The sequence below is a fragment of the Phocoena sinus genome, chromosome 1 (genome assembly GCF_008692025.1).
Source record: "Phocoena sinus isolate mPhoSin1 chromosome 1, mPhoSin1.pri, whole genome shotgun sequence".
NCBI classification, from domain to species: domain Eukaryota; kingdom Metazoa; phylum Chordata; class Mammalia; order Artiodactyla; family Phocoenidae; genus Phocoena; species Phocoena sinus.
Window position 1 is genome coordinate 142,571,340 of NC_045763.1, and position 264,809 is coordinate 142,836,148.

The following is a 264,809-nucleotide window of genomic DNA, read 5'->3' on the forward strand; positions in this document are numbered from 1 at the left end:
ACGGAGTTCGGGGCGGGCCTGCGGCGGCAGAGGGCGGCGTGACGTTGCACCAGCGTGAGGCTCGCTGTGCGTTCTCCCGGGGAAGTTGTCCCTGGATCCCAGGACTCTGGCAGTGGCGGGCTGCACAGGCTCCCCGGAAGGGGGTTGTGGATAGTGACCTGTGCTCGCACACAGGCTTCTTGGTGGCGGCGGCAGCGGCCTTAGCCTCTCCCGCCCGTCTCTGGGGTCCGCGCTTTTAGCCGCGGCTCGCGCCCGTCTCTGGAGCTCCTTTAAGCAGCGCTCGACCCTCCCCTCGCGCACCAGGAAACAAAGAGGTAAGAAAAAGTCTCTTGCCTCTTCGTTAGGTCCAGACTTTACCCCGGACTCCCCCCCGGCTAGCCGTAGTGCACTAACCCCCTGCAGGCTGTGTTCACTCCGCCGACCCCAGTCCTCTCCCGGCCTCCGACCGAAGGCCGAGCGTCAGCTCCCAGCCCCCGCCCGCCCCGGCGGGTGAGGAGACAAGCCTCTCGGGCTGGTGAGTGCCGGTCGGCACCGATCCTCTGTGCGGGAATCTCACCGCTTTGCCCTCCGCACCCCTGTTGCTGTGCTCTCCTCCGCAGCCCCGAAGCTTTTCCCCTCGGCCACCCGCAGTCTCTGCCTGCGAAGGGGCTTCCTAGTGTGTGGAAAGCCTTCCTCCTTCACAGCTCCCTCCCACTGGTGCAGGTCCCGTCCCTATCCTTTTGTCTCTGTTGTTTCTTTTTTCTTTTGCCCTACCCAGGTACGTGGGGGGTTTCTTGCCTTTTGGGAGGTCTGAGGTCTTCTGCCAGCGTTCAGTAGGTGTTCTGTAGGAGCTGTTCTCCGTGTAGATGTATTTCTGGTGTATCTGTGGGGAGGAAGGTGACCTCCGCGTCTTACTCTTCCGCCCGGATTTTCTTCATATACTTTAACTGAAGCAATATTACAATAGACTATAGAGACAATATGAAAATCTAGATATCCTCTCTTCAGCCAGACATTAAAGAAATTTGCAAAAATGTCCAATAATGCCACTCTTCCCATTAAATTATTTTTGGTTGAAGAATGTTGTTTTTCATTAAAATATATACTTGTGTTGACATAATGAACCTATTATTATTTTAAAATGAATATGTAGGTAATTGTTTTAAACATTTCTGTTTACATGGCAAATGCAGTAGATATCAGTAGCTATAAGCCATGTAATCAAAAACTTTCTTGGGTCCTCAATAATTTTGAAGAGCATACAGGGATCCTGAGACCACCAAGGTTAAGAATCACTGGTGTCTATTGTGTGGCTTCTTCACACCATATTATCTCTTCAGGCTAGGATTCTAGAAGATAGGATGAGAACTAAAATTGTCTGCATACAATGAACGGGAATAGGGCAAAAAAATAATTGTCGTCAGACACGATTCTAGAAATTGCTTGCTTTGAAATAAGGAGAAAGGGACAATTTGTTGTGATTAAAGGTATATACTGATTAATGAATAAAATGTTTTGGGGAGGATATTTATGGTTTCGTTTCAACTGGAAAGTTGTCAAGCTACTGTTTACTGTTTCTGTAAATATGAGGGTAGTTATAATCTTAAAAAGTGCCCAATGGTGATATTCAGTTTCTTTCTTTCTTTCTTTCTTTCTTTTTTGGCTGCGCCAAAGGGCATGCAGGATCTTAACCCCGACCAGGGATTGAACCTGTGTCCCCTGCAGTGGAAGCTCAGAGTCCTAACCACTGGACTGCCAGGGAATTCCCCCAGTGGTGATATTCTTATCTTTTAACATGGAGAGATATGGATCTTCATAAGTAAAAATTTATTTTTTAAATGTGTTTGAGACCATGTCCATTACCTCTGGCTTCATAATGGTAATTTCTTAGATTTCCCCCATACTCTACAAACCAGAGTAACTTCACTATGGTCTTTCTTTGTTCTGATCAGTGCCTTTACCCAGGCTTGAAATCTCGTGCAGTCTTTGACTCTTTTTTTCTACTTTATTTCTAATCAGCTGCCAAATTGTATTGTCACTTCTTTCTAAAGTTGCTTCACATTTGTTCCTTTCTTCTCTATCCCCAGTGCCCTCCCCTAGTTGGGTGGTCATCACCCAATGCCTGGATTTCTATAGCTGCTTCCTAGCTGATCACTCTGCTTCTGGGTACATTAAAAATCTAAAACAGTGATTTGATCTTTCCAGTTCTGAGCATAAAAGCTTCTGGAGGCTCGCCATTTCCCATAAAATAAAGTTCCTCAGCCCAACATGCAGGGATATTGAACACAATTATTTGTCCCCAGACTATATGTTCAAAACATCTTTCTTGACAGCTCATCATGAGTCCTTTACTTCAGGTAAGGAAGCTTTCCTACCATCCTGCATAAGATATGCCTATTATTGAAACTAGAACTTTACATGTGTTACCCTGGACATAGAAATGTCCTCTTCCTCTTCTAGTTACAGGTTCCATGCTCACTCCTTATCCAAAGTTCAAGTCCCAACTCTTTTTTGAAATACTCTTCCCTTTCTAATAGCATTTATAAACAAAAATATCAGTAAATAAATGATTAGAGTGCCTCAGTGCTATGAAATATGGGTAATATGGGTGACCTGAGGCAGAGAATACTGTATATATATTTTTTAATTGTTGAAAGATAGTATGATAAGCAATAGGATTTGGAGTTAGAAGACCAATTTCAAACCCCAGTTTTGGGTAAGGGAATTTTGACATGTCATATTAGCTTTATGTATTTGGGGTCCTCATACGTAAAATGGGCATGTAAATATCATCCATCTTATGGGATCATTGTAGGATCGAATAAGAGAATGTTCCTTAAAAATGGTAAAGCTCCATAAGAATGTTATTGTTATGCTATTATTATTGTCATTGTTATTATTGTTTTTGTTTCATGCATGTATGTATTTTTATACCCCCAATTAGATTGTAAGCTTTTGGAAGGGAAGTGTTGAGTCATTCTTTACTTCGGAATTCCCCCTTGGTTACTAGTATGTAATAAAGATTAGAATAAGGCTTGTTGAATGTACAAATAAATTTTTACCAACAAGAGAATTAAGAGGGCTGTGGTAATCCACAAATACATTTTTGTTTTGTTAAGAGAAAAAATACAGGTTGGGAGGCTAGCAATGTGAAGATTACACTGCTTTCATTGAGGGATTGTCTCACAGTGATGAAAATAGTCTTACTACTGAAATCTTATGAGCCACAAGAATTTTAAAAAGATTCCAAGATAAATAATTTATAGCTTCTCAAGGGAGAATGAGGTCAAAATTCTACAGGGAAAGAATGAACCAAAAAAGAGGAGACTTGAGTATGAATCAACATGAAAAGTAAAACTATAATACAATATAAGTTTAGCTAAATTCTGGGACAGTAGCTTACCTCTTACATAAAATAATGTAAAGAGATTATATATAGTTAAACTCTTAATATTCAATCAACTGAATGATTGGCAGCTTATATGAAGGACTATGGCACTATATGGAAACCAGTGTTAGGTGAATACATTTTCAGTGCTTTCAGAATTATAAGAAATGCTCTTAAATTTCTAATAACAAAATACTGTCTTTAGTTACCATATACTATAACTAAAATTAAATTCTGATCCAATGAGAATGTTCAAGGTTAAGAATAGGCTGGTAAGAAAAGGAATATAGCACCATAAATGTGTATGTATGTGGGAAGAGAGAAATAGAGAAAATGAACCTCATAAATAGAGGGATCAAATGAGTATGACGAAACCAGAGGAGGCACCCAAGAGGTTAATGTCCTGCCTGTCCCTGTTTCACTGCCTTCCTCCAACCTTTATAGTTGGACCTGCTATGGGCATTGCTCAGCTCTGCTTCAGACTCTGGAACCAAATCAAGTAAGACATCATAAGCCCTAAGTTAATAGTTTGTTGGCTCAGCCTCAAGTAAAAGACGTTACTAATCTCTCTCTGACTTTGAGCCTTACCTAGTTCTCATCTTCTGCCTGTTACTATGATTGAAGTGAGTCCCTCCTTTGTTTCCTCTGTAACTATGCCCTGGCTGATTTGGGGTCCTGTGCAGTAACATGTTACTTTTTACCACTTCTCTTTGTCACAAACATACCACTGATTCTTCTAAGTCTGGGGGACTTTTTGCCTTCTACACAATATAGGAAAATAAATTGCAAAGCTATAAACAAGATATGCTGAAAAAGCACCTAAAATATAAATTTTATTTTCTTCCCATTGAGGAAAGAATGGACTTTCTGTAATAACAAGTAGAAAAAAGTTCAGAAGAATGGTGAACTCTTGATATTTTGCTGCTGAAGCATGGGACCCACAAGCACATTTATATAGAACTGACCCACTGAGCAAGCACAGTCCAACTCTGACAATTCTATGAAAGCCAAAGCAGTTGAACCAGTACTTCAGGGTCACAATCTAGGCTGTTGTTGAAGTGAAAGTTCTAAGCTGTGCTCCACAAGAACCTTTGGAAATATGATTGTTTTGGTCTTCAGTGAAGTTTTCCTGAACACCTACTATATGCCAAGCTATGTGCTAGCTATTAGGACTTCATAGATGAATGGGACTGGGTTTCTGTCCTCAGGGAGCTCACTGTCCTGGTGGGTAAGGAGAAGAGAAAGAGTTGTGGTGATACATTAAAAAAATGATTGAAAGACTATACTTTCAAGGATCATTTCTATGTTCATTATTGGAGAATTTTCTCTTTGGTGGGAATGTAAATTGATACAGCCACTATGGAGAACAGTATGGAGGTTCCGTAAGAAACTAAAAATAGACTCAGCAATCCCACTACTGGGCATATACCCTGAGAAGACCGTAATTCAAAAAGAGTCATGTACCAAAATGTTCATTGCAGCTCTATTTTCAATAGCCAGGACATGGAAGGAACCCAAGTGTCCATCTACAGATGAATGGATAAAGAAGATGTGGCACATATATACAATGGAATATTACTCAGCCATAAAAAGAAACGAAATTGAGTTATTTGTAGTGAGGTGGATGGACATAGAGTCTGTCATACAGAGTGAAGTAAGTCAGAAACAGAAAAATAAATACCGTATGCTAGTACATATATATGGAATCTAAAAGAAAAAATGGTTATGAAGAACCTAGGGGCAGGACAGGAATAAAAACACAGACATAGAGAATAGACTTAAGGACACGGGGAAGGGGAAGGGTAAGCTGGGACGAAGTGAGAGAGTGGCATGAACTTATATATACTACCAAATGTAAAATAGATAGCTAGTGAGAAGCACCCACATAGCATAGGGAGATCAACTTGGTGCTTTGTGACCACCTAGAGGGGTGGGATAGGGAGGGTGGGAGGGAGACACAAGAGGGAGGAGATATGGGGATATATGTATATGTATAACTGATTCACTTTGTTATAAAGCAGAAACTAACACACCATTGTAAAGCAATTATACTCCAATAATGATGTTAAAAAAAAAAAGATTGCATGAAGAGATTTGGGACTTCATGGTATTTGGCCACTCTGAATAGTCAGAACAACAAACAAAATTGTATAATATCAGTAATAATTGGGATCCTATTTCATTTGAAAGTCTACTTTTTGTCTCCTAAGGAGAAATCGTAAAACTGTGATGGAAATGAATGTAAGGATTGAAAAAAAAGAGAGATAATAATAATTAGTATCAAACTCTTGCAGTGTAGCAAAGGAAAAATAAATGCATATGGTTAGAGATAAAAAAATTAAAATCAGTACTAAAAATAACAATATGGTACAGCTTGAAAAAACTAATAAAGGACATGATTACAGGGTACTCTCATTTGAATGATTAGAAAAGACTTTGAGAGTAGTTTCTAACCAGAACCTGAAGGTGATGATGAAAATAAATTCTTATCCTATAGCTAAATCTAGGTAAGGACAAACATCAGTAAATTTGGTTGAAGGATGACAATTAAATGTTGTTGGCTAAAGCAGAGGGGTCAAACTGATGATTAATACAATATTAGTTGAGGTTTGGTATGGGGAAGATAATGGATGACTTTCAACTTTAGGCTCATGTGGATCTAGGGACTTGTGTGGCAAGCAGTGGAGCAGATCATAAAAGTTTAGAACTAGGACCATATAACCCAACAATCCCACTACTGGGCATATACCCAGAGAAAGCCATAATTCAAAAAGACACGTGCACCCCAGTGTTCACTGCAGCACTATGTACAATAGCGAGGTCATGGAAGCAACCTAAATGCCCATCGAAAGATGAATGGATAAAGATGTGGTACATATATAAATGGAATATTACTCAGCCATAAAAAGGAATGAAACTGGGTTATTTGTAGAGATGTGGATGGACCTAGAGACTGTCATACAGAGTGAAGTAAGTCTGAAAGAGATAAACAAATATCGTTTATTAGCGCATATATGTGAAATCTAGAAAAATGGTACAGGTGAATTGGTTGGCAAGGCAGAAATAGAGACACAGATGTAGAGAACAAAGGTATGGACACCAAGGGGGGAAAGTGGCAGGGTGGTGGTGGTGGTAGGATGAATTGGGAGATTGGGATTGACATATATACACTAATATGTATAAAATAGATAACTAATAAGAACCTGTTGTATAAAAAAAATTAAATAAAAAAAAAAGATACAGTCTCTTTATTGGAACAACCAAACACATGCCTTGATATTTGTGGTACATTTATTTATCCGGCACATGCTTTTTCCTCTAGGCAAATAAGCAGAGAATATGCTAGAAACAAACAAACAAAAAAAGAGTTTAATACTAGGAGTCAGCTGAAAGCAGAGGAATCTGTTGTCTGTGAGAGTCAGGGGAGCAAGTGTTTATGGTCTGCTGACAGAGTAGAGATATTCATTCATTCGTTCATTCATTCACTCATTCCTTAATCTAGTGTTTATTGGTCATTTGCTATGTTCCAAGAAATGGTCTAAGCACCATGGATGCAATAGGGAGTAAAACAGACATGACCTCAAACCTCATGGAACTTACATCCTAGTGGAAAGAGTCAGAAACAGATAACAAACCATAAGAAAAAATACCAGATAACAACTGCATTGCCGAAATTACACTGAATAATATGGAAGAGAGACTGAGTTGTTTTCTCAAATCTGGGGGTGGGGAAGGGAGGTGAGTAGGAGAGGGCCCTTTGAAGACATGACAGTTAAACAAAGACCTGATGTCAAGAAGGAGCCACGCACATACACAGAGGGATGTGTGGCTGGGATATGCACAGTCTGGTGGAACAATTCCCAGCGGACGGACTAATTCCAACACCCCGGGAGGCCAATGTGGTCAAGAAGGAGTAGGAAAGAAACAAATGGAAGGATCTCAGGAACTTAAACCACAATTCTGAAGTATATAGAAGCAGAGAACTAGGTCAGAGAGAATGTGTCCAGAGCTGGGTGTGGGCGAAGGTGTGGGATTCAGTCACTGATAAACTGGGCAAAGTTAGAATTCAGTACAGTTTGTTGTAAGTAAGGAACCAGAAGTTAACTTGGATCTGAGGCAGTGTTTTCTGGTGGAGGTATTTATAATAATAATAACCACAGTTATAGTGATCTACCCGTATACCTCTGACAGCCTTTTGTTCTCTCTTTGCCTTTATAGCTTTAACTCATTTTTGCCTATTGGTTGAAATCACGCATCCCATCCTCTTGACCCAACTCCCAAATTTTGGTCAACTTTAGGATTCCTTCCTCAGGGTTCCACTAGTACACAGCGCATTATTATTCCCACATAGTCACATTGCTTTATGTTTATATTTTTATATTTTGCTACTATGTGAGGTTTTTTCAGGGTGAGGGATTACTTCTTTTTCTTTATATTCCAAGTAACTGACATAAGCTCTGGTACAAAGAAGTGCTCAATATATAATTTTGGTTGAATAAATGAACGAAAAAATGAGTAGATGATGGCTTACTTAAATCCTTTGTGAAATTAGGCAGGGCAAATGTATAAAATAATAGTAGTTAAATGAGTGAGTATGTTTAATACATGCCAGGTGCTATACTTGCATTATGTCTGTAAATTCTCATAGCAAGTCATTGTGGTGGAGAGTGAAATCATCTACCTTTCAGAGATGAATAAACTGGAGCTCAGAATCAATAACGGGCAACAGCAAGGTTATACCCCTGGTGATGGGCAAGGCTGGGAAACGATGCTGGATTCTTTCCACCACTGTGCTTATCTTATCCAGTTAGCCCAAGATCACAGCACAGAGCGTGTTAAAATCACAGATCTGTGCAAGAAGGAAAGTTTTCTACGCAGGAGCAAACAGTAACTGATTGCTATGAATGTTTTTGATTTACTAGGCAGTGGAGAACTATTTGAGATTTTGAATGATACTATAAATGCAATATGCTATGATGGAAGTGATCTTTGAGATAAATATTTTCAACTGCTCTGGCTACTTTGTACAGGCTGAATTACAGAGAGACCAGTTGGTGTTTATCACAGTTCTTCCAGATGGGGAATTATGGAGAATTAGTATTGTAACCCTAGAACTAGAAAAGAAAAAATAATAGTATAAGAGATACTGAGCAGGGAAAAAAAATGAAAGAACTTAAAATCTCATTAAATGTGGGATAACAAGGAGAGAGTTAATTCAAATGTAACTCTAGGATTAAGAGCACTGGGGAATTTGGGATATCATCTAATTAGAGGAATGTGCTAAATGCTGCTTAAAATTTATTACAGTTTTTAGATATCCTAATGGTCCATGTAAAAATCATGGAATGGATGATTGCATAAGTCATGTCTCAGTTCCTCATCTTTAAACTGGTAAGAATTTTCCTAGGTGATTTCTAGGGTCATTGTCCTCTCTGAATTTGTAAGTTTCTTGTGAATTGAAGCAGTTTCCTTCTTTTACATGCACCTCCATTTCCTTCCCTCTTCTTATTTCAAAATAATGGCCCTGAAAGTGATCATTATCTGGCTGAACAAATATGTTTAAAAACAAGTATATAATCAGAACTCTTTCCCAGGTTTTATACACATAAAGTGCTTTTTTTAAAGTTTGCAAGGCCTGAAAATGTTTGTGGCTGCTTCTTTTTTTTTTTTTGAGGTAGTTCACATTTTATTTTTTATTTTATTTTACTTTTTAACATCTTTATTGCAGTATAATTGCTTTACAATGTTATGTTAGTTTCTGCTGTATAACAAAGTGAATCAGCTAGATGTATACATATATCCCCATATCCCCTCCCTCTTGCGTCTCCCTCCCACCCTCCCTATCCCACACCTCTAGGTGGAACTAAAGCACCGAGCTGATCTCCCCATGCAATGTAGCTGCTCCCCACTAGCTATCTATTTTACATTTGGCCCTGTATATATGTCAATGCTACTCTCTCACATTGTCCCAGCTTACCCTTCCCCCTGCCCGTGTCCTCAAGTCCATTCTCTATGTCTGCATCTTTTTTTTTTTTTTTTTGCGGTACACAGGCCTCTCACCGCTGTGGCTTCGCCCGTTGCGGAGCACAGGCTCCGGACGCGCAGGCTCAGCGGCCATGGCTCACGGGCCCAGCCACTCCGCGGCATGTGGGATCTTCCTGTACCGGGGCACGAACCCGTGTCCCCTGCATCGGCAGGCGGACTCTCAACCACTGTGCCACCAGGGAAGCCCTCTATGTCTGCATCTTTATTCCTGTCCTGCACCTAAGTTCATCAGAACCATTTTTTTTTTAGATTCCATATATATGTGTTAGCATACGGTGTTTGTTTTTCTCTTTCTGACTTACATCACTCTGTATGACAGATTCTAGCTCCATCCACCTAACTACAAATAACTCAATATTATTTCTTTTTATGGCTGAGTAATATTCCATTGCATATATGTGCCACATCTTCTTTATCCATTCATCTGTTGATGGACACTTACGTTGCTTGCATGTACTGGCTACTGTAAATAGTGCTGCAATGAACATTGTGGTACATGACTCTTTTTGAATTATGGTTTTCTCTGGGTATATGCCCAGTAGTGGTATTGCTATGTCATATGATAATTCTATTGTTAGATTTCTAAGGATCCTTCATACTGTTCTCCATAGCAGCTGTACCAATTTACATTCCCACCAACAGTGCAAGAGGGTTCCCTTTTCTCCACACCCTCTCCAGCAGAGAGGGTGTTTGCAGATTTTTGATGATGGCCATTCTGACTGGTATGAGGTGATACCTCATTGTAGTTTTGATTTGCATTTCTCTAATGATTAGTGATGTTGAGCATCCTTTCATGTGCCTCTTGGCCATCTATATATCTTCTTTGGAGAAATGTCTATTTAGATTTTCTGCCCATTTTCGGATTGGATTGTTTGCTTTTTTGATATTGAGTTGCATGAGCTGCTTGTAAATTTTGGAGATTAATCCTTTGTCAGTTGCTTCGTTTGCAAATATTTTCTCCTATTCTGAGGGTTGTCTTATTGTCTTGTTTATGGTTTCCTTTGCTGTGCAAAAGCTTTCAAGTTTCATTAGGTCCCATTTGTTTATTTTTGTTTTTATTTCCATTTCTCTAGGAGGTGGGTCAAAAAGGATCTTGCCGCGATTTATGTCAAAGAGTGTTCTTCCTATGTTTTCCTCTAAGAGGTTTTTTTTTTTAACGTTTATTTATTTATTATTTCTTTATTTAATTTAGTTTTTGGTTGCATTGGGTCTTAGTTGTAGCACACGGGATCTTCATTGTGGTGTGCGGGCTTCTCTCTAGTTGTGGTGTGCAGATTTTCTCTTCTCTAGTTGTGGCGTGCAGGCTCCAGGGAGTGTGGACTCTGTAGTTGTGGCATGGGTTCCAGAGCACGTGGGCTCTGTAGTTTGTGGCTCGTGGACTCTAGTTGAGGTGGGCAAGCTCAGTAGTTGTGGCATGCTGACTTAGTTGCCCCACGGCATGTGGGATTTTAGTTCCCCAACCAGGGATCAAACCCCTGTCCCCTGCATAGTAAGGCGGATTCTTTACCACTGGACCACTAGGGAAGTCCCTCCTCTAAGAGTTTTATAGTGTCTGGCCATACATTTAGGTCTTTAATCCATTTTGAGTTTATTTTTGTGTATGGTGTTAGGGAGTGTTCTAATTTCATTCTTTTACATGTAGCTGTCCAGTTTTCCCAGCACCACTTATTGAAGAGGCTGTCTTTTCTCCACTGTATATTCTTGCCTCCTTTATCAAAGATAAGGTGACCATATGTGCGTGGGTTTATCTCTGGGCTTTCTGTCCTGTTCCATTGATTAATATTTCTGTTTTTGTGCCAGTACTGTAGCTTTGGAGCCTGATTTCTCCAGCTCCGTTTTTCTTTCTCAAGATTGCTTTGGCTATTTGGGGTCTTTTGTGTTCCCATACAAATTGCGAAATTTTTGTTCTAGTTCTGTGAAAAATGCCATTGGTAGTTGGATAGGGATTCCACTGAATCTGTAGATTGCTTTGTGTAGTACAGTCATTTTCACAATGTTAATTCTTCCAATCCAAGAACGTGATATATGTCTCCATCTATTTGTATCATCTTTAATTTCTTTCATCAGTGTCTTATAGTTTTCTGCATACAGGTCTTTTGTCTCTTTAGGTAGGTTTATTCCTAGGGTTTTATTCTTTTGGTTGCAATGGTAAGTGGGAGTGTTTCCTTAATTTCTCTTTCAGATTTTTCATCATTAGTGTCTAGGAATGCAAGAGATTTCTGTGCATTAATTTTGTGTCTTGCTTCTTTACCAAATTCATTGATTAGCTCTAGTAGTTTTCTGGTCGCATCTTTAGGATTATCTATGTATAGTATCATGTCATCTGCAAACAGTGACAGCTTTACTTCTTTTCTGATTTGGATTCCTTCTATTTCTTTTTCTTCTCTGATTGCTGTGACTAGAACTTCCAAAAGTATATTGAAAAATAGTGGTGAGAGTGGGCATCCTTGTCTTGTTCCTGATTTTAGAGGAAATGGTTTCAGTTTTTCACCATTGAGGACGATGTTGGTTATGGGTTTGTCATATATGGCCTTAATTACATTGAGGTAAGTTCCCTCTATGTCTACTTTCTGGAGAGTTTTTTTTATCATACACGGGTGTTGAATTTTGTCAAAAGGTTTTTCTGCACTTATTGAGAGTATCATATAGTTTTTCTCCTTCAGTTTGTTAATATGGTGTATCACATTGATTCGTTTGTGTATATTGAAGAAACTTTCATTCCTGGGATAAACCCTACTTGATCATGGTGTATGATCCTTTTAATGTGCTGTTCGATTCTGTTTGCTAGTATTTTGTTGAGGATTTTTGCATCTATGTTCATTAGTGATATTGGTCTGTAGTTTTCTTTTTTTGTGACATTTTTTCCTGGTTTTGGTATCAGGGTGATGGTGGCCTCGTAGAATGAGTTTGGGAGAGTTCCTCCCTCGGCTGTATTTTAGAAGAGTTTGAGAAGGATAGGTGTTAGCTCCTCTCTAAATGTTTGATAGAATTCACCTGTGTAGCCATCTGGTCCTGGACTTTTGTTTGTTGGAAGATTATAAATCACAGTTTCAATTTCAGTGCTTGTGTTTGGTCTGTTTTTATTTTCTGTTTCTTCCTTGTTCAGTCTCAGAAGGTGTGGTTTTCTAGGAATTTGTTCATTTCTTGCAGGTTGTCCATTTTACTGGCATATAGTTGCTGGTGGTAATCTCTCATGATTCTTTGTATTTCTGTAGTGTCAGTTGTTACTTCTCCTTTTTCATTTCTAATTCTGTTGATTTGAGTCTTCTCTCTTTTTTTATTGACGAGTCTAGCTAATGGTTTATCAATTTTGTTTATCTTCTCAATGAACCAGCTTTGCATTTTATTGATCTTTGCTGTTGTTTCCTTCATTTTTTTTTCATTTATTTCTGATCTGATCTTTATGATTTCTTTCCTTCTGCTAACTTTGGGGTTTTTTGGTTCTTCTTTCTCTAATTGCTTTAGGTGCAAGGTTAGGTTGTTTATTCGAGATGTTTCCTGTTTCTTAAGGTAGGATTGTATGGCTATAAACTTCCCTCTTAGAACTGCTTTTGCTGCATCCCATAGGTTTTGGGTGGTCGTGTCTGTGTTATCATTTGTTTCTAGGTATTTTTCATTTCCTCTTTGATTTTTTCAGTGATCACTTCATTATTAAGTAGTGTATTGTTTAGCCTCCATGTGTTTGTATTTTTTACAGATCTTTTCCTGTAATTGCTATCTAATCTCATAGCGTTGTGGTCGGAAAAGATACTTATACAATTTCAATTTTCTTAAATTTACCAAGGCTTGACCTGTGACCCTAGATATGATCTATCCTGGAGAATGTTCCATGAGCAATTGAGAAAAATGTGTATTCTGTTGTTTTTGGATGGAATGTCCTATAAATATCAATTAAGTCCATCTTGTTTAATGTATCATTTAAAGCTTGTGTTTCCTTATTTATTTTCATTTTGGATGATCTGTCCATTGGTGAAGGTGGGGTGTCAAAGTCCCCTACTATGAAGGTGTTACTGTCGATTTCCTGTTTTATGACTGTTAGTATTTGCCTTATGTATTGAGGTGCTCCTATGTTAGGTGCATAAATATTTACAATTGTTATATCTTCTTCTTGGATCGATCCCTTGATCATTATGTAGTGTCCTTCTTTGTCTCTTATAATAGTCTTTATTTTAAAGCCTATTTTGTCTGATATGAGAATTGCTACTCCAGCTTTCTTTTGGTTTCCATTTGCATGAAATATCTTTTTCCATCCCCTTACTTTCAGTCTGTATGTGTCTCTAGGTCTGAAGTGGGTCTCTTGTAGACAGCAAATATATGGGTCTTGTTTTTGTATCCATTCAGCCAATCTGTGTCTTTTGGCAGAAGCATTTAGTCCATTTACATTTAAGGTAATTATCGATATGTATGTTCCTGTTCCCATTTTCTTAATTGTTTTGAGTTCGTTATTGTAGGTCTTTTCCTTCTCTTGTGTTTCTTGCCTAGAGAAGTTCCTTTAGCATTTGCTTTAAGGCTGCTTTGGTGGTGCTGAACTCTCTCAGCTTTTGCTTGTCTGTAAAGGTTTTTATTTCTCCATCAACTCTGAATGAGATCCTTGCTGGGTAGAGTAATCTTGGTTGCAGGTTTTTCTCCTTCATCACTTTAAATATGTCCTGCCAGTCCCTTCTGGCTTGCAGAGTTTCTGCTGAAAGATCAGCTGTTAACCTTATGGGGATTCCCTTGTGTGTTATTTGTTGTTTTTCCCTTGCTGCTTTTAATATGTTTTCTTTGTATTTAATTTTTGACAGTTTGATTAATATGTGTCTTGGCATATTTCTCTTTGGTTTTATCCTGTATGGGACTCTCTGTGCTTCCTGGACTTGATTAACTATTTCCTTTCCCATATTAGGGAAGTTTTCAACTATAATCTCTTCAAATATTTTCTCAGTCCCTTTCTTTTTCTCTTATTCTTCTGGGACTCCTATAATTTGAATGTTGGTGCATTTAATGTTGTCCCTCAGGTCTCTGAGACTGTCCTCAATTGTTTTCATTCTTTTTTCTTTATTCTGCTCTGCTGTACTTATTTCCACTATTTTATCTTCCAGGTCACTTTATCCATTCTTCTGTCTCAGTTATTCTTCTATTGATTCCTTCTAGAGAATTTTAAATTTTATTTATTGTGTTGTTCATCATTGTTTGTTTGCTCTTTGTTTCTTTTAGGTCCTGGTTAAATGTTTCTTGTATTTTCTCCTTTCTATTTCCAAGAGTTTGGATCATCTTTACTGTCATTACTCTGAATTCTTTTTCAGGTAGACTGCCTATTTCCTCTTCATTTCTTTGGTCTGATGGGTTTTTACTTTGCTCCTTCATCTGCTGTATATTTCCCTGTCTTCTCATTTTGTTTAACTTACTGTGTTTGGGGTCTCCTTTTTGCAGGCTGCAGGCTCGTAGTTCCCGTTGGTTTTGGTGTCTGCCCTCAGTGAGTAAGGTTGGTTCAGTGGGTTGTGTAGGCTTTCTGGTGGGTGGAACTGGTGCCTGTGTTCTGGTGGGTGGGGCTGGATCTTGTCTTTCTGGTAAGCAGGGCTGCATTGGGTGGTGTGTTTTGGGGTGTCTGTGAACTTAGGATGAATTTAGGTAGCCTCTCTGTTAATGGGTGGTGGTGTGTTCTTGTCTTACTAGTTGTTTGGCATGGGGTGTCCAGCACTGGAGCTTGCTGGCCATTGGGTGGAGCTGGGTATTAGCATTGAGACGGAGTTCACTGGGAGAGCTCTTGCCAATTGATATTACATGGGTCTCTGGTGGTCCAATGTCCTGAACTTGACTCTCCCACCTCGGAGGCTCAGGCTTAACACCAGGCAGAGCACCAAGACCCTGTCAGCCACATGGCCAAGTATGTGGGGAGTTTCTTGCCTTTTTGGCAGTCTGAGGCCTTCTGCCAGTGTTCAATAGGTGTTCTGTAGGAGTTGTTCCACATGTAACTGTATTTTTGATGTATTTGTGGGGAGGAAGGTGATCTCCACGTCTTACTCCTCCACTATCTTGTAGGCCCCCCATGACTGCTTCTTGTCTTTGGTAAGCATTGCTTCACAAAACCACCTGTTTTTCTTTCTTTTTTAAATTTAAATGAAGTTTACATTTTTTTATTTTAAATTTTTAAATTTAAACGAAAATTTAACCCAGAGTTATGAGGCTGTTTTCTATTATGGTTTCCTCCACTGTAATCATTTGATAAACTCTTCTTCTGTTTACCGTACTTTCATTAATTTCACAGCAGACACCCTCAGAAATGGCCAAGGAACTCTACTGTCATCAATCATCCAGTTGAGGTATGTTGCAGAGTGTTAAAATTTCATTCTAGAACCTTAATATGAGAAACAGAAGCATACTAGTTTGTGTTAATTATGGTCCTGAATTCATTGAGCCTTATCTTAAAAAAAATTCAACCAGAATTTGGGGAGCATAATTCAGAATTTGGTAACACAAAGAAGAAATATTATAGGAAAACATGTTATTATCATATATAAAATGCAGAGCAGTGGAATCTTGGAAATTAAGATACTGATTTATCACACTGTTTCTTGAATTAATTAAGATCAGTTATCGAAACTAATAGAATAAAAAATAACAAGACAAAAGAGCTTAGACAGCTAAGCAGAGGGAATTCATTCATTTCAAAAGATCTATTGCATACTAGTTATTAACTTACGCGGCATCATGTTTTACATAGTTTATACAGCAGAACACAAAATAGACAGTCCTTGCCCTCCCCAGGAGTGTAGTCTAGAGCATGAAACTATAGGAAATGTAGGCACTGCATAAATGACTTGAAGTGTTAAGATGGAGAATCGCAGGGGAAATAAAAGGAAAAGGAGAGAAGCCTGGTTTGTTTGGGCAGAGAAAGGTGGGTGTTGGCCTGGTAAAATCTTTTTGGAAAAAGGAATCTTTAAATTGAAAATTGAAGTTAAGTAGATGTCAGCAAGGCAGAGATGTTGAGAAAGAAATGTGATTTGTGTGAAGGTAATTAGACAGTCAAGAGTATGAGATATTCTTGGAATTGAAAAAAGTCCAGTTAGCTCTGGAGAAAAGAGAAACAGATGATACTTCTTGAGTCAAGGTGTTCTGAGACCATGTCAAAGAGAATGGGTAGCATTCCAAAAGAAGTGGGGAGACATTGAAGGGAATTGACAAAAGATTTGTGTACTGCAGTGATCATGATCATGTTAGCTGCTATTAGAGAAAGCTTTGGAGGGGAAACGAGTGAAAGTTGGGAACATATATGTGTATATCTATATGTGCCTCTCAGACAATATGTCTACCAAGCAATAAGGTAGATTGTATTAACTGAAGAAAGAGCAAGAGGAAGTTTGGGATTATGATTTATCACATTTATGCTGCCTGGTGAAGTCTTCCTTCTTGATGACAACACTTGTTAAGAGATTGCAAACATTTGTACTGCTGGAAGTGTTCCCTAGCCTTTCTGGATAGGGTTCAAAATTATGGTTCCCAGACCTTTGGATATCAGGGATCAAAAATTACTTCCCTCTCCCCCCCACAAAAAAACAAAACAAAACAATAACCCAAATAAAAATTTGAATTGCCATTCTAACACCAAACTTTAAAGAATACAATCTCACAAGAAATGGTAAGCCTTCTCATTCCTCTGAAAGGATGGTTAATAACATTTTTGTGCATAAGATTTTCCTCATTTTTCTAGTTCTATAGTTCACAAAGCTATAACATTTTGTCTTGTTCAGAGTAGCCCAAAGACTGAATTTTGTAAACCTCAGCTCCACCTACCACAGAGACAGGATAAAAACCAGTATTGCCCTTACCTGTGAATCAAACATACCCAAAGTCACTTAAGAGTTTGAAAAATGCCTTAATTCCCCACCTGTGTCTTTTAGGATAGACTAGAAGGGGCTTAACCTCTCTTACCGAGAAAGTGGCAGAGTTGCTTATTCATTGGAGGAGAGCAGAGGTTTCTCAGAGTTTTCCTTTGTTTAATAACTACTAGATTTGTAAATATACCCCTGGAAGACACAACACAATTCTGATGAGTCATCGTGCTTTCATATAAGGGTGCTGAAAAGTAACCTCAGAATAGGAACAGAAACTTAAAACCTCTTATTTTAAGACTTCCCTGACTTGTGTTATTTTTCTAAGGAACATACACATACAATAAAATAGCTGCATATATATTAATATATATTGAAAATATTTAGAAATTAAAGATCCAGTGAGTGAGCATCTCTGAAAATGTTTGTTTCATAGACACTGTATTTTTGCTTTCACTTTATTCTTAATTAAAGTAGTTCATCTGGTGGAAGAAAACTTTGGGAACAGGAAAATGTAATTTTTGTCTCTATATAAAGCAGGCTTAAGAAGGTCTGAGAGTTTAGTCTTAACCTGGAGAGGAATGACACTAGCATACTTCCCACTAGCACATCAAGAGGAGTATTTCCAGAAACTTGAACTTCTTGCTTCCTTCATCATTCCTTAGATATTTTAGAGCAGAATAAATGCTATTATTACTAGGTAAAATCCTGCCTATGTACAACGTGATGTTTGTCAAACTTGTTTTAAGTTACATATATTAAAAAAAAAACAACAATAAAAATGCCATGGGTTTCGAAATCAGGAAGACTTGAGTCTGGATCTCTGCTCTAACACTTAATAACCTACCTTGGGCAATTTAGTGAACGTGTGCCTTAGTTTCTCTATATGAGAATATTATTCATTATTAATTAATGTGGATAGTACCCTGTTATAGTGCAGTTGAAAGTGAATGAAACAGCATCGGTATGTTTTCTGGACCCTCAATAAATGAGTACTATTCTCTTCTCATGTTCATTCTTCTGGTTCTAGTATCCAACCCTCCCTTTCCACCTAGATCCCTTTGGATGTACTGGATGTTGGATATCCATCTGCCTGATCTAGAGTGTTCTCCACAGGGAAACATACAAATGTTAACTTTCCCATTGCTTCTCAGATCAAAGTTTGACTCTTCGATTAATTGTGGATTTGAACTGAGTTTTAGTTACAAAAATGTTTAACAAAATTTTGTTTATAATAGTGGAAAATGTTGGAAATAGCGTAATATCTTAAAATAAGTTATCCTTTAATAAATTCTAGTGTACTCATATATTGTAATATTACACAACAATTAAAAATATCTTATTGGCATGGAAAAATATTTCCAACATGCTATGGATAGGGAAAAATAGAAATAAAGCAATGTATACAGTGTAATGATATGAAAAATCATATGTACATGCATAGAATAAAAAACCAGAATGATATACAACAAATGTTAACAATTGTTATCTCTGGATGGTGGGATGTGCGATTTTTTCTTCTCTTTCTTCTAAATAACTAGGCCAGTGGCTATGACTTCTATAAGACAGGATGTAAGAAATGTGACATTTATTTTCCTAGTCAAAGTTAAACTGCTTCTAGTCCCTATCTGGCTAGGACATTTAATTTCAAGCATTATTATTATTATTTTTTTTTGCGGTACGCGGGCCTCTCACTGTTGCGGCCTCTCCCGCTGTGGAGCACAGGCTCCGGACGCGCAGGCTCAGTGGCCATGGCTCACGGGCCCAGCCGAGCGGCATGTGGGATCCTCCCAGACCGGGGCGTGAACCCGTGTCCCCTGCATCGGCAAGCGGACTCTCAACCACTGCACCACCAGGGAAGCCCACAAGCATTATTGAAACTTCTTTCCTCTTAAAATTATCCAAGTTTGTGCAAGTGTCCTGTGGATCTTGTAAAGTTCCAATCATTTAAATAGAATCTTCACGTTTTGTTTTATTGCCATTACCCATGATAAGCCCATGCCCAAACCACATCATGCCTTTAAATCTAGGGAATTTTCTCTTTCCTCTGGGCCCAGCTTGAGTCCTACAAACTCCTGCAGATATAGTCCAATGTTACCTTAGGCACTGTGCATTTTGTGATCCCAAATCTTTTCATTCCTCCTCAAATTGTTCTTCTTATTTTCACATGGCAAAATTGTTTCCCACTATGAATAAACTGGCTTTCTTATTCAGGTATTAATTCATGATGTAAGTGGAAATTGGAAGATGAAATCTAAATATACACTATTAAATGCATACTTATTATGTATCACTATGTATATACTACTATGTAATAATATGTATTATTATTGTATAAGGTACTAGAATCCTTAATTTTAAGTGGAGTCTCTGAACCATCAATCTTATACAAATTATCTTCTACCATGTGGCCAGGTAGCCATTCCCCAGAGGTCTTGCTACCTGCTCTTGATCTGAGGGATTGGGTTACCAGCACTCTGTAAATAAACAAATCATCTGGATCCTTTCTACCTTGTCTTCACATTTGCTCCCTTTCATAATTCCCTATAAGAACTTGCACTTTGCAAACATATTGGGAAAAAACATGGAGGGAAGTGGGGAGTACAGGGGAGTAATCTTCTCCATGCTTTATAGTGGCTGCTTTAGTGGTTGTACTTCTTAAAAGATTATTTGTTAAGGGAACACAATATCATGATTTGGAGTAGAGAAGAAAAACTACCCACAGCCCTGAGAACTAAACACAAAAGGATGGCACATGCATTTTCAAAATGTTCAACAGTGACATTTTTACCTTTCTAATACGAATTTTTAAAAAAAAAAAAACAGCTATCAGGGACCAAAACAAAACGTGTGTTTATAAAAACTCAAAACTTTCCCAATTCTTATTTACTTGGGAGCTTTTTCTTTGACTTCTAAGGCTCAATTAATCTGTAAATAGGCAATGGGAAAGAGCTATAGAAGGAGATATGTAATTTGAGGTCAAAGGTTTGGTTTAAACTTTGATGTTCACTTTTGGGTAAATCACCTACTCTGCAAGGCTGGGGCAATGCTACCAGGATGCCCAGTTAATCCCAGAGGTTACATGCAACTCCTTCGGATGACTCTAGTACACTGGAAAGAGTTTCTTCTCTAAGGAATCATGTCTGCCTCCCCGAGGACTTAAAAGCAGAGGACACATTTTATAATCCCAAATCTCCTTCCCCAAATTGTTTTTCACAACTTTCACTTGGCAAAACTGATCCCAGCTAAGAATAAACTGACTGACTTGTTCAGACATAACTATATGAGGTAAGCAGCAATTTGAAGATTAAATCTTGAACCTTAATAAAACATTAAATACATACCATGTATAAGACATTGTCTCTAACTCTAGATTGAGTCTCTGAATCATCAGTCTGTTACAGATTATCTTCTCATACCATGTGGTTTGGTTTACTCCTGGAGTTGAGTTTTGTCAAATTGTCTCAACCTTCCAAATCATCTTTCTCATCTTGATAAGTCTCCTCCCCTACAGGGAGTTCACCATTCCTTCTTGACACAGTAATCACTCAGGTTTTCCCCCTCCTCACATTACTGTCTCCATTCTTCAGTCTATGCTGCTGTGTTACTAAATACCAGGTTAATAATGTCATTCCCTTGCTAAGAGCCAAGAAACCAACACCCATCTCTGACAATTAACTACCATATTCAAAACAGAATAGTGCAACTAACCACTACCATCTTTGATAGCTGGGAACTTTCTTTCTTTCTGTCTTTTTTTTTAAATTTGCCATTACATTTATTTATTCTCTTTTTGTAAAATTTTATTTTTTTAATTGAAGTGTAGTTGATTTATAATGTTGTGTTGGTTTCTTCTTTTTTTTAAATTTTTGGCTGCATTGGGTCTTCATTGCTGCGTGCGGGCTTTCTCTAGTTGAGGTGAGTGGGGGCTACTCTTCATTGCGGTGCACAGGCTGTTCACTGCAGTGGCTTCTCTTGTTGCAGAGCATGGGCTCTAGGCGTGTGGGCTTCTATAGTTGTGGCATGTGGGCTCAGTAGTTGTGGCTTGCGGGCTGTAGAGCACAGGCTCAGTAGTTGTGGCGCACAGGCTTAGTTGTTCCGCAGCATGTGAGGTCTTCCTGGACCAGGGCTTGAACCCATGTCCCCTGCATTGGCAGGCAGATTCTTAACCACTGCACCACCAGGGAAGTCCTGTTGTATTAGTTTCAAGTGTACAGCAAAGTGATTCAATTATATATATACACACACACACGCACACACACACACACACACACTCACACACACAGGACCTACCTATACAGTAGGTCCTTGTTGGTTACCTATTTTATATATAGTAGTGTGTATGTGTTGATTCCAAACTCCTAAATTATCCCCCTCCCCCTTTCCCCTTTGGTGATAGCTGGGAAGTTTGTTTTTCATCACAGGAAAATGTCTAAATTCCTCCATCTGTTTTTGAAGAATTTTAAAAATCTGACCTCCAGTGTACATTTCTGAACTGCTCTCCCCACAAACTCTTCTCCTTTTAGAACTGCCTTTGCACTTCCTCCCAACCATTAATTCCTGCCTTTGCTACTTAAATTGCTCACAGCTACCCATCAAAATCCAATCCTAGTTTCATGGCCCAGTTTTGATTTCAGATTTTAGTACTTCGTTGTCTCTTCCTCACTCTAGCACTTCCTGTTCAAGACACTTGTAATGGCTTTTAGTCATATATGTCTTTCATGTTTCATGTGTCAATATGGGTTTCTGTGCTTGTACTTGCTGGTTCTTCTGTCTGAACATTCCTCCCACACTGTTTCATGGCTGGTTGGCTTAGTCTCATCTTTCAATCAAAATGTATCCTCAGAGTGGTCTTTCCTGGACTTTTTTTTTTTAAGTCATTATCTTGTTCATCTTGTTCCTTGACTCCCCTGTGCACTAGGATGTGAGCTACATGAAATACAGACCTTGCCTATCGATTGCTCTCTCTCTCCAGTGCCTAACCGTATGCTAGGCACAGGATAAATAGGCAAGACGTCTGGGGAATGGCTATATGGAGTGCTTGGTAAAGTTGGGTTATGTCTTTAGAAGTTCTCAGGACCAATCTTGGCATGGAAGCAGCGTAAAAGCTTCTTACTTTCAAGAGAGGAAGTGACTTGGCCAGTGGGCCTATCAGTAGTAACATGTGCTTACTGAGTTTAATTTTTGCCTCCCCAAGCGTATCACAGAATTTGTAAAGGATCTCCTAGCACAGACATTTAAAAATCATTGTGAATGAGTGATCAGATGAATGAATCATATTTATTGGGTGAATGGATGCTGTTTACTAAACACATATTAACTTCAAAGAGGATGCTGTGTAAAGATTGGTGGAACATTTCAAAATAATGACCATATGTAACTTAAGCCATGCATTTATTACAATTAGCAGAATGGCTGTTAAGGGAAATAGAAATATCTAGAAAGCCAAATGAAAGGGAGATTGTTTTTCTAGAACTATGATTTATAGCAAAATAATCATACCTTCTTCTTTCTCCCTATTTTAGTGATAAATCAAAATATTATCTGATATTGCAGTGCTTTCTTTAAATGTAGCAAGTTATAAGCAGTAATGGATTTACAACTGTTTAGGATATTAGTCTAATATTTTATTTTTATTTCAGTTCTTGGACCACTGCTATTTTCAGGAAAGTAAAAATACCTCAGTAGTGTATTAATTAGGAAATATTTACATTTGTTGAGTCAACAATGTTTTCTTTAATAGTCCTATCTGTAGAAAACAGTTGGATCATTTTGCTAATTGGAATGAATTAGATTAGCAGAAATTTTTATTTTTTATAGCAGCTTTTGGATTTTTGTTGTGGTTATAAATTATCAAATTTTACTCTATCCTAAAAAATAAATTTGGGATGAACTGAGATTTAAGGCTAGATTATAAATGTAATGAAATTAAATTTTGTTATGTGACTATTCTTGTTATTTGGGTGAAGATTAAGAGTTGTCTTTATTGTGTTTCCAATCAGAGAAAACTTTTATATATATATGGATTTTATATATATATATATAGAATGAAGGAAAACAGATTTTTCCAAAGAGAACATGTTGGTCTTGACAATGTATTTGAAAAATCAAATAGCAAAAGTGCTTTTGAGATACTTACTCACTGGTTTTATAAACATAAGTACAGGAATGCTGTTATCTTCATCCTCTAATGGAATCCCTTTACTGACATCATCGGAGCTCAGTTAGTTGAGGAACTCTGGACATTTGCTTAGCAGTAATTCTTCCTAATCAGGATTGCCTTCAAAGCAAAAGACATGTGCTCAACCTCTCACATGGTTTCCAGTACATTTAAATTCCAAGAGTACAGGAATTTTAAAAACCCTGTAAAGTGTCTGCAAGGCAGTGTCTGAGCTGTGTGATTGGGCTCGTGCCCATTCTGACAGAACTGGTGACATTAGACATGCGCTTGCTTTACCAAAATTAGAGGGATCTTGGAGAGCAGAAAACAGCTTGTACCTTATTTTTTTTTGGAAAATAATTACATTTATTATAGTCCCCAAAGTCAAGGGTCTTATTTTTTTAATAGATCTTTAGTGAAGTATAAATGCTTCACAATAGTGCACTAGCCTCTGTTGCACAGCAAAGTGAATCAGCCACATACATCCTCATAGCCCCTCCCTCTTGAGCCTCCCTCCCACCCTCCCTATCCCACCCCTCTAGGTCATCACAAAGCACCGAACTGATCTCCCTGTGCTATGCGGCTGCTTCCCACTAGCTAACTATACATTATTTCCACAAGTAGGTAAGATGAATTAGGACAACTTGGTTTTGTCAGAAGTTCCTTAACATGATGTATCTGTAGTCAAATTTTGTACTGTGTATTAAGTCATGTTAATCACTGACAATATGACTCCATTTGTATAATATAAATTTGTAAGTCAGGGATTTGGTTGATTTGGGATAGGCTGAAAAGGTGGTCAAACAAAACAAAATTATACACTGAAAAAATTGTCGGACAGACTTGGATTGAAATCCTGGCTTCACTACTGATTTTATGTGCTTAGGATTCTATATAAAGACAGTAATGCATAATTTCATGAATATAGTGGTTAATGATACTGCAAATGTAGTGATAATACAAAGTATGTGGTCCAATATAGGCTCTATATAAGGAGCAACAATGATATTACTATTGCTTTATTTGGTATAGTCCTCTTAATATATTTTTAAAAAAACACGGAGGAGGAGAAAGTTTAATAAAGTAGTAATAATCTGCCTAACATGTTCAATTAAAAGAAGAATAATTAACACGGGGTGGGGAAGAGGAGGGTGGGACAAACTGGGAGATTAAGATGGACATATATACACTACTACACGCAAAATAGCTAGCTAGTGGGAACAAGCTATAAAGCACAGGAAGGGCTTTCCTGGTGGCACAGTGGTTGAGAATCCACCTGCCAATGCAGGGACAAGGGTTCGAGCCCTGGCCTGGGAAGATCCTACATGTCACGGAGCAACTAAGCCCGTGAGCCACAACTACTGAGCCTGAGCTCTAGAGCTCGCGTGCCACAACTACTGAAGCCCGTACACCTAGAGCCCGTGCTCCGCAACAAGAGAAGCCACCTCAATGGGAAGCCCCTGCACCACATCGAAGAGTAACCCATGCTCTCTGCAACTAGAGAAAGCTTGTGTGCAGCAACGAAGACCCAACGCAGCCAAAAATAAATAAGTAAATAAATAAATAAATTTATATAAAAGAAAGAAAAGCACAGGAAGCTCAGCTTGGTGCTCTGTGATGACCTAGATGGGTGGGATGGGGGTGGGTGGGAGGGAAGTCCAAGAGGGAGGGATTATAGGTATACACATAGCTGATTCACTGCATTATACAGCAGAAACTAACACAACATTGTAAAGCAATTATACTCCAAATAAATAAATTATGTTTTAAAAAATGAACTATTAAAAAAAGAATAATTAAGAGAAAATTATTGCTTCCATTTTTCAGGTCAAAATTATTGATGCAAACATATGGTATAGTAAATGTACATTGAAGGTACAGATGATGAGTCCCAGTAGATATTTAGCTATTAAAATAGAGTTCTTATTGTTCATAAATATACTATCTCTAGATCTGTGCTTTCAACACAACTAAGTTTTATTTATTTAAAAATTTTTAAATTTTATTTATTTGGTTGTGCCATGCAGCTTGTGGGATCTCAGTTCCCTGACCTGGGATTGAACCCTGGTCATATCAGTGAAAGCCCAGATTCCTAACCGCTAGGCCACCAGGGAACTCCCATGACATCTAAGTTTTAAATTAATTGTAAATATATTTTAATTAGGATCCATTTCATCCTTATCTCTTATTAGCTTCATATTTACAGGAATTGTATTAGTGTCTGTCGGGGCATAAAAAAATAAACTTCCTCTTCTTTAGTACGGATGGAAATGGCAGTAGGGTGGCAGTAGGGTGCTATTTGGGTGTCAGGTTTAAGACATCTTTGAACCTAATATCATGGATAACAAATTCAACAAACATCCTTTGAACTCCTAATATGTTATGGACTTTGTGTGCCAAGAGGGTTTACTAAAATTAAGAAGGCTTGTTTCCTACTATCATGTAGCATAAAATATTTTTCCTTTAATAAGTGTTCTTACTGAAACTGAAAGATTAATTATGCTGGAAAGGGGAGTGGGTAGAGAAATTTTCCAGACAAGGTATAATTGAGCTAACCCTTGCAGAGTAAGTAGGGTTATTTTAGTAGAATTTAAGGGAAAGGTGTGCAAGGAGATTAGTCTCTGTGGTAGTCTGAATGAAAGATGAGAGTTAATTAGCTGGATGACAAAAAATTCACAGGTGAGAATTACTTTCATTTTCTTTGATTGGGGCATCTTACTAACTTGATTTTGTTAATACATAAAGAGAGGAATGACTCATATTAATTGTATTCATAGATAAATAGTAAGAATATCAGTTTATTGTTTTACCTTCACTATAGTTGCATTATGAACTAGAACATGCAAGTGTAGCAGTGGAAAAGAGGGACATATTATTATAAGTAAATTGGTTAATTGGTGACCATTGAGAACCTTCCCTGTTTCTATCTGCAATCTGGATTAGATTTCCCCGTTCAGCATACCATGCTGGCTAATAATTTTCGTTGGATGTATGGATTTAACTACCAAACGGTATCTCATTCCTCAAGTCCAAGTAAGTTTATGGGAGACAAATCACTTTCATATGGTTAGAATACAGGATAGGTGAAGTGGAAGCAGTGAAAAAGACAATAGAAAGCAATTGCATATAGAGGAAGAAAAATCAATCATGAAAACTTCAGGTTTTTCTTTTCTGCTTTTCAAGCCATGGGTTTTGACAAGTAGGTGCTTTCTGGTAGTTAATTTGGCCAGTTTTTAGGCCATTCCTTTTGCTTAATTATCCAGTGCTTAAATTAGCTTAATATCCTCAGTCTATATTTTTGAAAATATTGATAATTAATGGTAAAGGGTCTGAAACTTATTGACTAGCAATAATGCACAAGGTGGGATTGGACTCAAAGAGGCTGCTACATACTCAGTTTCAGATGAGTCCTACCTGTATTCCTTCTCCTAACAGATCTTCTTGATGGTTAGGCCTGGAAAAGAAGGGTCCGACCAATTCATCCCACAGACTGAGGCAGGCTATGAAAGCAGGGGCTTTCTTACCTAAGGTGGAGATTCTTGAACTCATAGGCTAATGTTGGAAATATTTTTGGAGGAACTAGGACAAAGTAAGGATAGTCAATCTGAATAGGTATCATTCATCTAGAGGTCTATGTAAACAATGAGATCATAGGTAGGGAGCCAAACTGAACGGAATGTGGGCAATGGGAGGTGGTCCGGATATCCGTTCCAGAGAGGGAGAGACATACCTGCAGTAGATTTTATTCACTATAAGGATGAAGATGTCAGCCCAATTTAGTAAGGCTGAAAAGAGGCAAATATCTCCCCATATGTTTTAACCCTAGCCATAACATACCCTGAAATTCTCTTTGAAAGTATTTAATCAAAATTTTTCTTATCTTTAACAGATTACACACTATTGGATATCCCCTCCAAATACTGAGTTACAACTTTTTATTATCAACCTGACCCGAGCACTGTGAAGCTGCTTTTCAAAGGAGTCTTTCTTCACCAGGGTCTTAGGATGAATGTGCCCTGCAAAACATATTCTTTCTTTACCTGGGGAAAAAGGTAAAAAAAAATAGTAGTGTGCTCTCTGTTCCTCTACTTAGCACACTTAACCTTACAGAAATTTAGGATCTTCTTTGGAAAGAAAACAATCTTGGCTTCCTGAGACACCACAGGCCTTTTTTTAGGAAGGTGAGACTAATAGTATAACAGGTTGAATTTATAGGAGAAAATCAAGACAAAAAGGAGTTGAATTCTGAGCTACAGAAAGCAGATAATCCAGAAGATTTAATGATGGGGTCTGCAGAAATTATATTCTTTGAAAATGTTACAAGAGAGATAGGAGAGTGTGCTCAATGTTAGATTAAAGACAAAATCGGAAGATCCTGTGTTTGAAAAACAAGATACACTAAATGAATGTGTCAGTCTTTAAAGACACTAATTTTTTGTTTTGTTTTAAAATTTTATTTTATTGCGGTAAGAACAATTAACATGAAATCAACCCCCTTCAATTTTTAAGTGTACCCCACATTATGGTTGACTATAGATATAATGTGGTACAGCAGATCTCTCCAACTTCCTTATCTTGCTTAACTGAAACTTTATGCTCACTGATTTGTAACTCCCCATGACCCCCTCCCCTCAGCCCTTGGTAACCACCACATTTTTAATTTTTTATCTTCAAATATATTTAGTTGCTCAGAGTTTGACATTCAGAAAAAGCTAAATGTAATGACTAATTATTATGGTGTTCATATTAGCTACAGATTAATACTAAAAAGTTAGAATTAAAGTCACTTATTCTTTTTTTTATAAATGAAATTGATTTTAGTAATATAAGTTTTTTTGGCCGTGACATGTAGTATCTTAGTTCACCAGCCAGGGTTTGAACCCATGCCCCCTGCAGTGGAAGTTGGAAGTGCACAGTCTTAACGACTGGACCACCAGGGAAGACCCAGGTCATTTATTCTAACGTTGCAAAAAAAACCAAAAAAAAAAAAAAAACCCTCAAGTTTCTGTTATAATTCATAGCGAATTGCATGATAACATCTCATGGATGATTGGTAAAGAATAAAAAGAAAGAAGTCATCTTGTAAAGACAGTAACTGATTCTTGCAGAATTTGGATAAATTTAAACAATATACCTTCTTTGTTACAGTGTTATCAGGTATTTGAATTTACTTTGCATATTTCTAGTTTAACCTGATTTGATTTTTCCCCCTAAATCTCAACATATGTATTACATTCTCCAGTATGCCTTGGGTTATCCATATTTTCAATGGAGTTCTTAACTTGTTTGGAAAAAAAGGAGGAAGCAGTAACTACTTAAGGACAAGAAGTACTTTCAGACACATGCATACATAGACTCCATGTAATTTAGGACTGTTTAACTTACATATTATTTAAGCATGTTTTCTGACTTCAAACTCCTAGTTCTGATAAGTAAACATTTACATTTAAGACATTAGCTGCTCTGAGAACAACGCTTTTCCTCCCTTCCTCCTTAATTCCACCTTAACACATCTGCAAAGACGAAAGGAAACCAGCTCACATTTTAGCCCCTCCTACCAAGGATAAGACTTGAACTTCTCTGTGGTCCCGGGCTGAGAAAGGATCCTGACAGAAAGCTAGAGGTGTAAAGGAGCCTGAGGAATCTCATTGTAAGTCTGGGAACTGTAAGCAATATATTTACTCTTCCCTCGCTTGCTCCACTTCTCTCTCCCGCCCTCCCTAGCTTTTAGTTTGTATCTTGCTTGGAAGGAAGAAAGGACGAAGGGAAGCCTAGGATTCACCGCTGTGAAAAGTCTGCATGTCCTCTGAGTTTTGAAATGAGATACAGATCAGGGACCTTAATTTCCTTCTAACAAATGCCAGTTTGCTTTCCGGGGTCTAAATGCACTGTGGAATCCGACGATAAGGATTTCCTTCCTGTACAGCGCCGAAAGAAAGCGAACGTTCAGAAAGGCAGTAAGGTGGCTCTACTTAGCGCTCCACGTGATGCCACCCGGTGGTTGCCTATTCCCATTATTGAGCAGCCTGCTCTTTGACAGCCCTAAGGATCTTTAGCGAAGAAATTTATCAACTAATTTAAGGTTTAATTAAAAAACAGTCATTTCGGTTACTTACGCAAAGCATTCCTGGGTATTTAATGTGTGGCAGTGTTAATGCGAAAAAACAAACAACATTGAAAAATTAATTGTATATTGACTGGTATTCTGATTCGTCCTTCTAAGTTATTTGACATGCCAGGAGAACAGAGCTCGAAACAAGATATCGGAAAAGATTTGCTTAAATAAGAAAGCTAAGTTTTGAGAGTGAATACTATTTTAGTAATTTTGTATTGGAAGCATTTGTAAAAAAAAAAAGGCATTTGGCTTTGAAATAATAGTGGTTTAATGGTTTAACTTATTTAAGTTTCCTATAACTTGTACTCATTTTAATCTTAAAATTAGTCATTTTTACCTCAAAACTAGGACAAGAAATGCTCTTTATGTTGGTTGGTGATGTAGGTAAGCACTTATTCATCTAAGGCAGATGGAGAATACTAGAGGCGGACCATTTGGATGGATGTCAATTCTAAGTTATGATATTTGCATATATGACCCTTTGGGTTCAAGGAGAATTTCTGTTTTGTTTTGTGTCTGTTTGCTGCATAAATTTGGAATTGTAGCCTAAGAGATGTTTGTAGAGAATAGTAGTGAAAGAAACCTTGTTAAGAGTTTTAAAATTATGTTCCAGAGATCTCTAGACCTTGCCAGTCAAGTTTGATATTGGGATTAAACAACAGGTATTTGTTTCTTTCAGTGAGCAGAGGAAGAGTTAAATTTTAAGTTAAGCAATAACTGTGAAATGCATAGAGAAGCGTTTAATCTGCATTTGTTCAAAGCAGCTTTACAAACTTCCTGTAGGGGAAGCACATTTTATGGGACAAGAAACTAAGAAACCTATTTAGTAATTTTCCTTGTCCCAATTAAACATAAATGAAAAATATCTCAAAAGTGACTTGCAATGTTAAAATCCTTTTTTTTTTTTTTTACATTTTACGTTTATCAGTTTCTTGCTAATAGTACCTGATAAAGGTCATCCCACAGAGATACTTTGGCCTGTGTTTTCAACCCATCAGTATCATTCCTAGTGTCTCTGCTTAGAAAGCAAAGTCATAAAATGAAATCATTTGCATTAAAAAAAGATATGTTCCAGGAATGAAAAAGAGGAAGAGAGAATTAGCTGTGTTTCCTTTTCCTCTCTTACGCCTTTTTATTTACCATCAGTTGTTTTCTTCCTCTTACTTGCAGATTTTATAGCATTAGTTATTCTCAGCTTCTTCTTTTTAGTTTGTTTTATCACAGACCCTTTTACAAATCTTATGAAAGCTGTAGACTCCTTCCTAGAATAATGACACTTTTGCTCTCAAACATGCACAAATGTTGAAACCCCTTTAGGAATTTCACAAATCCCCCCAAACGATTCATGTCGTGTGAAAACATAGTATTTCTTAGAATTTCGGAGCTTTCTGGCGATTTCAGATAATTAGCAAATTGTTTTACTTATGAGTAAAGAACTGCCTCACAGTGAATATTGCACTTATTCAGTTAGTGTTCTGGAACTCTAAGTAATTGGTGTAATGGAAAAACTACTGCCTGGAAACCAAATGACCTAGATTCTAGACTCCACCCTGATAGTAATTAGCTGTACAATATTAAGCTTGCCATTTTTCTGTGACATCTGATATTTTTTATTGCTGAATGCAATAAGTAAAACATAATAGGGAAGTAAGATACAAGTTATTTTTTATTGGATTGTGGGATGTCTATATTTGCTGCTTTTGTTCCAAAATTCCTAATGATATTTCCCAGCATAATTATGTTTTATAACATTCCTGTTTATTACAAAGATAATTCATGCTTACTGTTTAAATCCTGTTACATATAGAAATTGCAAAGAAGAAAAGGAAAATTGAACATATAGTCCCCACAAGGGGTAACTACTTTAAAAGAAAAAAATTATTTATTTATTTGGTTGTGCTGGGTCTTTGTTGTGGCAGGCGGGCTCCTCAGTTGCAGCTCGTGGGCTCCTTAGTTAGGGCAGGTGGGCTCCTTAGTTGTGGCACATGGGCTCCTTAGTTGAGGCAGGCGGGCTCCTTAGTTGTGACATGCGAACTCTTAGTTGCAAGGGGTAACTACTTTTAAAATTTTATTCATTCAATCAAAATATTTATTGGGTAACTAGCATGCATAAGCACAGAGACAAGGAATTCATATATATACATCTATTTATGCTTCTAGACATTTTTCTACACATACACTCACATGTAGATTTTACAGAGTTGTGATCACACTTGTTAAAAGATAAACTGAGGCATATTAAAACTTTTGAGTTCATTTGGCAAAAATTGATTAGCCTGGGGCAGTGCCCAACCAGAAGTGGTCAGGAGCACTTCACTGACATGATATATGGGAGAGAATTTTATAGAGAAAAAGCAGAAGCAAAGTAAGGAATTTATGGATTGGCTACAGCTTAAAGCTTAGTTGGCTGTTTATGAATGACTGTCCTTACGTTTCAATTTTGTACCTTCAAGGCATTTACCGGCTTAGATTTTGGTTTGCTGATGTAGGCTGCAGTGGCATTAGAGTCACCTTAGTCTAATGGCCTCCTTGTTTAATTAATTTAGCACACTGCTGATGCTGTTTCATAACATGCTTCCACTCAATCATGAAATTTTCTCTTAAAACGTATTTTTATATTCATGTGTTATTTTATATTCATTCATATCTTAAATATTACTAAGTCCCTACTATGTGTCAGCCACTATGCAAGTGATGGCAATCTAGCCATGAGCAAGAGAGTATGGTTCTAAGATGTAATTTTTAGTTTATGGAAATGTTGTATTGGCTGATTATAAGTTGCTGGATATTTAGGTGGATTAAAGTTTTCCACTATTATAAATAGTGTTTCATTTAGGACCTCAATATAAATGTTTGTATACATCTTTGTTTATTTCCTTTGGATAGATTCTTAAAATGCATTTTTCAAGTTCTAACAAAAGTTCCACTAATTACAGGTTATGAGATCATAAGCCAAATGCTTTATCAAAATTTTCTTTTCTCAGCTGTAAAAGAATAGTAATAATAATAATTGAGTATTTGGAGGATTTAAAAAGCATTTAGCAAAATATTGTAGAGTACTAGTTATTATTTTTGCCATTTTGCTCTTGAGAAGGATTGGATCCATTTATCAGTAGTATAAGAGAGTAGAATTTCCCTAAGCCAACATTGTGTTATCACTCAAACAGAACAAACAACAACAAATCCAAAAACTGAGACAATTGTTATGTGAAAATGGTATCTTGTTTAAATTTGCATTTTTTTTCAGGAATAAGGTTGAACAATTTTCATGGTGGACACTTGTATGCCTATGTTTACGAATTGCATCTTTCAATGTGATTTTTAAATCTTTTTTCAGTTTTAATTTCTAATATGGTAAATATCAATGGATATAACTCACATAATCAAAGGCTCTTTGGGGTCCTCAATAATTTTGAAGAGTGTTAGGGGCCTTAACATGAAAGGCTAAATTTTGAAATGGAAATAGAAATTCTGTAAACATTGCTTTTTTCAAGTTTAGAGGATTGTTCTTGTTTCCTGATACCTTTTCTTTAACAATGGGTGAGATGCATAGAAAAATGAAAGCAAGTCATTTTTATTCTCACTGTCTGTCATCTTCTACAAAATTCAGGGGACTTGAAGAGGTTTCCGAGAAGAGGGCCAAAACCCTTGTAGAATCTCGCACAGCTTTAGGAACATCCAGACTTGCTTAATGCAAGAAGATGGAGCTAGAGATAGGTCTAAAGGTTACAGGATGATTCTTTCGAAAGGTTTTGTAAGAAAGATGGTGTCCATGTTTGTCAAGAACCAACTTAGAGAAAATGAATATAAGCTTTAGGCCATTCATCTTGTACTCCTTGGCGACTAGGGCAGTGACAGTTGGGAGAACCAAAAGGTTGGTTCAGGGGTTCTTTCCAAAGAAGACATTAAATAGAGCAGATATTGTTCCTGCCTTTTTTTTGGGGGGGTGGGTACGTGGGCCTCTCACTGTTGTGGCCCCTCCCGTTGCGGAGCACAGGCTCCGGACATGCAGGCTCAGCGGCCATGGCTCACGGGCCCAGCTGCTCCGCGGCGTGTGGGATCTTCCCGGACTGGGGCACGAACCCGTATCCCCTGTATCGGCAGGCGGACTCTCAACCACTGCGCCACCAGGGAAGCCCTGTTCCTGCTTTTTGATACCACTATTTGCGTGAGCAAAAGAGATGTGCCCAAATTTTGCTACTCTTGCCATTCTGTGATTCTCAGTTTTTTGGATTCTCTTTGATTCTTAGTCTACCCTCAGAACAATTCTTTGAAAATACAGTTTATCTCTCCTCTATACAAATATAAAATAAGCTTAAATATTGATAATTCAGTGCTCGCCATAAGCGGATTTATGAAGCTGTACAACCAGTCTGATCACTTATTGAATGAATTCAAATAGCTTTAGAGAAACTCAGCAATCACCTATAAGTGATCCCGGTCAGAGTTTAGTAACCACTGAGTCAAAGATGGAGGGCTGAGAGACCAAGTTGCACTCATTTTCCTTCCATTCCCTTCTTAGGGGGAAGGGAATGCACTTGTAAATCAGCTGCTCCCTTTTCCTTAATCTTCCTCTTCATTTGCTTGACTTCTGGAGTCTATAGGGAAATTTAGGTATTTTAGGTAACAGTGTGTTTTGAATTAGAAAACAAATATCCAGGGCTTCCCTGGTGGCGCAGTGGTTGAGAGTCCGCCTGCCGATGCAGGGGACACGGATTCATGCCCCGGTCTGGGAAGATCCCACATGCCGCGGAGCGGCGGGCCTGTCAGCATGTCTGGAGCCTGTGCTCCGCAACGGGAGAGGCCACAACAGTGAGAGGCCCGCGTACAGAAAAAAAAAAAAAAAAAAAGAAAAGAAAACAAAAATCCATAATATGTGTAATTTCAGTATTCCATAGTATGAAGAATTCATGTATTTATAACAGTTTAGTTTTTCATTTTATTATTTAATTTACAATCTGTTTTCTGATTACCTAGTTTGAAAAAAAATCAGAGGGACAATAATACCTTTCGTTTGCATAGCATTTTGTGGTTTATAAAGAGATTGCTCAAGAACTTTATTCCCACAATAACCATGTAAGTTAGCAGAGCAGATATTCACATTTTGCAGATGTGAAAAGAGAAGTGTTGGAAAGTTAAATAGCTTATTTAATATCTGAGTCATGATTTCCATTTTGATGCATTTTGTATACTTCAATTAACTAATTGATTAGTTTATATTTCCAGTTTTGATGCGTGTTATTTAAGACTGTCAACCTCCCCCTATTTGTTAACATCAGAAAAATTATACGGGAAGAACCATAAAATACACATCCTCATGCACGTTTCCATATTAACTCAATTGTTCTGTTCTTATAACTGGATTACTGATTGGCATAATAGAAGAAGTTGCACAAATTTAAGAATGATTGAAGAAGTAGCATATGATTTAGAATTTCTCATTTTGTAACTATTCAGCATTTTATAAAGATATATGCCATGTTAACACAATAAAGTATATGAAGTTTAATCCAAAAATACAAAAGAGATATATTATGAGTTGTATAAGAAACACTAATTCTACCAACGGTTTTACTTTCATTTGGTAATAGAGCATTTTTTTAGAATATTCTGAGTATAACCTACAGAGCCTATGGTTCTTTTTGGCTCTTATTAATCCTGGTGGTTGGCATAAAGCATTTGTATCAAAATGGTTACTCTGACCTTGGATTTATCATTTGTAGAAAAAAATCATTATTATTTTACCTTTCCTAACAACCCAGTAGCTTATGGTATACCAGGTATTCCTTTTCAGGAGTAAAAATCAACTTTAGTTATAACGTTGCCTTATTGTACATATGTATAACTTCATAACAAATAATACATAGTAGGTCATGTTTGACTGCTAGATGCAGCTGCACCACTAGAAACGTTAGGTCAGCAAATGGCTTCTGAATTTCAAAGTCAGTAAATTGACACACTTCCTATTTGCCTCATACTTGTACATCCACAGCTTTAATAAGATAAGCAAGTTGGGCGCAGTACCTCGGCAATAAACTGGGATGTTAGACTCCGTGTGTATTCTTGTGGGATTCCTGGATCTGTAATTGTAGAAGAGACAGTGTCTGCCTGGGTTAGTCTAGGGGCAGGAAAATGGTGTCTTTAAGTTTTCTTCAGGCTTTCTCTTATTTATTTATTTATTTTATGGCCGTGCTGCACGGCATGCAGGATCTTAATTCCCTAACCAGGGATCGAACCAGTGTCCCCTGCAGTGGAAGTGCGGAGTCTTAACCACTGGACCGCCAGGGAAGTCCCCAGGCTTTCATTTTTTATTACTTGAAACAAAAGGGTAATCTGTTTTGTGGACTGTTTACATGTAGTTGATGCAATATTATGAAAGTAGTAAGAAAAGTAATTTAGAGCAATTAAGTAAGAATTTATAGAAAAGTACTCTGGGGAAAAGTATCTAAAGATGTATACGGTTATGAGGATATGCTGTGTAGATTCCAGCATCTATAATTAAGATATCTTAATATCCATCAGTCCCTTGTTATATCTACCACAAAGCTCAAACAGGTATCAACTTCCTTTCCATTTAACTGTCATGAAGAAGAGGCAGATGAGTTTAAAACTGGTTGAGGTCATGAACTCAGATCTCAAAGAGGTAACAGTAGGGCATTTCTGTAGGTCATGGAATAGTCTTCAAAATCACTACTTTCAGTGTACAATGGGAATTCATGTTCAAATATAACTTCAAAGTATCATTATATCATTGATTAGTAGAAGATGCTATTAACATATTTTAGGAAGATTTCTCACAGCAAATTTAAATTCTAATTTAAAGAGATTTCTTAGTTAATTAAAAATTTAGTTGCAAAATATTAAGATGGTTGCTTCTAATCTGCTGCTTGGTACTTATTTTTTGAGGTAGTGACAATCCGGGATTTATATTTAAAATATATAAAAGTCCACAATGTTTATATGAGATTTTTTTTTCTTATCCTTATCACTGACAATCCCTCTGTTAATGAAAAGCAATAAAAGCATCAGTTTTGTGAAACTCATAAAGTGTTTGCAGAAAATTTTACTATCTGCTTAAATTATGTGTTAAGTTGACAAGTTGGCTTGGTTGATTAATACCTTATGAGCTATTGTCACAATGAAAAGAACATTCTTGTATGAATTACAATTTTCTGTGAAGAAAAGAATTCCTAGATACTATTTCATGAATATATGTAGCATGCCTAGGAAAAGAGTAGGAAAAATGTACCTTTTTAAATACTTAGAAAAAGAAGAGGTATTAGAAGCAATTTAGATAGTCTGTACTCTCTTTTTCACTTAAGAATTTTACCTGTTGGATCAAGAAAAAAAAAAGGCAGATGCTAATATAATCCAGGAATTTTTGATCACTGGGCTATGTGCATTTATTCCTTCACCAGTTCAGTATGTTTTAATTAATACTAACTACATGCTAGGCACTGTCCTACATTTAGGGCATACATGGATGAATAAAGAGTTAATTCCCTCTTGGAGGAGAGAGTTGATAATTAAGCAAATAATAAACAAATAATAAAAGAAGCAAATGGACTTTAATAGTACAGGCTAACCTGGGGAGGTGAAGGATGGAAAGGTTTCCCTGCGAGGTAAAATTTAAGCCGAGATGTGAGGGATGAGAAGCCAGGTGTGAGAGGTGCCTAGAGTGAGGGTAGTGTGGCTCAGATGGGGGGCTCCAGGCAGAGAACAGCATTTGTAAATGAGCCTGCAAAGGAACAACCAAGATATCAGATGGAAAACCAGTAGTTAGGATGATGTCATGGGAACAAAGGAGGGAAAGTGCTTCCAGAGAAACAGAGGATAGGAAAGTGATGACCATATTTGAAAACTTGGAGGTCATTAGTGGTCTTTTTTTTTTTAAAAATATTTATTTATTTGGCTGCGCCAGGTCTTAGTTGCAACATGCGGGATCTAGTTCCCTGACCAGGGATCGAACCTGGGCCCCCTGCATTGGGAGCACGGAGTCTTAACCACTGGACCACCAGGGAAGTCCCTCATTAGTGGTCTTGATAAGAGCAGTTCCAGTGGAGTGGTGGGGACTCAGTGAGATGGCAGAAGGGATAGGAGTGGAGGACTCTGAGGACATGGATAGGTACAGTGGGAACAAATGGCCCTTTAGAGAAATTTGTCAGTGAAACCCAGCATAAAAATGGAGACATGGAGGGAAAAGGAATATGGAGTTATGGGAGACTGTAACAAAGCTAGCCAATCAGATTTTCCAGTAGAAGGTAAAGGTTGATGATTCAGAAAAGAAAGGCATGGCCATCAGAGGGAAGTACTTGAAGAAGATAGAGGGATTTTGCGTCTAGAGAGCCATGTGTGGGGCTAGGTCCGCAACACAAGGAGGAGCTCTGCCTCCTTCGTGAGAGGGAGAAAGAGAACCCAAGTGCCTGGGCAGAGGAGTTTGCAGATTTACTGGTGGGAAAATGGGAACTTCCTCCTGGTGCCTTCTGTTTCCTCAGTGAAGGGAGATGAGGTCACAGCCAATAGTGAGGGTGAGGTGAGGCGAGAGACTTGCGGGGGAGAGGAAAGTCTTTCTAGCCTGGGACTTCAAGGGCGCCAGAAAAACTTAGAAAGGCGTTGTGTAGTGGTGAGAGCCTCTTTGAGTTCTGAGAATGTAAACATAAGATTAAAACCCAGTCTGCCAGGTTAGGTCGTTTTTCTCCAGCTATGTTTAAATGCTAGGAGCAAACCCAGAGAAGCCAGAATGGTTGAGTTTTCTTAGAGTGGGTTTTTTTTTTTTTTTTTTTGAGTGTGAGTTTCTAAAGAAAGAAAATCTGGAAATCCTTAAAATGAACAACCAATACACTAAGCAAACAAAACAAAACGCCTAAAACAAAAATGCATAGAAATTCATGAATTTGTAGAATACAGATCTTTTTACCTAGGGTAATTATTAACTAGTAAGGAACAGTCACAAATTGGCTTGATTTCCAACATTTAGTCGGCAGGGATTCAGTCTTTGTTCCTTTCAAACTCTTCGTTTCCTTGCCTAGCCAACTGCTAGGCCCAGTTCTACACTTCAGCGAATCTCAATGCCTTTACCTGTTCTAGGAGCCATCACGCTAGGCTCCGTTTCCTTCTTAGTTGCTAGAATTGTTTTCAGTTCTGAATGTTTAACCGTGGCCTTGCCTGCCTTTCTTGGATATCTAGCTAAGTTCCTGTGTAGAGTTTATATCTTACCCCTCAACTTTGCCTACCTTACTCCTGCACTAAGGCCACCTTGGTGCTCCCTGAAAGACAGTGCTTTGTAGACTTGGAACCATTACAACTCTGCAGTGTAAAGAGGGCTGAGACATTCAGTAGTAATAATCAACCATCGAAAAAGAGAGTCTTTCTTTTACAGCTCTGTTAGCAGGATGTTCTTTCTTCAACCTGACAAAAATCCTTCATTTTGCAACTAAAAGTCATTTCCTTCTTTTTTTTTTTCAATCTTTAGAGTTTTAGAGAACAGCTGGTTATCATAATCACCATAATCAAACTGATATTTTTTTTAAGAACTAAAACAATTTCATTGAAACACTGACTCTCGTATTTCCTTGAAGTTTAGAAAAATCTTGTTTCAATAAATTTTTAATGCATTAGCCGTTTCTCATAAATCCTTCTCTTGAAGTGCTTTAGTTTTACACTGTTGATGGCCAGGTGCTTCCATGAATGGAAGCAGTGAGTCTGTGTGGGTCAGGCTGAGCAGGGAGGTGGGGAGGACAGATGCACTTGAGTTTGCTTCTGGCTCAGATGTTTCCCAGATGCACTGCTTGGCACTCAGGAGATGCCTCTTTGTCCTCCTTCCCTCCCTACCTCAATAAGACATGTCTATCATGTGTTGGAAAGTCATCCTACACTTTATTCCTGGTTCTGCCCATATTTCCTTAGGCTGTGGTATAGATATAGTTATGGAACTTCTTCCTGTCCAAAATGAAGGGGAGAGTGTAACATTGCTTTTGTTAATTTCATATTTTTACAAAACCCATTGAGGCATTATATCTCATCAGCAGAAGCTCAACTGAAACATTCTTACAGATTTTATTAATATCCTTGGCACCGTTCTCCATTGCTGATCAAAGGTTGAGGAAATGTATATTTCACAATTTGGAGCAAATGAGTATTTCTAGTTCATTTCAACCTGTGTTTATTATATGTAACACCTAAATATTCAGGTTGGGCTTACATGTTTATTATGGTGCTAGCAGAGTACAAAAATAACAGTTTTCTATTGCTTTACCCTTTATAGTGCTGAAAGTTCTTCTGTCTTAAAAAATTTTACATTGAACTTTAGACTTGCATAGATGTACTCCACAGAAGTAGAGAGAGAAAACCCTTCAATGCGTACATTGAGACCATTTAAGAGGTCTACTACACTGCATAGATTCCATGTATTTCAATATAATTGGTTTCCTTTGTAATCCAGAGTTTTTATTTTAAGAACTTCATAGTGTCATACTATATCATGGGGTCTGTAGGCTTCACCAGACTGCCAAAGGGATTCAAGGCATAAAACATATTAAGAACTCCTGAGAATTTCCCCTCAAATGCATACTTTCTATGTACAGAGTTCTTAATCCTGCAAAAGATTGAATTGCCTGTTTATTTCAAAAGTGAATTGCCATTCACAGTGTCTAGAAGCACGTTTCTAAAACTTCTTACAACCTGAAAAAAGAATGATGAACTTGAATTCCTATTGTACGTTACACAATCCAGGACTTGTAGAATGCTCGTGTCATGGTTAGTGGTTTAACTTCCCAGTAACCCACGAGATGGGAGGGTGTACAGTGCCTCTGATCTTCCACAACTCCTGCTATTTTTTTCTGTCATCTTTTTCCACTTCAAGATCATAGTCAACATCCATATTTTAGTTACAAGATCAACCTCATGGGCTGCTTGAAATAGTTACCATGTTAGTTGAGAAGTAAAACAACTTCAAAATGTTATAACTCATCCAGTAATAAACTGTCTCTCATGAAACATTTAAGCCAGCATGACGGTTTTCCTGGGGGTTTTCCCTGGACTATTTTCTTTAGAAAAAGATACGGCTTTCCCTGCTGTGGCAATCTTGGGTACGTCATAAAAAGAGGCAGCAATTAAGGAGGGAGTGGAACCCTCAACAAAACACAAATACTCCCTAGGGGAGCATATTTGCAAACCCTCTGGTCTGGAGAGAGAAAGTTGTAGAAGTAAATGCACTTTTCAAAGCCCATTCCTTTTCCCGGCATTTTGTGCCACATTGCTAGGTATATTTCAAAAGTGTTAACACTGATACCTCTCCATTATCAGTTTCTTTTAAGTAGAAGGTAAAACATTTTCCATTTTCTGAAAATGAGCATAGTAAACACTTGTCAATGTGGTATTATTCCTTAGTGGTCTGTGTGGGAAGAGGAATTTTTAAAAACAATCCATGTTGCATTTGTAAGTCAACATCTTATAACTATGATTCACATCTAGAAAAATCTAAAAGATGAAAATGACTCCTTTTAAGCTTTATTTGACCAATCACAGAGAGAAATTCAGTTGTTCATTTCCTTCAGGTTCATATCTTGAGCCTACTTCACACCACCAGGCAATAACTTGGCCATTTAAAATATTGGTCAAACTACATTGTATACAAATGCTCTTTTAATTTTGGCTAAATTCCCTTTTTAGCCTGAGTATGCTTGGTTGGGGATGGCGGTGGGGAGAGGAGAGGGTGTAAAGAAAGGGCATCTGGTTGAGAGTGGCGAGACGAGTTCAGCTGTTTCCCTAACTGGGTGAATTCTCTAGGTTTGTTTATATCTTTAGACCTCAGCTTACAAATTTGCACAAGGTCTGTCTAGGTGGTGATTATGACTGTTTCTTCCAATTCCAAAATTTTCTGACCTTAAAATACAGCCAGAGTGGCTGCTTGTTTTTGGCCACTGAAGAGGTGAAACAATGGAAAATAACAGCAAACTGGAAGGTCAGAGAAAGAAAACCAGAAAACTGGCTCTGGAGTGAGGAGACATTCTTGCTTCATCTGTAATGCAGCGTGTGAAAATGGGCCAGCCGGTTTGCTGGCCCTTAAAATAGGTTTATCTGGATTTGTACTTCCCAATTGTGAAGTGGTAAAATAAATAACATTATGCATTGTGTTTCATTTATGTACTCTGTGTGTGTGTGTGTGTGTGTGTGTGTGTGTGTGTGTGTGTGTTTGTGTGCACTTTTAAAATAACCAGATGAGGATGAGGGAGGCTGGTCCATCTAAATAGTGCTGTGCTCTCTCTTCTTTATCTCCTCACAATCCTAGTTGAGGTGCTTGTATGATATCTGGACTCCTCTGGCTGGTTGCCCCTCCCTCCTCAAATGCCACCTTTCTCCATTAACAACTGTATGCATCTTTGTTTAACTGTTATATTTATATTATTGAACTGTGTTATAGACTGAATTGTGCCCCTCCCCATTCACATATTAAAGTCCGAACCCCCCAGTCCCTGAGAATGTGACTGTATTTGGAGATCAGGCCTTTAAAGAGGTGATTGAGTTAAAATGAGGCTCTTAGGATGGGCCCTCATCCAGTTGACTGGTGTGGTTATAACAAGAGGAAATTTGGACACCCTAAGAGACACTAGGGGAGCATGGGTACAGAGGAAAGACCATGTGAGGATTCAGGGAGAAGATAGCCTCTTCAAGCCAAGAAGAAAGGCCTCAGAAGAAACCAAACGTGCTGGACACTTTGATCTTAGCCTTCTGGCCTCTAGAACTGTCAGAAAATGTTTCTGTTGTTTAAGCCATGTAGGTTGTGGTGTTTAATTATAGTAGCCCTGGCAAACTAATACAAAGTGTCACTTCCACCCTGTCCCCTCTCTCTTCCTGTCCTTTAGAGGCTTTTGTAGAATGGCAGAATGATGTAGAAAGAAAATCTAGTATGAGTCAGAGGGTCAGGATTCTAGGGCCAACTCAACGTTTGTCACCCAGGGGAACGTTGCTTAGTCTTTCTGGGAGACAATATTCCTTGTAAAGTGTGAGTAAGGGGGACCATCTGCCTCAGTTTGAGTTCTCAGTGATTTTTAGACAAATCACTCATGCTTTATCTCTAAAATAGCAATAATAATCCCTCTCTTATTACGAAGACAAAACAAGACGGCGTATATAAATCACTTAGCGCAATAACACTGGCATCTGGGAAATGCATAATGTGAACTTTTGAAATTAAGCATTCAGATTAGTAGTTGCTGAGATATCTTCCAGCTTGTCATTCCAGGTTCTATAATTACGCTCTACTTCCCCTTGATTATTTCTCAACCCAAAACCTCATCTGTGGTCTAATCAGCTTTCCCCAGTAATCCATATACATTCCAAGTTTGTTGATTCATCCTTTAGTAAATGGTAATTGGGTGATCACTTGGGGCCCAACAAGAATACAGGGAGAAGGAGACAGAACTTCCGTCTTGTTGTTCACAGCTAGAGGAGACATACCCTCTAAATAATGGTGATAGAGTACATAACACTGCGGTAGGAGATATCAAGGAGAAATATAAGGGCCCTAACCATGTAGATAAAGAGATGGTTTACTTCAGAGAGTGAGTTTATACAGAATCCTGAAGGACAGGAAGAGACTATCCTGCACAGAAGGTGTGTGGGGGAGGGAGTTCCCTGGTGGTCCAGTGGTTAGGACTCTGCGCTTTCACTGCCAAGATCTGGGTTCGATTCCTGGTCCAGGAACTAAAATCCCACAGGTCGCACGCAGCGCGGCCAAAAAAAAAAGGTATGTGGGAGAGAGGTAAGGAGGGTTTTGGGTGGCTGGGTGGCACCGGTGAGAGCCTGAGATGCGATGGGGCATCTCCACTGTGGCTGCAGCTTGCTGCTCATGGCCTTTTCCTAGAGCGCATGTTTCTACCTCCATTTCTAGACATCTAGGCCCTTTTGTGGTTTCAAATATCAGCTCAGGTATTTGCCTTTTCTAGCAAGCCTTGTTTATTTTAAACCAGTTGAATCTTTCTCTGCTCTGAAACTCCAGTAGATATTCCATATATATTTGTCAGGTTAAATAATGAACTTTCAATAATACAAATTTGAGAGATGAAGAAGCAGTGTCAGTGACCTAGGAATAAAAGCAGAGTAGAAAAATTCAATTCAAAAGGAATAGTGTGGATGGCCATCAGTGAGGGACCAGGCGTCTCACTGTGGGACCTGAGAGTCATGTACCATACTCTTGGGTTCCTGGCTTGAGAAATAGACCCAGTTCATTAATCTGTTCCTTTATATCTGGTGGCATGCTTGTCTATTTCCTTGGGAACAGGGCAGTTCTCTTAACAGGTTTTCTGTATTAAACTTAGGGTACAGCCTGAGAGACAGTTCTAATATAAAGCAGCTCATGTACTTAATTCTTATTGTTTCTTCATTCCTCTGTGCCTGTGGATGATAACAGACTCTTTGCTTAGCCTAGGTTTAAGAATTTAAAACTTTATTAATGCCCTAGTAACTTTAGTAATGCCTTGGTATATATGAATGATGATGATGGAAACAATAATGCACTTCATGCCTTCACGCTTTTAGAACATTCTTCTATATCCAGAATAATGGAGAAAGCTTTGAATTTTGAAGCAGATAAATCAGAGCCATATATATATAATTTAATGGATCAGAAACAGCAGGACTTTTTAATCTCTATTAAAACTCATTGTTGAATATGATAAAGTACACAGTCTTTATAAAATGTGCTCAACAAATTTACCTACTTGAATTTCTTAGAAATCTCCATAGAACCAAATAAGTCTCAGGAATTTGGGGGAAAGCATCAGTTTCCTAAAAAACAATAACAAATGATAATTTTGTATATTTATGGCCCACTAGGTACTATGCTTAATAATTGACATAGTTTTTCTCATTTCATCCTCTCACTGCCTCTGTGAGGTGTGGGGACCATTTCCCCTATTTTATAGGTAAAGAAACAATCGTAATTGTTTTGGGGCTCCATGAACTGCGCCCAGATAAGACAGCAAACTTAACTGGTCAATGTTGTTTGTGTTCTGATGCTCCATCCATTATCTGTTTCCCATCTCTCTCCCTCTCTTCAGGCCTTCCTATTCCCTAAGACACAACAATATTGAAATTAGGCCAATTAATAACCCTACAGTGGTCTTTAAATGTTCAGGTGAAAGGAAAAGCCATGTGTCTCTCATTTTAAATCAAAAACTGGAAATAAGTTTAAACTTAGTGAGGAAGGCATGTTGAAAGTTGAGATCAGTCAAAAGCTAGGCCTCTTGTACCAAACAGTTAGCTAAGTTGTAAATGGCAAAGGAAAAGTTCTTGAGGAAATTAAAATGCTACTCTAGTGAACACATGAATGATAAGAAAGTGAAACAGCCTTATTGCTGATATGGAGAAAGTTTTAGTGGAATGGATAGAAGATCCAACCAGCCACATTTCCTTCAGCCAAACCCTAATCCTGAGCAAGGCTCTAACTCTCTTCAAGTCTATGAAGACTGAGAGAAGTAAGAAAGTTGCAGAAGAAAAGTCTGAGTCTAGCAGACGTTGTTTCATGAGGTTTCAGGAAAGAAGCCATCTCTAAAACGTCAAAGTGCAAGGTGAAGCAGCAAATGCTGATGTAGAAGCTGCAGCAGGTTATCTAGCTGAGATCATTAATGAAGGTGGCTACACCAAACAACTGATTTTCAATGGAGGTGAAACAACATTAAAATGGAGGAAGATGCTATCTAGGATTTTCATAGCTAGGGAGGAGAAGTCAATGCCTGGCTTCAAAGTTTCAAAGGATAGGCTGATTTTATTGTTAGGGGCTAATGCATCTGGTGACTTTAAGTTGAAGCCAGTGCTCACTTACCATTCTGAAAATCTCAGGGCCGTTAAGAATTATGCTGAATCTACTCTGCCTGTACTCTATAAATGGAAACACAAAGCCTGTGTGACAGCATATCTGTTTAGAACATGATTTACTGAATATTTTAAGCCTATTGTTGAGACCTACTTCTCAAAAAAAGGATGCCTTTCAAAATATTACTACTTCTCACTGACAATGCACGTGGTCACCCAAGAGCTCTGACAGAGATGTGCAATGAAATTAATGTTGTTTTTATGCCTGTTGACACAACATCAATTCATTTGACTTTCAAGTCTTATTCTTTAAGAAGTATACATTTTTGTAAGGCTATAGCTGCCATAGATAGTGATTCCTCTGATTGATCTGGGCAAAGGCAATGGAAAACTTTCTGGAAAGGATTCACCATTCTAGATTCCATGAAGAACATTTGTGATTCATGGGAAGAGGTCACAATATCAACATTAAAGGAAGTTTATAAGAAGTTGATTCTAACCTTCATGGATGACTTTTAGGAGTTCAAGATTTCAATGGAGGAAGTAACTGCAGATGTGTTGGAAATAACAGGAGAACTAGAATTAGAAGTGGAGCCTGAAGATGTGACTGAATTTCGGCAATCTCATGATAAAACTTGCAAGGATGAGGAGTTGCTTCTTATGGATGAGCAAAGAAAGTGGTTTCTTGAGATTGAATCTACTCCTGGTGAAGATGCTGTGAAGATTGTTGAAATGACAGTAAAAAGTTTAAAACATTACATAAACTTAGTTGATAAAGCAGTAGCAGGGTTTGAGAGGATTGACTCAAATTTCGTTTTGTTTTAATATTTAATTTTTTGGAGGGGGCTGTGTCGGGTCTTAGTTGTGGCACGCAGGCTCAGTAGTTGCAGCATGCAGGCTCTGTAGTTGTGGTGCATGGGCTTTCTAGTTGTGGCCTGCGTGCTTAGTAGTTGCAGTGCATGGGCTTGGTGGCCCCACGGCATGTGGGATCTTAGTTCCCCAACCAGGGATCGAACCCATGTCCCCTGCACTGGAAGGCTGATTCTTAACCACTGGACCACCAGGGAGGTCCCTTGACTCCAATTTTGAAAGAAGTTATACTGTGGGTAAAATGTTCTCAAACAGCATTGCATGCCACAGAGAAATTCTTCTTGTAAAGAAGAGTCAATTGATGCAGTAAACTTCATCGTTGTCTCATTTTAAGAAATTGCTACACACACAAAAAAGAAATTGCCATAGTCACCCCAACCTTCAGAAACCACCATCCAGCAGCCATCAACATCGAGGCCAGACCCTCCACCAGCAAAAGATTATTATTCGCTAAAGGCTGAGATGATGGTTAGCCATAAAGTATTTTAAATTAAGGTTTGTACATTGTTCTTTTGGATACAATGCTACTGCACACTCAGTAGACTACATTACAATGTAAACATAACTTTTTTTTTTTTTTTTTTTTGCGGTACGCGGGCCTCTCACTGTTGTGGCCTCTCCCGTTGCGGAGCACAGGCTCCGGACGCGCAGGCTCAGCAGCCATGGCTCACGGGCCCAGCCGCCCCACGGCATGCGGGATCCTCCCGGACCGGGGCACGAACCCGTGTCCCCTGCATTGGCAGGCGGACTCTCAACCACTGCGCCACCAGGGAAGCCCTAAACATAACTTTTAAATGCACTGGAAAACCAAAAAATTTTTGCGACTTGGTTTATTGAGATATTTGCTTTGTTGTGGTGGTCTGGAACCAAACCTGCAATATCTCTGTGGTATACTTGTGATAACCTCTTATTTTCCCGTTGTCCTGTAACTCTAGGCAGGGAAAGAGAATGACAAAACACTCTAGTCTGTGTTTTTTTTTTTGTCTTTTTGGTTTTTTTTTCACCTTTCCCAGAGAAGTCCATCTTGCCCTGATAACGTGACTAACAGGGTTTTGGACAGACCACACAATATGAAGCATTCACTGAAAGTCAACAGTTGCATTGCACAGGCAAGTGTGTGTTGAAAAGTGTATCTGCATTTCCCTTTCATTAGTGTTCTGGAAGTTTCTAATTACAGGGCAGCCAAGGAAAAAAAAAGAAATTATGAGCTTCATATCTCTTGCTTCAGACTTAAAAGACTGTATACTCACAAAGACTGTTATTCAGCTTAGTTATAAAAAACAAAAAAACCCAAAACTGCTGTTTTATGAGTATTCATTCATGATATCATTCATGATACATCATTCATGATAGTGGTTATGCAAATTAGTTGCAATAATGTTTCCAGGCTAAGCTAGTTGTTTGGGGGAAGATATTTTCCTGGTATTTAATGTGGCTAGGTGGACAGAAATGCCTTAATTTCACAGAACCTAAAATACCTACTGTTACTATTAACAGTTTAGGGGGAAAAAGGATGAATGGGTGCCTATTTGTAACTGGGACTGAAAATGTCATCACTGTCTGGCAATAATGACCAATGATTTTATTCTGAAGAAAGTGAACCTTACCCAATAATTTTCCCATATGACTCCTTTGTTACTTCTTTTGAACATAACTTTGGAATGAAAATTGTTCATATAAATTACATCTATCCTTGTGTATTGGACTTTTAAACTAATTTTTTATTTTGAAATAATTTAAGGTAAGGAATTGCAAAAATATGGAACTTCCCTGGCGGTCCAGTGGTTAAGACTTTGCCTTCCAATGTGGGGGGTGTGGGTTTGACCTCTGGTCAGTGAGCTGAGATCCCACATGCCTCACAGCCAAAAAACCAAAACACAAAACAGAAGCAATATTGTAAGAAATTTAATAAAGACTTTAAAAAAATGGTCCACATCAAAGAAAAATTGCAAAAAAACTTCCATATATTCTTTACCCAGATTTCCCAAATATAATATCTTGAATGGCCATAGTTCATTATCAAAACCAGGAAACTGACATTGGTAGAATGATATTAACTAAACTATAAACCTTATTTGGATTTTATTAGTCTTTTGTATGTATTAGATTTTATCGAGCCTGACAACCTCTGCCTTTTGATTGGAGGGTAAAATTCATTCACATTTAATATTATAGTTATCTGCAGTGGTTATGTCCCAAGACTCTTGGTGGATGCCTGAAATCTCAGATATGCTGTATCCTACATATATTATGTTTTTTCTTATTCATACCTATGATAAAGTTTAATTTATAAATTAGGCACAGTAAGAGTTTACCAACAATAATTAATAATAAAATAGAACAATTATAGCAATATATGTAATGAGAGTTATATGAATTTGGTCTCTCTCAAAGTATTTTATGGTACAAATTTAATACCTTTTCCACCTTAGCTAAGCACCTATCTGCACTGTAGCAGTAACGTTTGCAGTTTGAGGTGTGACAGCAAAACTAGCACGGATTTCTTTTTTCTTCTTCAGTTTCACAGATAAAAGATTCCTTCTTACTGTAGATCCTAGCACCCTCAGCATACAATTTTTTTTCTTTCCTTAAGTTGAGAACATTCACCTTTTCATTTATAGGAAGCACTTTACAGTTTCTCTTTGGCATATCCGAATTGCCAGCATCACTACTCTTGTGCTTTGGGACCATTATTAAGTGAAATAAGGGTTACTTGAATTCAAACACTGAGATACTGCAACAGTCAGTTTTATAACCAGGATGGCTACTAAGTGGCTAATGGGTAGAATACTTTGGACAAAGGGATGATTCATGTTTCGGGTGGGATGGAGCAGGATATTATGAGATTTCATCATGTTACTCAGAACAGTGCAAAATTTTAAACTTATGAATTGTTTATTTCTGGAATTTTCCACTTAATATTTTTGGACTTCAGTTGACCACAGGTAACTGAAACTTTGGAAAGGGAAACAGCAGATAAGAAGGGACTACTATATTATAGTTATGATTGGATTTCCCTCTGCCATTTTGCTTTCTGTTTTCTATATGTCTCATTGCTTTTTTTGCTCCTCTGTTCCTTGTGTTAAGTTGGTATCTTCTAGCAGACCATTTTAGTTCCTTTGTTGATGTTTTAACTATATTTTTGAGTGATTTTCCTAGTGGTTACTCTAGGAATTATTTCTAGGTGCACCTTAATTTATTACAATCTACTTTATGCAAATAATAACTTAATTCCAGTAAAATATAGAAACTCTGCTCTAACATAGTTCCAATCCCTCCCCACTCCTTTGTGCTATTATTATCATATATATTAATTCTATATATGTTGTAAACCCAACAATACAGTATTGTAATTTATTGCTTTACATATTCCATTTCTTTTAAAGAAGATTAAGAAGAAAAGAGAAAAATTGTATTTATAAAATATTTTATATTGATGTATTTATTTACAATTTCTTTCTTCCTATGGATTCAATTACCATCTTGTGTTCTTTCCTTACTCTGTTATAGCCCCAATTTCTTCCCCCTTTTGTACTATTATTTTCATATATATTACATCTTTAAGTCCAACAACACAATTTTATTATTATTTTATGTAATTGACTTCTAAATCAGTTAAGAGAAGAGAAAAAATATATGTATTTATACCATCATTTAAAATTTTCTATATACTTACCTTTATCAGTGCTCTCTATTTCTTTGTGTGGATTTGAGTTACTATCTGGTGTCACTTCCTTTCAACCTGAATGTTTTCCACTATTTCTTGTAATGCATATCTCCTAGCAAAAAATATTATCTCAGTCTGTATTGATGTAGGAATGTCTTTTTTTTTTCTTCTTTTCTTGAAGGATAATTTTATTGGATATAGTATCCTTGGTTGACAGTTTTATTCTTTCAGCACTTTGAATATGTCATCCAATTGCCTTCAAGCTCCATTGATGAGAAGTCATCTATTAATCTTATTTTGGTTACCTTGTACATGATGAACCTTTTTGCTTCTGTAACTTCCAAGATTTTATTTTTGTCTTGGATTCTCAACAGATAGAACTCAACAGATAGAATATGTCTAGGTTTGGATCTCTTTGTATTTTTCCCACTTGGAACTGGTTGAGCTTTTCAACATGTTTTTAATCAAATTTGGGAAATTTTCAGCCATTATTTCTTCAAATATTTCTTCTTTCCTTTTTTTCTCTCCCCTCTGAGATTCCACTTGCATATACATTAGTGTAGTTGATGTTGTCCCCAGTCTTTGAGGCTGTGTTCATTTTTCTTCATTATTTTAATTTTATTTTTCTGTTCTTCAGATTGAATAATCTCTATTGAGGCACCTTTCAATTCACTGATTCTTCTACAAGCTCACATCTGTTTATCCTCTCTAATAAATTTTTCAGTTATTTTTAAAATTAATTAATTATTATTATTATTTTTTGGCTGTGTTGGGTCTTTGTTGCTGCGTGTGAGCTTTCTCTAGTTGAGGCCAGCGGGGGCTACTCTTCATTGCGGTGTGTGAGCTTCTCATTGCAGTGGCTTCTCTTGTTGCAGAGCACGGGCTCTAGGCGCATGGGCTTCAGTAGTTGTAGTACACGGGCTCAGTAGTTGTGTCTCGTGGGCTTTAGAGCACAGGCTCAGTAGTTGTGGTGTATGGACTTAGTTGCTCCGTGGCATTTGGGATCTTCCCCACCCAAGGCTCAAACCTGTGTCTCCTGCATTGGCAGGCAGATTCTTAACCACTGTGCTACCAGGGAAGTCCTCAGTTATGTTTTAACTCCAGATTTTCCATTTGGCTATTTTTCTAATGTCTGTATTTCTTTATTGCTATTTTCTATTTGATATGTTATTGCAACATACTTTCCTTTAATTCATGCTTTCCTTTAGTTCTGTGAACGTATAACAGACGCTGTGAAATATTTCTTAAGTTCATAATCTGGGGTCCTTCAGAGATAGTTATTATTGACTGCTTTTTTTCCTGTGTGTGGCTCATGAGGTCACAATTTCCTGTTTTTGTTTTTAGTGGTTGTTGTTGCTGAAAACTGGATATTTTAGATTATATATTATAGCAACTCATGGATTCTGATCCTTTCTCTGGGAAGGTTACTGTTGCTGTTTATTTGTTTGTTTTAGTGACTTTCCTCTGCTTGCTCTATGGAGTCTTCCCCTACAATGTTCAGACTCTGTATCAGCTCAGTTATTTTCCATTCTTGTTTTTATTTTTAAGCTTAGTAAGGTAGGAAAAGAGATATCCCTGAATAGATTTAAAGAACAAAAGGATGTTGCTCTAGGATAAAGTGCCATGAGCAATGTTTTTAAATATCTATTTGCCTTGTAGTTTCTAACCTAATAGACCTGGGCAGTTAGCTGTTGTACACATGCTTCCCACTTTTGGCTTTAATATATAGAGAGCCTCTATCCAGGTCTTGATGCAGGATATGGTAGTGACAGTAGTAGTGGTGAATAGTTGGGTGGTAAACACAGGGGTTATGAATGGAGTTGCTAGAAATGAGAAGAGGAAATAAAGTTGCTGACACCAAACTTTGGGCGCCAGTAACAAACTTCCTCTAAACATTTTGAGTACTAGTCTTACACCTTCTGGAATTTCACTTATTCTGCTTTTTTTTTTTTTTTAAATTGGAGAGTGATATTTAACATCCTTTGACGTTAAGGATAGTTAGGAGTGAAAAAGAGAGACATCAGAAGAGAGTGTCAGTGCTAGTCTGTGAATTTCCTTCGTACGTAAACCTGACATAATGTAATATCCATCCATCCATCCACCCATCTATCCAACAAATATTTATCCTGAACCTACTATATTTTTAGGCATAGCGCTAGGCAGTAGGGATGGATAACTCTTTGAACAAGATAAATGTGGTCACCAAATTTATGCATCTTTAATTCTCTCAGGAAAGGCAGACATTGTATAAGTGGAATGAAAGGCTTGAAAGAGAAGTACAAGGTATAAATGGAACCAGTAACAGGCAGACCAAACATATTCTGAAGGTCATGGAAGGCTTCTCTGTCAAGGTGACATTTAAGCTGTGTCCTGGAGAGTGGGTGAGCTATATCTAGCGAACAGTTGCCTACAAGGCTCTACATGATCTGTCCATGACTATTATTTCCAAACTCATCATAAGCCATTTTCACTCTTGCTCACCATTCACCAGCCACTTGTCTTCTCTCAGTTCCTCAAATTTCCCGCTTGGAACACTATATTCTAAATTCATTGCGCCTCACCTTCTATAGTTAGCTCCTTTCCAGAGATCAGGTCTCAGGTTATTCTCTAGTTCCACTTTTTGCTTGTTTCCATTCTCTAGTTCCACTTTTTGCTTGTTTCCATCATTTTGTACAGCACTGTTTCTAATTGTTTAATATTTCATTTAGCTGCTTTCAAGTTAAACTGGTACTTCAGAATGAGCAAACATTTCTTTTAAAACATCAGCATTAAAATTGAAATTTAACATGAATATGTTTTTAAAATTCTTAACAAATACCTAAAGTGAAAAATGTTCCTTTTTTATTGTGAATTTGTGTAATACTGAGCCAGTTAAGAAAACAAACAGCGGCATGTGGTTTTTTAATTATAAATAGTACAAAAACAATTTTAATTTTCTGTAATTTCAATATATTTCTCATGAAATACTTGGCAAATGCAAAAAAAAAAAATCCTGGAGTTTCCCAATAATTACTCACAGAATAAATTTGAACAAGAAATATGGAAATTAAGAAGTACTATCAGAATGTTTATCCTTTCCTAAATTATGTGAGTATACCCATGCATATAAACAATTAAGGAGCTCAGTCTAACTGGTCCCCTTGGATAGAGTTTTACTTCCTAAGGTTCACACCCATTATCATCTAAATCTTGGGAATACATCCAAGAGAAGGCTTAACGATAAGGATTGTTTATTTTGTAGGTTTTAAAGAAGCTAGAGTGCCAGAGAAGACTTTTGAAGTGTGAAGAGATTTCCTGTAATTGAAATCAACATGTCATTTATAGATCCTTATCAGCACATTATAGTAAGTCATTTACTGTTTATATATTCTTCTGGGAGGGGGCAGACATACTTTTGTGCATGAGTATTGCTGATGTGGCTAGTAAAGTATAAAACTATGAAAAACCTTGGACTTTTTATGAAAATCATATGAACTTAGTGTGTTTCAAATAAGGTAGAATCTGTAATAAAAGTAACTCATCTCCTCTTTTTATCACTGTAAGTTTACAGAAAAGAGGGACTTGGAGGGAAAAAATACCAAAATATATGTAACAGTATTGAACATTCATGGAACAGTAAAAAGTGTAGTTTTCACTCAGCAATTATCAGCCTGCACACTTCACATGAATTGACAGAGAGAAGATAAAATAATTATTGAGTTAAGGGCTATATTTTGGTGTGCATTTTCAGAGTAATTAATTTTGTAAACTCTCCCATAGTTAGATGTATTTAAGTGAACTCTTCTATAGGTGGACAATTTTTAATAAAAAGTTGAATAATTCAAATTTTGGTATGTAATTTTCCAAACTCCGTTGGAAGTGTACACTCTTTCTTCTGATCAAAAAAGCAGAGGAGAAAAATTTCTTTGCTGAATTTAACACTTGAGATCCAGTTAGATTTATATGGACTAGAAATAGTTTTTATGGATGTTAAGGAATAATACAAAGCCTTATTTTTATTCAGAATGAAACACTCTTCTCTTACCCTACAGCCCTTTCGAGCTGCCATCCTCTTTCTTTCCCTGCTTGGATAGCAAGGATTAATGTACTATAACTTTTTGTAGTTCTTTCTTCCATTCACAGCTTGAATCATTGAAAACTGGACTCAGGTTTTCCACTTTATGGAAAGGTCTCATCAAGGGCCTCTTTGGTGCTGAATCAAATGGATTCTTCAGGTCCCCTCCCCCGTCCCCATCTCTGTTGGTCATTCTCCTCTTCTTAAAACTCCTTAAAAGTTTTTTTTTTTTTTGCAAGCTTCTCTTAATGTTTGACTCCTTTTTTAAACTGAGGCATAGCATATATAAAGTGCATAAATTTTAATTGTTCAGCTTGATGGATTTTTACATGAAACCATCATACAGATAAAAATACACATTATAAGTACCCTAGAAGAGTTATTCATGTCCCTTCCAGTCAATAAACTCCACAAAACTAACCAATATTTGTCTTCTATTACCAAAGATCAGGTTTCCTGTTCTTGACCCTCATGTAGATGCCTGCATTCAACATTTTGTCTGCGAGATTCATTCATGTTATTGTGAGTAGCAGAATTCCACACTTCTACATTGCCTTGTAGTATCTCATTATCTGATACAGTATACCACAAACTATTTATCTAGTCTACTGATAACCCTCATGTCCTCACCGAATGGCAATGGTACCTTTGCTAAATATCAGGCAATCATATATGTGTGGCTTGGTTTCTTTTCTTTTCTATTGGTCTATTAGTCTTTGTTTGCCCCAGTACCAATCTATCTTAATGTCTATAGCTTTGAAATGTGTCTTTATATATGGTAGTGTGAATCCTCCAACTTTTTCTTCTTCAAGATTGTCTTGGCTTTTCTTAGGCCTCTGCACTTCCATACAGGTTTTGAAATCAATTTGTCAATATACACACACACACACATACACACACACACACACAAATGCTGGGATTTTTATTAATACTGAAATTATTCTGTAGATGGATTAGGGGAGAGATGACATGATAGTAATATTGAATCTTCCAATCTATTTACAATCATGAAACTAATGTTAAACTAATGTTTCACTAGAAATTAAAAAGCTAATGTATTTACATGGAAATACAAGTGTTTTTTATAGATCCAGTGAACTTACAGAATTTCTTTATTAATTCTAATAGTTTGAAGTTTTTTTAGATTTTCAACTTACACATTCCTGTTATCAGTGAATAATTCCAGTTTTCCTTCCACCGTTATGGTGTTCTGTAGATGAATTTTAACATTGAGGGTAGGTGCAGATTAGTTTTTTCTTACCCTACCACCTCAAGAGAGATGGATAATTTCTATAACTCAGAGAATTCAATCAAAGTGTTCATTCTTAAACCTTAACATGAAATCTGGCACTTGAAACTGAGAAGGAAGATAAGATTAAGGTGTATAGCCCTGAGCTTGAGATAAAGACCGATAATAATTCTAAATCTTAACATTTATACTTTCAATTCAGTTTATCTCCAAATCTATTTTAATATTTTTTTCTGAGCACTTATCACCATTTATTGAATGCCCATTATGTACTACTCCCTGTCAGTAGGCACTGGGAAATCAAAATAATCCTTGAACTGAGCTTATGTCTAGCAGAAAAATAATTTATAATAACTTTAAGGGCTCTGATAGGAACAATGAAGATTACTCTGGGAATATACAACATGAATAACTAATAACAGGAATCCTTCTGGAATTCCTAAAGGAAGTGACATGGAAGCACAGACCTGAAGGTATAGTAGAAGTTAGGTGAAGGGAGAGAAAATGACTTTTCTGGATTGGGAAAAGCATATGTGAAGTAGTCTGGAGGTGAGAAAGTACATGTTGTAAGGAAATGAAAGAATTTCGTTATGGCTGGAGCATAACACATTTCAAAGAAATTATTATTTCAAATGACCTTCACTTTTCTGTCTAATATGACCAGGCCTTATTACTAACTGCTATGCAGGCCTCACATGTCTCATGTCAGATGGCCGTATTAACAGGCCATTTAGTTCCTTTTTTTAACACGGCAGAGCATGTTTAAAACCAAATTGCATCTGGATGTTTTAAGACTCATTTCTGTCACCTTTTCTTGCAAGTTTGGTTAACTATAGACAAATATTTAGGCCATAATAATTACCTATGTGGCATCTTAATATGATGAAGCATGCTAAAACCACATATCTGTAACACATTTTTCTTGACCTTCTCCAGCATCAGAATTGAACAATCATTTAGCGTTCCGGTGTATAGCCCTTTTCAATGAGAGGGTCCTAAGAGCTTTATACTTTCATTCATGCTTGTTTTTGCTGTGTGTGTGTGAAAAAAAAAAACTGTGCATGTGTGTGTGTAAATTTTTCTAGTGACAAAATTTCCTGCCCTAGTTACCACAGAAGGATACTTTTCAAAATATATAACTGAGAATACTTTTATTACAAGGGAAAGATGGGGAAAACTAAGCCAACTTACTAGTAATGAAGGGTGCCAGACAGGTCGACACAGTTTTGGCTGCCTCAAGGCGGTGAAGATTGGACTCACCCTCACCACACCTGTAATGCAGAGACATGTTGGAGAATCATGTGGGCTGATGCAGCAAGTTCTCTTGTTTCCAATGGTGCCAGCTTTTAAGAATGTAGGAGAAAATGGAGTAATATATATAGGGCACAATGCAGTTCCCATATGTCTAGAGTTGTTCTGAGGTACTTTCCATCCTGAAGGGTATTTGTGTATTTGTGTCTTCAGAATCTACTGAAGTTCTTTTGGACCAGGAAGATATCAATCTTGCAAAGATAGATCAAATATAAAATACTTATAAAAATTTCCATCTTTTTACTCTGAAAAGATGAGTCACTTCCCTGGAGTGAAAAAAAATCTAGAGCTCTTCCCACCACCAATTAGCAATGGAGGGCCACTGTCCCGCATCCACGGAAAACTGAGTTCTTGTCCACACTGAGGTCAACCACCTGGGTATGTGAGCATGACTGCCTGCTAAAATACAGGGATATTTGAAAAAGGTCATTGTAGGATGACTGGAAATGTTACCAAAAAAGTAGGAAGCTATTATTCTAGATTATTATGGTCACAGGGTGGGGGAGAAAAACACTGGTGTAGGTAATCAAAGAACTAGTGTTTTAGTGGTAGTTCCAGACTTTAGTTACGTGCTCTTGAGCACTTAAACTGACTTTTAGCTGCTTCATATGAAGTATGAGTAGTACCTGCTGTGTCTGTTCCACGGGGCTTTTATAAATAATAAATCATTGTGTACACAAGCATTTTTTTTTACATCTTTATTGGAGTATAATTGCTTTACAATGGTGTGTTAGTTTCTGCTTTATAACAAAGTGAATCAGTTATACATATACATATGTTCCCATGTCTCTTCCCTCTTGCATCTCCCTCCCTCCCACCTTCCCTATCCCACCTCTCCAGGCGGTCACAAAGCACCGAGCTGATCTCCCTGTGCTATGCGGCTGCTTCCCACTAGCTATCTACCTTACGTTTGGTAGTGTATATATGTCCATGCCACTCTCTCACTCTGTCACAGCTTACCCCTCCCGCTCCCCATATCCTCAAGTCCATTCTCTAGTAGGTCTGTATCTTTATTCCTCTCTTACCCCCAGGTTCTTCATGACATTTTTTTTCTTAAATTCCATATATATGTGTTAGCATATGGTATTTGTCTCTCTCTTGCTGACTTACTTCACTCTGTATGATAGACTCTAGGTCCATCCACCTCATTACAAATAGCTCAATTTCATTTCTTTGTATGGCTGAGTAATATTCCATTGTATATATGTGCTACATCTTCTTTATCCATTCATCCGATGATGGACACTAAGGTTGTTTCCAACTCCTGGCTATTGTAAATAGAGCTGCAATGAACATTTTGGTACATGACTCTTTTTGAATTATGGTTATCTCAGGGTATATGCCCAGTAGTGGGATTGCTGGGTCATATGATAGTTTTATTTGTAGTTTTTTTAAGGAACCTCCATACTGTTCTCCATAGTGGCTGTACCAGTTCACATTCCCACCAGCAGTGCAAGAGTGTTCCCTTTTCTCCACACCCTCTCCAGCATTATTGTTTCTAGATCTTTTGATCATGGCCATTCTGACTGGTGTGAGATGATATCTCATTGTAGTTTTGATTTGCATTTCTCTAATGATTAATGATGTTGAGCATTCTTTCATGTGTTTGTTGGCAGTCTGTATATCTTCTTTGGAGAAATGTCTATTTAGATCTTCTGCCCATTTTTGAATTGGGTTGTTTGTTTTTCTGTTATTGAGCTGCATGAGCTGCTTATAAATTTTGGAGATTAATCCTTTGTCACTTGCTTCATTTGCAATTATTTTCTTCCATTCTGAGGGTTGTCTTTTCGTCTTGTTTATGGTTTCCTTTGCTGTGCAAAAGCTTTTAAGTTTCATTAGGTCCCATTTGTTTATTTTTGCTTTTATTTCCATTTCTCTAGGAAGTGGGTCAAAAAGGATCTTGCTGTGATTTATGTCATAGAGTCTTCTGCCTATGTTTTCCTCTAAGAGTTTGATAGTTTCTGGCCTTACATTTAGGTCTTTAATCCATTTTTAGTTTATTTTTGTGTATGGTGTTAGGGAGTGATCTAATCTCATGCTTTTACATGTACCTGTCCAGTTTTCCCAGCACCACTTATTGAAGAGGCTGTCCTTTCTCCACTGTACATTCCTGCCTCCTTTATCAAAGATAAGGTGACTATATGTGTGTGGGTTTATCTCTGGGCTTTCTGTCCTGTTCCATTGATCTATCTTTCTGTTTTTGTGCCAGTAGCATACTGTCTTGATGACTGTAGCTTTGTAGTATAGTCTGAAGTCAGGGAGCCTGATACCTCCAGCTCTGTTTTTCGTTCTCAAGATTGCTTTGGCTATTCGGGGTCTTTTGTGTTTCTATACAAATAGTGAAATTTTTTGTTCTAGTTCTGTGAAAAATGCCATTGGTAGTTTGATAGGGATTGCATTGAATCTGTAGATTGCTTTGGGTAGTAGAGTCATTTTCACAATGTTGATTCTTCCAATCCAAGAACATGGTATATCTCTCCATCTATTTGTATCATCTTCAATTTCTTTCATCAGTGTCTTATAATTTTCTGCATACAGGTCTTTTGTCTCCTTAGGTAGGTTTATTCCTAGATATTTTATTCTTTTTTTTGCAGTGGTAAATGCGAGTGTTTTCTTGATTTCACTTTCATATTTTTCATCATTAGTGTATAGGAATGCCAGACGTTTCTGTGCATTAATTTTGTATCCTGCTACTTTACCAATTTCATAGTTTTCTGGTAGCATCTTTAGGATTCTCTAGGTATAGTATCATGTCATCTGCAAACAGTGACAGCTTTACTTCTTCTTTTTCAATTTGGATTCCTTTTATTTCCTTTTCTTCTCTGATTGCTGTGGCTAAAACTTCCAAAGCTATGTTGAATAAGAGTGGTGAGAGTGGGCAACCTTGTCTTGTTCCTGATCTTAGTGGAAATGCTTTCAGTTTTTCATCATTGAGGATGATGTTGGCTGTGTGTTTGTCATATATGGCCTTTATTATGTTGAGGAAAGTTCCCTCTATGTCTACTTTCTGCAGGGTTTTTATCATAAATGGGTGTTGAATTTTGTTGAAAGCTTTCTCTGCATCTATTGAGATGATCATATGGTTTTTCTCCTTCAGTTTGTTAATACAGTGTATCACGTTGATTGATTTGCATATATTGAAGAATCCTTGCATTCCTGGAATAAACCGCTCTTGATCATGGGGTATGATCCTTCTAATGTGCTGTTGGATTCTGTTTGCTAGTATTTTGTTGAGGATTTTTGCATCTATGTTCATCCGTGATATTGGCCTGTAGTTTTCTTTCTTTGTGACATCCTTGGCTGGTTTTGGTATCAAGGTGATGGTGGCCTCATAGAGTGAGTTTGGGAGTGTTCCTCCCTCTCCTATATTTTGGAAGAGTTTGAGAAGGATAGGTGTTAGCTCTTCTCTAAATGTTTGATAGAATTCGCCTGTGAAGCCATCTGGTCCTGGGCTTTTGTTTGTTGGAAGATTTTTAATCACAGTTTCAATTTCAGTGCTTGTGATTGGTCTGTTCATATTTTCTATTTCTTCCTGATTCAGTCTTGGCAGGTTGTGCATTTCTAAGAATTTGTCCATTTCTTCCAGGTTTTCCATTTTATTGGAATAGAGTTGCTTGTAGTAATCTCTCATGACCTTTTGTATTTCTGCAGTGTCAGTTGTTACTTCTCCTTTTTCATTTCTAATTCTTTTGATTTGAGTCTTCTCCTTTTTTTTCTTGATGAGTCTGGCTAATGGTTTATCAATTTTGTTTATCTTCTCAAAGTACCAGCTTTTAGGTTTATTGATCTTTGCTATCGTTTCCTTCATTTCTTTTTCATTTATTTCTGATCTGATTTTTATGATTTCTTTCCTTCTGCTAACTTTGAGGTTGTTTTGTTCTTCTTTCTCTAATTGCTTTAGGTGCAAGGTTAGGTTGTTTATTCGAGATGTTTCCTGTTTCTTAAGGTAGGATTGTATTGCTGTAAACTTCCCTCTTAGAACTGCTTTTGCTGCATCCCATAGGTTTTGGGTGGTCGTGTCTGTGTTATCATTTGTTTCTAGGTATTTTTCATTTCCTCTTTGATTTTTTCAGTGATCATTTCGTTATTAAGTAGTGTATTGTTTAGCCTCCACGTGTTTGTATTTTTTACAGATCTTTTCCTGTAATTGCTATCTAATCTCATAGCGTTGTGGTCGGAAAAGATACTTATACAATTTCAATTTTCTTAAATTTACCAAGGCTTGACCTGTGACCCTAGATATGATCTATCCTGGAGAATGTTCCATGAGCAATTGAGAAAAATGTGTATTCTGTTGTTTTTGGATGGAATGTCCTATAAATATCAATTAAGTCCATCTTGTTTAATGTATCATTTAAAGCTTGTGTTTCCTTATTTATTTTCATTTTGGATGATCTGTCCATTGGTGAAGGTGGGGTGTCAAAGTCCCCTACTATGAATGTGTTACTGTCGATTACCTGTTTTATGGCTGTTAGTATTTGCCTTATGTATTGAGGTGCTCCTATGTTAGGTGCATAAATATTTACAATTGTTATATCTTCTTCTTGGATCGATCCCTTGATCATTATGTAGTGTCCTTCTTTGTCTCTTATAATAGTCTTTATTTTAAAGCCTATTTTGTCTGATATGAGAATTGCTACTCCAGCTTTCTTTTGGTTTCCATTTGCATGAAATATCTTTTTCCATCCCCTTACTTTCAGTCTGTATGTGTCTCTAGGTCTGAAGTAGGCCTCTTGTAGACAGCAAATATATGGGTCTTGTTTTTGTATCCATTCAGCCAATCTGTGTCTTTTGGCGGAAGCATTTAGTCCATTTACACTTAAGGTAATTATCAATATGTATGTTCCTGTTCCCATTTTCTTAATTGTTTTGAATTCGTTATTGTAGGTCTTTTCCTTCTCTTGTGTTTCTTGCCTAGAGAAGTTCCTTTAGCATTTGTTTTAAGGCTGGTTTGGTGGTGCTGAACTCTCTCAGCTTTTGCTTGTCTGTAAAGGTTTTAATTTCTCCATCAACTCTGAATGAGATCCTTGCTGGGTAGAGTAATCTTGGTTGCAGGTTTTTCTCCTTCATCACTTTAAATATGTCCTGCCAGTCCCTTCTGGCTTGCAGGATTTCTGCTGAAAGATCATCGGTTAACCTTATGGGGATTCCCTTGTGTGTTATTTGTTGTTTTTCCCTTGCTGCTTTTAATATGTTTTCTTTGTATTTAATTTTTGACAGTTTGATTAATATGTGTCTTGGCATATTTCTCTTTGGATTTATCCTGTATGGGACTCTCTGCGCTTCCTGGACTTGGTTAACTATTTCCTTTCCCATATTAGGGAAGTTTTCAACTATAATCTCTTCAAATATTTTCTCAGTCCCTTTCTTTTTCTCTTCTTCTTCTGGAACCCCTATAATTCGAATGTTGGTGCGTTTCATGCCTGGGCCTGTCCTCAGTTCTTTTCATTCTGTTTTCTTTATTCTGCTCTGCAGTAGTTATTTCCACTATTTTATCTTCCAGGTCACTTATCCGTTCTTCTGCCTCAGTTATTCTGCTGTTGATCCCATCTAGAGTATTTTTAATTTCATTTATTGTGTTGTTCATCATTGCTTGTTTCATCTTTAGTTCTTTTAGGTCCTTGTTAAATGTTTCTTGCATTTTGTCTATTCTATTTCCAAGAGTTTGGATCATCTTTACGATTATTATTCTGAATTCTTTTTCAGGTAGACTGCCTATTTCCTCCTCATTTGTTTGGTCTGGTTGGTTTTTATCTTGCTCCTTCATTTGCTGTGTGTCTTTCTGTCTTCTCATTTTGCTTATCTTACTGTGTTTGGGGTCTCATTTTTGCAGGCTGCAGGTTCGTAGTTCCTGTTTTTTTTGGTGTCTGTCCCCAGTGGCTAAGGTTGGTTCAGTGGGTTGTGTAGGCTTCCTAGTGGAGGGGACTAGTGCCTCTGTTCTGGTGGATGAGGCTGCATCTTGTCTTTCTGGTGGGCAGGTCCACATCTGGTGTTGTGTTTTGGGGTGTCTGTGGACTTATTATGATTTTAGGCAGCCTCTCTGATAATGGGTGGGGTTGTGTTCCTGTCTTGCTAGTTGTTTGGCATAGGATGTCCAGCACTGTAGCTTGTTGGTCATTGAGTAAAGCTGGGTGCTGGTGTTGAGATCTCTGGGAGATTTTTACCATTTGATATTATGTGGAGCTGGGAGGTCTCTTGTGGACCAGTGTCCTGAAGTTGGCTCTCTCACTTCAGAGGCACAGCACTGACTCCTGGCTGCAGCACCAAGAGCCTTTCATCCACACGGCTCAGAATAAAATGGAGAAAAAGTAGAAAGAAAGAATTAGTAGAAGTAGAAAGAAAGAAAGGAGGGAAGGAGGGAGGAAGAAAGGAAGGAGGGAAGGAAGGAAAGAAAGAAGATAAAGTAAAATAAAATGAAGCTATTAAAATAAATAATTATTAAGAAAAAAAAATTCAAAAAAAAAATGGTCGGACAGAACCCTAGGACAAATGGTGGAAGCAAAGCTATACCGACAAAATCTCATACAGAAGCATACACATACACACTCACAAAAAGAGGAAAAGGGGAAAAAATCATAAATCTTGCTCTCAAAGTCCACCTCCTCAATTCGGGATGATTCATTATGTATTCATGTATTCCACAGATGCAGTACATCAAGTTGATTGTGGAGCTTTAATCCGCTGCTTCTGAGGCTGCTGGGAGAGATTTCCCTTTATCTTCTTTGTTCTCACAGCCCCCAGGGGCTCAGCTTTGGACTCGGACCTGCCTCTGTGTGTAGGTCGCAGGAGGGCATCTGTTTTTCGCTCAGACAGGACGGGGTTAAAGGAGCCGCTGATTCGGGAGCTCTGGCTCACTCAGTCCGGGGGTGGGAGGGGCACGGAGTGCGGGGCGGGCCTGCGGCAGCAGAGGCCAGCGTGACGTTGCACCAGCTTGAGGCGTGCTGTGCGTTCTCCCGGGGAAGTTGTCCCTGGATCCTGGGACCCTGGCAGTGGCGGGCTGCACAGGCTCCCCGGAAGGGGGTTGCGGATAGTGACCTGTGCTCGCACACAGGCCTCTTGGTGTTGGCAGCAACAGCCTTAGCGTCTTATGCCCATCTGTGGGGTTCGCGCTTTTAGCCGAGGCTCGCGCCCGTCTCTGGAGCTCCATTAAGCAGCGCTTGACCCTCCCCTCACGCACCAGGAAACAAAGAAGTAAGAAAAAGTCTCTTGCCTCTTCAGCAGGTCCAGACTTTATCCCGGACTCCCTCACGGCTAGCCGTGGTGCACTAATCCCCTGCAGGCTGTGTTCACGCTGCCAACCCCGGTCTTCTCCCTGCTCTCCGAATGAAGCCCGAGCCTTAGCTCCCAGCCCCCGCCCGCCCCTGCGGGTGAGCAGACAAGCCTCTTGGGCTGGTGAGTGCCCGTCGGCACCGATCCTCTGTGTGTGAATCTACCCGCTTTGCCCTCTGCACCCCTGTTGCTGCGCTCTCCTCCATGGCCTCGAAGCTTCCCCCCTCCGCCACCCGCAGTCTCCGCCCGTGAAGGGGCTTCCTAGTGTGTGGAAACCTTTCCTCCTTCACAGCTCCCTCCCACTGGTGCAGGTCCAGTCCCTATTCTTTTGTCTCTGTTGTTTCCTTTTTTTTTTGCCCTACCCAGGTACGTGGGGAGTTTCTTGCCTTTTGGGAGGTCTGAGGTCTTCTGCCAGCTTTCAGTAGGTGTTCTCTACGAGTTGTTCCACGTGTAGATGTATTTCTGGTGTGTCTCCAAGCATTCTTTAGAATCTTAATAAGGTAGGGTATTTCTAGGGGGCATCAGAATGTGAGATAGTGCTGCTGGGAAATCAGAAATATAAAGGTGACAAAACTATTACAAGATCACAGCACTGTGCACAAAGGAATAATGAGTTTTATGGCAAATAGCATTTTTTTAACATCTTTATGGACTATAATTGCTTTACAATGGTGTGTTAGTTTCTGCTTTATAAAAAAGTGAATCAGTTATACATATACATATGATCCCATATCTCTTCCCTTTTGCGCCTCCCTCCCTCCCACCCTCCCTATCCCAGCCCTCTAGGTGGTCACAAAGCACTGAGCTGATCTCCCTGTGCTATGCGGCTGCTTCCCACTGGCTATCTATTTTACATTTGGTAGTGTATATATGTCCATGCCACTCTCTCACTTTGTCCCAGCTTACCCATCTCCCTTCCCATATCCTCAAGTCCATTCTCTAGTAGGTCTGTGTCTTTATTCCCGTCTTACCCCTAGGTTCTTCATGACCTTTTTATTTTCTTAGATTCCATATATATGTGTTAGCATACGGTATTTGTTTTTCTCTTTCTGACTTACTTCACTTTGTATGACAGACTCTAGGTCCATCCACCTCACTACAAATAACTCAGTTTCGTTCCTCTTTATGGCTGAGTAATATTCCATTGTATATATGTGCCACATCTTCTTTATCCGTTCATCTGTTGATGGACACTTAGGTTGCTTCCATCTCCTGGCTATTGTAAATAGAGCTGCAATGAACAGCAAATAGCATATTTTTTGTGAGCACTATCAAATTGTAGATAAGTGAGGAAGAGGGCAGTTAGGAATAAGCTTCTAGCCTTTTCCCGATACCAGCCATTCCCTGCCACAAGCCTCTAACCTGAGGCAGGAGTACACACATTTAAAGTAAGGTCCATATTTTTGCTTCTTCACCACAGAGCACAGATTAGAAATCCTTAGAAGGTCACCAGGTTTACTTCTCAGTTCTTGAATTTTGATTTGGTTCTTTTTAAAAACTTCTGAGCCATTTTTTATTCCTTGGCTATTTGGGGTCTTTTGTGTTTCCATACAAATTGTGAAATATTTTGTTCAAGTTCTGTGAAAAATTCCTGTGGTAGTTTGATAGGGATTGCATTGATTCTGTAGATTGCTTTGGGTAGTACAGTCATTTTCACAATGTCAGTTCTTCCAATCCAAGAACATGGTATACCTCTCCGTCTGTTTGTATCATCTTTAATTTCTTTCATCAGTGTCTTATAGTTTTCTGCATACAGGTCTTTTGTCTCTTTAGATTGGTTTATTCCTAGGTAGTTTATTCTTTGTTGCAATGGTAAATGGGAGTGTTCCCTTAATTTGTCTTTCAGATTTTTCATGATTAGTGTCATTAGTGTCTAGGAATGCAAGAGATTTCTGTGCATTAATTTTGTGTCCTGCTACTTTACCAAATTCATTGATTACCTCTAGTAGTTTTCTGGTAGCATCTTTATGATTCTCTGTATATAGTGTCATGTCATCTGCAAACAGTGACAGCATTATTTTGTCTTTTCTGATTTGGATTCCTTTTATATTTTTCTCTTCTCTGATTGCTGTGGCTAAAAATTCCAAAAGTATGTTAAACAATAGTGGTGAGATTGGACAACTTTGGTTTGTTCCTCATCTTAGAGGAAATGATTTCAGTTTTTCACCATTGAGAATGACGTTGGCTGTGGTTTTGTCATATATGGCCTTTATTATGTTGAGGTAAGTTCCCTCGATGTCTACTTTCTAGAGAGTTTTTGTCATAAATGCGTGTTGAATTCTGTCGAAAGCTTTTTCTGCATCTACTGAGATGATCATATGGTTTTTCTCCTTCAATTTGTTAATATGGTTTATCACATTGATTGATTTGTGTATATTAAAGAATCCTTGCATTCCTGGGATAAACCCCACTTGGTCATGGTATATTATCCTTTTAACGTGCTGTTGGATTCTGTTTGCTAGTATTTTGTTGAGGATTTTAGCATCTATGTTCATCAGTGATATTGGCCTGTATTTTTCTTTCTTTGTGACATCTTTGTCTGGTTTTGGTGTCAGGGTGACGGTGGCCTAGTAGAATGAGTTTGGGAGTGTTCCTCCCTCTCCTATATTTTGGAAGAGTTTGAGAATGATAGGTGTTAGCTATTCTCTAAATGTTTGATAAAATTTGCCTCTGGAGCCATCTGGTCCTGGGCTTTTGTTTGTTGGAAGATTTTTAATCACAGTTTCAATTTCAGTGCTTGTGATTGGTCTGTTTATATTTTCCATTTCCTCCTGGTCCAGTCTCAGAAGGTTGTGCATTTCTAAGAATTTGTCCATTTCTTCCAGCTTGTCCATTTTATTGGCATAGAGTTGCTTGTAGTAATCCCTCATGATCTTTTGTATTTCTGCAGTGTCAGTTGTTACTTCTCCTTTTTCATTTCTAATTCTTTTGATTTGAGTCTTCTTCCTTTTTTTCTTGATGAGTCTGGCTAATGGTTTATCAATTTTGTTTATCTTGTCAAAGAACTAGCTTTTAGTTTTATTGATCTTTGCTCTCATTTCCTTCCTTTCTTTTTCATTTATTTCTGATCTGATCTTTAAGATTTCTTTCCTTCTGCTAACCTTGGGTTTTTTTTGTTCTTCTTTCTGTAATTGTTTTAGGTGTAAGGTTGTTTATTTGAGATGTTTCGTGTTTCTTAAGGTAGGATTGTATTGCTATAAACTTCCCTCTTAGAACTGCTTTTGCTGCATCCCATAGGTTTCGGGTCGTTGTGTTTTCATTGTCATTTGTTTCTAGGTATTTTTTATTTCCTCTTTGATTTCTTCAGTGATTTCTTGGTTATTTAGTAGTGTATTGTTTAGCCTCCATGTGTTTGTATTTTTTCCAGATTATTTCCTGTAATTGATATGTAGCCTCATAGTGTTGTGATCGGAAAAGATACTTGATACAATTTCAACTTTCTTAAATTTACCAAGGCTTGATTTGTGACCCAAGATATGATCTATCCTGGAGAATGTTCCATGAGCACTTGAGAAAAATGTGTATTCTGTTGTTTTTGGATGGAATGTCCTATAAATATCAATTAAATTCATCTTGTTTAATGTTATCATTTAAAGCTTGTGTTTCCGTATTTATTTTCATTTTGGATAATCTGTACATTGGTGAAAGTGGGGTGTTAAAATCCCCTACTATGATTGTGTTACTGTAGATTTCCCCTTTTGTGGCTGTTAGCATTTGCCTTATGTATTGAGGTGCTCCTATGTTGGGTGCATAAATATTTACAATTGTTATATCTTCTTCTTGGTTTGATTCCTTGATCATTATGTAGTGTCCTTCTTTGTCTCTTATAATAGTCTTTATTTTAAAGCCTATTTTGTCTGATATGAGAATTGCTACTCCAGCTTTCTTTTAATTTCCATTTGCATGAAATATCTTTTTCCATCCCATCACTTTCAGTCTGTATGTTTCCCAAGGTCTGAAGTGGGTCTCTTGTAGACAGCATATATATGGGTCTTGTTTTTGTATACATTCAGCCAGTCTATGTCTTTGGGTTGGAGCATGTAATCGATTTACATTTATGGTTATTATCGATATGTATGTTCCTATTACCATTTTCTTAATTGTTTTGCATTTTTTATTGTAGGTCTTTTCCTTCTCTTGTGTTTCCTGCCTAGAGAAATTCCTTTAGCATTTGTTTTAAAGCTGGTTTGGTGGTGCTGAATTCTCTTAGCTTTTGCTTGTTTGTAAATGTTTTAATTTCTCTGTCGAATCTGAAGGAGATCCTTGCTGGGTAGAGTAATCTTGGTTGTAGGTTTTTCCCTTTCATCATTTTAAATATATTGTGCCACTCACTTCTGGCTTGCAGAGTTTCTGCTGAAAGATCAGCAGTTAACCTTTGGGGATTCCCTTGTATGTATTTTGTTGTTTTTCTTGCTTTTAATATTTTTTCTTTGTACTTAATTTTTGATAGTTTGATTAATATGTGTCTTGGCATGTTTCACCTTGGATTTATCCTGCATGGGAATCTCTGTGTTTCCTGTACTCGATTGACTATTTCCTTTACCATATTAGGGAAGTTTTCAACTCTGATATCTTCAAATATTTTCTCAGTCCCTTTCTTCTTCTCTTATTCTTCTGGGACCCGTATAATTCCAATGTTGTGCATTTAATGTTGTTCCTCAGGTCTCTGCGATTGTCCTCAATTCTTTTCATTCTTTTTTCTTTATTCTGCTCTGCCATAGTTATTTCCACTATTTTATCTTCCAGGTCCCTTATCCGTTCTTCTGCCTCAGTTATTTTGCTATTGATTCCTTCTAGAGAATTTTAAATTTCATTTATTTTGTTGTTCATCATTGTTTGTTTGCTCTTTAGCTCTTCTAGGTCCTTTTTGTACATTACTTGTGCTTTCTCCATTCTATTTCCAAGATTTTGGATCATCTTTACTATCATTACTCTGAATCCTTTTTCAGGTTGACTGCCTATTTCCTCTTCATTTGTCTGGTCTGATGGGTTTTTACCTTGCTCCTTCATCTGCTGTGTGTTTCTCTGTCTTCTCATTTTGCTTAACTTACTGTTTTTAGGGTCTCATTTTCACAGGCTGCAGGTTCATAGTTCTCAAGTTTTTGGTGTCTGCCCTCAGTGACTAAGGTTGGTTCAGTGGGTTGTGTAGGCATCTTGGTGGGGGGGATTGGTGCCTGTGGTCTGGTGGGTGAGGCTGGATCTTGTCTTTCTGGTAGCAGGACCCCATCCGGTGGTGTGTTTTGTGGTGTCTGTGAGCTTATTATGATTTTAGCAGCCTCTCTTCTAATGGGTGGGGTTGTGTTCCTGTCTTGCTAGTTGTTTGGCTTAGGGTGTCCAGCACTGTAGCTTGCTGGTCATTGAGTGGAGCTGTGTCTTAGCATTGAAATGGAGATCTCTGGGAGAGCTTTTGTCATTTGATATTACATGGAGCCAGGTGGTTTCTGGTGGTCCAATGTCCTTAACTCAGCTCTCCCACCTCAGAGGCACAGGCCTCTAACCCAGCTGGAACTCCAATACCCTGTCAGCCACACGGCTCAGAAGAAAAGGGAAAAAGAAAGAAAGAATAAAATAAAATAAATTTATTAAAATAAAAGAATTATTAAAAAGTAGAAAAATTAAAAGGTAATAAATAAGAAAAGAAAAAAATAAATAAAAATGGACAGACAGAACCGTAGGACAAATGGTAAAAGCAAAGCTATACAGAGAAAATCACAGAAAGAAGCATACACATACACACTCACAGAAAGAGAAAAAGGAAAAAAATATCTATATCTGTATCTATATATATAAAAAGGAAGAGAGCAACCAAATTAATAACCAAATATACCAATGATAATAAACTCTAAATACTCAACTAAGATAAACATAAAACCAGGAACAAATTAGATGCAGAAAGCAAACCTCAAGTCTACAGTTGCTCCCAAAGTCTACTGCCTCACATTTGGGATGATTCATTGTGTATTCAGGTATTCCAGTGATACAGGTATATCAAGTTGATTGTGAAGATTTAATCCACTGCTCCGGAGGCTACTGGGAGGAATTTCCCTTTCTCTTCTTTGTACAGCTCCTTGGCCTCAGCTTTGGATTTGGCCCCACCTCTGCATATAGGTCGCCGGAGGGCATCTGTTTTTCACTCAGAGAGGACGGGGATAAAGGAGAAGCTGATTCAGGGGTTCTGGCTTACTCATGCCAGGGGGAAGGAGCGGTACAGAATGTGGGGTGAGCCTGCAGTGGCAGAGGCCAACATGACGTTGCAACTGCCTGATGTGTGCCATGTGTTCTTCTGGGGAAGTGGTCGCTGGATCACGGTACCCTGGCAGTGGTGGGCTGCACAGGCTTCTGGGAGGGGAGGTGTGGATAGTGACCTGTGCTTGTACACAAGCTTCTTGGTGGCTGTAGCAGCAGCCTTAGCATTTCATGCCTGTCTCTCGTGTCCACACTGATAGCCGCAGCTCACACCCATCTCTGGAGCTTGTTTAGGCAGTGCTCTGATTCCCCTCTCCTTGCGCACCCCGAAACAATGGTCTCTTGCCTTTTAGGCAATTCCAGACTTTTTCCCAGACTCCCTCCCTGCTAGCTGTCGCACACTAGCCCCGTTCAGGCTGTGTTCATGCAGCCAACCCCAGTCCTCTCCCTGGGATCTGACCTCCGAAGCCCGAGCCTCAGCTCCCAGCCCCCGCGCGCCCCAGTGGGTGAGCAGACAAGCCTCTCGGGCTGGTGAGTGCTGGTCAGCACAGATCCTCTGTGCGGGAATGTCTCCACTTTGCCCTGTGCACCCCTATTGCTGCGCTGTCCTCCATGGCTCTGAAGCTTCCCCCGCCACCCCCCATCTCCACTAGTGAAGGGACTTCCTAGTATGTGGAAACTTTTCCTCCTTCACAGCTTCCTCCCACTGGTGCAGGTCCCATCTCTATTCTTTTGTCTCTGTTTTTTCTTTTTTCTTTTGCCCTACCCAGGTATGTGGGGAGTTTCTTTCCTTTTGGGAAGTCTGAGGTCTTCTGCCCGTGTTCAGTAGGTGTTCTGTAGGAGTTGTTCCACATGTAGATGTATTTCTGATGTATTTGTGGGGAGGAAGGTGATCTCCACATCTTACTCTTCCACCATCTTGAAGGTCCCCTCTAGAGAGACTTTAGATCAACTACAGATATAATGCACTAGATTGTAAATATCTGTACAACTTTAATAAATGGAAATAGCCTTTTTTGCTATTAGGTATTGATGTTGATATAATTATTCTCTATAAGTAAAGGAATATAGAAAGAGTAAAGACATTGGGGACAGGAAGACTGGATTCTAATTCAGTTTTAACTTTTACTGTCTTTGAGATACTGGGAAATTACTTAACCTCTCACTTTACTCATCTATAAGTACATATAATAACATCTATTTTATAGGGTGGTTGTGAAAATTTGCATCTATTAGAATGTGTAACAGATGGTTCATACTCACTTTACTCATCTATAAGTACATATAATAACATCTATTTTATAGGGTGGTTGTGAAAATTTGCATCTATTAGAATGTGTAACAGATGGTTCATACTCAATGAATCCTTCTAATAAAAATTTCATCTTTCTGTACCTGTTATTAATAAACATTTGACGTATGAATACATTTGTAACAGTTTCAAAAAATGTTAAATAATAGATGAGAATTGCTAATCATTTTTATCCTGCAAGGGAGTTTTTTGGCATTTGAAAACCCATGTGGTATTAAATTTCTAGGATATGGAAAAATAGCATAGATGATTTGGGGAGTATGTACTATTATATATGATAATTATTGAAAAGTTCTCTTTAGTGGGGAAAGCTAATCCCTAAATTGGATTTTCAAGAACATTTGCTTCTTCTCTTTCAGGCTCAGATATTATTTGTCTCTCTCTCTCTTTTTTTTTTTTTTTAATGTGGATGTCTAGTTTTTCCAGCACCATTTGATGAAAAGGCTATCTTTTTTCCATTGTATTGCCTTAGCTCCTTTGTAAAAGATCAGTTGACTATATGTGTGTTGGTCTATTTTGGGGCTCTCTATTCTGTTCCATTGATCTATTTGTTTATTCTTTCATCAATGCCATACTGTTTTGATTACTGTAGCATTATAGTAAGTCTCGATGTCAGGTAGCATCAGTCCTACAAGTGTATTCTTCTCCTTCAACATTATGTTGGTTATTCTGGAGTCTTTTGTCTTTCCATATAAACTTTAGAATCAGTTTGTTGATATCCACAAAATAACTTGCCAAGATTTTGATTGGGATGGCCTTGAATCTATAGATCAATTTGGAGAGAACTGATATCTTGACAATATTCAGTCTTCTATCCATGAACATGGAATATTTCTCTTTTTATTTAGCTCTTGATTGCTTTCTTTCATCAGAGTTTTGTAGTTTTCCTTATATAGGCCTTGTACATTTTTTTTAGATTTATACCTAAGTTTTTCTTTTTTTGTGTGTGTGGGCGATGCTAATGTAAATGGTATTGTGTTTTAATTTCAAATTCCACCTGTTCATTGTTGGTATATAGGAAAAAGATTGAATTTTGCATATTAAACTTATAACCTACAACCTTCCTATAATCACTTCTAATTTCAGGAGTTTTAAAAATCAGTTCACTTGGATTTTCTACATAGTCAATCATGTCATCCATGAAAAGAGACAGTTTTATTTCTTCCTTCACTATCCATACATCTTATATTTCCCTTTCTTATCTTATTGCATTAGCTAGGATATCCAGTACAATGTTGAAAGAAGTGGTAAGAGGGGGCATCCTTGTCTTGATCTTTTCAGGAAAACTTCTAGTTTCACACCATTAGCTATGATATTGGCTGTAGGATTTTTATAGGTGTTCTTTATCCAGTTGAAAAAGTTTCCATCTATTTTTAGGTTGCTGAGAGTTTTCATCATGAATAGGTATTGAATTTTGTCAAATACTTTTTTATGTCTATTGATATGATCATGTGATTTTTCTTCTTTAGACTGTTAATGTGATGGATTACAATAATTACTTTTCAAATGCTGAACCAGTCTTCCATACCTGGGATAAATCCCATGTGGTTGTGGTTACAATTCCTTTTATACATTTTTGGGTTTTATTCGCTAATAGTTTGTTGAGAATTTTTATATCTTTCTTTATGAGAGATACTGGTCTGAAGTTTTCTTTTCTTGCAGTGCCTCTGTATGGTTTTGTTATCAGGATAAACCTGGCCTCATAGAATGAGTTAGGAACTATTCTCTCTACTTCTATCTTCTGGAAGAGATTGGAGAACATTGGTATAATTTCTTCCTTAAGTGTTTGGTAGAATTTACCAGTGAATCCATCTGGGCCTGGTGTTTTCTGTTTTGAAAAGTTAAATTTTGACTCAATTTCTTTATAAACATAGGCCTATTAAGATTGTCTATTTCTACTTGTGTGAATTTTGGCAGATTTTGTCTTTCAAGGAATTGGTCCATTTCATCTAGGTTTTGAAATTGTGGGCTTAGAATTGTTCGTAGTGTTCCTTTATTATTCTTTTAATGTCCGTATGATCTGTAATGAACTTCCTTCATTCAATTATGATATTTATAATTTGTGTTCTCTCTGTTTTTTCTTATTTAGCCTTGCTAAAGACTTATCAATTTTATTGATCTTTTCAAATTTTGATTTCATTGATTTTCTCTATTGATTTTCCATTTTTAATTTTATTCACTCCTCCAGTTCTTACAATTTTTCTTCTGCTTACTTGGGATTTAATTTGCCCTTCTTTTTCTAGTTTCCTGAAGTAGACACTTAGATGATTGATTTTAGATCTTTCATATATATGTATGTATATATGTATATACACACACACACACACACACACACACACACACACACACACACACATATATGTTTCAGTGCTGTAAATTTCCCTCTAAGCACTACTTTCACTGCATCCCGCTAAACTTTGATAAGTTGTCGTTGCATTTTCATTTAGTTCCAAATATTTAAAAATTTCTCTTGAGACTTCTTGTTTGACATTTATGTTATTTAGTAGTTGTTTAATCTCCAAGTACTTTGTGATTTTTTTTAGCTATTATTCTGTTACTGATTTTTAGTTTAATTCCATTGTGAGAGTAGACATTGAAGTTTTGTTCCATGTTAGCTTAAGAATAATATGTATTCTGCTGCTGTTGGATGAAGTAGTCTATAAGCGTTAATTATATCTAGTTGACTGATGGTGCTGTTGAGTTCAACTCTGTCCTTACTGATTTTCTGCCTACTGCATCTGTTCATTTCTGATGGAGGGGTGTTGAAGTTTCTAATTATGATAGTGGATTCTCTCTCTTTTTTTATTTGGCCACAGCATGGCATGCAGGATCTTAGTTCCCCGGCCAGGAATGAACCTGTACCCCCTTCAGTGGAAGCATGGAGTTCTAATCACTGGACCGCCAGGGAATTCTCTGGATTCTCTCTCTCTTTCTCTGTTTTTTTTTTTTTGGTGGGAGGACTGCATGTGATTTTTGGTTGTAGTATAAGGCAAAATGCCTTTTTTTAAGCACTCATTTTTTTTTATGATTGATAATTTCATGTATGTAGAATAAAACTTTGGCAATTCAGAGCCCTTCTGAATATAGAAGGCATTTCTCTTCGACTTGAATAAAAATTACCTTGAAAGATTTTATATGCTTCTCTGCCTTTTTAAACATGACTTCACCTCTTCTTGATGCTGTGTTATAAATCTGGACATAAATTACTCTGTTGATAGAGTGATATCTTCAGAAACTGTTGAATGCTGTATAACTTTTGCTCCTATATCCCACTATTGCTGGTCCTTATGAGTCCACTTTTATAATTTTTTTCTGCCTCCTCACTTTTAGACTCACTTCTCAGTATTGTCAGTATCTTAGCTTCTTTTTAATTAGTTACGGACTTTTTTTTTTTTTTTTTTTTTGCGGTACGCGGGCCTCTCACTGTTGTGGCCTCTCCCGTTGCGGAGCACAGGCTCTGGACGTGCAGGCTCAGCGGCCATGGCTCACGGGCCCAGCCGCTCCGCGGCATGTGGGATCTTCCCGGACTGGGGCATAAACCCGTGTCCCCTGCATCGGCAGGCGGACTCTCAACCACTGCGCCACCAGGGAAGCCCAGTTATGGACGTTTTAACAAGTTAAGCAAGTCTATTAAAATTATGAAAGGTAGGAGTAACTTATAAATGTAGGCCTCTCCTAAGATTAAACAAAAATGCTTGAGCTTTAGATAAAGATTTTGTAATCTTCAGTTGCTCAGAGAACTTTGTGAGTTTCTGCTTTCCCATTCTGTTTTGGTGAGTAGAATCATTTGAGAACTAATATCCAGTTACGTGAAGTGTTTAATAAAGTCTTCTACCTGTTAATACTTATTATGTGCATGCAAGCTATTAGGCTAATAGAAACTTTTAACATTGTCACATATGGTTTTAACAAATAAATTAAAATTAATATAAGTAGCTTGCTGGTTATTGCTTTGGATCCAAAGGATTTTGAAAACTGCTCTGGAAATGTTATACCAAAAAATGACTTTCATTGAACAGTAACAATAAAAACAAACACATTTAGATAATGCAAACATCTTGCTCTGACTTCACCTTTCTAAGGCAGGTCTTGCTTATCACCTAGTACAAAGCCTGATTGTGCACCTAGAAAGCCTGCAGTCCTGATTTACATTTTTCCCAAGGGCTTGGTAAACCCTGTAAAGTAGGGACTGCAAAGAAGTCCTAACAGTCAAGCTGCAGTGACATTTTAAAGCATGATATAAACTTCTCAATCATTCTGTGCCAGAGAGAGGAAAGGCTCAAAAAAGGAAAAGCCTCATGGTCAAAGAATGTTTCTGGTATGCGTGTTACTTCCTTTCAACTGGAATATTTTCAATTAGTCTCAAGGAAACAATGAAAACAATTTACCTGGATCCTGTATTACAGGCTTATTTTAAATTCATTATGAATTTTTTTTTCCAGGTGGAGCATCATTATTCCCACAAGTTCACAGTAGTGGTGTTACGTGCCACAAAAGTAACAAAGGGGGCCTTCGGTGACATGCGTAAGTGCTCTTATTTGCTTTTCTGTTGAAAATACGTAATTATGATTCACTCTTCAGTTGCCTGAGTTCCTTGACAAACCTGGGGCTGTCCCCTTTTCAGATGTGATCATCTTTGTCTACATCTTTGAATGATAACATTTTGAATGGTTCTCTGATGCTCTTTTATCTGTCAGAATAATGTTCTACCTTGACTTTACATTAATTGGGGGTACTTGGGATCAGATAAAATGACTGTCCTAGGACAGAGTTTTGGATTTCAAAGACATTTCCATTCTATTTTGGAAAGATGGCTGAGTCAAGACTTTAAACTAGCTGCCTCTGTGTTTTTTTTTTTTTTGCATTACGCGGGCCTCTCACTGTTGTGGCCTCTCCCGTTGCGGAGCACAGGCTCCGGACGTGCAGGCTCAGCGGCCATGGCTCACGGGCCCAGCCGCTCCACGACATGTGGGATCTTCCCAGACCGGGGCACGAACCCGTGTCCCCTGCATCGGCAGGCGGACTCTCAACCACTGCGCCACCAGGGAAGCCCTGTGCCTTTGGATTTTTAAAAAATGCAGTTTAATTCTTATGGCTTTAAGTGTGTTCATTATGTGTGCAAATAGCTATAGAAACTGGTGTGGGACAGCTTGAAATGATATGAACCAAAGCCTGAGGATAATGTTGAATTAATTTGGTGGCAGTATCCTTCTACGTTTTAAAATGCAGTTTTCCTGGTTAACCTTACCATGCAAATGACTAGGGGTCGTGGAGCTGGGAATACAAAGAAGGATGGATAAGTATTGTGATAACGCATTGGGTAAAGTTGTAGATTATTGCTAAAATATGGGAATGGCCATTTACCCCTCAGAACGGGTTTGGGGGAAAGAATGGAGATTGCAGTTTACCAGTCTGGGGAACAGGGAAGTCCTTCTGGCTGAAATGGCATTTACACTGGTTCTTGAAGGAAGAAAATCTTAGTGCTGAGAGCAGGGAGAATCCCAGGCAGAGAAAACAGCATGTTCAAAGGCCAGCGAAGGGCAGATTGCTTGTGAGGTCCCAAACTGTTAGAGACACACAGCAAAGGTGAAGGAGGACAGGCACTCATACAACAAGACTGAGATTTTATTAGAAATGCAGTGGGAAGAATTTGATGGCATTTGAGTCACAAGTCACAGGATTGGCTCTTTATTTTAAAAAATATTTGTTCTGGCCATAGTATGTTAAATATATTGGAGGTGACTATAGAGTATGCTTTTTATATTTAAGAATAGGAGGGAAAGCAGAAACTAACACACCATTGTAAAGCAATTATACTCCAATAAAGATGTTAAAAAAAAAAAGAATAGGAGGGACTTGAGCTTGTTGAAATTGCAATGAAAATGGGCCAATAGAGAGAGGTTAAATATTAAGGAATGAAGAATTTGGGCTCTGGGCTCAAGCCTCAGTGAATGAAGGGTGTCCAGGAAGTCGGTAAAAGTTGGAAGGAGGGGGCCGGGAGGTGGAATCTAATGGCAAGAGTTTTTGATGAGCGGTGCTTCTCAGGAGAGGTGACGGGAGCAAGGACAATTTCTTCACATCTAGTCTGGACCAGGGGTTTCTTTTCTAAATTTTATCTCATACATCAATCTACCCCATTTAATCACTCCTTTGCCAAAGCTTTTCGTAAGTTATTCTTTTGCTTTTTATAATTCTTTGCATTTTCATCAATTAAACGAGAGTTCGCTGGAAGAAAGGCTCCTGTGAAGAGAAGCCAGGGACTTCCCTGGTGGCACAGTGGTTAAGAATCTGCCTGCCAATGCAGGGAACACGGGTTCAAGCCCTGGTCTGGGAAGATCCCATATGCCGCGGAGCAACTAAGCCCGTGCACCCCAACTACTGAGCCTGCGCTCTAGAGCCTGTGAGCCACAACTACTGAGACCATGTGCCACAATTCAGGGAATTCCTGAAAGCTTCCTTTTTAAAGTGAAGGACGCTTGGAAGGAATAGCCACTGGAGATTAATCACTGTTGGAGAAAGGATAGTGTTGTGACATTCTGTTAACATTTCTATTCAGCATTTGTAATTTGATTTTATTTTTCTTGAATTAAATTTTTTTGGGGGGGAAGGAGATCATTGCCAACCCTTGATATCACCTTAATGAGTTTACAGGAAATCAGGAGGAGATAAAAAGAACAAAAGAGAGTCTTAGAGAAATAAATTCAATGATAAGGTTGGTAAGAAAAAGCAGAGGGACAATATACAGTGCCAAATGATTTTATTTTTGAGAAGTTGTAGGCAATTATAGTGAGAAAAGGCATGGGTGTTAGCTGTCACTTTTCTAAGAGGAGTTTTGATGATATTACTTGGTGAGCTTGATCTATACAGATTACCAAGTAAGCAGAATTTGGGATGTTTGTATACAGAAGTTCTTTAAAGATAGACAAGGATAGAACGGTAAACAATGTCCTAAGATCTGAAAAGGATGAAAGGATGAAAATTACCCTCTCTTCTGTTGTTGATAGTGTCTACATTTATTTAAAAAGGCAAATTTCCATAAAGTTTTGCATATTGGTAAAGAATGACAGATTACTATTTGGTTTTTCAGCTTTACCTGTGTATGTAGGGGCTTTCTCAAGGGTGCCACATGAATCAAATAGTTGACACCTATATCTGCTTTACTTTTGAAAAAAATTGTTTGGCTACCCTGCGCAGCTTGTGGGATCTTAGTTCCCTGACCGGGAATCGAACCTACACCCCCTGCAGTGGAAGCCTGGCGTCTTAACCACTGGACCGCCAGCGAAGTCCTATATCTGCTTTTTTAAAAAATATAATACCAAGATTATTTTATTTTTATTATTCATCCTATTCTAACTAGCTTATTTTAGAAATACCATACTGCATTGCTAGAATATCATAATACAGTCAGCAGCACCCCATAAACTATCTTTAGAGGAGTCAGAGCTGACATTTGAATCATAACATCTCACTCATTTCCTTGTTTTCACCTCAGAGCACTGGGCAAGCCAAGAACAAGATAGCCCCTTCCCAGACATCCTTGCTAATCTCAGTTTGTTCAAATGTATCATGTACATTTGTTCCCATTGCCCTGGTGCCAGCCCTTCCCTGTATTCTTATGCTCACATCATATGAAGAGGTAGTTTGAAGTTCAGATTTGCATCTGACTCACCATAGTCTTATTTTAAAAAGAAGTAGTTTGCATATACCCATATGAATATAGTGTACTCTTTTCCTCATGTACATAAATATACTCTTCCTCTCATATACATAGATATATCCTAAATATTTTAATATGGTTTAATGCTCCCTCAACTTACTAATCTGTCATTTTATTTAGGACATTTCCAAGAACCCAGGCAGGGTAACTCTACATACCCTGCTTTTCCTTACTCTAGTATTGTGGATACTATTTCCCTCTCCCCTGCAAAGAGCTTTGGTTGAGTTGTGTACTATAAGTGTGTTGACTGCAAGAAGTTTGGATAAATGCTTATTGTTACTGAGAACCTGGCTGTTCTAGTATCCTTTTCTGAATCAAACATTTCCCTGACGTCAGTTGTGACTGAACATGAATTTTGATTTACTAAACAAAGGAAGTTTAAATTGTCATCTTTCACATATTGTCAAAGAATGTAAGTACAAAAACAGGGTGATTCAAACAGAATGGAAGACTTTTAAAATATTCTAGACCACCTGACTTCTGGTGGGGATTCAGGAAGAACCTTGGGTTTGTACCCCCTCGTGGTCTTGAGGAAGGAAGAAACACACTGTGGCTTCACTCCTACCTTCAGGGGTGATGTGGAGTCGAGGATGAATCAGCATCAGTACTGATGCGGGACTTGTGATCTGGGGGATGCACGTGGACCATGTGGAGCATCTGTAAGATTGTTCAAACTAAACATGAAAGTTCGTTTACAAAATTTTTTTTTTACTACCTATTTTTACTATCGATTTTTACTACCTATTCATATATAAACCAGGCATCAGATACTAATTATTTGCAAGTGTTTGATTCTTTTTGAATCATTCTGTGTTCTTTTTTATGTCTTTCAGTCCTATGGAGTAATTACTGTAAGAGTTCACACATCACTGTGTAGTGAAACGAATATTCTCCACATTACTCAGGTCCATGAAATCTCACCTATATGATTTTTCTAAATCGCATTAATTTTTCTAAATTGCATTAATCGCACCTATTCACTAGAATAGGTGGGAGAGTGTAGGTGATCTCCCCCTCCCCAGGGTCCTACAGGTATTCTAGGCACTTAGAGTTGCCTGTAAATTAGGAGTGGGTCCTGCCATAAGCCTTGGTGGCTGCTATCATTGGCATCCAACCTTTGGCTAAATGTTGTTTGCATGGATCCTGGCTTTCCACTTTTGGCAAGCACTGGGACAGCTCTCAGAGTAGTCTTCCCAGTGATCACATGCCACGCCAGAGAGACTCTACCCCTGAGCTCAAGGCTACGGTGCTTAGAGTCCAGACTCCATGACCATCCTGTAGTCATCACGCCACCCACAGTGCACCAGAAGCATGACTTTCCAACACTTGTAGAAACTTAAGAAAACCCAAACACATTTGAGTTTTAAGAAAGTAGCCCTGTTACCTCCAGTCTTGTCTCTCCAAAGCAGCAGTCTCAAATCCCCTCACTTCGAGACCATCCAGAGGATTAAGCCTCTTCAAAGGACATGACTCTCAACACAAAGTGTTAATAATTCCCTGGGAAAGGAAGTTAGAATTCATCCTTCCTATTTGCACATGTTTGGGCAAGAGGCATAGTGTTGTGTCTGTATGTAGAGAAACATCATCTATGTAATCTGAGAATCTTTGTTAGCAGCAAGGGCAATGTAGAAATTACTATGAAAATACATTAGCCTCTCCTGTAGCCATTCCTGAATTCCACGGTCATCAGAATCTCCAGGGAGGAGGCAGAATATATTTATGAAAGAACGTGGTCTTCAGAGGCAAAGCACTACTCACTGGTCTTGTGTCTTCAGGCAAGTTTCCTCTCTGTCTTCTTTTTCTCATCTTAGAGACATTGAGAGAATCCAATGAGTTGACATATGTGAAGCATTACATGCCTCATGCATAGTAATTGCTCAATGAATATTATCTGTTATTGTTAACATGATTTCAGATATCAACATAAGAAAACATTTATTTCTTAAATATAATCTTTGTATGAGCCAAAGTATTTTCTATTTGGGTAGTTTGTGCACTTGAGATTATTTTCAGATTTTCACCTTGGAAACAAGAAATTTCCATTCTGAATTTCTGTGTTGAGCAGATTATTGGATCCTTCATTTTTTCAGCTCGAGAGAAACAGTAGAATGGTACTTCCACTGTCTTTTTGATAGTCTTGGGCACAATTCACTCCTTTGCTCCCCTGACAGCTATCCAGACCTCTGCTTAACACCTCTCTCATGTGGGACTTCCCTGGTGGTCCAGTAGTTAGGGATCCACACTTCCACTGCAGGGTGTTGGGGACCCAGGTTCCATCCCTGGCCTGGGAACTAAGATTCCTCAAGCCATACGGTGCAGCCAAAAAAACAACCAAACAAACAAAAAAAGCAAAACAAAAAATGCCCCATGAAACACTTGTCACATGTACTTTGGGGCCTATTTCTTCTTCACTTTTTAGAGAATAAGTGCTTAGTCTTGAGCCTGGTATAGTAGGAGAATCTCAGAGAATTTTGGATGAATGAATAAAATACATAAATATGTGTAACTATACCTTTCTTCTAGGATATTGCTTCCTGTTTTGCGTCAATGAAGAGAGAATTAAAAAAATAATTTTATACTCCATTTTTGTAGATTATAAATACCGCTCTGATTTCTGTCCATAAGCTATCTAGAATTTTCATGGGTTTCAAGTTTTATAACATCTTGGATTAATTTATAACATAATTAATCTTTTCTTGGATTAATTATGGAGTTGCAAATATTCTTTTTTATAAAGGATCCTGCTGCTCTCATCTTTTCTGAATCAAACATTTCCCTGACGTCAGTTGTGACTGAACATGAATTTTGGTTTGCTAAATATTTTTGTAATGTTTTTGAGTATCCACCCACGATTCTAAAAAATCTGAAATAACTTCCCAGGGGGCTTTTTATGGAAAATAATTTCAAGATGAGTAAAGTATTCCAGAATGCATGCCTCTCTCTTATCTCTTGTCTTGTATTTTCTATATGGTAGGGAAATAGAATGTGTTAGGAAGGCACTCCTCTTCCTCACTCATTTAGAATGTCATGCAGTTTATTAAGCTGTCAAATGGTTTTGTGAGTACGGTTAGTCTTTTTTCCTTTCTATTTAAATTTCAGTAGATTTGTTTGTTTGTTTACATGTATGTATTTGTGTGTTTTAGGTCTGATAAATGTAGTGAATGATACTATTTTATGATATTTTGTTAACATCAATTGATCTTTGTGTGAATTTTCACCACATTTATTCAATAAGATAAATGGAGCTATATTCCAGTGGTATATTTGGCAGTAATGCAGGTTCCTGTCAAAGTGAAGAGTACGTTACCAGTACTAATAGGGACACAATCCACATATTCTCTTTTTATTTTTTCAAGACCTATTAGTGATGGATCCTACTCATTTAGTCTGCCAGGGAATTGGCTCATTTAGTTCTTTATCGCATATATCTTACACTTGAGCTTCTTCATCTTAAAATAGTTTTTATATTTCTCATATATATGCTTTAACATGTTAATGGTCTACAGTTTCTTTAGTTTTCTAAAATTAAAGGAAACAAACTTAATATAAAAAACTTTTTTAAAGCTGAGTGATATGCCACCTTCTCACCATGTGTTAAGTAAACGCTCTTTGCCAGAAATCATATACCACGTCTATATTGAACAGGTGCAATTAATACCTAATGGAATTAAATTTAAAAACAGGTTAAATGTTTCTTAAATTTCCAAAGAAAAGTATGCTATTAAAGTTTTTATTTCAAAGAGAAAAACTCTCCTGGTCTAAAATTTATGGGAAAACTCTCATCATGTATGTTATTTTAGTATATTTTAATATTTTAACTGTTTTCTTAAAAATAAAATTATATGACATAGAGATTGAAATGACTAAACTTAGCTGAGGTATAGCCTGAGGGGTCCTGTAAATTTTACTGATTCTTTGGAAGCACTTTTCCATTCTTACTCCTCATTTGATGTATCAGTATGTTTTTTATAAAATATTTTAGATAAAATCCTAGACAAAATTATTTTGTTTATGTACAAGGGTAATCTAAGCCTCCAGATGCAAAATGAAATAACGGTTTTGAAATTTTAACTTTGAAAAAGACATGTTAAAGAAATAAAACCCAGTGCTTATCCCAGCAAGGCTCCATTATTCTTTTTTTTTTTTTTTTTTTTTGCGGTACATGGGCCTCTCACTGTTGTGGCCTCTCCCGTTGCGGAGCATAGGCTCCGGACGCGCAGGCTCAGCGGCCATGGCTCACGGGCCCAGCTGCTCTTAGGCATGTGGGATCTTCCCGGACCATAGCACGAACCCGTGTCCCCTGCATCGGCAGGCAGACTCTCAACCACTGCGCTACCAGGGAAGCCCCAAGGCTCCATTATTAATGTCGTCAATAAATGCTGAGCATCTGCTATGTACTTGGTATTCAGTGTCTTGAAGAAGTACAAAAGAAAAAAAAAATGAATGCAATACTTACGCTTGATAACTTTACTGAGTGCCTGTTTCATACCAGCAAGGAAGTATGGCTTAATGGTTAGGACAACGACTCTGGACCGGCTTACTTGGATTCACATCTCCCTTCTCCTTTATTAACCGTGTGAATTTGGGCAAGTTATTTAGCTTTCCTAGGTCTCAATTTCCTCAACATTAAATGTAGGGTAATAATTATACCTTCCTCCTAGATTTTTTTAAATTGAAGGATAGTTGATTTACAATATTGTGTCAGTTTCAGATGTACAGCAAACTGATTAAGTTATACATACATTTATATGTTTTTTTCAGATTCTTTTCCCTTATAGGTTATTATAAAATATTGTGTATAGTTCCCTGTGCTATACAGTAGGACCTTGTTGGTTATCTATTTTATATACAGTAGCATGTACATGTTAATCCCAAACTCCTAATTTATCCCTCCTCCCTCATAATTTTTAATGAGGACTAAATTAGATTATGAAGTGCTTAGAAAAGTACTTGATGCATAATGTACACAGTGTGTTTGTTAAATGAACAAAAATGCTAAGCAGAGGTCTTAGGACTTATATTTCATTTACTCATTTCAGTCACACTACGAGATACATGATTTTTTTTTTTTTTCGGTACGCGGGCCTCTCACTGTTGTGGCCTCTCCCGTTGCGGAGCACAGGCTCCGGACGCGCAGGCTCAGTGGCCATGGCTCATGGGCCCAGCCGCTCCACGGCATGTGGGATTTTCCCGGACCGGGGCACGAACCTGTGACTCCTGCATCGGCAGGCGGACTCTCAAACACTGTGCCACCAGGGAAGCCCAAGATATGTGATCTTTTAATTTTAATTTTACCAGTGTAGGGATTTGTTTAAAGACATTAAATAAATAGTCCAAAATCACACAGCTCTTCTGTTTTGGGGCTAGAACTCAAGCCTGTCTCACTCCAGTGTCTACTCGTGCAGCAGCTTTGCCTTTGAGCTACTTATGGTCTAGCTAGGAACATGATATGGGTGTAAATAACTATTTGGAGAGTCAATCCAAGAGAGTATATACTCAGTAATTGTGTGTTTATATTATACAGTATTACTAATTTTGAAAAGTGTTGACATTAAGCTTCTGAGAAGACTTTATAGCTTGAATAGAGACTGAGATGGGTTTTATAACTTAAGTAGAGTACTAATGTATGGAATGGATGTGGGACATTTCAATTTGGAAAAAAAAATAATATTTTAAAAATAGGATTGATACAACACTTCTAATTACATTATTTAGGGAATTTGGCTAATTTTTAATGGTTTGCCTTAGGAATAAATGGCAGGTAGCAGGGATAATGCAGTGTTTCTAAACTGGGAATCAGTTTTGTTCCCAGGCACATTGGGCAATATCTGGAGACATTTTTACTTTTATATTTTATTTATTTTTATTTTTTGGCCACACTGCAAGATATGTGGGATCTTAGTTCCCAGACCAGGGATGGAACCTGAGCCTCCTACATTGGAAGCATGGAGTCTTAACCAATGGACTGCCAGGGAAGTCCCTGGAGACATTTTTAGTTGTCACAGTTGGGGGATCCTACTGGCATTTAGTGGGTAGAGGTCACAGACAGTACCCCAGAGCAAAGGATTATCTAGCCCCAAATGTCAATAATGTCAAGGTTAAGAACTCCTGTTTTAATGAAAAAGGATTATTCTTACATAGAGTGGAATCCAAATATATAGCTAAAATTAATAATATAAATAAGTTAATATGTTTTATAATACTACAAAGAACTTCTGGAGAATTACTCTCTCTCAAACCTAAAGGGATTCCAAGAAACATCCCTAGGTTATAAATCTTTAAACCATTCCAAGCAGAAATACTAATAACAGAAGTATTTTTGTTTCCTTCCAAAAAGGTATCATAGAGATTTAAGTAAAAGGGCAATGCAGGCAACAACAAAATTTTCTGTTCTGTTTTAGATCTGCATTTAACTTTCTTTGGGTCATTTTCCTTGTGTCTTTCTCTGTTCTCTCATGAATATCAGCATTCTTTATAATAAGTCACTTTTACTGTATGCTGGGTGGTAGCCCGCTTCATTACTATAGTAAGTCAATTGTTAGTACAAAATGTACCAAGTCGATTGTGAGTAGATGCTATAGACTTTCTTCCTGGCATCCATTTGGCTGATGGTACATTCTGATAGCTTCATGTTCATTTACAAAAGGAAACATGTGACACTGAGAAAATACCATGCTAGGTCAGAGGCTGTGAGCAAAAGGAAAATGAAAAATAGTAGGCGTTCAAACCGGAGACTCAGCCTGATAAAGGGATCCCAAAACAGTGTTAACAGAACGGCTTCGTACTTTCAAATGAGGAAAAGGCATTCTATGATTGAGTTCCCAGACAATGCTGCCTTGGTATAAGGGTTTTGCACTTCTCTCTCCAGTATATAGAGAATTACGGCCAAAGTTCTGTTTTACTAAACCACACTGAATTTTTCACTAACGTTTCCAGCTTCTGCATTTCCAGCAATTCGCAGGGACTGCCCTTCAGCACCTATAGCCATAACAATTCCAATTTTGAGCCCATTCTGGAGGGAGCAGGGGCTGCTACTCATAAATAAGTCCTTTGGCACTTTACCCTATTCCTTAGAGTTATTAGGAAGGCACACTGGGATTTGAAGATCTGTTTGTTTGTTCATTTATTTACTTTCACATTTAGTACTTGGACATAAAGGTTAAATACAAATGCACTTGGAAAAACATAACCGATATTGATCTATTAAATGATTGGCATTGATATTTGTATATTAAAATACAAATAAATGGGGTGGGACAAAGCACTAGGAAGGTTGAGACATACTAACAAAGAGTAAAAAGAAGTTAGGGGAGATTGTTGTGCCTATAATAAAGGTCACCTCTTCTACAGTATTGCTCAGGGCTAGTCCATCACCCATTACTTCAATAATATTTATTATGTCCCTATAATGTTTCAGACTTTGTGCTAGACTCTTGGATCCAATAGTAATTTGGAAGGATGTGGTTTCTGCTATCATGAAGTTTACAGTTTAATAGAGGCAAAAATAGGTAAGAGTTGTTAGTGTTGGTATATTTGAAAGAACAAGGAATTTGGCTTCAGAAAGACGAGGTTAAACTCCTGTTTCTAAATGACCTTTTGCTCAGCTTACTAAATGCCTCAAGGGAGTCTCAATTCCCTTACCTACGAGTTGAGAATAATAATACCTAAATCAGCAAGTTGAAGTGGAATTATTTTTATGCAGATTTACATAGATGAGGCTACTAGGAGACATGATTGGCAGTGGCCAATTTAACCCGATAGAAAAATAGAACAACTAGTTGACTTATGAACTAGATAAGGGAAGCATAGAGAGAACATCTCATTCCACCCATCCTTTAAGTGTACAGTCTTTGGACCCTTATCTTGGATAGTCTTAGGACAAGGACAACAACTTGAATAACATTTAGTTATGAATTACTAGTGTTTAGTTATCAGCTAAAACGTCAAATGAAAACATAATGATACACATAAGTAAAAGAGAAGCAATGTTCTCTTGGACAGAACAGATACTTCTGCCACCAGTATGACTGTGTGGAATGTTTGAAATGTGTGGATTTCAGAGGTGCTCCGTGGCCTGAATGTTGACTTGCGAGAACGATGTTCCAGTGCCTGGTGGAGGAGGGTCACTGACTGGAAGGAAACCCAGGGTCCGGTGGGTGAGGGGGACTTGTAGGCCTTTTATCACAGAGATTAGGCCTGCCTTTGTAGGCAGCAAGAGTCAAAAGTGTTTCACAAAGACGACTATAGCAGCATTATGTAGAGTGGCTTGCATATGGGAGAATAAGCAACTACGAAATTATGTGAATAGTCCAGTTGAACTGGGTAAGTGATATTTTGAGAGGAATTGAGGGGCCAGCGTGTTAGAGGTGAAATAGGTAAAAGCTAGAGACAGATAGGATACAGGAACTATGAGGAAAAAAGAATGACTCTCATGTTTCTGGCTCAGGCAGCAAGAAATATGGTACCATGAAATAAATAAGAAAGTCAGGAAAAAGAACATGTTTTTATTTTAGTTTTTTTGGTTTTGTTTTGCTTTGTTTTTCTTTTCTCTTGCATTTAGGGAAAAATTCAAAATGGATTACTTAGCAGTAGATTATATGTGGACATGTAATCAAGAATCTTATATTTGTCATGTTTGTACCGCTACCTCCTTGAAGCCTTGAAGAAATGAAGGAATGCATGATGGCTACCATTTAAACCTGAATATGATCAGCTTTAAAGGATCCGAGAATAATTATACTATAGGATTGATGTGTGCCATGTGACTTGAAGGGTGCACATCGAATATTCTTAAGACTATATAGGACTTCCCTGGTGGGCCAGTAGTTAGGACTCTGTGCTTCCACTGCAGGGGACACGGGTTTGATACCTGGTCAGGGAACTAAGATCCCACATGCTGCGTGGCGTGGCCAAAAAAAAAAAAAGACCATATAAATAACTGTGATAATTCCTTTTCAAATTGGTTTTGACTACATGAGCACTAAATTTTTTAAAGTGTTCATTTCCTTCTGAAACATTCTAGTGGAGATTTGTAACAGCTATGAAGAGAAAGTCTACAATTTAGTCGCAAGTTTGGGGGGAAAAATTAAGATACAATGAGGAAACATTCAGAGAGGTAGTTAAGGAATCAGAAAAAAAAAAATGATACCCTGGGCACAAAAGAAGGAGATAATTGTGCAAAGGGCATTGCATATATGCCAAATCTGATGAAAATTGAGAAAAAGCTCATTGAATTTTATATTGAAGTTATGATAGGGGCATGGTGATGGCCAGGAGCTGGTGAGGGGAGGGGGTAGATATAGGGAGATGTCCATCAAAAGGTACACACTTCCAGTTATAAGAAGAGTAAGTTCTGGGGATGTTATGTACAGCATGGTGACTATAGTTAATAATACTGTATTATATTCCTGAAATTGCTAAGAGAGTAGGTCTTTTCTCTTTTTTTGGCTGCATTGGGTCATCGTTGCTGTGCACGGGCCTTCTCCAGCTTCGGCGAGCAGGGGCCACTCCTCGTCGTGGTGCTTGGGCTTCTCATTGCGGTGGCCTCTCTTTGTTGTGGAGCACGGTCTCTAGGCTCCTGGGCTTCAGTAATTGTGGCACTCAGGCTCAGTAGTTGTGGCTCGTGGGCTCTAGAGCACAGGCTCAGCAGTTGTGGTGCATAGGCCCAGTTGCTCCGCTGCATGTGAGATCTTCCCAGACCAGGGCTCAAACTCATGACCCCTGCATTGGCAGGTGGACTCTTAACCACTGCACCACCAGGGAAGTCCCAAGAGAATAGGTCTTAAATGTTCTCACCGCAAAAAAGAAACGGCAATTATGTGAGGTGATGGAGGTGTTAACTAACTCTACTGTGGTAATCATTTGGCAGTAGGTAAGTGTATCAAATCATCATGTTGTATGCCTCACACTTACACAATGTGATATGTCAGTTACATCTCAATAAAGCTACCAAAAAAAGTTACAGTAGAGAGAATAGACTGATTATGGTAACAGAATAAGGCAGAGCATAGTAGGTTAGGAATTTATAAGTGATGGGATTTAGAAGCAGTAAATATAAACTGTATTTATTTTTCCAAAAGCTTTAATGGAGGAGAGGAAAGATCTTGAGGAATTGGCAGAATTAATTAAAGTTGTATTTATTTTTTAGGATGATCAGTGTTTGTTTATATTTATTGGTTGAGAGGAAGTAGCCAGGCCCAAGCAAATATTTACAGATTAAATTTGGGGTTGGGGATAAATAAATGAGAAATCTCTGAGAGGAGGTGGAATAGTTTGAAATTGAGAGAAGAGTGTATGGAAACTTCTTCTTCTAAGACATCAGAAAAAAACTTAAGTATGAATAAATACAATTTTCAATTATAAATATATTTTTTAAATTGTGAGGTATAGGGAAGAGAAACTGGAAGAGAACATTTAATCCTCTCCTTTTGTTTTCCTAGTGAAGTGTGAACCTGAATTGTTTTCTTAGATGAGGCATAGTGAGTAGTGACTTGAGAAAAGCAGTAAAAGTTTGAACAGCCATGTGGAGTATGGAAATAAAAAAGAATAGGGATTAGTATATGTTTGGTCAAGTTAGCAGTTGGACTGTTATTGGTCATTGGACTATGCTGAAGTAACTAATAGCGGAGCACTCTTTTCTCCTAAGGTCAATTTAGAAAACACAGATTAAATTAAGTTTTAAAAATGTCTGAAGGATTGAAAATCTGCTGAGTCAACTGGGATTTGAGGGACCAGGATCTCAGAGAGGAGAGAAGTCATTGAAGTAGGCCCAGTATTCTGCAAGCCACTTTCCTCTCAATCCACTGTGAAATCTAGGTGGATTTGGGGGTGATGGGGATGCGAGACATGGCCAAGCAGTGAAGAGTCAGGGAATCTACTAGAGCTTTGGCAATCTCAAAGGACTTGGGGACATAAAAACTGGATTTCAAGAGCCAAGTCAGTTAGAATTTGAGGGACAAGAACCCTGAGAGAAGGGAAGCCTAGAGAAGCTTGCAAGTCAGTGCCTTCACCATGTGCAGGAGACAAATTCGTAACCTGTGCAGGGCAACAGACTAAGAAGCAAACGTAAAATACGAGAAAAGCAAAGAAGAGTTATTGGCAGTCTCACAGTGCTAAGAGGGGAAAAAATTGCGTATCAGAACTGCCAAATAAAAGAGGCCTAGAAAACACCCCAGGCTCTCAGTTGAAAAGCTTTGGGTGGGAGTGAATAAGAAGTAGACTAAATTTTACAAAGATTTAAGTCAATTCAATTTTTGATTAAACTGAGTAGATCCATCCCATTCACACTGCCTGCCAGAGAATAAGATGGGTCCTCTGAGGAGGTAGGTCTAGCTCTGGAACAATTTTTCATGAAAAGTTCTGGCATTCAGTCAAGAATTGCCAGGCAGACCCAAAAAGTAAGATCAAGAAAAATAAATAGATTCCCCAAGTATTGGATATGGACTTTAAAATAACTAAGATTAATATGTTCAAGAAAATAGATGGCAAGGTGGAGAATTTTACCAGGGAACCAGTTATACAGAAAAGAAGCAAATGGAAAATTTGGAATTAAAAACACAATAAGTGAAAATTGAAACTCAGTAGATGGGTTTGCCATAGTTTGGAGACAGTTGAAGAGAGGGAATTGGTAAACTAAATAGGTCAGTAGAAAGTATCCAGGCTCACATACAGAGAACAAAAAATGAAATAAAATATAGAATTAAAGCATTAGGAATATCTGGGCAAATTTTAAATAAAACACTGGGGAAGAGAAGGAGATTGGGGCAGAAGTAATATTTGAAGAGATAACGGCTGAGAATTTTCTGTAACTGATAAAAATGCTGTGTTATTAACTTAAGGATAAATACAAAAAATACTAATATTGTGCATATTGCAGTAAAACTGCTGAAAACTAAAGACAAAGAAAAAAAGTCCTAAAAGCATCCAGAGGAAAAACAATATATTCAACAAAGCAAAAGACTGAAAGTAAATTCCTCACCAGAACAGATAGAAGCCATAAGATAACAGAATGACATTTTTGAAGTGCTGAAATAAAATAACTGTCAAAATTATTCTGAAGAAGTTGAAAAAAGTTAGAGGACTTATATACCTGATGTCAAGATTTATTATAAAACTCTGATAATTAAGACAGTGTGGAATTGGTGCAAGCTTAAATGAATATACCAGAAAGTCTGGAAGTCCAGAAACAGATGTATATGACTACTTGATTAACAAAATGTTTATATTGTAGTATTCGGGTTAAAGACAGCATTTCCAATAAATGACGCCGAGTTTACTGGTTATATATATATATATATATAAGTACATATATATATGTACTTATATAAAGAATCTTCACACCTATCTCACACTTTACACAGAAATTGATTCTAATTGCATTTTAGATATAAAGGTAAACAGTAAAGCAAAGGAGATTTTTTGAAGTCAGTGCAGACAATTTTATGACATCGGAATAGCTAAAGTTTTCTTAAACAAAAGGAAAAAAAGCATGAATCATAAGGAAACAGGTGGATACACTGGACTATATTAAAATTAGGCATTTCTTTTTATCAAAAATATCATTAAAGTGGTGAAAAGATAAACCTCAGATTGGGAAAATATATTTGTAATATATGTGTCTGTCAAAGGACTCATATCCAGAATATGTAACGCACTCTATAAATCAATTAAAAAACAGGCAATCTAACAGAAAAAAAAAATGGACAAAAGACTTGAGTATGCCTTTCACTGAAGAGACTATCCAATAAAAACACATAAAGAAATATACAACCTCATACAGTCATCCAAGATGTGTGAATTAAATCCATACTGAGATACTGTTACATATTCACCAGATGTTTAAATTACAAAACTGACTATTAAACGTTAAGAATGATTGCTGCCATGTAAATATTAACATCAGGGTGTACAATAGCATAATAATTCCATGTCCAAGTAATTCCATTCTTAGGAATTTCACAACAGAAACATAAAAATGTGTGCAACAAATGCCATGTACAAGAATGTTCATAGCAGCACCATTAGTAATAGCCCAAACTAGAAACAATCCATATGTCCACTAAAATGGATAAATGTTTTATGGAATGCTCATACAGTGAAACAGTTTACATTAATAATTAATGAATGTGTTATTCTGCACATGCCAACATGGATGAATCTTACAAACTAAATGGTGAGCAGAATAAGCCAGACCCAGGAGTATATACGATTCTTGGTTCTATTTATATAAAGATAAAAAACAGGTAAAAATATTATTTGGTGGTAGAAGGTAGGGTAGTGGTCACCCTTCTGGAGGGAGGTGAGGAAGGCCTCTGGAGTGCTGGCAATGTTCTATATCTTGATCTGGGTGGTGGTATCCTGGGTGAGTTCATTTTATGAAAATTCAACAAACTGTATGGTTACAATCATCTGAGTTTTCTGCATGTATCTTATCCTTCAATAAAAACGTTACATTAAGGAAAGAACTAAACTGTTATTGAAATTCATACGTTTATAGTGAGGCTAACCATCACTTTCCTAGGGTTTATACCAGCAGCTCTGCTGGCATAGGGCAGGGATAGTGAAGAAGTTGGCAATCATAAAACACTTAAGTTTTTCAGTCTTTATGTTTAAAAGCTTTAAGTTCACCGTGTAATTATCATTATCACTAAATGATAAACATTTAAAGGAGTGATCACATTGGAAAATAGTATTCAGAGGCATTCTTTCAACAAATTATTTAATTTTTGGTCTTACTATGGCATTCTTACTTTGGTGATAATGAAGCAGAACACTTGAATATCAGTCCATCACCTTAAATAGATTGCTAACTCACGCACCCACACATACTTTATTCTTGGATTTGTTTTCATGTGGTCACTTGAAAATGTATTTAATGGCTTAAGAGAAACAGACGTGAATTACTGGATTGTGCTTAATATAGTCCATGGGCAGAATATCCACGACGAAGTCTGTTGACTTCTCAATGCCGAAACGTTTCTACTTTTCTGTGGGTGTTATTATACCATTGTTCTGTATTTGATTGTCATAATATACTTTAAATCCCGTTTTTCAAACTTGTGTGCATAAATATCGTTCTGGTCAAGTTGTTAAAAATGCAGATTTCCAAGCCCTTGCAGAAGACTGAAAATGCAAGGTGTCTACATTTTTAACACTCCAGATGATACTGTGAAGATACTCTAGTGGACTGTGCTTTGGAAAACACTGCTTTATGCTCACCATCAGTGGACCATAGCTATTCAGAATAGGATATTTTGACTGTGGATTTGGGAGGACTTTTCCTTTGGGTTTTCTTTTTGCTGTATATCACATGAATTGTAACAGGTTATGGGTCATCTTTATTTGAAGCAAAGGGTTTAAGTTGATACTGAGCAAAATGGATATGAGAAAGCAAATGGAGCATATTTAAAATCGAACTTGGAGTTTAGAAGCTGCCACCAGCTCCTGTGATGAATCATATAATATATTACTCAGACAAAGCCAAAATGACAGATGGACCTGTTATGACTTTAGGCGGGCACTCCTTCAACTACTGAAATTTATAAGGAGTTTTATAACCCGGGAACTCTGAAGCTATTTGTGGTGCCTGTAGTTTCATGTCTACACGCATCAGCTCTGTATCCCACACCCCCAACATTTTTGTTAGTCAAGATTTAGATAAAAGGATAAGATGTAAGTCTTTACCCACACATTATATCTTTACCTTACCACCTGTTTTCGCTGGACCTAATCAAGGTGAAGCTGAATCAGTGACTCAACACCCAGTTACCCTATAGGCATTAATTCCCAAAGGCCTGAAATAAGTACAAAGGCGAGAAAAAAAAAATTCTTTTCCTGTGTTTGACTTTTTTTTTTTTCCCTCAATGCATTTCTAGGAACTTCTCTAAAGCATCGGGCTAAGTTTTGCTGTCAAAATGGACTGCTTCCCCCTTTCAAAGGTTCCACGCGCTACCATGCCAATGAAGATTATAGATTATGTTTAAAAAAAAACTGAGCAGAGATATGTGATTATCTTAATCCAATTTTAAAATAGCTTCTTAAAACTTCTTTTCATCCTGTGGTGTCTACCACTGCTACAGCTGTTTCTTAACTTACAAAGATTAGCAATGACGCAGATTGCAGTATCACAGTTTACAGCTGTCAGTGGTTTTCCACTGTTCAGCACCCTTTGGTGTCTCATTAATGAAGCAAGAGGAGAAACTAGAAAAACCACCAGTCTTGAGAAAAATTTTAGAGTATTGACTTTTTTTTTAAAGTAAAAATAAGAATCTAAAATGACAGCTTTGAACTGGATTCCAATTTTTAAAAGAAGTCTGTTGTTGTTTTGACATATAAACATAGGGTTGGCATCTTGCTGTATGGTAATTTCTTTATTATTTTGTCAGTTAGAATTTGGAAAAGCATATGACCCACCGAGAGTCCAAAATGGCTGAGAAGATGGTAATATCGCTGGTTGACTTATACCACTTCAATTTGCTGCATCCTGTCCCTATCTGGTTCCTCCCAAGGAACTTTACTTTCTACTTTCTCTTTCTTGTTTGACCCAAGAAAACCTGTCCTTCCTCGTGTTCAAAGATTCAAATGACGATTAAGCCTCAAAAGGCCATTTCTCCACCTACGACTTGACTTTATGTGTGTGTAATAACCTGGGTGACTGAGTTATTAGTCATTGGTGGAGTGTATCTGCTTGTCTTCCATTTACTCTTGCCTCTAAAATTAGGCTATTAGCATTTGACTCACTTCCATATTTCAAATCTGCACTTTTGTGTTTGGCTCCCTATCCAAGCCAAGCCAAACTGCTTTTTTTTTTTCTTTTTTTGACACAATTAAAAAAGGCTATGTATTCATAAACTTGCAGCAAGTGAACCTATTTGCTGTGTTTTGGCAAGACTTCCAAGGTGTTAGAAGAGCGAGTGTAAGTGCTATAGATTAAAAAGAGGAATTCCTGAGAAAATCAGTGATCTGCAAGCGTTCTATTAAGGTGAGATTTTTGGAAATGATCTTTGGTCTTTAGATACATTTGGTAGTCTTTGGATGCAAAGGTATAAACAAGCAAGTTAGAATATTTCAATAGAGGAAGGATTGTTCTGAGTTAGAGGCAAGGGCTTTTTGTGGTGGGCCATTTTTTGGAACAAGTAGGAGTCCATGGGATGCTTTTTTGTGCAAACTGTCATAATGGTCCTTAAAGGGGTGGTTCCCAGGGCAGGCAGTTCCTCAGAACAAATATAATTCCAGCTTCCACACTCACCAGCTGTGTGATCCAAGTCACGTAACAGATGTGCTGGCCAAACTGCTTCTTGATGGGCAGTTCCTGGCATAGTAGGCATCCAAATATTTGTTGAATGAATGAATGATGTCTACCATCTGCATGTTTCTCCTTCCTGGCACACTTTTTGTTTTCTAGATTAGCTTTTGCTTGATTTGTGTTTTCTGATATTTGGGGGAAAACATATAAAAGAGCATTAATCCCATAAGAAAGAACCAGCCTTATGAGATAAGGAAGGGCTACATTTTTATTTTTCTACATTTAATGTGAAGTGCCATTGAATATTCTCTTTAAAAGCACATATCTACCTCCATTCAAAAAAGGAAAAATATTTTTCTTTATAGTCTTCTACTACCTGATATTCTAAACATGTAGTTATATTTGTGGTTTGCAACCCTGAGTACTGGAGATGTGGCAGAAACATGGTTAAGGAAAAGGAACAGTCATCTCTTGGTTGAGGAGTGAGTTGAGTCCCCTTGTAGCATGTCCTTCTCTTCTTTGGCCCATTTCCTCTTGCCATCCTTCCTGCCAAGTTTTTTGTTTTCTAATTTGTCTTCCATGGTCCCATTGAGAGAGAAAAGCATTGAGTTAGAAATTGCTATATGTAAATGTATCAAACCAACACATTGTATAGCTTACACTTACACAATGTTATATATCAATTATATCTCAATATGAAGAAATAAATAAATGAAATGGGAATAACTAGCTATTTCCTCCTAAAATAAAATATCAAAAGTGTGAACAGAACATGACCTACATCAGATCAACTAGAATAATTGTTGAAAAATGCAGATCCCTAGTCCCATTACAGATCTCCTGATTATGGGTCTTATGGGATGTGGGTCAAGGGTCTGTATTTTTAATCAGAACCCTAGGCATTTATCTTTTTTCTTCTCTTTTCTTCTCTTTCCTTTTCTGTTCTTTTCTTTTCTTTCTTTCCCCCTTCCTTCCTTCCTTGCTTCCTTGCTTGCTTCCTTCCTTCCTTTCTTTCTTGTAGGTTTATTTAGAGAGATACACATTCCATAGACATAATGAGGTCTGTCTCAAAAGGTGAGAAGGGCCTTGGGGGAGAAAACACACTTCACAGACAGGGTGTGGGCCATCTCAGAAGGCGAGAGGCCCTGAAATGTGTGGTGGTTAATTTTCCCTAGGCATTTACCTTGCACTCTCACTTTTGAGACTCCCCTGCCCTTGACCAATGATGCATAAGCTGCAAGTGGAAAAATTAACTAAAAGACAATCCCAAATGCTAATACCTCATTTGTAGATTTTCCCACTTAACAATAAAAAAGCCCACTTAAAAAATCTGATGACCACATAGAAGAGCTGTGAGGGACATTGATTACATTATTTGACCATAACTACTGTGAAAGGACAAAGTATATTTTTTAAATTATTTTTTTAAAAACTATTCTTTGAAAGACAATCATTTAAGAACTATTATTTTTGCTTTTCCTTTGTTTTCAATTTTTGTATCTTTTTTTTATGAACCTCTGCACCTCTCTCTCTTTCCATCCTTACCCCTTCCCTCCTCTTTTCTTCCTGCTTATCGCCCTTCCTCTTCTTCTCCAAAGCTCTTTTCCACCTCCTCTTTCCATAACAAGCCATACCTATGATCACATCTTTAGCACTTAGGAGCATGATGTCATTGAGAGGATGATTGTTGCAGTCCCATCTTGCTCTGATACTTACTAGCTGTGTGATATTGGACAGATTGCTTAACATCTCTCAGTTCTTGTTGCCTCAACACTAAAAATACTTATAGTGCTCTTGTGAGATTAGAATGAGACTCATGTATGTGAAGTGCTCAACAGAGATCCTATCAGGCATCACTTGATGGTTGGTTTTTGTGGTTATGAGTTGTAATGGCCACATGGGAAAGGATGAGTTAAAGAGAAAAGTCGAGTCCTTAAGTGAGGAGACCTTAAATATTGTGATAGTTGTTAGGTTCTGAAGACATAAAGATGAATAAGACTTGGTTTCTAACCTCAGGTTGTTGACAGTCTTGTAGGAAAAGATAGATAGATGTGTAGTTTCCTTTATAAAATATAGTATGTGCAATGCTGTCAGATGAAGGATTCAAAGGAGCCATTAAAAGGGAGTGAAGCAAGTCAGAAAGAGAAAAACAAATACTGTATGCTAAAGTGCATATATGGAATCTAAAAAAAAAAAAAGATACTGATGAACCTAGTTGCAGGGCAGGAATAAAGAGTAGACATAGAGAATGGACTCGATGACATGGGGTGGGAGGGCGAAGCTGGGGCGAAGTGAGAGTAGCATTGACATATATACACTACTGAATGTAAAATAGTTGGCTGGTGGGAAGCAGCAGCATAGCACAGGGAGATCGGCTCGGTGCTTTGCGATGACCTAGAGGGGTGGGATAGGGAGGATGGGAGGGAGGCTCAAGAGGGAGGGGATATCGGGACATGTGTATGCATGTGGCTGATTCGCTTTGTGGTGCAACAGAAACTAACATGGTATTGTGAAGAAATTATACTCTAATAAAGATCTATTAACAAAAAAAGGGGGAGTAATCAATATTTCCACATTCAGGGTCAGTTGCCTTGTTGTTAAGTATATGTATAGTGGGAGGAAATTTAAATAGTTCCATTATTTGCAGTTGTTCCTTTCTATTTAAAATGGCACCCAGACAGTATGGTACTGGCACAAAAACAGAAAGATAGATCAACGGAACAGGAGAAAGCCCAGAGATAAACCCACACACATATGGTCACCTTATCTTTGATAAAGGAGGCAAGAATATACAGTGGAGAAAAGACAGCCTCTTCAATAAGTGGTGCCGGGAAAACTGGACAGGTACATGTAAAAGTATGAAATTAGAACACTCCCTAACACCATACACAAAAATAAACTCAAAATGGATTAAAGACCTAAATGTAAGGCCAGACACTATCAAACTCTTAGAGGAAAACATAGGCAGAACACACTATGACATAAATCACAGCAAGATCCTTTTTGACCCACTTCCTAGAGAAATGGAAATAAAAACAAAAATAAACAAATGGGATCTAATGAAACTTCAAAGCTTTTGCACAGCAAAGGAAACCATAAACAAGACCAAAAGACAACCCTCAGATTGGGAGAAAATATTTGCAAATGAAGCAACTGACAAAGGATTAATCTCCAAAATTTATAAGCAGCTTATGCAGCTCAATATCATAAAAACAAACAACTCAATCCAAAAATGGGCAGAAGACCTAAATAGACATTTCTCCAAAGAAGACATACAGACTGCCAACAAACACATGAAAGAATGCTCAACATCATTAATCATTAGAGAAATGCAAATCAAAACTACAATGAGATATCATCTCACACTGGTCAGAATGGCCATAATCAAAAAATCTAGAGACAATAAATGCTGGAGAGGGTGTGGAGAAAAGGGAACACTCTTGCACTGTTGGTGGGAATGTAAACTGATACAGCCACTATGGAGAACAGTATGCAGGTTCCTGAAAAAACTAAAAATAGAACTAACATACGACCCTGCAATCCCACTGCTGGGCATATACACTAAGGAAACCATAATTCAAAAAGAGTCATGTACCAAAATGTTCATTGCAGCTCTATTTACAATAGCCAGGACATGGAAGCAACCTAAGTGTCCATCGACAGATGAATGGATAAAGAAGATGTGGCACATATATACAATGGAATATTACTCAGCCATAAAAAGAAATGAAATTGAGTTATTTGTAGTGAGGTGGATGGACCTAGAGTCTGTCATACAGAGTGAAGTAAGTCAGAAAGAGAAAAACAAATACTGTATGCTAACAGATATATATGGAATCTAAGAAAAAAAAAAAGGGTCATGAAGAACCTAGGAGTAAGACGGGAATAAAGACACAGACCTACTAGAGAATGGACTTGAGGATATGGGGAGGGAGAAGGGTAAGCTGGGACAAAGTGAGAGAGTGGCATGGACATATATACACTACCAAACGTAAAATAGATAGGTAGTGGGAAGCAGCCGCATAGCATAGGGAGATCAGCTCGGTGCTTTGTGACCACCTAGAGGGGTGGGATAGAGAGGGTGGGAGGGAGGGAGACGTAAGAGGGAAGAGATATGGGAACATATGTATATGTATAACTGATTCACTTTGTTATAAAGCAGAAACTAACACACCATTTTAAAGCAATTATACTCCAATAAAGATGTTTAAAATAAATAAATAAATAATAAATAAAGTGGCACCCATATCATGCCCTCAGGGGGTCTTTATGTGTAACAGAAAAAGCTGTCACTTCCTTGAGATGCCCACTTCGATCTTACTGAATACCACCATAATAAATAGAGAAGTATATTTTGACTACTAATGTAAATGCCTCCCTTTAGAGTTCTTCAGTGCACAACCTGTACAACCATATAAGGCAGCCTGATAACTACAAGCAATACTTATGCCACACCAACTTTCATTATTTTGTTTGGCAAATAACATAGTAGGTTAATTTTTTTTCTAATATAAACAATCATGATGATCCTGAACTCATGATCTTGTTGCCATCGTAGTCCTGGGGTGAAGGTTACGCTGTGGTTAGCTGAGTGAGATTGTTATCATTGTCTAGCAGTTGGACTAAGTTGTTGATTGCAGTGACCGTGCCCTCTAGGTGGACAGAGGAATTTTGAATAAAGTACTAAATAAATGATTCCCTCTCACAGGACTGTTGGGAAGTGCAGGGACATAATATGTAAACAGTATATAACCTATGACGTTCTTCTATTATATATCATTTTGTCTCAGACATTTTGAATATGTTATTGCAGATTCACTGAAAATAATCTGATAACACATATTAATAAAAACAAATTAGGAATTAATCACATTTTTGCCCCCTTCTCATTTGTGTTTACTGTCTATAGTTGACACTCCAGACCCGTATGTGGAACTTTTCATCTCCTCAACCCCTGACAGCAGGAAGAGAACAAAACACTTCAATAATGACATAAACCCTGTGTGGAATGAGACCTTTGAATTTATTTTGGATCCTAATCAGGACAATGTTTTGGAGGTAAGTGAGTCATTTGGGGACAGTGAGATGGCCATCACCACGTTGAGGTTGATGCTTGAGTTTGTCCCCTCACTGCCTTCATTCTTCTCAGTTTGCTGTAGTTGGAGTCCAGCTGTGCGGTATATGGTAGATGAGCTTCTAGCTACTGCACATCAAGCTATGTGAGTGTCCAGTGGGAAATACAGGAGTTAGGTGGGGCTGGGAAGAATCAGTTATCCTCCTCATGTGCTTTGGAGAAAATATTCGCTCTGTTAGAAAAAGGAGGATCCAAGTACAATAGAATAAAAATATTGTCAATTGATTAGGACTTTAAAATAAATTAACTTTATTAGCTTAAAGTTCAAATAATTAGCTTTAAAACAAGTTCACATAGATCTTTTCCAAAATAGTTGCATAGATTTTCTACATTAATTTCTTTCTCATATTCCAAAAATAGCATTTCCCCAGAGAGGGGATAAAGTTTCATTTTTCAAAGTGTGATAATATCAATCAGGAAAGTGAAAAATTAATTATTATGTTAGAAGCAAATGTGGCATTCAGAAACAAAAGACAAAGTATTGTTACCAGTTGAATATTGAGGATTTCAAATGACTGTTAAATATCACTTGAGAATTTTCATTTTTTAAGTGTGATGGAGATTATAGATATAATTTCCAAAGATTCCAGAAAAATTTGATACCTCTGCTCTACCTTTTACTCTCTATAGATCACGTTGATGGATGCCAATTACGTCATGGATGAAACACTCGGGACAGCAATATTTCCCATATCTTCTATGAAAGTGGGAGAGAAGAAAGAGGTTCCTTTTATTTTCAACCAAGTAAGCAGCACAACGAATTATTTTTCAACCATATGTCAGATAAAATCTACTTAACCTGGAAAGTTGGAGTTTAATGTTTGGAAATCCTTCCTTCACTTCCTTCCTAGTCTTCCTTCCTTCCTTCCTTCCTTCCTTCCTTCCTTCCTTCCTTCCTTCCTCCCTCCCTCCCTCCCTCCCTCCCCCTTCCCTCCCTCCCTCCCTCCCTTCCCTTCCTTCCCTTCCTTCCCTTCCTTCCCTTCCTTCCTTTCCTTCCTTCCTTTCCTTCCTTCCTTTCCTTCCTTCCTTTCTTCCTTTCTTCCTTTCTTTCTTTCTTTCTTTCTTTCTTTCTTTCTTTCTTAAGTTTGCTGCATTTCTGAAATTTCAATAATTTATTTAAGATTAATAAAACCCTAGAGAAATTATTTATACAGAGCAAACATTGGATTCTGAATTTTACAGGAAACTAGTGTAGTAGTTTATAGCGAGAAATGTAAGCAACTGGTAGACCAGGATTCAGAAAGCTGGTTAGTGTATTAATTTCTTCTTTTGGGGAACAGCTTGGTGTTTTTGTTCCTTGGGATGATTTTCAAATCTCTCCCCTCACCCACATCTCCTTATCCCTTAACTCCTACCTCCTTTCCTAACTGTTAGCATCCCATATGACCTCTTCCTGAACCCCCATGATAATTACGTGTTGTTCATTGGGACCAAATCATTTAAACTGTTCAAACTCAAATCCTGGTCAGGAAACTGGAATACTGGTTATCAATGCCTAATTACAGACCTAATACATAGTTTATATTTATTCCATGAGTATATACCTATTTAGAAACTGACTTAAGCCCAAAGGACCCTGACCAGTTCATGTAATCAGAGTGACCCAGTTGCCTTGAGGACACTCCAGTCACATACTCCCTGCTGATACCTTTAGCTGCTCCAGGAAGCATGTCTTCTATATGTTTTCTACCCAGTGCTAAGAGATACACTGCCCACATTTCTGTTTACCTCTTTTAAAGTTATTTCATTCATTCTTCTTTCAAACGTTTATTGGAGTCTACCAACCATTGTGTTGTGTTCAAGGCACATAAAGAAGAATATGGTACAGGAAGCTCTTCCCTCAATTATCTTCATCTGGGGTGGATGAGAGGTAGGGATTGGAAAAGGAAATGAATGAAGGGAGATCCATTTGATGAAAAGAAACCACTACACAGTAAGATAAGTATCAATGAGGTGTGTTCAGAGTGCAGGGGGAAGACAGAATAAAGAAAGATTATGTTGTGAGAGGAGGCCAGAGATGGCTCCATATCAGTAGATGATTTTGAGCAGGTCGAACAGTGAACATAATGGTTAATACCTTGTCATTTGAAGCCAGGTTATTTGGTGTTTAAATCCCAGCTCTGTTTCTTACCATTTGTTTCATCCTGGGGAAATCACTTAGTTCCTCTGAATTTCAATTTGCTCATCTGTAAAGTGGAGATTATATCTCATAGGAGAATCATTATGATTACATGAGTTAGTTATATTTATATATAATATATCCATATAATTATATATTATAATGTATATTACATTTAAATACATTTAGATCTAATTATTTAATTATGATTTATATAATTTTATATAAACTATGATTATATATTACTTTGTTTATTAAGTATATAACATTACATATAAAATATATAAGAATAATTGATTCTAGTAATACATATAATACTCACATAGATGTATCTGTACATACATATAATGCTTATTGCCTGGTACATATTAAGCAGTATATAAATGTTTGTGAAGAATAGAATTTCAGTAGGCAGAGAAGCAGTTATGAGCGTTCTAGTTTCTAGTAGAAACTGCAAAGGCATGGAATTTTGAAAGCATAAAACAAGCTGGGGCATGACAAGTTACATGGCTTGGCAAGTATGTGTTGGTGAGCAGTGGGATAGAGAGTTAGAAGTGGCTAAATGTTATAACATCCGCAGACCTTACCTATGGCATGTTGCTAGGATTGGTTCTCAATAAACCCTTGTTGAGGGCTTCATAAGCACAATTGGCCTTTCTGAAATATAATGTTTTTTTCTGCCCTTCAGTCTATGACAAAAAGACTGATTTTAAGAGAAGATACTGTAGGAAAACATGCATTTCCTCTCCTCCTGTCATTTCCTATGCTTAGGTGTGTAACCCTGGGGCTCTAAAAAAGACTTTCTACATTCCTGAATTTAAAGTAGCTTACATATTTTCCTTAGTGTGCTTGAGAAAACAGTTGGCCAACAGCTTTCTTTCATTACACTGTTTTCAAGAGTCCTTTGTAGTTTTCGTCTGAATGACAATTCTTTGAGTTGGTGACCTGTGATGGTAGTGGGAGAAAAGTAAATGCATAATGGCTGGTTGGGGAGAACCCCCATTTGTCCCCCAGACCATGTGGCGTGTCCTAAGCAAGCCATCCAGCCCCTCCTCATCCCTGAATCCCCGTCTTTCAGAGGAGGACTTTTGTCTACAGTGTTCACGGAGGTTATAAGAGAAAACAAGTTGCGAGGGAATCATGTGGGAGAGGAGATTTATAAACAGTTCTTGGAGATGGTTAAGGCAATCTGATATAATAAAAAGACCACTTGAGTTTGGCAAAGGAAGAACTTATGCTTCAAGCCAAGACATTATTAGCAAAAACTCCTTCAAAATTTTGTCATCCAAAAGTTCATACTGAGTCAACATAGAGGGATTTCTGTGGCCAGGAGCCAGCTGGAGAAAGAACAGGAGCCTCCAAGTGGAGATTGCCTGATTCCCAGGGTCCTGCTCTACCCACTCAGGGTAGAAACTGGGAACCGGGAGACCTGGGCTCTCATTTTGTCTGTTACTAACCTCCCTCTAGAGTGTTTGAGTTGTCATTCTTTCTCTCTGAGTCTTATTTGCTTCATCTCTAAAATGAAGGTTTCCATTAACTTTTTGGGGGGAGGTGTACCGGGAGGCATGCGGAATCTTAGATCCCAGACCAGGGATGGAACCCGTGCTTCCTGCAGTGGAAGCACACAGTCTTAACCACTGGACCACTAGGGTAGTCCCTCCATTAACTTATTTCTAAATACTTTTTAATTTATAAAATTCTGTGATCTAGAAAGAATATCTTATTTTTCACTTGACTATTTTTACCCAGAAGTTTTCAATGCTTCCCATTTTACAGATATGGAAAAACATGATAATGTATTAAAAAATCTATATTATGCAGTTTTATAGTACTGACCTATCCATAGATTATTTTTTAATATGAGAATTTGAGCCTTTATTGTGTACCTAAAACGTCAATTAATATTAAGAAAGCTATTAAAAGTTTCATTTTCAAGAAACTAATAGTCTGTTTGGAAAGGAGTAGGCATTCACGTATAAGCTGATGAGTAATATAATAAGCAGTCTCATGAGGCATCTATCTATTCATTGATTTACTTACTTAGGAGTTATTTATTAAACACTGAGTGTGTTCCAGGCAATATTCTAGGTGATGGGCAAACAGCAGAGGACATGGTGGATGATGGTTCCCAGGGAGCTTGCATGCTGATGGGGAAAGTAAATAGGCAACAGGAAGCAAAAGGATAATCAACACAATATCGGCTAGTGATAAATACTATGAAAAAAATAAAATAGAGGGATGTGATAGAGAACAGTTGGTGGGCAAGTGAGTTTATATAGTCAAAAAAGGCCTTTCTAAGGTATTATATTTTGCTTCAAATTTTATTATCAAAATTTTCAAGCATATACAAAGTTGAAATATTTCTACATTGGATACCCATATAACTGCTACCTAGATTCTACAATTAACATTTTATTCTACTTGCTTTTCACATATCTTTCTATCTGTCCGTCCATCAAACCATTTTGATACATTATTTATTTATTTGTTTGTTTGTTTGTCTTTGTGGCCGTGCCATTTGGTTTGTGGGATCTTAGTGCCCCAACCAGGGATGGAACCCGGGCCCTCTGCAGTGAAACTGTGGAGTCCTAACCACTGGACCGCCAGGGAATTCCCCATCTTGATACATTGAAACACAAACTGCAGACAATAGTATGCTTCATCCCTAAAGACTTCAGCATATCATCAACTAGAGTTCATTATTTACAAATTTATAATTGTAAGTGCTAAATAAATTGTGTAGACAATGTATACAATGAGAGTTATAAGAAGGAATTATTCATCCATTCATTCATTTCACAAATAACTATTGAGCACTTACTGTGTGTCAGACAGTCTTTAGGCACTACCTGTTCAGAAATAAGTAAAACAAACAGGAATCCCTACCCTCCTGGAACTTACATTCTACTTAGTAAGATAAATAAGATGCCTGTGTTGGATAGTGATAGAGATAAGTGCTAAATAAACCAAGGAAGGAGGAGAGGAGAGTATGCATATGTGTGTGAAGAGGGTTGCAAATGCAGTTCCAAAACTGTGGCTGAGAAAAGCATCTCTGATGATACCTGAGGGGAGAAGCCACTCTGAGTAGGAAGGTCCTGAAGCAGAAGTTTGCCTGGCTTGTTGAGTAACAGCAAGGAGGAGAGCATGGCTGGAACACAGAGAGTAGTAGGGAGAGTAGGAAGAGATGAGGGTGGGGCATGGGGTTACTGTGGACCATTGTGGGTTACAGTGGTTATCAATGGCATGGGCTTGTTCCTAAAGGAAGGATGTGGTTGGATCACTAAAGGGGTGGAAGGCCATTCTGGTGGAGAGAACAGCCTGAGGCCTTGCTCACAGTTCTGGGACTAGAAAAGACAAGCATGCTCAGGAAATGGTGTCTAGACAAGTGCCAGGGGACCAGAGCATTTGTACGTGAAGGAAGAACAGGTACATGGGGATCAAACTTTAGCAGAGCCCAAATTCAGGAAGCTGGCTTTAGATATTATCTTATTGACAGCAGTGAGTCATGGAAGATTTCTGACCAAGTAATGGGGAATTTAGAGCAAACAGCATTTGGCTTTTTCCTCAGAAGTATTACTAAACCAAAAGTTGGTAGGTAAAGATAAAGAATGTTTGATATTAAAAATAAGAAGGCTGACGCAGCTTTAGCAGACTACCTCTGTTGAAAGTGGGAGGTATGAGGAATACGGGGTGACTTGAACAAAGTGTAGCATTAGCTTTAATGCGTCAGTAAGAGTGGAATGGAATGATTGCTTAGTGGCAGTGAGGATCGACTAAAGTTGGAAAGCAGGAATTTTTTCAGCTTTTCCGGAGACTATGATTTATCATTCAACTCAATTTCAGAATGCTCTCTCTCCCTTTTTTAAATTTTTATTTATTTTTTTAAGGAGAAAGCCAATTTGGGTCCACAGTTTTGTTTCCCAGCTAACATTTATAAAATCCAAGTTAGGTTGTGCTTGTTGGAATCATAAGTTTAGAGAGTGTCAGAGTTGTCATTTGAGAGAAACTGGTGGGACGTGCAGCTTTTGACCCCAGGCTCCGAGTCAGACAGCCACCGTCTGGTTGGAATCATGATTCGGCTACTTATTCACTGTGTGATGTCAGACAAGTTATTTTTTTTCTCTTCACCTTGCATGCCCCTTTGTGAAACAGAGCTGTATATATATCATACCTACCTCTAAAGGTTGTGGTTATGGTTAAATGTGTTAATACATGGAGAGTTTTAGAACAGTGCCTGGCCCAGTAAACAGTAAATAAATATTAGATATTCTCATTTAATTATACTGGCCAGATTGAACTATTTGTCAAGTGCTTCATGAAACTGACTTAACTGACTACTACACTTACTTATTTGTTTGAACTTACTGATTGAAATGAACTTATTTATATACGGGTAGAGCCTATAAATTTAGTAATCATTGTTTCAACACAGTTCAAAATCAAGAATGCTCTAGTCACCCATTACTGAATATATTAAGTGTGGCTTTGGGTTGCAATATCCCATTTTAAAGCAGAAAGAGTTTCTTCCAAATTTAGTGTGTTTTGTGTAAACAAAGTAGCCCACTTCAAGAAAATCGTGAACATGCTAAGATTTGGAAGTAAGACAGGGAAAAATTACACTTCTTTATTCTCTAGATGAATCTTTATCTTGGCCAATATTCTGAGGAAGGTAGCCTCTGATTTTCCACTGTGTCGTGTTTTAAGTTGACATATTTATTTAGAAGTTAGTGTTATTGTTTAAAAACAGCCATGTCTCACTGTTTCTGTGGTATCTAATTTTGGCTGAATGCTTTCTTTGATTTTTGCTCATTCCTGATTGCAACTTGAAAATGAATGAAAGAGTTCTATAGAAGAGATAGTGACAAAACTTTTAAAAAATGGGAGTTTTGATGGCGAGTCAGTATCAGGATGATTTCATTGGAAAACCATGTATTGATGTGTGAAGACAAAGACAACAATTTAGCAAAGTGAATGAGACCAAGCAGACTTTGGAGGGAAAACAAGAGAAATATATAATTTTGTGAGAAATTTGGGAGATCTTTGGCTAAGATGTGAATGCCATTACATTGATGCAGGGCAGAGGTCAGACGAAGGTCAAATAATTCCTGGCTTTATGAGAGAATGCATTTTTATTTTGGAACACTATCAATGGAAACTTAAGTGAGTCTGTTTTCATACTTCTACAGTTTATAACTTTTAAATTACAGGGCATTTTAGAGTGCTCTTGTATCCTTGGGGTCCTCTTCTGGACCTAAGCTCCATCAGGGACTAGAACACTTTCAGCCTATTTACTGTTGTTACCCAGCCTGACACACATCAGACACTTCCTTTTTTTTTTTTTTGCGGTACGCGGGCCCCTCCCCGCTGTGGCCTCTCCCGTTGTGGAGCACAGGCTCTGGACGCACAGGCTCAGCGGCCATGACTCACGGGCCCAGCCGCTCCGTCGCATGTGGGAACTTCCCGGACCGGGGCATGAACCCGTGCCCCTGCATCGGCAGGCGGACTCCCAACCACTGCGCCACCAGGGAAGCCCAGACACTCTCATTTCTGAATGCATTTATGGGAAATATAGAAAATCTGGGAAGTGCTCAGACGGGCATAATGAAAGTAAATGAAGTTTAAAAAACAGAAAAACAAGAATGTGAGAGATTTCCATTTGGAGAAAAAAAGATAGTGTTTTGGCTTGTTACTAGTGCTCTAGGAAATCTGGTTTATTGTATGATAGCTGATGATTACACAGCTCTTTCTGAATTTCCAGTGTCCATATAAAGAAAAGGGACCTTAAATTAAGAGCAAAGAGATTGTTGTCTAATAAAAGGAAGAAAGCTCTGTGTGATAGAGTGAAACATGGCTACAGGGAAAATAGTGTGCTTTTTAATCTTTCAAATCTTTTAAGACTGTCTGGGTTATCTGGGGAGACACAATTATCCTGAATTCTTGGGTGATGGATTATATGATTCCTGGTAATAAATGCTAAATTAATTAAGAAATTAGATATATTAACTAGACTTACTGTGGTGATCATTTTGCATTATACACAAATATTGAATCATTATGTTACATACCTGAAACTAATATGTTATATGGCAATTATATCTCAGTCAAAAAAATGTTAGTTTTTGGTGTTATCAAAAAGTCACATGTGTTTAAAAAGATGATTTTAGCAGTGTATCATTCAATTTTAAACATGCAAAATTTATTTACATGTGACCTTGTTTGTATTGGTGGGATTGTAACTTCTACTCTGCACTTGAATTGCCTATTTGTTAGATCCACATATGATTACTTCTTCATAGGATGAAGTTACAGTTTATGGAAACATGATTTTTTGCAAAAGTTGCCCTTTTTTTGGATATAATTTTATTTGCTATCTTGCATAGGTCAGGTAAATACAGGCAAAGCAAAAAATATTATGTAATTCTCTTGAAAGATATAAATGATTATTGAATCAACATGGCAATAAGTTGCTCTTTGTTTCTACCAAGGGGGGAAAAAAAGTGAATTGGGGCTTCCCTGGTGGCGCAGTGGTTGAGAGTCCGCCTGCTGATGCAGGGGACACGGGTTCGTGCCCCGGTCCAGGAAGATCCCACATGCCATGGAGCGGCTGGGCCCGTGAGCCATGGCCGCTGGGCCTGCGCGTCCGGAGCCTGTGCTCTGCAACGGGAGAGGCCACAACAGTGAGAGGCCCACGTACCGCAAAAAAAAAAAAAAAAAGAGTAAATTGACTCAGGAGGGATCAGAATTCAAAATAAAGTTTTATTGAAAGTGAAGTTTGTAAATACTGGAGTATTTTAGTAAGAGAAGGCATGGCATATTTGATGAGCTCTTTACTAATAGGATAGATTTTCAAGTTAAAAATTATTTGACTGTGTACATCTTTTGGAGATAATTTTAACACTTAAACACTTTATTTATTCATTTATTTATTTTGTGGTGCGCGGGCCTCTCACTGTTGTGGCCTCTCCCGTTGCGGAGCACAGGCTCCGGACGCACAGGCTCAGCGGCCATGGCTCACGGGCCCAGCCGCTCCGCGGCATAGTGGGATCTTCCTGGACCGGGGCACGAACCCCTGTCCCCTGCATCGGCAGGCGGACTCTCAACCACTGCGCCACCAGGGGAGCCCGGAAATAATAATTTTAAATGACTTCCTTAATGCCAGGCACTATGCTTGTTGCATTAGCTTTATTATTTCAAAATGACCCTGGGAAGTTTGCAAGAGAATTCGTGGGTTAGATACTTTTAAAATTATTTTTAAGTCTGAAATGGCTTTTTTAAAAATAGTTTCTCTCCTATAGTTCCCCTCCCTTGCCCCAACTGAACATCTCCCATTGTAAGCGTCTAAAATTGCTTTCCACTGTGGAATTCAAAAAAGAGATTGTTGTTTCCCCCCAAGAACATACAATGAGTACAGCCTGCTTCTCACATTAATAATTCCTAGAAGAGGTGGAGCTCTCTTCATTGTCCTTGTTCCTGGCTAAGTATTATGGGGTGGGGAAGACCCAGGGAAATTTGGTCGCCTTTCCTTCTAATTGCCTTGATAATGCAAGCCACCTGGAAGAGTGCTTCATGGAGTGTGTGGGAAGGAGTTTACAATAATTGTTTAATGCCTCACAGGAAGCACATATTTTTGTGGCACTTTTATCTGAATGACATGTTCCAGGTGAAAGACGCAGAGAGATTGTGAATGTCCGTCTTCATAGCATGTCTGAACATAGTGCATCAAGAGGGAAAATTTTAAATTTCCTCCAGGTTGTGAGTGGTCCACTTGGGCACCACATGGAAGTAAGGATTAGAATCCATGTGACAAGAAACATGGCAGCACCTTCTGTAACACTCCGAATGGTGGAAAAATCCTGTGTTTTGTCTTCTCTCATCCTGCTTTCATTTAAAGAGTCTTAGCAGTCTGTCTAGGATCATGGATGTCTCAGCCAAGAAATGTTGCAGATGGACGTAGAAGGGATATTCTTATGGAGAAGACAAATATGAACATAAACATAGCACAGCTGATTTTCCTTTTGTTAAATTGTTGGGACAAGTAGTCATTAGATATATTCAGGCATCAGATTTTTTTCTTTTCTTTTTTTTGGCTGTGCTGCACAGCTTGTGGGATTTTAGTTCCCCGACCAGGGATTGAACCCATACCCTCAGAAGGGAAAGCACAGAGTCCTAACCACTGGATTGCCAGGGAATTCCGAGGCATCAAATATTTTAAAATGTAAAATGTTTAGGGATCTGCCAGTTGAGAAGCCAGCTTTTTCCCAAACATTTTCTGTCATGAGATGGCACATGGGAATAGGAAGCCCATTCCAGCTTTGAATCTTCCCATTTGTTAGACTGGAAACTAAATATTGAGCTCAAGCTCAGCTCAAACTTCATATTGAGCTGTATTCTTGTTCTTTTAATTTCCATTCTTCCTTGGTGCTTTTGCCCTTTACAGATAAAAACCGTAAATCTAGTCTCATTTTAATAGCAGCTTTCATGTATTTCTTTAAAACAAGCAGACTGTGTTTTACCCATGTCTCATTTTTCTAACTAAATATCTGAAGAAGTGACCCCATTCAATATTAAATGTTTTCCAAGCCCACTTTGGGAAAGACTCCATTTGAAAGTGGAAATGGGGATGTGCTAGGATGTGGTCTGAGCAGTGCTTTCATTGATAGAATGCACAGCAATTACATTAATTGTTTAGAACCCAATTGTCTTTTTGACTTAAAACTGAACTACAGTTCATCGGGGCATGTATAATTCCATTTGTACTAGGATTCTTGATTATTTTATTGACTTCAAAGTAATATTTCTATTCATAGAATTCCACACGTAGGAACTGCTGTCTGGGTGGGACCAGCCCATGATTTTATTGCTAGTAGCAATGAAAATTTTTTTTAATTTAATTTAATTTTTTATACAGCAGGTTCTTATTTGTTATCTATTTTATACACATCAGTGTATACATGTCAATTCCAACCTCCCAATTCATCCCATCACGAACCCCCACACTTGCCTTCCCCCCTTGGTGTCCATATGTTTCTTCTCTACATCTGTGTCTCTATTTCTGCCTTGCAAACAGTTTCATCTGCACCATTTTTCTGGATTCCACATATATGTGTTAATATATGATACTTGTTTTTCTTTTTCTGACTTCACTCTGTATGACAAGTCCAACCACATCTCTACAAATGACCCAATTTCATTCCTTTTTATGGCTGAGTAATATTCCATTGTATATAAGTACCACATCTTCTTTATCCATTTGTCTGTCAATGGGCATTTAAGTTGCTTCCATGACCTGGCTATTGTAAATAGTGCTGCAATGAACATTGCATTGTATGGGGTGCATGTATCTTTTTGAATTATGGTTTTCTCTGGGTATATGCCCAGTAGTGGGATTGTTGTGTCATATGATAATTATATTTTTAGTTTTTCAAGGAACCTCCATACCATTCTCCATATGCCTGTATCAACTTACATTCCCACCAAACAGTGCAAGAGGGTTCCCTTTTTCCACACCCTCTCCAGCATTTGCTGTTTGTAGATTTTTTGATGATGCCCATTCTAACCAGTGTGAGGTGATACCTCATTGTAGTTTTGATTTGCATTTCTCTAATAATTAGTGATGTTGAGCAGCTTTTCATGTGCCTCTTGGACATCTGTATGTCTTGTTTGGAGAAGTGTCCATTTAGGTCTTCTGCCCATTTTTTCATTGGGTTGTTTGTTTTTTTTTAATATTGAGCTCCATGAGCTGTTTATATATTTTGGAGATTAATCCTTCATCCATTGATTAATTTGCAAATATTTTTTCCCAGTCTGAGGGCTGTCTTTTCATCTTGTTTATGGTTTCCTTTGCTGTGCAAAAACTTTCATTAGGTCCCGTATGCTTATTTTTGTTTTTATTTCCATTACTCCAGGAGGTGGGTCACGAAAGATGTTGCTGTGATGTATGTCAGAGTGTTCTTCCTATGTTTTCCTCTTAAGAGTTTTATAGTGTCTGGTCTTACATTTAGGTCTTTAATCCATTTTGAGTTTATTTTTGTGTAAGGTGTTACGGAGTGTTCTAATTTCATTCTTTCATGTGTAGCTGCCCAGTTTTCCCAGCACCACTTATTGAAGAGACTGTCTTTTCTCCATTGTATATCCTTGCCTCCTTTGTCATAGATTAGTTGACCTGGGTGCATGTGTTTATCTCTGGGCTTTCTATCCTGTTCCATTGATCTATATTACTGTTTCTGTGCCAGTACCATATTGTCTTGATTACTGTAGCTTTGTAGTATAGTCTGAAGTCAGGGAGCCTGATTCCTCCAGCTACGTTTTTTTCCCCTCAAGACTGCTTTGGCTATTCGGGGTCTTTTGTGTCTCCATACAAATTTTAAGATTTTTTGTTCTAGTTCTGTAAAAAATGTCACTGGTAATTTGATAGGCATTGCATTGAATCGGTTGATTGCTTTGGGTAGTATAGTCATTTTCACAATATTGATTCTTTCAATCCAAGAACATGGTATAGCTCTCCATCTGTTTGTGTCATCTATGATTTCTTTCATCAGTGTCTTAGTTTTCCGAGTACAGATCTTTTACCTCCTTAGGTAGGTTTATTTCTAGATATTTTATTCATTTTGTTGCAATGGTAAATGGGAGTGTTTCCTTAATTTCTCTTTCTGATCTTTCATTGTTAGTGTATAGGAATGCAGGAGATTTCTGTGCATTAATTTTGTATCCTGCAACTCTATCAAATTCATTGATAAGCTCTAGTAGTTTTCTGGTGGCATCTTTAGGATTCTCTATGTATAGTATCATATCATCTGTAAACAGTGACAGTTTTACTTCTACTTTTCCAATTTGTATTCCTTTTATTACTTTTTCTTCTCTGATTACTGTAGCTAGGACTTCCAAAACTATGTTGAATAATGGTGATGAGTGTCAACATCCTTGTCTCATTCCTGATCTTATAGGAAATGCATTCTGTTTTTCACCATTGAAAAGGATGTTTGCTGTGGGTTTGTCATATATGGCCTTTATTCTGTTGAGGTAGGTTCCCTCTGTGCCCACTTTCAGGAGAATTTTTATCATAAATGGGTGTTGAATTTTGTCAAAAGCTTTTTCTGCATCTACTGAGATGATCATATGGTTTTTATTCTTCAGTATATTAATATGGTGTATCACATTGATTAATTTGTATATATTGAAGAATCCTTGCATCCCTGGGATAAATCCCACTTGATCATGGTGTATGATCCTTTAAATGTGTTGTTGGAATCTGTTTGCTAGTATTTTGTTGAGGAGTTTTGCATCTATATTCATCAGTGATATTGGTCTGTAATTATCTTTCTTTGTAGTATCTTTGTCTGGCTTTGGTATCAGGGTGATGGTGACCTTGTAGAATGAGTTTAGGAGTGTTCTTTCCTCTGCAATTTTTTGGAAGAGCTTGAGAAGGATGGGTGTTAGCTATTCTCTAAATGTTTGATAGAATTCCCCTGTGAAGCCATCTGGTCCAGGGCTTTTGTTTGTTGGAAGATTTTTAATCCCAGTTTCAATTTCATTACTTTTGATTGGTCTGTTCATATTTTCTATTTCTCCTGGTTCAGTCTTAGGAGGTTATACCTTTCAAAGAATTTGTCCGTTTCTTCCAGGTTGTCCAATTTATTGGCATAGAGTCACTTGTAGTAGTCTCCTAGGATGCTTTGTATTTCTGTGGTGTCCATTGTAACTTCTACTTTTTCCTTTCTAATTTTATTGATTTGAGTCCTCTCCCTCTTTTTCTTGATGAATCTGGCTAAAGGTTTATCAATTTTGTTTATCTCTTCAAAGAAACACCTTTTAGTTTTATTGATCTACTGTTTTCTCTGTTTCTATTTCATTTATTTCTGGTCTGATATTTATGATTTCTTTCCTTCTACAAACTTTGGGTTTTGTTTGTTCTTCTTTGTCTAGTTCCTTAAGGTGTAAGGTTAGATTGTTTATTTGTGATTTTTCTTGTTTCTTGAGGTAGGATTGTGTTGCTATAAACTTCCCTCTTAGAACTGCTTTTGCTGCATCCCATAGGTTTTGGATTGTCATGTTTTCATTGTCATTTGTCTCTAGGTATGTTTTGACTTCCTCTTTGATTTCTTCAGTCATCTATTGGTTGTTTAGTAACATATTGTTTAGCCTCCATGTGTTTGTGCTTTTTACGTTTTTTTCAATGTAATTGATTTCTAATTTCATAGTGTTGTGGTCAGAGGAGATGCTTGATTTGATTTCAGTTTTCTTAAATTTACCACAGGTTGATTTGTGACCCAAGATGTGATCTATCCTGGAGAATGTTCCGTGTGCCCTTGAGACGAAACTGTAATCTGTAGTTTTCAGATGGAATGTCCTATAAATATCAGTTAAATGTATCTGGTCTATTGTGTCATTTAAAGCTTGTGTTTCCTTATTAATTTTCTGTCGGGTGATCTGTGCATTGGTGTAAGTGAGTTGTTAAAGTCCCCCACTATTATTATGTTACTGTCTGTTTCGTCTTTTAGAGCTGTTAGCATTTGCCTTATGTATTGAGGCACTCTTATGTTGGGTGCATATATATTTATAATTGTTATATCTTCTTCTTGGATTGATCCCTTGGTCATTACGTAGTGTCCTTCCTTGTCTCTTGTAACATTCTTTACTTTAAGGTCTATTTTATCTGATATGAGTATTGCTACTAGAGCTTTCTTTTGATTTCCAATTGCATGGAATATCTTTTTCCATCCCTTCACTTTCAGTCTGTATGTGTCCCTAGGTCTGAAGTGGGTCTCTTGCAGACAGCATATACATGGATCTTGTTTTTGTATCCATTCAGCAAGCCTGTGTCTTTTAGTTGGAGCATTTAATCCATTCATATTTAAGGTGATTATTGATATGTATGTTCCTATTACCATTTTCTTAATTGTTTTGGGTTTGTTTTTGTAGGTCCCCTTCTTTTGTGTTTCCCACTTAGAGAAGTTCCTTTAGCATTTGTTGTAGAGCTGGTTTGGTGGTGCTGAATTCTCTTAGCTTTTACTTGTCTGTAAAGCTTTTGATTTCTCTGTCAAGTCTGACTGAGATCCTTGCTGGGTAGAGTAATCTTGGTTTAGGTTCTTCCCTTTCATCACTTTAAATATATCATGCCACTCCCTTCTGGCTTGTAGAGTTTCTGCTGAGGAATCAGCTGTTAACCTTATGGGAGTTCCCTTGTATGTTATTTGTCATTTTCCCCTTGTTGCTTTTAATAATTTTTCTTTGTTTTTAATTCTTGTCAATGTGATTACTATGTGTCTCGGCCTGTTTCTGCTTGGGTTTATCCTGCCTGGGACTCTCTGTGCTTCCTGGACTTGGGTGGCTATTTCCTTTCCCATGTTAGGGAAGTTTTCGACTATAAAATCTTCAAATATTTTCCCAGGCCGTTTTTCTCTCTCTTCTTCTCTGGGACCCCTATAATGTGAATGTTGGTGCGTTTAATGTTGTCCCAGATGTCTCTTAGTCTGTCTTCATTTCTTTTCATTCTTTTTTCTTTATCTGTTCCATGGCAGTGATTTCCACCATTCTATCTTCCTGGTCAGCTATCCATTCTTCTGCCTCAGTTATTCTACTATTGATTCCATCTAGTGTATTTTTCATTTCAGTTGTATTGTTCATCTCTGTTTGTTTCTTCTTTAATTCTTCTAAGTGTTTTTTCTTTAATCCTAGGTCTTTATTAAACATTTCTTGTATTTTCTCAGTCTTTGCCTCCATTCTTTTTCTGAGGTCTTGGATCATCTTCACTATCATTATTCTGAATTATTTTTCTGGAAGGTTGCCTAGCTCCACTTCATTTAGTTGTTTTTCTGGGGTTGTGTCTTGTTCTTTCATCTGGTATATAGTCCTCTACCTTTTCATTTTGTCTATCTTTCTGTGAATGTGGTTTTTGTTCCACAGGCTGTAGTAATGTAGTTCTTCTTTCTTCTGTCTGCTCTCTGGAGGATGAGACTATCTAAGACGCTTGTGCAAACTTCCTGATGGGAGGGACTGGTGGTGGGTAGAGCTGGGTGTTGCTCTGGTGGGCAGAGCTCAGTAAAACTTCAATCTGCTTTTCTGCTGATGCATGGAGTGAGTTCCCTCTCTGTTTGTTGTTTGGTCTGAGGCAACTCAGTTCTGGAGGCTATAGGCTCTTTGCTGGGGCAAATGTCGGACTCCAGGAGGGCTCATGCCAAGGAGTACTTCCCAGAACTTCTGCTGCCAGTGTCCGTGCCTCCACAGTGAGCCAGAGACACCCCCCACCTCTGCAGGAGACCCTCCAACACTAGTAGGTAGCTCTGGTTCAGTCTCCTATGGAGTTACTGCTCCTTCCCCCTGGCTCCTGATGCACACAGTACTTTGTGTTTGCCCTCCAAGAGTGGAGTCTCTGTTTCCCCCAGTCCTGTAGACATCCTGCAATCAAATCCAACGAGCCCTCAAAGTCTGATTCTCTGGGAATTCCTCCTCCTGTTGCCAGACCCCCAGGTTGGGAAGCCTGATGTGGGGCTCAGACCCTTTACTCCAGTGGGTGGACTTCTGTGGTATAAGTGTTCTCCAGTTTGTGAGTCACCCACCCAGTGGTTATGGGATTTGATTTTATTGTGATTGCACCCCTCTTACCGTCTCATTGTGGCTTCTCCATTGTCTTTGGATGTGGGGTATCTTTTTTGTTGAGTTCCAATGTCTTCCTTTCAGTGATTGTTAAGCAGTTAGTTGGGATTCTGGTGCTCTTGCAAGAGGGAGTGAGCACACGTCCTTCTACTCCGCCATCTTGAACCAATCTCCCAATGAGATATTTCTTGACAGGAAAAGATGCCTGATGTGCTCCCGCTCCACACACACATGCACAATAATTCAATGGATACTTATTGATTGTATGTTGTATGCCAAATACTGTGCAATGAACATGTAATAGAGACCTATTTAAGACAGAACTTACGATTTAGTGGGAAAGGCAAAATTTTGGACAGATAATTTCCATACCTTTTTCTTACTACTAAAATTCAGTACTGAGCATTATCCATGAACTTATTTTAACATTTTGGAAAGCTCCTTCTAGTTTATTTCTTTCCATCCCCTGAAACCAAAAAAGAAAAAGCCAATAATCTATAGCATTTTATGTTGGCTCAAAAAATATCCTCTTCCCATTTTAAGAGGCATATCCTAGTTCTGTTCTATTTGAAGGTATTCAACAGGTTCATTCTAGCTATATTCTTATGGTAACTGATGTAATAAAAATAATAGCACCATCTTACACTTGTGCAGGAAACTTCGAAACATTTTCTTATTTGGTTCTCTCAACAATCTAAAGTTACATTATTCATAACTAATGGCAGGGATAGTATTGAGAAGTCCTTTCTATACTACAGATTTATAGCCTCTGGAAAGACATCTTTTAATACCCCTTTTCTCTGTGGATATTAGTAATTCCTTTTTTTATTAAACCCAAATTGGCCCACTGACAGGATGGATTCCTCCCATAAGTTTGGTTGGTTCATATAGTGTTGAAAAAATAAAAACCTGAGCCCCACATCCCATTTGTAGATGTTTCTTAAGCTGACCACAGTTTGTTGGCCCCTGGGTCCTGCTGTCCACCTTGGATAGGCATTCTGTCTTCAGTTTACTATAGCCTGCACTTGTCACAAATGCACAAGTGTTAATTTTCACCCAGGTTTTCTTTAACTTTGGCCTCTGATTCTGAGGCCCAGACAGCCCCAGAATAATGATACACATCTTCATATTTTTAGATCTCAGGAAGTTTTTACGATATTTGAGTAATGGTTTTGGTATACACTGCTTCTTTTTAATGAAGAAGGAAAACAACCATGCCAAGACAATTCTTATGGTTGTTAAAATGATGTATAGCAGGGTCCCCAAGCCATGGGCCGTGGACCAGTACCAGTCTGTGGCCTGTTAGGAACAAGGCCGCACAGCAGGAGGCGAGCTGCAGGCGAGTGAGCAAAGCTTCATCTGTATTTACAGCTGCTCCCCATCGCTCGCATTACTGCCTGAGCTCCGTCTCCTGTCAGCATTATGGTGAGTTGTGTAATTATTTCATTATATATGACAATGTAATAATAATGGAAATAAAATGCACAGTAAATGTAATGCGCTTGAATCATACCAAAACCATCCCCCCTGCCAATCTGTGGAAAAATTGTCTTCCACAAAACCGGTCCCTGGTGCCAAAAACGTTGGGGACCGCTGACTTATAGGATTTCTCTGGCAGTCCAGCGGTTAAGACTCTGTGCTTCCACTGCAGGGGGAACAGGTTCAATCCCTGGTTGGGAAATTAAGATCCCACATGCCGCGTGGCACAAATGATGTAGAAAGTAGGCTTATCTCATGAAAAATAGCAAAAATTTATTTATTGAGATACACCTATAATTTAGGGTCTTCATGGAGCTATGTTACTTTTATTTTTAGTATATTTTTAGGTTGAAAATAATCTGTCGCTCAAAAATTATTTTGACTTTGTTTGCGTTATATATAATACACTTCCATTTTATGACCCTAATCTGACTAATATATCTATCCTAGGTCACTGAAATGATTCTGGAAATGTCTCTTGAAGTTTGGTAAGTCCATTTATTTCGTTGGCTGGATCCACTGACTGATTTTAATTGTTAAAGAGTACACTTTTAATATATGAAATAACTCTGACACCTTTGAGTATCAAAAATGCATTAAATGTACTTTGGGTTTTTTTAGCTCTCTCCTAATAACTACAGTATTAAAAAGAAAAAACTAATATTCTTTGCTTAGTTTTCCAGTAGTTTGGTAGTTAAATCATAAATGTCAGAAGAAGAGCCTTTAGAAGGGGCTCTTCCTCAAGTTAAGTATATATTCCCATAGAAATAAATATAGCTATTGAAGCCTATTTTCATTGCTGATTCAGATAGGTATTAAAAAATATGACAGTGAACATACACAGGAAACTATACAAGGAAAAACTGAAAATTGAGACTTTGTTCATAATGATCATCAGGAAAACAAATGGTTAAGTCCCATGATGTGTGTTGCTCTTTCAAAGTGGTCTCCAAAGATGAATGTTGAAAATTCATTTATTTATTTTCATATGGTGAGTCTTAGGGGAGTCAGGCCTGCCTTGAGAATTAGCTCATCTCTGACCTCATGCTGAGGTTGATAGATCCCACCTGTCTCAACCTCTCTGCATCTCTTTGAACTTTCCTGTTGAAGTGGGTTTTACCAGAGTTACTAGGACACATTTTATTTACACGAACATCACAAAATTAATGTAGCATTCTCATTTCTTATGATTTGCTAAATGAATGATGATGGATACATTGACATTGGGTTTAGGTATTTCTCTTGTTTTGATCCCCGGAAAATGTTGGTTCAACTTAAAAAATTATTACATAAATTACTACTGTCATTCAATATATGTCAGCATGTATCAAAGGACAGTCCAACTTTTTTAGTTGTGTTATTTTCAATTACATCGATTCTTGCTTACAAGCGGTATATTTTGGCATGAGATTAGAAATATTTTTGTTACTTGACTATGCAAATAATGCTATTTGTTTTAATGGGAAATGATCTCCACTGGTGTAATTAGGACAAAATTATGCTTTAATAAAGCAGAGTTATCAAAGAAATGTAGGTAAAAAAAAACCTCAGCTAAATGCATACATAGATCCAGAAGCAATTTACTATATATTTACAGTGAACTTTAATCAAACTCTATTTTTATATGTTAATTTGTCTTGACTCTAAAATGAAATGTTGGATTTCCCTCGTGGCGATTAAGAATCCGCCTGCCAGAGTGAAGTAATGCAGAAAGAGAAAAACAAATACCGTATGCTAACACATATATATGAAATCTAAAAAAAAAAAAAAAAAAAAAGGTACTGATGAACCTAGTGGCAGTGCAGGAATAAAGACATAGACACAGAGAATGGACTTGAGGACATGGCGGGGGAGGGGAGGGGGAAGCTGGGGCGAAGTGAGAGTAGCATCAACATATATACACTACCGAATGTACAATAGTTAGCTAGTGGGAAGCAGCAGCATAGCACAGGGAGATCAGCTTGTTGCTTTGCGAAGACCTAGAGAGGTGGGATAGGGAGGGTGGGAGGGAAGCTCAAGAGAGAGGGGATGTGGGGATATATGTATGCATAGGGCTGATTCACGTTGTTGTACAACAGAAACTAACACAGTATTGTGAAGCAGTTATACTCCAGTAGAGATCCATTTTAAAAAAAAAAGAATCCTCCTGCCAATGCAGGGGGCATGGGTTCAATCCCTGGTCCGGGAAGATTCCCACATGCCATGGAGCAACTAAGCCCGTACGCCACAACGACTGACCCCACGCGCCACAGCTACTGAAGCCCGAGTGCCGAGGGCCTGTGCTCGGCAACAAAAGAAGCCGCCACAATGAAAAACCTGCACACTGTGATGAAAAGTAGCCCGCGCTCACCACAACTAGAGAAAGCCTGCGCACAGCAACGAAGACCCCAACACAGCCAACATAAATAAATAAAATAAAGTAAAATAAAATAAATAAAATGAAATGTTCATTAAAGAAAAACTCAATTTTTCATGGAATGTCTTCCATTAAATATAAAATAAAATCAGGAAAGAAATTAGAGTTAAAGATAGTACATAAAAGAAGACACACACAAGCCATACGTCTGTTACTATATTTATAAAATTGTTCAACATATTTTGAATTTTCTTTTAGATATTTTTGTACTGATACCTTCTACACATCTGTGTGAATTGCTTTATTTGTAGATCTTTTAAAAATCATGCTTCTCGTGCTTAATGTAAGATAATGATCAACATAGTACATTACAAGGAACATGAGTTCCAGAATGAGAAACCCTGGATTTAAATATCTACTTGCTAATTTTGTTAACAGTTGAAAGATTTCTAATTACTTTTTTACTCATTTGTAAAATAAGAAAAGTACTTTATATCCATTGTGATGATTTAGTGAGGTGTTCTTCCTAAAGAGCATGTATTATAGGAATTTTTTCCACATGTATACACATGTTTGTGGTGGTACTGTTTGTAGTAGTTTAAAAAAATTGGACATAATGTCAATATTTATGGATACATAAATTGTGCTCTAATTATATAATGAAAATACTCCATAATAGTAAATATATTTGAATTAGTTCTACTTATAAACACAGATGAATCTCAAAAACAAAATGTTCAATGGAAAAAAATGATTTGCAGAATACATACAGTTGATAGCATTTATACAAAAATTAGAAACCTGTAAAGTGACTCTATATATTATTTAGACCTAAATGTATAATGTAAAATACAAGGCTACTGGGGACATTGGTTCATGATCTCTATTTTATATACAGTTCATCCCCAGACCTCCGATTTAGTATGGCTCTGTGTGACCAGGAGAAAGCTTTCCGACAACAGAGGAAAGAAAACATAAAGGAAAACATGAAGAAACTCCTGGGTCCAAAGAATAATGAAGGCTTGTATTCTACACGTGATGTGAGTTGGAAATTTTTCAAATGTTATTGCAACTTAATAATAATTTTGTTTGTACTTTCTCCCAAATTCCACCCAAATGTGACAATATTGAGATTAAGCATTATTTCTCTATCTTTTTAAGATAAGGTAAGTGTTTCATAAACAGAAATTCTTTGAGGAAGATCATCACAAATGCTGCCCATATTTGGTAATATTTATCAGATATAGATTTTAAAAGAGGAATAGGCAGACTGATGCACAAGATGTTCATTTCATTAGTAAGAAAAGTTTAACCTATAAAAGGATATAAAATGATCATTGAATTCATTTTAATACAGACTAAGATTAAACAGTTGTGGGACGTATCATTACTGAACAAGAGCAAAATGTTGTAAATCTTAATGACAACAATTAACAAAAAATGTTCTTAAAAGATGTGCATAGGGAGATAAAAGGAAATATTTCAAATTATTACTATTTCATAGCAGGAAGTGAAAAGATATCATCCAAAATTGACCAACTAGTTAAAACAATAACCTCCACATTTTAATATTTTCATAATCTTAATTATAGAGAGATGTTAAAATTACAATATTTTCATCAACAAATATTGAAAGTACAGTCCTTCAATTGTACTTTAATTTCTTTTTCTTCCCTTAAATTCCAGCACAGTAAATGGCATTTATTATTCAGTAACTTGTATTTCTACAATCCAGTTTTTGTCTGTTTGTCTATTCATTTATCTCTTCACTCATGTATCTATGTGTCAGTCTCCCTATCTATCTACCTACCTACCTACCTGTCCATTCATCCACCCATCCATCCATCCATAGGTCTATCCTTCTTTCTGAAATCTACAAAAATAAATTGCTGCTATAGTTAATAATACTGTATTATATATTTTAAAGTTGCCAAGAGAGTAGATATTAAAAGTCCTCATCACAAGAAAAAAAATTTGTAACCGTATGTGGGGAGAGATATTAACTAGACTTATTGTGGTGATCATTTCACAATACATACAAATATCAAATCATTATGTGGTACACCTGAAACTAATATAATGTATGTCAATTATACCTCAATAAAACAAAATTAAAAAAATGAATTGCTGCAATGATGCTCATCAAATGATAATAATGAAATTTCTTGTTAGCGGCATATCAGGTAATTTTTTGAGTTTTTCTGTTAATTGAATATTTTAGATGAACATAATTTATTTTTAGAAAGATATTTTCATTAAATGTGTAAGTCAATATATATTTTATATCTATTGATAAGCATATATATTTACCCCCATGCATGTACACACAGACCAGAGATTAAAGATTACTGTAGATTAAGGACAAAATGCCACTGGAAATGAGAAATAAATTCTGAGTAAGGGGGCCAGATGGGTACCCCTGTCCCTCATGTGATGGCACATTTCTAAATGTGTTTCTAGGTGGGTGTAGCAGGGGTCGAAAGCCAGTCTGGGCTTCTGGAGTGGCTTTTGGTACTAGGGGAGCAAACTCTAAGGTAAAATACTGCTGATGGGGATTTTTGCTAAAAGGAAGCTTGGAGGAGAAGCAAAACCTCCATTGAAGCTTCTATTTTAAAAAAAAAGAGACTGCTCTTCAATCACGCATCTTGTGGTTGCTTATTGTCTCCGGCTGATGAGTCCTTGAAGACACACATCCTTCTGTATGTATTACTCAGAAGTTTCTAGCTTCCTGGGAAGTCTTTTTGGGTGTTTTGTTTGTTTGTTTTTCTGTAGTAAACCTTCCATCAGCAATTCTAGACCATCTTTTTGTCCCCATCCTTGTTTGGCATTGTTATGCCCTTGGAGCAGAGAAATGATATTTCAAGTTTTTTTGATTTCTGCCATTTCTCATTTGTTGAGACACTGTGCTGGGAACTTGAGGTGAATAAAACTGAAATGGTTAATACCAAACAGTCACTTTCCTTGGTGAGTTTAAAGCCTAGTTGGGGAGAAAGCCATTTCAGCAGATGAAACAGTGATGGAAATGGATACCTCTAATTCATGGTCGTCAACTTCATTTGGGAGACCCATGCTGGCCGTTTCAGTGTTTCCCAGCCTAGTTGCTTTCCATTTGTTTAAAATGCTTTTTATTTCACTCCCAGCTGCTGATCCACCCCCTGCCTCCCTCACAGCTGATAGACTTGCCTCCTAATTAGAGAAATTAAAAGTCGTCAGGTGACAGATCTTTCATTTCTTGGCATAGGATTGACATGTTTCATAACCCGGGCTTACCCTTTGCCACTTCCCTCTGAGCTCAATGGAGGAAACAACGCCTTTTCTTTCCAGAGTCACATCATCTCAGATATGGATTGCAAACCGTTAGGAGCCCCAACATAGCAGCTGTCCAGTCCTCCCAGGGCTGCTCCCCACCTCTGTTGTCTGCCTCCGTGTTTGTATGAAATTTTCCTGCTCTAAACTCTGATATATAGAGAGAAAAAAGGAACCAAAAAAATCCCCATGGAACGTACATTCCCGTCTCCTTTCCGCTCTGCTTCTCTCCTTATCTTCACAAACTTTTCCAAAGTTTCCTACACAATCTCATTCTACTTCCTGCTTTCCTCGGGCTTCTGCCCTCATGACTCTACAGCAGCTGCTTTACTGGTCACAGGTACCAGCTAACAAATGCAAAGGATCTTCTGGCCCTGTGTTCCCTAATTCTGTAGCTGCAAATGACTCATGTTTTCCTACTATTTTAATCATTCACTACCCTTCCCTTACTGTCTTCCCTTTATTTTCATCATGCCTCTCTGGTTCCCTTTGCCAGATCTTCTTCCTCTGTGCGTTATCTAAACGTGAGTTCTTCAAGACTCAGCCCTAGCCCCTCTTAAGAATTTTCTCTCCCTTCCATGTGTCACCCAGCACATTTGGGCTAAGAACTTTCACACGTATATCAACAACCTAGAATCTCTCTTCTGAGATTCACACCCGAATATCTATACCTCTTCTTTCTGATTCCTTCACTTGTATTCTTAACATCTCACACTAAGCATGGCTGAATCTGTACACAAAATCCTCTGGTCTCTATAGTTCTACCGACACCTGTCCTCTTTCTTTCCACTTTCTGTTCACACTGAATTCAGAGTGATCTTTACAATACACAAATATGAGTCTATCCAAGCCAAGCTTAAAATCCTTCCACTGCTCTTAGGACTGGCCTCACAGCATCTCTCCAGCTTCATGTGTTGCTGGTTCATCTCAAATCTCCCACGCTCCCTCCTCTAAGTGCCTCTTCGTTCCAGGTCTCTGCAGAACCCTTCCCAGGTGGCGCTCTTGCATGCATTGTTGCTTCTCTCTGCCTAGGCCTCGCCCTCCCCTCCTTCCCTCCACCCCACCCCCTTTTCAGTTAACTAACAGCCTCCCATGCTTTTTTTTTTTTTTAACATCTTTATTGGAGTATAATTGCTTTACAGTGGTGTGTTAGTTTCTGCTGTATAACAAAGTGAATCAGCTATACGTATACATATATCCCCATATCCCCTTCCTCTTGCATCTCCCTTCCACCCTCCCTGTCCCACCCCTCTAGGTGGACCCAAGGCACCCAGCTGATCTCCCTATTCTATGCCAGCCTCCCATTCTTGAAGCAGTGAACATGTCACTTATTCAGACAGTCTTCCTCATCCATTCCTCCCTCCCTCCAGGTCCAAGTTAGGTCTCTCCGTCATGTTCTTTCATAGCACAAATATGCACGTGATCTTCTGCGCATTTCCCACAATCGTACTTTAAAATATTTGTATAGGTACTCATTTAACGTCTTTTTTTCTCCATTAGAATATAATTTTCATGAGGACCATGGCAGTGTCTGTGTTTTTCACCTTTATATTCCCAGCACCAGCTCAGCTCCTAACTCGTGGCAGAGCCTAGGGAAATCTTGTGTTGTGAGGGTCAGAGCACAAGTGCAGGCAGTGGCTTGGCATTTCAGCCAGGGGATGGCTTCACTAGAGAGGCATCAGGGGCTCACAACTGAGGAACACTTGCATCAGGTTGTTAGGGAGGGGACAGGTTGAGGGGAAGGCTTGGATGAAAAGATCCCAGTTTGAATGGCTGCATTAGAAAGTCTGTGGGGCATATTGGCGCAGACGTCCAGTAGCCTTTGGTCTTAGGTTTTCCTTTTCGAAAGGAAAGTTTCTGCCTCACCTCCCAGGCACTCCTCCTTCTGTGGAAAGGAATCTTTCTGGGAAAATGAAATTTGGCCTAATATTCATACAGCTTGGCTTTTTTGCAGCAGATGGAGAATGAGGTAATTGTGCTTTTCTCTGGGCTAGTCTTCAAAAATATTAAACTCATGTTTTTGGAAGTCATTCCTCAAATTAAAACTTTTGATGTTGTTGTTTTGGATTTGGTCGAGCCATTTTTTTCTCTTGGCAGAAATCATCCGTTTAGATATATTCAGCACCACCCATTCCCATAATACAAATATCATTTTCCTATTTTGTGTTTCTCCTTGGCCAAGGGCCTCTTAAACTCCCATTTCCCTTGCTCCCTGCCAAGATCTTCACTTTCTTCACTTTCACTTTCACTACTGGCTGGTTGGCCTCCTGAAGGTGAGGGGGAGCAGGCTGCTGTCTAAGACAGAACAGCCCTACTCAATTCCCGATGCAGAGATGGTGCCTGTCTTATTCCCAGTTTTCAACAAATGGTTTGCAGTATCCAGTTTAGGACATCAGTGTCAAATTAAAATGTTGAATGAATTTGGGCAGTAGGAATTTGGGCGCCTTGCTTCTTTCCTCTACTTCACTTGTAAAATGGAGACAATGTCTCATTCAGCTAAAAGGATGAGTACTGAGCAGCCCGAACAATGTGTAAGGCACATCTTCGTTACTCAATACGATAGTAGCTATTAAACCAATACATGGGTGTTGCTGTTACGTAACACCCCAGGGCAATGTCAAATTCAATAAAACCTTAGCTTTCCTACTTGGATAATGAATTAGTTAAATAGTTAAGGTTTCTAGTAATCCAAGAGTTTCTTCTCTTAAGTACTAAGACTTTAAAAAAATTACTCTTAATAAAATGGATGTAAGTCGTTCTAAAAAACGTAATTCTTTGCCCAGACTGAACTGATTTAAGTGCTCTCATGTCTGTGGCTTTTGCAATCAACTACCATTTCCCCATGCTCTATATATTCCCTTGAAGTAATTTCTTCAAATCACCCCTTTCTCTTTCAACTTTGTTGTTGTGGAATTAAAATCTGATAAGTAAGCTTGTTGTTAGAACACTGTCTCTGATTAGTATAATCTCTTCATAAATAAAGGGCTGAGATCGTTCCTATGAGTAAGATCCGTAACACTATGTGCATGGGAATTTTGATATATTAGGGTTATTTAGAGGCCACTTCTTTTAAATGTTCTTGTTCCAAAATAGCTTTTGGTCAGATGTAGTTTCCAGATTACAGTCTGTTCTGTGAAGTGAAATGCTGCTTTACAGTTTTCATGTCCCCACGTAACTGACCATAAATGGAGCAAAGCTGGTTGGGGCACTCAGATCTGGAATTAGAATAGCAGGGAAATGAGAGAAGGAAATTTTACTCCAAACTTCATCAAAGAATAAAGGAGGAAATGTTTCCTGTCAAGGCAGAATATAAGGAATATACAATTAGATAGCTTTGGATGAAAATAGAAGTATAAAGTGGTCCTTAAATAATATAATCTATTATATAGAGTGCTATTCTGTATTTAAGTTTGTCAGATAAATTAAGTGAAAAACTAGAGAAAAAAGAGACTGTCTAGTGACAGAGGGGGAGGCAAAGCAAAACAGTTTCTGCAGGAGGTAATAGAAATCGACCTTGAGTTGTCAATAAGAATTTTTATTCCTTTGTTTATTCTGTTTTCTTCATCTACAATATTCTTCCTCTTGCTTCCACCTTTATTATGACAATAGCACTTGGCTGTGTCAATCCTTATTCCTTTTAGATTGTAAACATTTTGGGGCAGACAGTTTGAACTCCCCTTAGCTAGTTTTGAATGGGACTCAGAGCAAGAGAAGGCTCTCCAGCAGGACTCAGTTACTGCGTAAGCTGCTCTGCCCCTTGGGCCATATGACCATTCAGATCCATTGATGCTTGAAGTGTGTGTGGCAGATAGGGATGCTGTGGCAGGTGAATTGCAGCACAGGCGCCTTTGGTGTTAGGCCTTGCCATCCTCTGTGGATAACTACCGTCCTTGGAAAAATAGCTTTTGGCCTGCTTACTGGGCCATAGTAGAGATTGAATGCTTCACCATGGGTGACCAAGTTATCATGTGACCTGAGCTGACCATCACGTTATCTGACCCACCAAGCCATAAAATTGGGAGTGCACAGATGCACTCCATCATCAGATGGAAGCAGAGTATATGAAATTGGGCTGAACAGGCCCTGAAGATACAAATAAGTTCCATGAAGAAGTGGCCCAAATGTCCATGTTCCCCATTCCTGTTACACTGCCTTCTCTTTTCCATCCTCCACCCAGAGCCTCATGGGGGAGATCCCTACGATCAGTTGACAAAAGGAGAGAAAACTTGGGTCTTGTTAGAGGTGATTGTACACACTATTTAGGCACCACTTGAAAGAGGACAGCTGCAGGGCTCAGCAACGTGGTCTTGCATTCACCAAGGCTGAGCTGGCTACGGCAGCTGCTGAGTACTCAATTGGCCAGCATCAGAGTCCCCAACAACACTGAGTCCCCAATATGGTAGCATTCCTGTGGGTCATCAGTCAGCTACCTGGTGGCACATTGATTACACTGGACTTCTGCCATCCTGGAAGGGGCATGCTTTGTTTTATTCTGGTTGCAGATTTGCCTTCCCTGCACTCAAGGATTCTGCCAAAACTACCACCTATAGATATACAAAATGCCTTAGTCACAATATTCCACACAGCATTCTGATCAAGGAACTCACCTCACAGCAAATGAAGTATGGCAACGGGCCATGTCATGGAATTTACCAGCCTTACCATGTTCTCCACCATCATGACGTAACTAGCTTGATAGAATGGTAGAATACCTTTTGAAGACTCAGCTATAGTGCGAGCTCTGTGGCAGTATCCTGGAGGGCTGGAACACGGTTCTCCAGGAGGCTGTAAATGCTCTGACTCGGCATCCAATACTGGCGCTGTTTATCCCCAGGATTCATGGGTCCAGGAGTGGAAGTGGGAGTGGCACCACTCACTATTACCCCTAGTGACCCACTAGCAAAATATTCATTTCCTGTCTGTGTGACCTTATAGTCTTCTGACTTAGAGGTCTTAGTTGTGAAGGAAGGAATGCTTCCACCAGAAGTGGAACAATGATTCTACTGAACTGTAATTTAATACTGCTGCCTGACCTTTTGGACTTCTCATGCCTCTGAACCAACAGGCAAAGAAGGGAGCTACTCTCTTGGCTGGGGTGGTTGATTCTGACTATTAAGGGGAGATTGGGCTCCTCCTCTAAGGTGGAGGTAATGAAGAGGATGTCTGGAATACAAGAGATCCTCCGTGGTGTCTCTTAGTATTATCATGCCATGAGTTAAGTCAATGGAAAACTATAAGAACCCAGTCCAGGAAGGACTACTAATGACCCAGACCCTTCAGGAATGAAGATTTGGTTACTCACCAGCTGAGGTGCTTGTTGAAGGCAAAGAAAATACAGAATGGATAGTGAAAGAAGGTAGCTATAAATACCAACTATGACCAGATGACCAGTTACGGAAATGAGACTGTATTTGCCATGAGTATTTCTTCCTTAGTTTGTTACGAATATGTGTGTGTGTGTGTGTGTGTGTGTGTGTGTGCGTGCATGTACACACAGAAATACAAAAACAGATTCATATTTAAGTTATGAAGTGTCAATGAGAAGAATAAGCATTGTTTAAGGACTTTGTATCCTTTTCTGGGGAAAGGATTAGTGCATTTCCAGTTGTACACAGGATATCTGTATCATGTTAGCCAGGAGTATGACCTTGTTATTGTCTTTCTTTGGATATTAAGTGTGGTTGAAGGAGAGGTATATGGCTGCCGAGTTGAGAAGGGGTGGACTTGTGATGGTCAGTTTGCATCAACTTGGAGGATGTTTTTTGATGCAATTAATATTTAAGTCACTGAAATTTACATAATCAGGTTGTCGTCTATAATGTGGGTGGGCCCCAATCTAATCAGTCAAAGGCCTGAATAGAACAAAAAGACCAACCTCACCAAGCAAGACGGAATTCTCCAGCAGACTACCTTTGGACTTCATCTGAGGCATTAGCTCTCCTGGGTCTCTGCCTGCTGGTGTTTGGACTAAAACTGCATTATTGACTCTCCAGAGTTCGGAGCTTGCTGTCCCATACTGCAAATTTGGACTTGTCATTCTTCACACCTGTATGATCCAGTTCCGTAGATGGATAGATAGATAGCCTACCTTCCTATGTATCTACCTACCTATTGGTTCCATTTCTCTGGAGAACCCTGACTAATACAGGAACCAGGGAGGCAAAAGTCTTTACATAATTGTCAGAACTTAAAATCTATGAAAACATAAAAAAAAATCCTTGAGCACTTTAGAATTTTCTTTTGTGAGGGAGGAAATTAATAATATCTGCAAGCCAACGCAGGAAGATAATTTAATCAAAACACGGCATATTTGGTAAATAAAAATTCATTTCCTGTAATCGTATGAGAAAAGTATGAGAAATATTCATTGATATCATTTATACACAAATATTGGTGCACTTAAATCTAAATATAACCTAAAAACTCTTGGCAACTTTAATTTGTTTGATTTTTTTAAGATTTAAAGCCCGGACTAACAGCTGCACCTTGTAAGTCCTCAGTTATTCTTTGAAAGTTATTTCAGAATAACTATCACTATTAAAACATCCAAAGTTAGTCTGTTTATTGCATAACATTGTGCTATCATCTGAAGTGATACATGAACCTGAAATGTAATTTAGCTAAATGTCAAATGGTTTCTCTTGATAAAGATTACTCTTTTCTTTCTGAATAATGGGGAAAAGGAAAGAGCATGAGGAAAAGGAAAGAGTTACCACCAATCTGGATGTGAACAAGGTATTATATGTGTGCACTCCGTACCTCCTCTTCTGAGATGTGAAAATAATAATGATTTTTGAGAGATGAGAAGATTTTTTGGTTTTGAATTTTATTTATTTATTTTTTATACAGCAGGTTCTTATTACTTATCTCTTTTATACATATTAGTGTATATATGTCAATCCCAATCTCCCAATGAGGGATGAGAAGATTAAATGAAATTAATTTTCTTCATAAGTCTAATTTCCCTTTCTTTTTTATAGTTAATAAACATTTATAATTTTATAGTTTAACAATTCATATTCTGTATGAGTTATAGAATCTAGAATGCTACCAGTAGCAAAAAGCTTCAAGTTCATTCATTCTACCCAATATTTTTACATATAAGTAAAGAGTCCAAAGAGGATTTTCTTTACCTAGGTCCCCCTAGTTGTAGGGGCAGCTTTCAGAGATAGAATGGAGCAGAGTGAATTAAAAGCTCTGGAGTCTGACAGACCTGGTTTTAAATCTGCAAGAAACCACTTTCTAGATTTGAGACAGCAGAAAAATTATCTTTAAAATGGTAATAGGGAGTTCCCTGATGGCCTAGTGGTTAGGATTCTGGGCTTTCACTCCTGGGTCCCGGATTCAATCCTTGGTTGGGGAACTAAGATCCTGCAAAAAAAAAAAGGAAATAGACCAGAAATTATACATATAAAATGGTAATAATATATATATCATAGAGTTGTGAGAATTAAATGATGCATAAAAACAGATTAATTCATGTGCAATAAATAAAGGATAAATTATAATCTATACAATCATTCAGTTATTTCATTATTCAAGTTTTATGTACAAATAGTATGACACTTTCTTTCATCTGATAGCAACCCAAATTTCTGACTTAAATATCTTACCTGAAAACACTCTTTAAGAATTAGTGTAAAGCAATAATGAAAACAATGGGTTACATAACACATGAATTCCAGTTTAATAAGTGGCTGTTTCCAGAAAATTCCTAACGTAAAATAGTCATCCATAAGTATGTGTTGGGCTACTGGCACATGAAGAAGGACATCTGGGGAGTTGTTTTCTCAGGATTAGAGGTTTTATGTTCAATCTTCCAACTTCTCTTATGAAATCTCTCTCTGAACAATAGCACAGGTTGTGTGTTATATGTTGAAATGAAACAGTGTAATCTGTTACTAAGAATTTTTTTACTCTGAACTACCTGACTTGTATTGGGTTTAATGTTAGTGTTGCAAGTAACCAAATCAACGGGCTTAAAATCCCCTCTGACTTCTTTTCCCCTTAAAGCCCTTCATAGTCTTATTTTTCCCAACTCCCTAGTATACTCCTGCTGCAATAAGAAGGCTGGTCTTTTCATCTCAAAATCACATACCCTTTCTTATTTGTGCCTATCTTGGCCTGACCTTAGGCCCAGTGTTTGGCACATAGTAACAATAAATGGTTTACTGTTATTATTATTATCACTATTATTGTATTGCCTATAAACTCAAGCCTTCATTCAAGGCCTAATCGAAATCCCTCCTCCTTCTCCTGATTTGTAATCTGCCTTCCTTACAACTACTCTTAATATTAATACTATATTATACTCCATTCGCCCACTTTATAACCCACTTTAGTTTCCTATCTTAGCTTTCCTCCCTCTCCATAGAAGTTTTTAAGAACTTATATATTTTACTTTATTTACAATTTTAAAACTATGTTTGAGAGCATTCTGTTCATCTGAACATACACAGGTTCAAAGCCATTTAAATTGCTGCATTGCACTGAACTGGTAGACTGTGTTTTCATTAATGAGGTCTTCAATTTGCATCTGATTTGATGGCCACTGAGTATTAGAGAAGAGCCCTGAATTTGGAAATTAGTGCTAGGTGTCCTACTATTCACTGTTCTACCTCCAATAAGACCTAACCTCTAGAGACTTCCCTTTCTCTCTGAAAGAATTCTATAGCCTTTTTCATCTTTTTAGTTCTAAAATAATGATTATGTGTATATATATATATATATATATATATATATATATATATATATATATACCTCACATTGGAGAGTGACACCCAAGAGTCAGGATCCAAGTGCTGGGAACACAATACAGGTGTATTCTCATATCTGCTTTTAAATTCAAATGTTGCTATATCACACATCATGTAGTCTCTGAAAAACTCCTTTGTATACTCATGAGAGAATGAGAATGAAAAAAAGGAAGATAAGATCTTCCTGCTGTTATGGAAATAGTTTTGGCCTTGTGGACCCCCTAAAAACTATGCACACTTTGAGAACTGCTGGGTATAGGGAAACAGCCAGGTCTCTTAGGCAATAATGGTTCAGGACCACAAGGAAAATGACAATATCTCCCTCTTCAAAGAAACACCCTTGCATTTCAGTCACGTTACAGATAGCCTATTTTACTGCAAAAACTCTTCATTGGCTTATGCTTCTCCCATCTCCAGAACAGCCTCCTTCCCTGCCCTCATCTCTCCCTATGGAATAACTGTGCATCTTTAACATCAAGCTCAGGTTTCTTCTTTGTCTGTGAAACTTTCTCCACCACTCCAACCCCTCTGACTGAAATTGACCACATCTTCTAGACCTCATGTACTGCCAGCCTGTAGCATTTGACTTTGGTAAGGTGTACTACCAGGAGCCTGGGGTTTGATCCTTGACTCAACTCTGCTATTTATTGGTTGCATGACCCTGAAAAAGTTTTCAAGGTCTTGGTTTTAAGTGCATTGGTTTCCTCATCCTTAAAATGGAAACCTCATAGTGATTTTGTGAAGATTAAATAAGACAATTTCTGTAATATACTAACAGTTCCTACCAGATAATAGGAGCTCAGTGAATATCATCTATTCCTGTGTTTCTTGTTGTCATAATTATTTTTACATTTCTGCCTCACTTAAATTAACTATATTCCCCAGATCCACCCTGGGGATACTTGAAACATAGAGACCACTTAATCAGATTGATGAATGAATTAAAGAATGAAGAAATAAATTTTGTAGGCTTTTTTGTAGTTGATTAAGTTCTTTTTGATGGCTTAAATAACAGCATATTTTTGAAATGGGTCAGCACAAAGGAGTGCTAAGAATTCTGGACCAAGAAGGCAAGGTGCTTACTCAACTGCAGATTACCAGCTAATAGATCTTATACAAGTAATAGCAGCCTTTCAGAACTTCCATCTGAAAAATGAGCAAATACTTTTTTGCTCATTTTACAGCAATTTTGAGAGGATCAAATAAAAAAAAAACTACACCCAAAAGCAAGCCCCAAACTGCAAGGAGTCAAGCAAATATAAAGGATTGTTGTTGCTATTGCTATCAAACAGAGTTAGTTGGCTATTTTAATAATGTCTGCTTTCTAATAGACATTAATTCTTGATTTTCTTAAGTGAAACATTATTTTCTTCTTTTTTTTTTTTTTTGCGGTACGCGGGCCTCTCCCATTGCGGAGCACAGGCTCCGGACGCGCAGGCTCAGCGGCCATGGCTCACGGGCCCAGCCGCTCTGTGGCATGTGGGATCTTCCCAGACCGGGGCACGAACCCGTGTCCCCTGCATTGGCAGGCGGACTCTCAACCACTGCGCCACCAGGGAAGCCCTATTTTCTTCTTTTTAACAATTAGATATTATCAAGGTATGAGTGAACTTACAATTCTTTGTTACCAAATGTGGGACATAGAAAAACTGAAATGAAAATGACATATTTTATGATTTTACTTTACAAATGATCTCTGTGTTTCATCATTCCAGGTGCCTGTGGTGGCCATACTGGGCTCAGGTGGGGGGTTCCGAGCCATGGTAGGATTCTCCGGTGTGATGAAGGCATTGTATGAATCAGGAATTTTAGATTGTGCTACCTACATTGCTGGTCTTTCTGGATCTACGTGGTTAGTATGCATTTTAAACCTTAGTTTTATCATACTGAATGCTTAGCATTTATCTACCTGAAACTTAGAAAAGAAATGAGGATTTAGAAAACTGATATTAATTTCAAATTACTGAAATATTCCAGCTTGATGCAGTAATTTGTTCTTAAAAATATTTTTTAAGGCAAATTCATACTTAATGATGACTGTTGTCATAAGTTTGCTCCCTTTAAGCCCATTTGTGACTTAAAATGTAGTTAAACATAAAACAAAAAAATAGGTCAATTGAAATAATTCTATAGAAATATCTCAGAAGTGGAATAACATACTCCACCCATAATTAATTTAATCTTCCTATAATTTACTGATTTGTAATCTTGCAGCGATTATGTCTAAGTACATGATTCGCTAGGTATTCATTTTCTTCTTTAAGGCAAATAGAATGAAATGCAAGATACCTCAGTATACAGAAGAAGGAAACAACTTTTGAATGAAGAAATGCAATAAATTTCACTGATTTATATCTAATTATGAAATTAATCCTTTAAATGTATCTAAGCTCAGCTAAATTTAGAGACAGAGTTAAAGCATCTGCATGTATAACATTTGTATGCTGTAGATTTGCCTTTTCAAGAATATATTTATAAAACGTTTTCAAAGACAATACTATGTACTTTTTGGTTTGCTTACCTCACATAATAAGTATATTGAAAATCATATATCTAGTCCTTGCTTAGATGTCTCAAATAAAAGTATCACCTTATTATAGAACTTCTGATATTGGCTTGTAAGGCCTTTTAGTCACTCAGCCATGATAAAACTTATCTTTTATAATATTTTATTATACATAAATATATAACATATGTATTATATAAGTATATATCATATAATTACTATATATATAATAATATATATTATATATGTCTATATTTTAAAATTTCTGTGTCTTCTCATCCTGTGAGATGGCTATGAGTTTCTTCATCTTTCAAGTAAAGAAAATATGATTCAGAAGGCAAGTGATTTGTCCAAGATCAGAAGCAGAGCCAACATATAGACTTAGGATTTTGATCCCCTACTCTAGGTTCTTTCAACTAAACCAGAACCTTCTCTTGGACAGCTATATATTCTACATCAGTGGTCCCCAACCTTTTGGGCACCAGGGACCAGTTTCATGGAAGACAGTTTTTCCATTGGTGGGGAGATGGTTCAGGAGGTAATGCCAGCGATGGGGAGAGGCAGATGAAGCTTCACTCGCTCGCCTAATGCTCACCTCCCGCTGCATGGCCGGTTCCTAAGGTCCGCGGCTCGGGGGTTGGGGACCCCTGTTCTACATGGAGATTCATATTTAAAGAGTCTATAGTTTCTTAAATATTTTGAACCAGTTTCTTTAACTAAAAAACAAAAACTTAGAACCATGGTTGCCACCTTCTTTGTATGTACTCTCAAAATGATTTGTCTTTTTTGAAAGAAAGGTGTAGCCCATCATTATTCTTTCCTTTGAAGGAAAGAGCACGCACCTGCCTGTTCAATGAGTAATATGAATGTGATGGGAAAACTTGGACCCTTAGATTAATTCACCTATTCAAGCATTTTATTATTACTCTTCAGGTAGTTTTCTTTATCTGTATTCACTGGTTTTTAGATCCCTGTGGTCCATCACTGACTAATACATTGCAAGAAGCTTGCTTTCTTAAATTCATCTAAGAAAGAAAGACCAGGCCTTGAGTGCTATTTTAGTGGTGTAATAGTGTATATTTGTGTTTAATTAGAGCTGCAGTCATTGCTTTGGTTATAGATTTGGGAAAACATCTCAGATCCCCTCTCAGGGTTCTGAAAACAAGTCCTACAAAATGTAATTAAGAGAATTTTAGATGTTACAGGCCAATCATTTAAATACTATAGGCCACCTTCAATTCCTGCTCTATCCTTCAGTGTCTAATTTCCTCAAAGGTTAGCCTTTTCTTTTTTTGTTTTTAAATGTATACATTTTAATGTTGCAGGAAGTTGACTTTAGAATTAGCCTATCTCTTTTTTTTTTAACATCTTTATTGGAGTATAGTTGCTTTACAATGGTGTGTTAGTTTCTGCTGTATAACAAAGTGAATCAGCTATACGTATACATATATACCCATATCCCCTCCCTCTTAAGTCTCCATTCCACCCTCCCTATCCCATCCCTTTAGGTGGTCACAAAGCACTGAGCTGAAGCCTTTTCTTAGTTATTCTATTTCCTTAAAATCCATGTACTCCTAAAATCCTACAATCATTTTTCACCAAGAGGCCACATAATTTCCAAATATAATGGTGTCTTTTGAAGTTCTTACTCTCCTCAACTTTTTGGGGGGAGTCAGGGAGGATGAAGTTGAGAGTTGAGGTATTTCACACATTCAGTTGTTCCTCTTTCAAATCCCTCCTACCATGCCTTTTCCCCCCCATCCTCTCTGATTGCTCTCTCCTCATAGCTGTCTTTTCTACTTCCACTACTTTTTTCCTTAAAATGAGCTTCCCTCCAGGACCTGCCTTTTGTTCTATTATATCGACACATCCTCCCTTGGTAATTTCACCAATTTCTACCACTTCAGTTATTACCATCAATAATTTAATTTGTAGTTCTTCAAAACATCCAAAAACTTACTGGAAGAAAGAAAGAAAGAAAGAAAGAGAGAAAGAGAGAGAGAGAGGAAGGAAGGAAGGAAAGAAGGAAGGAAGGAAGGAAGGAAGGAAGGGAGAACGAAAACCCTAATGGACAATGCAAAGTAGCCATCAGAGGAGAGAATCAAGGGAAGATGAGTTTGCAGAGGTCAAGTGTGGGAGTGCTTCACAAAGTAGTGGGTATTTTAATAGAGGAAAAATCTATGAGAAGCTTCGCTTAGAACTGGGTTTGGAGATTTCATGGTTTTAGTGAAAATTACTGGATAAAGTAAATGAAGGGCACTTTTGATCATGAAATTACAAATAAGAAATGAATAGGAGATGAAAGAAAGAAAGGTGGGAATGTGAACCTTAGTAGGAGCCATCTATTATTTCAAGACAGGGAATATAGGACCCAGGAAATGTTTTTGTTTTATTTTGTTTTCAGAATATAAAAGACTAGAGCATTTTTGTAGAAGTCTGAGGTGAAGGAAATAGTGTAGAGGGATAGATAGAAGATAAAGAAATAGATGGATCTTGGATACAAAGAGATTCGGGCAGAGACAGGACAGGACAAGATAAAAAGCACAAGTGAAGCTATTAACCATGGAGAAAAGAGACACTTCCTGAGACAAAATAAAAGGTGGTCAGGATGATTCACATTAACAGTTTTCTCTCAAACACTATAGGTGAGAAGGTAGAAAGTTCAAAGGAAGGAAGTCAGAAACACTTGGAAAAAGAAAGTACACTCTTGTGTTATATAAGTTTTTATATTCTGCTGATACATGACCATTACCTGGCACAAATTAGATAATATGGAAATATCTGGAGAAGGCTTGGACCTCCCGTAAAGTTTCCTGTGATCACAAAAGAGAATTTTATGTAAGACAAAGCTTTTTTTTTTTTTTTGTGGTACACGGGCTTCTCACTGTTGTGGCCTCTCCCGTTGCGGAGCACAGGCTCTGGACGCGCAGGCTCAGCGGCCATGGCTCACGGGCCCAGCTACTCCGCGGCATGTGGGATCTTCCTGGACCGGGGCATGAACCTGTGTCCCCTGCATCGGCAGGTGGACTCTCAACCACTGTGCCACCAGGGAAGCCCAAAGCTTTTCTTATAATTGCTACTCTCTTTATGATAATTATTTCTGAAATTATTTTTGGATGATAGTTGTTATTCATTAAATGTAAGAATTAGCCAAGCAGGAGAACTGGCCTGAGTGAACTAGTGACAGTAATCCTGTGTTCTTTTGCTCAGTGAGCACAGCTCTCTTCCTCAGCACAGCTGCTCATTTGTGGTGTCACAGGGCTATTGGATTTCAACTGCTCTGTTTGTATGACATTACCGTCTAAAGAGAAATGAGAGCAGCTCTGTGTCTATAGGCAATGGGACCCAATTCGTTAAGCTATAAAAAAGAATTCAAGAATGAAAACTTTCAGTTTAACATCTGAAGAATTCGTGGGACATTGAAAGATAAACCAATTTTAATAGGAGCTGGCCTGTAAGAAATGATAGGCTAAAAGATCAAGATTATGTTAGAGAAAATATGTTGTTTGAGGTGAGGACTGTGCTAACGAACCTCTCCCACTTGTCACGTGTTTAATGACTAAATGAAGACTTGCATAAGTAACTGCATTTTGGGGAGAAATTAATCTAGGAATTTCTTTAGGATTTCAGGATGTTTGCTTCACAATGTCGAGGGTCTTGTTAAGACACTCCAAACCTTGATTGCATATGAGAATCACTTCTGGCACTTTTTTAAGCAGAGAAATTCTAAATGTTTACCCCTGAAGATTCTGATTAGGAAGGTCCTGGGGAGCCAGACACTGATATTTTAAAACTTTGACTCTGTGATTTGGAGGCAGGAAGTGAACAGAGAATTCCTTGTTCTCTGGCATAATTTAAAGTTTTTTTTTTTTAAACTTTGTACTTAGCCTAAAATGCATTCATATGGAGAGAATGAGGTGTCCCATCATATAAATATATTGAAAAATTAGAGGTGAGTATTTTCAGATTTATAGAGAAATAAATTGAAGACCCTTTCATTCAATAATTATTTATAGAGGCCCTGCTATGTCTAAGACACTTAGTTTTTGAAACTTGATTGGTATAATTGGGAGTCACTTATTGGTGAAGAGATGAAAATTAAGGCTTAACTACGGAGTTGATGCTTGTGTGCTTTAGATGGTAATATGTCCACAGAAGCTCATGATAGCTGAATTCTGCCTTGGTGCAATCAAAGAAACAAACAAACAAACAAAAAGCAAAAAAAAGCAATTTAAGGAAAATTGACCATTGTCTGCTATTCCATCTTTACCTGTCACCAAAGCCAAAATCCAAGTCTTAGATGTCACCATAATGATGTCATGAAATGTCTGTCCAACTCACACTTGTTACTTCTAAGGAAAATGGGCTCATAAATGCTGAACAAGCGGAGAACATTAGCCCCAATGCAAATGGTTGAGGTATTCTAGGTCCTTCTGTCTTTCCATAGGGCTTGTATACTCGAGCCAATGGTTTCATGGGAGGGAAAGAAAAAGAGAAAGGGGCAGAGAGAGACTCCCCAAGTGAATGAGTTTACTTCAACCTTTAGAGAGCAGAAATGGACTGCAACCGTTCTACATGGAGCAGAAAAGAAAGAATTGGACTGACATGCACATACACTTGACCTCTTAAAATGATCTGCCTCTGAAACTGTGGCACAGATTCCTAGGTTTTGAGCAATCTCTGAACCTCAGAGGAAGGATTTTCTGAGTCTTGATCCAATGGCAAACATTGGGAGGAAAGGAAGAGAAAAGAGGAGCCTCCAGATCTTGCTGGAGGAAATCCGTGAGGCTGAGGTACTTGTTAGAATCATATGTTGATTCATTTTAAAGACCAACTAAATATAGATGGAGAAGTCTTAAATAACGTGAATGAGATGTGAGTAATTACATCATTCTGCTGAACAGTTAGACATGACAACTTCCAATAGCAGAATGATCATATCATTTCCTCTTCACCTACCCTAAAAAAAAAAATTCTGTGGCTAAATTGATTTCTGCTGACATTGTTTGTTTGATTCTTTTCCTTATTTTTATTCTGCTTCATTAAGGAAATGATTTGATGTATCTTAATAATAAAGTAAAACTGGATTGTATACAATAAAGATAGAAGTGGAAAAAAGTATATGTTTGTGTGTGTGTAATATATATATGTATAAAACTAGAAACTAGATTAAAAGTTCATTCTATAACCTGTAGCTTTGGGAGGCGTGAGACACAGACTTTGCTTTCAGGTTTCTAGAATTCAAGGCAAAATCCAAACTATGCACAGTTATATAATGCACATTTTTAATAAGTTATGGGCAAGCCAATGATCCATGGATATAGAAATTATTCTTGATACTAAGACCAGTAAAGAATTTCTTAATGTTCTCATAAAGAATGAAACATATCCTGAATAGTTCCAGAATTGGTCACTTAGAGACTCAAAAAGAAGTTCTATTTTCCCATTTTTATTGTATCCTTAAATGTAAACCAATATCATTACACCGATGTGTGCATTTATTGAAAAGCATGATGAGGTCCAGAATCAGATCTTTGTTCATCTAGGTGAATCATATGGTAGACCTTGGAATAACTATAGGAATGGATGGACTCTGCATTTTTCTAGCAATCTCAGCTGTATTTTTAATAGATATTTGGTGATTATACCAGGCTTGAGTTCGGAGTAAGTCTATCTGATTTATCATTATCTCATGTTGTGAGAAATGTTAAGAATCCAGTTTATATAATAAAGATCTTTTAAGAATGTTTAATTTTTTTTGCAGAGCATGTGTTCCATTTTAGGTCTGTCATCACTCTTCATTTGTTAAGTTTTAATTATTCTCAATTTGTCTCTAAAGAACTCTGAATCCAACAAGTAATTCTAATTTAATGTGTAGTGGGAGTAGTTTGATCTCTAAGAACTGAAATCTTACTTTAAAGATTTTTAAAAAATAAAGGCTATCAGGGGAGAGGACAGATTTTAAATTCGAGTTCTATTATTAATTGGGGAACTGTGAACATGTTATTTTTTTTTTTCTGTGATAGTTTTTTTTTTTTAACATCTTTATTGGAGTATAATTGCTTTACAGTGGTGTGTTAGTTTTGCTTTAGAACAAAGTGAATCAGTTATACATATACATATGTTCCCATATCTCTTCCCTCTTGCGTCTCCCTCCCTCCCACCCTTCCTATCCCACCCCTCTAGGTGGTCACAAAGCACCGAGCTGATCTCCCTGTGCTATGTGGCTGCCTCCCACTAGCTATCTATTTTACGTTTGGTAGTGTATATATGTCCATGCCACTCTCTCACTTCGTTCCAGCTTACCCTTCCACCTCCCCATATCCTCAAGTCCATTCTCTAGTACGTCTGTGTCTTCATTCCCGTCTTGCCCCTAGGTTCTTCATGACCTTTTTTTTTTTTCCTTAGATTCCATATATATGTGTTAGCATACGGTATTTGTTTTTCTCTTTCTGACTTACTTCACTCTGTATGACAGACTCTAGGTCCATCCGCCTCACTACAAATAACTCAATTTCATTTCTTTTTATGGCTGAGTAATATTCCATTGTATATATGTGCCACATCTTCTTTATCCATTCATCTGTTGATGGACACTTAGGCTGCTTCCATGAACATGTTATTTAAATTCATCAATCCTCTGCTTATCTTTAAAACAGAAGAATTGAAAGCTATCACAAGTCTTCAAGACAACAGCTTATGAGCAATTAGCCAGCACAGGCCTAGAACATACCAAGACTCAATAACAGTTAGTTTTCTCCCCTCCATGAAGGGAAGATAAATCACTATGGTGGCATTTTGATATGAATGTCAAGAAGACAGGAGATTTAAATATGTGCTACATTCTCTTTGGTTGGGTGAAGTGGTAGAGTATTTCTTTCATTATTGTGTGCTCTCAGTTCAACAGTTCAATATACTGTGCTTGCCGTATACTAGGAATTTGCTAATCATTGAGACTAAAAAAGATAAATAAGCAAAGTTTTCCCTGCAGATGGTCACAGCTAATTAGGGGAGACAGATAAGTAAACTAATAATTAATATTTAGTTTGAGAGCTACAGTATTAGAGATATTGGTTCCCGGGAGGATCATAACTTAATGTTTACTGTCTAAATATCAAATACCAAGGCATATGGTGATTTCCAGCATCACTAGAGGTGGCCAAAGGGCTGCTGGCCAAGAATCTTAACAAGAAAGCATTTATCTTTCAGACGTACTCCTCTCCATGATTTCACCATTAGATTTGTATGCTCAGAAGTTCTGAGACCTACAGTTGGCAAGGCTTGGGATTCTATCTAGGCCAATGGACAATTAAAAGAAAACAACAGCACACACACACAATTGTCAGGAGAATAAGGCATTCACAATTGTTTGGACAGCGCATTTTCTACCTATAGATAATCATAATGGAAAGTCAAATTATCAGATTGCTTGGCTAGTATTATATCCAGCAAGTCAATTTATTTACATGGCTCGCAGTGTGTTGTGTCATCAGTCTCTCATGGTCTGATAGGGATACCCATTCCTGGAGACTAGACAGTGAAGAGTTGGCCCAATAGGGCATCCTCTCCTCTGGACTGTGCAGGAGAAGTCCAGTGTTTCCTCTGAGGCCTCTCCTTTACTTCCATTGTAGACCAGCTGTATTCTGATTGTTGCATCCTTTCCTTAAATGAGTTAATGTCTTCAATCAGAAAATTAGTTAACCAACTATTTCTATTATTCTTTCATTTTCTGATGACAAAGATGACTGCTTTCTTTGGAGACTACTTACTGTGTGATGCCCTTTATCGTTACTGATTGTCTTTTGTTTTCTTTACAGGTACATGTCAACTTTATATTCTCACCCTGATTTTCCAGAGAAAGGACCAGAGGAGATTAATGAAGAGCTAAAGAAAAGTGTTAGCCACAACCCTCTTTTACTTCTCACACCACAGAAAATTAAAAGATACATTGAGTCTTTATGGAAGAAGAAAAGCTCTGGACAACCTGTCACCTTTACTGATATCTTTGGGATGTTAATAGGAGAAACACTAATTCACAATGTAAGCCTTGGCTCAGTCTACAATCCTTTTAATACAAGAAAACCATGTATATCATAATGTTTTAACTAAAACAAAATACGATGCATTTTGTAAAAGTCAGTTGACTCACCTTATCCTATCAACATGTACTGAGTACATACTCCCTGCCAGACATAACTCTTCTATAATACGTTTCATCCTACATTACATTAGTTCTTACCAGATTACTAATTTATTCTAACTATGTGTCAGTTTTGTTGTTGTTTTTGGTTTTTGGTTTTTTTGGCCACACCGCGCGACTTGCGGGATCTTAGTTCCACGACCAGGGATTGAACCCGAGCCCTCGGCAGTGAGAGCGCAGCGTCCTAAACGCTGGGCTGCCAGGGAACTCCCTACATGTCAGTTTGGATGTATAGGGAAATACTTTTGTATTCCTTTTCTTTGGAAAAATACACATTTTAACCCTTAACTGCCCATTCTGCCCAAATAGCAATCTTTTTTAGATAAAGAGGTGAATACAAGTAATATTTAAATAGCAGAAGAAGAATGGAGCTTGCCTGGAGAGAGTCAGAAAAAAAAAGGAGTGAATCACATGGAAGAAACCCATTCGACACATGACAACAGAGCGACATTTTATCTGAACATGAAACAGGGCGGGTAGAGTTTGTGCCAGGGAATCTGGGGGCTCAATTCCTTCTGGGCTCCCTAGCTGCCAAACGTTGATATAGTCCTGAGACGTATGGCTCTTTTTAGAATGAAGGTAATTACCTCCATAGAGCTTACTTTTTGCTGTTTTTCAGGATCAGAGGTCCTGAAAATAATCATAAGACTATTTTAGTAAGACTATTTTTATTACAAAAATTTTGTGTCTTGATTGGAAGTACTATTTTACATAGTTTTTAAAAATCTGTATCTGTTTGTATATGTAAAACCTTTTCTTTCTTCTGTGGACAGAGAATGAACACTACCTTGAGTAGTTTGAAGGAAAAAGTCAATACTGGACAGTGCCCTTTGCCTCTTTTCACCTGTCTCCATGTCAAACCCGATGTCTCAGAGCTGATGTTTGCAGGTATGGAATTTCCTCTTGCAAAACATTTCCTGGAAACTTTGAACTGTGGTTCCTAATGATTTTCTCTAGAGGAAGTTCATAAGCAATTTTAGTTGCTTATTTTAATATATTTTCTGTAACATAAAAACTTTTGAAAATATAAGAATATTTTAAGCTAGATGACTTTCTGGTTGTAGAGACTATCCTATGAAACTAGTTACTAGTATATCTTCATTCAAATTAGTGGGAAAGATGATATAAAAGTAAATCATGAATATAATCAATATTCAATTTTAATTATTCATTTCTCAAGGATTTTTAACAAAATACTATGTCTAGGGCTTTTAGGCAAGGCATATATTTTTGTTTGCTGCTTATCTGTTCATTAAATTGGGTAACATGATATCTGTTTATCATTCAAAACACTATTCTAATTTTTATAATTCAGCACCTTAAAAGTCCTAGCCTGTACTTGTGGCAGCTGGTGAACAAAATGCCTCATTTTGTTAAATCTCAGATGTAAACATTTGTTTCTTCTGTAGCTCTGTTTCTTGTTGGGCGCTCTAAAAGTATGTGACTTCGTACTTCTCCAGGCCACTGCCAGTCCTAGTCTGCAGTGTGATAGAATTTCTGACTGTGGCTAGTAGGGTTCATTGTATTTTTAGGAAAAGTATCTCAGTGACATCAGTCACACCATGAGCTTAAAAAATCATTGTGAATGGCATGTAATTACCAGATTTATATCTAGAATTCTTGTGCAGTTTTACCAAGTCTCACTTTTTCTTCAGCTGACTACTGTCAAGCTAGAATTTTGGATAGTTTATAAAAAGCAGTGTACCTGGAATTCATTCATTCAACAAGTGTTTATCAATTATCTTGACTAAAATGTTTCTCATGCTTCAGAAAGCACTTATCATATTTATTGTCCTATTCAATATTTACTACAACCCAGGGAGGGAAGGAGGTATTTTTAGCTCTGCTTCACAGAAAAAAAATAAAATAAAACCTCAGAAAGGTTCAGTGATTTGCCCATTGCCACATAGAAAGTAAGTAGCAGAGCTGAGAATTGGTCTTGAAATACTTTGTTCTTTTTATAAAAATATTGGCTTCTCTGATGACTGATGATGTAGAATGTAGTATGCCAGGTGCGGAGCATGAACTCCCCTTCCCTCCACAGTATATCGCCCTTTTTCTATAAGACCTGATAGTATGTTTGAGAAATTTGCAGTAGTTATTAAAGAAGTTAAAGCACAAGAGAGAACAGAATGTTACTATGCACTGTTTCCTTGACCAAGTTGTGTGACACCTTCTAGCCTCAGTTTTCTCACCTGTTAAATGAGGATGAGACTCCTTATAGTATTTTGCTAAATAAATGAGATAAAGTATGTAAAGTACTTAAAACAATTGCAGGCCCAAATCAAGTTTCAGTAAATCTGAACAATGTGGAGTGTTCTATGAAAGCTGTATGAGAAGAGTCAAAGGTCTGAAGATGAATAGAATTTGTATATGAAAGGCAAATTTAATTCTTGGATGGGGGCTTCAGGCATGCAGTAAGAGTGTCGGATAACCATGGCATACTCAGCAGCAATGAGGAACCACACTTTGTGATGGAGTTCATAGGGAGAGTTAAGATTCTATCATACATGAAAAGTAAGGGCCATGATAAATTGTTTTTTTGTTGGTGTTGGTTTTGTTTTGTTTTATTTTTGCTTTCCCATAGCTATTGTCTTATGAGGTCTTGGAATGCTTGGAAATTGGTTGGTAAATACCACTAGCATGCCAGTCAAATTTGTGCATAGCCAAACAAGGCTTCTTTTACCCCAGAAGCATTATGATTTAGTTAAACAAGCATTAAACTAATTTGGAAGCCTTGTCTTACTTCTAAGCTGAAATACCTTGGATGGGTCATTTAATCTCTCTGATTCTTATTTTCCTCATTATTAAAAAGAAGGATATTAATAAACATCAGTTTTATCTTACAGAGCTATTAAGCCAATTGCATGAGATAGGGATAATACTGACTATGATAAAGGGACATAAAAACATAATAGTTTTATTGTTACTGTTACGATTGTTAATGGCATTTTCACAGTTGTCTCTTTTTATCCTGAAGTTTTAGTCAGCAGCCATTCTCAAGAGAAAATCTGACTACAATAATTAAAGAATAAATAATATTTCCAGTGAGTGAATATTTTAGATTCATCTAGAGTGAGAAATGGCTGTTTTATGTGCAGTTAGTAGTCTTTCAACTTGGATGTGTCTGATTTGGGCCAACTGCCTAATTTCAATATTGTTACTGACATGAGAGAAACCCCATTAACCTTCATTGTTAAGTTTCTGTGATGAGGAGGTTCAAGCTGTTTCTTCCAACAGAGTTGGACAAAGCCATCAAACGTTAGTTATATTGATCTTGTACCCAGATAAGACATTCAAAGGGGCATGTTATGAGTGTTTGAGTAGCTTGAGTTATTGGGGGAAAAAAAAAAGGAGACATGTCTATACTTTATGCCTTTAAATTTGCTTAGATTAAAATGGACATTCAAGAAAAAAAGTTAAAATATTATTAGAATTATATTATAAACAGTCAGAGATCCAAATTACCTTACAGAAGTTTTATCAGCTTTACTTCAGCAATACCAGAGAATGTTTTTCTTCCCTCTTAGAAAAGTTTTAAACACTTTCCCCTTTTGAAGACTTTAAACACATAAATATTAGTAGTTTAAATGGTTACATATTTTTGGTTCCTCCACTTCACTACATTTCTAGTAGGATTTCAAACTTCCATTTTAAAGTTTCCATTGGTCAGTAAATTGCATTTACTGAGCACAATTTATAGACTTAACATCATGTTAAGTTCTTTAACAGATGCTATAGAAGTAAAAATATAGTACTTCCTCAAGAAGTCTATAATCTCATTAACAAGACAAAAATAAAACATGAAAAATTAGTAAGCCATACACATAGAATACTACTATCTGTTAGAGTACATAGAACTGACATAAATTGTAAGATATTAGAGATTTAGTATGGTCATAAGAAAGACTTCATGAGGGTGATGGAACTCAGATTTAAGCTGAACTTGGAAAGATCTATCAGTTGGGGGTGAAAAGTCAACTTTGTGTGAACAGTATAAGAAAATGTTCAGAAGGGAAGCCAAAGGTACATTTTGGGGAGCAGTAAAGAGACATTAGCCTTGGTCTCATGCGTGAACTGGTGAAGAGTAGTGGTGTATTTGGGAAAACCATTAGTGCCAAGTTATAGAAAGCTTTGAATTCCAGACAGAAATGTTTTTATTCAGTTATGATAATGGGAAATACTTAATGATTTTTGGTAGGGCAATAAAATTATTTAAATAGTGTTTTTGAAAAAAAGTATTTCGGTGATTCATATGGGTAGATTGGTAAGAAAGAAACTGGAAGCAGTGATATTACTGTGTTCCGTTAAATAAGGCCCTGGAACTAGGGAGAAACTGATAAGGAAAGAGAGGAGAAGATGAATGTGAAAAGCTTAAAGGTTACCAGTGAAATGTGCGATGGATGGATTTGATGTGAGTGGGTTTAAGAGTGATTTCAGTTAAGAAAAAATTTTTTTCTGGGCTGTGATAGCGTGATTTACAGAAACAGGTAAGCTTGACTGGGAAGCAAGGTGATGAGCTCCTTTCCAGGCAAGCGTAGCAGGATGTGATGACAGCATACTCAAACGTAAGTGCACAACAGGAAGATGGAAATGGGTAGATGGAGGCTCAGGAGAGAGGGTCAAGTTTGAAATGTAGGAATCAGCAGCAGAGAAATAGTAGTCAAAGTACCGTAGTGAGTTCTTCAGTGAGGATTAGAGAGCAAATCTACCTCTTGAGAATGTCTCTCATTACTGTGTACACAAACCACAACATGAATCAAGAAGAGATTGCTAGAGGAGTAGGAACCAGGAGGTCTTTATTTACTCTTTAGTACCCTGGAGAGGGGTGTGAAATTCAGAGATAAGAAATTACTCACAGTGATATAGAAATTTTCCTAATGGCCTCTGATTCATTGCTAGTCATGTCTCACCAACTCCATGTAAGTCATTATAAAACACACCACTTTGTCATGAAGGGTATATGCACCATTTGGCTTTGATGTGAAATGAATTATAATGTGTTCTCATCACAATTGTGATTTTATAAATTGTTTCACAAAAGTAGAATGTTCTAACCTATACTGTTGAGTAAATAATAAATATATGCATATCCACAATTCCTTTTCCAAAACTTTGAGGACAGATGTTTTAAAATTCAGAATATTTTAGATTTTGAAGTTAAAAAATATACTATATATTACATAATACCCCCATTGGGGTCTTATAATCAAATAGAGTGATTTCTCCAATGGAATGTATTGATATTCACATTCCATGGGATATCTAAAGATTAAGCCTCACATCTTTTCAAGACTGGTTTTTCTGCAAAATGAGTTCAGGTCGACTTTTACTACCAAACGAATAGTAAAAAAAGTGTGGATTTTGGAGTTATTTGGATTTTGGATTGTTGGATAAAGGGTTATAGACATGCAATAATTTTAGAAAGGGAAAAACTGAAAAAAAATAAAGGCAGACAGAGAGTTTGGTGTTAGGCAGGGGTGCATGGTAGTGGGACTCCATAGAAGATGGTCAACAAAGACTTTGAACTAAAGTTAGGAAGGAGCAAGCCTTATGGTTACAGAAGGGAATAGCAAGCATAAGGGCTGTGAGACAGGAATGAGCTTGGTCTCTTGGAGGAACATTAAGAAGGTGTGTGGCTGAAGTGGAATAAGTAAGACAAAATGTGATAGGAGATTGGTTAAGATATGTAGTCAGACAAGGAGCATGAGCCAGACCATCATGAGGACTTCTTGGCCATGTTTTTATTTTCAGTGTAATGGGAAGCCATTGGAAAGCTTGCAGCTGGCACTGGTGTGGTGTGATTTATATTTTTAAAAATCCATCTGGCTACAGGATATCAACAAGATAGTAGGGGAATAGAGAAAGTTTTAAGAGGCTATTGTGGAGATCCAGGAGAGAGTATGGCAGCTTGTACCAGTATGGTCATGGTGAACAAATGGATAAGTAGCCCGTTTCTAACCACATCTGATGATAGAGCCTACAGAACTTGATTTTTTGTATTTGAGGTATAAGAGAAAGAGGACCATGAAGAATAATTCTAACGTATGGATAGTGGTATGAATATATGAAAAGTAGTACCAAACAGGGGAAGACAGAGAATGGCAAGGAAATGGAGTCAAAAACCAGGAATTCTTTTTGGATAGATTAAGATTCAGATGATTATTAAGCATAGTTATAGCCACAGGAATACATGAAATATAATAGTGGCTACTATTTATTGAGTGATTAGAATGTGCTATGTCCTCTTCTAAGTTCTTTAAGTTTCTTAACTCGTTAGATCTTCACAACAATTCTACAAACTATCTACTGATTTTATTCACATTTTACAGATTAAGGAACTAAAACACAGAGAATACAAGTAATCTACCCCAAATTGCACAGATTTTAAACATCTGAGCCAGCAGTTTTAAAACTGAGTCTAAAGTTTTCCCTTCTTTAGGATTAAGATGGACTTTATAAAAGATGTCTGAGTTTTTAAATGTGAAAAGGTATTCAATTTGTGCAAATTAAGGGATCCTTTGTGTTCTCATTTTATTCATCGGTAAGCTTTCCCCTCCCAACTTCTCCTATACAATGCCATATGCATAATAGGCATTTGGTTAATTTTTTAAAAATATTTTAAATAAATGAATGAGAATAATCATGACAATGTTGAAGTAATCTTTGTGCACATCTCTGTAGTATTTCCCTATTAATGGATTGCATTTTTTAAAATGATTTCAGATTGGGTTGAATTTAGTCCATATGAGATTGGCATGGCTAAATATGGTACTTTTATGGCTCCTGACTTATTTGGAAGTAAATTTTTTATGGGAACAGTTGTAAAGAAATATGAAGAAAACCCCTTGCATTTCTTAATGGGTAAGTGATAAAAATCTACCATGAGTTTGTTTGACTGTTTTAAATCCTGGTGCATTCTAAGTTATTCTGTTTTTGCTTTATTTTAGGTGTCTGGGGGAGTGCCTTTTCTATATTGTTCAACAGAGTCTTGGGAGTTTCTGGCTCACAAAGTAAAGGTTCCACAATGGAAGAAGAACTAGGTATTGTAAAAACATGCTTACATTGATAATAATTACACTGTATTGGTAAATTTCATTAACACATATGTTGAGAGAAAATTAGATGATCATAAAGACTGTAATTGTTCTAAAGTAGGCTAGGCTAAGCTGTGGTGTTCAGTAGATTAGATGTATTCAATGCATGTGCATCTTACAAAATTTTCAGTTTATAGTGGGTTTATTGGGACATAACCCCATTGTAATTTGAGGAAGATCTGTACTCCTTTTATCAATAAGGGTAGCTTTTCGAAGATTAGATTCAACAACACTTTAACGCAGTATAACACTTAAGTTCACGCTTGTCAGTTCATTTACCTCTTAAATACTTCTCACAGCTTATTCATACCAAAAAAGATGGAAAAAGTGTTTCAAATCACATCTAATAAATTATCACCAATGAGTTTCTTTAAATCTAACTCACTAGCCCACCATAAATTAAAAATAATATTTACAAAACTTGAAAAAGACGAACTCAATTGAGGACCAGCAGTATTCATTTGTTATAATATTTATACCATAGAAACATATGTTTTCTTTAATGAATAAATTTGATTTAAAGTAAACGAAACAAAACATGCATTCAGTATCTCCTAAATGTCTTGCCATCTGTAGCTCAGTCAACCCTAAATTTGTTATGGTTATTTTGACTGGCGGGGGGATGGAGCAGGGAGATGTTAAATTTGAATTTGGGGCCAGCCTAGCTGAGGCTGGGGAGAATGGTCCTGTAGATTATCAGCACACTACCTACCTACTACCTCTTGTCTGTATGTGAAGTATCACACATTAATTTGAGGACAGAGTTAACAGAACAGCATAAATGACTTTCTCAACAATCGATTTATCTGAAGAATACTTGCACGTAAAAAACTTACCATAAGATTTTTCTGACAAGCCATCCTTAGTTATTGCAGACAGACGGTTTATTTAATTAAGCTTTATATGCAAAACAAAAATACAATTGTACTTTAATTAATGTACTACAAATTGGCTTATAAGTAGTACGATCACTCTTCCTGTGAGAATTGACTTTAGATTTGTGATATTTATATTAAGTGCAGTAACTTGCTATAGTCCTTAATATCTGGGGGTAGTTCTTAGTAAATAATGGAGAAGTGATCTTATGATTGCAATACAGCCAAAGATTTTAATATAAAAATAAAAACAACCAAAAAGGCACTTTGTCCTTGAACTTGCTCCTGTCCTCCGAGCATCACTCAGTGAATAAGCAGCCAAGGTTGCTGGAACTTTTGAGTGTTCTCTGACCTTAACTACAGAGCCACATGCTCTTAAGGGTAACTGAAAGGCAAAGTGCATAATGCTGAAAAGCTCTGACTTGATTTATTTTAATGAACATTACATCCCGGATGAATAACCTGTTCTCAACTCTAACTGTGGGAATAACTAACTCTTCTCTAAGATGTGATGAGTTCAGAAAAAAAGAAGAGAAAAAGAACAGAAGTACCACCTCTTATGAGGCTTACTTCTCTGTGTTCTTCTGTGTTAAATAATCCAGATAAATCCAGGGTTTGCTGCTTTTTCCTTCTAAGGCAGGAAGAGAATAGGACTGAAATAACACATCTGAAGGTGGATGAGGCAATGGCTGACGGCCAAGGAAAAGGAGAATGTTTATACTCAATATACTTGAATATTCTTTGTTGTGAGACATCCCCTTTGAGACCAGTGGTTTGGCAGCTTATTTACTTTCTCTGTGTGTCAGACTTAAGGGGAATATTGTGTTCTTGAGAACCACCGGCCAGCAGGATGCGTGTTACCTCAGATTAGGTAAGGGTTTCCAGAAATGAGACGAGAGTGATGACTGAGGGGAATCTGAGGACTCCTGGTGACCCTTTCATCCACTGGCCGACTAAAGTCTACCTCTTAAAGTGGTGTTCAAAGGTGGTTTTTGTTTTGTTTTCCTCTCTTTCAAAGACACACTTTAAGATAAATTGGAGCATAATATGGGGAAACCAAATGTTATACCTATATTTCTCTCAGTTTAAAAGCCCAAATGGCTCTCTATTACTGAAAGTTATAAATTTGGAGTCAGTTTCTTAGGATTAAAAAGAAAAATTCTACTGACTAACAGAAGGAAAAAAAGTCACTCTACAGATAAGGATTTCACGTACATGTCCAAAAATTTTTTTGATTTTTCTACAAATGTTGATTATAAAATGGTTTGTGTGCTCCATAATTTGGGTACCTTTTACTTGAAAAAAGACAAGTTATGCTAGGTTTTGTTTTTGTTTTACAGATTTATGGTTTCTATTTTAGTTTTTATAACTGCTCTCTTTAATATGTTCTGAGGAAGCACAAACTGATACCAAAACAGACATTTCAATAGACCATATTCAGTATTATTAAAATCAAAAGATATGTTAGTAGCTTCATTCATTTTGATGAAACAATTTTGTGGCCCCCTTGTAAATTTTGGCTTTACCCTGTACTGACCTTCATAAACATCATTTCAACATATTTAATTGAAGAAAAAAACATTTGATATAATAAGAATTATATAATCAAGTTATTCTTTCTGTCAGAATTAAGATAAACAAATAAAAATTCTCCCCTTTAAAATCATGTATGAATAATTCTAAACTAATTTTTCATACCCTGAGAAATTTTGCTTTCAAATGAGAAATTTGAAAGTACTAGTAAAGCTAAGACATTTAGATTTACTAAATTGATCTAGATTTATACGAGTAAATCTAATAGACCTCACTGTGGTTTTGCTACAATTACTTCCTTACAGTAAATTTCATCGTGAGTCTTGACACCTGAGATTCTTCAATTGTTTTCTTTTCTTTCTGCAGAAAATATTACAGCAAAGCATATTGTGAGTAATGATAGCTCGGATAGTGATGATGAATCACAAGAACCCAAAGGTAAGAGAGCTGGAACCTCCTCTGGCAGAAGTGGATTAGGAAAGGACGTGAATGTATTGTCTGATTTTCTCACTCAGGATGCTAATGGTAGTCTCTGCTTAAGGCATTGAGTGATAGAATGGTAGCTTTCAATTCAGAGCAAGAATTAATGCCATATACATAATAAAATATGCAACACAAAAGTTGCATATTTTAAAATATGCAATAATTAAAAGTTATTTCATTTCTTTTAAATACCTCAAAAATATTATCAGTTGAACAGAGAACAAACTGAGATGGTAGAAATACCAAATTCTGTGATAAGTCTGATTAGAGCACCAGGCTTCTCAACATGGAAATTGTGATTTGGGAACATTTTTACATGGCTTTAATAATTAAAATTTAATCTTTTAAAATCTTATTATTAAGTAACCTGTAGAAAATGATGTTCTCACTCCATTCCTGAGCCTTATCCCATTGCCAACATTCTATCTCTCAGGAAGGGATCAGTGATGAAGTGCGGTAGAATTACTGAGAAATTTTTGTTTTGTATATTACTTTGTAGTACAAGCGAGAACTTCTACACCTTAACAAGGCAGCTTTTAGCTTTGTGTGGATCACGATATGGGGAGTCGGGGAAGAGATAAGGCAAGGATCACAGTTGTTATGTGGTAAAATGGAATGATTTTACATTTTGACACAGCCATTGGTACAAATATTCCCCATAGCTCAAAAGCCAAAACAAATAAACAAAAAACAAAGAGAAGATTTTATAACAACTGGGTGAACATGTCCTGTTATAGTTTGAATACAATCATCTAGATTTTAAAAGATATTAAATGCTTTCTTGTCCAAAACCTAAAGAACTCCACCAGCCAAGGTATAGATATTGGAAGAGCCTGTTTAATCTTTGCTGAATCCACACTAAAATTAAAGATCTCTTTTCATAGCTGGGCTGTTATTTTTCAGTTGTTCCGGTCTTTTTTTTTTTTAATTTTGAATTTCCTTTTAATGAAGGGAGATAGTACAAAGGGGGTAGATAGCATATGCCTAGCATTTCTAGAATTAATTATATATTGATTTGGGGACTATCAAGTAGATGTAATAATGGTTTATCAATTATTAAGTAAATTGCCAAAATGATCAGTACATTTGATCACCTCTGCAGTACTAGCTGGTTTTCTTAAGGCTGAGAAGTTCAAGGACCCTCTGAATACGGCTGCTTTGGTTTTAGTGCCAGCCTACATTGGAGAATGATATTTAGGATGTTTCTGAGGATTTCTTATTAGCTCTTAATATTCATTTTTAAAAAATAGCCTTTATAGGGCTTCCCTGGTGGCACAGTGGTTGAGAGTCCGCTTGCCGCTGTAGGGCACACGGGTTCGTGCCCAGGTCCGGGAAGATCCCACATGCCACGGAGCGGCTGGGCCCGTGAGCCATGGCTGCTGAGCCTGCGCGTCCGGAGCCTGTGCTCCGCAAAGGGAGAGGCCACAACAGTGAGAGGCCCGCGTACCGCAAAAAAAAAAAAAAAGCCTTTATTTATTAGAGTAGTTTTAGACTCACAGCAAAATTGAGCAAAAAGTACAGAGTTCCCATATATTTCCTGCACCCACACACATAGCCTTCACCACTTTCAGCATCTTATACCAGAGTGGTACATTTACTGCGATCAATGAACCTGTACTGACACATCATTATCACCCAAAGTCGAAGCTTTAGGATTCACTCTTGGTGTTGTATGTTCTACAGGTTTTCACAAATGTATAATGACATGTATCTACCTTTATAGTATCATACAGAGTACTTTCACTGCCCTAAAATCTTCTGTGCTCTATTTATCCCTCTGCTTCCCACCCCCAGCCCCTGGCAACCACTGATTTTCTTACTGTTGCCATCATTTTGCCTGTCTAGAATGTTATATAGTTGGAATCATACAGTGTGTAGCCTTTTCAGATTGGCTTCTTTCACTTAGTAATATGCATTCAAGTTTCCTCCATGTCTTTTTATGGCTTGACAGCTCATTTCTTTTCAGCACTGAATAATATTTCATTGTCTGGATATACCATAGTTTATCTGGTTACCTACTGAAGAATATCTTGGTGGCTTTCAAATTTTGGCAGTTATGAATAATGCTGCTATAAACATCCATGTTCAGATTTTTGTCTGGATATGTTTTCAACTCCTTTGCATAAAAATCAAGAAGCATGATTTCTGTATCATGTGATAATAAAGTTTTGTAAGAAACTTCCAAACTGTCTCGCAAAGTAATTGTTCCATTTTGTGTTTCCACCAGCAACGTATGAGAGTTCCTGTTGCTCCACATCCTCACCAGCATTCGGTGCTGTCAGTGTTTTGGATTTTGACATTTCTCATAGGTGTGTAGTGTCATCTTGGTGTTTTAATCTGCATTTCCTTGATGACATGTGACATGGAACATCTTTTCATATACTTACTTGCCATCTATATGTTTTCTTTGGTGAGGTGTCTACTAAGGTCTTTTGCCTGTTTTTAAATTGAGATGTTTGTTTTCTTATTGATGAGTTTTAAAAGTTCTTTGTATATTTTGGGTAGCAGTCCATTATCAGATGTGTCTTTTTTTTTTTTTTTTTTTAATTTTGGGGAGGATGAGCAGTTAACAGTTTTTTTAAACAATGTTTTACTTTGAGTAGAATTCTTTTTTTTTATTGTCTTTTTTTTTTTAATTGAAGGGTTAATCAATTCTCTTTCTTTCTTGGCCACCCCACACGGCTTGTGGGATCTCAGTTCCTTGACCAGGGATTGAACGTGGGCCATGGCAGTGAAAGTCCGGAATCCTAACTACTGGGCCATCGGGGATCTCCCCAGATGTGTCTTTTGCAAATATTTTCTCCCAGTCTGTGGCTTGTTTTCTCCTTCTCTTGATGCCCCTTCATTTTTAGTCACGTGATTCTGAACAAGGTCTTTAGGCATTTTCAACTTTAGTTTTTTTCAAGTCTGTACTGGCATCATTTTACGTACTCTCACAGAATTGCTGTAATCATCAAATTAGCAAGTGCATACAAAGGGTTTTAAGTTGTAAAGGGCTAATAAATAGAAATTTACTATTAGAATTTTAGCTAATAAGCAATAGATATGATTGTTGACTTTTGGGTTCGTCCCACAAATGATGTCACTTCCAAATACATCATAAGGAAAGCAGATCCACTGGTGGTATAGAAGTGGGATAAATTTAATAATAATAATAATAACAACAACAGTGATGATGAAGAAGAAGAAGAAAAAGAGGAGGGAGCTCCAAACCTTTGGAAAATAATGAAATGTCTTATTCATATCCTGTGTAACGAAGATATAAATCATTCATTTTAAAGCCTGATTCATTTTATTGAAAGATTTTCTTTGTTATACTTGGCATGAGAAAAATGTGGGAGTAGAAAAGACTGTATATTTGTTTTTTCATGACTAGGCAATCATCTGGATTGTTTATTGAGAGAAAGATCCCTCCATTTACTGAGCTCAGTTAAGCTAATCTTTTGAAGATAAAAATCAATATTTATTTTGGTCTTATGGATGTTTAGTTACCATTTATTGAAAATTATGAAGTTTGAACATAGATTCTTTTTTTCTTCTCTCAACACACACACACACATACACATACAGATTTATATATACATATATATTTATATCCAGGGTTCCCAGAAATCTGAACAGAAGGGATTTAGGTAGGGGAGATTGTACTCTACCATACAGTGTTCTTAGATTCGAGTTATGAATGAATAATATTGATAATGAGGATTATGACTCTATTACAACTATTTCTACTACCAACTAGTGTTTGTTGATAATTTAACTTGGGCTTTAATTTTTCTAAGAAACTTACATGAATGCATTAACTTAGTTTATCCTCACAACAACCCTATGAGGTTTACTGATGAGGAAATGAAGACTGAGAAGGGTCAACCAACTAGTTAACAATGGAGAGAGGATTGGAACCAGGGTAGTCTGGTTCTGGAGCCACTGCTCTAAATAACTACACAATGTAGCTTCCCAGTAGTAGTGATGAGTGCATAGATTTTAAGGAAAAATCATTGAAAACGGCTTCTTTTGGAAGATTCCTGAATTTTAACACATTTTAAAACATATGTTTAATTTACAGACTTCTGTTTTTTTTTTTTTTTTTTTGCGGTATGCGGGCCTCTCACTGTTGTGGCCTCTCCCTTTGCGGAGCACAGGCTCCGGACGCGCAGGCTCAGCGGCATGTGGGATCTTCCCGGACCGGGGCACGAACCCGTGTCCCCTGCATCGGCAGGCGGACTCTCAACCACTGCGCCACCAGGAAAGCCCTAATTTACAGACTTCTAAACCCCAAACTTTATAAGCAAGAATGAAATGACCGTTCAGAGGGCAAATATATGTTGAATCCTTCAGTTGTCTACTCTCAGTCTGCATGATTTCTGGATGTTTATTAAACAGGACAGGGAAGGAAACTTGGGAAAGGAAGGGGATTAGCTACTGTGGCTATTCCCTCTGTGTGTATGTGTGTGTGTGTGTGTGTGTGTGTGTGTGTGTGTGTGTGTATGTGTGTGTAGCCAGGGAAAAGAAAGAAAAGAATTGGGGAAAGGGAAGAACAGAAGTTTCTCTGGAAATTAAAGAATAGGCCAAGCAACACTGCCAAGAATACAGCCTTTAAACTGACTACCGGTAAACAGTACAGTAAGAATAAGTTAAGAACAAAAATGATTAATGGAAATATTTACTATAATTTACACAAATGTTTGTTGAATCAAAAGCTGTGGAGCTTCATCATTAATGTTAACATTCCATTGCCCAAAGATCTTTTTCGTTATTATGGATTTTTGGAGTCTGTATAATGATCTTTTCTTTTTCCTTAGGCACTGAAAATGAAGACGCAGAAAGGGAATATCAAAATGATAATCAAGCAAGTTGGGTCCAACGTATGATAATGGCCTTGGTGAGTGACTCAGCTTTGTTTAATACCAGAGAAGGACGAGCTGGGAAGGTGCACAACTTCATGCTGGGCTTGAATCTCAATACATCCTATCCAATGTCTCCTTTGAGAAACTTTACCACCCAGGAGTCCTTGGAGGAAGATGAATTGGATGCAGCTGTAGCAGGTAAGTACACAAAATGTAATCCATGGAAGCTAATTCAGGAGATCTTTCTTCCTTCTCTGGGGAGGAGCATTTTAATTATTAATAGTAATTAATTTACAATCAAATTTTAAAACATGCATTGAATGTATGAAGGGCTCTGAGTTGTTTTTTTGGAAGTAGAAATACATTGAGCAGGAAATGACATCGTCATGTCAGCATAAACAGTTTTCATTGAAATATTGAGGGGGACTTTGATCCTCTCTATATTGGTCAAGGTTCACTCACAGCAAACACAAAACCCTCTCCCTTGTTTAAGCAAAAGAGGTTTAAAGTAGGTGCTTACAAAATTGTTCCAGGGCTTGGAGGAGCAAGCTCCAGTCTGAGCATCTAGGAATGACTCCAAAAACACTTCAGGATCACCGTGACAAACGCCCCCCACAACAATGCTTGGCAGTAGAAATAGCAGAAACATAGCCTCTGTCTCATTTCCCCCTTCAAATCTCACGTGGGTGTTTCTCCTTGGCAGAGCATAGGTCTCAGCAGATCCAGAGTTGGGAGGGGATCTGGTACACGTGGTCCTCAGCCTATCTCTCCAGTGCAGAGCAGTAATGTGTGCCCCCTAGGGGTGTGAGTGGAGTTGAGTTCGCCCATCTGCAGTGTCCCTTCCAGTTCTCTGAAAGGTTAGGTAACTTTCTTAAGGCCACTTAAGAACCTCATAAGAACCCACTCACTTTCAGGTTTGTCACTTAACCAAACTCCAAAGAATACTTGCCTTGATTCTTCAGTTCCATGCATGTTCCAAATTAAAAGGTAAATTTGTCTTGGTGACTAATCACTGCATAATTATCTTTCTTATAATGCACCTAGCATCTTAAATTTTTTCTACTTCTTCATACCATCTTTTTCCCCTTAACTGCCCAAATGTCATTTCTCAATCATTTCTGCCTAAGAACATTGACAGGAGGCTATGAGAATGTAAATAGAAAAATTTCCAAAACACTTTCTACTACTGTTTAAGGATTCTACCTATAAAAATTAGACATGGCTTTAGATCTTATTATTGTTTAGGTAATGCTGTTTCTGTTTGTTGCTTGAGCTTAAGGGAAATTGCAGAAGCAAAAGTTACCCCTGTTTTTAAACAAGAGGAGTAGAAACTCACTATATTTTGCATTATGTTTGTGGAATCAAAGTCTAGGACATGATTATATACCTGCAATGCAAACCCTTTCATATGAACTATAATAGAAGTCTATTTGTGATAAAGTCAGTGTCTCTTTTTAAATTCATCCAAAATAAAAACACTTGACCATACAATCAGTGATGTTATTTTTTTGTGTGTTACTTATGATTTAACTTATTGCTGTTACAATACCAATTAAATGTATCTTCTTTAGAAACAGGCTTTATGGATGAATTATGATGGGCTTAAACAAACAAACAACAACAACAAAAAAACTCAGCCTCATAGAGCAATTACAACTAGAAAGAATCATTAGTTATTTTACTCCATAGAAAAGGAAGATCAAAGAAGATAGCATCATGTTTACCTAGAATTCCTCAACTGAGCTAGAATTAGGACACTTGAATAGGCTTCTTGACATTGCTCAGAAGCCTTTCCCTTTGCTCACTCTCTTCCTCATAGCCCTCGGTTTTATCAGTCATCGTCTTGCTGATGTAAAAATGGAAGTTTCCTTGTGTGTACTTATTACATCTGTTTTATTTTATTACTTTGATCACAATACCAAGCATAGCTCCTTCTGTGGTTTGCACAGCACAAGTTCTGCACTAGGCATTTTAACAGCTTCCTGGTGGTTTTGCAATAGTTTATGTAGATCTGGAGGTGTTAGCGTTGCTTGGAAAAATACAGTGCTCAGTTAAATTTGAATTTCAATTTATATATATATATATATATATATATATATAGAGAGAGAGAGAGAGAGAGAGAGAGAGAATATGAGTATGCCCTTTATAACATCATTTGGGACATCCTTGTATAAAAATTGTTTGCTATTTATCTGAAATTTAAATTTAACTGGACATCCTACATTTTTATTAGATATATTTGGTACCCTTAGGAAGTCCGCCTCTTTCATTATTCTCAGCGTATGTCAGATTGTTCTTCATTTCCATCTTTCTTCTCTCCTTTGTTCCTTCTTGCATTGCCACAGTATTTACAGAACTCCTTCAATGTGTGTGGCACTAGGGATCCAGTTGTCAACAAGACATGCAGTCCTTGCCCTCATGAAGACTAAAATCATTTCATGACCCTTCCTTGAAAATGTGATTCTTGGAGGGACTTATATACTTTATTTAACAATAATAGAAAAGTACAGTAAAACTAAAAGCCAGCAACCCTGATCCTGATGGAACACTGCTCCTCATGCAATAGTAAGTCCATGAGGATGCATGATCTTCATTTGCCCTCTCTCTAGTGCTTGGAGGATAATAGCTGTGCCTCACCTTATCTGACTTCTTTATTCGGTGCCTTTTGAAAAAAGAGTCAGGGACAGTTTTCATAAAATGACATGAAGAGATAGAAAATATTAATCATCCTAAAATACGATATTACACAGGTTGAATATTTCTTTTGTTGAGATATTTTGAAATGTTCTAACCTAAAATTGTTTTAGATTAATGAGCTTCAGAAGGAACTTTAAATATTATTTCTCAGTGTGTATCTCATTAAATTATACTTCAGTCACTTTATATTTATCCAATTGAAAAAACGTATACAGCATGTTGACTTTAGTCAAAAATCCAGTTCGGTGAGTGACAAGTTCATTCAGGTTTGTTGCTTCTGAACCAACATTGCTAAAAATGACTGCATTTTAGACTGAATATACTGAATTGATTAGTGCTTTTCAGACAAAGCCCTTACGAAAATAGACTCTGTTTATCTCCCTCTGGTTATTTCCAAATTTTAGAATAAAACTATATATGTTTGAAATGAAATGTTAAAAGGTTTATCATAAAATATTATCAACGTTGTTCACAAAATCGTCATTAAAACTTTTATTTATTATACAGTTAAAATACCACAATTCAAACATTAATTAAGGTTATTTCTCTTTTATTTTTAGAGATTTTTAAAAATCTTATCTAGATATTATGTTGGGGAAAATCTTACATTTAGTTTACTATTTTGTTTATATGGATTTTGTTTATACAGATTAAAATTCGAGCATTTTAGAATAATCTCTCAACCTAAAATGAGAAAAAGTTAGTGTTTTACTTTTGTGCCTATTGCTTCACCTTGCAGACCATCTTTTGAAAACAAGAGAAATAAGATGAAGAAATTCCCCTCATTTTTTTACTTCAAAATAGTTGTATACCTGTGGAAACTAATTCTGGAGAAGCTACTCATTAGTTACATGACTTCTTTCCTGTTTACTTTTGTGTTTATATTATTCACTGTGACATACACCATCTGGAATTAGAAATCAAGACATGAGTTCATTTAGGCCAGAGTTCAAAACACAAACATCCAAATATTTGTACATTATAAATTGAATCTGTGTGACGATTAACTCATTCACAGGTTGGGAAACCATGTAAACTTTAATTTACGGGAGGATGTTCTTTCATAGGGGCATTCATCAAACTTTCTATGACGTTTTAGTAGATATTAATAAATCGGGTTCAAGTTCAAATAAATTTGGAAAAACTAACAACTCCATCCCCCTCTTCACAATGCCATGGGATACCCTAATGAGTTTGAGAAATCCTACTTAAAGATGCCTCAAGTGTAGTACTTTAAAACAGCTTCACTTGCATTTGAATCCCAGCTGTGTCATTTATTAGCTGGACAGTCCTGAGCCATTACTTAGCGTAACCTCGGCTAACAACGATAGAAAAGTAGAGTGAAACTAAAAACTAGCAACCTGATCCTGATGGACCCGTAGGTTAGTGAGGAAGCAACAATCTTCATTGTTTACTCCAATGGTTGACTTATAAAATAGAAACAATTGTTACCTATCTTATAGAGTTACTGTCAGAATTAAGTAGCATCTCCACTAAAAAGTACTATTAGTCCAAGGCATAGTAAGGAAAATAGGGAACATGCATTATAATTTGTTATTATTTTAAGTTGTTGAATCTTGTGTTTCTCAAACCTATTCGATCATTGAACTCTTAATTTGTATATAGAATATCTGTTAATATCTTGCAAAACTATTTTTTTTTTACAACACAATTAAGAAACATTGCTTCCTGTCAGTTTATATGGAAGGTTGGAACCATGGTGTTTAGCTACATGCCAGAGCTGGGAATTGGTCCACCTGATGATTTTTCTCTCAAATGTAATCTTGGATTTGAAACAGGAAAAAGGAGACTATCAGCTTCATGATGAGAAGGGGGAACTCAAACAGAATAGGAAAGAGTCTGTTTCTGGTTAATCTTTTAGCTAAAATTTAAAGCATCAGTTTATAAAACCAGAGAAAAATATTTGTGAATTATCATTGTACTTTATTATTTTAGGGAAAATCATGTCACTGTAAAAAAAATTCCCATTAATGTGTTTTTAATTTTTTATGCTTAATTGTGATAAAATACACGTATCAATGTGGTTTTCATGATTGATAGATGCATGTGTAGATTGCCTCTATACATTGTAGTTATTGCTTTTTTTTTAAGTTTTTTTTTTGATGGACCATTTTTTTAAAGTCTTTATTGAATTTGTTACAACACTGCTTCTGTTCTGTGTTTTGGTTTTTTGGCTGTGAGGCATATGAGATCTTAGCTCCCCTACCAGGGATGGAACCTGCACCCACTGCATTGGAAGGCAAAGTCTTAACCACTGGACCACCAGGGAAATCCCCAGTTATTGTTTTTTAAATTATCCATTTCAAACCCTTTTAGTCTTATGGCTGTGCCACTTTCTGAAGTAACAGTTTGACACTGTGTAGGGTTTAGACTTCCTGGACCTGGCTTGGAAACTTGACTCTCACAGTGTGAAACTGAACCTCTTAGGGCCTCATTTCCTTATCTTTAAAATGATACTAATAATACCTCCTTTGTCTTCTAAGGAGTTTTCTAAGGATGATAAATCTTATATATGAAATTTCTAATAGATTATAGATACTCAAAATAAAGCTGCTTTTAGGAGAAATAAAAGTACCCAAATATAAATTTCTAGCTTATTAGTAAAATATTTTAAAACTAATATAAGATAAAGATTCATAATTTTTCACCTTTTTAAAAAGCTCACATATGTAATTTTTAAACAATAAAAATTTCAGAGGAATAGATGTTACAGTGGGTTTGATAATATATATATATAATATATATATATATTTCAATTTTATAATTCTTAAGTTTCAGGTTCTGTGATAGATAGATATTTAGAATTCTGGCTGGTGGCAAAGTTCATTGTCACTACATAGATACTTGATAAGAAAATAGAATTAACCTGAAGATAATTATTTAAAGAATGGTATCTCTGTTCTCTCCTTTTTGGCCTAGGCATTCACCCTGGACATAGCAAGACTTTTTTTTTCTTTTTTAACTTGACCTGCCTTTTCATTCAGTTACATGACCTTATTCTTGTCTAACACCCCCATCCCCCATTGTTTCTTGGTTTTCTTTTTTATCATATTTGTTTTTCATCTAAGACCGTTTTTTCACATCTTCCTACTTTCCTTCAGTACACATCACCTCAGATGTAAACTCTTTTCCACTTTATTTACAAACATCACTAGTAAATGTTTCTAACATTCATTTGTTATTCAGTATTTTAGAGATGAGAAATTTTTATAGATATGAGAGAAGAAAACAGTGACTGTTAACTAGAGAAACTTGTAAGGATATTAATGTTTTCTTAAGTAACTAAACCAAAGTCTAATTGAGAACTGTTTCAATTCACATTGAATAAGCGTGCTGGCTAATTGTCTCATTGGTGTTTTAGTTTCAGCTTCTAGTGATGATGAGGACTGTGGATTTTAATCAGACATTAAGAATTTAAAGATTCACTTTCCTCTCTGATCTCTTGCTCTTACAATGTAGTGATAAAATCGACTGTGAGAGAATTGTAATCAGCATCATTCTTATTTAGAAATATATGGAAGGAATTAACATGTGATGGGTTTCTATCATGTACTGAACATTTTCTGGGTAATAGGTATTAACTACATTTTATAGGTGATTTTATAAACACAGGTTGCTCTGATCCTCTAGTTTTTGTTGTTTCCTCTATGAAAATGCTCACCAATGGAATTTAAAATCTGGCTCAGAGGTCATAATGCATGTCTAGCATGAGCACCTTCACTCTATCCTACTGTAATAAACCTCCCTCTTGAGCTTTGCTGCCCTTCTTTCTGACAGAACAAGTGGGAACGGGTGTGAGGACAAGGGGACAGAACAAAATAATTGCATGTCATTTCATTCAGTTCAAATCAATTTAATTCTGATCACATTTCTTTCTCCTAGGAAGAGGATTAGAATCACCACACATAGATGTGAACAGCAACATGTTATCAATATTATTTGTTCATAAAACTAATGATTTCTAGCCCCTGCTTTCCTTCAGATCCCTTGCCATCTCATCCTACTCTCCTCTTAAGTTGTAGCCGCCCTGTACTTCTTCAAACATACCACTCCTTACTCTGCCTTGGGGCCTTTGCTCTAGTTCTTCCCTCTCCCTGGAAGAAAATACCACCCCCTCCAAATCCTTAGATGGCCAATTCTCTCTTATGAATCTGGTCTCAAAGTCTTCTCAGAGAGGTCTCTCCTGACTACCTACCTGAAGTTCCTCCTTATCCCATTACCCTCTATTACTTCCTTCATTGCATTTATCACTGCCCGAACCATCATTTAATATATTTGTTTACTGATTTACCAGCACTGTGCTCTATTGGAGCAGAGTTTGCATCTCTCTTGTTTGGCACCTGGAGTAGGGCCTGAAGAGTAGCAGACAATACATGTTTGTTGAATGTGTCAGCTGGATTATTCTCTTAGACTCCCATCACCTAGAGAGATGCTGTGTGGGATCCCTTCAGACTCTGCCACTCCCAAGTTGTGTCATTTTAGAGATGAATTTAATGCATTTCATCCTCCATTTCTAGATATCCTCTATCTCACGTCTGTTCTAAGACTTAAGCAAGATAATGCACGAGGAAATGTTTTTAAACAGTAAAGATCTATGTAATGTGAAGTAATGCTATGACAGGGATCCTGGCACACAGAGCAGAGTTACTACTAGGGCCTGAGCCTTGCTTGCACTTTCCATGTATCATCCCACTTAATCCTCACAGCAGCCTTGTTGATAGAATCTTTTATTCTGATATTACAGAGGAAGAAACCAGAAGTCTCCAAGCCCTGAGGGCCTAACCATAGGGAATTGTCTCACACGTTTACATAACAAATACTTTTAATATCCTAAATAATGTTAAATGATTGTTTAATTCATTCTTTTCTTTTCTATCCTTTTTAAAGATCCTGATGAATTTGAGCAGATATATGAGCCTCTGGATGTCAAAAGTAAAAAGATTCATGTGGTGGACAGTGGCCTCACATTTAACCTGCCATACCCCTTGATCCTGAGACCTCAAAGAGGAGTTGATCTCGTCATCTCCTTTGACTTTTCTGCAAGGCCAAGTGACTCCAGTCCTCCCTTCAAGGTAAGGAGAATTTATGTCGCATTCCATTATCTGCCGCATTCTTTTGCACTGCCTTGTAGCTACCTTAGTCCTCCCAATTTCTTATCCCTTTTAGCCTATTTTCTACATTATTTTCAGTAATATTTCCAAAACACAGATGTGATTCAGTCTCTTCCCTGCTTAAAAAAACGTTTAAATGACTTCCCATGACCCTTGTTCAAGTTCATAGTCCTGAGCAGGACAAGAATGATGCACCATATCTAAAGTTCATGAAGAAAATTAGGCTGAAATTTGGGAGTTAGCAGGTAAAAGATAAGTAAAACGATGCACGGGGAGTGTATACTATGAGAAGAGAAGAGGACATAAAATAGTAACTTGATGATTCAACAATAATATCAGGGGAAAAGGACAAAAACCAAGGAAATGTGCAGTGTTATAAAACCAAGTCAAGATATTTAACAACAGGAAGTCTTTGGTGAAAAGAAGTTTCAGTAGGGTTGAGAAGGCAGAAGTCATACTGCAGTAATTGGAGGGTTAAGTTAAAGTTAAGAAAATGGAGACAATTCTATAAACTGTTCAGGGAAGGAGGAGATGGACTATATCTGCAAGAGGATGTGGAGAATAAGAAAATTGTGTGTGTGGAGGGGTGCGTCGGAGGTACTTTGAGTGTGTTTAAATGTTTCGATGGTTAGGACTCATGAATGAAGAAATGTTATTGGAGAATGGACAGATGACATACATGATAGAGTTACACCCCTGGGAAGGTTACAGGGGTAGGGAGTGGAAGGGAGATACAAAAATACAGGTGGAGAGGAGTCTGGAAATGTCCGTATTGGGACAAAAGAGAAGGGGAGAAATTATGGCTGTGGATGGAGGTTAGTTGTTAGGCACTGAGAAGGGAAGATGGGAAAGTACTCACTTGATAACTTCTAACTTTTAGGATAATTAGGAGTCAGCATTATCTTTTGAGGGTGAGAGAATGGAGGAAGTGGAGTCTGCCTATATGAAGAAACGAGGAAAAGTTCTAACTAGGGCAATGTAGAATGATTGCTGGGCAGCACTCAAGTGAGACCACGAATGTTATTTGTTCCTTTTGCCTCAAACTTTCTTTAGATGCAGCTCAAATGTTACCTTTCTTGACCTCCACAGGTATAGTTTTAGTACAAAGGACTTAGTCAATTCTTCTAACACAGCGATTTTCATGTTCTACTGTCCATATTCGTTTACATCATATTGCTTCCACTGTCTGTGAACTCCTTGGGGACTAGAACACTCATTGTGTGTGTGTGTGTGTGTGTGTGTTTTAATCATTTGGTTCTAATTGCTTTGTAAGTGCTAGCCCAAATTTTGAGTATGTAGGACAGTTTTTGTGGGTGAATGAATGAAATGCTGTAATAGATATGAAGTTATTGTTCCCATTTCATAGATTAAGAAATGGAAACTCACAGAAATTAAGTGAAATAGTTCATGATCTCCCAGCCAGGAAGAGTCAGTGATAACCCAGGTCCTCAGACATCTGTTTTCCTTTATATTGTACATGATTAAACTGTTCTTAAGACTAATAATGGTTATAACTCTTTAATATATATATAAACCTCATATTTTATTTTTATTTTTAAAAAAATTTTTGGCCATGCCGCAGGGCTTGTGGGATCTTAGTTCCCTGACCAGTGATCGAACCCACGCTCCCTGCAGTGGAAGTGCAGAGTCATAACCACTGAATCGCCAGGGGAAGGCCCCTAAACCTCATATTTTAAAAGTGCTTTCATATTTTACCTTTTTTGAGGCAGTTAGTGGTATTCAGACAAAGAAACAAGGATTGATGAGATAAGAAATCTCATCACATCAACAAATTAAATAAGATAATGGGTGAAAAGAGCATAGCTCAGGATCTGGCTAGGAAAGTGGTAGTTAAGAAGTAGTCAAGTTGGACCAAATTCTAAGGCTCCAGAATGAAAATGTAATGTTCTTCTCTTTTCACTAGCTGCCTCCTTTGTACACCCCTGCACTGTGTGCTATGTGCTGTGCACAGCAGTTAATGGTAACGCAGTCTTTTTTATAACTATGTAATATCTTTGTTTGTTTTTAAAATTTATTTTTATTTATTTATTTTATTTTTAGCTGCATTGGGTCTTCTTTGCTGTGCGCGGGCTTTCTCTAGTTGCAGCTAGCAGGGGCTACTCTTCATTGCGGTGCACGGGCTTCTCATTGCAGTGGCTTCTCTTGTTGCAGAGCACGGGCTCTAGGTGTGCAGTCGTCAGTAGTTGTGGCACGAGGGCTCAGTAGTTGTGGCTCGCAGGCTCTAGAGCACAGGCTCAGTAGTTGTGTTGCATGGGCTTAGTTGCTCCACAGCATGTGGGAATCTTCCCGGACCAGGGCTCGAACCTGTTTCCCCTGCATTGGCAGGTGGAGTCTTAACCACTGAGCCACCAAGGAAGCCCAAAATATGGTTCTTGATCTTGATAAAATTTTAGGTTTTGGTATGGGGGAAGACTTTTATACACAAAGTCATTTGGAAGGAAATTAAGTAACTTATTGTTAAATAGTTACTTGGGTTTATATAACTAGGTGTATTATAGGAGATCCATACGAAAATAGATTGGTGTGTCCTGGAGTAGATGAACAGGGAAATAAATGAAATAGGATGAAAATGGCACTGAAATGGCAATGAGCACATCTGAGGAGTGATCTGATTAGAGTGATAGATATTACACTCCAGTTAGGAGTTTACGGTTGGATGATAGCCAACAGAGAATCAATGAAGCGTTTCCAGCAGACAAATGACTTCATGAAATTGGAATTTTAGCATGATTAATATGATAATGAAAAGTAGGATGAATTGGAGGATGGAGAACAAGAGATTAAAATTAAGAGAGATTTACTGTAATGCAAGCATAGGACAGTGAAGTACTGAACCAGGGCAGGTGACTGTGAAAACCAAGAGCAGGATTATTTGATGACCCATGAGCAGCAATGGCAGGTTCGCAGGTTCGTTTCAATGGATGACGCTACCATGATAGTTTAGAAGCTCATTCTGGTAGTAAGAGAAGCTGATTATTCATTTCACCAATGGGAGTGTAAAATGTCAAAGCCATCATTTTATATATGAATCAGAGCTCCACTACATTAATGAACTGATAGTGGAAGAAGGTTTTAGAATACTGCTTTGTACCTCTAAAAAGAACCATTGTACTTTGTCTAGTTTTTAAACATACTTTGATTCATAAGAAGAATACTTGTAAAAAATTTGGAAATTTGGAATATACATCAAGTGCTTCTGCTATTCATAGACAATGGCTACTGATACTTTGGTTTTTACTTTTTTTCTCTCTTCACTGTGTGCGTGCGTGCATGTGTGTGTGTTTATCAACACTAGGGTCATATATTTTTGCTTCTTTCTACTTAAAGTTACATTGTGAGCATTTTACTGTGCCATTAAATATTTTAAAAAACATAATTTTAAGCACAGCATGATATCTTTATATGTGGTTATGCGTGAATTTATTTAACGATGCTCTCTTTTCACCGTTTAGGTTATTGCTATCTTGTCACCTTTTTCCTCTAATGATCAACCTTGTGCATGAGTCTTTAATCACACTTTTTATTATTTCTTTAGTTGGCTTCTTAGATATGCATTAGTTAAGATTTTTAATAAGTATTTCCAGATCACTTTCCAAAAAAGCTGCACCATTTTACATTACTATATTAGATTGTACATGCAAGCCCTTGTTTTACACAGCTTTGCTGGCATGAAAAACATATTACAGCTGTGCATGCTAATAGATGTGCTTTAGAATTATTTTGTCAGTTCCTTACATCCTACCCCTCTTCCTCGTATATGAATATATACTTTATCCTTTAATATTGGTTAAATTGGTTATTGGTTAATATATCCTTTAACCAATAACAATTGGTTATTGGTTAATATATCCCTCAACTAACCTTTAACTATCCTTTAACTACTGGTTTAGTATGGCATGAAGCCTATAATTCTGGAATGAATCAGAGACTTAATATAAAGGAAATTGCAATATATTATATGTAATACATTTTTTTCCTCCAAAAATAAACTTCAGGAAATTCAAAGTGAACAAAGTGAACTTTTCAGGCTCATTTGGAATACTGAAAATGATTTTTTAAACTTACGAGTGTTGTTATATAGAGTGTCATTATAAGAATATTCATTTCAATATGGATCTAAAAGATTACTCATCTCTAATTTTTAAATTAATAAAAATATACTATTAATGCTAAAGTAGAATAGTTATTTTAGGTATAATATTGTAAGGTTTAAAAATTGAATCTACATCAAAGTTTTTGATAGCAGGGGAGAAGCTCCAATGCAATACCTGGATATAAGCAATATGATTTTATAAAGGTGATTAAATAGTGAATAATTTTCTATTTTTGAGACTAAAATATCGATACCATTTGAAATTAAAGAGTAGAGCAAAAAATTAGAACCGTTAACTTTATTTCATAAGTGTAGTTAAATCTCAGATGTTGTCAGGGAGATAGAGAATGATGGATATCATGGCTTTTGATAAAGGCAACAAAGTTCATATTATATTTTATAACTGGCCTTGAAAGGTCATGACGTCAATGTCAGTGATACTGGAGTTTTTTTTGTTTTTTTTTTTTAGATTAGTGGGCACACACCCTAATAATAGTCCAAATATAAAGAGCCTCATGACTCTAAATAGTGTTATTAAATGATTTAAGAAAAACAGCTCTGTGTTTCATTTTGTCAAGTTTCTTTTTGTTAACCATTTAGTAACTTAGATATGTGCTATCCAAATTCATTTTACCAGTAGGATCCATCCAAGGAAAATTTTAATAGGGTTTATCTTTAATTTTGATCATAAAAATAAGCCCAGGGTCTTCATATTCAAGTCTGCAAAATAAACAGACTAAATTTAAGGGGGAAATAATTTTGGATGTCTTGAGGAGAAAACAAGGAATATAGGGAAATTTAGTTTACTACTGGAGAGTTTTTTCCTTTACCTTACAAAATTTTATGGAGAATAATAGATTTGGGTTGCTATGCCATAAATTATGTTATTTTATATTATGTTGCTGTATATTGGACATAAATCTCACCGTTTTTCAGGCCTTTTAAAATGCTCAATGACCAGAAGCCAGAACAATGGGTTCATTCTCTTAAAAGAGAAAGAAAGGGGAATTCCCTGGCAGTCCAGTGGTTAGGATGCCACACTCTCACTGCTGAGGGCCCAGGTTCAATCCCTGGTCGGGGAACTAAGATCCCACAAGCTGTGTGGCACAGCCAAAAAACTAAAATAAAATAATAAATAAATAAAAATAAAAGGAAAGAAGGAAGGAGAGGAGGCAATGAAGGAAGGAGAAAAAGAAGAGAGAAGCAAGGAAAATTTTAAATGAGCCAGTCTTTACAAATTATAGAAGCAATATATCTAAATTAACTTTATCTCCCTATATTTTCATTCAAGGTCAAAATTTCATTTACCCACAAATAACACAGAAAAAGAATCTGTATTTTTCCACACTAACTTGATTTATTTATTGACCTTATGGCATGATCCTTGGTTTAGAACCTCTGTATATGATGTACTTATGGTTTTTAGGTTGGATGAAACCAGCATGGCCAAACCAATCCAAGTGTTAGCTCTGTGGGCATCAGTCCACCATGTCTGATGAAAGGAACTGCATGTTATTAAATGAAGCATTTACAGATTTACCTCTTGTGTTAGTTTCCTGGGGCTGCAGTAACAAATTGCCACAAACATGGTGGCTTAAAACAACAGAAGTGTATTCTCTCACAGTTCTGGAGGCCAGAAATCGAGATCAAGGTGTCCTCAGGGCCACACTCCCTCCGAAAGCTCTACAGGAGAATTCTTCCTTGCCTTTTCCAGTTTCTAGTAACTCCAGGCTTTCCTTGGCTTGTGGCTGTATAACTCCTGTCTCAGCCCCTGTCTTCCTATGGCCTTCTCCTCTGCGTGTGTGTTCTTGTAAGAACATGTGTCTTTGGATTTATGGCTCACCCAGCTAATCCACAATGATCTCATCTCCATACCCTTAATTACATTTGCAAAAACCCCTTCTCCAAATGAGGTTGCATTCACAGGTCTTGAGTGTTGAGGGCATGGACTTGTCTTTTGGAGGGCCACCATTCAACCCATTACACCTGTATTGGTCATGGAGGATCAGATGCCTTGTGATGAGGAGATATACCCAACATTAATTTCTCCTTACATATTTTGGTGAATGTATAGTAACCTCTTAGTGAAAAAGAACTAAGGAGAAGTACAAAGTGCTCTGTAAATTCTATACACTGTTAGATATAGAAAATTATTTCATGTCTATTGCATTATAAAGCTCTTGGAACCTAATATAATACATTTTTTGGAAGTGGGAATGACCATAACCACAAAATAATGAATTCTAAATTGTTGTTTATATTCATTGTATCTTATACAATTGTTGCTTCAATAATTTTTTAAAATTCTGTAAATTTATTTACACAATTATACTCCATACGTCTCCCCAATCTAAAAATAGATTTTGAATAATGATAAATATCTTAGAAAACACATAGCCTAGGTTTATACAGAAAAAAAAAAACCTCATTTCCTCTAGAGAAAAGCTAATTTATTATATATATATAGATTTAATTTAAGTATATATTTACATATATAAATAAATAAAATGGCATATATATGCCATTAACACTATAGTTTGAATATATTTCTATGTTATTTAGATTGTTTTTCCTATCTTTCAAGATGTTTTAGTACTTAAAAATGAGCACAAATATCTTACAAAGTATCACTTGGAAGGACACTATCAAGTTTTTATCTCCACAGAAAATCATTTTAGTTAGTACTACGTGAATTTACCATGAATTAGTCTGTGGAAATCTGAACTGTCTGAGGTGTCAAACAATAACCAAAGTGGATGGTTAGAACACAGTTCTGGCATATTGCTGTAATTTGTGGAGCAGCAATTTTTTTGCTCACTGCATTCTTCTAAAATACTCTTTTCAAACTCGTCTGCTCTATTTATAGTTGTGTCATTGTTTCTTAGCCATTACAGACAGAGAAACAAGACATCAGAGAGGAGATGGCTTTTCCATCCTGTAATCACTGCCTTTATAGTCATCAGTTTTTAATCTTTTCCATGTCAGGATCATATAAGGAAAGGGAAAGTTTCTATCACTTCCTGATTCCAGCGTAAAATATTTATCTAAAAATAGCTCGGTCTTTTACCTCACACAATTCCCCTTTTCCTCTTTCTCCACACATCCACACATCACTGGTCATACCCTTGAGTCATGTTTGGAAACACTAGAAAGCTCCTTCTTTTCCTTGTTCTCACGCAATTCCACAGCGTGAACTTTTAGTTTTATTTTGATGTTGAATAATCCTTAATGAATAACTGTGAACAGTGCTAGACAAGAAATAACAGGCTGAATAATTCAACTGAACAGGAAGAAAAATGGTTTAGAGATAAAAGTTTTCTCAAGTTTCTAACAAACAATTATTCATATATATGTATGGGATTTTCTGTGAAATATAATCACATTTAGCTTAACAGTTTATGAAACAAATGCTTTAATATAAATCAAATCCTTTGTTCTCCCAGATTTTTATTTCTCAGTAAATGGCATTGAGAGAGTCGATCAACTTAAAATTCACGACATTCTAGAAGCATCAGGAACAGTGAAAGTTCAATGAAAAACATATTTTTCTCTGAATTTAAGGTGCTATTTTATTTTTTTTTTTTATATTTTTCACATCTTTATTGGAGTATAATTGCTTTACAGTGGTGTATTAGTTTCTGCTTTATAACAAAGTGAATCAGCCCTCTTGCGTCTCCCTCCCACCCTCCCTATCCCACCCCCTAGGTGGTCACAAAGCATAAGGTGCTATTTTAAAGTACTTGTTTTCTTAAATATAAAATACTGAGTTTTTAAAAATACATGATCTCATTTAATCCTCACAGCAATGTTCAGGAAGATAATAGTGCTAACTTTATTTTACAACTCATTTGTGTATATATGAGTTGCTGAGAAATAAGAAACAGCTGAAATGTAGATAAAATGGGATTGGGAGCCTGCTATTTCAAGGATAGTACACAACCTGGTCCATGTGCGTTTGTTGTTACTTATGATCCCTATGGTGCCATTAGGAGAGCATCATTGCATAATTCCTCCCACAAAATAATTTCTTCCCTGTTTAGCTGTAGTGATAAGCGGTTTGTCTCAGATCACCGAGCTTGCAAGTCAAGATGTGCTGGGCCTTTCAGGCTGCACAGCCTAGGCATGAAGCCATCCATCGTGTTCCCTGCCTCTTCCATACTGCACTATCATATCTATTTTTTATATTTCCCATTGATTTATAATCCCTAAGTATCCAAGGACAGCCTCTCTCTTATGCCTAGAATATAGGTGCTCAATTATAACGTTGAATGAATGAATAAGCGCTCTGAGGAAATAGTCCAGGTATACTGCAAAATCTCATGGCAAATAAATACTTTTTTCATAGCATTTGCCACAGTTTTAAACCTGAAGTGTTATTTGATTACTACCAGGCTATGTACATCCCATAAGAACAAGAGTTTCACTCAGTGTTATGTCCCCACCTCCTAGCATGGAACTTAGATTGGCAACTAATGATTATCATTGAATGAATCAATGTGACTACAAAAGTAGTTAAAAAACTTAAGATGATAGTGGTCATTTCTCTAAAACTTCCCTCCTTTAGGGATTTCCCCAATACCATTGCTATCTCTCTTCCTTTTTCCTCTTTTCTTTCTTCACTTTTCCCCTTCCATCTCTTTTCTTCTCTTTACTGACATGTATTTGTCAAATATTTGCATAGCATGAAATGACAGGCATGGTTCTAAATAGTGCACTCATATTAATTTATTTAATTCTAACAGCAGTCTTATGAAATATGTACTATCATTGCCATCTTTACTTTATATTTGAGGATATTGGGTGTGGAGACATTAAGGAACATGCCCAAAGTCCCAGAGCTTGCACTTTAACTCAGGCAATCTGGTCCCGGAGTTGGTGCTTTTCCCACTACCACAGTCTGCTTCTTATTTGTCCTTTTTGCCCTTCAGCTGCATTTCAGTAGAAATAAGCTCTATTCGCTGCACCTCTCTGTATCGATTTATGTTCTTTAGTTTAAATGTAATTATTTTTTGTGCTTACCCGTTGTGTTAGTCAGCCTTGATGCAGAAACAAACCTGAAACCTCAGTAGTTGACAGCAACCTTGTATTTCTTGGTCGCGTTACATGTCAGTGGATGCAAATCAGCTCTGTGTCTGTGTGCCAGGTGTCTTCTCATTCCAGTAAGGATGTATAAGCCTTTTATCCGGAAGGAAGTTCATATGTGGAAGCAATGACAATCTGCTACGCCCATTAACTAACTCTTGGTTCCTCTGTATGGCCAATTCTTGGCCACTGCACACAGAATAACAAGTGATGCCAGAAGCTCAGCTTCTTTTCATAAACAAAAGCAAAGAAAAGAAAAGAAAAAAAAAAACTAATTCAGGGCAACTCAATGTTTTTGCATTCAGAAAATGTATTAATTTTTAATCAGTTTTGTGGAGAAGATGCAGGTAAAAAATCAGTAACAGAGTGCTCCTCATTCTGCTTCAACAAATTCTTTTTGACTCTGAAGCATTCACTTGGCTTATAAATGCCCAGAACTCATAATATATGCTTATTTCTCTAGCAATTGCATCGACGTAATTTCATTCAGTTCGTTAATAATTTTTCAATGCCTCCTATGGAACTAGCCCTATACAAAAAGTTGACAAAATAATAGTGAGTTTGTTGATGGAGTAGTTTTATATATTTTGAGATTGATAAGCTTCTTAAGAACAGGGTCATTTTTCATCCTAGCAAGGAGCATACTGCTAGCACATAGTAGACACCTAACTAATATTGAATAATGTGCAGACCAACTGAACAAATGATCTTTCCCTCTCTTCCATAGGAACTTCTACTTGCAGAAAAGTGGGCTAAAATGAATAAGCTCCCCTTTCCAAAGATCGATCCTTATGTGTTTGATCGAGAAGGACTGAAGGAATGCTATGTCTTTAAACCCAAGAATCCTGATGTTGAGAAATGTTGCCCAACTATCATCCACTTTGTTCTGGCCAACATCAACTTCAGAAAGTACAAGGCTCCAGGTACATTGGGAGTTATATTCTGTAAAGTAGAACTCTGATAAAGACTAACATTAAGCTGGTTCATACTGACACTGCCATACCAGCTATTACAACATTGAACACTTCCCTTACCTTGATAAATGGCTACTATCCTGAGACCCCGAGTACTCCCCCTCTTTCTTAGCCCAAGAGCCCCTGGCTCCTCATCATTCAGAAACTGAAGGGTGAACAACTAGCTCAGTAAAAATCTCTGGGGCTTTACTCCACAACCTCAGATTGTATTTGTTCTGATTGAATGGTACCCTTGTCATAGGCATTGTTAAATATTTTAAATACTACCCTTGTAAGGGAGGCTTTGTTTCAGAACAAATCATGCAAAAAATTCTGGGAATGTTAACTGGCCATAAAAATTAATGTTATCTAGCAGTACGATATGGCTAGTAATTTCAGCTTGCCATGTTATATTCCATAAAAAAAAAGAGAATCAAATTTAAGGCATTTTGTTTTGCCACATCCAGAGGAGTCTATAGACTCTTCTGTATCCTGGAAGATACTGATTAACAAAAGGAGATCTAGAGATTGACAGTCAAGATGCTAAATGCCTCAAAATCATATTATTTTAGGACCAGAAAATGTAGCTGTGAAAGGACAGACAAAAAATAGTCATGGAGACTATGGAGAAGACAGTGATCTTCTTCTAGATAGTGGAGGGAGTCAGAGAAAAAATCAAGAGAGGTGGAGATTATGATGTCATACTTCAACACAAAAGAAGGAAGAATTTGTTGGCATTTTTAGTTATTGAACAGTGGAATACTTAAAACCTAGAAAATTTTGAATTTTCTATCACTATTAATTCTCAAAAATAGGATGTGGAGGGGATTCCCGTGACATGAAGACAATTAATGTTTGGATTTGGATTCTACCAGAAGCAGATTCCAAGCAAAAGGTTCAAGTGAAAATGGTTTATTTGAGTGAACTAGGAAACTTTAGTAAGAGAGCAGGGAACTGATAAAGGGAAGAAAGGCAGACAACAAAAGATGTGTTAGTAAGCTACTACCACGAGGAGAACCTGATCCTGCTGGGAAACTCTAGGAAATGAAATAGAACCTATGGTCTGGAATCATCCTTCCCACTTACACAGCAAGTGGCAAGGGAACTGGGGAATTTATATACCAACACCATAGAGTCTTTGGTTGACTGCTTCCTGGGACAGAGTATTATCTACTGGAATTTCCAGCCTGATGCTAGTGAGCAAAGCATCCTTGAACAGTAACAAGGAGGAGTAGAAAGCTCTTAGGCACAGAGATGCTGAAATTGGTAATTAGAATTTGCCCACGAAAATGGTCAAGTCCAGGAAATATAGGCAGAGGCCTAATACTGTATACTAAGGATTATATGATCCCTGAAGGGGCTACCAATGTTGTGTTTATGGCTATTTGTATGTTTTATGCCCTGGATTTTAGAGGTAATTTGTGGTTTTCAAAATAACACCATTTGAGACTCTTATATTAGGTGTTCCAAGAGAAACTAAGGAAGAGAAAGAACTAGCTGATTTTGATATTTTTGATGACCCTGAATCACCATTTTCAACCTTCAACTTTCAATACCCAAATCAAGCATTCAAAAGGCTGCATGATCTGATGTACTTCAATACCCTGAACAACATTGATGTAAGTATCTCCTACAATCATTGACAATGTCAGATACTTCCATATAACATGAACATAGCAATACCTCATTTTAATTAATTAAAAGTAAGGTTTATGAACGACACCCAAACTGTACCATTTTATTTTTCATGAATTATTCTATTAATCTCCAGAAGAACCCCATAAAATTCACAAATAAGAAAACAAATGCCTCCAAATTGGCAGAGCCCACATTTCATAATATTATTTGATTGAAGGATAGTTATCCTCAGCTTCTTTCCCAAAGTGTCTAGTGTATTTCTCATATGAAAAAATAAATTTTAATTAGGAAGAAAAGTGATAAAATGGAAATATAAGAGTGAGAAAGTGAGTGTAACCAGAAGTGTAGTTAATCTGCAAAAATAGCATGACTTTTCATGGATACACTCATGCTTTTAAATGTCTTTATTTTTGTGGATCTTAGAAATGTCTCCTAAAGTAGTAGTCTCTCCATTTTTAGCCCTGGAGATATCAAGTATGCTTTGCTTCAGAGATATAAGAAACAAGTCATTCTCTTCAGTATTATTCCAATCACTAGTTTATCTGCTGCTAAAATTCTGTCTCTGTGTAAAATTCTTTAGCTGCTAACTCACCATTTAGGACTATTGTGTAATTGGAATCATGTTGGCTTGCGGTTCCACATCGTAGTGTCTGACAAATGGTTATCAGTCGTAAAAGCCTAAGTTCATTGGCCTAATCAGATTTTGCACATTAGAAAAAAAGAATAAAAGAAAAAGAAAGAAAGAAATCAAATGGAGAGGGAAAGGTATCCTGCCTGATTTGTCAGTCTTTTTGGAGACTGTATGAATGGAGTCAAAGAATGTACCGTGCGAATGAGTCTTCCGTGCATATGAGATTTAATTACATTTTGTGATCTAATAGAATACTGGCACATCTAGTTTGCGTGTTTGTTTAGTTTGGTCTGAAACTAGTAATGATCAATTGTGTGCAGTTATAACAGTTACACCATAATACGTTTATTCATCAATGTCTTTAATTTTTGTAAGCATATAAAATTTTTCCCAATAACCTTCAGTTTCTGCAACTCTAAAGTGTTTCTTGTCAGCCTTCATTTGTGAATATGTGATAATTCAAGTAAAACACGCTTAACAACATTTATAGAATATATCATTGTCTAAATAGATTTATTCCTTTTTCTTTTATATTCAGTGAAAATCAGAAGTCCATATGCTACATTGTTTCTGTGGTGATGGTGAAAATTTAAAGAATATTAAGAGAAAATCAGCATTTTAATCTATGATTCATAGGGAGCAAACAGACATTCTCAAAATGGAGTTGTGTTTTATGAAACCTCATGCTGTTAAAATAGAAAAGAACTAAGGGTTAATACAGGAGTAATCCTATATTTCCAGTATGAAGCCAGTAAACTCAAAATTATATTTTGTACTCCTTGGGATGAAATGTATTAAACTTGATCAGTTGTCCTAAAATGGAAAAAAATAGCTTATAGGAATAGATAAATACCCTATTGGACTTGGGAAAATAAAAGGACACATACACAAAAGTATATCTGTATATAGACATACATGTATATGTGCGTGTGTGTCTATATATATATGTAACTTACACAACTACATTTCTCTCATTGTTTTCAGTTTTGGTTTATGTAAAACCTTGTAAGCTATTGTCTGTAAAGGATGATATAGTTCTATTTATATATTTTACAAACATTCTTCAAAGTAATTTGTTTGACACATAGATGAAACAGTTAAAGCCTGAACAAAACCAGACTGAATTCCAAAATAACTGTCCTGAGCTCATCAGATACAGATTTTTCACAAGCCATTTAATTAAGCAGGTTTTAATTGCTCCTAAGAAGTTTTCTGACACAGTAAGTAGAAGCAAGGTCATAGACTTTATATCATGTTTAGCTCTTAGATGGGCTATTTGTGTGACTTTGAATAAGCTAATTAAACTTTTTGAGGCTCAGTTTCCTCACCTCTGAAACAGGTGTCACAGCACCTATCATACTGGCAGTAGTGAATCTTGAATCAGGTGACCTATGAACAGTGCCCTGCAAATAGAAGCTGCTTAATAAATGGGAACCATAACTATGTGTGTCTATATCCCTTACCACGATGGATACACCTCAAGACCTTTGCAAATGCCCAGAATTAAGAATATAGACAAGTCAATATAGGTAATGGCAGCCTAGGCAGTAAATACATATATTTTTTGAATGAATGAATGTAGGCTTCCTCTTAAATTATATGACCATTGAGACTTCTGTTCAAGTGATTCTTGGTTGTATATATGTGTGTGTGTGCCTCATACCCAGGTAAGACTTCAGTTTTCACTGACATGTAGCTCTCCCTTGATGACTCCCATTCCCTGCTTTTCACCAGGAAAACACATTTTATCAGAATCGAAGCTTCTTGGTAAGTGATGATAAATAAAGAACAGCCAAACTCTGAGGTAGGATGCTGGGTCACTAGGCTCAGTCATGAACCAAATCACTCATTTTCACACGATTCGATGAGAGTAGGTGACTTATCCACACTGCAGCAACACAACACATGTTTACTTGCCACAGACTGTTGGAATTTTTCACCAGTTGTGGACACTGTGTATATAAACTCTTCTAATGCAAAGACATCTGACCGCCAATCCCATGGAGGCAGTTTTCAACTCTATGGCCACCACCACCGTGACTTAAGGCAAATTTTCATCTTCAATTCACATTCTGACTTAAATCTTTACTTTGAAAATGTCAACCTGTCTCTGACAGCTCTGTTGCTGTGCTTCTGTTGCTTCATTTTCCCCAGAGATTCTAGCAGCCCTGCTTTGCTGAAGCTAAAGTCCAGTTCATCTTTAGAGAACTTCTGTTTCTGCTCACTTCATGACAGCAGGCTGGGTTTCTCATTAGTGTCGGGTTTCTGCACTTACTCAGTCCTCCCAAATTCCTTTTCACTGAACGTTGCCTAAGTGCTTTTTACAATGGCAGCATTTCATGGGGGTTTTTCTGTGTGTCTTTTTTTTTTATTTTAAGAAACCTAATATATGGTGACTTACACTGGTAGACATGTGGTACGTGGAAAATGCAGAGGCTTTCGAATTAAACCAAATTGGGTGCTCAGATTTTTGCTTGTGCCTCTTCGCTAGGTGACGTTGGGCCTGTTGATTAACCTTTCCAAATTTTACTTTCCTCATTTGTGAAAGGAAACAATGATACAGATTTTTATAGGATTGGGATGAGGATTAAGTAAAAGAATATAATTTAAGAGCTTGGTGCGTATGAGACACTCAATTGAAACAGGTAATATGTTAGTGATAATAATTACTATCCGTGTCCAAATTTATCTTCTGCTTTTAATTATAAATTTAAACCCTTTAAAAACGATGACTTGCCTTATTTACCTTGTATCCTCCAGAGGTACTGATCACAGTGCCCGACACCTAAAATAAATATGCAACAAAATTTTCATAAGTCATTTAAAAAATGTCATCGACTTACTGGCAGAAACTGTTGAAGAGTTTAATGCAATAGGAGGAACGAGTAGTGAGTGTCAGGATACAGGGCCTGTTGGTGGGAGGCAGATGCCTGTCTGTGGAGAATCTCCAGGCCATGTATGCCTGGCCAGGTAGTGTGACTACATGCTGTACCCATAAACTACCACCTCGATCTAGAGGAAATACACTTTCTGAGGTCTCTTTTCCAGGACCAGTTATCACAGGAAAATGTACTGTTATGCAGTCTCACTCATTCAGTTTATTCATTCAGTTGGCATATTCTAAAGACAGTGACAGCATATGCCAATGCTACGTAATCATGAGCTTTTAAAATTCTTTCTCCAGTGATCCTGTAAAGTGTTAAATATTAAGGGTTAATTAAAATGAGGAAAAGTGTATATCCAGAAGGACTGGTATTTACTTCTTCATTTACTGATATTTCATCATCATGTTAAGAGTGTCTAGGTACAAGTTAAAGTTTTTATCTTTTACAAAATAATTTAGAAGCTTATTATGTATCATAGCCTTATTTTTTTATGTGATATCTCTAGGCATTTCTTTTTAACTGAAGTATAGCTGATTTATAATACTGCGTTAGCTTCAGGTGTATAGCACAGTGATTCAGTTATATATATATGGATATCTATATCTATATATGTTTCCTTTCAGGTTTTTTTTTCCCTTTTAGGTTATTACAAAATATTGAGTATAGTTCCCTGTGCTATACAGTATGTCCTTGTTGGTTATAATGGCCTTCTGTATCAGGCCCAAATTCATTTACCTTTAATGCTACCTATAATCTTTTTATATCTTATTTACTTATTAATTCAATACATATTTATTGAGTATCTACTGTGTTGTATCCTTAGGAACTAAGGATACAGCAATGCACAAAACAAAAAGAACAAGGAAAACTTTTGAGTGCTTAATATAAGCCAGATATTTCCTTTTCAAATATTCAGCATTCACAACTGGCCCATGAGGTAGGTATTTTTTATTTCTATGTGAGGAGACCGAATCATGGATTACATAGGCTGATTGCTGGAAGTCACACTGTTATGTTGAGGAGCTGAGATGGGGCCAAAGGTTTTTTTCTCACTCTTTCCTCCCTTTTGAACCATCTATCTTTCAAGAAGACTTATGTCCTAGTATACCCCAAACACAGCTTCCTTTCCAGCCAAACCACTTCCCAGATGTTTCCTGTACATGCCATGACCTTCCATCTTCAGCCTCTTTATGAGATTATCCTTTTACTGAGAATGCCCGGTCTTTCCTCTCCACTTATCAAATCCTGCTTGTCCTTCAACTCAACTCAAATCTCATTGTCTCCATGAGTTGAGCTTTATCCTGTTTAATTGACCTCCACTGAGCACCTCTGGGCAGTCATTAATTTCACAAATTTTTATTCTTCCCCTTCCGTGTTCTAAGTGCTGGGATAAAACATGACAAGACTACTTAAGGCCCCTACTTTCATGACACTTTATTGGGAAGCAGGCATTAGCCAGTAAATCCACAGTGATTTACTCCAGAATATCTTCTTGCATTCTGCTATATTTATAATTTTTATTTCTCTCTCAAAATATACTGTAACTTTCTTTTAAGGCTCATTTTAAATTTTCTGTTGTGCGAATCCAGTACTTACTTTTGGAGCGCTTCCAATCTCATGACTCTAAATTTGTTCCTTTGGGGGAAAGATTACATTTTTCATGTTTTCTTTTTTTTCTTTATGCCTTTACTGCCAAATATTTAAAGGATCTGGCAAATTGGGAGACTATTAAATGGCACAGGTAAAAGATGACACCAGTCTTATTTGGGGATAGGTGATGGGGATGAAGAGGGTTGAGATATAAGGACCCCTGCAAGGATAAAACTGACGGGAAGGATTTGGTCTCTTAATGACTTTTGGGGGGGAATGAAAGAGGAAATTAGGTGTCAACACTATTGATGATTACTCCTAGTATCATTTTAAAAAATAGGAAGACTCAAATATAACATATTGCCTTTTCAAACACATCTTATTGTACCATGTGTCATGCCGAAAGGTTTGAATTTAGCAACTGACGTGATGCTGAGCTCAGCCACTTCTGTTTACATCACAGGATTATACATCAGGGGTCCCCAACTCCCGGGCCAGGACCAGTGCCTGTTAGGAACCGGGCCGCACAGCAGGAGGTGAGCAGCGGGCAAGTGAGCGAAGCTTCATCTGTATTTACAGCCGCTCCCCATCGCTTGCGTCGCCACCTGAGCTCCGCCTCCTGTCAGATCAGCAGCGGCATTTGATTCTCATAGGAGCGCGAACCCTACTGTGAACTGCGCATGCGAGGGATCTAGGTTGCGCGCTCCTTATGAGAATCTAATGCCTGATGATCTGAGGAGGAGCTGAGGCGGTGTTGCTAGGGCTGGGGAGCGGCTGCAAATACAGATGATCGTTAGCAGAGAGGTTTGACTGCACAGAGACCATAATAAATCAACTGCTTGCAGACTCATATCAAAACCCTATCAGTGAGTAGCAAGTGACAATCAAGCTGTATCTTACGGAGTAGACTGGACATAAGCAACACACTTCGGGTGTCACTGTCTCCCAGCACTCCCAGATGGGACCATCTAGTTGCGGGAAAACAAGCTCAGGGCTCCCCCTGATTTTGCAATATGGTGAGTTGCATAATTATTTCATTATATAGTACAGTGTAATAGTAATAGAAATAAAGCGCACTTATAATAAATGTAATGCACTTGAATCATCCCGAAACCATCCCCCGCCCCACCCTCCTGCCAGGTCTGAGGAAAAATCATCTTCCATGAAACCGGTCCCTGGTGCCAAGAAAGTTGGGGACCACTGTTACACATCACAACAAACGGGTAATCTGAAAAACCTGGTTAATGGTTTCACAGTGTTAATGCGCCACCTAGTGGTTTGACATGCACATTCTAATTGCATATTTGGGTTTTTCAGCTATAAATGTCAATATCCATTTTCCTTTAAAAGAATGGCCTGTTTACTAAAAACACCTTCCAAGGGCCAACTATGATAAACCCACTAGTTCATAATATTGCTATTGATCTTTTTGTGCTCATGAATTCATTGTAAAGGAGTTGACAGCAGTCATGATTAGCACAATGTCCCCTGCAGTTTTTTTTTTTTTTAATATATTTTAAAGCTTTTTTGGGTGTTTGGAAAGTAAAGAACTGATATTTAGTTTTACTTGGGTACTTCTCTGCAATGAGGGTTGGTGTGTCTCATGTTGCTTTGGTGCTCCTTTCAGTAGGAGAAACCAACTGAAAATTTGCTGACATGATCTCTAGAAAGACAGGGAGATTATTAAAAGAAGATGTAGTGGGACACATTTGATAGCAGAATTGATTTGCTGACTTTTACCATATAATAAGCCCGCTATTGGCTATACATGGTGCATTTGTTTCTAGTAAGCTTTACAGCCTCACATCTAATTTAAAGCTCACATCTAATTTAAATGTCCTCACATACGGTCAGCTTAAAAATACCAACAATAAATAGATGCTAGTTGTGGAATGTTTCCTATGTGCCAGGCATTGTGCAAAGTGCTTTATATAAATGATCTCCAGTTCCCGCAAAAGCCAAGATTAGTATTATTATTTCCATTTTAAAGAAGAGGAAACAGGCTCAAGGATATAAGTTAATTCCCCTTGATCTCACACAGCCAAGAAGTGACTGTGCCTGGAGGCCCTCTATCAAGGTGTCCTTCATAGGCTTGAAGCCCCCTCTTCTGTCTCCATAGAATTATGTTTCCCTTACTCATGGGAAAGATGGGGTCAGCGAATATCTGCTTTGCTTAAAAGACTCAGTAACATTTGAGCCCATTTTTCCCAGAAGACCATTGTATATATATAATTTTATATTTATATAATGTTATATATAATATAATTATATATTTATAATATAGATATATAAGTATTTATATATTTATTTAAAATAAATATGTGTATTTTATATTTTCCCCAGAAGACAATTTTATATATATATAGTTATATATATAATTGTCTTCTGGGGAAAATATATATAAAATTAAAAATCATAAAGCAAACAAAGATATCACATTCCTGTGATAAGTCCCTCTTTCTAGAATATGACAGTTTGTTTGAAGTTAGCATTAGAGAATAGAGGGCCCTGCCCACTGGGCCTTACATAAAGTCACAGAATATTAACTGCATGTTAGTGTCACCCAAGTCAAACATTTCTCTCCTCCAGGTACTGAACCCAGCTTGCCCAGTTAGATTGGATGTGAAATGGGAAAACCCTACTGTGCACACATCTCCAAGGCCAAGAGGGCCACACCAGCTCTGAGTGAGAAGGGCCAATGGTGTTCTAAACTTCTCAGACTTGCCAAGTATTCCTGCCCATGGTAGAGGGCTGAAAAGCATGTGTATAATACCTTAACGTGGCCTCACAACCCCTGGGGAAGGGAAAAAGTGAATCGTGGCATATTCATGTGACTTGCCTCTGGCCCTGAAACTTCTATCTCATTAGTGGATATATGTATGCGTGTAACTGATTCACTTTGCTGTACAGCAGAAACTAACACAGCATTGTAACGCAACTCTACTCCAATAAAAATTAATTAAAAAAAAAAAAAACGATGAAATTGTATAGTCCTATCCTGAGAATGGAGTCTTCCTGATTTTGTCAGGGTTCAAAAACAGCAGCAGAGGGGCTTCCCTGGTGGCGCAGTGGTTGAGAGTCCGCCTGCCGATGCAGGGGACACGGGTTCATTCCCCGGTCCGGGAAGATCCCACATGCCGCAGAGCGGCTGGGCCCGTGAGCTATGGCCGCTGAGCCTGCGCGTCCGGAGCCTGTGCTCTGCAACGGGAGAGGCCACAACAGCGAGAGGCCCGCATACCGCAAAAAAAAAAAAAACAGCATCAGAGCCAAGGTTACTATCCAGGCCTCTCTTCCAAAAGCCGATTCCCATTGCTCTGCAATAACTGCTTCAACCAAATTCCAGATTTTCTCTTCATTCCAAAAGTTCCTAACTAGGTTAACATCATACCAAAAAAAGTATATGATAATTATAATAGCAATTCTTAGAGGTTGTATTCACCATTAATTTATGCAAAGATTATTATATGCAAATAATTATATGCAAAATATATGCAAAGATTATTCTGAATAAAGAATAGCCATCATCAATAAAATCACAAAGCATGGCGTTTCCTAGATAGGACATCCATGTTTTATAACTGCATTTGTTTCACTGAGGAAGCAGGGCAATTCTCCAGCAATTTATTTTCTCATTAGGATTAGGGAAAGTCTTGTACTTCCTTGTGGTCTCTCATTTCTGCTTATCTACTAACTATAAAGGACATAAATTCTAGATTTAGTAATTACTTATTCCGTCTTACTACCTTCCCCATGAAGGACAGAAGGAAGATAAATTTACCATGTTACACATATTTTATTCCCTATTTTATCAGCAAAAAATCTGAAACAGGGGCTTCCCTGGTGGCACAGTGGTTAAGAATCCACCTGCCAACACAGGGGACACGGGTTCGAGCCCTGGTCCGGGAAAGGACCCATGCTCCACATGCCGCGGAGCAACTAAGCCTGTGCACCACAACTACTGAGCCTGTGCTCTAGAGCCCGCGAGCCACAACTACTGAGCTCACACGCCACAAGTACTGAAGCCCGTGCACCTAGAGCCTGTACTTCGCAACAAGAGAAGCCACTGTAATGAGAAACCCATGCACTGCAAGGAAGAGTAGCCTCCCCTCGCCGCAACTAGAGAAAGCCCACGCACAGCAACAAAGACCCAACGCAGCCAAAAATAAATTAATAAAAATAAAAATTTTTAAAAATCTGGGACACTCCCACAACAGTTCTTTCTCTGCTGGGGGAATGAATAGTATCTGGATACAAACTGAAGAAGAGTGTAATGTGCACAGAGAAAGACAAACATCATATGGTATCACTTATATGTGGAATCTAAAAACGTACAAATGAACTTATTTACAAGGCAGAAATAGACTCACAGACATAGAAAACAAACTTATGGTTACCAAAGGGGAAAGGGGGAGGGATAAATTAGGAGTTTGGGATTAGCAGATAACACACTACTGTATATAAAATAGATACAACAAGGACATACTGCATAGCACAGGGAACTATATTAAATACCTTCTAATAACCTATAATGGAAAAGAAACTGAAAAAGAATAGATAGATAGGTAGATAACTGAAAAAAAAGAATATATATATATAACTGAATCATTTTGCTGTACACCTGAAACTAACACAACATTGTAAGTCAACTATACATCAATTTAAAAAAAATTTTTAAGTGTAACGGAGATGTTGAATTTAAATATATACATGAGGGGCTTCCCTAGTGGCACAGTGGCGAAGACTCCTTGCTCCCAATGCAGGGGTCGTGTTTTCGATCCCTGGTCCAGGAACTAGATCCCACATGCGTGCCGCAATTAAGAGTTCACGTGCCACAACTAAGAAGCCAGTGAGCTGCAACTAAGGAGCCCACGAGCCGCAACTAAGACCCGATGCGACCAAATAGATAAATTAATTAAATAAAATAAATATATACATGTATGACTCAGAGATTTCTCTATTTCAAAAAGAATACTATAATAAAAAGATTAATTATATATATATTTTTTTGACCAAACAAATGTTTCAGTGAGTTCAGAACAGCACTAATTATACATCTTTTGCCTCTATTCACAGGTAATAAAGAATGCCATAGTTGAAAGCATTGAATATAGAAGACAGAATCCATCTCGTTGCTCTGTTTCCCTCAGTAGTGTTGAGGCAAGAAGATTCTTCAACAAGGAGTTTCTAAGCAAACCTACAGCATAGTTTGTGTACTGGAAAGCTTAGCAATTTCTGATGCAGAGGCAGTCTGAAATTCCATGACAACTGGATTTAAAAGCACAGGACGGATATTAACACTGGTCTCAAGAGACTGGTTAATACTCAAAGTTGCAGTTATTTAGCTGCATAGAATAATACCCTTAAAAGTTTGTTAGATTGACAGATGATGTCAATTGCATAAAAATATACTTAGCTACATTTTCTATCAGTATGAATTTCCTGATGCAAATGTAGGGACATATGCTGTATTTTTAGACATTCCTCACCAACTATCTTATGTGTTCCCTTTTTTAAAATGTGGTTTCTTTTTTAGAATATTTAAAGGTTCAGTCTCAATATGGAATTCTTTGTATTGTGTGTGAATGTAAGTCACTGACTGGATTTATTTGTGTCATGAGACAACACTATTTTTTATTTATATATGCGTAGATACATATATGAAATAAATACGTCTATATACAAATGAGCAAGAGGTAACTGAGTTGTTGTTTGTTATCTTTAATGAAATATTGCACCGTTGCTATGACAGATGCTCAGATTCATGGCTTTCAAACACAAAAGTTGTTAAACCTAAACTCAAATTTGAAACATCATTTTAAATCATGGTGATTTTCCTTAGAAAGTATGTATAATTTGTTGAGCAAATGGCATACATTTATTCAAAGTGTAGAAAAAAAAAATTTTAACCACTTCTAGTTTACTTTGCTGATATTACCCCGTTTGTCCAACAGAGAGCAGTTGACCTCAGAGAAGAATCCAGAAGAGTGACAAGGGCTGTATCTGCAAGGCTTGTCTTAGGGACAATCTGTATTGCATGACTGTGGTTTGTTACCATTGAACTGCTAGGGTTCAGAGTTAAGTGTTCCATATATAAGGGCTTCCTCATCCTTCTTTTTCTGAGTCTACCTTTCTTTAATCTCTTTGTTCATGTCTCTTTTGTCCTCTCACATTTCATTTACATTTCTACTTGTGAAGAAAGACAAAAAATGTAACAGGAAGGGAACACTTGAAAGTTCATTCTTTCATTGGTTGATTAATGCACACAGCAAATGAATGCCCACTACAGGCCACCAGGCATGTTGTAGGGTCTGGGGATACAGCACTGGACAAAACTGAAAAAATTGCCTGCCTTCAAGGACCTTACATTCTAGTGGAGGTGACCAACAATGAACAATACAAATAAGTTTCTAGAATGTTACCGATAAGTCCTAAGGAGAAAATTAAAGAAGGGAAAGAAGGAGATGGAAAATATTGGGGGTGTATAATTTTAAATGGGGCCCTGGGGAAGATCACAATGAGAAAGTTACATCAGATTAAAGATGTGAAAGAGCTGAGGGGGCAGGACCTGTGGATATTTAAGGGAGGAGCATTCCCCGGCGGAGGGAATAGCAAATGCAAATGCTCTTAGGTGGAGCGCCAAGCATGTTCCAGGAACAGGAAAGAGACCAATGTGCCCAGAGCAGCGTGGGAGGGGTAACAAATTAATTTTCACTTATTTGTTCAAGACATAGCAATACTGTTTATATTTAATTTGTCCTTCAAAATACCCCTGTGGAATAACAAGACCAAGAGAGGTTAAGAGACTTGTCCAAGGTTAGTAAAGTCTGGGCTGGAGCCCTATTCTCTTGACCTCATGGCCTCTATATCACAATTGACAGTGCTTCCTAGAAACTAACTCGATGAACACTTTAAAGACTATTGATTATAAAACTGGAATGATCTAGGGTCCTTGCTTTTTCTTTGTTCACATGCCTTCAGTTTCTTAACGCCAATAACAGAGGCTCCTTAACTAGGTCAGTGTTGCCAATTTGTTCATTTATAAATTTACTAGAGTTCTGATTTTATAAAAATACATTTTGATGACAAGTTAAATCTATAAATTTATATTTTCATTCTATCTCTGTCTCAATGAATCACTGATAAGTGAAATGTCCTCTTAGTCTTCTTGCAAACCATCCACATGCCTCAGTGATTTGGGCGTAGTTCTTTGCCTTTTTGACATATGCATTTGCCTGTTGTTCATGCCCATGACTGGGATCCTACTTTACTTCATCTGGTGCAATCTGATCATTTTCAGGTAACTTTTTTGATAAGTAACAAAAACACCAAGATAGGGCTTCCCTGGTGGCGCAGTGGTTAAGAATCCGCCTGCCAATGCAGGGGGCACGGGTTCGAGCCCTGGTCCGGGAAGATCCCACATGCCACGGAGCAACTAAGCCTGTGCACCACAACTACTGAGCCTGCGCTCTAGAGCCTGTGCTCCGCAACAAGAGAAGCGACTGCAATGAGAAGCCCGCGCACCGCAACGAAGAGTAGTCCCCCTGCTCACCACAACTAGAGAAAGCCTGCACACAGCAACGAAGACCCAATACAGCCAAAAATAAATAAATACAATAAATTAATTTTTAAAAACCCACCAAGATAAAAGTTTAGTATGTGTGTATGTATGTGTGTGTATGTATACATATACACATATTTCATTCCTTCTGAAAAAGAAAATTTTAGACACACTTTTGTTCTAATATTTTAAAACTTCATAAAAAAAATTTGGTAATCGTTCCTCTTCCTTTTCTTTCCCCCTCCTCTCTTTTTACTTCCTAAACTATTTGATCCTAAAACCATTAGGTAGGGCAGAGACAAGTAGGTGGGGGGGGGGGGGTGGTCACAGAACCACAACGAATCAAAGTAGGACATGAGAACGTGAAGTGTCAAGGGGGCATCCAGGCAGAGGAAGAGCCCTGACAATGTAGATTGGTTACACACATGGAGATTAATTGAATAATTAAATGTAGTGGAAGCCAGGTTTCTCAACAAATGATGAAGTTCTCAACAAATCTGAAAATGAAAACCAGAATGTATTCTGTAGTATTAGGTTGAAATTGAAAGTGTATATATATATATATATATATATATATATATATATATATATATGGAGAGAGAGATTCCCTAGGTAGGTCGGTGAGAAGACATAGGACCAGTGACACCCCAAGAACAAGGAGAACACTGGTGCCCAGATTTTGGCCTTTAAATCCCATTATTTACTAAAAGAAACCCAGGCTCCTTGGAGAATTTGGTTCCAGGGCTGGGAAAAGAAAAGTATAAAATGATCCTAGACCATTTTATTCATCAGAAAGCAAAGAAGTGCTCAAAGAATGATTGGGACATGTCAAAAACTCACAGAATCCAGATTGAAGGAACACCCACTGGCTCCATTGGGGGAAATTGAGTATTAAAATAAATATTGATAGGAAGAGATTATGACTCATTGAATAATATTGGAAACCATGACTCCATCTTGATAAATAGGTAAATAAGTTTATGGTTTAATATGGAATCAGATATTTACAACATCTCAAAGTATGTCCTTTTACAAAGTACTTATTTATTACAAAGGGAAATAAGAGTAACTTTACAATGGAGAAACCAGGCAGGCTAAGTAATAAAAATGAATATGATCAGTAACAGGACTAATTGAAATCTTGATCACCTGATACAAGGCAATGAGAAGAATGCAGCATCGCTTCTGCAGTAGTCCTGTCAAAGACGTGTCACCTGCTTTCTACATCTGCAACTCTGTTTCTGTTTCGTAAATAAGTTCATTTGCACCATTTTTTAGATTCCACATATAAGCAATGTCATATGGTTACCAGGGGGGACAGCGGGGTACGGGGGATAAATTGGGAGATTGGGATTGACATGTACACACTACTATATACAAAATAGATAACTAATAAGGACCTATTGAATAGCACAGGGAACTCTACTCAGTACTCTGTAATGACCTATATGGGAAGAGAATCCAAAAAAGAGTGGATATAGGTATATGTATAACTGATTCACTTTGCTGTATGGCAGAAACTAACACAACAATGTAAATTACCTATATCCCAATAAAAAAAATTCTTAAAAGATGCATCACCTGAATTTGTTCTTGAATAAATATCAGGAAAGCCCAAATGAGCGAAATTTCAAGCATAATTGTCTGTAATATTCAAAATTGTTAAGGTCAGGGAAAGACTAAAGAACTGTTCTAGACTGAAGATGAAAGAGACACGACAACTGAAGACGTTTCACTCTGACCTGAATTCTTGTTCCGATGAAGGACGTCATCAGGATAGCTGTTGAAACTTGAATGAGTCCTGAGGACTGGATCGTAGTAAACTGTCATTATTAAAATCCTGATTTTGATTGTTGTGTTGTGGTTACGTAGCAGATTATCCTTGTTTGTATTAAGTACACACTAATATTTTTACGTGATACGACATCATGCTGGCAACCTACTTTCAAATGACTCACAGAAGAAAAAAAATGTCTTCGAATTCTACTTGCAACCTTTCTGTAAGCTTGGCACTGTTTCAAAATGTGAAAATTTTGGCAGCAGAATCTCGGTTGGAGGATTCTCAAAGAATTCAAGAGGTTTACATGAGTGGCTTTCATTTTATATCCATGATTTTTTCTTTTAACTCTTCTTACAGATGATCACTGTAAATACTATTTTTTCTATACTGAATAAAAGCCAAAGAAATAAATCATAGGCTAAAAAATAGTGCTGAGGATGGAGGTTTGTCTAGGACCTCTGAGCAATAAACATTGTTATTCCTCTACACCCTGTTTTTCTTATCCCTCATGTGCTACTGACATCCGTTTTCCCTGGAAGCAAATTCTTTATTGTAATTGATTTATGCAGTGCATTCTTTAGTATTCCAGTTAATGAAGCTAGCCAATACCTTATGCTTTTACTTGGGAAAACAACAATTCACCTGGACAGTAATGCCTCAACTTACAGAAAGTCCTTATTTCTCACAAATCCTGAAGGCTGATCTGGATGATATAAAGTTCCCTGGGTTCTACCTTGTGGCAATATATGGATGCTTTGCTTATTTGCTCTCCTTCTCAAGGAAGCCATGAGAAGTTAGGAGAACCTTCTAAGTTGGAGAAACTGCATGAACAGAGGTGCAGAGGTGAAACTGAGCTTGGCCCATTTGTCAGATGTGAGGTGACTCACCACCGGCTCAGGGAGTGTGTGTTGATCAGCAGATGGATGGAGCGGGGACCACACAGCTGGATGTAACTTATTGCCAAAGTCTGAGCTTTCATTTTCGCTGTTAAGTCCACAGATGTTTATTACGTTATTAAATACACACATGCAGGCACATATACATACATAGAAGAGGGTCATGTATGGACCATCCATAAGAATGCCATGAGCGAAGGATGAAGATGAAAACAATTCTGTGATCCTGAGGTCCTTTACAGAAACACAAAGCAAAACAGAAATAAAAGCACAGTAATGCTTTTCAAACCCAAATGATCCCTAAGCCTTACTTTATATTCACATTAATAAATGAACAAACAGACTATATATCTCCTGTGGCAAACAGTAATCCTCCCCCAAATTTTAATTTACTCCTGCTCATTTTCCATTCCCCTGCAGCCTAGCCTGATGAAATGCAAGCAGATGTGATATGAGCTACAGCTGAGTCAAGATAAGAACTAAATTTTATTGTGTGAAATCCCTGGGATTTAGGGGTTGATGCCCTGGCATCAACTAGCCTACGCTAATACATTACATTATGAAAACCTCAAAACTTCCAAATTCCAAACTCACAAAATAGATATTATTCACATCATATAAAGAATCCATAACTTTACCAAGAGAATTAATGATGAAACAAGCCTCTAATGCATCAAGAAAAAGGAACCTAAGAAGTGAATTGTCCTGACATGAGTCAATGTTTTGCATGGTAACCTTAGGTGAATTTCTTACTCTATTATGTTTTTTTAAAATTAATTAATTTTTAAAACATGTTTATTGGAGTATAATTGCTTTACAATGGTGTGTTAGTTTCTGTTTTATAACAAAGTGAATCAGCTATACTTATACATATGTTCCCATATCTCTTCCCTCTTGCGTTTCCCTCCCTCCCACCCTCCCTACCCCACCCTTCTAGGTGGTCACAAAGCACCGAGCTGATCTCCCTGTGCTATGCAGCTGCTTCCCACTAGCTATCAGTTTGACATTTGGTAGTGTAGATATGTACATGTCACTCTCTCACTTTGTCCCAGCTTACCCTTCCCCCTCCCCAGGTCCTCAGGTCCATTCTCTAGTAGGTCTGTGTCTTTATTCCCATCCTGCTCCTAGGTTCTTCATGACTAATTTTTTAAAATTTAGATTCCATATATGTGTGTTAGCATACGGTATTTGCTTTTCTCTTTCTGACTTACTTCACTCTGTATGACAGACTCTAGGTCCATCCACCTCACTACAAATAACTCAATTTCGTTTCTTTTTGTGGCTGAGTAATATTCCATTTTATATATGTGTCACATCATCTTTATCTATTCATCTGTCGATGGACACTTAGGTTGCTTCCATGTCCTGGCTATTGTAAGTAGAGCTGCAATGAACACTGTGGTACATGACTCTTTTTGAATTATGGTTTTCTTGGGGTATATTCCCAGTAGTGGAATTGCTGGGTCGTTTGGAAGTTCTATTTGTAGTTTTTTAAGGAAGCTCCATACTGTTCTCCATAGTGGCTGTATCAATTTACATTCCCACCAACAGTGCAAGAGGGTTCCCTTTTCTCCACACCCTCTCCAGCATTTATTGCTTGTAGATTTTTTGATGATGGCATTGATTGGTGTGAGGTGATATCTCATTGTAGTTTTGATTGCATTTCTCTAATGATCAGTGATGTTGAGCATCCTTTCATGTGTTTGTGGCAATCTGTATATCTTCTTTGGAGAAATGTCTATTTACATCTTCTGCCTGTATTTGTATTGGGTTTTTTGTTTTTTTGATATTGAGCAGCATGAGCTGCTTATAAATTTTGAAGATTAATCCTTTGTCGGTTGCTTTGATTGCAACTATTTTCTCCATTCAGAGGGTTCTCTTTTCGTCTTGTGTATGGTTTCCCTTGCTGTACAAAAGCTTTTAAGTTTCATTACGTCCCATTTGTTTATTTTTGTTTTTATTTCCATTTCTCTAGGAGGTGGGTCAAAAAGGATCTTGCTATGATTTAGGTAATACAGTGTTCTGCCTGTATTTTCCTCTAAGAGTTTGATAGTGTCTGGCCTTTCATTTTAATCCATTTTGAGTTTATTTTTCTGTTTGGGCTTAGGGAGTGCTCTAATTTCATTCTTTTACATGTAGCTGTCTAGTTTTCCAAGGACCACTTATTGAAGAGGCTGTCTTTTCTCAATTGTATATTCTTGTCTCCTTTATCAAAAATAAGGTGACCATATGTGCATGGGTTTATCTCTGGGCTTTCTGTCCTGTTCCATTGATCTATATTTCTGTTTTTGTGCCAGTACCATACTGTCTTGATTACCATAGGTTTGTAATATAGTCTGAATTCAGGGAACCTGACTCCTCCAGCTCCATTTTTCTTTCTCAAGATCGCTTTGGCTATTGAGAGTCTTTAGTGTTTCCATACAAATTGTGAAATTTTTTGTTCTAGTTCTGGGAAAAATGCCAGTGGTAGTTTGATAGGGATTGCATTGAATCTGTAGATTGCTTTGGATAGTATAGTCATTTTCACAATGTTGATACTTCCAATCCAAGAACATGGTATATCTCTCCAACTGTTTGTAACATCTTTAATTTCTTTCATCAGTGTCTTATAGTTTTCTGCATACAGGTCTTTTGTTTCCTTAGGTAGGTTTATTTCTACGTACTTTATTCCTTTTGTTAAATGGTAAATGGGAGTGTTTTCTTAACTTCACTTTCAGATTTTTCATCATTGGTGTATAGGAATGCAAGAGATTTCTGTGCATTAATTTTGTATCCTGCTACTTTACCAAATTTATTGATTAGCTCTAGTACTTTTCTGGTAGCATCTTTAGGATTCTCTATGTATAGTATCATGTCATCTGCAAACAGTGACAGCTTTACTTCTTTTCTAATTTGGATTCCTTCTATTTCTTTTTCTTCTCTGATTGGTGTGGCTAAAACCTCAAAAACTATGCTGAATAATAGTGGTGAGAGTAGGCCACCTTGTCTTATTCCTGATCCTAGTGGAAATGGTTTCAGTTTTTCACGATTGAAGACGATGTTGGCTGTGAGTTTGTCATATATGGCCTTTATTATGTTGAGGTAAGTTCCCTCTATGCCTACTTTCTGGAGGGTTTTTTATCATAAGTGGCTGTTGAATTCTGTCAAAAGCTTTTTCTGCATCTATTGAGATGATCATATGTTTTTTCTCCTTCAGTTTGTTAGTGTGGTGTATCACATTGATTGATTTGCACATACTGAAGAATCCTTGCATTACTGGGATAAACCCCGCTTGATCGTGGTGTACGATCCTTTCAATGTGCTGTTGGATTCTGTTTGCTAGTATTCTGTTGAGGATTTTTGCATCTATGTTCATCAGAGATATTAGCCTACAGTTTTCTTACTCTGTGACATCTTTGTCTGGTTTTGATATTAGGGTGATGGTGGCCTCATAGAATGAGTTTGGGAGTGATCCTCCCTCTGCTATATTTTGGAAGAGTTTGAGAAAGATAGGTGTTAGCTCTTCTCTAAATGTTTGATAGAATTCGGCTGTGAAGCCATCTGGTCCTGGGCTTTTTTTGTTGGAAGATTTTTAATCACAGTTTTAATTTCAGTGCTTGTGATTGGTCTGTTCATATTTTCTGTTTCTTCCTGGTTCAGTCTCGGAAGGTTCTGCATTTATAAGAATTTGTCCATTTCTTCCAGGTTGGCCATTTTATTGGCATAGAGTTGCTTGTTGTAATCTCTCATGATCCTTTTTATTTCTGCAGTGTCAGTTGTTACTTCTCCTTTTTCATATCTAATTCTATTGATTTGAGTCTTCTCTCCTTTTTTCTTGATAAGTCTGGCAAATGGTTTATCAATTTTGTTTATCTTCTCAAAGAACCAGCTTTTGGTTTTATTGATCTTTGCTATTGTTTCCTTCATTTCTTTTTCATTTATTTCTGATAAGATCATTATGATTTCTTTCCTTCTGCTAATTTTGGGGGGTTTTTTTGTTCTCCTTTCTCTAATTGCTTTAGGTGTAAGGTTAGGTTGTTTATTTGAGATGTTTCTTAAGGTAGTATTGTATTGCTATAAACTTCCATCTTAGAACTGCTTTTGCTGTATCCCATAGGTTTTGGATCGTCATGTTTTCATTGTCATTTTTTTCTAGCTATTTTTTTATTTCCTTTTTGATTTCTTCAGTGATCTCTTGGTTATTAAGTAGTGTGTGGTTTAGCTTCCATGTGTTTTTATCTCTTACAGATTTTTTCCTGTAATTGATATCTAGTCTCATAGCATTGTGGTTGGAAAAGATACTTGATACGATTTCAGTTTTCTTAAATTTTCCAAGGCTTGATTTGTGACCCAAGATATGATCTATCCTGGAGAATTTTCCATGAGCACTTGAGAATAAAGTATAATCTGCTGTTTTTGGATGAAATGTCCTATAAATATCAATTAAGTCCATCTTGTTTAATGTATCATTTAAAGCTTGTGTTTCCTTATTTATTTTCATTTTGGATGATCTGTCCATTGGTGAAAGTGGGGTGTTAAAGTCCCCTACTATGATTGTGTTACTGTCGATTTCCCCTTTCATGGCTGTTAGCATTGGCCTTATGTATTGAGGTGCCCCTATATTGGGTGCATAAATATTTACAATTGTTATATCTTCTTTTTGGATTGATCCCTTGATCATTTTATAGTGTCCTTCTTTGTCTCTTGTAATAGTCTTTATTTTGACGTCTTTTTTGTCTGATATGAGAATTGCTACTCCAGCTTTCTTTTGATTTCCATTTGCATGGAATATCTTTTTCTATCCTCTCACTTTCAGTCTGTATGTGTCCCTAGGTCTGAAATGGGTCTCTTGTAGACAGCATATATACGTGTCTTGTTTTTGTATCCATTCAGCCAGTCTATGTCTTTTGTTCGGAGCATTTAATCCATTAACAATTAAGATAATAAGGTTATTATCAATATGTATGTTCTTATTATCATTTTCTTAATTGTTTTGGGTTTGTTATTGTAGGTCTTTTCCTTCTCTTGTGTTTCTTGCCTAGAGAAGTTCCTTTCACATTTATTGTAAAGCTGGTTTGGTGGTGCTGAATTCTCTTAACTTTTGCTTCTCTGTAAGGGTTTTAATTTCTCCATCGAATCTGAGTGAGGTCCTTGCTGGGTAGAGTAATATTGGTTGTAGTTTTCCCCCTTTCATCACTTTAACTATGTCCTGCCAGTCCCTTCTGGCTTGCGGAGTTTGTGCTGAAAGATCAAGTGTTAACCTTATGGGGATTCCCTTGTATGTTATTTGTTGTTTTTCCCTTGTTGCTTTCAGTAATTTTTCCTTGTCTTTCATTTTTGCCAATTTAATTACTATGTGTCTCGGCGTGTTTCTCCTTGGATTTGTCCTGTATGGGACTCTGCAGTTCCCGGACTTGATTCACTATTTCCTTTCCCATATTAGGGAAGTTTTCAACTCTAATCTGTTCAAATATTTTCTCAGTCCCTTTCTTTTTCTCTTCTTCTTCTGGGACTCTTATAATTTGAATGCTGGTGAGTTTAATGTTGTCCCAGAGGTCTCTGAGACTGTCCTCAATTCTTTTCATTCTTTTTTCTTTATTCTGCTCTGTGGTAATTATTTCCACTATTTTATCTTCCAGGTCACTTATCCATTCTTCTGCCTCAGTTATTCTGCTATTGATCCCATCTAGAGTATTTTTAATTTCATTTATTTTGTTGTTCATCATTGTTTGTTTGCTCTTTAGTTCTTCTAGTTCCTTGTTAAACATTTCTTGTGTTTTCTCCATTCTATTTCCAAGATTTTGGATCATTTTTACTATCATTATTTTGAATTCTTTTTCAGGTAGACTGCCTATTTCCTCTTCATTTGTTTGGTCTGGTGGGTTTTTATCTTGCTCCTTTATCTGCTATGTGTTTCTCTGTCTTGTCATTTTGCTTAACTTACTGTTTGGGGGGGGGGGTCTCATTTTCACAGGCTGCAGGTTTGTAGCTCCCATGGTTTTGGTGTCTGCCCCCAGTGACTAAGGTTGGTTCAGTGGGTTGTGTAGGCTTCCTGGTGGGAGGGGTGGGGGGGACTGGTGCCTGTGTTCTGGTGGATGAGGCTTGATCTTTTCTTTCTGGTGGGCAGGTTCACATCTGGTGGTGTGTCTTGGGGTGTCTGTAGCCTTATTATGATTTTAGGCAGCCTCTCTGCTAATGGATGGGGCTGTGTTCCAGTCTTGCTAGTTGTTTGGCATAGGGTGTCCAGCACTGTAGCTTGCTGGTCATTGAGTGGAGCTGGGTCTTAGCATTGAGATGGAGATCTCTGGGAGATTTTCACCATTTGTTATTACATGGAGCTGGGAGGTGTCTGGTGGACCAATGTCCTGAACTCGGCTCTCCCACTTCAGAGGCACAGGCCTGACACCCGGCTGGAGCACCAAGACCCTGTCAGCCACACGGCTCAGAATAAATGGGAGAAAAAAAGAAAGAAAGGAAGGGAGAAAGAAAGAAAGAAATATAAGGCCTTTTGGCCAACTTATTTTTCTTACAGAAGTTATTTCTTCAAGAATTAAGAAGCCAAATGTAAGACTTAACCGTTAAAGACACCAATAACTGAAAGTAAATAAATTATTAACTCTTAGTGAACAGGAAAACATGTATTCAATGTATAAAACTCCTTGACTCACATTTGAAAGAAATTTGCTGAGAAATATATTCACAAGTGAATAAATTTCTCAATTTGACCACTAGATGGCAGCATTCCCCCAAAATCGTTCTACCTTAGCACTTGTGTAGGTCTGTTAAAGCAAATACAGTTCAGGACACGTCTTGCACTTAGGAACACACATGCAATATTATGTTATTGGATTACAATAATGTAACACATATTTTTTAAAGTGATTCAACCATTCTTTTGTTCATTTTGTTTGCTGCTGTAAAATAATTTAAAGATACATAGGAATAAAATGGAGTAATGAGAAAGACATAATGAAAACCTGTAAGTGAATGATCTACTCAGCACACTAGAGAATCACCTCCCAATTTCTAACCTTGCCTTTATACACGTTGTCCCTGGGCCTGGAATTTCTTCAAAATGCTAGCATTTCCAGGTGTTACTTGCTTTCACATTTTCATCCTCCCCTTCATCCTAAGGGCAAAAAAAAAAACCCATTTATCCTCTGTGGTTCTTCCCTGCACCTGCACTCCCCATGCATATCTCCATTATAGCACCATCCTATTGTCCAACGATTTATTTATTTATGTCTCCCCACCTTGCCATGAACTTCTAAGCACAGGAACTGGGGTGTTAGTCTGGCAGTGGTGCTTATTACATGTAGGGAACCAAAGACTGTTTGCTGAATGAACCCTAAACTTACCTAATTCTGTATAAATTCTCCTACACATTGTACCAAGATATTATTTGGCCCCAATTCATCAAATCAAATCTTCTGTACCCTCTTCACACATTTCCAATGTTGGCCATACCCATGAAGATTCAGGTGCTGAAACGAATCTTAATGACAGGGTTTTAAACTGCCAGAGTTTCTTATGTCTTTTGTGAACATGGAAAAGCTCTTTAAAGTCATTATGCTAATTTTATGGCAATTACATAATATAAAAGGATGTAGGTAAATAATCTTATTTCAGAACTTTCTTGAACCCGTTTCATGATTAATAACTAATGATATGAATAAAACCAAATACTGTGTGTTATGGAATTTGAAGAGGATCTGAACCATGTATAGAAAATATACCCCTTGGCACTATTTCTAAAAACATTTGATGAAATGAATGTTGTCACCTGCTTCTCAAGGAGATCCTCTTCTAGCCAAGTTTAAAGAACAACTAATCTAAATTTATTATAATGTTAGGTCCTGGGAGATGTGAGCTATCTTGGTCTCATTTGTGTACAGCATTTGGATTTTCTGAAGGTTTACCCAATATCAGACTACTATAAAATTATACTTAAAACTCACCTCCTATAACTCCAGATTCTGTTTTACTGCAGGTAATACATATAATGTATATAGTGGAGAGATTTACTAGGCCAAGAATACTGCATCCCTAAGTGAGATGGTACCAATAAGAATTTGATGATTATGCATTTTTCAGACTGGTACAAAAATCATAATTTTGAATACGTGATTTAAGCAGACATTTAGCTTAGGTTTCAATTACAGCTCTTATAGGATTTTGGAAAAGCAATAATTAAGCTTTACCACATTATTGAAGCATTTTTACATTGTGGTGGTAGCAAGAAAAATAATAAAAACAGCTAATATTTATAGTACCTCACAGTCTGCAAAAAGGTCTTTCATGCACTATTTCATTTGATTGATAGAACCGTCTCTAAAGACAAGCAAGGGGAGTATAAGAAAAGAACTAGAAACTCTTGGAGTTCAGTGATCTGCTTAACATTATACAACTCACCACGTGACAGAGCTTAGCTGGAAGTCCTGGTCCCCTGGCTTCTGACCCCACCTGTCCTCATAATCATCCAGAAGTACTGACCTCAAGCCAGAAGCTCCAGTCTTATGTCACTTAAGTGCCATGTAAACATTAGCACATAAATAGTTTGAGTTTTATTCTCCATGTTTGCAAAAATGAATGTCTCTTCTGTTTGACAAGATTACTGTGACGTACATCAAAACCGACAACTCGTGTTTGAGGTGTTAATGTGATCTCTCAAAAATATGTGTGCAATACAACTGATCCTGTAGGCCTGTGAAGCCAAGATCGTTAATTATTGCAGGGGTGGGGGTGGGGTGAGGAATGTCTTTTAGGTTATAGAGGCCTCCGCTTAGATTATAGACCGTTGAGAGCATAGCACCTGAAATCAGATAAAAATACATTTTAATACTGCTCATTTACCAGTAGTGTAACTTTTTGTTTTTTATTAATAACAACATGAATCATCATATGTGTCTTTAAGTTGAACAACTGATAGATTCAAAATGTTTATTTTAATTTGCAGTATATAAAAAAAACTTTAATAGTAACAAACTAATCCTATTTTAGCTTCAAAAAAATTTTTGGACAGAAATTTATATGAAATTTGATACTATAACCACACTGTGGCATTCTTTACTTACTTAAGACTTTTCATTTCACATTTTCTCAGTAAATCGTGCTTATAACATGCAATGCCATATTATTCCTGGGGAATTCATTGGGTTTTCTTACATATTCCTAAGTATCTTGGTCATTTACTACAAGTTTTCATAAAGATTAATTTAGTAATCCCAGACAGTTGAAAAGCAAAAGTTTATCATCTTGACGTTGCAACATCAAATTTGGAAAACACTGTAGCTTCTTGCTTTTGATTGTGTAAGAGAGTGTGTGTGGGTGTGGGTATGTGTGTGCACACACACAAAGCAACTTAGTAATGAAAGAGCAAACTCACAAAGACTCCAACAAACTACTTGACACTTCCCACAAAACCTAACATATCAACCAGATGACTTTGTTCCCAGAGGTGTGTTGCCCTAATATGCTATAACTTGAGATGTTGAATGTATTAGTTATCAGGAAGAGAAACAAAACAGTAGCCTTCACTGAGAGGAGATAAAGTCAAGCAACAAATTGAGGACCTTATTATATTATATTCAAACTACCAGAATTTATTAAATCCAGATGTGACCCACAAGTCCCCATCAATGAACTGTTCAAGTTTTTTTCCCACCAGAAACTTTCAACGAATTACGTGGAAGAAGAATAGACAGTGATACTGGAGAAATCTAGAACATTCTGGACAGAGAGACATACAGGCTTGCTAGAGGGTGAAGCAGCTAGAAGACTGACTTTCTCAGGAAATTGAAAAAAGAGATACTCCAGTGGGATAGAGAAGGTGAATCCTCACACCGACCGTGTCCCAATTCTCTTTGTAGGTTAAGGAAAGGATGTTGGAGGACCACCTACAGCAGTCTGACTCTGGAGCAACCTACAGAAATCGGTAAAACTCAGTTGCTCATGCTTTCAACATACATTTATTGAGTATCTACCTTTTCAAATACAGAGTGGCAGGTACTGGGCATAAAAATTATATGCTTGTAGTTCTAATCTCAAGGCATACACACACTAGTGTAAGAATACACACAGGCTCACATAACCATAACGTAAACCCAACTGTGGAAAGTTCCTTGACAGAGCAGAGATGCTCAAGCATATATTATAAATTTAAAAATCATGTTATTTATTTAGCATTTGCTACGTGCTAGGTGTCATGATAATTTTTTAATACAAATAATCCCAGTTCTTACGAAACTCCTAAAGGGTAGATATTTTTATCCCTATTTTGAAGGCAAAAAGTAAGATTAATTGATCTGCCACAAACTGAGGTCTGACTCCAAAACTCATGCTTTGAAGCTACCATTCCAGGCATTTTGACTCCAACTCCAGTGACATTTTCACCACCCAAAGGACAAAAGGATCATTGAGTAAAATCGATGACTGTAGGAGCAAGGGACACAGGTGGGTAAGCACATGCTGACTGAAGAAGCGATATGAGCAATGGCATGATGAAGAGTACGGTTCGTCAGACTTTCTTCTAACCATCAGCATTTATTAGAATCGACTACGACTGCTCCAAGCCTCATACGTTGGGCCATGCTCAATAATTCATTCACCCCCAAGTATTTTAGCTGTATAATGTGTTGTTAATGGCTGTATGCTTAGCTAGAGTAATGGAGTCCACACAAGATTATCTTCAGGGTGAAGCAACAAAGCCAGCAGCGCTTTAGTTAAGGCCAGAAGTCAATATATGATGGGTGAGACCAACTTCAGCAGCCATGATTCACCCAAAAGTTGCTTCTCAAATGGTTTCTATTGCATTTGGAATAATACCTGATGGCTTAAAGCCATCACGTGGCTGGGTTACTTCTTTAACCTCATTTCCTACAATTTTTTTTCCCCTAAATGTTTTGTTCTAGCCACACAAGCTGGAAATCTATCAAGTCCTCTCCTGCATCAGGATCTTTGCTCATGCCTTTATCTTTGCCTGGAATGTTTCTCACTCATATGCCTGCTTGGCTAGTCTCCCCAACTAGCCACCAGGTGACATTCACCAGTGCCACCAGGTGACACTTTCTGCCACCACCCTGTGTAAAGTAGCAAGCGCACGCTACTGCCTGCCCCTCTTAGACCATTTTTCTCTATAGAACTCATCACCATTTAACGTAATGCACTATATAGTGTATATATACACTGTGTGTTTGATTGTCAGTACATTCTGAGATGGCAGAATTTGCTTGCTTTGTGCACTTTTGTAACCTCAGTGACCAGAATAATAAATATTTATTGATGGAATGATTGTGATTATTTTGCTAAGTTATTTTTCATCACATTTCCATTAAAGGACCATGGTGTATTCAATTAAATAAGTTTTGTGCACTGACTATACATGCTAGACACAGTAGTATGTGCTAGCACAACAGCAGTGACCAAGACTGTCCCTTCAAGGACTTCAGGCAAGTAAACAGGTAATTTATAGTACAGAGTAATAAGAGGATTCCTTTCCAAGGTGCTCTAGGTGAACATAACATGGGCACCCAGCCCAGGTCTAAAAAATCCGAGTACATAGCCAAGAAGAGATGGCATCAAAGCTGAGATATGAAGGACAAGTAGAAGTTAGCCTAGCAAAGAAAAGAGGGAAGAATATTACAAATGTGTATAAAGGCAAGTTATGCCAAACCGAAATCACATGAAAAAATATAATATTTTTAAAAAATTGTTTTCCTTTTTGCTACTAACCAAGGCTCTCGAGTTGAAAATACCTTAACAGACACTCACTATGCATTTGAGTAGTGTGTCTTCTCGATTTATGGTTGCTTAAGAAAAGCCATTTCCTGATCTTGGAGGAGAGTAAAGTTTTATGGACAACGGGCCTGGATTTAAAATCTTGTCTATTTAACAGCTGAGTGTTTGAGCCAAGGGTTCTAATCCTGGATTTCCAGTTGTAAAACAAATATGCCATTACCCACTTCATTAGGTGGCTGTGAGCGTTCATTTATTGAAACCAAAGATCCCACTGGATGCCAGGAACAATTTTAGAACTGAAGTTACAGCTGCAAAGATGAGTAAGAACCATACCCACCTGGCGTTCTATTCAATTTAAGTGCATATATGGGCTAGGGGGAGAAGCAGACATTTCACCAATAAATTTAAACAGAAGCGAATGACGTAGGAGCACGAACATAAGGACAAGGTGGTAAAGAGAAGTGGGGAGAGGGTTATTTTGGATCATGTGACCATGGATATTTTCTCAGAAGAAATATAATTTCTCTGAAAACCTAAAGCGTAGGAAGAGTCAATTGCAGGAATTGGTCGGGGATGAAAAACCAGTATTCGGGCGGAGTGAACAACCCGTATTAGGGCCTGGGGCTGAAATGACCAGTGTGTTTGAAGCAAAGAATACAAGGTGTATATTGGATGGAGGAGACGGACAAAGCATGCAGCTCATACCCTAGGATCAGACGTCAGATCAGGAAGGCAGCTGCAGGTTAAGTTAGGATTTTCCCATCACCTTTATGGAGGTATAATTGACAAATAAAATTGTAGTATAGTTAAAGCATACAATGCGATGATTTGATATACACTGTGAAATGATTACTGCAATCAAGTTAATTAACACATCTTTCACTTCACATAGTAACCTTTTAATTTTTTTGTTTGTTCACTTGCTTGTTTTTGGTGAGAGCACTTAAGATCTACTCTGTTAGCAAATTTCAAGTATTCAACACGGTGTTATTAACTCTGGTGACCATGCTGTACATTAGACCCTCAGCGTATTCTTCAGAATTAATATTCTTAACTATAGTGTCAATTCCACTAAATATGTAATTAATATTTCTGGTAATTCATTTTTAGTAGGTGTTAGAAGCAAATTTTCTCTTTGATTACCTGACACTGACCATTGAAAAGGCTGTTGAATTTGATGGACACACTCATTCTAGGTACTAAGGAGGACAGTGGGTCTAACTACTGTAATTCATCAACAATAAGATGCCATCATCTGTAAGATGTGCCAATAGTTTTGCTGCATTAGGAAAGAAAAACACTGCAAATAAATGCTTTTGAAATAGAATTTGATTTCATACTGATGAAGGAGGTCTTTTAAACTTATTTAAATGTCGATTTTTATTGCATATCACTCTTGTACATATATAAGGAGGAAAATGTTAGTAAAATAAATGGTTAAGACATTCCTAAAACTTCTTTATATTTAGTGTCCATTTGTTTTTCTCAAAATCATTGTATCTGTATCTCTCATAAATATACTTCCATGAAGACTTTGGTGATATATACACTTCTTAAAAGAGTATTCTGCTGTTGTCACCAGGATTTTATTTCAAGCTACTGCTGCAAATACTGGTGTTGAAGCTTTCTTGATCTTATTAGAAGGTGTCAAAGGAAGATTTTTAGATGCTGATAAGAGTTTATATTCCTTCCTCAAAAGATCCTTAATTGGTTTATTGACTGAAACATCACGGGGTTGTAGTTATTCAGTCATATTACCAGGAATATCAATCACGTTTGTGGATTCACAGTCAATGATAACTACATCACCATTTCAACAACGCTGACAGTGACACCAAGACACCAGTGATTATAAGATGCCAATTTTAGAGACGTTAAAATTTGAAAAAAGTGCCTTATGAATGATGACATATGGAAAGTAAAAAGATAGATTATCAGGCTACTGCAGACTGAACATTTCTTTTATGTATATAAGTTACTTTGCTTAACAAGGAATCTAGTTCTTTTCTTGCAAACTTTGATACCAGGAAGGTAGCCCTGCATTGCAGACTTTCATATTCCAGTCTCTAGAAAGATGAGTCCTATAAGCGATGTAAGCTAAAATGTACCTAGCTCTTAGTATTTGCTTGATACTTTTAAAAGTACTTTGCAAATTTTTTTTAGTACTTTGCAAATATTAACTCATATCATCCTCTCAACCACCCAAAGAGGTAGATATGTTATTATTTTCATTTTACGGATGTAGAAACAGATGAATAGATAATAAGTTGCTCAATATTACAAAGCTATCAAGTGGCAGAGATTCGATTCAAACTGACGGAGTCTTGTTCTTGAGTTTTATATTTGTCTTTAAGCCATTTTTGAGTTTATTTCTGTATATGGTGTAAGGGAGGGTTCTAATTTCATTGATTTCCATGAGGCTGTCTAGCTTTCCCAACACAACTTGTTGAAGAGACTGTCTTTTCTCCATTGTATATTCTTGCCTGCTTTGTCAAAGATTAATTGACCGTAGGCGGGTGGGTTTATTTCTGGGCAATCTATTCTGTCCCTTTGACCTGTATGTCTGTTCTTGTCACACCAACTTTCTTTGGTTAGCACTTGTATATATTTTTATTCTAAAAGTTTACTGCAAACTTTTCTATATCCTTAAGTTTCAGATGTGTTTCTTATAAATAGAACGTGTCTTGATTTTTAAAAAGTCTAGTTTCACAATTGTCTTTTTCTTGGAGAAGTTAGTCTATTCAAATTAGCGGTTGTTACTGAGGTATTTGGATTTATTTCTTCCGTCCTATTTAGAGTTTTCTACTTGTCCCTTTCCATGTTTTTAAAATTCATTTTTCTCCAAATTTGTTCTTTCTACTAATTTGGAAGTTACACTTTTCTAATTTTATTATTTCAGTATGTAGTTAACAAGTTCTATAATTAATATTTTTGACCATCCTTTCAATCAATAAAAAGAACTTAAAATTCTGTAGTCCAAATTATGCTTCTCTCAATTCATATTATCTAAAATTTTGTCCTACATATTAAACAATTTTATTATGGTTCTATATAGCCTACTTCTTTAATTTACTTAGGTTTAGCAGTTCTTTTTGGCTCATAATATGTATGGAATGTTTGACCTTATTTCTTGGATCATTCTCCTTCACTCATTCAACCTTTTGAAGATTATTAATGAAGCATATTTGTGGTAATCTTTCTCAGTTTTTATTCACCAATTTTTGGAAAACCTCTCTATTTCAGACTTGATATTGGAAAATAGTTTTTCTGGATACAAATTTTTATGTTGAAAGTCATTTTGTCTCAGCATTTTGAATATTCTATCTATCTATCATCTATCAACTACCTATTGTTTTTATTGTTGCCAATGAGAAGTCAGCTGTCAGGTTATTCGTCACTTTCTGCAGACACTGGGATGAAGCAAAAAGCCTGATCAGAATAAGCATTGTTCAGTTCCCAAGGGGCACAATTTATAGATAAACCACAAGTGAATAACACTACTTAGTACAGCGCACATGTTACATAAATGTACCTGGCAGCCCTCAAAATTTCTTTTCTACTATACTGTTTCTTTGCTACTTTTTATATTTCTTTTTGTCTTTGAGGTTCTCACTTTCACTGCAGAAAACCTATATGTAGATTTCTTTTTACTTATTCTACTTGAATTCATTTGGGTTCCTGAATCTAAATAATGATGCTTTTTCTTAATTCTGAAGAAATCTCAGCCATTCCTTCTTCCCATATTGCCTTTCCCCCATTTACTCCTTTCTTCTGTTAAGAATACTTTCTTTTTCCTCTTTTATTTCTCTCAATCTCTCTTTGTTTTATTTTCTTCTCTCTATACTTGATTTTGTGTAATATCTTCAGATTTATCCTCCAGTTCACTATTTTTCTCCTGGTTTAGTCTAATCTTCAATTTAACATGCTTAGAGAGTTTTTCAAATTTTCAATTATTATGTTATTTACTTATAAAAGTACTTTTTTGATATTTGCTTTGTTAATTTTTATATCCTCTTATATTTTTATCATACTTGAAATCTTTTTTCTCTCTTTAAATATGTTAAATATATTCTGTATCTGAGAATTTTAATACCTTTTTTTTTGTTTGTCTGATTTTACAGTTTGAATTTCTGCTATATAGTGCACATGGTGCCTTGTTTTCGGGTGTTTAGTGAATTTACAAATTGTGAGCTCATGTTTCTTCTATATTTATTTACTGGCATTTTAAAGATCTACTAGCAACCTGGGAGGATTTTCAACCTGAATCCACTCCAGACTAAACTTTTGATTTGCATTTCTTGGCCACATTCATAAAATTTGTGTCACATGAATGTCACCTAATGGGTTATGACTTTTAAGGAAGACTTTGTCTTTTTAACTCCAAGTCTACCCAGAGCCAGATCTGAGATCAGCAAGTCACTTTCTTTGGGGGTGCATTTTACCTGGATCTTCCACTGAGTATGGAATACCTTTGGGTATACTAGCTTTATGAAGTGATCCCATTTTAATTTCTATCTAGGCAGGCCTCTAAGTTTTTGTGGTTATTAAGTTCCAGGCTCTAGACTACCAGGGATTATCAGATAACCTTTAGTTAAATAATTATAATCTGCTGTTTTCGGATGGAATGTCCTATAAATATCAGTTAAATGTATCTGGTCTATTGTGTCATTAAAGCTTGTGTTTCCTTATTAATTTTCTGGCTGGATGATCTGTCCACTGGTGTAAGTGAGGTGTTAACATCCCCCTCTATTATTGTGTTACTGTCGATTTCCTCTTTTAGAGCTGTTAGCAGTTGCCTTATGTATTGAGGTGCTCCTATGTTGGGTGCATATACATTTATAATTGTTACATCTTCTTCTTGGATTGATCCCTTGATCATTATGTAGTGTCCTTCTTTGTCTCTTGTAACATTCATTTTAAAGTCTATTTTACCTGATATGAGTATTGCTACTCCAGCTTTCTTTTGATTTCCATTTGCATGGAATATCTTTTACCATCCCCTCACTTTCAGTCTGTATGTGTCCCTAGGTCTGAAGTGGGTCTCTTGTAGACGACATATATATGGGTCTTGTTTTTGTATCCATTCAGCGAGCCTATGTCTTTTGGTTGGAGCATTTAATCCATTCACGTTTAAGGTAATTATTGATATGTATGTTCTTATTACCATTTTCTTAATTGTTATGGATTTGTTTTTGTAGGTCTTTTTCTTCTCTTGTGTTTCCCACTTAGGGAAGTTCCTTTAGCATTTGTTGTAGAGCTGGTTTGGTGGTGCTGAGTTCTCTTAGCTTTTGCTTGTCTGTAAAGCTTTTGATTTCTCCATCGAATCTGAATGAGATCCTTGCTGGGTAGAGTAATCTTGGTTGTAGTTTCTTCCCTCTCATCACTTTAAATATATTATGCCACTACCTTCTGGCTTGTAGAGTTTCTGCTGAGAAATCAGCTGTTAACCTTATGGGAGTTCCATTTTATATTATTTTTCATTTTTCCCTTGTTGGTTTTAATAATTTTTCTTTGTCTTTAATTTTTGTCAGTTTGATTACTATGTGTCTCAGCATGTTTGTCCTTGGGTTTATCCTGTATGGGACTCTCTGTGCTTCCTGGACTTGGGTGGCTATTTCCTTTCCCATGTTAGGGAAGTTTTCAGCTATAATCTCTTCAAATATTTTCTCGGGTCCTTTCTCTCTCTCTTCTCCTTCCAGGACCCTATAATGCGCATGTTGGTGCATTTAATGTTGTCCCAGAGGTCTCTTAGGCTGTCTTCATTTCTTTTCATTCTTTTTTCTTTATTCTGTTCCGCAGCAGTGAATTCCACCATTCTGTCTTCCAGGTCACTTATCCGTTCTTCTGCCTCAGTTATTCTGCTATTGATTCCTTCTAGTGTATTTTTCACTTCAGTTATTGTATTGTTCATCTCTGTTTGTTCTTTAATTCTTCTAGGTGTTTGTTCTTTAATTCTTCTAGGTCTTTGTTAAACATTACTTGCATCTTCTTGATCTTTGCCTCCTTTTTTGTTTTCTGAGGTCCTGGATCATCTTCACTATCATTATTCTGAATTCCTTTTCTGGAAGGTTGCCAATCTCCACTTCATTTAGTTGTTTCTCTGGGGTTGAATCTTGTTCCTTCATCTGGTACATAGTCCTCTGTCTTTTCATTTTGTCTTTCTTTCTGTGAATGTGGTTTTTGTTCCACAGGCTGCAGGATTGTAATTCTTCTTGCTTCTGCTGTCTGCCCTCTGGTGGGTGAGGCTATCTAAGAGGTTTGTGCAAGCTTCCTGATGGGAGGGACTGGTGGTGGGTAGAGCTGTGTGTTGCTCTGGTGGGCAGAGCTCAGTAAAACTTTAATCCACTTGTCTGCTGATAGGTGGGGCTGAGTTCCATCCCTGTTAGTTGTTTGGCCTGAGGCGACCCAGAACTGGAGGCTACAGGCTCTTTGGTGGGGCTAATGGCGGACTCCAGGGGTGCTCACATCCAGGAGTACTTCTCAGAACGTCCCCCCTCCTCCTCCTCTCCCCACTCCTCCTACTCTGCAGTGAGCCACAGCCACCGCCTGCCTCTGCAGGAGACCCTCCACCACTAGCAGGTAAGTCTGGTTCTGTTTCCTATGGGGTCACTGCTCCTCCCCCTTGGGAAATGATGCACACACTACTTTGTGTGTGCCCTCCAAGAGTGGAGTCTCTGTTTCCCCCAGTCCCTGTCAAAGTCCTGCAATCAAATCCCGCTAGCCTTCACAGTCTGATTCTCTGGGAATTCCTCCTCCTGCTGCCAGACCCCCAGGTTGGGAAGCCTGACATGGGGCTCAGAACCTTCACTCTAGTGGGTGGACTTCTGTGGTACAATTGTTCTCCAGTTTGTGAGTCACCCACCCAGCATTTACGGGATTTGATTTTTTTGTGATTGTGCCCCCCTACCATCACACTGCAGCTTCTCTTTTGTCTTTGGATGTGGGGTATCTTTTTTGGTGAGCTCCAGTGTCTTCCTATTGATGATTGTTCAGCAGTTATTTGTGATTCCGGTGCTCTTGCAAGAGGGAGTGAGTGCATGTCCTTCTTCTCTGCCATCTTGAACCATTCTCAAGTGGTATATTTCTTATCCCTATGAAATATCACTTTTTGTTTACTTTCACCAATTGTTTCCTTTTTACCACAAACCACTACCTACTGGACAGACAATTCCCCTGTAAAGTATTTGAAACTTCTCCACAAGCTTGTCTTTGTAACCAAATATTCCTAACTTATAGTCCTTATTATATTATTTTCATAGCATGTCTAATAATTTATGACACTTTGTTTCCCTGTATTGTCTCAATTGATGATAAAGTCCTTAAGTACAGGGATTGGTTTTATTCATCTCTGTATCTCCAGGACCTCAGACAGTGTCTGGCTTATAATATTTTGGTGATTGAGTGAATGGAATAATGCATGAACTCCATTCTTTCCTGGTTCTATGCCTTTGCTCATACTGTCCCTATGTTTGAGAGGTTCATTTTCTTTGAATAGCTTCCATGTTCATTATCTGCCTTAGATGCTACCTCTTGCTCACAGCCTTATTTGGAAGCAATGTGTTCTACATTGCTGTGGCAATAAGTTACTTTCATATCGTCCTTGTTCTTTTATGTCTTGTTCTATAGTGACGGTTTCATTCATTTCTATGTTCCCCACAGTGTCTGACACAGTGCTGCACTTCAGGTAGGTTCTTAATAAATACTGTTTAATTGAATAGAAAAATAGAGTCTTCTTAGGGGCCCATTTCAGGGTCAAATTTTAAACTACATTATCGTAACCATTTGTTTCGCCTTTTGTCCCAAATGTCTTTCTCCCATCCCCAAATGTTTTTCCATTTTTTTTAAGGCGCTCAAACTCTGGCAATAATATTACAAATAGTAATAGTTTGTAGTATTTACTGAGTGCTTATCTTTTTCGGGTACTGTTCTAAGTGTTCCACATGTATTAACTAATTTAATCTTCCCCCAAAATGCAATGAGAGCTTTATCACCTTTAAGAATATAAACCGTCTAGAACAGGGATCTCCAACCCTGGACCACACAGCAGGAGCTGAGCTGTGCATGAGTGGGTGAAGCTTCATCTGAATTTACAGCTGCTTCCCATCGCTCGCATTATTGCCTGAGCTCCGCCTCCTGTCAGCATTATGGTGAGTTGTATAATTATTTCATTATATATGACAATGTAATAGTAATAGAAATAAAGTACACAATAAATATAATGTGCTTGAATCATCCCAAAGCCATCCCCCGCTCCATCTGTGGAAAAATTGTCTTCCATGAAACTGGTCCCTGGTGCTGAAAAGGTTGGGAACTGCTGCTCTAGAAAGCTTAGGGAACTGTGAGTTTTCAAAAAACTGGAGTAGAAAATCAGCTTTATATTTGGATTTGATAAATGACTTTAAGTAATGAACTCTCTGTATTTTGGTACCCAAATCTGTAGAATTAGAATACACTATTCTAACTTTATGATACTTTTGTTCCCCCCAAAGAATATTTTTATCACCTGCTTCTCTGTGAAATGAGAATAACACTCACAATATTTTTGTGAGAATTAAGGTAATGCATTTGAGAGACTCCAAAACGGTGCTTGACACACAATAGGTACCAAAATAATTCTTGTCAGGTTTGACACAATAATTTCTTCATTTCTGGAATCCAAATTCATCTTCCAACTTTTGTTGTCACTGAGGACAGATATTTCAGAAACTGTGAATGTTGTTGAGAAGGCTCTTCATTATCACCTTTCTCAGTGACATGGCACTTCTCAAGTTCTGCTTTAAGGAAGAATTTTGAGCCATTAATCTTATGTGAGTGGATTGCTTTATTTACTCTTGGTAGAGGTCTCGTATTAAGGATACCAACTAAGCCAATAATTTAAAGATAAAAAGAAGTTTTCTGAGAAAATATAACAGCATGGCATAAATCTATACAACTACAGATTCCTTTCCCACAGTATAGTATTTGAAAAACTATAAACAAGTTTTCTTGATTTCACCACTTAAATTCAACCACTGATAGATGGAGACCTTAGAGCAAAATCAGTTTACCAAACACCCACCAGAATAATTTTCATCTTTTGATACTGGGCACCGTACTAAGTTTACTGGAGGGATACAAAGAATTTAGTACCCATGTTCCTGTTCCTTCGACTATGTCCCTTGGGACCTCACCCTCATGCCAAGCTGCCTATCAACATAGTTTTTAAAAATATATTTAGGGCTTCCCTGGTGGCACAGTGGTTGAGAGTCTGCCTGCCGATGCGGGGGACGCGGGTTCGTGTCCCGGTCTGGGAGGATCCCGCGTGCCGCGGAGCGGCTGGGCCCGTGAGCCGTGGCCGCTGGGCCTGCGCGTCCGGGGCCTGTGCTCCGCAGCGGGAGAGGCCACAGCAGTGAGAGGCCCGCGTATCGCAAAAAAAAAAAAAAAAAAAAAAAAAAAAAAAAAAATATATATATATATTTAGTATTTTTCTTAAAAGAATTTCCAGAACTAATTGCTAAGAAAAGAAAACTGTTTCCATTTCTTACATATGTTTCTATCTTTGGAGTAGGTGCTACCTTTTCCCATGGCTCATTTTGATTCTAGTTTATGCCAGGGGGTGTTTGGAGTTTACTGCTTTTTCAGCCCATTGATTAAGGAAATACAAGCAGAATCAGCACTGGCTCTAGGCTTGCATTTATCTCATTACTGATAAATTTTATGTCCTAGTTATTTTCTCTCACAAACAGATTCTAGATAAAATTACATCTGGTATAGAAGAAGAACTTAATAAGTATTTTTTAAATGAGTCAATAAAGGGTAATTTGTCAGTTGGAGGTGACATTCTCCCCCCATCCCCTTCCTCATTCCCATTCAGGTTCCTGACATTAGGTCTATTGTTCTGTCCTGTTCTTGACCTCAACTCACACATCTCTCTCTTCTCATCGAGATGATAAAATTCCCTCTCTTGCTTCTCATCATTGACTCTACTAAAAATTCCAAACCCTGTATGATGTTTCTCCGGTACCTGTAGTATTAATTGATTAATCAAGTATACTCCCGTTTATAATCTGCTAATTGTGTTTTAGCTATCTGGTCATTCCATATGCACCTTTTCTGTATAGTCCATTGATAAATAACTCTATAAGACCACAGCTAGTTGGAGGGAGATGATGTTTTTGGTGTATAGGTGTTTTTATAGATGTTTGTATACTTCCTCCTAAATCTCACCTATTTCACTTTCAAATAAGGTCCACCAAGCTTACTGGTTTGATATTATGATGCTAGAGGTCTGATACTAAGAATGTTTTGCTTGTTCTAGCATGTATGAGTCATGGAGTTGTTTATTACACATCAAAGCCTCCTCTGAAGCCCTTTTTTAGCACCTGGAGGAGAGAATCAATATAATAATTACAATTGAGTGTTTCTGCCTCTGAATACAACTTGGAATTGTGAATGATGATTGTTTTTGGTTTTTTTAAAACATGTATATAGTGCTCTATATATGCCAGTACCTGTTCTAAATATTAACCCATTTGAAATTCAGAACAAGTCTATGAGCTAGACACTATTATTGTGCTCATTTTACGGATGTGGAAACAAACTTTCTGATCCGCAGAAAAAAGTAACTTGCGCAAGGTCACTAAGGTAGTAAGTGACAGAGTTGGACTACGGACCCAGGGTCCATTACTCCAGGGTCCGTGCTCTAACACTGCTCTGCTGCTCTTGGAAGTGAAGATTCAACAGTCCTCAAGAGAATGCCTCGAAATTTATTGTTTGAATGTTTAGATTCTTTTTTCTCTCTCCCAAATCATTCTCTTCTGATATGAAAAAGGGGTTTTATATATGAAAAATGTGATTCTGGGCTGTTTCAACAGAAAAAAATTCGTTGAAAAGATGTTACGTAGATCAAAAATCATCAAGAATTCTAAAGGATTGAACTTGGTAACGGTGCAGGAAGAAGAGAGGCCAAGGAGCAAAGTCACACCCCAGAATCAGGCCAGTGGAGACACTGTTGTTGTTGCTGCTGCTACTGGACACAGGATGCCAAAGCTTTCATTGCTGGGCACCACCGCAACACAATCGTTGTTGTTGCCATGGAAACTTGATATTGCTGCTGTGGCTATTACCACTGACTAAATGGAGTCTCCACTGTTCCTGCTTCTTCTGATTCAAGGTCTGGTCAATCTAGTGCATCTGATTGATTAATCTTTAGGTCACAAGGCCATCCTAGGTCACATCCTACCTACACAGGAGGTTGGAAAGCAAGATCTTGCCTTCTAGGGTTGCAGAATTTGGGGGACATCCTTACTGGGGATTTACTTACACTAAAAATGTATTTTCTGTTTATATGAACTTTAAATTTAGCTGGGCATCCTATATTTTTATTTGATAAATCTGGCAACCCTATTGCCTTCTTAATTTCTATATCCAGGAGAAAACAAAGATTCACATGATGGATAATTTTCAAAACATAAGTTCTCTATTGAGAAGAAATAAAAAGACTAATATTCACTATACTCCCTTCTAATATTTTTCCATACACTCACAGCACAATAATGTCGCAGTGGGGGAAAAAGTACTCTCTGGCATCAAAACAACACTGAGACTATAACAAGATTTCTTGTTTACCAGTCCCCCATGCCAATGTTGTATCACATCCAATTTAATTCTCTGTAATTTGTGGTGATATTTTGGACAACATGCTTTTATTTCTAACATAAATCTCCTTTTTCAGTAATAACTGGAGCCCTCATTCCCAATCCTGAGGAAGTTTCACTGTTGCAGCCTATTCAAGCTATACAAATATATAAACACCTTATATTGCAAAATGCATAATAAGTCAAGAAATCTATGTCATAAAAATTTCACTATGTATCATTTACTACTCTGTACTTTAGGGTCTCACCTTCACTTTCTGAAGTGAAATATTTAGGAAGATAATATTCACTGAGCTTTAGGAAGCTCTTCTGATACTTCTACAGATAAAGGTAATTAAAATTTTTTTAAATTTTATATTGGCGCTAAAGGTGATTTTGCATGTACAAAATATTAGCAGCTTAGAATAAAATAATTTACCTCATAATTATTTTTAAATAAAATGTTTTTGATAAGTTCACCCTAGAGTCAAAGAGGATAAAGTAATTGGCAAAATATTTTATTTTGTTTAAAAATTTTTAGACATTTTCAGTCTATATGTCATATATATGCAATTTTAAGCCCTTGAGAAGGAGAATTGGAAAAAAGGCAATAGTCTAATCATTAAACAGATCTCCACATAAAGCTGCAATCAGAAAGAGAAATTTTTTATTAAAATACCACCATAATCATTTAGACTTTCTATACTGATTTGATATGAAAATATAGGTTTTACCAATATTGATGCATTCCATAATTATTGCTGGAAGAATTACCAAATTTGATAAGTAATGAAAAGGCAAATCATTTGTAGTTTAGCAGATGAAAACAGTCTCTTAAAAGTTACTTGCTTTTTTTATGCTAGAGAGGATGTGGAGAAAAGGGAACTCTCTTGCACTGTTGGTGGGAATGTAAATTGATACAGCCACTGTGGAGAAAAGTATGGACCTTCCTTAAAAAACTAAAAATAGAATTACCATATGACCCAGCAATCCCACTACTGGGCATATACACAGAGAAAACCATAATTCCAAAAGACACATGCACCCCAATGTTCATTGCAGCACTATTTACAATAGCCAGGACATAGAAGCAACCCAAGTGTCCATCAACAGATGAATGGATAAAGAAGATGTGGCACATGTATACAATGGAATATTACTCAGCCATAAAAATAAATGAAATTGAATTATTTGTAGTGAGGCAGATAGACCTAGAGTCTGTCATACAGAGTGAAGTAAGTCAAAAAGAGAAAAACAAATACCATATGCTAACACATATGTATGGAATCTAAAAAAAAAAAAAGTTTCTGAAGAACCTAGGGGCAGGACAGGAATAAAGATGCAGACATAGAGAATGGACTTGAGGACACGGGGAGGGGGAAGTGTAAGCTGGGACGAAGTGAGAGAGTGGCACTGACATACATACACTACCAAATGTAAAATAGGTAGTCTAGTGGGAAGCACCTGGATCGCACGGGGCTTCATTCCTCCTCCAAAACTCTCCTTGACACCTGCCTGCTTGGGCTCTTGGTTTTTTTCTCCTGCTTTGCTTTCTATATGCCACTGTTTGATTTTTTTAAGAATAATTTTTCACTCTTTCTGCTGCAAATTCTCATCTCCACCTCTCCTATCCACCCCCATTCTTACCTTTCTCAGATTATCCTGAGATAGGTATCCTGAGAAAGACTAAGATCATTCTAAGAGTTTCACTCCTTTAATCCTCATAACAAATTTATGAGGTGGAAGCTATTATTATTCTCACTTTACCTATGAAGGTACAGAGAAGTTAAGTAACTTGCCCAAAGTTACACATTCAGTGAGTAGCAAATCTGGAATTTAGATACAGGCAGTCTGCTTGTAAGAATATAATTTATTAACCTCTTTTCTGATTTTTTTGTATATACTAGAAACATACATTTCATTTAGGTCTGGCTCCATTTACCTTCCTTAATATACTTGGTCTATCAGTTCTTCTCAGTTGCAGGTAATAGAAAAATGCAATCCAAACCTCAGAAGAATACAAATGGAAATTTAATGGCTCATGAACCTGAAAAGTGGTCCAGGAGTAGAGCTGGTTTCACGGGCAGCTTAATTTGAGTCTCAGACAGTTCTGTCAGAGCTCTGACATTCCGTCTTTGCTACGTTATGCTGTCTTTGGTAGGTTGGTTTCATTCTCAAACTTTACATGGTGGTCAAATGTCTACACTGGCTCACGTTCAAATTCAGTTCTAAAGAGAGTATCTCGGGCTTCCCTGGTGGCGCAATGGTTGAGAGTCCGCCTGCCGATGCAGGGGACATGGGTTCGTGTCCCGGTCCTGGAAGATCCCACATGCCGTGGAGCGGCTAGGCCTGTGAGCCATGGTCGCTGAGCGTGCACGTCCGGAGCCTGTGCTCCGCAACGGGAGAGGCCACAACAGTGAGAGGCCCGCGTACCGCAAAAAAAGAGAGTGACCCTTTTTTGGTAGCTCTTGCCAAAGTTCTCTTATTCAATGTATTTGGACCAACTTTGGACACAGGGTGGCGGAAGGGTGAATTCCTAAAGGAAAATCAAGGATGTTGTCACAAGGAGAAGAAAAGTAACAGTTCCTATTCTAATTCTCACCAATATTTCAACTGTAACTCTTAGGTTTGTTCATCCCATACTTGCACCTCCTAATTGTCCCATTTTTATTCACTAATATAATAAAGTAGGATTTTGACAATGGACCCACTCTTTTTCCTTCCTCTAACCAAATTTCTACCTGTCTTCTAGGAGATTTCAATTTTTACATAGATGACTATCCAATAGTACGGTTTTATATTTCTTGGACTTAAATGGACCTTTATTTACCTCCACTGAATACAAGCTGTTTAAATAACATTTATTGTACTTAACTGTTTGCATACCATTTTCCTGCATATCATATGTTCTTTGAGGTTGGGGTTGTATATCTTCATCCTAACCTCTCGGCTGCTATATCTGTTAAATATGCACAAAATTAGTTAATACCCCTTTCAGCAACACCCTGGGACTGGAGTGGAAAAAAAGGACAGTTGAGTGGAGACTGGCAAACTGGTTGTGGCAAACCAAGGGAGGGAAACCAACTGAAAATACAGTTGGATCATTTTCTTCAGTGAAATTCAGAATGAGAAAGAGGAGAATTAAGGGAAAATTGAGAAAACAGGGAGTTGTCAAGAAATTTAAAGTTGTGGTGAGCTTGAAAAGGGAAGTTTAGTCAGAAAGAGTGAGAGATGGAAGGAAAGGAGTTGGTAGTTATAACTGGAGATTTCACCGTTCAGTATTTCAAAAGTGAATCAAATTGGACAATGATGAAGTTTATGCTAAAAGGACTTCGACATGAGAAAACAAGCTCAAATTGAGGTGAGAATCCTTAGGAGGCAGCAGAGCTCAGTTACCCAAGCCTCGGCTTTTGAGATCAGAGTTGGACATGTAGTTAGTTCTCTTACTTAGTCTCTGTGTAAACTGAAAAAAATAAAATAAACACCTTTATCTGTTTTCTCATCTATAGATGGGAATAATAATATCTACTTCTAAGATTCTTGTAGAAATTTTTATTGGGCTATAATGAGGTAAAAATTGATTAATTGTTACTATCATTATAGTAGAGGATCCACGAGACTAAAAATCTTGAGCCATAGTCTGATCTCCTTGGACGACAGAAGAAGCCAACGTGGAGAGGGAAACAGTGAATCTGGCACTAAAATCCTCATCAAACAGAGAGAAATGGGCTAGAAAAGTGGACAACGAAGCTAATCTTATATCAGTTGGAGGCATGAGGTTCAAAGAAGGAGCTCTTGTGGATTGAAGACAGCCACCAGTGGCCTGGAAACTACAAGGTGGAACCAGGAGAATGTGGACTTTTCCTCATGGCCCCCAGGTCAGGTAGAACATAACCAGCAGAGATACAGCTAGTCTTTGGTGTAATCAAATGTCATGAACGTTAAAGGAGGGAGGAGGGTGTCAAATGAAGGTGAAAATAAAACGAAATGAGAGCAGTAATGAGGGCAGCTCCCAGGGTGTTTATTATGCATTTGGACACTGCAGTACATGGGACATAAGTGAGTAAAGAGTTTCACATTAAGAGAATTGCAGAAAAAGCAATACCCTCAAAGGATCCAAGTTCAGTTAAGGAAAGCAAATGGAGGCATCAAGAGGTAAAAATCAGAGATTCACTCCATTGCAAATTCATCATTTCCAACCTTTAAAAATATTGTCTGGTGATCATTTTCTCTGTCTTCGTTTCCCTTTTCTCCCATTCACTGTGGGTCCTCCTTTACCTTTATACTGCTCCAAATGGATTTTTTTTTTTTTGGAAGAAGAAGAACTAGGAACATTTTGGTATCATATGTGTCTTACTTGAGACCTTGAACCTGCCCTAGTCCAAACAAATGACAATATGACCATTCTTTGCCACAGGCTAAATATGTTCCAGAAATGTAGCCCTAATGTACTTGGGGAAATTGATACACTAAATTATTGATGGACAGTTTCTCAGATTATTCTGAGCCGATTTAGGACTCCCAGCTGTTATGTTGAATGAAAAGGTCTTATCAGTCATTGTACCACAGCAGAGAGAGATTTGCTTCAATAGCCGCAGAATATCCAGAAGCTACTCACAGGCAGGTGGAATCCCTAGGCACCTTGTTCATGCTCCTCTGCCCCTCTTGAATATTATATGAGCAACGAGTTATTGAAACATGTCAATTTTTTCCTTTATGGAAGGCCTGGGAATCATAGTGTCACATACTAAATAGACTTCTGCAAAAGAAGCCCCTTCTTTTCACATTTAGATCTGCTTCCTTCCTCCCCTAAAAAGGAAGATTTTCTTTAGAACAAAGGACTAGTCATTATCTGACAGCAATTTGAGTTGTTGGAGTTCAGGAGTTAAATGGTATCCAAAAATACCTGAACGTGGGTATAGTCACTGATAGCGCAATGGTTAACAAGAGTTTTGGGTTTACGGATTTATAGGCTAACAACAACAGCAATTTCAGTGACTTCTGCTTGTCACTGCAAGAACAAACCTCTCCAGATTTTATGGGTAGAATATGGTTGCTTTTGATTCTTATATGATCCGTGGTAGGATCCCACATGAATGTCCAATATTAATATTTACAATTTTGAGTACTACACACTATACTATCCTGATTTTATAGGTGAGAAAATTGAAACTTGGAAAAGTTAAGTAATTTATCCAAGGTAACACATCTAGTAAACTGTAGATTCAGAATTCTAACCCTCACTTTTTTCTCAGTACTATACCGCTTATAACTAAAATATTAATGGTTTATTCCATAAATAAAATTGCAAACATTATTATATTGAAAACAGTAACGAAAGACTAAACAAATTTTACAGAATATTTATTTAAATTAATGCTGACAGAGCAGAAAGAAATTTGATCAGGTGTTTACATTTAGATGATGATCTTTCCATTATTTTGAAATAATTAGGGGAAAATACACTATGACTTAATTTCCAAATAGTTTCTTTCCAAGCTGATGGTGAAACGGAATGACGCATTGGAAAATTTATAACATCAGTGAGCAGTTTGAATCAAATTAGACAGAATTTAAGAAGCAGAACAATTGGCTTTGAGACAAAATGTTTCAAACTATTTTCATATATCCTCTAGGACTGCGACAGAATTACTGTAGGTTTACAGACCAGACATTTTCGGGTATGTTTTCTCACTCAGCCTTGTGGGTCTTACGGCTCCATGATTTCCAGCCTACTCTCTCTGCTCTGGAGCCTCCTCTGACCTAAGGCCTCAAAGTAGCTGCTTTAATGTGATATCCCAAGCCATTTCCCCAGTTTTGTCACCATCATCACCACCCCCATCAAGTGTGCCTTCCTGCCAGCCACCTGTCACTCTTAGTTTGAACTTAACTTTTAATGTAGTATGTAGAATGGGCGTTTTGCATAAAAGCTTTTGGAGGATCACAATTTTAAGTTATTCTTTAAAAATTAAACTCTGATGATTTGAAGTACAGTTCCAATAACACTAATTACTGAGAAGTGGATCAATTTTAATACACTTCAGGATGCTCTTTTGCACCCCAAAGTTAATAGTTAAACAAGTTCTTTTAAGACCTATAATTAGTGGTCAGAATCAAAGTTTACCCTAGAGCTGATCAAAATGAGTTCCAATTCTAATATATTACTGTGGTATTTCTGTGATCATTCCTGAGCAAGGTGAACTATACCACCTTCAGGAATCTCTCTCTCCCAAGAATAACTTCTTTATTATTTTTTAAAATATCTTTATTGGAGTACAATTGCTTTATAATGTTGTGTTAGTTTCTGCTGTACAACAAACAAGGTGAATCAGCTATATGTATACATATATCCCCATATCCCCTCCCTCTTGAGCCTCCCTCCCACCCTCCCTATCCCACCACTCTAGGTGGTCACAAAGCATCGAGCTGATCTCCCTATGCTATTCAGCAGCTTCCTACTAGCCATCCATTTTACATTTGGTAGTGTATATATGTCATTGCTACTCTCTCACTTAGTCCCAGCTTCCCCTTCCCCACCGTGTCCTCAAGTCCATTCTCTACATTGGCATCTATATTCCCGCCCTGCCACTAGGTTCATCAGTACCGTTTTTTTAGATGCCATATATGTGCGTAAGAACATCTTCCTTCAACACAGTGATGCTACAATGCATGTAATATTTCTAGGTATCATTCTCAGATCCTGTTTTTGAATGCATATTTAAATTTGATTGTTTGGATGCATGGGAAAATTTGGGTGGATCTTATGTTGGTAATTCCTCAGGTGTGAAGATAAAAGTTGATACAGGTTATGGAAATAGCATGTTGAAGATTGCCAGCAAGCACATGAAAGGACGCTCAACATCACTAATCATTAGAGAAACGCAAATCAAAACTACAATGAGGTATCACCTCATACCAGTCAGAATGGCCAACATCAAAAAATCTACAAACAATAAATGTTGGAGAGGGTCTGGAGAAAAGGAAACCCTCTTACACTGTTGGTGGGGATGTAAATTGATACAGCCACTATGGAGAACAGTATGGAGGTTCCTTAAAAAACTAAAAATAGAACTACCATACGACTCAGCAATCCCACTATTGGGCATATACCCTGAGAAAACCATAATTCAAAAAGAGTCATGTACCAATGTTCATTGAAGCTCTATTTACAATAGCCAGGACATGGAAGCAACCTAAGTGTCCATCGACAGATGAATGGATAAAGAAGATATGGCAAATATATACAATGGAATATTACTCAGCCATAAAAAAAAAATGAAATTGAGTTATTGGTAGTGAGGTGGGTGGACCAGAGTCAGTCATACAGAGTGAAGCAAGTGACAAAGAGAAAAACAAATACCGTATGCTAACACATATATATGGAATCTAAAAAAAAAAAAAAGGTTCTGAAGAACCTAGGGGCAGGACAGGAATAAAGATGCAGACGTAGAGAATGGACTTGAGGACACAGGGAGGAGGAAGTGTAAGCTGGGACTAAGTGAGAGAGTGGCATGGACATATATTCACTACCAAATGTAAAATAGATAGCTAGTGGGAAGCGGCCGCATAGCACAGGGAGATCAGCTTGGTGCTTTGTGACCACCTAGAGGGGTGGAATAGGGAGGGTGAGAGGGAGATTCAAGGGGGAGGGGATATGGGGATATATGTATATGTATAGCTGATTCACTTTGGTATACAGCAGAAACTAACACAACACCGTAAAGCAATTATACTCCAATAAAGATGTTTTAAAAAAAAAAAGCATGTTGAGTCAGGTTTCACTTCTATTTGGGTTTACTGTCTCTTAAAAGGAATTAAAGCATTCTCCTCTATTCATTATTTTGGGTTTTGGTTATACAATAAACTAAACACTTTAACTTTCATTATCAGGGCATTTATTCAAAACAATTTCTGACTTGAATTTTTTTGCATTTTGAGACATATAGGCAAACTCAGTCAGTGCCAAAAATGGACTGCAGAGAGAGAAGGCTGAAGTAAGGCTAATGCTTAGGAAATGATGCCAGGAGTTCATAGGAGAGAAAATGAGAGCTGGAATTCAGTCAGGGATGCTGAGTGTGGAGCCCCAGTATCATATTTTTTGGATAACAGTTTGGGCTAATGTAATGTTGTATACCTTTTTTGAGAACTACATTGCTTAAAAAATTTTTTTGGTATATATATATATATATATATATATATATATATATATATATATAAAACATCTTTATTGGAGTATAATTGCTTTAAAATGGTAGTTTTAGTTTCTGCCTTATAGCAAAGTGAATCAGTTATACATACACATATACCCCATATCTCTTCCCTCTTGTGTCTCCCTCCCTCCCACCCTCCCTATCCTATCCCTCTAGGTGGTCACAAAGCATCGAGCTGATCTCCCTGTGCTATGCGGCTGCTTCCCACTAGCTATCGGTTTTACATTTGGTAGTTTATGTATGTCCATGCCACCTTCTCACTTTGTCCCATCTTACACTTCCCCCTCCCTATGTCCTCAAGTCCATCCATCCTCTAGTAGATGTGCATCTTTATTCCCATTTTGCCCTTAGGTTCTTCATGACCTTTTTCTTTTTTATTCCATAAATATGTGTGAGCACATGGTATTTGTTTTTCTCTTTCTGACTTCATTCGGTATGACTGATTTTAGGTCCATCCACCTCACTACAAATGACTCAATTTCGTTTCTTTTTATGGCTGAGTAATATTCCATTGTATATATGTGCCACATCTTCTTTATCCATTCATCTGTCGATGGACACTTAGGTTACTTCCATGTCCTGGCTATTGTAAATAGAGCTGCAGTGAACATTGTGGTACATAACTTTTTTTGAATTATGGTTTTCTCAGGGTATATGCCGAGTAGTGGAATTGCTGGGTCATATGGTAGTTCTACTTGTAGCTTTTTAAGGAACCTCCATACTGTTCTCCATAGTGGCTGTATCAATTTACATTCCCACCAACAGTGCAAGAGGGTTCCCTTTTCTCCACACCCTCTCCAGCATTTATTGTTTGTAGATTTTTTGATGATGGCCATTCTGACCAGTGTGAGATGATATCACATTGTAGTTTTGATTTGCATTTCTCTAATGATTAGTGATGTTGGGCATCTTTTCATGTGCCTTTTGGCCATCTGTATGTCTTCTTTGGAGAAGTGTTTATTTAGATCTTCTGCTCATTTTTTTAGTTGTTATTGAGCTGTATGAGCTGTTTGTATATTTTGGAAATTAATCCCTTGTTTGTTGTATCGTTTGCAAATATTTTCTCCCATTCTGTAGGTCTTTTCATTTTATTTATGGTTTCCTTTGCTGTGCAAAAGCTTTTAAGTTTCATGAGGTCCCATGTGTTTATTTTTGTTTCTATTTCCATTTCTCTACGAGGTGGGTCAAAAAGGATCTTGCTGTGATTTATGTCGTAGAGTGTTCTGCCTATGTTTTCCTCTAAGAGTTTGATAGTGTCTAGCCTTACATTTAGATCTTTAATCCATTTTGAGTTTCTTTTTCTGTATAGTGTTAGGGAGTGTTCTAATTTCATTCTTTTACATGTAGCTGTCCAGTTTTCCCAGCACCACTTATTGAAGAGGCTATTTTTTCTCCATTGTATATTCTAGCCTCCTTTATCAAAGATAAGGTGACCATATGTGTGTGGGTTTATCTCTGGGCTTTCTATCCTGTTCCATTGATCTATATTTCTGTTTCTGTGCCAGTACCATACTGTCTTCATTACTGTAGCTTTGTAGGATAGTCTGAAGTCTGGGAGCCTGATTCCTCCAGCTCCGTTTTGCTTTCTCAAGATTGCTTTGGCTATTGAGGGTCTTTAGTGTTTCCATACAAATTGTGAAATATTTTGTTCTACTTCTGTGAAAAATGCCATTAGTAATTTGATAGGGATTGCATTGAATCTGTAGACTGCTTTGGGTGGTATAGTCATTTTCACAGTGTTAATTCTTCCAATCCAAGCACATGGTATATCTCTCCATCTATGTGTATCATCTTTAATTTCTTTCATCACTGTCTTATAATTTTCTGCATACAGGTCTTTTGTCTCCTTCGGTAGGTTTATTCCCAGGTATTTCATTCTTTTTGATGCAATGGTAAATGGGAGTGTTTCCTTAATTTCACTTTCAGATTTTTCATCATTAGGGTATAGGAATGCAAGAGATTTCTGTGCATTAATTTTGTATTCTGGCACTTTACCAAATTCATTGATTAGCTCTAGTAGTTTTCTGGTAACATCTTTAGGATTCTTTATGTGTAATATCATGTCATCTGCAAACAATGACAGCTTTACTTCTTTTCTGATTTGGATTCCTTTTATTTCTTGTTCTTCTCTGATTGCTGTGGCTAAGACTTCCAAAACTATGTTCAATAACAGTGGTGAGATTGGGCAACCTTGTCTTGTTCCTGATATAGTGGAAATGGTTTCAGTTTTTCACCATTGAGAACGATGTTGGCTGTGGGTTTGTCATATATGGCCTTTATTATGTTGAGGTAAGTTCCATCTATGCTTGCTTCTGGAGGGTTTTTATCATAAATGGGTATTGAATTTTGTCAAAAGCTTTCTCTGCATCTATCGAGATGATCACATGGTTTTTCTCCTTCAGTTTGTTAATATGGTGTATCATATTGATTGTTTTGCATATATTGAAGAATCCTTGCATTCCTGGGAAAACCCCCACTTGATCATGGTGTATGATCCTTTTAATGTGCTGTTGGATTCTGTTTGCTAGTAGTTGGTTGAGGATTTTTGCATCTATGTTCATCAGTGATATTGGCCTGTAGTTTTCTTTCTTTGTGACATCTTTTTCTGGTTTTGGTATCAGGATGACGGTAGCCTCATTAAACAAGTTTGGGAGTGTTCCTCTCTCTGCTATATTTTGGAAGATTTTGAGAAGGATAGATGTTAGCTCTTCTGTAAATGTTTGATAGAATTCGCCTGTGAAGCCATCTGGTCCTGCGCTTTTGTTTGTTGGAAGGTTTTTAATCACAGTTTCAATTTCAGTGCTTGTGATTGGTCTGTTCATATTTTCTATTTCCTCCTGGTTCAGTCTTGGAAGGTTCTGCATTTCTAAGAATTTTTCTATTTCTTCCAGGTTGTCCATTTTATTGGCATAGAGTTGCTTGTAGTAATCTCTCATGATCCTTTTTATTTCTGCAGTGTCAGTTGTTACTTCTCCTTTTTATATCTAATTCTATTTTTTTTTTAATTCTATTGATTTGAGTCTTCTCTCTTTTTTTCTTGATAAGTCTGGCTAATGGTTTATCAATTTTGTTTATATTCTCAAAGAACCAGCTTTTGGTTTTATTGATCTTTGCTATAGTTTTCTTTGTTTCTATTTCATTTATTTGTGATCTGATCCTTACCTTATGATTTCTTTCCTTCTGCTAACTTTGGGGTTTTTTTGTTCTTCTTTCTCTAATTGCTTTAGGTGTAAGGTCAGGTTCTTTATTTGAGATATTTCTTGTTTCTTAGGGTAGGATTGTATTGCTATAAACTTCCCTCTTAGAACTGTTCCTGCTGCATCCCATAGGTTTTGGGTTGTCTTGTTTTCATTCTCATTTGTTTCTAGGTATTTTTTTTATTTCCTCTTTGATTTCTTCAGTGATCTCTTGGTTGTTAAGTAGTGTATGGCTTAGCCTCCATGTGTTTGTATTTTTTACAATTTTTTTCCTGTAATTGATATTTAGTCTCAGAGCGTTGTGGTCAGGAAAGATACTTGATATGATTTCAATTTTCTTAAGTTTACCAAGATTTGATTTGTGACCCAAGATATGATCTGTCCTGGAGAATGTTCCATGAGCACTGAAGAAGAAAGTGTATTCTGTTGTTTTTGGATGGAATGTCCTATAAATATCAATTAAGTCCATCTTGTTTAATGTATCATGTAAAGCTTGTGTTTCATTGTTTATTTTCATTTTGCATGATCTGTCCATTGGTGAAAGTGGGGTGTTAATGTCCCCTACTATGATTGTGTTACTGTTGATTTCCCCTTTTATGGCTGTTAGTATTTGCCTTATGTATCGAGATGGTCCTAACTTGGGTGCATAAATATTTACAATTGTTATATCTTCTTCTTGGATTGATCCCTTGATCATTATGTAGTGTCCTTCTTTGTCTCTTGTAATGTTCTTTGTTGTAAAGTCTATTTTGTCTGATACGAGAATTGCTACTCCAGGTTTCTTTTGATTTCCATTTGCATGGAATATCTTTTTCCATCCTCTCACTTTCAGTCTGTATGTGTCCCTAGGTCGGAAGTGAGTATCTTGTAGAAAGCATATTATGGGTCTTGTTTTTGTATCCATTCAGCCAGTCTATGTCTCTTGGTTGGAGCATTTAATCCATTTACATTTAAGGTAATTATTGATATGTATGTTCCTATTCCCATTTTCTTAATTGTTTTGGGTTTGTTATTGTAGGTCTTTTCCTTCTCTTGTGTTTCCTGCCTAGAGAAGTTCCTTTAGCATTTGTTGTAAAGCTGGTTTGGTGATTCTGAATTCTCTTAGCTTTTGCTTGTCTGTAAAGGTTTTAATTTCTCCCTCAAATCTGAATGAGAACCTTGCTGGGTAGAGTAATGTTGGTTGTAGTTTTTTCCATTTCAGCACTTTAAATATGTCCTGCCACTCCCTCTGGCTTGCAGAGTTTCTGCTGAAAGATCCACTGTTAACCTTATGGGGATTCCCTTGTGTGTTATTTTTCCCTTGCTGCTTTTAATATTTTTTCTGTCTATTTAATTTTTGATAGTTTGATTAATATGTGTCTTGGTGTGTTTTTCCTTGGATTTATCCTGTATGGGACTCTCTGTGCTTCCTGGACTTGATTGCCTATTTCTTTTCCCATATTAGGGAAGTTTTCATCTATAATCTCTTTAAATATTTTCTCAGTCCCTTTCTTTTTCTCTTCTTCTTCTGGGACCCCTATATTTTAATGTTGGTGCATTTAATGTTGTCCCAGAGTCTCTGAGACTGTCCTCAATTCTTTTCATTCTTTTTTCTTTATGCTGCTCTGCTGTAGGTATTTCCACTATTTTATCTTCCAGGTCACTTATCTGTTCTTCTGCCTCTGTTATTCTTCTATTGTTCCCTTCTAGAGAATTTTTAATTTCATGTACTGTGTTGTTCATGATTGTTTGCTTGCTCTTTAGTTTTTCTAGTTGCTTGTTAAACGTTTCTTGTGTTTTCTCCATTCTATTTATAAGATTTTGGATCATCTTTACTATCATTAATCTGAATTCTTTTTCAGGTAGACTGCCTATTTCCTCTTCATTTGGTAGGTCTGGTGGGTTTTTACCTTGCTCCTTCATCTGCTATATGTTTCTCTGTCTTCTCATTTTGCTTAACTTAATGTGTTTGTGGTCTCCTTTTTGCAGGCTGCAGGTTCATAGTTCTGGTTCTTTTTGTTGTCTGCCCCCAGTGGGTAAGGTTGGTTCAGTGGGTTGTGTAGGCTTCCTGGTGGAGGGGACTAGTGCCTGTGTTCTGGTGGATGAGGCCGGATCTTGTCTTTTTTATGGGCAGGTCCATGTCTGGTGGTGTGTTTGGGGGTGTCTGTGACCTTATTATGATTTTAGGAAGCCTCTCTGCTAATGGGTGGGGTTGTGTTCCTGTCTTGCTAGTTGTTTGTCATAGGGTGTCCAGCACTGTCACTTGCTGGTCATTGAGTGGAGCTAGGTCTTGGCATTGATGGAGATCTCTGGGAGATTTTCACCGTCTGATATTACATGGAGCTGGGAGGTCTCTGCTGGACCAATGTCCTGAACTTGGCTCTCCCACCTCAGAGGCACAGCCCTGGCGCCTGGCTGGAGCACCAAGAGCCTGTCATCCACACGGCTCAGAATAAAAGGGAGAATAAAGGAAAGAAAGAAAGAAGTTAAAATAAAATAATATAAAATAAAGTTATTAAAATTAAAGATAATTATTAAAAAATTTTTTTAAAGTAATGAAAAAAAGAAAGAAGAGAGCGACCAAACCAAAGAACAAATCCACCAGTGATAACAAGAGCTAAAAACTATACTAAAATAACCCAAAAAAAAAACAAAAAAACGGACAGAGAGAACCCTAGGACAAATGGTAAAAGCAACACTATACAGACAGAATCACACACAGAAACATACACACTCACATAAAGAGGAAAAGGAAAAGTATATATATATATATATATATATATATATATATATATATATATATATATATATATATCATTGCTCCCAAAGGCCACCGCCTCAATTTTGGTATGATTCGTTGTCTATTCAGGTATTCCACAGATGCAGGGTGCACCAAGTTGATTGTGGAGCTTTAATCCGCTGCTCCTGAGGCTGCTGGGAGAGATTTCCCTTCCTCTTCTTTGTTCTCACAGCTCCTGGGGTTCAGCTTTGTATTTGGCCCCGCCCCTGCGTGTAGGTCGCCGGAGGGTGTCTGTTCTTCTCTCAGACAGGACAGGGTTAAAGGAGCAGCTTATTCAGAGCCTCTGGCTCACTCGGGCCGCGGGGAGGGAGGGGCATGGAGTGCGGGGCGGGCCTGCAGCGGCAGAGGCCGGCATGACATTGCACCAGCCCGAGGCGCGCTGTGAGTTCTCCCGGGTAAGTTGTCCCTGGATCACGGGACCCTGTCATTGGCGGGCTGCACAGGCTCCTGGGAGGGGAGGTGGGGATAGTGACCTGTGCTCGCACACAGGCTTCTTGGTGGCGGCAGCAGCGGCCTTAGAGTCGTATGCCTGTCTCTCGGGTCCGTGCTTTTAGCCGCGGCTCGCGCCTGTCTCTGGAGCTCCTTTAAGCGGCGCTCTTAATCCCCTCTCCTCGCGCACCAGGAAACAAAGAGGGAAGAAAAAGTCTCTTGCCTCTTCGGCAGGTCCAGACTTTTCCCCGGACTCCCTCCCAGCTAGCCGTGGTGCACTAACCCCCTGCAGATTGTGTTCACGCCGACAACCCCAGTCCTCTCCCTGCGCTCCCACTGAAGCCCGAGCCTCAGCTCCCAGCCCCGCCTGCCGTGGCGGGTGAGCAGACAAGCCTCTCGGGCTGGTGAGTGCCGGTCGGCCCTGATCCTCTGTGTGGGAATCTCTCTGCTTTGCCTTCCGCACCCCTGTTGGCTGTGATCTCCTCCGCGGCTCCGAAGCTTCCCCCCTCTGCCACCCGCAGTCTCCGCCCGCGAAGGGGCTTCCTACTGTGTGGAAAGCCTTCCTCCTCCACAGCTCCCTCCCACTGGTGCAGGTCCCGTCCCTATCCTTTTGTCTCTGTTGTTTCTTTTTTCTTTTGCCCTACCCAGGTACGTGGGGGGTTTCTTGCCTTTTGGGAGGTCTGAGGTCTTCTGCCAGCGTTCAGTAGGTGTTCTGTAGGAGTTGTTCCACGTGTAGATGTATTTCTGATGTATCTACTCATCTGCCATCTTGAAGCTCCTCTCTACTCATATGCTCATATTACACATATGACCTTGTTGTTCCCCATCAAGAGGTGGTGTCTATTTATCTTCCCCTTGAGACTGGGTGAATCCTCGTGCTTATCATCTGGTGTCAGTATGATGCTATGTGACTTCCAAGACTGGGCCATAAAAGGAGAGACAGCTTTCTCCTAGCTCTTTATCTTGGGTCACTTAATTTTGGAACCCAGAATTCACACTAAGAGGATGCCCAGGCCACATGCAGAGGCCTGTGTGAGGGCTTCTGGCTGACAAGCCCAGCTGAAGTTCTGGCTGACAGTCAGCAATGACTACCTGTCATGTAAGGGGGGGAAGCCTTTGAGATGACACTAGGACCACACACCACCTGACTGCAACTTCAAGAAAGTCCATGGAGTAAGAACTACTTAGCTCGGTCCAGTCAACTACCAGAACTGGAAGAGACAAGAAGTGATTGTTTCTGTTTTATGCTGCTATGTTTGAGGTGGTTTATTATGCAAGATGTTTTGATTCCTAAATCAAAGCCCTTAAAATAAAAGCAAACACCTTAATTGTAGAAAAGGTAGACATCGTTGAAATTAAATTTTAGGAATATGTGTTATATTTTGTAAAAATAGTGCAAGGGTTATAGAGCATAACGGGAGTGATGGATGCTTGTCCTGTGTCTTCCCACTTTGAAGCTTTCCTTGTCAGTAAATAACTACGAGTGATAAACTTCTCTAATATTGTGCCTGCACGAGCACGGTAGTGTTTCTTGTCTGTTATTGCAGCATGGCTCGGGTCAAAGCAGGGCAGCCACGTTTTCCCATCTTCCTGGGGTAGTCCCCATCTACATATGTATGGTCCCAGGGTTATACTAATGATTCCCCCATCCTTTGCTTTACTTTCAAAAGGGTCCTAAATTGGACAATAAATTATACTGTAATTGTGGTCTAAGGGAACTGAGCAAACGCATAGCCACCCAGGTCATTATTCTCCAGTTTTTTCTCACCCAAATTGAAATGATGGTCAATGTGTGAAATTGCTTTATGTTAATTAAGCTAGTGAGACCACATCACAGATCATTTCTCTGTAGAGGGCATAATGGCTGGGCTTCACCTCATCATGGTTAGGGACTCCATGAACATTTGGGTTACATGGTTGTCCATCAGTCATACTGAATTTATGAGGGTTATCGATGTGATGCTCCAATGAATCAAGATTCAAAACGTGGGCAACAATCAAGGAGTACCAAGGACAGCATGCAAGATCCATTTGTTCCAGGAATACCATAGAAAGCTCACAGCTTTCTTCTATGAGGCATTGCTGTGTGTTTTACAATAAACGGTAAAGAGATAGGAGAAAATCTTGAAGTACTAAAGCCGGAAGCCATCATTTACTTCTTAGATTGGATTCCCCCTTGTTAAAGAAAATGGAAATAAAAGTCCAAGAGAGCTTGCAGAATGTCAATATTAATCCTGTCACCTTAGAACATTTTATAAAATGGCAAGATGAAAAGGAACCTCAAAAGTTGTGTAGAATAATACCCTCTGTTTAGGAAGGGGTCCAGACAACTCTTTATTCTGCATTAACAGTATCCAGGGAAGAAAATTCCACTCTTTTATCTTAGTAACCTGTTCCAAGGTCTAAAAATGTTTACAATTAGAAAAGTTCTGTTTAGTCACAGGCATACACTTTTTTAAAGTGCTTTCGTATAAATCGTCTCTGGCATTGGGTAGACAAAACACACACACAACTGACTGAATTTTTTTTTTTTCTGAAACTGTATAGCTAAAACCTATGGTATCCCTAGCTAGTTTTAAATTTCTTTCATGACATTCAAGTCTCTCACATTCCACCTTCTTTTCAACATTTAGACCATTTTAGATGAATTTTCAAGTCAGATTCTTTTGTCAGCTCTCTGCTTCCTTCTGGCAAAATACACAGAGGCTATGGTCTGTGCTTTTATCAAATGTTTTAATTCATTATTTTAATTTAATATAATTGCCCATTATAAGTATATAAGTGCAGTCTAGAGTACATTATTCTCCATATGAATATGTTTATTAGCAGGATACTCTGATCACAGGAAAGGACTTAAATTCATGAATATTTATACAAAATAATGTGAAATTTAAGTGCTCTCAGCTTTTTGCTCTTTTCAAAGACCACTTCCTTCAGTTCAAATATTAAGTAACATTTTGATGGTTTTCAATATAGTTTTAAACAGTCTTAAGCATTCACATTTCTGTAAGTGTTCTAAAATAACAAATACCCTAAAACATGTGTGTAAAGTTGATATATGTAACTAGATATAAATATGCAGTTAAGAATGATACACACATGTATATTCAGTATAATACATATAAACATATGAAATAGGAAGAACTTGGATATTATAACAAGAGAAGTGAAATTTAACCTGTTCTGTATATTTGTGCTTTCTGAAAAATGACAAAATCTATTGCCATAGAAAAGTCTCTATAGATAAACATTGGTCCATATCTGCCAGGATTTGTAAATACAAAATACAGACTCAAAAGCATCTGCTTTAAACCTTATTATTTTAGAAAAGCATTTTCTTTAGTGTTTTGCTCTATTTTTCAATAATATTGAGTAAGCTACACTTTTCCTAATAGCATTCACAGGCCAACGTTACATGAATCCACTTTTAGTTCTTTATTTATATTAGGAGATGATAATAAATCATAGAGCTAAGAAAGTGAAGAGCGGGAACCGTCAATAGCACAGTGTTGGTATGGAGAGTGATTTATTTCTCATTGTTAAACATCACTGTTGAAATCTGTCAACTAGCTTGAAGGTCAACTATAAAAGTGTCAGTAAACATGAGACACAGACTTCATGCTGGAGAACAGCAGAGAATAGTCAGAAAACATTCATTTCCTTGGCTGAGATAATGAGGCACTCACAGACACATAATAGTTTCACGTGATTTCCTTTTACGCAGCTCCGAGTTCAAGGATAACACTCCTCTCACACTGGGAATAATACAAGCTTTGTAATAACTTTAGCTTAGGACTGCATAATAGGATTAAATGGTATAAAATTTGTTTAGTTAAACAGCATGTGCCAAGCTTGCACTGTGAATAGAGATCCTTATATGACGTTAGAAGAATTTCCTTAAGAACAAAGAGGGGAAGATGCAGAAGGAGGGAAAGGAATCAACCAGGAGACAATGGCGATCGGGGCAAGTCATGAGGGAGGAACTGAACTTAGAGCCAGAGGATTCAAAGAAATCCTTGCTCATCTAGGGAAAGCATCTCCCATGTCCCAGACCTCCTTCCTGTCCTTCTCATTGTTCTGGCTTTCTTCAATCCACACTTCAGAGAAATTTCAATTTCTTGACTTCCTGCTGTTTCCTCTTTTCTTAGCCTTTACAGAAGATTGGAATCAGAGTCAGGCACACAATGATAATTTTAGGCTATATGTATATAAAATCTGTAATTTCTTCTCTTTACCTGTGAACCATAAGACACACACGCAAATACTAAAGGTATAATTTAAGATGGTTTCACCTTTAGGGTTTATAGGGCTTTAGAATAATACATTTGCAAATCAAAATTATTGACTTCGTGTCCCAAATTTCCAGTTTAGAATTTATGATCACCACAAATCCATTCTTCTTTTAAGTAAAGAGGATTTGTTATTTTTATGACAATAAGAGGCTTTTTATATAAACACAAGTCAGAAAAATATTTATGGACTCTAGGCATTAATTAGTTGCTTAGAAAGTATACATAGTAGTGTAATTAGTTATATGAAACAATAGTCTAGAAAATGCAGTTGCCATAAATTAAATCTACTCACATTCCTGGAAATTCACAACATGTGGATTGTGGCTGAGGCTGTTCTGGTGGCCTGATCTTTTTTTTTTTTTTTTTGCGGTACGCGGGCCTCTCACTGTTGTGGCCTCTCCCGTTGCAGAGCACAGGCTCCGGACGCGCAGGCTCAGCGGCCATGGCTCACGGGCCCAGGTGCTCCGCAGCATGTGGGATCTTCCCGGACCGGGGCACGAACCCGTGTCCCCTGCATCAGCAGGGGGACTCTCAACCACTGCGCCACCAGGGAAGCCCTGGTGGCCTGATCTTGATGGGAAACAAGACAGAAGGGCAGGACTTCCTATAATAGCACAGCTGGAGGTCCCCTATATCATAGGTTTCTAGAATTCCATCAGGTCCCCCTCTGGTTCAATACAATTTATAACTCCTTTATAAGAAGAGAAACTTCAATCTCATGGGTAGAAGTTGGGCTTTAAAGACTGATGCATTTGAGGTGTAGGCATATTAACATTTTAAAAGATATATGTATTTTGAGGTCAAATGTTAGAGTTGAAAAGTCCTTAGAGGTCATCTAGTCCCACTTGCTGCTCAACACATAAATCCCTTTCTTCTAGCAGTGGGTCATAATTCATTTCACAGACCCTTTTGAGAATCTCATGAAAGGTATGGACCCCTGCCTGAAACATGTGCACATACAACACAAAACTTTACATTCAAACAATATATTTGAATCCATAAGCCCTTTTATTGAACAAATATTTATTGTGTACCTACTGTGTATGCACTGGGTACTGTCCTAGGCATTTGGAAAATATCAGTGAATCCTTACCCTCATTGAACTTAGGTTCTGTTGTTCCCATTGCTGGATTTTCCCTGGTCTAAATTTAATGTTTTGAACATTAGTGCTTAAATTATACATTTCCAGAGGAAGCCAAGAAAATAATTAACTGCTGAAACATGCCATCCTCACCAGTTTTGAACGGTAAAAGTAAGAGCTATGCCATGATCTAGTAGGGGTTCCTTGCTGGATACAACAGCCCATCTGCTCAGTCCAACGTGCCTTGTCACACTTGTTAGTAATCATGCTGTTGAAGTCAAGTATAGTTTCACTGAATAACCCATCTGACAGGAGTGGTATGGTGATGTCTTATAGGGTTATTGTGAGGATTAATTGAGATGCTGTAGATTCAGCACTACTAATTTGGTATGACCCTAATCTTCTAGGGTTGTGAAGTCACTTTTAATATGGGCTAGCATTAATTAAATTAAAAAGATGATTTAAGACAATGGATGGAATAAAGAAACATAAAGAATGGTGCAATGTGTGTATATGTTTGTATTTTTAAAATTCACTTTTCCTTCTTTGCCAGAAAGCAAAATGCTGGTTTAGAATTGTTTTCTCAGGTTCTACATTTGCTTATGATTCCATCATGTAGGACTTAACCACACTAGACTTTATTTAAAGATTTTCACGATACCAAGATCCTCAATGAATTAAAAAAAAAATCCATGTTTAAATAGATTGACCAGACAAGCCTTAATTGTCAATTAATTCCCCAGGCATAGTGATATCTTGACTTTAGCAATCTGAGGTGTCCCGTAATTGATCACTCAAACATGCCCCATCTTGTTTGTTTCAGAAGCTCAGGTTCTCTAAGTTTTAAGGGAAATCTTAGTGTTTTAAAAGCACTAATTTATTTGGTTCTCTCAAGTCCTGCAAGTTGTCAATAATTGATGAAATGTCCTGGGCCCCCATCTTTCTCCATTTTCCCATCCATTTCAGGGCTTTGCAATGCTAGAACAATTTATAGAAACTCTGCAATTTCAAACACAACGTTTATGTCTGCAGTAAATTGCATTTGATTGCAGATTGCCTTAGTGATAACTTTTCTCCATCATTTAATGTAATATGGCTGTGAAATTTGATAGAGAGATACAATCTGAAATTGGTAATTGACACTTTCACACTATGTTAGCTTGGTCCTTATTCTGTTGATCTTCATCTTCAATTCGGTATCCTTATTATCTTCTAAGCTATAATACAATCTAGTTTTTTGAAAATACAATTATCTAAACTTACATTTAGAATATTACTGACAAGCTAGAATCTAGTAAACTGTTTAAATCAACACAATCAACCTATGATTAGTTTTTTTTTTTTTTTCTCACTTTGTTCTTTACCTAGCACAGGGCCTGGCTCATCCTGGGTGCTGCTCTTTAAATTTAACATGTGATTTTCATGTATAAATGGCCTCATAGCTTCTGCCTTATGCAATATGACACCACCTTCAACCACTGATAATCCACAGTAAACATGAAACATCTGACATGTGTTTCATGACTCCTCTAGTCAATGAATTCAGACAACATTCCCAAGAAGCCCAGGAGTCTGTGGTACTGAATAGGAAGAAACTAAGGAGATGTGGCAAGACATTTGATTAGTCCTGGAAAGTAGACACAGAATCAGACAAGCAAACCTTCTCTAGTATGAACATATGTAAGTTTTGCAGTCATATTATTAAATTTTGCATTAACAGATTGCTTGAGGTGTAGTTCTTGATCGGCATGTGTCAGATAGATTGGCAGCCACCTGCATTACTTTGAAAATACAACCCATAAAGATATGAGATCAAAGCCCGAGGCAAAACTGACACCGAGGTCTTCTCAAGCCAAATGATGGCAGAGAATATTAAGACAGGGTTTTTATGACTCAAAATGGACTAGAGGACATGTGGAGGAGGAAGCTGGGACGAAGTGAGAGAGTGGCATGGACATATATACACTACCAAATGTAAAATAGATAGCTAGTGGGAAGCAGCCGCATAGCACAGGGAGATCAGCTCAGTGCTTTGTGACCACCTAGAGGAGATCAGCTCAGTGCTTTGTGACCACCTAGAGGGGTGGGATAGGGAGGGTGGGAGGGAGATGCAAGAGGGAGGAGATATGGGGATATATGTATATGTATAGCTGATTCACTTTGTTATAAAGCAGAAACTAACACACCATTGTAAAGCAATAATACTCCAATAAAGATGTCAAAAAAAAAAAAACAAACACAAGACTTCCTATCATAAAACTGCCTGGTGATTAAGGCTAACCTGTTTCTTCTACCTTAAATACAATGTTTCATATCACTCAGCATCTTATAGCATTGAGAATTGAATGCCTATCAAGTGTGTGACCAAGACATATGCAATAGCATAAACTTGTGTGTTTGCTTGGGGATTGAGAAAGGGCATTTTTGTATTATTGTCTTTTTAGAACAAGCTGCTGTTTGTGCAACTGTGCCTTTTCTCATTGAATGTGTGTTAGGTTCACTTGTTGAAGAACAATTGCAGCTCCTGTCTAAAGCTGCTGAGACTACTTAAGATTTTTGTCTTTTGGTTGGCCTGAAAATTTTTCTCCAATGGAACAATGTCACCCCTTAAGGTTGACACAAAGTGCCCTGTCACCATTGTACTTTACCGTCTATCCACATACTATGGTGAAGCATTTTCCTGTTTTCCAGTTTGGAATCGCCTCCAGTCCACAATAAAACAGCTCATTGGGCATTACTCTGCAGTTGATTATTTGCACTGTCCCATGCAGACTGTTTTTACCATGAAGTACTGGAAAATTATACACATTCTAAGATTCCATTCTTGCTGGCTTCGTTCTGTCACTGAATTGTAAAAATGGAAATATTATTTTTTAAGTCATGAATTATACAAATTCAGAATGTTGTTTTACTTTTTCTAGAAGATTTTTAGTTGAGGTCAAGTCACTGCCATTTAGCCACTAAATACAATGTTTGTGGTTAGTACAAGAATCCTAGCCAGGAACATTTACCCCTAGATACGTGCATGGCACCCTCCTTCGCACCTCTGCTCAATTAGCATATTTTCAGAAAGGCTGTCTCTGACCCCTGCAACTCCCACTACCAAGCTGGCACCCCTTATCAACCCTATCTTGCATGACTTTTGAGAGTAGTACATATTAGAATATGACCTATACATTTATCTGTTTATAGCTTGTCTCCAATGTGTGTTGTAAGGGAAAGGGCTTTGTTTCATTCTCTGCTCTATTTCCAGCAGCTAGAATTATGCCTGACTAGTAGGTGTTCAAAATATACTTATTGATTAAATGAATAAATGAGACTAATTATTCACAGACCCACACTTTAACCTGGAGCCTTTTACCATACTGCCTCTTTTGGTTTATTCCCTTTTTTGAGGATAAATGTCTCAGTGAGCAGAGGGTAGCTCAAGTAACAGAATTTAATGTTAGCTTATCAATCTGTGGTCTTGATAGAGATTCAGTTGGAGTATTCCATTACTGGAGAAATGTGATATATAAAAGATATCTTCTTCAGGTTTATTATCTAATCCAACATAGCTGTTTGTTTCAGTCAATTCCATCAATAAGTGGATTTGACTGGTCTTATGGATTAAATTACTGCTTGCCCAATTAGCATAATTAAGTAGGTGTAATGTTGTGTGTTCAGTATAGGACTGCAGAGATTTAAGCAAGAAGAAATAGGCTTAAAAGGAGTGGATGGATTTTATTAGTCACAGCAATACATTTTCCTGATCATCATAGTGACTTCAAAAATACAAATCGAATAATAACATTTGTTGTGTATTGAGTCCTTAGTATGTGCCGACATAGTGCAAAGAGGCTTCTATCTCACATGATACAGCCAAGTGAAGGAGTTATTCCCATTGCCATTTAACAGATGAGGAAACAAAATCTTAAACCATGGTATGAAACCTATCCTAGGGCAGCAGCTAGGACCTGGCAGAGATGTAATTCAAAATCCGATTCCCTTGATTTCAAATTCCGTCTTCCTGATCTGCTTACGCTGAGGCTATTGAAAGAGAACAAAACCACATCTACTTGAGGGAGCTCAATAAATGATTAAGTTGAATTGTCTTGAAAATATAAAATAATATATGACCTGTTCAAATAAAAAAAAAAAGCCTTCCTCAGTGTTTGGTTTACAGAGACTGCCACTCTGTGTTCTATCATTCTCATAACCTGCCCCCTTTCTCTCTGGGCTTGGTGCAATTTCTGCCTGAGAGACTAGCAGCAGAACAGTTTTCTCAAGAACCATAATAATATAAATTGAAAAATGACATTAATAGCAGAAGTGGAAAGGAGGGCAATTTGTCTTATGTTTCAATTTCAAGATAATAGACTAATCCCATCAATGGAAAAGTTTATCTTAAACCTCTTCTCTCCTCTCCCCCAGATAGCATCTCCCACTCTAGACTTTCCAAAGTATTCTATAAAAAGTAGTCTTTTTGAAACCCTTGGACTTGGAGATAATGCTTTAAAGAAGAAAAAAAAAGTCAGACTATAAACCGGATACATTAGTAGCCAATCAGGGCTTTCATCCATGAACTTGTTCTGGAGCGGGTCATTGATATTTTAAGTGCTTTTTGACAATGAAAAATAAATCAGGAGACAACAATATGGAAAAATACTGTCAGTGGAAAAATGCAACTGGTGAATTTGATCAGTCTGATTTTTTTTTTAACATCTTTATTGGGGTATAATTGCTTTACAGTGGTGTGTTAGTTTCTGCTTTATAACAAAGTGAATCAGTTATACATATACAAATGTTCCCATATGTCTTCCCTCTTTGTCTACGGCCATACCACCCTGAACGCGCCCCATCTCGTCTGATCAGTCTGATTTTAACATAAGGAAAATCAAACAGGATTTTAAAAATACTCTTTGTTAATCTTTTTAAAATAAATTATACTTGGCAAAACTATGGAGACAGTAAAAAGATCAGTGGTTGCCAGGGACTCGAGGGGAAGGAGGAATGAGTAAGCAAAGCTTAGAGGATTTTTAAGGGAGTGAAAACACTATATGTATAATACTATAATGATGGGTACATGGCATTCTACATTTGTCAAAACCCTTAGAATATACAACACCATGAGTGAACCCTAATGTAACCTGTGGACTTTGGGAGATAATGGCGTGTCAACGTAGGTTTATCAGTTGTAACAAATGTACTCCTCTGGTGAGGGATTTTTTTTTTCATTTTTTAAAATTGAAGGGTAGTTGATGTACAATATTATTGATACGTAAGTTACAGGTGTACAGCATAGTGATTCACAATTTTAAAAGTTTACATTCCATTTATAGTTACTACAAAATACTGGCTGTATACCCTGTGTTGTACAATACATTCTTGTAGCTTATTTATTTTATACATACTAGTTTGTACCTCTTAATCCCCTATCCCTATCTTGTGACTCCCCCTTCCCTCTCCCCACTGGTAACCACTAATTTGTTTTCTATATCTGTGAGTCTGTTTCTTCTTTGTTATATTCACTAGTTTGTGATGGGGGATGCTGATAATGAGGGAGGTTGTGCCTGTGTGGAGACAGGGAATGTACGGGAAATCTCTGTACCTTCCTCTCAATTTTGATGTGAACCTTAAGCTACTCTAAGATAGCTAGTTGGAAGCAGCCGTATAGCACAGGGAGATCAGCTCGGTGCTTTGTGACTGCCTGGAGGGGTGGGATAGGGAGGGTGGGAGGGAGGGAGACGCAAGAGGGAAGAGATATGGGAACATATGTATATGTATAACTGATTCATTTTGTTGTAAAGCAGAAACTAACACACCATTGTAAAGCAATTATACTCCAATAAAGATGTTTAAAATATATATATATATATACTTATATTTTCTGCTGTTATTTAAGAAGATAAAGCAGCTGACAGTGACCTGCAAAGTTTGCTGAGAAAATTTCCCCCTGCCATATAGATGCATTCTGTAGCCTTGTGTGTTCCTAGCCTGTCTGGAAGTCTGGTTTCTGCCTGTGGAAGAACTACAAAATCTTTGCCTTGTATCTCAGGTAAAACCAGTATCTGATAAAAAGTTGAACAAGCTGGTAAGTAAGATATGTATTTGTTGGAACTGAGGAGAACTTATTCATAGACAGTACTAAAAAATATCTTTGCAACTTGACCAGAAGCAAGGTAACATCACTAAAAATTTCCTTGACAGGAATAAAAAAGTGATATACAGCATTTTTAATGAAAATAGTTGCTGATGTTAATAATTTATATTCCCTCTTTTATCTGTATTTTGATATACTATCTCTGTATTTGGGAACTTTTATTAAACACCTGAAATTAACACCTTTTTTTGTATGAGGTAGAGTAGAAGCTACTTAATAATTATGGCAGCCTCCCTTATTTTTTTGATGTCTGGTTATTTATTTACTGACTCATAAATTATTATCGTAACTAGTTGTGTTGGTTTCCTATTGCTGTTGTAACAAATTGCCACAAACTCAGAGGTTTATACAAAGACAAATTTATTATATTACAATTCTGGAAGTTAGAAGATCTAAATGGATCATCAGGGCTGCATTCCTCCTGGACATGCTAGGGGAGAATCTGGTTCCTTTCGTTTTCCAGCTTCCAGAGGCCACCTGCATTCCTTGGCTCATGGCCCCTTCCTCCATCTTCAAAGCCAGCAGCCAGTGTAGCATCCCATCTCTCTCTCTAATTCCATTGTCACATAGGCTTTTTTTTCCCAAGTATATAAATTTGAGAGTTTTTATTTATTGATTTATTTTTTAAACATCTTTATTGGAGTATAATTGCTTTACAATGGCGTGTTAGTTTCTGCTGTATAACAAAGTGAATCAGCTATACATATACATATATCCCCATTTCTCCTCCGTCTTGAGCCTCCCTCCCTATCCCACCCCTCTAGGTGGTCACAAATCACTGAGCTGATCTCCCTGTGCTATGTCACATAGGCTTTTGATTGGCCCTCCTTCCTCCCTCTTATAAGGACCCTTGTGACTACATTGTACCCGCCCAGATATTCCAGGGTAATCTCACAATTCAAGATCCTTAAATTAACACATCTGTAAAGTCCCCATTTCAATGTAAGGTAACATATTCACATGTTCCGAGGATTAGGACATGCACATTTTGGGGGACCATTATTCTGTCTGCCACACTATCTAAGCTGCTGGATAAAGATACCTCCTGAAACCCATTCCAGCTGAGTCTAAACAGGCCAAAATATTTTAAAGTTTTATTTTATTACACAACAAATAATGAATATATAAATGCATTCTCATTGTAAAATATGCAAATATTATGACAAAGCTGAGTCTTACTTCACCATCACATTTAATGTCCAGGCCCTTCCCTCCAGGTAACCATTATTATCAATGAGTACCCTGTATGCTATGAGGCCTTTCTACATATCTGCATAAAATAAGTGTCTCTATACAAAAATGATACATAGTATTATTTTTTAAAACACATAAATGATAATATACTGTACATTTCTATGTTCAAGTAACGTTTTTCCATAATATACTAAAAGTTGATAGAATGGCTATAATATGTTGGTATAATTATCATTCTTCTGTTGATTAATATGCTTATTTCCCTTTTTTTTAATTAAGCAGTTTTAACTGATGCTGCAATACCTCACACTTGCCTCTTTGCACACTTATTGGAGTGGTTCTCTAGGGCTGGAAGTGACAAGACACAGGAGATGTGCTTCAAAAATCTAACAAATGCCACAAAATTGCTTTCCAAAGTGGCTGCACCAATTTACTACTAGCCACTTCAGAGAGTTCCTTTTCCCCTTTAGGCTCAGCAGCTTTTGATATTATAACATTTTCCCTGCATTAGATTGTTTTTAAAAAATGGTATCCCATGCTTGCTTTAATTCCCATTTCCTCCCTGACCAGTGAGGCTGCATGTCTTCTCTTGCTTACTGGCTACTTAGATTTCCCCTTTGGAATTGCCAATTTATATTCTTTCCTCATTTTTGTGGACCTTTAAAATATTAATGTGTAAGAGTTATTTTTATATGCCAGATACTAACTTTTTGCTTGTTATAGAAATTTCAAATGTATTTCCCTTTTCTGTTGTTTGGTTTAAAAAAATTTTTATGGAAACTTTTAGCATAGATAAGTCTTTAATTTTGACGTAGTCAAATTTATTACTCCCTTAATATTTTGTTTTTAAGTGACAACATCACTTATTCCAGGCTTATAGCTATATTTTTCATAATTATCTTAAAATTTGCCTTAGATTTATATCTTGAATTAATTTAGAACTCTGTGAGGTAGGCTCTTAACTTTATCATTTTTAAAAATTAATACTCAACTGTTCCAACCCCATTTATTGAATAATGTGTCATTTCCTTAGCAGTTTAAAACACCAACTTTATTTTTTACAAAATCTACACATATAAATGAGTCTGTTTCTTGATTCTTTGTTTTGATTGATTGATATGCTACTCTTATTTTGATCCTAGTCAGCTTAATTTCTGTATGCTGTTTAGATATGCTTTGATAATACACTTTTTTCTTCTTTTTCAAAAATGTCTCTGATATTCTTATAGTTAAAGCCTCCTACATGAAATTTTGAATCAGTCTGTCAAATTCCTTTACAAATCCTGTTGGAATTTGGATTCAGAATATGCTAAGTTTAAGACTTTTTTTTTTGAGAATTATAATAAATTTCTTCATTTATTCAGATTATTATTTCTGCCATTCTGGATAATTTTATAGTTTCCTTAAACAAAGTCTTGCATATTTTAGTTAATTTCTATTTTACAGAGTTTGAAAGATACTTTTCATTTATTGTCTTATTGCTCTGGCAAAATGCTCTATTATAGTGTTTTAATTAAGAAGTGATAGCAAAGAAAAAAATTTCTGATTTTCATCAAATGTTAAGTGTGATTACTTTTGGTAGTTTGTAAATACTTTTATTGGTTAATGAAGTTCATTTTTAGTTTTCCTAAGATACACATCATTGACTTGGTTTGTAATCATTTGCTTAGGCTAGTTTTTTATAATTTTGGCATTGGCTTTTGCACTGGGCTGTGTGATCTTTTGAATATGGTGGATGTTGCCAGATACTGAGGAGACTATCTTGCTTCTCTGAGTCGTCTACTCCTATCCCTGCTTCCTGCTTGAGGAAGACACCTCTGCAGCTCACTCCTCTGCCCATGAGTGGGCATGGTGACAAAGAGTTGAACTGCTTGGTTCAACTGGGTACTTTCTGTTGAAGTACCCAAATTAATCACCAGAGAGCTCTGGAACCTGGCTCTACCTCAGCAGTCATAAACTCCTTTGAGAGTTTGAAATTCTGGTCTTCTTTAACTCTGTCCCATGTGTCAAACAAGGAGTGCTTTCAGTGAGTTAAAAATGGGTAAAAATCTCTCCTGTAGGTTATGAATTAGTACATTAAAAACCTTCTCTCTTTTCTTTCCATGGTGAAAAGAGGGACTAACAGCAGGTACTCAGTTTGTTCTTGAATGAGAAGATAGAGTTTGGGAGAACCATGAGGGTTCTTCCATTTTTATTTTTTGAGTATGTGCACAGCACATGCCCTACAATAGACCACCTGGCAAATGCCTAATTGCCCTCTAAGACAACACTTAAGCATCTTTGTTTTTGTCAAAATCACATCAGCATCATTTTTGTTGTCATTATATTAGCTAGAACCCAGTCATATGTGATGTGACTAACTGAGAGAAGCTGGGAAATGCAACCTTACTGGGTGTCCAGGAAAAAGAAATAGTATTTTGGTGAATAGCCAGCAGTTTGGGTCATAGTCTGTAGGTAGAAGACCCAGAATTTGAACTCAAGTTTTCTGCCTACAAAGTCTCTGCTCTTCTCATTATATCATTATGTCCTTGACGATCTACCAGATAGAATCAGAGATGAGTGTTGGTACAGAATAAATGCTGTCTATTGAATCTTACCAGTTAACTAACTGCCACAGAGAGGCTGGCCTGGAGCTCACCATTGGCACCGTTTGTTACTCTCCACTTTGCAGATAACTGTCAATCTCCCTTCTAACTGCCCAAATCCCTAGAAATGCAACATTTCTATTTTATTTTCAGTGCTCCTGCATCCAAGACATAAGTTGGAGCCTTGCCCTAAGCCAAGTTCACAGGATAAGTTTCTCTTTTGACCTCCATTTTAGGTTCCCCATTGCTTGTCCTCTTCCGGAAGGGAAATGCTACGGCTTCTAGGTGGACACTGAAGGGGTCATTCTTTGCCCAAATTGTAACTGGAGGTTGCCAAGACCATAGGGAGATATGCCTCACCCATCATGATGTGGGCTTGGCTCCTATTTAAATCTTTGCCTAGTGGAAAGGTTTGCAGTCCTTCCTCATGCTTTCTGTGTTGTGTTTTGAATAAACTGCTAGGCCTTGCTGGGAAATCATAGTATACCACATAATTCTAACCCTGAAAACCTTAGATAAAGTTTGGAAAAGCTGTTTTATTTTAAGTTTGTCAGAGTGTAAATCATGCTACCTTTTACACAAATCAACAATTCTTTATTGCCCTCCAAGATAACCCCACCATGATCCTTTTTAGCTTTTTTTTTATTGTTTAGTAAAAGATACACCACCATCAGCTACATTTATGATGTAGCTTAAAGAAAAAAAGGTCTCAATCAGTAGATTCTAAAATATTGATATTTATTAACCAATATGTTACTAAATTTTTTTTTAAATCTTTACTTCCTTTTCAGTCAATCCAATGGTTATTTCTAGTTATTTTTGTCACTTTTTTTGTCATTATAACATGCATCCTGAATCTCCTGATTCAGAATTTTTTTTACTGAGTGACCATAAAAAATGAGATACATGAAACACCCCTAAAATGGGTTTTCATTTCTTCACTGTCATCATAAATAAACTCTTAGTGGGTAAATTGAAACAGCTAACAAAAATTGACCTAAATTATTATCTCACACAGTATGAGACTGGAAACATAAAATAGGAATAAGATTATAAACATATGACTGTCTTTGCAACTTTCTTTCAACTCTTAGCAGTTCACAAGAGCAGTTTATGATAGCAAAAATCTGGATTTCTAGGAGCCATTGCAGATCAACATGCAAAGCTGTGAATATGCTGCAAAACTGAGAGCTAAAACGATCTTCGGTAAACTACTATTTATACTGAAACCCCTTGTTGAACATGATTTAGGGTCAATATTTTACATTTTTAGACACCCGCTTAGGGACTCATGTGGTACAGCATTGTGCATATTTTCAATCTAAGGCAGGCCTGTGCTACTATTAATATCAGTGGCTACTGACCTAGTTCTTGTCTGATGAATTGGTAAACTCATTTGTCCTCTGGTTGCTTACTATGAGCCATGTGGCATTTTTTCTGCTGTCATATGCCCCATCAATCTGTAAGCATTGGTTCTATATTTAAGAGATACTTAGTTCATCTCATTTTTGAAGTTGGCTTTGGTGTCATGTATTTAAGACATAGTTGGCTTTGGTGTTCCTTAAAAAAAAACCTGACAACTGGTCAGACATTACAATTTAAATGTGCTAATGAAGACAAATATATTTACTGAATTAAAACATTATCTCAAAATCACAGCTTTTTGTATTTTTCTGAACACACAATGATTTTATTCAAAAACTCTTTTCCCTGGAGTTATCAGAAGAAATTTAAAATACAGCCAATATATGCTTAATTAAAGCATTCCACATGTGATATCAATGCACTTCATCTTTTCTCAGTGCAACAGAAATAGGACTACCCAGTAGTAATAAAAAGAAGACTAAAGAAATGTCGTGGAAGTACTATGGCTCCACAACGTTTAGACGCCAAAGTCATTTGATAGTGTGAAATTATAAGTCAGTGTTAAATTGGTCTTATATTGAATCTCTATGACTTAAGAGACGAATCCCGTAAAAGCAGCAATTTTAACTATAGGAAGATAAAACTGTAAATCAAAGTGATTATATCAAGTGGCTGTGATAATAATAATAATATTTATATATATATTTGCCAAAGTATACAATTGTGGTTAGAATTATTAATTCCCAAAATGCTTGATATTGGAAAAGCATCATCAACCTGCACTGCTAAAAATAGTTTCCTCGGCTTTTCTTTCCACTAAACTGTCTCTGGGGAAGTTTTTACTGAGGAGAATTGCTGTCAGTTGTATGCAGGACCAGAAGTACTGAGGAAACTCATGCACACCTGAGGGCAGTGTTATGCAGATACACAAAGGGGAACATGAGCATTCATTGACATTTGAAATACTTTTTCATTTTACTCCTCGGAACTCAGCTAAATAGACCATATTCTGAGTTCTATGCCATTATATTGGTAGAGAAAATATATTTTATACTGGTTGCTACACAGTCTAGAAATCGCAGACATTTATTAGTTAAAACCAAAGATTAAACAAATGTAAGCTCCTGATATTCTCTTGATTCTTGTTTTATGATCAAAATAAAATTCTCAAAGTTATAAATAATTAATATATGAAAAATCTGTCATACTTAAATTACCTTAATTATTTCTATTTTCAGTCAGTTTCATTGAGTATAATTTACATGCAGAATTCCCTCTTTTTTAAATTTAATTTAATTTTTTATGCAGCAGGTTCTTATTAGTTATCTATTTTATACATATTAGTGTATATATGTCAGTCCTTTTTAGTGATGGTTCCCTGAGTCTGACAGAAGCATATAGTCATTTAATCACCAGCACAATCAAGATATCAAAAAAATTCCATCATACCCTCAAATTTCCTTCTGCTTCTTGTAATTATCATCTCCCAAATCCTAACTCCTGAGAACTAGTCATCTGTTTTCTGTTCACACACACACACACATTTGTGTTTCTGTGTGGACATAAGTTTGCAACTTCTTTGGATAATTACCAAGGAGAGGAATTGCTAAATCAAATGGTTAAGAATATGCTTAGTTTTGTGGGAAATTGCCTGACTGTCTTCCAAAGCAACTGTTCCACTTTGCATTCCCACTAGCAATGAATGAGGGTTCCTGTTACTCCACATCTTTGCCAGCATATGGTGTTGTCAGTGTTCTGGATTTTGGCCATTCTAATAGGTATATAGTGGTATTTTATTGTTGTTTCAATTTGCATTTTCTTGGTGACATATGATGTAGAGTATCTTTCATATGCTTATTTGCCATTTATATATCTTCTTTGGTGAGGTGTCTGTTAAGGTCTTTAGCTAATTTTTCAATTAAGTATTTGTTCTCTTACTGTTGAGTTTTAAGAGTTCTTTGTATATTTTGAATCACAGTCCTTTATCTTATGTGTCTTTTGCATATATTTTCTACCATTGTGGCTTGTCTTAACTATCATTCTCTTGACATTGTCTTTTGTGGAGCAGAAGTTTTTAATTTCAGTGAAGTCTAGCTTATCAATTATTTGTTTCATGGATTGTGTCTTTGGTGTTCACCTAAAGGTCATATCCAAAGTCATTTAAGTTTTCTTCTATGTTATCATCTAGGAGTTTTACAGCTCAGCATTTTACATTTAGGTCTGTGATTCATTTTGAGTGAATTTTTATAAAGGGTGTAAGTTCTGTGTCTATATTCATATTTTTGCACGTGGCTGTCTACTTGTTCCAAAACCATTTGTTAAAGAGACTATCTTTGCTCCATTTTATTGCCTTTGCTCCTTCATCAAAGATCAGTTTTCTATATTTATGTGGGTCTGTTTCTGGGCTCTATATTCTGTTCCATTGATTATTTTTCTGTTCTATCACCAACACCATACTGTCTTGATTACTGTAGAATTATAATAAGTCTTGAAGTCTGATAGTATCAGTTCTCTAACTTTGATCTTCTTTCCATTGGCATGTGTCGTCTATTCTGGGTTTTTTGCCTCTCCATACAAGCTTTAGAATCAGTTTGTTGATATCCACAAAATAACGTGCTAGAATTTTGATTGGGATTACATTAAATCTATGTCCCTATATTTTTGTCACGTAAATGGTATCATACAATATCTAACCTTTTGAATCTGGCTTTTTTCACTTAGAAGAATGCATCTGCAGTTTATTTATGTTGTCGAGTATATTAGCAATTTCCTCATTTTAATTGCTAAGCAGTATCCTGTTTTGTGGATATAACTCAGTTGTTTATCCATTCATCATTCACCAGTTGAAAAACATTTCAGTTGTTTCTAGTTTTTTTGTGATTCTGAATAAAGCCACTGTAAACATTTATATACACATTTTTTAAAAGTTTTTGTTGAACAGGCCTTTCTCAGTTCTTTTTTATTTTAAATAAATAAAATAAATTTATTTATTTAAAATTTTATTTCATTAATTAATTATTTAAATTTTTATTTATTTATTTTTTTGGCCATGCCATGTGGCTTGCTGGATCTTAGTTCCCTGACCAGGGCCCCCAGCAGTGGAAGGACAGAGTCCTAACCACTGGACCACCAGGGTATTTCCATGCACATTTTTGTATGAAAGTAGAAGTTTTCATTTTTCTTGAGTAAGTGACTAGGAGTAGGATTGCTGGTCATATATAAATGTATAAGAATTATTTTAGAGGTAAAAATTTGTGAAACTTATATGAATACTGTATAATAAACTGTAACATGTCCTTAAGTTAATTACTTTAAACATACAATTTTGGGGCTTCCCTAGTGGCATAGTGGTTAAGAATCCACCTGTCAGGGCTTCTCTGGTGGCGCAGTGGTTGAGAGTCCGCCTGCCGATGCAGGGGACACGGGTTCGTGCCCCGGTCTGGGAAGATCCCACATGCCGCGGAGCGGCTGGGCCCGTGAGCCATGGCCGCTGAGCCTGCGCGTCCGGAGCCTGTCCTCCGCAATGGGAGAGGCCACAACAGTGAGAGGCCCGCGTAACGCATAAAAAAAAAAAAAAAAAAAAAAAGAATCCACCTGTCAGTGCAGGGGACACAGGTTCGAACCCTGGTCTGGGAAGATCTCACATGCTGCAGAGCAACTAAGCCTATGAGCCACAACTACTAAGCCTGCACTCTAGAGCCTGTGAGCCACAACTACTGAGCCTGTGTGCTACAACTACTGAGACTGCGTGCCTAGAGCCCGTGCCCTGCAAAAAAAGAAGTCACCGCAATGAGAAGCCCATGCACTGCAACAAAGAGTAGCCCCCACTTGCCACAACTAGAGAAAAGCTGCACACAGCATGAAGTCCCAACGCAGCCAAAAATAAAATAAATAAATTAAAAAAAACATACAATTAAAAAGAATTTTCCTTAGTAACTGGTCTAGATAATGTGACTCATACCCCTTGTTTCTTTGTCACATTAAGAAGGTTGACCAGGTTAGCTTTGTCTACTAACAGTATTTTTTGTCTTGATAAATTTCAGGATTAAAATGTAAAGCAAAATTGTTTTAAACAAAATATACTGTTTTCAAACTTGTTTGTTACACTACTACATACTTTTCTTGTCTTCTGGCAATAGATACCAGCTCATTTATTCATTCACTGTGAATATAGTCAGCTTAGATAATTGAAATGCACATTAAATAAAGGGAATACACACAAATAAAATATTATTTAAGGTTTTATTAGGTCTTTTGCCTACCAACTGTCTTGTCAGGACTACCAAAGTATTGACAAATGTCTGATATTATCTTCACATGATTTATATCTTTTGATCAGTTCCAGCAACTAAATAAGAGAGATGGATGGGGAGGAGAGAGAGACAGACAGAAAGAAGGAGGGAGAAAGAGAGGTAAGGAGGAAGGAGAGAGGGAAGGAAGAAAGAAAGGAAGAAAAGGAGGGAGTAATGGACCGGGATAATCTACAAACTGCATACTCAGTGTCTATCTGTATACAGTCAAATGACCACTTAGCTGATTTCAGTAAATTTAATCTTTACAAAATAGTAGCAACAGGACAGCTAACTTTCATACTGATTTATGTTTTATTTTTTGTTCTTCAATAATTATGAGAGTAGAGATCTTTTCAACTACATTTATGAGAGTAATACTTGAAAGAAGACATCCTACTTGAAAAATATGAAATCTGCACTGGGATACATTTATTGAGTTTAATTTTTATTTCTTAGGAACTTTTAACAAATTATAATAAAATGATAGATTTGTTAATTGCTTAGTAGAGGGTGTAACACAATAAACTATTTTAAGCTGTAATTATTATAGTTAACAATAATTATTATTTTCTTCTTTCAAAAATACTCCATCAGTGATTTTGCACAATTCTGTACAGCTAAACACTGATAGACACTTAAACACTTTTAAAACAATGCTTTTGGGCTTCCCTGGTGGCGCAGTGGTTGGGAGTCCGTCTGCCGATGCAGGGGACGCGGGTTCGTGCCCCGGTCCGGGAGGATCCCACGTGCCGCGGAGCGGCTGGGCCCGTGGGCCATGGCCGCTGAGCCTGCGCGTCCGGAGCCTGTCCTCCGCAACGGGAGAGGCCACAACTGAGAGGCCCGCGTAATGCAAAAAAAAAAAAACAAACAAAAAAATGCTTTTATCAAAATTTCATTGCATAGTAGCATTATTTTTTTAAAGCCTTGATTGAACTGTTTATTTGATAAATTATTTACCTCTGTTTCATTAGTTGTTTTTTCAGGTTGATTTTCCTTGTTCTTTCCTTTGAAACAAATTCCTCTGCCTTCTCATTTTACTTAACTTTCTCTGTCTCAATGAAATTAGATGAAACAGTTACCCATCCCGGTCTTGAAGAGGTGTCCTTGTGTGGGAGCATCCCTATACAGTCTGCCCAGTGGCTTTGGTGGGAGAACTGTATCTGAAGTGAGCACAAGTTACATCTTTCCCCAGGGTGTGCTGGCAGCTATCACCTTGGTATGAGGCGGGGCTGGAGTTGGAGGGGCTAGGGCAGAGCCAGGTGTGAGCCAGGGCTTCTCTTCTGTTCAATGACCAGCAGCCAACCTAACAGGGGGCAGAGTCAGTCCCCAACTTGCTGTGGCATAAGCCTGAGGGTCAGGTCTGAGTTGGCTATGTGTGCTCTCCTCACTCCCAGCACCAGGACCCTCGCTCTAGAGGGGAGCAGTGCTGGAGCAAGATGGGCTGGAGTAGGTGCTCAGCGTGGGTTGGGGTGCAGACTGGTGTGGTGCTGGCTCCAGTCATAGTTCTGGACTGCTCCCAATCTGCTGCCTCTTCGAGCACCATCAATGGCTGTCCTCTCCCTACTCAGATGCTGCATCAGGCCTATGGGGGCTCCCAATAGAGGTAGGGGATTACAAGGTACAAACTACTATGTATAAAATAAATAAGCTACACGGGTATGTTGCACAGCAAAGGGAATATAGCCAATATTTTATAATAAACTTTGGAGCATAATCTATAAAAATATTAAATCATTATGTTGTACACCTGAAACTAATATAATATTGTAAATCAACTCTACTTGAATTTAAAAGAGCTCAGATTGAAATTAAATATAAAGTATGTATTTTCAGAATAAAAGATTTTTAAGTGAAAAATATTAAATTTTTAAAAATAAAATTAGTTAAAAATAAAAATGATAAACACACCAGATTCTACAAGACTAAGTAATTGTATAAAAATATAAATTTTTGATAACCATTCATGCTTCCCATAAATATTATTGATTACCTGCTATGAGCCAGATACTTTTCTAGGCATTGAGGATGAAGCAAAGAGCAAGAGTGACAAGACAGGAGTTGGCCAAATGGGTGCATGGGACAAATTTGTACACCACCTGTTTGTTAAATAAAGTTTTATTTGAGCACAGCCATGACCATTCATTTATGTGCTGTCTATAGTTTCTTTTATGCTATAAGGGCAGAGTAAGTAGTTGCAATACACACCATAGGGCCCATAATACTGCATACAAAATTTACTGTCTGGCCCTTTCTCCAAAACTTTTGCCAAACCCTGGACTAGACTATTCTCATGGAGCTTATATTCTAGTTGGGATGAGTTGGGAGGCTGTTGGGACAGAAAAATAATGCATGTATTCAATAAACAAGATAATATTAGATTGTGTCAAGTGTAAATTAAATAAAACTAGATATGTTAGATAGGGACAAGGCTTTGGATAATTTCTTTATACTGGATGTTTCTAAGGAGAGGATATTTGAGAAACAATCTAAATGAAAAGAAACATTCAGGTATGAAATAATCTGGAAGTAATTTGCTTTAGGCAGAGAGAATAGTAGGTGCAAAGGTCCTGAGTTAAGAACAACCTTGGCATGTTCTATGAACAGAAAGACAATAAGGCTAGAGTTAATGAGTCAGAGCCAGAGGGAGAGATAAGGTTGAAGGGCTTGACGATGACAAGAACACTTCAGGTCTTACAGAGTATAGTAAGGAATTTAGGATTTTCTTCCAAGTATAATGAGAAGGCTCTGGAGCAGTTTAAGCATGGGGGCTATTTTATTTGTCTCAGTGCTGATGATATTTCTAAAACATCAATTCCTGGTAAAGTGGCTTTGTAAACCATTTGGCTGTTTTGGTAAGGAAACTATGCTCCAAACCAATAGCCAACATTTATTTAGTGATAAACACAGTAGGCATTGATTGTCAGTATAATCAGAGACAAGGATATTATGACTTTTATTTAATATTATTTTGGAAATGCTAGCTAATGTTATAAGCAAGTAAAATGCATAAGAATTGTAAATATTGGAGGTGGAAATGAAAAGTATATTATTATTTGCAGATATTGTGACTGAAAACTAGGATATGGAAAAAAATCAATAATTACAAAGTAAACATACTATCATAAAAACAACAGTTTTCTCCTTATCAGCAAAAACCAACTCAGAAGTATAAAAAAAGAAAACTCAAGTACAATATCAATAAGAAATACTTAAGAAAATACTCAAGAAAGCTAATGAAAAAGTCCTGAGTCACATAAAACAAAGCTTGAGAGGAGAGACCATTTTCCTAGATAGGAAACCTAAATATGTTAAAACTGAAAAGTTGACAATTCTTCCTGAATAAATTGATAAATTTAAGTTAATCTCAATTAAAGTTACAGGGGGACTGGTCACCAAGTTCAGACTCAATATTCAGAAAGCTTAGGAAAAAACACATTCAACTTCTCTACCAAATAGAGAAATGTACACTTATTTTATTTTTTTAACATCTTTATTGGAGTATAATTGCTTTACAATGGTGTGTTAGTTTCTGCTGTATAACAAAGTGAATCAGCTATACATATACATATATCCCCATATCTCCTCCCTCTTGTATCTCCCTCCCACCCTCCCTATCCCATCCCTCTAGGTGGTCACAAAGCACCGAGCTGATCTCCCTGTGCTATGCGGCCGCTTCCCACTAGCTGTTTTACATTTGGTAGTGAATATATGTCCATGCCACTCTCTCACTTTGTCCCAGCTTACCCTTCCCCCTCCCTGTGTCCTCAAGTCCATTCTTTACATCTGCATCTCTATTCCTGTCCTGCCCCTAGGTTCTTCAGAAACTTTTCTTTCTTTTTAGATTCCATATATATGTGCTAGCATACTGTATTTGTTTTTCTCTTAGTAACTTACTTCACTCTGTATGATAGACTCTAGGTCCATCCACTTCACTACAAATAACTCAATTTCATTTCTTTTTATGGCTGAGTAATATTCCATTGTATATATGTGCCACATCTTCTTTATCCATTCATCTGTTGATGGACACGTAGGTCGTTTCCATGTCCTGGCTATTGTAAATATAGGTGCAATGAACATTTTGGTACATGACTCTTTTTGAATTATGGTTTTCTCAGGGTATATGCCCAGTAGTGGGATTGCTGGGTCATATGGTAGTTCTATTTGTAGTTTTTTAAGGAACCTCCATACTGTTCTCCATGGTGGCTGCATCAATTTACATTCCCACCAACAGTGCAAGAGGGTTCCCTTTTCTCCACACCCTCTCCAGCATTTATTGTTTGCAGATTTTTTGATGATGGCCATTCTGACCGGTGTGAGGTGATACCTCATTGTAGTTTTGATTTGCATTTCTCTAATGATTAGTGATGTTGAGCATCCTTTCATGTGTTTGTTGGCAATCTGTGTGTCTTCTTGGGAGAAATGTCTATTTAGGTCTTCTGCCCATTTTTGGACTGGGTCATTTGTTTTTTTGATATTGAGCTGCATGAGCTGCTTGTAAATTTTGGAGATTAATCCTTTGTCAGTTCCTTCATTTGCAAATAGTTTCTCCCATTCTGAGGGTTGTCCTTTCATCTTGTTTATGGTTTCCTTTGCTGTGCAAAAGCTTTGAAGTTTCATTAGGTCCCATTTGTTTATTTTTGGTTTTATTTCCATTTCTCTAGGAGGTGGGTCAAAAAGGATCTTGCTGTGATTTATGTCATAGAGTGTTCTGCCTATGTTTTCCTCTAAGAGTTTTATAGTGTCTGGCCTTACATTTAGGTCTTTAATCCATTTTGAGTTTATTTTTGTGTATGGTGTTAGGATGTGTTCTAATTTCATTCTTTTACATGTAGCTGTCCAGTTTTCAATAAGTGGTGCTGGGAAAACTGCACACTTCTTTTAAATAGTATATGTTGCCTAACTGGCAAAGATAATAAGTATATTAATGCCTATGACTGATGTGGGGAGAGAAGGTTAGTCCTAAGTACACATTCTAAGGATTAGAGCTACTGATCATTAGGTGACCAGTTAGAGAGATAATTTTTATATGTAAATTTGATTGTGGAGAGCTATATAGAAACAGCAAAGAGATTTACAGATTAGGAGAAAAGTCATCAGTAAACATTTAAAGTTATTTTAAAAATCTGTGTAAAAAAAGTTATAAAGCAGCCCCTGAGAAAATAATAGACAACACATACCATTAAACAGAACTTTATTGAGGTATAATTTACATACAAGAAACTGCATTCATTTTATACTGTTATATAAGTTTTGACAACCGTGTAACTACACATATAACCACCCTTCCAATCACCCCAAAAAGTTGCCTTATGCCTCTTAGTAGTCATTCTCTTGCACCCTGACCCCAGGCAACTGTATGGGCCCAGTGAAAACAACCACTCAGAAAACAACTGTAATGGCAAAGGTTTTTCTTTTGTACCTTCCATTTTTATTTTCTGTCCTCTTCCTCTCAATTTATCCAGGCGCCAAGCTCTAAGTGTTAATCATTTAATGAATTATTGACTCAGGGTACCTGAGTACTCAGGGTACCTGCATTGGAATAGAACACAACCAGAGATACGGTATTTTCATAACAAATAACAATAGACTTCCCCAGCAGCAGAAACAGGTTTATAGGGGATATTTCATCTGTGTGTGTGTGTGTGTGTGTGTGTGTGTGTGTGTGCGCGCGCGCGCGTACTCCAGAGATGCTTGACTTCCTAAGAGGCAAATTATGAGAATTACATGAATCATTAGGTATATTCACAAAACAGAATACTAAACAGTTGTTGAAAACAATGAGGTACATTTATACCTGTATATTTGTGAGTAAATAAAAGAAAAAAAAGATGGAGGGATACAATATGTTACATTCTTTTAACAGTGGTCATCTCTGAAGGTGGATTTTTGGTGAGGAGGACTTTCCTTTTTAAAATTAATTACTTCTGTAATGTTTGAATTTTGTATAATTTTGGTAATCAGAAAAATAACTAATAAAACTCAAGGGGACTCCAACGGTTGCCTAAGTGGAGGCTTATCTGGTGGATCCATAAATCTAAAAACATAAAACACATCAGCTTAAGTGTTTATTCACCATATGTTCAATTAATAGAGAAGGTGCCTTTTACTTTAAGAAACTGAAGAATACAAGTTACAATTTTTGCTCCACAGACCTTGATCATCTCACTTCCAACAAGTTAAGGAAAGTAGAAAGAAAGGGAAATGAAAAAATCTTATAGAGTGTTGGCTGTGAGAGAGGAAGGAAAAGACTTTGACAAACAACAAAGGTGTGTTCCAAGAAGTGAGTATACAGTTGGACTAAAGTATTTAAAGGACATCTTTGAGAAGGGGATCAATAACGATGATGACAACAGCAACAGCAGCAATAACTTGCCAGTGTGTGAAGCCCTTCACATGGTTCCCCTCAGCTCATCCCCACATCAACACAATGAGGACACCCAGAGCCTCAGTGTTCACCTTTGTAAAATGGGTATAATAACTGTCTGAGTCACAGGCTTGCTGTGAGGATTAAATGATATAATGGCTATAAAACACTAAGCATAGTTCTTGGGATGCAGTAGGACTTACTGCTTGTTCACTATGGTGGTTTTCCTAGTCTCCATTTTACAGATGTGGGAATTGAATCTGAAACTTGCCCAAGGTCTAAGAACTAATAAGTGGCAGAGCTAATATCTGAATCTGGGCTTGTCTGTTTCCAAACCTGTTTCAGTATTTATGTGAAACAGCTACAGTTTGGAACTCTATTTAAACAGCCTGAGAATTCCACTGGTTTTAATGATCATTTTTAAGATCGTGATGTACAAATGTAACTAATTCAGACCTATCGTTGTAGGAATAGACATGTTGGTGGATACATACGTTATTGGAGGCATCAAAAAAAACAGATCACACCTTTTCTAAAGAGGAGACCACGTTCTATAAGTAGGATTTTTAGGTTGTAATGCATTTTTCTTAAAATAATACTCAAGCATAGAGGATAACCACCTTGCTATCAGTGTCAGTAGAAGAAAACAGTGCAATGCTCCTGCAGTGACTCTGGCACCAAAGTGACAGATGGCTCAGTCCAGGACTCCGACTTCCTGGTATAGTAACTTTGCCAATATAACAGGAACTGCTCCAAGGAAAAGCTTATGATGAGGTGGGGAAGGACAAGGCATTACCTTTGCTACTGCCGCTTTGTACGGATAAAATCAAAACAAGTCACCTTCACTAGAGAGGTTTTCTGGGACTGAAGAGGAAACCAAGAAGACAGAAGCAAAGAGGAAAGGGGTGCAGGTCTTTGGTCAGAGGTCAGTGACACTGAAAGTTTGGCTGCCTGGCCAGGAAGCATTTTTTAAAACAGGTAAATCCATTGTCGTGTGTGGTTTGATGGAAAATGCAGAGCCACAGTGTGGCAGTGAAAAGTGGTGCAGACTCTAGCTCAGCTTGTCCTAAACCAAATTGATTTCTTGGCTTTGCATGCTAGACAGAAATTCCTGATTCAGTTATTCAAACTGAAAAAAAAAGTCCCCTGAAGGAGTAGGAAGTGAGAAATGAGAGTGTTGAAAGGGTAGCAAGAGTGGGGCTCACAGAGCTGATATTTTAGAATCAGGCCCATACCCCTGGCATTGAATAAGAATTATGATGGGAAGACAAGCTTCACTTGAATATAACTCAAAGGCCAGAGGAGGTTAGTTCAACCTATTCATCTCTCATGTCTGGCACCACCATCTGCTCTGAGCCAAACTGGCTGTGGGACACAGTGGTTGGTTTATCACTTGGTATGTACCAGTCTGTCCACAGTTAATAGGAGGGAATTTTAGGCAGAAAGCAAATTCTTGAATTTCATTCATCCATATATGGTGAGCTTCTATTCTACCAAATCTCTGGGCAGAGGGAAATCTTGAATTTATAAAAGTGACAGGGGAATGTCCATTCACTTAACCATATAGGAAGAGCCTGGTCCTCTCATCTCCGGGTTGGATCCATGGTGAAGGGCAGACTTCTGAGCCAGTGGGGCTACAGTAAGAATGACAGTGAGAGTGACTCTCCCTAGATAGTCATCAGGACAATATTTCCTTGGCATCCCTCCCCTTTGTTCCTGAGGGATTGAGCAAAGAAAAGGGGAAAGGAAAATCAGAGGCGTGTATAAGTAGGAAGGTGTGTTTGTAGATGGGGCCTGGAATTTTCTAGAGTATGCAGCTGTAGATACTCTGTAACCACTTAAAGACTTGATTACTCTTTACTAGGGACTGAATGTATACCTCCAAAATTCATAACTGAAGCCTAATGACCAATGTGATGGTACTAAGAGGTGAGGGCTTTGGAAGGTGATTAGTTTATGAGGGTGGAGCCTTCCTGAATGGGATTAGTGCCCCTACAAAGAAACTCCAGAGAGCTCCCTTGCTCCTTCTGTCATGTAAATATACGATGAGAAGTGGCCTTCTGCAACCTAGAAGAGGACACTCACTAGAACCCAACTATACTGGCATCCAAATCTTAGACTTCCAACCTCCAGAACTGTAACAAATCAATTTCTGTTGTTTATTACCTACCCAGTCTATGGTATGTATTCTGTTACAGCAGCCCAAACTGACTAGGACACTCTTATTATGCCAACATACAATTGTAGCCATCTATGTTGGTAGGATAATCAAATGATTTCAGGGGGTGCTAGGTATTTTTGCTTTTCTAGGTGTTTTAGTCATTCTACAATAAATGTGTATTAGTTATATAAGCAAATAAATGAAAACCCCAAAATAACTTGTATTGAGTGATAGCTCTAAAAAACAACCAGTAAGTAGTCATCTGTATCTTCTGGACCTGAGTAGAACATCTGAGAAGACCTCATTTTCCTCGTCCCCACCCACCCCTCACCACATACTAACACCCTTTTTCCAGTCAGTTCGCAAAGAGCGCATTTGTACAACAGGAGAGTGGAAAGGACCGTTCATTGATCTCGTTTTGATTTTATATGAGGTTCCTGTTTGCAAAAGGCATTGGCAGACATTGTGATGAGAATGATCCGATACACAAGAGGATCTGTTAATACATGGCATATTCCAAGCAGTTTGGAATGTTTCAGAATATCTTTCTACCTCCCCTTTGTTCTGGTGAACACAATCTTTGCTAGAGTGCAGGTGTGTTCCCTAGGTGGTCATCCTTGAAGGGGACAAAGCACTGTGCCAGAAGCAGTGGAAGAATTTTGCTTAGACATCTTAACACAATTTTACAATTATTTACTGAGTCTCACGCTTGAGTAACATAAAAATATGATTGTCTTCTAGCACTAAGTAAGGAACTAGACAGACTTGCTGGTAGCCTGGGCCAAACCACAGAGCAAGAACCTGACGGAGACAGTAGTACAGCTTGTGATGGGTTCGTGCTGTGGACAATCAATATGCTTATATGTACTGGATATCTGTTACTTTTCATCAGTTTTAAAAGTGTAAATTCAGAGATAAAGCCCTATAAGATAAATCCCTTATTATTTGTGTTTTATAAACTTCTTTTTCGTCTTATGGTGCCTTGATCATCAAAAGCTGTTGATAGAAACATGATTTTTTATACCGTGTTAAGAAACCTAATCCATGAAAAATTAAACTGTAGTAAGTCCCCTACGTACGAACCTTCAAGTTGAGGACTTTCAAAGATGCAAACGTGCATTCGCATGTCCAATTACATAAGTTAGTTCACATGTCTGGCGTGCACTGTCATGTGCGTGCATCCTCTACAAGTGGTTGTGCTTATGTGTACTTTACTGTACAGTCCTGTACAGAGTACAGTAGTAAAGTATCTTTATTTCAAGCCCAGGATGTTTAGAAGCAAGCGTAAAATCAGCGGTGATGTAGATGGTACTGCTAAGAAGAGTCAAGCGATAACGATGAAACTTGCCACGCAGCACAAGGAGGAGCTTACTAATGAAGACCTGATGGAATCGGAGGCCCAGAGAAAGGACAAAGAGAGACCAGAGGAAGAAGAAGTAACTGAAGAACCGAAGAGATCACATCGCAGGAAATAGCAAGGGGATTTTCTTTATTTGAGGAGGCACTGTTAGTTTTTGAGTCACAGGACCGGAACGTTAAACTTTACATGAAGGTGGCAGCAGCCGTTCAGAATGCAATCCAGTGCTATCGTGTCATCTATGACAAGAAAAAAGAGCTACGACCCAGATGTCACTGGATCATTTTTTCAAGTGGGTAGATAGAATTGATTCCATTAAGGAACCAGAACCAGGCGTGAGTGAAATGGCAGCTTGCCCTCCATCTCCCATTGCTGACGATCCTTCAGCTCTACTACCTCCCACCTCCTCTCCCTCCTCCAGTCAGTAACTCTTCTGGTCTGTTCACTCGATGCCAGCCCCTGTATGCCAGCTGTTGTATTGTACTACTCTGCTTTTCAAGGTGCTGTGCTGTAAGATTAAACATGTTTTCTGTGTTTGTTTTTTTAATGTATTATTTGTGTGAAACATATTATAAACCTATTACAGTACAGTGCTATATAGCCGATTGTGTTAGTTGGGTACCTAGGCTAACTTTGTTGGATTTATGAACAAATTGGATTTACGAACGCACTCTCGGCATGGAACTCATTCGTATGTAGGGGACTTACAGCAGTTGTTTCTTTCTGAGACTCTTTCGGGACATTATAGATGTGTAATTCTTATTTTAAATTAAAAGAGAAAAGTTTTTTCTAGAACTCCCCAAATCCTAGCTTTTACGGCTGCTTTGATTTAATTTCTTTCAGGAAAACAACATTGTCCTTGCTGGAAATTAATAAATAGCTGAATCCATTAAGAATCTTCCATTAATCAAAGGGAAATTGTTTTTCTATTACAAACAAATTACTGAAGTGTAAATCACGGTGCTTCTAGTCTTGCTCACCAGTGGTTTAGAGAGGACAACATCATCCCTCTTCCACTCTCTCAGATAGTAGCTTGAATCTTTCCACTCTTTTTTTTTTTTTTTTTTTGCTGTACGCGGGCCTCTCACTGCCGTGGCCTCTCCCGTTGCGGAGCACAGGCCACGGACGTGCAGGCTCAGCGGCCGTGGCTCACGGGCCCAGCCGCTCCGCGGCATGTGGGATCTTCCCGGACCGGGGCACGAACCTGCGTCCCCTGCATCGGCAGGCGGACTCTCAACCACTGTGCCACCAGGGAAGCCCTCTTTCCACTCTTATTAAGACCACAGAGAAAGATTTTACTCTGTAAGATTCTGAGAGAATCAATGTTGAAGAACTGAGTGTGAAGAACTCTTTAGAGACTGAGAATTCATCAATGTCAGCCAATGGAAAACTCATCTGATTCTTAAGAAATTTGTATTCATTCTCTTTTGGCTCCAGTGAGCCATTTGCAGCAAGACAAACTAGTGGGCGTCTAAGAGAACAAAGAATGGTACAAATCCATGCATTAATGCATTGCTTTCATCTGGCTTCACAAACAATTTACCATTCCATTCGCTTTTTCCTGTGGGAAATTGGAAAAATGCTTCTGCTGGGTTCTGGCACAGTGCTTGCTCCCTTCAAGGACAAGCATCTCAGGAACACACCTGCACTCTAGCAAAGACTGTGTTCACGAGAGCAAAGGGGAGGCGGAAACGCATGCTGAAACACTCCAAACTGCTTGGAACATCCCATGCGTTAACAGACCCTCTTGTGTGTTAGTTAGATCATTCTAATCACAATGTCTGCTAATGCCTTTTGTGAACAGGAACTTTTGTAACTTTAGCAAGGGGGAGTAATGACATCAACAGTTCTGTTGGACCTCAAAAATATATAATTGTCTGCAGCATGACAATTTTTTTTACATTTGTAACAAAATGGATATTTTTTGGTAAATAAACGCAGGAAACTGCTTTTACATTTATCTGCAAAACAAGGACAAAGGAAGCAAAGATATGCAAAACATTTGGGGGGAGGAGCTGGATTTTTAACTTTATGTACAAAAGTCATGCAAAACAAGGCAAGCTAAAAGCAAAATAGACATAAAACAAAACAATGCAAATTTCTAGTGGAAGGAGTTGTCTAGAACTGTGAAGGGTCTGAGATTTTCCTTTGCTTACAGTAAGCTAACAAGTTAGTCTGACAGTTTCATGGATGCTGGCAGAAGAAATGAGACTCCTGGGGTCAAAGATGAAGGCCTATTTATTACTCACAGCAATAGCAGTAGCCAGAGTATCTGCATTTTGGTGCTTTCCTGAGGCCCTATTCCCATATTGTGATGTGAATAGGGCCAAATGACACCTGCACATACAATGGGTTGCATTATAGGAGAGGAATTCTGAGCTTTGGGCACTTAAGCACCTGAATCTTTTATAAAGGGCAGTAAGCATGCTTCCCTTTTGCTCCGGAGTTAGGCATTACTTTATTTTACTGAAGAGTAGTCATGCCTGCCCTTTGTTTCAGAGCATCATCTCTGTCTTAAAAGGCTGTGAACAAAACTTCTCTGAGCTCTGGAGGGAGACATTATCTCTATCTTATAAGGCTGATTGTTAGGTGAATATCCT

General features: G+C 37.5%; 1 protein-coding gene and 1 non-coding gene across 8 annotated transcripts; one reads left to right on the forward strand and one right to left on the reverse strand.

The window, feature by feature from the left end:
* The first annotated feature begins 20,906 nt into the window (after window positions 1-20,906).
* On the forward strand, window positions 20,907-188,891 carry PLA2G4A (phospholipase A2 group IVA). Of its 7 annotated transcripts, none has more exons than XM_032644442.1 (19): window positions 20,907-21,141; window positions 27,273-27,435; window positions 53,090-53,192; window positions 75,672-75,753; window positions 100,099-100,247; window positions 100,954-101,067; window positions 118,964-119,001; window positions 121,768-121,909; window positions 134,647-134,783; window positions 143,255-143,477; window positions 144,411-144,525; window positions 150,364-150,501; window positions 150,588-150,680; window positions 153,509-153,580; window positions 158,428-158,670; window positions 166,078-166,262; window positions 176,225-176,420; window positions 177,912-178,069; window positions 188,268-188,891. In XM_032644442.1, the coding sequence occupies exons 3-19, from the start codon at window positions 53,160-53,162 to the stop codon at window positions 188,397-188,399; spliced, it is 2,250 nt and encodes a 749-aa protein (XP_032500333.1). In that variant the 5' UTR covers window positions 20,907-21,141; window positions 27,273-27,435; window positions 53,090-53,159; the 3' UTR covers window positions 188,400-188,891. The 7 variants fall into 7 exon arrangements, 6 of the variants coding, with proteins under 6 accessions (XP_032500333.1, XP_032500369.1, XP_032500347.1 ...); XM_032644456.1 differs by lacking the exons at window positions 20,907-21,141; window positions 27,273-27,435 and adding exons at window positions 28,951-29,033; window positions 183,658-183,730; XR_004351653.1 differs by lacking the exons at window positions 20,907-21,141; window positions 27,273-27,435 and adding exons at window positions 28,953-29,033; window positions 182,428-182,541.
* On the reverse strand, window positions 37,447-37,519 carry TRNAW-CCA. Its single transcript has one exon. It is a non-coding gene; the product is annotated as a tRNA-Trp (tRNA).
* Window positions 188,892-264,809: the final 75,918 nt, after the last annotated feature.

Bases quoted from the DNA above. Each gene is read 5' to 3' on its own strand.
- PLA2G4A (XM_032644442.1), top strand. From the start codon at position 53,160: ATGTCATTTATAGATCCTTATCAGCACATTATA. The intron at 153,581-158,427 runs GTAAGAGAGCTG...CTTTTTCCTTAG, and splicing joins TGAATCACAAGAACCCAAAG to GCACTGAAAATGAAGACGCA. The intron at 176,421-177,911 runs GTACATTGGGAG...CTCTTATATTAG, and splicing joins CAGAAAGTACAAGGCTCCAG to GTGTTCCAAGAGAAACTAAG.